Source organism: Oncorhynchus gorbuscha, linkage group LG14, assembly GCF_021184085.1.
Source record: "Oncorhynchus gorbuscha isolate QuinsamMale2020 ecotype Even-year linkage group LG14, OgorEven_v1.0, whole genome shotgun sequence".
NCBI classification, from domain to species: domain Eukaryota; kingdom Metazoa; phylum Chordata; class Actinopteri; order Salmoniformes; family Salmonidae; genus Oncorhynchus; species Oncorhynchus gorbuscha.
The window spans coordinates 29,457,795-29,661,854 of NC_060186.1; the positions used below are offsets into that span (position 1 = coordinate 29,457,795).

The 204,060-nt window shown below is 44.0% G+C and overlaps 3 protein-coding genes across 9 annotated transcripts in view; 2 read left to right on the forward strand and 1 right to left on the reverse strand.

The window, feature by feature from the left end:
* Nucleotides 1-1,893, forward strand: part of pgap2 (post-GPI attachment to proteins 2) — a 10,055-nt gene extending 8,162 nt beyond the window's left edge. For both annotated transcript variants that reach the window (XM_046297726.1, XM_046297725.1), the window contains exons 5-6: nt 1-18; nt 1,240-1,893. The exon at nt 1-18 is cut by the window's left edge and continues 91 nt beyond it. In XM_046297726.1, coding sequence (XP_046153682.1) covers nt 1-18; nt 1,240-1,370 — 149 coding nt within the window. In that variant the 3' untranslated portion in view covers nt 1,371-1,893. The remainder of the gene's footprint in view (nt 19-1,239) is intronic.
* A 9,024-nt stretch (nt 1,894-10,917) lies between these two features.
* LOC123994759 (rho-related GTP-binding protein RhoG-like) lies at nt 10,918-29,188 on the reverse strand. 3 transcript variants are annotated; one of them, XM_046297729.1, is made up of 6 exons: nt 29,034-29,148; nt 26,275-26,324; nt 25,760-25,929; nt 14,041-14,218; nt 11,913-12,083; nt 10,918-11,830 (listed from the first exon to the last, which is right to left on the reverse strand). In XM_046297729.1, the coding sequence occupies exons 4-6, from the start codon at nt 14,167-14,169 to the stop codon at nt 11,555-11,557; spliced, it is 576 nt and encodes a 191-aa protein (XP_046153685.1). In that variant the 5' UTR covers nt 14,170-14,218; nt 25,760-25,929; nt 26,275-26,324; nt 29,034-29,148; the 3' UTR covers nt 10,918-11,554. The 3 variants fall into 3 exon arrangements, with proteins under 3 accessions (XP_046153685.1, XP_046153683.1, XP_046153684.1); XM_046297727.1 differs by lacking the exon at nt 25,760-25,929 and having other exon boundaries at nt 29,034-29,142; XM_046297728.1 differs by lacking the exons at nt 25,760-25,929; nt 26,275-26,324 and having other exon boundaries at nt 29,034-29,188.
* A 468-nt stretch (nt 29,189-29,656) lies between these two features.
* LOC123994760 (stromal interaction molecule 1-like) lies at nt 29,657-146,658 on the forward strand. Of its 4 annotated transcripts, XM_046297731.1 has the most exons (15): nt 31,051-31,144; nt 31,242-31,262; nt 33,916-34,040; nt 57,662-57,792; nt 59,592-59,706; nt 60,216-60,327; nt 73,927-74,042; nt 85,599-85,776; nt 120,293-120,470; nt 127,531-127,698; nt 134,140-134,240; nt 134,776-135,011; nt 135,392-135,478; nt 138,009-138,072; nt 145,936-146,658. In XM_046297731.1, the coding sequence occupies exons 3-15, from the start codon at nt 33,920-33,922 to the stop codon at nt 146,354-146,356; spliced, it is 2,028 nt and encodes a 675-aa protein (XP_046153687.1). In that variant the 5' UTR covers nt 31,051-31,144; nt 31,242-31,262; nt 33,916-33,919; the 3' UTR covers nt 146,357-146,658. The 4 variants fall into 4 exon arrangements, with proteins under 4 accessions (XP_046153686.1, XP_046153689.1, XP_046153688.1 ...); XM_046297730.1 differs by lacking the exons at nt 31,051-31,144; nt 31,242-31,262 and adding an exon at nt 29,657-30,034; XM_046297732.1 differs by lacking the exon at nt 31,242-31,262 and having other exon boundaries at nt 30,996-31,144.
* Nucleotides 146,659-204,060: the final 57,402 nt, after the last annotated feature.

Sequence of the window (204,060 nt, forward strand, 5' to 3'; positions counted from 1 at the left end):
AGTACTGCGAACCCATAAGTGAGTTTTTGGTCCCTGTATTGGAACCCTATTCCCTATATAGTGTACTACTTTTGAACAGATCCCCACCCATTCTTTTTTTAAATTATGCCCCTCTTTCCTCTCTGCTCAGTCAATCAAGGTCCTGATAATGTCATGTTTTGTAATGTACATCAATCACCCTGTAGTAGAGGAAGTTTGAGTAGAAGTTGTCTGTGTGTTTGGGGCTTTGTTTCTCCATTTCCCTGATATCTTTGTCAACCCCGGCGTTACCAGTAATGATAAACACCAATACTCCAGTTTGAAACCTCCGCTCCTTTCACCTCCACCCCAGCTGGGTTCTCGCTCCCGTCTCTTCCAGTGTACACATTCTCTCTACTCTTTTGTAACATGCTATGTATATCATATGTCTGAATGTACACTAAAAGGATGTGGACACCTGCTCGTCTAACATCTCATTCCAAAATCATGGACATTAATATGGAGTTGGTCCCCCCTTTTTGCTGCTATAACAGCCTCTCTTCTGGGAAGGCTTTCTACATTGTCGTGGGGACTTGCTTCCATTCAGCCACGAGTATTAGTGAGGTCTGGCCGTGATGTTGGGCGATTAGGCCTGGCTCCAGCCAATGCTTGGCGTTGCGCATGGTGATCTTAGCCATGTGTGTGGCTGCTCAGCCATGGAAACCCAGAACAGTTCTTGTGCTGACGTTGCTTCCAGAGGCGGTTTGGAACTCTGTAGTGAGTGTTGTGACCGAATATATATATTTACGCGCTTCAGCATTCGGCGGACCCATTCTGTGAGCTTGTTTGTCCTACCACTTCGCGGCTGAGCCGTTGTTCCTCCTAGACGTTTTCCACTTCACAATATCAGCACTTAAAGTTGACTGGGGCAGCTCTAGCAGGGCAGACATTTGATGAACTGACTTGATGGAAAGGTGGCATCCTATGACGGTTCCACATTGAAAGTCACTGAGCTCTTCAGTAAGGCCATTCTACTGCCAATGTTTGTCTCTGGAGATTGCATGACTGTATGCTCAATATTTGTACACCTGTCAGCAACAGGTGTGGCTGAAATGGCCAAATCCACTAATATGTAGCAGTGTCCACATACTTTTGTATATACAGTGTATCTCTCTCCTTCTCTGAGACAAATGACTGATAACTGACTGATGTCTCATCTCATTTACTCCCTCCCTCCCTCTCTATTTCCCCCTCTCCCTTCCTCCCTCCCTTTCCCTCCAGTCTACACTCTGTTTGCTCTATGTGAGTACCTGGTGGTGCTCTCCAACATGGCCTTCCACATGACGGCATTCTGGGACTTTGGAAACAAGGAAGTGATGGTCACCACTCCAGCAGAGGACAAACGCTATTGAAGACTGAGCGTGACAGAGGACACACCCCTACTCTTGTTCATTTTTACCCTGTTATTTAGAACCTGACAAGTATAAAAGCACAAAGCAAGTTTATTCATCCAAAGGTTCAGACCGCTGAACAGACAGACATATTCACACAAACTGGTATTTAACCCTTTCTCTTATGCTTCTCTTTTGCTATACAGAAGATTAGTGATATCTGTTCTTCCTCACTTCATCTAACCTGACCTCGGCCCAAATTCCCCACTCCTCTCCAACTCACGGCTGTCCTTGTACCAGACTGTGACCCTTCTCCTTTCCATAGGATACCTGATGTCTAACAATAACATGTTCTGACGGAACGTAAACATTCTACAATCCCCTCCCTCCCTCAGTAACATGAATAAGGATATTTAGAACTCATCAGTTCCCTCTTTGAACATTAACTCCATGCTGTTCAACATGATATAAACTTGGAAATGACCTATAAATAAACAAACAATGATAATAAAACATGACCAAAAAATAAAACATGATTACCATTCACAGTTTATTATTTATGTTTTACAAATCCAAGACTTGTGGACTCTGTTCTATAATCACACTTTTGACTTTCCCCATTTCAGCTTCTGGTTCCTAATAGAGTGATGGCACAAGACATGAAAGCAAAAAGAAACACACGACATAACAGTATTAATGTGTTAAGCCATGCATAATTTATATATGCAAAGACAAAACCAAAGTTTGATAACATGACAATTCCTACTCTCTCTTTGCCTGACTATGCTTTCAGGATACTTTTCTTCTGGGTTCCACAAAAATGAAGGTCCTAAAAAAAACTCATGCTTTCACCCAGTCTTCCCCGACCACAGGTTCCAAGAGATGTTCCCAAGCCATGTAATTTTCACTTTGTTCCCCATCTCCTTCTTCCTCCATAGCCACTCAATATACACGTGCGGTGGCTTTAATCAACTTTACCTCATCTTGAGGTAACTCAACACTGTATATATGTTTCACATCAAAGCCCTCAAGATGATATCTCAACAGTACTACCAAGGTAACCCCTGCTACTACTAACACTGCCCTCAGAAGAAGCTATTCCAACAGTGTTACCAAGGTAACCCCTGCTACTACTAACACTGCCTTCAGAAGATATCCCAACAGTGTTACCAAGGTAACCCCTGCTACTACTAACACTGCCCTCAGAAGATGATATTCCAACAGTGTTACCAAGGTAACCCCTGCTACTACTAACACTGCCCTCAGAAGATGATATTCCAACAGTGTTACCAAGGTAACCCATGCTACTACTAACACTGCCCTCGGAAGATGATATCCCAACAGTGCTACCAAGGTAACCCCTGCTACTACTAACACTGCCCTCAGAAGATGATATCCCAACAGTGTTACCAAGGTAACCCCTGCTACTACTAACACTGCCCTCAGAAGATGATATCCCAACAATGCTACAGCAACTTCTGTGAGAATAACTATTGCTTGGAATCTTTCTCCTATTATCGTCATAGTTTACTGATGGCTCCCAACTCATATCTGGTTCCATAGGCACCAACATCCCCAATGACCACCTGTGTTCTGCTATAGTCAGTACCTGTGGATAATACTTCCCTGTGCTCATGATAGGTACACAGGGGTGTTGGTAGACACAATGTATGTAACCTAATTAATGTCCCTCTTACTTTCCTGAATGCCTCTGCTGATCCTACAGCTATTGTATGCAGTAATCATGTGCCTGTTATACTGTTAGCACTTTCGGTGTGCCCTAGGAGGATGTCCACCGTGTGCAGCTCACCCTGCACTAACATGAGCATATCTACTGCTGCTAAGCTTCCCAGTAAAGCAATACAAATAAGTAAGCATCCCAGAAGAAAAGTGCTCAAAATAGCCCATGTTAACATATGTAGCTTGAACTTAAAAATTTGCTCGTAACAGACGACGTTCATATTCTGACTATCTCTGAAACTCACTTGATGATACAGTGGTAGCAATACAAGGTTCTAACATTCATAGATAAGACAGAAATGCCAATGGTGGAGGTGTTGTTTATATTCAGAACCACATTCCTGTAAAGATTAGAGAGGATCTCATGTTAAATACTGTTGAAGTAATATGGCTACAGGTTCATCTGCCTCACCTAAAGCCCATTCTGGTGGGAAGCTACTATACACCATCCAGACCATATCCAGGTCCATCAGATGTGTTATGGATTCACACCCCCTGCTATATTGTGGATGAAGAGTTACCTGTCCAACAGAACAGAGGGTGTTCTTTAATAGAAGCGCCTCCAACATTATCCAGGTAGAATCAGGAATTCCCCAGGGCGGCTGTCTCTTTCACTAAACCTCAACTAAATCTTGTAATAATTAATGTGGAAATTGAGCAAATTGAGGTGACAACTGCTTGGAGTAACCCTGGATTTTAAACTGTCATGGTCAAACATATTGACAGCACCATAAACATGGCAGGTCCTACAGGCCCTAGTTTTGTCGCACCTGGACTACTGTTCAGTCGTTTCGTAGAAAGAAAAAAAAAAGAACTTAGGAAAATTGCAATTGGCTCTGCACATATTCCAAGATTTTGTAGCAGTCAGACGAAAATCACATTGTATGATTTTTAAGTAATTAATTAGCATTTTATTGCATGACATAAGTATTTGATACATCAGAAAAGCAGAACTTAATATTTGGTACAGAAACCTTTGTTTGCAATTACAGAGATCATACGTTTCCAGTAGTTCTTGACCAGGTTTGCACACACTGCAGCAGGGATTTTGGCCCACTCCTCCATACAGACCATCTCCAGATCCTTCAGGTTTCAGGGCTGTCGCTGGGCAATACGGACTTTCAGCTCCCTCCAAAGATTTTCTATTGGGTTTTCAATTTTCTTTTGGGTCTATTGGGTATTGCTTCTTACGGAGCCACTCCTTAGTTGCCCTGGCTGTGTGTTTCGGGTCGTTGTCATGCTGGAAGACCCAGCCACGACCCATCTTCAATGCTTTTACTGAGGGAAGGAGATTGTTGGCCAAGATCTCACGATACATGGCCCCATCCGTCCTCTCAATATGGTGCAGTCGTCCTGTCCCCTTTACAGAAAAGCATCCCCAAATAATGATGTTTCCACCTCCATGCTTCACGGTTGGGATGGTGTTCTTGGGGTTGTACTCATCCTTCTTCCTCCAAACACGGCGAGTGGAGTTTAGACCAAAAAGCTCTATTTTTGTCTCATCAGACCACATGGCCATCTCCCATTCCTCCTCTGGCTCATCCAGATGGTCATTGGCAAACTTCAGACGGGCCTGGACATGCGCTGACTTCAGCTGGGGGGACCTTGCGTGCACTGCAGGATTTTAATCCATGGCGGCGTAGTCTGTTACTAATGGTTTTCTTTGAGACTGTGGTCCCAGCTCTCTTCAGGTCATTGACCAGTTCCTGCCGTGTAGTTCTGGGCTGATCCCTCACCTTTTGTTATTGACCAAATACTTATTTTCCACCATAATTTGCAAATAAATAAATAAAAAATCCTACAATGTGATTTTCTGGATTTTTTTTCTCATTTTGTCTGTCATAGTTGAAGTGTACCTATGATGAAAGTTACAGGCCTCTCATCTTTCTAAGTGGGAGAACGTGCACAATTGGTGACTGTACACTAGAGTTGCTTACCAAGACGACATTGTATGTTCCTGAGTGGCCTAATTAGTGTTGACTTAAATTGGCTTGAAAATCAATGTCAAGACTTGAAAAAGGCTGTCTAGCAATGATCAACAACCAACTTGACAGAGCATGAAGAACTTAAGTAATAATGTGTAAGTATTGCACAATCCAGGTGTGGAAAACTCTTAGAGACTTTCCCAGAAAGACTGGTTGAAAGCTGTAATCGCTGCCAAAGGTGACTAACGTGTTGACTTGGGTGTGAATACTTATGTAAATGAGATATTTCTGAATGGATTTGTCAAATTAGCAAAAAACTTCTATGAACATGTTTTCACTTTTGTGGGTTATTGTTTGTAGATGGATGAGAGAAACAAATGAATCTATTCTGAATTCAGGCTGTAACACACAACAGAGTGTGGAATAAGTCCAGGGGTATGAATACTTTCGGAAGGCCCAGTATCTCAGTCATATTATGGGACCATTTTGTACTGTATGCTATGATTGTGTACTGTTTGAATGGTGTAGATTGAGTGTGTTATTACTGTGCGTGGGTCGGGGGTTAGAGAGCGGGATACGCCATCTCATGGATTATTCTATGCCACTTTATACAGTATAATGTTTACATACCCTACATTACTCATTTCATATGTATATACTGTGCTCTATACCATCTACTGCATCTTGCCTATGCCTTTCGGCCATCGCTCATCCATATATTTCTATGTACATATTCTTATTCATCCCTGTAAACTTGTGTGTATAAGGTAGTTGTTTTGAAATTGTTAGGTTAGATTACTTGTTAGATATTACTGCATGGTTGGAACTAGAAGCACAATCATTTTGCTACACTCGCATTAACATCTGCTAACCATGTAAGATAAGATTTGATTTACTCAAACAGTTGCCTGCTGTCGCCAACAGTCAATGCCCCTCTAACCACGGTTTGTTTGCGTGAGTGTGTGTACACTTGTGAATGTCACCAGCGCAGTAACCGTGTGCGTGAGTGTGTTACAGGGACGAGGGTGACTCAGCATACGGTTGGTTGCCTGGGACAAAGAAGCATTATGATTGAACCTGTAAGAGGTGGAGGGAAACACTGTGACAGTTGATTTGACTTTCAAATCAGACTGGCTATAGGAAGAGGAGGCAGGTAGCAGGATTGGCCTGGGTTGGTTATACAGTCAAACTACCGATCCCCCTGTCAATGTAGTCTTTTATTGATTGTGATTTAACAAGCAAAACTGATCCTAAATCAGTACTCCGACTCTGAAAATCTTGATACATACGACCCCTGGTCTGTGGTTGACGTACAGTGAGCTCCAAAAGTATTGGGACAGTGACAATTTATTTGTTGTTTTGGATCTCAGTACTCCAGCCCTTTGATTCAATGACTGAGGTTAAAGTGCAGACTGTCAGCTTTAATTTGAGGGTATTTTCATCCATATCGGGTGAACCGTTTAGAAATTACAGTATTTCTTTGTACATAGTCCCCCCCCCCCCCCTCCCCTCTCCATTTTTAGGGGACCAAAAGTATTGGGACAACATCACGTGTGTATTAAATTAGACAAAAGTGTAGTATTTTGTCCCATATTCCAAGCACGAAATGTGCCTCTACAAACTTGGATGCATTTGCTGATTGTTTTGGTAGTTTCAGATTATTTTGTGCCTAATAGAAATTAATGGTAAATAATGTATTGTGTCATTTTGGAGTCACTTTTATTGTAAATCAGAAGGGTTTCAAAACACTTCCACAATAATGTTGACGCTACCATGATTACAGATGATCCTGAATTTACAGTGAATAATGATGAGTGAGAAAGTTACAGTAAATTTCACCATGAGGCCAATGGTGACTTTATAAAAGTTTAATGGCTGTGATAGGAGAACTGAGGACGGATCAACAACATTGTAGTTACTCCACAATACCAACCTAAATGACAGAGTGAAAAGAAGGAAGCCTTTACAGATTACAAATATTTAAAAACATGCATCCTGTTTGCAATAAAGCACTAATAAAACTGCAAAAAATGTGGCATAAATATCATACCTCTCCAAAAATGCTAACCTCCCCTGTTATTGTAATGGTGAAATGTTGGCATGTCTTGGGGGTATGATATAAAATGCTAACCTCCCCTGTTATTGTAATGGTGAGATGTTGGCATGTCTTGGGGGTATGATATAAAATGCTAACCTCCCCTGTTATTATAATGGTGAGATGTTGGCATGTCTTGGGGGTATAATATAAAATGCTAACCTCCCCTGTTATTATAATGGTGAGATGTTGGCATGTCTTGGGGGTATAATATAAAATGCTAACCTCCCCTGTTATTATAATGGTGAGATGTTGGCATGTCTTGGGGGTATAATATAAAATGCTAACCTCCCCTGTTATTATAATGGTGAGGTGTTGGCATGTCTTGGGGGTATAATATAAAATGCTAACCTCCCCTGTCATTATAATGGTGAGATGTTGGCATGTCTTGGGGGTATGATATAAAATGCTAACCTCCCCTGTTATTATAATGGTGAGATGTTGGCATGTCTTGGGGGTATACTATAAAATGTTAACCTCCCCTGTCATTATAATGGTGAGATGTTGGCATGTCTTGGGGGTATGATAAAATGCTAACCTCCCCTGGCTTTTATGAAGCTAGCCAACTTCAGTTAGCTTCACATTTCATATCAGGCTCGTACTACGATGGTGATTGGTGGATATTGCTCGTCCGCCTGCCTCTAACGCTGCACTTTAACCTCAGTCATTGTATCATTTAGCTCTGGCGTACAGATACTTTTGGAGCTTGTTTCATCTCGGACACCCAGAAATAAAATCTTGTGTAATTAATTGCATCAGATGCTTGTTTAAATTTTGGAAGGAAACGTGTTAGTTCAATGTCTCCACAACTCTAAACGGAAACTGACAGTGAGTTTCGCGTAAGTCTTTGGGCCAAATCTCCCAAGGTGCGAGCACCTGTGAAATTGTGATTTGTCCAAATGATCAGTGTCAAAAAATCTGTATAGTTTTTGCATCTGTCGCCAGATGCTACTGCTGTTTATGTTATGTGCATATGTCCATGAGAGATTAGGGTTGTTAGAGTAGGTAAAGTAAGACTGGACAGGTTGGGCCTTAAACTGAAGGGTTTGGAGTAAAAAGTAGAGAGACACACACACTCACTAAAAATTACTTTAAAAAATCCATAGAAGTTGAATTAGAATATATCTTTCTGACTCCAATATTGTAAAAGACAGGATGGCGGTCAGGATTGTAACATGATTTTATTCTCAGTTTATATCAAATTAAGACAGTCTGAATGTTACATTTTCTCAGTTTACACAATGCCTGGCATTTGACTTTTTTAACATTGCATGGTCACTGAAATATTTTTAAAATATATATATATATTCAATCATGTTAAACACATATTACATTACAGGTTTGATAAATATTATACATAAATGACTTTCAAGCACAGCCCTTGTGGAATATAATGGGGAGGGGAGGAGAAGGAAGTAACATTAAGAGGTGAGGGGAGGCATGGGGTTGGAGAACAGGGGAAAGGAACAGGGAGTGGAGGCAGAGGGTAGGAGAACAGGGGAAAGAGGAGGATAGGAACAGGGAGTGGAGGCAGAGGGTAGGAGATGTGGGGAAAGAGGAGAGAGGAGGAAAGGAACAGGGAGTGGAGGCAGAGGGTAGGAGAATAGGGGAAAGGAGAGGTGGGGAGAGAGGAGGAAAGGAACAGGGAGTGGAGGCAGAGGGTAGGAGAATAGGGGAAAGGAGAGGTGGGGAGAGAGGAGGAAAGGAACAGGGAGTGGAGGCAGAGGGTAGGAGAACAGGGGAAAGGAGAGGTGGGGAGAGAGGAGGAAAGGAACAGGGAGTGGAGGCAGAGGGTAGGAGATGTGGGGAAAGATGAGAGAGGAGGAAAGGAACAGGGAGTGGAGGCAGAGGGTAGGAGAATAGGGGAAAGGAGAGGTGGGGAGAGAGGAGGAAAGGAACAGGGAGTGGAGGCAGAGGGTAGGAGAACAGGGGAAAGAGGAGGATAGGAACGGAGTGGAGGCAGAGGGTAGGAGATGTGGGGAAAGAGGAGAGAGGGTGAAAGGAACAGGGAGTGGAGGCAGAGGGTAGGAGAATAGGGGAAAGGAGAGGTGAGGGAGTGGAGAAGAGTGGATGAAAAGGGGGGGGGCAAGGGTGGTCTAAAGATTCTACTGTTGGAATGGTCTGGAAGGTATACAGGCAGACAGGAAGTGAGGGGGGGAAGTGGAAATGGCTCTCTGTCTCATTGTGAACCTCAGTAGAATGATTACTTCCTGTAGCAAAGAGACTGGACTCAAGTTGTGTCTAACCTGAAGGCTAACTCAGGGCTAACTCCATTTATCCTGAATGAAGTGTCTGAGCCATGAGGACCAATGAAATCAGATACCCTCCCTCTCGCAAAGATTGGGTCATTATCTCCTTCATTTGAGGAAGACGATTGGTTAAATATATTAATAAAATGTTTTTTTTTGTGTGTAAATATATATATATTTTTAACACCTATCACATGACACATTTAGTAATGACAGTACTTGCTTTCCAAACGGCATGTTTTTTTGTGCAATTGTATTTTGAAATTTGCGAAAGGCAACCAACCATAATCCATAGATGGCAGTTCCCATTCAAGTGAAGACTGGCAGCCGTTGCTAGTGTACGTTGAGTCCCCAACAACTGGATGTTCTGGTTTTCAGGGGAAATGGAAAGAGAGCCCGTGGCGCGACTTCTGCTTTCAGACATTTAACAGCATGACGACCCATCTTAACACCTCCATATTTACTGGGTTGGTTGAACAGTGCAGAAAATTACCTTTTTTCCTTCTTGTCGAGACCAGTATGTAGGGGATCTAGTTTCAGGTGTTTCTTTTATGCCTGCTATGTTAGGTTACCGTGGGTGTAACAGTCAAATTGCCAGGTTTTAGAGGTTCCAAAACCCTGCTATGGATTATATGTCTGTGGCCATGACGCAACAAGCTGTTCTACAGATAGAAGGTGCTCATGCATTGATGAGCACACAAAAGCACAACAAAAGTAGAATTAACGATAAGTAATCAAATAAAGATGGCACTTCTACATTTCGGCACAAATTATAGTGTGGCACTGACTCGCCCATAGATTGACGTTTCAGCATTGTCTCAATGACGAGTTTGGCATTCGACTAGCCATGTGCGACATGCACGCGCAGTAACCAGCCTGCTAGAGTTAGCGGCAGGCGGACGAGCAATATCCACTGTAGTAGTACGAGCCTGATGTGGAATGTGAAGCTAATTGAAGTAGGCTAGCTTCATAAAAGCCTGATCTGGAATGTGAAGCTAATTGAAGTAGGCTAGCTTCATAAAAGCCTGATCTGGAATGTGAAGCTAATTGAAGTAGGCTAGCTTCATAAAACCCTGATCTGGAATGTGAAGCTAATTGAAGTAGGCTAGCTTCATAAAAGCCTGATCTGGAATGTGAAGCTAATTGAAGTAGGCTAGCTTCATAAAACCCTGATCTGGAGTGTGAAGCTAATTGAAGTAGGCTAGCTTCATAAAAGCCTGATCTGGAATGTGAAGCTAACTGAAGCTGGCTAGCGTTATAAAAGCCTGAGTAGATCAAGCTTGCTTTGTAGTATACAACTCAGGAGGGGATATGATATAAGGGAAGATATGAAGGAAGATCAGCGGTCGTGGAAAAAAGGTTTCACAACTTTTGGGACACAACCTCTCAGCTCCCCAGCTTCATCTGCGACCTCTAACCTCTGGCCTGAACAGAGGCAGCCAGCGTCAACACACAGGGCACATTTTTGATTTACAAACAAACAAATATTAAAGGCTATTTTCTGGGAATTGAAAGAGGCATGGCTCATCATGATATTTCTCAATATGCTTTACATATGCTTTAGTTGGGTTTCTACTGAGCTCTAAAGCTGGAATAAGAGGAAAAGAGACGAGGGTGGGAAGAGAAAGTAGACGCCACCATCACAGACCAATCAGTCTCTGGTAAAGCCGTTGAGTGACACTGCTCTGGCCTATCAGAACTGCCCAAGTGTCCATGATAACAGATCACTGTAATTCGTCATTTGCAGAGTGCAGTTGCCCCTCCCTCTTCCCAATAGTAAGGCTCGTCGGTCACTGGGGGAAAAGAGAATACTGTTCTCCTGTCATATTTACATGTAACTGAATTATTCTACCATAGTCATGTACATTCCTATTATTTCCATTGTTGCAGTAAGTTTTTCAGTTTCAACTGCTCATCCCCTTCTGTCTCTTCATCTAGCTAACCACCCTTCTTTCCCCGTCTTGACCTCTTGCTGGTGGTGTGCTGGGGGTCGAGGAAGGCTCGGATGGCCTCAGCGAACATCAGTCTTATTACCCCTCCTTTACTCTTCCTCTCTATCTCCCCAATCCCCCCCCTCTCTCCTTCCCCTCCTCTCTCTCTCTCTCTCTCTCTCTCTCTCTCTCTCTCTCTCTCTCTCTCTCTCTCTCTCTCTCTCTCTCTCTCTCTCTCTCTCTCTCTCTCTCTCTCTCTCTCTCTCTACAGTAGCCTACAGGACCTCTTGTTGGTGGTGTGCTGGGGGTTGAGGAAGGCTCGGACGGCCTCAGCGAACACCTCTTTGATCCCATCCTGGTTGAGGGCAGAACACTCCAGGTAGCGGGCGGCTTGGATCTGACGGGCCAGTCCCGCCCCCTGGTGATGAGTGACAGGAGATTGGCTCTGCTCCTTCAGCTTGCGCTGGGTCTCCTCATCATTACGCAAGTCGCTCTTAGTGCCTACCAGGAGGACAGGCACACCGGGGCAGTGGTGGGACACCTGTGGGTACACACACATACATGTGTAAACACACACACACACACAATGTAATAAACCCACAGACAAACACACACACACTGACCTCTGGGTGCCACTTGTGTTTGACGTTCTCATAGGAAGCGGGGCTGGAGATGGAGAAGCAGATGATGAAGATGTTGGTCTGAGGGTAGGACAGGGTCCTCAGACGGTCGTACTCCTCCTGACCTGCCGTGTCCCACAGGTTCAGACTGATGGAGCGCCCGTCTACTGTCACCTAAAACACACACACAGGGGTAAGACACAGACACACAGGGGTAAGAACACACACACAGGGGTAAGAACACACACACAGGGGTAAGAACACACACACACACACACACACACACACACACACACACACACACACACACACACACACACACACACACACACACACACACACACACACACACACACACACACACACACACACACACACACACACACACACACACACACACACACACACAGAAACACAGGGGTAAGACACAAACACACACAGGGGTAAGAACACACACAGAAACACAGGGGTAAGTAAACACACACAGACACACAGGGTAAGAACACACACAGGGGTAAGAACACACACAGGGGTAAGAACACACACACACAGGGGTAAGACACACACACACAGGGGTAAGACACACACACATGGGTAAGAACACACACAGAAACACAGGGGTAAGAACACACACACAGAGAAACACAGGGGTAAACACACACACACACACAGAAACACAGGGGTAAACACACATACACACAGAAACACAGGGGTAAGAATACACACGGGTAAGAACATAAACACACATGGGTAAGAACACACACACACCCTTGTAAGAACACACACACACACAGGGGTAAGAAAACACACACAGAAACACAGGGGTAAGAACACACAGGTGTATGATACACACACAGGGATGTAAATGCACACAGAAGGAAGTAAATAGACACACACACACACGGAACACATGCAGGCAGGTATAAACACACACACATACACGTGTAGAAACACATACATACAATGGGGCAAAAAAGTATTTCGCCACCAAGAGTCAGCCATCAATTGTGCAAGTTCTCCCACTTAAAAAGACGAGAGAGGCCTGTCATTTTCATTACAGGTACACTTCAACTATGACAGACAAAATGAGAAAAGAAAATCCAGAAAATCTCATTGTAGGATTTTTAATGAATTTATTTGCAAATTATGGTGGAAAATAAGTATTTGGTCAATAACAAAAGTTTATCTCAATACTTTGTTATATACCCTTTGTTGGCAATGACAGAGGTCAAACGTTTTCTGTAAGTCTTCACAAGGTTTTCACACACTGTTGCTGGTATTTTGGCCCATTCCTCCATGTAGATCTCCTCTAGAGCAGTGATGTTTTGGGGCTGTTGCTGGGCAACACGGACTTTCAACTCCCTTCAAAGATTTTCTTAAGCAGGGGGACACGTCTGGCACTGCAGGATTTGAGTCCCTGGCGGCGTAGTGTGTTACTGATAGTAGGCTTTGTTACTTTGGTCCCAGCTCTCTGCAGATCATTCACTAGGTCCCCCCGTGTGGATCTGGGATTTTTGCTCACCGTTCTTTTGATAATTTTGACCCCACAGGGTGAGATCTTGCGTGGAGCCCCAGATCGAGGGTCTTGTATGTCTTCCATTTCCTAATAATTGCTCACACAGTTGATATCTTCAAACCAAGCTGCTTACCTATTGCAGATTCAGTCTTCCCAGCCTGGTGCAGGTCTACAATTTTGTTTCTGGTGTCCTTTGACAGCTCTTTGGTCTTGGCCATAGTGGAGTTTGGAGTGTGACTGTTTGAGGTTGTGGACAGGTGTCTTTTATACTGATAACAAGTTCAAACAGGTGCCATTAATACAGGTAACGAGTGGAGGACAGAGGAGCCTCTTAAAGAAGAAGTTACAGGTCTGTGAGAGCCAGAAATCCTGCTTGTTTGTAGGTGACCAAATACCTATTTTCCACCATAATTTGCAAATAAATTCATTAAAAATCCTACAATGTGATTTTCAGGATTTTTTCCCTTCATTTTGTCTGTCATAGTTGAAGTGTACCTATGATGAAAATTACAGGCATCTCTCATCTTTTTAAGTGGGAGAACTTGCACAATTGGTGGCTGACTAAATACTTTTTTTGCCCCGCTGTACATACACAAACAAACTCATACACAGTACCTGGCTGCTATAATTGTCAAACACGGTGGGTATATATTCCTTAGGGAAGGCTCCGGTTGTGTAGGAGATGAGCAGACAGGTCTTCCCTACGGCACCGTCGCCCACCACCACACACTTAATGCTCTGCATGCCTGCTGCGCTGCCGACCCTTCAACTCTCACCTCTCACCCTCAGCAACCTGATGGAACACACAGACATACCACACATTTAGGCCCCGTTCTATTTCGGTTCCTTCACCCTTCCCCTAGCCCAGTGTCTCCCAATCCTGGTCCTGGGAACCCAAACAGATGCACATTCTAGATATTTCCCTATAAGTAACAAATCAATGACATTGTGCACCTCTTAGGGTTCCCGGTACCAGGATTGGGACGCACTACTCTAGCCCCTACTAGCTGATTTTATTTCCATAGACAGATTTGCATAGGAAGATTGGATGGGTGAAAGTACGGCATCGTGGGGGGTTACAGATCATGCGTATATACCTACGTATCAGTCAACAGCTGAGGGTTAGAGGACTGGAAAGGAACCAGACATGAAGGGCCGGTGTTCCCAGACACAGATTAAGCCTTGTCCTTGGACTAAAAAGCACTTTAAATAGAGATTCTTTATTGGGCATGTTTTTTAGTTCAGGACAAAGCGACAACAGACACCAAAGGAGACGAGAGAGAAAGAGACAGAGATACAGTCATGTCATTTAGTATTATAGCTACTATTCTTATTGTTGTCGCTGTTGTTTTCATTGTTGTTATGTGTATCACTTCGCTTTGGAGACATTGACAGTCATGCCACTAAAGAATATTACATTTTAATGTAAATATAAAAGAGATTAGAGATACAGACAGATGGCCAGAGACCAAGAGACAGACAGACAGAGAGATAGAGAGAGAACAGACACAGAGAGACAGGAACAGACAGAGAGACAGAGAGAGACAGACACAGTGAGACAGACAGACGGACGGACGGACGGACGGGCGGGCGGGCGGGCGGACGGACGGAGATATAGAGAAAGAAAACAGACACAAAGAAAGACAGAAACAGACCGAGAGACAGACGCAGTGAGACAGAGAGAGAAATAGACAGAGACCAAGACAGACAGAACGTGAGAGAGAGAGAGAAACAGACAGAGACCAAGACAGACAGACAGACAGAGTAATAGAGAAAGAGAACGGACACAAAGAGAGGCAGAAACAGACCGAGAGACAGACAGAGTGAGACAGAGAGAGAAATAGACAGAGACCAAGACAGACAGAGTAATAGAGAAAGAGAACGGACACAAAGAGAGGCAGAAACAGACCGAGAGACAGACAGAGTGAGAGAGAGAGAGAAATAGACAGAGACCAAAGAAAGACAGAGTGATAGAGAGAAAGAGAACAAACACAAAGAGAGAGAGAGAGAGACAGACCGAGAGACAGACACAGTGAGACGGAGAGACCGAGAGTGTTTATGGAAATGAAGAGTACACAAGGAAACGGGATCCAAACAAAACAAAGATGTTATCCTGGGTTCAGCCAATGGGCTTCAGCTCTATGGAACACACAAACACACATACTGAGCAACATCCTCCCATAGAGCGCAAACGTATAAAATAGAATGATTTACTTTACATGAGATACAGACTCATGTCTATCTCTTTCTTGCTATGTCTGTATGTTTCGGTCTCTACCTACCTCTCCTCATCTCGCTCTCCTTCTCTATCTCTGTATATCTCTGTATATCTCTGTCTGTCTGTCTGTCTGTCTGTCTGTCTGTCTGTCTGTCTGTCTGTCTGTCTGTCTGTCTGTCTGTCTGTCTGTCTGTCTGTCTGTCTGTCTGTCTGTCTGTCTGTCTGTCTGTCTGTCTGTCTGTCTGTCTGTCTGTCTGTCTGTCTGTCTGTCTGTCTGTCTGTCTGTCTGTCTGTCTGTCTGTCTGTCTGTCTGTCTGTCTGTCTGTCTGTCTGTCTCTCTCCCTCTGTCTCTCCCTCTGTCTCTCCCTCTGTCTCTCTCTCTGTCTCTCTCTCTGTCTCTGTCTGTCTGTCTCTGTCTGTCTGTCTGTCTCTGTCTGTCTGTCTCTCTCTCTGTCTCTCTCTGTCTCTCTGTCTCTCTGTCTGTCTCTCTCTCTGTCTGTCTCTCTCTGTCTCTCTGTCTCTGTCTCTGTCTCTGTCTGTTTCTCTCTCTGTCTGTTTCTTTCTCTGTCTGTCTCTCTCTCTCTGTCTCTCCCTCTGTCTCTCCCTCTGTCTCTCTCTCTGTCTGTCTCTCTGTCTCTCTCTGTCTCTCTGTCTGTATCTCTGTCTCTGTCTCTCTATGTCTCTATCTGTCTCTCTGTCTGTCTCTGTCTCTCTCTGTCTCTCTCTGTCTGTCTCTCTGTCTCTCTCTATGTCTGTCTCTCTGTCTCTCTGTCTGTCCAGTTTAGATACAGTGACTCCACCCAGACTCCAGGGAAACAGGCAGTCAGCCCCACCTCCACTTGGGGTGTGACCCACTGAGGTCACTGTAGCCTGCAGACCAATCAGAACATCCCTTATGGCTGGGGTTTCATGCCTGTCAATCACTATCCAATAGGCGGGACTCTGGCCCACTGATCTTCTGCTAATCATGTGGAGAAGGATTACGTTTCCCCATAATGCTGATCTAAGGTCAGTTCTGCAATTTTCCCACTAATTGGTTGCATCCCAAATGTCACCTATTCCCTATACAGTGCACTACTTTTGACCAGAGCCCTGTGAGCTGTTTTACTACACAGCCCTAACTCGTCAAAAGTAGTGCACTACAGTGCCTTGCAAAAGTATTCACTCCCTGCAACACCACTAAGCAAGGGGCACCACCAAGCAAGCGGCACCATGAAGACCAAGGAGCTCTCCAAACAGGTCAGGGACAAAGTTATGGAAAAGTACAGATCAGGGTTGGGTTATAAAACAAGATCATAAACTTTGAATATCCCACGGAGCACCATTAAATCCATTATTCAAAAATGGAACGAATATGGCACCACAACAAACCTGCCAAGAGAGGGCCGCCCACCAAAACTCACGGACCAGGCATGGAGGGCATTAATCAGAGAGGCAACAAAAAGACCAAAGATAACCCTGAAGGAGCTGCAAAGCTCCACCCACAACGGAGATTGGAGTATCTGTCCATAGGACCACTTTAAGCCGTACACTCCACAGAGCTGGGCTTTAGGGAAGAGGGTCCAGAACAAAATAAGCAAACACTTTTGTGTTTGCCAAAAGGCATGTGGGAGACTCCCCAAACATATGGAAGAAGGTACTCTAGTCAGATGAGACTAAAATTGAGTTTTTTGGCCATCAAGAAAAACCCTATTCTGGTGCAAACCCAACACCTCTCATCACCCCGGGAATACCATCCCCACAGTGAAGCATGGTGGTGGCAGCATCATGCTGTGGGGGTGTTTTTCATTGGCAGGGACTGGGAAACTGGTCATAATTTAAGGAATGATGGATGGTGCTAAATACAGGGTTTCTTGAGGGAAACCTTTTTCAGTCTTCTAGAGATTTGAGACGGGGACGGAGGTTCATCTTCCAGCAGGACATTGACCCTAAGCATCTTGCTAAAGCAACACTCGAGTGGCTTGATGGGAAACATTTAAATGTCTTGGAATGGCCTAGTCAAAGCCAAGACCTCAATCCAATTGAGAATCTGTGGTATGACTTAAAAATGGCTGTACAACTTGAAGGAGCTGGAGAAATTTTGCCTTGAAGAATGGGCAAAAATCCCAGTGGCTAGATGTGCCAAGCTTATAGAGACATACCCCAAGAGACTTGCAGCTGTAATTGCTGCAAAAGGTGGCTCTACACACTATTGAATTTGGGGGAGGTGAATAGTTATGCACACCCAAGTTTTCAGTTTTTTTTGTCTTATATCTCGTTTGTTTTACACAAAAAAGATTTTGCATCTTCAAAGTGGTAGGCATGTTGTGTAAGTCTAATGATACAAACCCTCCAAAAAATCTATTTTAATTCTAGGTTGTAAGGAAATAACAAACATATTGTTAAATTAATATAGGTCAAAGTCATTGTTAAAACACCTATTGCTATTGAGAGATGGCTGTCCCAAACCCAGTCTCCTAAACTTCATGTTAAAAATGTTTTTTAACACTATTATTTCAATAGAACATGTTGAGTTCTTCTATTATTACATTGAAAGAGCCCCCCCCCCCACCAAATAAAAATAAAAACCCAGACCCCTAAACTTCATGTTGGCAGATATAAAGCCTCTATTGAAAAAGCCAAACCTTGACCCAGAAAATATAAAAAACTAAATTGGCCTATATAGAATCTCCCATTCCTCTCAAAACATTTTGAGGCAAGTGCCTTTAAAGGCAAGTGCTGATTTCAAGGTTTTACTGCTAACCTACTAGAGGTCGACCGACTATGATTTTTCAACGTCGATACCGATTATTGGAGGGCCCAAAAAAAAGCCGATACCGATTAATTTGCCGATTTAAAAATATATATATATATTTGTAATAATGACAATTACAACAAAACTGAATGAACACTTATTTTAACTTAATATAATACATCAATAGCCTCAAATAAATAATGAAACATGTTCAATTTTTTTAAATAATGCAAAAACAAAGTGTTGGAGAAGAAAGTAAAAGTGGTCCTTCTGTAGCTCAGTTGGTAGAGCATGGCGCTTGTAACGCCAGGGTAGTGGGTTCGATCCCCGGGACCACCCATACGTAGAATGTATGCACACATGACTGTAAGTCGCTGTAAGTCGCTTTGGATAAAAGCGTCCGCTTTGGATAAAAGCATCTGCTAAATGGCATATATATTATTATTATATTATTATTATTATTATTATTATAATATGTGCCATGTAAAAAAAGCTAACGTTTAAGTTCCCTGCTCAGAACATGAGAACATATGAAATCCGTTGTCCTGAGTCTGCACAACTCTGCTAGGACCAAGGATCAAGAGAGACACTCAAGTGTTTAAGTACTATATCTCTTGATACAATGATGAAAATAATCATAGCCTCTAAACCTTCAAGCTGCATACTGGACCCTATTCCAACTAACCTACTGAAAGAGCTGCCTCATGTGCTTTGCCCTCCTATGTTGAACATAATAAACGGCTCTCTATCCACCAGATGTGTACCAAACTCACTAAAAGTGGCAGTAATAAAGCCTCTCTTGAAAAAGCCAATCCTTGACCTAGAAAATATTAAAAACTATCGGCCTATATCGAATCTCCCATTCCTCTCAAAAATTTTAGAAAAGGCTGTAGCGCAGCAACTCACTGCCTTCCTGAAGACAAACAATGTATACGAAATGCTTCAGTCTGGTCTTAGACCCCATCATAGCACTGAGACTGCACTTGTGAAGGTGGTAAATTACCTTTTAATGGCATCAGACCGAGGCTTTGCATCGAACCTCGTGCTCCTAGACCTTAGTGCTGCTTTTGATACCATCGATCACCACATTCTTTTGGAGAGATTGGAAACCCAAATTGGTCTACACGGACAAGTTCTGGCCTGGTTTAGATCTTATCTGTCGGAAAGATATCAGTTTGTCTCTGTTAATGGTTTGTCCTATGACAAATGAACTGTACATTCCGGTGTTCCCCAAGGTTCCGTTTTAGGACCACTATTGTTTTCACTATATATTTTAGCTCTTGAGGATGTCATTCGAAAACATATATGTTAACTTTCACTGCTATGCGGATGACACACTGTACATTTCAATGAAACATGGTGAAGCCCCAAAATTGCCCTCGCTAGAAGCCTGTGTTTCAGACATAAGGAAGTGGATGGCTGCAAACTTTCTGCTTTTAAACTCGGACAAAACAGAGATATCATGTTCTAGGTCCCGAGAAACAAAGATATCTTCTGTTGATTCTGACAATTAATCTTAATGGTTGTACAGTCGTCTCAAATAAAACTGTGAAGGACCTCGGCGTTACTTTGGACCCTGATCTCTCTTATGATGAACATGTCATGTTTCAAGGACAGCTTTTTTCCATCTACGTAACATTGCAAAAATCAGAAACTTTCTGTCCAAATATAATGCAGAAAAATTCATCCATGCTTTTGTTACTTCTAGGTTAGACTACTGCAATGCTCTACTTTCCGGCTACTCGGATAAAGCACTAAATAAACTTCAGTTAGTGCTAAATACGGGTGCTAGAATCCTGACTAGAACCAAAAGATTTGATCATATTACTCCAGTGCTAGCCTCCCTAAACTGGCTTCCTGTCAAGGCAAGGGCTGATTTCAAGGTTTTTACTGCTAACCTACAAAGCATTACATGGGCTTGCTCCTACCCATCTCTCTGATTTGGTCCTGCCGTACATACCTACACGTACGCTACGGTCACAAGACGCAGGCGTCCTAATTGTCATTAGAATTTCCAAGCAAACAGCTGGAGGCAGGGCTTTCTTCTATAGAGCTCCATTTTTATGGAATGGTCTGCCTACCCATGTGAGAGACGCAGACTCGGTCTCAACTTTAAGTCTTTATTGGAGACTCATCTCTTCAGTAGGTCCTATGATTGAGTGTAGTCTGGCCCAGTAGTGTGAAGGTGAACGGAAAGGCACTGGGGCAACGAACCGCCCTTGCTGTCTCTGCCTGGCCGGTTCCCCTCTCTCCACTGGGATTCTCTGCCTCTAACCCTATTACAGGGGTTGAGTCACTGGCATACTGGTGCTCTTCCATGCCGTCCCTAGGAGGGGTGCGTCACTTGAGTGGGTTGAGTCAATGACGTGATCTTCCTGTCAAGGTTGGCGCCACCCCTTGGGTTGTGCCATGGCGGAGATCTTTGTGAGCTATACTCGGCCTTGTCTCAGGATGGTAAGTTGAAGTTATCCCTCTAGTGGTGTGGGGGCTGTGCTTTGGCAAAGTGGGTGGGGTTATACCCTGCCTGTTTGGCCCCGTCCGGGGGTATCGTCAGATGGGGCCACGTGTCTCCGGACCCCTCCTGTCTCAGCCTCCAGTATTTCTCCTGTCTTATCTGATGTCCTGTGTGAATGTAAGTATTCTCTCTCCTCTCCTCTCCTCTCCTCTCCTCTCCTCTCCTCTCCTCTCCTCTCCTCTCCTCTCCTCTCCTCTCCTCTCCTCTCCTCTCCTGAGGTGCTGACCTGTTGCACCCTCGACAACCACTGGGATTATTCTATGGGAGTTTTTGCTATACACCTGCATTGCTTGCTGTTTGGGGTTTTAGGCTGGGTTTCTGTACAGCACTTTGATATATCAGCTGATCTAAGAAGGGCTTCATAAATACACTTGATTGATGTTAAAAAGCATTTTTTAACACTATTATTTCAATAGAACATGTTGAGTTATTATATTATTACATTGAAAGAGGTCCCCCCCAACCAAATTAAAATAAAAACCCAGACTCCTGAACTTCATGTTAAAAATGTTTTTTAACAATATTATTTATTTCAATAGAACATGTTGAGTTCTTCTATTATTACATTGAAATATAATAATAATATAATAATCTTTATTTCAAACATCTTTCTCTAAAAAATGCTGTCCCACCGAAACACACATATTTAAAGACTGTAGAATCAATTAGCCTTCCAGCATTGTAGAACATCCTGCTGGTCATCGCTCATATCAACACCATTATCCCAGAAACCCTAGACCCACTTCAATTTGAATATCGCCCCAACAGATCCAGAGATCCACGGACTCCACACTGCCCTTTCCCACCTGGACAAAAGGAACACCTATGTGAGAATCCTAGTCATTAACTAGGGCTCAGCGTTCAACACCATAGGACCCTGGGACTAAACACCTCCCTCTGCAACTGGATCCTGGACTTCCTGACGGGTTGCCCCCAGGTGGTAAGGGTAGATAACAACACATCCGCCATGTTGATCCTCAACACGAGGGCCCCTCAGGGGCGTGTGCTCAGTCCCCTCCTGTACTCCCTGTTCACTCATGACTACACGGCCAGGCACGACTCCAAAACCATCATTAAGTTTACAGATGACACAACAGTGGTAGCCCTGATCACCGACAACAATGAGGCAGCCTATAGGGAGGAGGTCAGAGACCTGGCAATGTGGTGCCAGGATAACAACCTCTCCCTCAACGTGAACAAGACCAAGGAGATGATTGTGGACTACAGGAAAAAGAGGACAGAACACGCCCCCATTCTCATCGACGTGGCTTTAGAGCAGGTTGTGAGCTTCAAGTTCCTGGGGTCCACATCAACAACAAACTATCATGGTCCAAACACACTAACACAGTCGTGAAGGGGGCACAGCAAAGCATATACCCCCTCAGGAGACTGAAAAGATTTGGAATGGGTCCTCAGATCCTCAAAAAGTTCTACAGCTGCACCATTGAGAGCATCCTGACTGGTTGCATCACTGCCTGGTATGGCAACTGCTCAGCCTCCGACTGCAAGGCACTACAGAGGATAGTGCGTACGGCCCAGTATATCAAGGTGGTGAAGCGTGATTCATCACTCCAGAGAACTAGTTTCCACTGCTCTAGAGTCCAATCACATTTTTTGTGGGACTAGAAAAACATTTCTGGAATGTAAAATGATATTATCCAGTTTACAAGCTTTTAAAATAATACTTTTCGCACCCTGTTACGTGTCTGTTTTTGGTTCTGTTTTCTTGAACCGGTTCCAACCATTACGTCTAACAATATAATGAATTAGATGCATAAGTAAGTCAATCAATCAACAAATTTCAGATTCTTACAATCAGCATTGAACATTTTACAGAGAACAAAAGTGATTATAATTCTCTTAATGAAATGTAAAGGTTTTGAAAATCGTAAAAATTGTTTTGACTATTTTGTTAATTTAGTATTCAAATACAATGTGTACAATGAATCTGTAAAATAAGGTTAATCAAAATGATCCCTACTGTGCGGTTCTCCCTTTTATTACAGCTTTTTCACAACATTTCGCTAGTGACAAATTTGGTGGGGTGGTAAGGAAATATTTCAAATACAAACAGTGTGTGAGTAATATATATGTCTACCTGACATATGTTGGAAGATAAATATGTACTCTGAAAGTTTGGGGAAAAATAGGATATAAATGAGAAAGAAATCAACCCCCAGTGTGCACCACTTGTGTAGAATGACCCATATAAGGAATGGGGTGTTATAGAAGCTCACTCAGAAGCTCACACGTCCTCCTCACCGCAGATTACAACTTCATTGAAAGAGAGAGATGAAAGGAGAAGTAAGACAGGACGTTACTTTACCACTCCACTTCTTCCCTTACATGCTGACCACACCGCCCGCGTTGGGTGCGCGAGCGTTGCAAAATAAATGTACACATACATGTTATTCAATCATTTCATCCAAACTGTTTGCACGCGTCAATGTGCGTCTGCGTAGCCAGGCGCTAAAATAGAACCTGGTTCTAATTTTGAGGCTTGAGGCGCTGCAAGTCCCGCCTCTCCAATCTCATTAGGTTTTAGGAGCATATAACCACATGGGTGATTGAAAGCTGAACTGAGGTCCAGACTCCAGTCCAGTTGGTGATGGTAATGCACCTTAAAGTTGGTTGGCCATATAAAGTCCAAAGAAGAAGATGAAAAAGAAGACTGAATGAGGAGACTAGAATCTGTGCCGGAGTAGAAAACCTTGTGCATTTCAGGTAAAATAACAACCCAATGTTTATATCCTAGGACAAATTAGCTAGCAACAGCAAGCTAGCTAAATGGCCATGCTTTTTGACCTGTCCCCAAATTAATATAAATAGAAATGTCCCTTTTTCAGGACCCTGTCTTTCAAAGATAATTTGTAAAAATCTAAATAACTTCACAGTTCTTCATTGCAAAGGGTTTAAACACTGTTTCCCATGCTTTTTCAATTAACCATAAACAATTAATGAACATGTACCTGTGGAACGGTTGTTAAGACACTAATAGCTTACAGACGGTAGGCAATTAAGGTTACAGTTATAAAAACTTAGGACACTAAAGAGGCCTTTCTACTGACTCTGGAAAACACCAAAAGAAAGATGCCCAGGGTCCCTGCTCATCTGCGTGAACGTGCCTTAGGCATGCTGGAAGGAGGCATAAGGACTGCAGATGTGGCCTGGGAAATAAATTGCAATGTCTGTACTGTGAGACACCTAAGACAGTGTTACAGGGAGACAGGACGGACAGCTGAACGTCCTTGCAGTGGCAGACCACGTGTAAGAACACCTGCACAGGATCGGTACATCCGAACATCACACGGGACAGGTACAGGTACAGGTACAGGATGGCAGGGACAGGTACAGGATGGCAACAACAACTGCCCAAGTTACACCAGGAACACACAATCCCTCCATCAGTGCTCAGACTGTCCGCAATAGGCTGAGAGTGGCTGGACTAAGGGCTTGTAGGCCTGTTGTGAGGCAGGTCCTCAACAGACATCACTGGCAACAACGTCGCCTATGGTCACAAACCCACCGTCGCTGGACCAGACAGGACTGGCAGAAAGTGCACTTCACTGACGAGTTGCGGTTTTGTCTCACCAGGGGTGATGGTCGTGTTTGCGTTTATCATTGAAGGAATGAGCATTACACCGAGGCCTGTACTCTGGAGCTGGATTGATTTGGAGGTGGAGGGTCCGTCATGGTCTGGGGCGGTGTGTCACAGCATCATCGGACTGAGCTTGTTGTCATTGCAGGCAATCTCAACGCTGTGCTTTACAGGGAAGACATCCTCCTCCCTCATGTGGTACCCTTCCTGCAGGCTCATCCTGACATGACCCTCCAGCATGATAATGCCACCAGCCATACTGCTCGTTTTGTGTGTGATTTCCTGCAAGACAGGAATGTCAGTGTTCTGCCATGGCCAGCGAAGAACCTTGATCTAAATCCCTTTGAGCTCGTCTGGGACATGTTGGATCGGAGAGTGGGCCATTCCCCCCAGATATGTCCGGGAACTTGCAGGTGCCTTGGTGGAAGCGTGCGGTAACATCTCACAGCAAGAACTGGCAAATCTGGTGCAGTCATTGAGGAGGAGATGCGCTGCAGTACATAATGCAGCTGGTGGCCACACCAGTTACTGACTGTTACTTTGATTTTGACCCCCCCCCCCTTTGTTCAGGGACACATTGTTTAATTGTCACATGTCTGAGGAACTTGTTCAGTTTATGTCTCAGCTGTTGAATCTTGTCATGTTCATACAAATATTTACACATGTTAAGTTTGCTGAAAATGAACGCAGTTGACAGTGAGAGGACGTTTATTTTCATGCTGAGTTTATGTTGTTCAGAGTTCATTTTGATATTTCAACCTGCGTGTCCTGATCGCTTCTGGTGTTGATGGACAAATGCACACGATGACGCACGTGGATGCACGTTCCTACCTGGTCTCGTCAGCATGCTGACCACACTGCCTGTGGTGGGTGCGCGAGCGATGCAAAATAAATGGACACATACATGTTATTCTGTCATGCCCTGATCTGTTTCACCTGTCCTTGTGCTTGTCTCCACCCCCCTCCAGGTGTAGCCCATTTTCCCCATTATCCCCTGGGTATTTATACCTGTGTTTTCTGTCTCTGTTTTACAGTTTGTCTGGGTTGTTCAAGCCTACCAGCATTTTGTCTCAGCTCCTGTTTTCCCTAGTGTCTCTTTTTCTCAACCTCCTGGTTTTTGACTCTTGCCTGACTCTGAGCCTGCCTGCCGTCCTGTACCTTGGCCTCTACTCTGGATTATCGACCCCTGCCTGCCTTGACCTGTCGTTTGCCTGCCCCTGTCGTTTCAATAAACGTCATTACTTCACACAGTCTGCACTTGGGTCTTACCTTGATTCCTGATATTATTCAATAATTTCACCCAAACTGCAAGTCCTGGCTCTCCCATCTCCTCGCTGGTTTTTAGGAGCATATACCCACGTGGGTGATTGAAAGCAAATCTGAAGTCCACACTCCAAACCAGTTGGTACTGGTTAATGCATCTTAAAGTTGGTTGCCAACTGCCATGTAAAGTCCACAGAAGAAAAAGAAGAACAACAACAACAACAAGACTGACGGAGGAGAGATTACTAAAAACTAACTATGTTTCCCCTTTTGTCTGTGGATTAATTGTCGGTGTAGAGAACACACGATTTGTGTGCTCGATTTTATACACCTGTCAGTAACGGGTGGGGCTGAAATAGCCGAATCCACCAATTTGAAGGGGTGTTCACATACGTTTGTATTTATAGTGCAGTTGAGTCGGAGTTAATTTTGATATTTCAACCTGCGTGTCTTGATCACGTCTGGTGTGGATGGACAAAATCAACATGCATACAATGGCGCACGTGGATGCAGGTTCCTACCTGATCTAGTCAGCATGTTACACACTCTAACAGTCCCCAGCAGCACTAAGCTACAGTCAGAGTGAGAGAGAGAAGGAAAGAGAGAGAGAGAGAGAGAGAGAGAGAGAGAGAGAGGATGCAGAGTGGAAAGAAGAGAGACACAGAGGAGAATAAACATTCAGAGAGGGAGACCTTTAGACTGGATATGAAAGTTACAGATGGTTCTTTTAAGGGCTGAACTGAAAGGCTTGCATTCACAGCAGCAACATATAACAAGCAGCGACAAAGGATGCATCACAAATGGCACCCTAATATAGTGCCTATGGGTCCTGGTCAAAAATAGTGCAATATAAAGGGAATAAGGTAGAGACAGCATGATGTTGGTATGCCTGTTAATGCTCACTTTTAAAGAACACGAGTCCGGGCACTACCACTTTGGTGTGTACTCAGTTTGGTGTATAATTGTGTGTGTATGTGTGCGCGAGCCAGCGAGAGAGAACGTGCGTGTGTGTGTGTGTTGTTCACAGCATTTACAAGCAAGGCCCCAGGAGAGTGAACTAGCGGTGTGAGAAAGTGAAACAGGAAGGGCTAGATGTCCTGAGGGACAGGCCTAGTTGGGTCGGTTGCCAGAGTCTACTCTATGAGCTGTGGGTTATCACGACAACAATATGGTCATTTAGCAACCATTTACTCATCCAAAGTGACTAGCGGTTAAAGGGGCAATCTGGAATTCGTAAAACAACAATGGTTACAGTTGAAGTCAGAAGTTTACATACACCTTCGCCAAATACATTTAAACTCAGTTTTTAACAATTCCTGACATTTAATTCTAGTAAAATTCCCTGTCTTAGGTCAGTTACGATCACCACTATATTTTAAGAATGTGAAATGTCAGAATAACAGTAGAGAGAATTTATTTCAGCTTTGATTTTTTTCATCACATTCCCAGTGGGTCAGAAGTTTACATACACTCAATTAGTATTTGGTAGCATTGCCTTTAAATGTTTCACTTGTGTCAAACGTTTCGGGTAGCCTTCCACAAGCTTCCCACAATAAGTTGGGTGAATTTTGGCCCATTCCCCCTGACAGAGCTGGTGTAAATGAGTCAGGTTTGTAGGCCTCCTTGCTCGCACACGCTTTTTCAGTTCTGCCCACAAATGTTCAATAGGATTGAGGTCAGGGCTTTGTGATGGCCACTTCAATACTTTGACTTTGTTGTCCTTAAGCCATTTTGCCACAACTTTGGAAGTATGCTTTGGGTCATTGTCCATTTGGAAGACCCATTTGCGACCAAGCTTTAACTTCCTGACTGATGTCTTGAGATGTTGCTTCAATATATCCACATAATTTTCTTACCTCATGATGCCATCTATTTTGTGAAGTGCACCAGTCCCTCCTGCAGTAAAGCACCCCCACAACATGATGCTGCCACCCCCGTGCTTCACGGTTGGGATGGTGTTCTTTGGCTTGCAAGCCTCCCCCTTTTTCCTCCAAACATAACAATAGCCAAACAGTTCTATTTTTGTTTCATCAGACCAGAGGACATTTCTCCAAAAAGTATGATCTTTGTCCCCATGTGCAGTTGCAAACTGTAGTCTGGCATTTTTATGGAGGTTTTGGAGCGGTAGCTTCTTCCTTGCTGAGCGGCCTTTCAGGTTATGTCGATATAGGACTCGTTTTACTGTGGATATAGATACTTTTTTATCTGTTTCCTCCAGCATCTTCACAAGATCCTTTGCTGTTGTTCTGGGATTGATTTGCACTTTTCGCACCAAAGTACGTTCATCTCTAGGAGACAGAACGCGTCTCCTTCCTGAGTGGTATGATGACTGCGTTGTCCCATGGTGTTTAAACTGGCATACTATTGTTTGTACAGATGAACGTGGTACCTTCAGGCATTTTGAAATTGCTCCCAAGGATGTACCAGACTTGTGGAGGTCTACATTTTTTTCTGAGGTCTTGGCTGATCTCCTTTGATTTTCCCATGATGTCAAGCAAAGAGGCACTGAGTTTGAAGGTAGGCATCGAAATACATCCACAGGTATATCTCCAAATGACTCAAATGATGTCAATTAGCCCATCAGAAGCATCTAAAGCCATGACATAATTTTCTGGAATTTTCCAAGCTGTTAAAAAGCACAGTCAACTTAGTGTATGTAAACTTCTGACCCACTGGAATTGTGATACAGTGAATTATAAGTGAAATAATCTGTCTGTAAACAATTGTTGGAAAAATGACTTGTGCCATGCACAAAGTAGATGTCCTAACCGACTTGCCAAAACTATAGTTTGTTAACAAGAAATTTGTGGAGTGGTTGAAAAACAAGTTTTAATGACTCCAACCTAAGTGTATGTAAACACCAGACTTCAACTGTATATACAATGGTTATATATCATTTAAGTATGTACTTTATCTTGTATGTGGTCCAGGCAGACATCAACTAGTTGGTGTGTATATGTTTTAAGTATGTTATAATGTGTGTTATGACCACCTCTTGGTGGCTGTTAAAATCATTGAGGACTGAGCTGTCAGACGTACAGCTGTCCAAACACAGAACTCAATATTCCCTTCTTCCTTTCCTCCTTTCCTCTTTTCCTCCCTCCTTACACCCCTCATCTCGGAGTCAAACCCAGTAGTGTTTATGGGAAGCCAGACAACATTTGTTGTAGAATAACTCGCAGCATTGGGCTACGTTACACACTTTAAAAGGTATAGTAGTCCCAGCCTATTCATTTCCGATTAGGTATAATAAGTAAGCAGTCTTGGGTCAAAAACTCACCTAACATAGTCCTTCCTCCTCTCCTTCTCTGTGGCAGAATTGGTCCGACGCCCGAGGAGCGGATGGATCTTCGTTGTTTTGTGTTGTCAGTCAGTCGGGCGAGCGGGCGGGGTTGCGTTATGAAGGAAGTCGGTTCATTTGCGGAGAGGAGAGGAAGTGTATGAAACGGCTTTGGTGAAGTTTGAGGAAGTTTATTTGTTGGCGAATAGCCGCTGAGCTGAGGATGCCACTCTGACTGAGAACCATAGTTAGATTAGCCTAGGCCTACAATTGTTTTGTACATCCTAATAAAAGTTCATCATAAAGATTATATTTTGTAAGTAATTGCTCATACTATATATATATATATATATATGAACGAATTCGTTAAATACCATCTTTATGCAATTATAGCAGTTAATGCACATTGCTATCCACAAAGAAAACAACATAAATAAAGTGTGTGTTCAGTATAATTAAATATGATAGACATAGGCCCCTACATTTAACAGATGCAAGTTATGTTTATAGGCCTACTAGAGGGGTTAAGTGCAGGAAGGGGTTTTGACGTTTGAGTTTAGTGACAGTTCGGGATAGAAAAAAGAACCCCAGCATGAAGTGCGCTTTTCTGGTAAATCCTGAAGGTGGCTTCCGCGCTCCGTGTGGAGCGCACTCAGTGTACGACAGTATATTATCCACAGATCATATCCAGAGGACAAGTTAGAGATGATATAAAACTGTATTCTGTTGAGAGGGGAATGAGCTGTTCGAAGTAAACTGATCTCGATTAGGAATAGTTTAGTCTACCCCATACAGTGCAGTGCCTACTCTCCGCGCGAAGACAGGGGCGACATCAGACATCGCACTCCGAGTGGACCTATATTCAAACTGATTTCAAATGGACTACACAAAAGGACTGGACAATATCTAGTCACAGTACACAGAAACTCCAGAGGACTTTACTGTGTTGGGGATCGTAAGACAGCAGCTGCATACCTCATAGGATATCCCAAGTTGTAAAGGTGAGTTTCCCAACGACGACGTAGTAAAATGGAGATGGAAAGTTGCGCTTTGACATTGAATACCGAGTTATTATTAGGTATACATCGAAGATTGTTACTTTGTTTACATTGGCATCGCTTATTTACTGGGATATGCTTATTGTCTGGCTACGTTTGTGTCACTTCCCATCTAGTACATTTGGTTCCTTGGAAGTTGTTGGAACGTATGTTTTGGCTTCCCCATTAGTTCTGGGAACTAAGCCATACGTTTATTGACTGGTAAAATTGTACTTTTAAATGTTCTGTGAATGGAATGGAAAGTTTCGCCTGTCTGAGATCATTCATTTTTAGGTTGCATTGAGTTTCTGAGAACGTTTTACTATGGTTTACTATAGAATGGAAATTATAGTGTTTTTTTAATAACTTCCTAAAAGTTTAATTGAATGCTAGCCTAGTTTATTTGTGTTGCACTCAGAGCACCGAGAGGACACATGGAAATGAATAGGTATTAGTCACTCAAACACATTTATTTTTTATAGGTGGCACTTCAGTGAGTTTCGAACCTATGATCTTCTGCATGGAATTTGTCCACTACGCCAAAAGGAAGGGGCTACTGTGTCATTTTATTTTTGCTCATACAAAGCTGTATATTTTTGTCTATTCAAACGGAACCCATTTCAATGGAAACAAGCAAGAGTTTAGTGTACATGTTTTTGAATAACATTAGTACAACTATTTTTGAATGTTACAAAGGTTTTCGTGGAACGTTTTCTGAATGTTCTGAGAACATGACTTTAAATAGAAACATGAGGAAACCTGCAAAAAAACGATGTTGAAGTACTGAAATTCCCATTCTGAGAACATGACTTACATAAAACCACGAGGAAACCTGTAGGAAACATACTGAAGTAGTCTTACTGAAATTCCCAACTAAGAAACATATGGTTCTCAGAACATTATGTGCTAGCTGGGTTGGTTGTAAAATAAAGCGGAACTTAAAGTGAGTAACTGAAGGACTTGACCACAATTCTGTAATATCTAATATTGTTTCCAACACGCTTGAGAATGCCAAGGCGGGCATTTATTATCTTATCGAATATCCATAGTTAAAGGCCTACTTTCACTTTTAAAGTAAGCAGTTCTTTTTGTTTTCTTCAGCATAACAACATTGATAGGCTACGTGTGTTGTCATTGTTTCTTGATGGATGTGTCTGTGTGGTTTGTTTAGGAACAGAAAACGAATTAAAAGGTCAGTACACTGCATTTCAAACAGTCGAGAATAATCTAATGATTTTAGGATTTCTAACTGACATCTGGTGTAAAGTACTTAAGTAAAAATTCTTAAAATTCTTAAAAGTAGTTTTTTTTGGTATCTGTACTTTACTATTTATATTTTTGACAACTTTTACTCCACTACATTCCTAAATAAAATAATGTACTCTTTGCTCCATACATTTTCCCTGACTCCCAAAAGTAGTCACATTTCAAATGCTTAGCAGGACAGGAAAATGGTCCACTTATCAAGAGAACATCCCTGGTCATCCCTACTGCCTCTGATCTGGCGGACTCACTAAACACATGCTTAATTTTTAAATTATGTCTGAGTGTTGGAATGTGCCCTTGGCTACCCGTAAACTTAAAAAAAACAAGAAAATTGTGCCATCTGGTTTGCTTAATATAAAGAATGTGAAATTATTTGCACTTTTACTTTTGATACTTAAGTATATTTTAGCAATTACATTTACTTTTGATACTTAAGTATGTTTTAAAACCAAATACTTGTAAACCTTTTCTCAAGTAGTAACCTATTTAGCAGTCTTATGGCTTGGGGGTAGAAGCTGTTCAGGATCCTGTTGGTTCCAGACTTGGTGAATCGGTACCGCTTGTCGTGTGGTAGCTGAGAGAACAGTCTATGACTTGGGTGGCTGGAGTCTTTGACAGTTTAGGGCCTTTCTCTGACACCGCCTGGTATAGAGGTCCTTGTTGGCAGGGGCCATACGCACTACCCTCTGTGGCGCCTTGCGGACGAATGCCTAGCAGTTGCCATACCAAGCAGTGATGCAGCCAGTCAATATGCACTCAATGGTGCAGCTATATAACGTTTTGAGGATTGAGGGCCCATGCCGAATATGTTCAGCCTGCTGAGGCGGAAGAGACGTTATTCTACCTTCTTCAAAACTGTTTTGGTGTTTGTGGACCATGATCATTTCTTGGTGATGTGGACACCTAGGAACTTCAATATCTCAAACCACTCCACTACAGCTCCATCTATGTGGATGGGGGCGTGCTTGGCCCTCTGTTTCCTGTAATCCACGATCAGCTCTTTTTTATCTTGCTGACTTTGAGGGAGAGATTGCAATACCAGGTCACTGACCTCTTCCCTCGTCATCGGTGATCAGGCCAACAACCATTGTGTTGTCAGCAAACTTAATGATGATATTGGAGTTGTGCGCGGCCACACAATTGTGGGTGAACAGGGAGTACAGGAGGGGACTAAGCATGCGCCCCTGAGGGGCCCCCGTATTGAGGGTCAGTGTGACGGATGTGTTGTTACCTATCATCACCACTTGGGTGCGGCCCGTAAGGAAGTCCAGGATTCAGTTGCAGAGGGAGGTGTTCAGTCCCAGGGACCTTAGCTTAGTGATGAGCTTGGAGGGCACTATGGTGTTGAATGCTGAGCTATAGTCAATGAATAGCATTCTCATATAGGTGTTCCTCTTATCCAGGTACAGTGCCTTGCGAAAGTATTCGGCCCCCTTGAACTTTGCGACCTTTTGCCACATTTCAGGCTTCAAACATAAAGACATAAAATGGTATTTTTTTGTGAAGAATCAACAACAAGTGGGACACAATCATGAAGTGGAACGACATTTATTGGATATTTCAAACTTTTTTAACAAATCAAAAACTGAAAAATTGGGCGTGCAAAATTATTCAGCCCCCTTAAGTTAATACTTTGTAGCGCCACCTTTTGCTGAAATTACAGCTGTAAGTCGCTTGGGGTATGTCTCTATCAGTTTTGCACATCGAGAGACTGACATTTTTTCCCATTCCTCCTTGCAAAACAGCTCGAGCTCAGTGAGGTTGGATGTTCTTCACCGGTTGCCCTTTTCTTGTGGCAACATTAATAATAATAATAATAATATATATGCCATTTAGCAGACGCTTTTATCCAAAGCGACTTACAGTCATGTGTGCATACATTCTACGTATGGGTGGTCCCGGGGATCGAACCCACTACCCTGGCGTTACAAGCGCCATGCTCTACCAACTGAGCTACAGAAGGACCAGTGTGGTGTTTCACGCAATAGATATGGTGGTAGAGTGTGGTGTTTCACGCAATAGATATGGGAGTTTATCAAAATTGGGTTTGTTTCCAAATTCCAAATTGTGGGTCTGTGGAATCTGAGTGAAATATGTGTCTCTAATATGGTCATACATTTGGCAGGAGGTTAGGAAGTGCAACTCAGGTTTCACTTCATTTTGTGGGCAGTGTACACATAGTCTGTCTTCTCTTGAGAGCCAGGTCTGCCAACGGCGGCCTTTCTCAATAGCAAGGCTATGCTCACTGAGTCTGTACATAGTCAAAGCTTTCCTTAAGTTTGGATCAGTCACAGTGGTCAGGTATTCTGCCACTGTGTACTCTCTGTTTAGGGCCAAATGGCATTCTAGTTTGCACAGTTTTTTTGTTGATTCTTTCCAATGTGTCAAGTAATTATCTTTTTGTTTTCTCATGATTTGGTTGTGTCTAATTGTGTTGCTGTCCTGGGTCTGTCTTTATCTCTCTCTCTCTCTCTCTCTCTCTGTCTCTCTCTCTCTCTCTCTCTCTCTCTCTCTCTCTCTCTCTCTCTCTCTCTCTCTCTCTCTCTCTCTCTCTCTCTCTCTCTCTCTCTCTGTCTCAGGAGGATGGGGTGTGTGTGGCTGGTGATGGGGTATGTGGTGTGTGTGTGCCTTTGGGGTCAGAGCGAGTCGGACAGGACCAACCAGGCCTCTCCCATCCATCTGCAGGTTGGCAATGGAGCCTCAGGTAAGACTGACTGGCCAAACTCTCTGTAAATACCATTTAGGATGGCAGCGTTTGACAGCATTCCGGTCTTTAAAGCACTCTGCAATCTAACACACAACATAGAGCAGCCTATTGCATCCATTGTGGCCTAGCAAGTGACATCATCATCACACAGACCATGCTGAGCACCGCATTCCCTACATAGTGCACTACTTTTGACCAGAGCCCCATGGTCTATGGGTCCTGGTCAATAGTGGTTCACTTTACAGGAGAGATTGGGTGCCATTTGGGACACAGATAGGAAGTGGCTCAATGGTTGTCTTGTAGTGCAGACTGCTGGGAACATGAGGTTGACTCCTCATGTTCCCAGATCCTTTGAATGTAGCCCTGCTTACTTCCTGCCTACTTCCTGCCTATAGGCCCCTCAGAGATGTGAAAGACTGACCTGTTTGGGTGCATTCAGGATGACCAAACTGTTTCTGGACTGTTGTGGATGGGATAGCATAGTTGATGTATGACATGTACAGTTGAAAACCCAGCTAGCACTTAACAGAACGTTTCCTCAAAGTGCAAAAAATGGTTACATTTAATTTCAATGTTGGTAATGTTATAGGAACTGGTTTGACATTGGAATAATCTCATAGTTCAGAGAACATTAAGAAACAACGTTCTTCTGTGGGAATTTCAGCATAACATTTCCTACAAGTGTCCTCATGGCTCTATTTACTGTCATTTACTGTCATGTTCTCAAATAGTTCAAAGGGCGTTAACTTCTTGCGGATTAGTGGGACGCTAGCGTTTCCCATTTCGAAAACTTCCAGGAAATTGCAGAGCGCCAAATTCAAATGAAATTACAATAAACATGAAACTTTCATGAAATCACAAGTGCAATACATCAAAATAAAGCTTAACTTATTGTTAATCCAACCACCGTGTCAGATTTCAAAAAGGCTTTACGGCGAAAACAAACTGTGCGATTTATCTGAGGAGACCGCCCAGCACACAAATACATAACAAATAATTTTCAACCAGGGAGTTGCGACACGAAAGTCAGAAATAGCGATATAATATATGTCTTACCTTTGAAGATCTTCTTCTTTTGGCACTCCAAAACGTCCCAGATACATTACAAATGGTCCTTTTGTTCGATAAAGTCCTTCTTTATATCCATAAAAACTCAGTTTAGCTGGCTAGATTCAGTCAATAATCCACTCGGTTTCCCTCCTTCAAAATGCATACAAAATGTATCCCAAACGTTACCAATAAACTTATCCAAACAAGTATGCAAATAAATGATACAATTTAAGACGGAGAACCGTTATTGTCTTTACCGGAGAAAAATACCAAAGAACGCATTCTCATTCACGCGCTTGGAAACACTACAGCAAAATGGGAGCCACCTAGAAAAACTACAATTTCTGGCTAATTTTTCCATAAACCAGCCGAAACTCTTTCTAAAGACCGTTGACATCTAGTGGAAGCCCTAGGAACTGCAATCGGGAACGATTTCACCCTATTATAAAAGTGCCAGCCATTGAAATCGGTGGTAGGATGATATTTTTGGGGGGAGGGGTGGTTTGTCCTCGGGGTTTCGCCTGCCATTTCAGTTCTATTATACCCACAGACATGATTTTAACAGTTTTAGAAACTTTAGAGTGTGTTCTATCCAAATCTACCAATTATATGCATATCCTAGCTTCTGGGCCTGAGTAGCAGTTTACTTTGGGCACGCTTTTCATCCAGACGTCAAAATACCGCCCTCTATCCCAAAGAAGTTAAGAACTTTCCATCAAAACCACAAGATACTGTTAGTAATGTTCAGAAAACATTCTTAGAAAAATATTTAAATATTTAAAAACATATACATTCTGTTCTCAGAATCAACAAAACTCTCTCTATCCTCTATCTTGTTAAGTGTGTTCAGGTGTGTTGGCCGTGCCCACTAATTGGCCATAAATTATCTTAATGAGTGCTTGTTTACTTTGAAAGGGGGTCTGTTTTGAGTAGACTACAAATCTATTGAGCACATCTGGGACCTGTTAGATCGGAGGGTGAGGTCTAGGGCCATTGCCCCCAGAAATGGTATCACAATGGTATACCCAGAGGACAGCTAGCTTCAGTCCTCCTCTGGGTACATTGACTTCAATACAAAACCTAAGAGACTCGTGGCTCTCACCCCATCCATAGACTTACATAGGTTGGAGGATGTCCTCCGGAAGTAATTACTATCAGAGCTCTTGCAGCATGAACTGATATGTTGTCCAACCAATCAAAGGATCCGAGAATGAATCTAGTACTGAAAGCATAAGCTGCAGCTAGCTAGCACTGCAGTGCATAAAATGTGGTGAGTAGTTGACTCAAAGAGAGAGAAAGACAATAGTAGAACAGTTTTAAAACAAATTTCTTCCAAAATGAAGGACAAGAAAGAGAGATCTCATTTTTTTCAGTTTGACCTACTTAGCTAGCAAATTTAGCTAATTTAGCCTACTCAAACAACCTGCTCAAACAGAGGGATGCTATGTTAGCTACCTGGCTATGACTTTTCAACACAACACTGGAACTTTTCCAAGTCAAGGGAAGCTTTTGGTTTTACAAATGCATTGCCACTGGAGCCCACCAGTGTAAGTGCTAAACTGCTTACTGACTGTAACATTACTGCATGATTGTAGTGGGTTTACTAACGTGTTCGTTTTATTAGCTAGCTGACTATGACGTCACTCTATGACGTCACTCTAGCTAATATGGTGACAACAATGTAGGCTGTGTGTAGTGGTTATGATAAGGTTTGGCGTGGAAAGGTTTTTTCACCTGGTCACAGACCTGATGTGTTGTACATTGAAGTCCACAAGCGAAGGGACAAGGTGAGAGGAGGAGAGCGCATAGATGAGAGAAGGAATACAACTTGGCTGTTTTGAAATTGAACTGTGTTTACGAGTGATCAGGGGTGTATTCATTCTGCCAATTCTGTTGAAAAAATGGAAGCAATCTGAATGAAACAGTGATTAACATATCTACATTTGTCAAATAGAAACTCTAGTTTGCAACTGTTGGACTAATAATTACACCCTAATTTAGCTAGATACAGGCAAGAGTGTGCATTGAATGTGTCACTGTCTGTCAATTTGACATTTTTTTCTCTCAACCTGTGCACCTATGTTGTAGCAATCTCATGATGGGTATAGGCAGTGGTGGTTCTAGCTTAATTTGTTTAAAACTACCCCCCCCCCAGAAAAAATCATTCTGCACTAACTGTAATTTTTATTCAGAGATTTGGAACAACACAAATAAATAATCATAACATTTAAAACTATATAAATATAAAAATATATACAAAAATAAGACTCATAAATGTAAAAAAAAAGAAGTAACAAAGACAAATATACTCAAATTTGTGTTGATTTGGCACTCAAGCATCAATACATTATCCATTCCCCAACACCGTCAACCAAGAGTCAAGACTAAACCAATTCACCTTGGTTTTATGTTATTCTTAATGATTTCACACAAACCAGAAAGAAATGCAAGAATATGTCTGTGAAACTATACATTCACAGGATGTGAATGAATTGTGGTTTATTTGGTAGCATTTCGTAGTGTGACTGATTTGACTAATTGCGTTAGTAATTAGAGGTGCGCAATTTGATAGATTCCCCCGTTCCCCCTACCTCGGGCTTTCAGTGGGGAGACCTGAGGTTAACCTACCCCCGCCCCCCTCGCCTCCCCAGCTGACAAACGAGAATCAGGGCGCCCACTCCGACAAGGTTAATTGACCCACAGTCCCACACGGTGACATGATATCATTGACAAGATGTGCAAATGAGCAATAGAAAACCGATCGCGCACTTGTCACCATTCCATAACGGTATATAATTAAATCCGCCACTGGGTATAGGGAACATTTTAGTATGATGTAGTAACCTAAACCCATCACTGTTGCATTGAACTGGGTGAATGGAATATGAATGACAGTAACCTAAACCCATCACTGTTACATTGAACTGGGTGAATATGAATGACAGTAACCTAAACCCATCACTGTTACATTGAACTGGGTGAATGGAATATGAATGACAGTAACCTAAACCTGTCACTGTTTCATTGAACTGGGTGAATGGAATATGAATGACAGTAACCTAAACCTGTCACTGTTTCGTTGAACTGGGTGAATGGAATATGAATGACAGTAACCTAAACCTGTCACTGTTTCATTGAACTGGGTGAATGGAATATGAATGACAGTAACCTAAACCTGTCACTGTTACATTGAACTGGGTGAATGGAATATGAATGACAGTAACCTAAACCTGTCACTGTTTCGTTGAACTGGGTGAATGGAATATGAATGACAATAACCTAAACCCATCACTGTTACATTGAACTGGGTGAATATGAATTACAGTAACCTAAACCCATCACTGTTACATTGAACTGGGTGAATATGAATTACAGTAATCTAAACCTATCGCTGTTACATTGAACTGGGTGAATGGAATATAAATGACAGTAACCTAAACCCATCACTGTTACATTGAACTGGGTGAATGGAATATGAATGACAGTAACCTAAACCTATCACTGTTACATTGAACTGGGAGAATGGAATATGAATGACAATAACCTAAACCCATCACTGTTACATTGAACTGGGTGAATATGAATGACAGTAACCTAAACCCATCACTGTTACATTGAACTGGGTGAATATGAATGACAGTAACCTAAACCCATCACTGTTACATTGAACTGGGTGAATATGAATGACAGTAACCTAAACCCATCACTGTTACATTGAACTGGGTGAATATGAATGACAGTAACCTAAACCCATCACTGTTACATTGAACTGGGTGAATATGAATGACAGTAACCTAAACCCATCACTGTTACATTGAACTGGGTGAATATGAATGACAGTAACCTAAACCCATCACTGTTACATTGAACTGGGTGAATATGAATGACAGTAACCTAAACCCATCACTGTTACATTGAACTGGGTGAATATGAATGACAGTAACCTAAACCCATCACTGTTACATTGAACTGGGTGAATATGAATGACAGTAACCTAAACCCATCACTGTTACATTGAACTGGGTGAATATGAATGACAGTCATCCAATATGTTGTAATAGAAATAAGGCCATGCTCATTAAAAAAACTATTCTCCTCCCTTATCTGAAACGGCACTGGTCTCTATTGCACTCTCATTCTTTACTACAGTAAAGAAGACCAACGACTCTTCCTCATCATTAGTATCTTTCAGTCTGTGGCTCGTCAAGTGTTTTTGTGTGTCTTCGTGTGTGTATATGCATGCATTTGTGTGCGCTGTGTGTGTGTGTGCTGTGTGTGTGTGTGGCTCTGTGTTTCTCACCCCCACAGTTTCCTGGTTTCTGACATGTGGTGACGCTGCTACAGGAAGTTCTGTGGGACTGAAATAGACTACACTCTACCATGATGGAGGAGTGTGTGATGGGAAAGGAAAGATGTGATGAAGACAACTGTCTGAAGTGTTATTGGATGTGTTCCAAAAGGCACCCTATTCCCTTTATAGTGCACTACTTTTAATTAACCTGAGCCCAGTACCCTATTCCCTTTACAGTGCACTACTTTTAACCTGAGCCCAGTACCGTATTCCCTTAACAATACACTACTTATAACCAGAGCCCATGGCCCTATTCCCTTTACAGTGCACTACTTTTAACCTGAGCCCAGTACCCTATTCCCTTTACAGTGCACTACTTTTAACCAGAGCCCAGTACACTATTCCCTTTACAGTGCACTATTTTTAATTAACCAGAGCCCAGTACCCTATTCCCTTTACAGTGCACTACTTTTAACCATATGCCAGTACCCTATTCCCTTTACAGTGCACAACGTTTAACCATATGCCAGTACCCTATTCCCTTTACAGTGCACTGTGTGTGTGTGGGTGTGTGTGCCGTGCGTGGGTCTGGCGTGCGTGTATCTAGCGACGCTGGAGAGATAGTGTGGGAGGCTCTGTGTTTCTCACCCCACAGTTTCCTGGTTTCTGACATGTGGTTATGCTGCTACAGGAAGTTCTGTGGGACTGAAATAGACTCCAGAGAGCCCAGTACCTTTTTCCCTTTACAGTGCACTACTTTTAATTAACCTGAGCCCAGTACCCTATTCCCTTTACAGTGCACTACTTTTAACCTGAGACCAGTACCCTATTCCCTTTACAGTGCACTGCATTTAACCTGTGCCCAGTACCCTATTCCCTTTACAGTGCACTACGTTTAACCTGAGCCCAGTACCCTATTCCCTTTACAGTGCACTACTTTTAACCAGAGCCCAGTACCATATTCCCTTTACAGTGCACTACTTTTAACCTGAGCACAGTACCCTATTCCCTTTACAGTGCACTACTTTTAACCATAACCCAGTACCCTATTACCTTTACAGTGCACTCATTTTATCCTGAGCCCAGTACCCTATTCCCTTTACAGTGCGCTACTTTTAATTAACCTGAGCCCAGTACCCTATTCCCTTTACAGTGCACTGCATTTAACTTGTGCCCAGTACCCTATTCCCTTTACAGTGCGCTACGTTTAACCTGAGCCCAGTACCCTATTCCCTTTACAGTGCACTACTTTTAACCAGAGCCCAGTACCATATTCCCTTTACAGTGCACTACTTTTAACCATATGCCAGTACCCTATTCCCTTTACAGTGCACAACGTTTAACCAGACCCCAGTACCATATTCCCTTTACAGTGCACTACTTTTAACCATATGCCAGTACCCTATTCCCTTTACAGTGCACAACGTTTAACCAGACCCCAGTACCTTATTCCCTTTACAGTGCACTACTTTTAACCATATGCCAGTACCCTATTCCCTTTACAGTGCACAACGTTTAACCAGACCCCAGTACCATATTCCCTTTACAGTGTACTATGTTTAACATGAGCACAGTACCATATTCCTTTTACTGTTCACTACTTTTAACCAGAGCCCAGTACCCTATTCCATTTACAGTGCAATACGTTTAACCAGAGCCCAGAGCCCAGTACCCTATTCCCTTTACAGTACACTACTTTTAACCTGAGCCCAGTACCCTATTCCCTTTACAGTGCATTACTTTTAACCAGAGCCCAGAGCCCAGAGCCCAGTACCCTATTCCCTTTACAGTGCACTACTTTTAACCAGAACCCAGTACCCTATTACCTTTACAGTACACTCATTTTAACCTGAGCCCAGTACCCTATTCCCTTTACAGTGCATTACTTTTAACCAGAGCCCAGAGCCCAGAGCCCAGAGCCCAGTACCCTATTCCCTTTACAGTGCACTACTTTTAACCATAGCCCAGTACCCTATTCCCTTTACAGTGCACAACGTTTAACCAGACCCCAGTACCATATTCCCTTTACAGTGTACTATGTTTAACATGAGCACAGTACCATATTCCTTTTACTGTTCACTACTTTTAACCAGAGCCCAGTACCCTATTCCATTTACAGTGCAATACGTTTAACCAGAGCCCAGAGCCCAGTACCCTATTCCCTTTACAGTACACTACTTTTAACCTGAGCCCAGTACCCTATTCCCTTTACAGTGCATTACTTTTAACCAGAGCCCAGAGCCCAGCACCCTATTCCCTTTACAGTGCACTACTTTTAACCAGAACCCAGTACCCTATTACCTTTACAGTGCGCTACGTTTAACCTGAGCCCAGTACCATATTCCCTTTACAGTGCACTACTTTTAACCTGATACCAGTACCCTATTCCCTTTACAGTGCACTACGTTTAACCTCAGCACAGTACCCTATTCCCTTTACAGTGCACTACTTTTAACCATAACCCAGTACCCTATTACCTTTACAGTGCACTCATTTTATCCTGAGCCCAGTACCCTATTCCCTTTACAGTGCACTACTTTTAATTAACCTGAACCCAGTACCCTATTCCCTTTACAGTGCACTGCATTTGACTTGTGCCCAGTACCCTATTCCCTTTACAGTGCGCTACGTTTAACCTGAGCCCAGTACCCTATTCCCTTTACAGTGCACTACTTTTAACCAGAGCCCAGTACCATATTCCCTTTACAGTGCACTACTTTGAACCATATGCCAGTACCCTATTCCCTTTACAGTGCACAACGTTTAACCAGACCCCAGTACCATATTCCCTTTACAGTGCACTACTTTTAACCATATGCCAGTACCCTATTCCCTTTACAGTGCACAACGTTTAACCAGACCCCAGTACCATATTCCCTTTACAGTGCACTACTTTTAACCATATGCCAGTACCCTATTCCCTTTACAGTGCACAACGTTTAACCAGACCCCAGTACCATATTCCCTTTACAGTGTACTATGTTTAACATGAGCACAGTACCATATTCCTTTTACTGTTCACTACTTTTAACCAGAGCCCAGTACCCTATTACCTTTACAGTGCACTCATTTTATCCTGAGCCCAGTACCCTATTCCCTTTACAGTGCACTACTTTTAATTAACCTGAACCCAGTACCCTATTCCCTTTACAGTGCACTGCATTTGACTTGTGCCCAGTACCCTATTCCCTTTACAGTGCGCTACGTTTAACCTGAGCCCAGTACCCTATTCCCTTTACAGTGCACTACTTTTAACCAGAGCCCAGTACCATATTCCCTTTACAGTGCACTACTTTGAACCATATGCCAGTACCCTATTCCCTTTACAGTGCACAACGTTTAACCAGACCCCAGTACCATATTCCCTTTACAGTGCACTACTTTTAACCATATGCCAGTACCCTATTCCCTTTACAGTGCACAACGTTTAACCAGACCCCAGTACCATATTCCCTTTACAGTGCACTACTTTTAACCATATGCCAGTACCCTATTCCCTCTACAGTGCACAACGTTTAACCAGACCCCAGTACCATATTCCCTTTACAGTGTACTATGTTTAACATGAGCACAGTACCATATTCCTTTTACTGTTCACTACTTTTAACCAGAGCCCAGTACCCTATTCCATTTACAGTGCAATACGTTTAACCAGAGCCCAGGGCCCTATTCCCACAGTGCACTACTTTAAACCAGAGCCCAGTATCCTATTCCCTTACAGTGCACTACTTTTAATTAACCTGAGCCCAGTACCCTATTCCCTTTACAGTGCACTACTTTTAACCAGAACCCAGTACCCTATTCCCTTTACAGTGCACTACTTTTAACCAGAGCCCAGTACCCTGTTCCCTTACAGTGCATTACTTTTAATTAACCAGAGCCCAGTACCCTATTCCCTTTACAGGTTTTGGCAAGAGTGAAACCTCTCGCTTCACCTCTTCCTCTGATCCATATGAGCCGTAAAAAAAACTGGCAGAATGGAATATGGTTATTGTAGTTAATTACCACGTTTCTGCACTGAGCTAGGTTGAATATTTGCTTAATAAAAACTACATCTCCCTTCATCCCAGTGTCCCACATACAGTAGTTATTGATTTATTTTGTGAATGGGCTCACAAAAAACAAACAAAATGGAATTCAAGTAATTGATCCGACGTCAGTCAATTAGTTGTTTAATAACAAAACAAAAATATGAAATGTTGGTTAATCGCTCAGCACTATTCCTGAATGAAGTCAATTGAGCATTCAGACCAGTCTTACTGATTGAACCTTTGTTTACTACATTGCACTATAAAGGGAATAGGGTGCTATTTGGTACAAAGCCTTGCTCTGCTCTGGTGGAAACTAATCCTAATATTTACCCCTGCTGTCTGATAGGTCTGCTACAGTCCATGGTTGCTCCTCAAATGGCACCCTTTTTCCTATATGGCCATAGGGCTCTGGTAAAAAGTAGTGTACTATGTAGATAATATAGTTCCATTTGGGTAGCAGCCCATCACTGCAGGAATCATACTGCCTGTCCATCTCCCTGAGTAGAAGCAGAGTCCTATCCACCCCTCACAGCCATAGCTAAACAATATCACTCACAGTTTGCCTTAGCTAATATGTAGCGCTTATGAAGGGTCTATGTAAACACTACATAATCCGGTATGAAGGTTTCTAGCCACTTAGCTAGGAGTTTAACTACGGGATGGGAGTGCCAGTGTGGGGGAACTGTATTTGACGCTGGTTATGTCACGGATAGATGAGTAGTCGTAGGCCCCCCTTTTTCCTCTTCTGCTTGACACCCTCCTCCTTCCAGCCTCATCTACACCACCATCCATAACATGACTAGACCAAGCCTCAGCTACACCACAATCGATAGCCTAACTAGGCCCAGCCTCAGCTACACCACCATACACCACCACCAAAAGGCATGACCTTTTGTTAAGCCTTTGTCTCATTGCCCCCTGCACATTGTACCCTTTGATTTGTTTATTTTTTTATTTCACCTTTATTTAACCAGGTAGGCTAGTTGAGAACAAGTTCTCATTTACATCTGTGACCTGGCCAAGATAAAGCATAGCAGTGTGAACAGACGACAACACAGAGTTACACAGTATACTTTTTTTTAAGAGTCTATATACATTGTGTGCAAAAGGCATGACTTTATCACTGGAGTGATAAATGATCAGATGGTCATGTGCTGTTAGAGATACTGGTGTGCAAAAGAGCAGAAAAGGAAATAAGTAAAAATAGTATGGGGATGAGGTAGGTAAATTGGGTGGGCTATTTACCGATGGACTATGTACAGCTGTAGCGATCGGTGAGCTGCTCAGATAGCAAATGTTTGAAGTTGGTGAGGGAGATAAGTCTCCAACTTCAGCAATTTTTGCAATTCGTTCCAGTCAATTCGTACCCTCACCTTGTCTACAGCCTTTATGTGGGCATGCAAAGCTCTTTATGCCCCAAATCCCCATACTCAAAACACAGTAGACTATCTGTGCTGGCAAACCCTGCATATAGCCCCTCACCATGCCTCACTTTAAAATGCACATTTAGCTGTTGGTCATTCTTATTCAGAAACATGAACACTTGCCTCCGTAACGAAACAACATGCTTAACGGCATCTGCCTGAAAACCTGCCCACTCAGCTCTTTCCTGATTGATCATCCGTAATAAACGGAGGCAAATATGCCTTAACCACCCTTGTCGAAGGGGTAGAAAGAGGTGAAATTGGCACCAACACACCCCTTACAAATATTCCACGAGCAATGAACCTACCCACCAAATTTGCTCTTTTCATGAACACAACCACAGCTTTGCTCATTCTGGAAGCGGAATGTATCATTTCAGCTCCTTCCTGTTCACCGATCGCGAGCAGATCCTCCTCCACCTTAACTCCATTCTCAGGAACACACCTGAATTCATGCCGTAATGACAGCGTCTCCTCCACGCTAGGCTGAGAATCCATCGCGCACACCACGCCTTCAAAACCCCAGGAAACTAAAACTCGGCCCTCTTCCACCCTAACTTTGAAAAAAACAGTGAGTACCGGTAAAACAAACAGTGCATTAACCCTCCACCATAGAAAAGAAGAATTGAAAGAAAGACCAAGGAGAGAATCAAGAAAATAACTTAGGACAGAGCCTTCCAAACCAAACACTCAAACTCCAAAAAACTCCCAGCATGCACTGTGTGAGAGAGAGAATCTGAAGTCAAATGTCTACTGTTTGCTGATGATCTGGTGCTTCTGTCACCAACCAAGGAGGGCCTACAACAGAACCTAGATCTTCTGCACAGATTCTGCCAGACCTGGGCCCTGACAGTAAATCTCAGTAAGACCAAAATAATGGTGTTCCAAAAAAGGTCCAGTCGCCAGAACCACAAATACAAATATCATTGAGATACCGTTGCCCTAGAGCACACAAAAAACAATGCATACCTTGGCCTAAACATCAGCGCCACAGGTAACTTCCACAAAGCTGTGAACGAGGCAAGAAGGGCCTTCTATGTTTAAAAAAATAATAATATATATTTATCCATTATTTTACCAGGCAAGTTGACTGAGAACACATTGTCATTTGCAGCAACAACCTGGGGAATAGGTACCGGGGAGAGGAGGGGCATGAATGAGCCAATCATAAACGGGGGATTATTAGGTGATCGTGGTGGTTTTGAGGGCCAGATTGGGAATTTAGCCAGGACACCGGGGTTAACACCCCTACTCATACAATAAGTGCCATGGGATCTTTCATGACCTCAGAGAGTCAGGACACCCGTTTAACGTCCCATCCAAAAGACAGCACCCTACACAGTGAAGTGTCCCCAATCACTGCCCTGGGGAATTGGGATATTATTTAGACCAGAGGAAAGAGTACCTCCTACAGGCTTCAGAAGCAAGCCAGCAGTGGTATGCAGGGTAGTATGCTGCTGCCATTAAAAGGAACATGAAATTCGACATACCAATTAGGATCTGTCTAAAAATACTTAAATCAGTTATAGAACCCATTGCCCTTTATGGTTGTGAGGTCTGGGGTCCGCTCACCAACCAAGAATTCACAAGATGGTACAAACACCAAATTGAGACTGCATGCAGAATTCTGCAAAAATATCCTCTGTATATCAGCATAAAACACCAAATAATGCATGCAGAGCAGAATTAGGCCGATACCCGCTAATTATCAAAATCCAGAAAAGAGCCGTTAAATTGTACAACAACCTAAAAGGAAGAGATTCCCATACCTTACATATCAAAGCCATAACCTACAGAGAGATTAATCTGGAGAAGAGTCCCCTAAGCAAGCTGGTCCTGGGGCTCTGTTCACAAACACAAACAGACCCCACAGAGTCCCAAGACAGCAACACAATTAGACCCAACCAGATCACAAGAAAAAAAAGAAAATTACTTGACACATTGAAAGAATCAACAAAAAAACTGAGCAAACTAGAATGCTATTTGGCCCTAAACAGAGAGTACACAGTGGCAGAAGTAAAGCTTTGACTATGTACAGTGAGCATAGCCTTGCCATTGAGAAAGGCTGCAGTAGGCAGACCTGCCTCTCAAGAGAAGACAGGCTTTGTGCACACTGCCCACAAAATGAGGTGGAAACTGAGCTGCACTTCCTAACCTCCTGCCCAATGTATGACCATATTAGAGACACATATTTCCCTCAGATTACACAGACCCACAAAGAATTCGAAAACAAACCTGATTTTGATAAACTCCTATATCTACTGGATGAAATACCACGGTTTGCCATCACAGCAGCAATATTTGTGACCTGTTGCAACAAGAAAAGGGCAACCAGTGAAGAACAAACACATATTTTCTCTTTTGTACTTTAACCATTTGTACATCTTTACAACACTGTGTTATATACAGTTGAAGTCGGAAGTTTACATACACTTAGGTTGGAGTCATTAAAACTCGTTTTTCAACAACTCCACAAATTTCTTGTTAACAAACTATAGTTTTGGTAAGTTGGTTAGGACAACTGACACAAGGCATTTTTCCAGCAATTGTTTACAAACAGATTATTTCATTTATAATTCACTGTATCACAATTCCAGTGGGTCAGAAGTTTACATACACAAATTTGACTATGCCTTTAAACTGCTTGGAAAATACCATGATGTCATGGCTTTAGAAGCTTCAGATAGGCTAATTGACATAATTTCAGTCAATTTGAGGTGTACCTGTGAATGTATTTCAAGGTCTACCTTCAAACTCTTTTGCTTGACATCATGGGAAAATTAAAATAAATCAGCCAAGACCTCAGAAAGAAATTGTGGACCTCCACAAGTCTGGTTCATCCTTGGGAGCAATTTCCAAATGCCTGAAGGTACCACGTTCATCTGTACAAACAATAGTAGGCAAGTATAAACACCATGGGACCACACAGCCATCATACCACTCAGGAAGGAGGCGCGTTCTGTCTCCAAGAGATGAATGTACTTTGGTGCAAAACATGCAAATCGGTCCCAGATCAGCAGCGAAGGACCTTGTGAAGATGTTGGAGAAAACAGGTACAAAGTATCTATATCCACAGTAAAACGAGTCCTATATCGACATAACCTGAAAGGCCACTCAGCAAGGAAGAAACCACTGCTCCAAAACCGGCATACAAAAGCCAGACTACAGTTTGCAACTGCACATGAGGACAAAGATCGTACTTTTTGGAGAAATGTCTCCTGGTCTGATGAAACAAAAATAGAACTGTTTGACCATCGTTATGTTTGGAGGAAAAAGGGGGAAGCTTGCAAGCCGGGGGAAGCTTGCAAGGGGGAAGCTTGCAAGCCGAAGAACACCATCCCAACTGTGAAGCATGTGGGTGGCAGCATCATGTTGTGGGGGTGCTTTGCTGCAGGAGGGACTGGATGGAGGGACTGGATGGCATCATCAGGGAGGAAAAGTACGTGGATGTATTGAAGCAACATCTCAAGACATCAGTCAGGAAATTAAAGCTTGGTCGCAAATGTGTCTTCCAAATGGACAATGACCCCAAGCATACTTCCAAAGTTGTGGCAAAATGGCTTAAGAACAACAAAGTCAAAGTACTGGAGTGGCCATCACAAAGCCCTGACCTCAATCCTATTGAAAACATGTGGGCGGAAATGAAAAAGCGTGTGCGAGCAAGGAGACCTACAAATCTGACTCAGTTACACCAGCTCTGTCAGGAGGAATGAGCCAAAATTCACCCAACTTACTGTGGGAAGCTTGTGGAAGGCTACCTAAAACGTTTGACCCAAGTTATTCAATTTAAAGCCAATGCTACCATATACTAATTCAGTGTATGTAAACTTCTGACCCACTTGGAATGTGATGAAAGAAATGAAAGCTGAAATAAATCATTCGCTCTGCTATTATTCTGACATTTCACATTCTTAAAATAAATTGGTGATCCTAACTGACCTAAAACAGGGGATTTTTACTAGGATTAAATGTCAGGAATTGTGAAAAAAATGAGTTTAAATATGTTTGGCTAAGGTATATGTAAACTTCCGACTTCATCTGTACATAATATGACATTTGTAATGTCTTTATTCTTTTGGAACTTCTGTGACTGTAATGTTTAATGTTCATTTTTATTGTTTATTTCACTTTGGTATATTATCTACTTCACTTGCTTTGGCAATCTTAACATGTGTTTCCCATGCCAGTAAAGCCCATTGAATTGGAGGGAGGGAGGGAGAGATATGACCTGTCTATACAGAACGCTGCATAAATCCTCATGGCTCCAGTTCTCCGTCAGACTCCTCAGATCTATTGACACACACACAATGGGAGAACAGTGTGTGTAATTATGTGAAGGCACAATTCATTTAGGATAATCATTTAACTTCTCTCTTCCTCTCATGCGCTCTCTCTCTCTCTCTCTCTTCATTTGGAAAGGAATGCACTGTGGCCTCTCGCTAACATCCACTTGTTTTCTCTTTTCATTCCAAAAGGAATGCTACTCCTCACCTCTTTCTCTGCATCTAGTGTACGGTGCCACGTGTGTGTTTCGTGGATTAGGGGGAAATCCATATTGCATATTTGGGTATTACACTGGCTATGATTTGAATGAGCTCTGCCCCCAAACAAGACCACATTTGGTTGGTCCGGACCAGGCCAAATCTGAACCAATCATAGACATCTATGTTTCACAAGTTTGAATATCAAAGTACAGCACAGTAGAGCTCAGTACAGTAGAGTACAGTACATTACAGAACAGTAGAATATAGTGGAGTATAGTTCAGTACAGAACAGTAGAGTTCAGTACAGTATAATCAACCCTACTGTGCTCTACAGTGTACTGTACTTAACGTTACACGACTCTATTCTACTCTACTGAATTATAGTCTACTTGTTTTTACTATAGAGTACTCTACTGTGCTCTATTGTACCATAATGTACTGAACTATACTTTGCTTTACTGTGCTGTACTCTGTGCTCTACTGTAATGTACTGTACTCTACTGTGCTGTACAAACTTATGAAACTTAGATGTCTATGATAGGTTCAGATTTGGACCGGACCAAATCTGAACCAAAAATGGTCATCTATGTTTAGGCCAAATGAAGGTCGGTCCTGACGTCTGTGAACATTGAAATCAAGGCTGGTCCGAAGTATATGGACATTGAAATCGAGGTAAGGGCGGACTCACCATATTTAAACAACTTTTATACATAAATGAACGTCCGGTGTCCCGTCAGTGCTCAGTGGGTATGCTGCTTACTTACAGTAAATGGAAAGAGAGGGGGCTCATGGGTAGGTGTCAGTAAGAGCAGGGACCGGTGGCATTAATTGCAGAGAGAGAGAAGAGAGAGTGGGGATGTCCAGAAATTTCAAACTCTTGCTTTGACCACCAGATGACAGAAAGTCCTAGCAGGTGACCCAACTGTGGTTTGTGATTTCTATGATTTCCCATTGGTGCCAATTCAATTGCAGAAATTACGTTACAGATTATTTCAGGATTCTGTTAATTGTATTTATCACTTAATAATTCATTAAAAATAATCTGTAAGTAATTAGTAGGTCTACTATTACTTGTTACTTTTGTGAACTTTCATTATCTTCAAGATATGTGGGTTTTTGGTAACATAATCTCAAGGCATAAGGCATGGTTTCTTAAACTTACAGAAGGCAGAATCATTTCTCAAAAACTAAGTGAAAGTGTTGGTATTAGTTGACAGGGTCTTTACTTCAGCGTTATTGTGTTTTAAAGCATGTCTAATTCCTGTTAAGACTTTTTCTGGTAGATGTTTCACAAGACCCCTTTTCCATTTGTTTGACAAGATATCAAAGCCTTTACTTATTCAACATTTTTGGGATGGAAAATGATTGAAAAAATTACATATGCCTTCATTTCTGTAAGGGTTCTCTTTAGGTGAAGTAGAGGTGGACCAAAATGCAGCGTAATTTATAAAGACGCTACACATGAGATAACTAACAAAAACAACAAATGTGAAAAAACCTAAAACATTCCCATCTGGTGCAAACACAAAGACAGGAACAATCACCCACAAACACACAGTGAAACCAGAGACAATGAATAACACCTGCCTCTGATTGAGAACCATATCAGGCCAGACATAGAAATAGACAAACAAGACATCCAACATAGAATGCCCACTCAGATCACACCCTGACCAACCAAAACATAGAAACATACAAAGCAAACTATGGTCAGGGTGTGACAATTTCTCCAAAATGTAATTTGACACCCAATTTGTCATGCTCCTATGAACTTCGCATGTTGGTGCTCATGGGTCCTCGTACATGGAAATAACGTTGGCTATATAGCTAGAATGGTTTTGGTTGTGTGAGTGTGCAGAGATGTTTCTAGGATTTGAGGACATTTGTGGCACAATGGGGAACCCTAGTAGGCGGGTCCAGGGGTCTCCCCCAGAAGAAGGAAAATATAATTTCTACAGCTAAGTGCATCAATCTGGTGCACTTTGAGATGAACATTGACAGATTAAATCTACTAAGAATGTACTTTTTTTTTTTTTTAAATACAAGAACACACTCATGTCAATTCTCTTAAAAAGCCAATACATTATAAATACAATACAAGACATTCCGGTAACTTGCCCCTTCCCAACTGCCACAGCAGACACTGCCAGTTTTCAGTTACAGTAGCTACTGTGGGTGTCTCTACTCTGGAACAAATAGGCCTACATCTACAGCATACTGCCAAACCCCCATACCACTCAACAACTTCAAACATGGACTCTGACCTGTCCAATGAGCTAAGCAGGTGAAAGAATCCCACAGTTAGCAACATCTCTCTCGCTCACACACACGTTTCTTCCGGCGCCGACAGAGATGGCCGCCTCGCTTCGTGTGCCTAGGAAACTATGCCGGATTTAGTTTTTCTACGTGTTATTTCTTACATTGGTACCCCAGGTAATCTTAGGTTTCATTACATACAGTCGGGAGGAACTACTGAATATAAGAGCTGACATGGTACAAATCTGTCGTTCTGCCCCTGAACAGGCAGTTAACCCACTGTTCCTAGGCCGTCATTGAAAATAAGAATTTGTTCTTAACTGACTTGCCTGGCTAAATAAAGGTTAAAAAAATAAAAAATCATTACAACCAGGAATATGACTCTCCAGAAGCGGATCCTGTGTTTTGCATTCCACCCAGGACAATGGATCGGATCCCAGCCGGCGACCCTAAATAACGACGCCGTAAAAGGGGCAAACGAAGCGGTCTTCTGGTCAGGCTCCGGAGACGGGCACATCGTGCTCCAATCCCTAGCATACTACTCGCCAATGTCCAGTCTCTTGACAACAAGGTTGATGAAATCCGAGCAAGGGTAGCATTCCAGAGAGACATCAGAGACTGTAACGTTCTTTGCTCACTCGAGAGACGCTAACGGAGTCGGTGCAGCCAGCTGGTTTCTTCACGCATTGCACCGACAGAAACAAGCATCTTTCTGGTAAGAAGAGGGCGGGGGGGGGGGGGGGGGGGTATGCCTTATGATTAACGAGACGTGGTGTGATCATAACAACATACAGGAACTCAAGTCCTTCTGTTCACCTGATTTAGAATTCCTCACAATCAAATGTCGACCGCATTATCTACCAAGGGAATTCTCTTCGATTATAATCACAGCCGTATATATTCCCCCCCCAAGCAGACACATCGATGGCCGTGAACAAACTTTATTTGACTCTATGTAAACTAGAAACCACATATCCTGAGGCTGCATTCATTGTAGCTGGGGATTGTAACAAGGCTAATCTGAAAACAAGACTCCCTGAATTCTACCAGCATATCGATTGTGCTACCAGGGCTGGTAAAACCCTGGATCATTGTTATTCTAACTTCCGCGACGCATATAAGGCCCTCTCCCGCCCTTCTTTTGGAAAAGCTGACCACGACTCCATTTTGTTGCTTCCAGCCTACAGACAGAAGCTAAAACAAGAAGCTCCCACGCTCAGGTCTGTTCAACGCTGGTCCGACTAATCTGATTCCACGCTTCAAGACTGCTTCGATCGCGTGGATTGGGATATGTTCCCCATTGCGTCCAACAACAACATTGACGAATACGCTGATTTGGTGAGCGAATTCATTAGAAAGTGCATCGGCGATGCTATACCCACAGCAACGATTAATACATTCCCAAACCAGAAACCGTGGATTGATGGCAGCATTCGCACGAAACTGAAAGCGCGAACCTCTGCTTTTAACTAGGGCAAGGTGACCAGAAACATGACCGAATACAAACATTGTGGCTATTCCCTCCGCAAGGCAATCAAACAAGCTAAGTGTCAGTATAGAGACAAAGTAGAGTGTGAGAATGTGAGAATGCTGTTCATCGACTATAGCTCAGCATTAGTACCCTCAAAACTCGTCATCATGCTCGAGACCCTGGGTCTCGACCCCGCCCTGTGCAACTGGGTACTGGACTTCCTGACGGGTCGCCCCCAGGTGGTGAGGGTAGGTAACAACATCTCCACCCCGCTGGTCCTCAACACTGGGGCCCCACAAGGGTGCGTTCTGAGCCCTCTCCTGTACTCTCTGCCCAGCCACGACTGCGTGGCCATGCACGCCCCCAACTCAATCATCAAGTTTGTGGACGACACTACAGTGGTAGGCTTGATTACCAACAACGACGAGACGCCCTACAGGGAGGAGGTGAGGGCCCTCAGAGTGTGGTGTCAGGAAAATAACCTCACACTCAACGTCAACACAACAAAGGAGATGATTGTGGAATTCAGGAAACAGCAGAGGGAGCACCCCCCTATCGACATCGACGGGACAGTAGTGGAGAGGGTAGTAAGTTAAGCTCCTCGGCGTACACATCACGGACAAACTGAATTGGTCCACCCACACAGACAGCGTTGTGAAGAAGGCGTAGCAGCGCCTCTTCAACCTCAGGAGGCTGAAGAAATTTGGCTTGTCACGAAAAGCACTCACACACTTCTACAGATGCACAATCGAGAGCATCCTGTCGGGCTGTATCACCGCCTGGTACGGCAACTGCTCCCCCCACAACCGTAAGGCTCTCCAGAGGGTAGTGAGGTCTGCACAACGCATCACCGGGGGCAAACTACCTGCCCTCCAGGACACCTACACCACCCGATGTCACAGGAAGGCCATAAAGATCATCAAGTATAACAACCACCCGAGCCACTGCCTGTTCACCCCGCTATCATCCAGAAGGCAAGGTCAGTACAGGTGCATCAAAGCAGGGACCGAGAGACTGAAAAACAGCTTCTATCTCAAGGCCATCAGACTGTTAAACAGCCACCACTAAAATTGAGCCGCTGCTGCCAACATACTGACTCTACTCCAGCCACTTTAATAATGGAAATTGATGTAAAAATGTATCACTAGCCACTTTAAACAATGCCACTTAATATAATGTTTACATACCCTACATTACTCATCTCATATGTATATGTATATACTGTACTCTATATCATCTACTGCATCTTGCCATCTTTAGGTAATACATGTATCACTAGCCACTTTAATCTATGCCACTTTATGTTTACATACCCTACATTACTGATCTCATATGTATATACTGTACTCTATACCATCTACTGCATCTTGCCTATGCCGTTCTGTACCATCACTCATTCATATATCTTTATGTACATATCCTTTATCCCTTTACACTTGTGTGTATAAGGTAGTTGTTGTGGAATTGTTAGGTTAGATTACTCGTTGGTTATTACTGCATTGTCGGAACTAGAAGCACAAGCATTTCGCTACACTCGCATTAACATCTGCAAACCATGTGTATGTGACAAATAACATTTGATTTGATTTTGATTTGAAAGGGGGATACCTAGTCAGTTGTACAACTGAATGTCTTCCACTGAAATGTGTCTTCCGCATTTAACCCAACCCCTCTGAATCAGAGAGGTGCGGCCGGTTGCCTTAATCGACATCCCACGGCGCACAGGGAACAATGGACTGTCTTGTTCAGGGGCAGAACTACAGATTTTTACCTTGTCAGCTCGGGGGATTCGATCTAGCAACCTTTCGGATACTAGCCCAACGCTCTAACGCACTAGGCTACCTGCCATCCCCACAACATACACTGAGTGTATAAACCATTAAGGACACCTTCCTACTATTGAGTTGCACTCCCACTCCCCCCATTTTGCCCTCAGAACAGACTAAATTTGTTGGGGCATGGACTCTGCAAGGTGTCGAAAGCGTTCCACAGTGATTCTGGCCCATGCTGACTGCTTCCCACAGTTGTATCAAGTTGGCTGGATATCCTTTGGGTGGTGGACCATTCTTGATACACACGGGAAACTATTGAGCGTGAAAAAAAAATCACCAACATTGCAGTTCTTGACACAAACCGGTGCGCCTGGCACCTACTACCATACCCCGTTCAAAGTTACTTAAATATTTTGTCTTGCCCATCTACCCTCTGAATGGCACATATGCACAATCAATGTTTCAATTGCCTCAAAGGCTTAAAAATCCTTCTTTAACCTGTCTCTTGCCCTTCGTCTACACTGATTGAAGTGGATTTAATAACTGACTTCAATAAGTGATCAGTGTCGTCAGAATCACAGCAGCGTACAAAGACCTGTGTGCTGTGTACAATGAAAGCAGGCCTGTCTGTAAGGGACATTGAACCCACAACGTTTTGGTCCCAAGGCAGACACTTGGAATTGGTTGTCAAATGTTCACCAACGGAGGTTAGATAGCATTCTTTAGCATCAACTAGCATAGAATAGTGTCGCATAGCATCACATTGGATCACATCACATACGGTGCATTCGGAAAGTATTCAGACCTCTTGTCTTTGTCCACATTTTGTTACGTTACAGCCTTATGGTAAAATTGATTTATAAAAAAGTAAAAAAAATCCTCAGCAATCTACACACAGTACTCCATAATGACTAAACAAAAACACGTTTTTAGATATTGTAGAACATTTCTAAAAAGTATAAAAACAAATCATTTTTACATAAGTATTCAGACCCCTATTAGACTCAAAATTGAGCTGAGGTGTAGTATCCTGTTTACATGTTTGAGATATTTTTACAACTTGATTGGAGTCCACCTGTGCTAAATTGATTGATTGGACATGATTTGGAAATGCACACACCTGTCTATCTAAGGTTCCACAGTTGACAGTGCATGTCAGAGCAAAAGCCAAGGCATGAGGTTGAAGGAATTGTCCCCAGAGCTCCGAGACAGGATTGTGTCGAGGCACAGATCTGGGGAAGGTCCCCAAGAACACAGTTGCCATTCTTAATGACTCTTCCTAGAGATGGCGGCCCCGCCACATTTAGCAATCGGGGTAGAAGGGCCTTGGTCAGGGAGGTGACCAATAACCCGATGGTCACACAGAGCTCTAGAGTTCCTCTGTGGAAATGGGAGAACCTTCCAGAAGGATAACCATCTCTGCGGCACTCCAACAATCAGGCCTTTATGGTAGAGTGGCCAGACAGAAGCCACTCCTCAGTAAAAGGCACATGACAGTCCGCTTGGAGTTTGCCAAAAGGCACCTAAAGACTATCAGCCCATGAAAAACAAGATTCTCTGGCCTGAATGCCAAGTGTCGTGTCTGGAGGAAACCTGGCACCATCCCTACGGTGAACCATGGTGGTGGCAGCATCATGCTGTGGGGGTATTTTTCAGCGGCAGGGACTCGGAGACTAGTCAGGTTCGAGGGAAAGATGAAAGGAGCAAAGTACAGAGAGATCCTTGATGAAAACCTGCTCCAGAGCGCTCAGGACCTCAGACTGGGGCATAAGTTCACCTTCCAACAGAACAACGATCCAAAGCATACAGCCAAGACGCGCAGGAGTGGCTTTGGGACAAGTCTCTAAATGTCCTTGTGTGGCCCAACTTGAACCCGATCTAACATCTTTGGAGAGACCTGAAAATAGCTGTGCAGTGACACTCCCCATCCAACCTGACAGAGCTTGAGGGGATCTGCAGAGAAGAATGCGAGAAACTTCCAAATACAGGTGTGCCAAGCTTGTAGAGTCAGATCTAAGAAGACTTGAGGTTGTTATCGCTGCCAAAGGTGCTTCGCTGTTTTTGTTTTGTCATTATGGGGTATTGTGTGTAGTTTGATTAGGGGGAAAAAACGATTGAATCAATTTTAAAATAAGGCTGTAATGTAACAAAATGTGGAAAAAGTCAAGGGGTCTGAATACTTTCTGAATGCACTGTATACTGTAAGTATCACATCACTGTACTCATTTTCCCAATGGGGACTGTGTGTGGTCCTTCTGTAGCTCAGTTGGTAGAGCATGGCGCTTGTAACGCCAGGGTAGTGGGTTCGATACCCGGGACCACCCAAAACGTAGAATGTATGCACACATGACTGTAAGTCGCTTTGGATAAAAGCGTCTGCTAAATGGCATGTATTTATTTATTATAAGACCAGTTTATTTTGTAGTTAGATCATGAGGTCTAACCCCGTAGCCCTGCAAATTCACTTGGCCAATACTACACGCACGCATGCATTGTGTGCACACACATTCACACACACACGCCCGCACACACACATACTTCTAAATGCATAGTAATTTCCTCCCTCTGTCAGTTCCCCTGAAGGCCACTTTGTTGGCCCTCTTGATGGATAGGTTGAAATTTGCCTAGTGTAAACAGATACTGTTTGCTTCTCAAACTTTCTCTCTCTCTCTCTCTCTCTCTCTCTCTCTCTCTCTCTCTCTCTCTCTCTCTCTCTCTCATTCTTTCTCCCCCTCCCCTCACTCCCTCCCTCTCTCACTTTCTCTCTCTCTCTTCCCCACTCTTCCCCCTCTCTCTTCCTCTCTCTCTCTCTGCCCCCACTTTCTCCCTCTCTCCATAGAACTGTGTATGATAGATGTGATTCTGTGCCAGGATGAGAATGCGCTGCTGAGTTTCGAGGCGATCCGTAGCATCCACAAACTGATGGATGATGATGCGGATGGAACCGTGGACATGAGCGAGACAGACGGGGTGAGATACATGCACACATAACAATACACACACACACACACACACACACACACACACACACACACACACACACACACACACACACACACACACACACACACACACACACACACACACACACACACACACACACACACACACACACACACACACACACACACACACACACACACACACACACACACACACACACACACACACACACACACACACACACTGTACTCTCTCTGAAGGTCAGGGCCACATTGAAGCTCAAGGCTATTTTTTCAGGAGGTGTCAGTTTCCTGGACACCATATGAGATGTAATCCAGCACTAGGGCAGGGAATTGCCAGGGGCCTCACGGTACGATATATCAACAATACGTAGGTGCCGATATGATATGTTTTGTGATTCTCATGATTCTATATGAATTGTGATTTGATACTGCGATTTTATTGCAATTTGATGTTCCAAACATATTGCTCACTATACGCTGTGTGTACAAAACATTAAAAACACATGCTCTTTCCATGACGTAAACTGACCAGGTGAATCAAGGTGAAAGCTATGATCCTTTATTGATGTCACTTGTTAAATCCACTTCAATCAGTGTAGATGAAGGGGAGTAACCAGGTTAAATAAGGATTTTAAACCTTGAGACAATTGAGACATGGATTGTGTATGTGTGCCATTCAGAGGGTGAATTTGTCAAGAACTGCAACACTTCTGGGTTTTTCACACTCAACAGTTTCCTGTGTGTATCAAAAATGGTCCACCACCCAAAGGACATCCAGCCAACTTGACACAACAATGGGAAGCTTTGTTTCAATATGAGGCCAGCATGCCTGTGGACTGCTTTCGACACCTTGTGGTCCATGTCATGACAAATTGAGGCTGTTCTGAGGGCAAAAGGGGGTGCAACTCAATATTAGGAAGGTGTTCTTAATGTTTTGTACACTCAGTTTCTCCAGGAGAAAGACAAGAGAAAGCATGAGAAGTGAGTTTTGATCAGTCATGGAAATAAAAGTGCTCAAAACAGGTTGGCTCACTATTAGCAACTGCCAGGTCGCAGTTGCAAATGAGAACTTGTTCTCAACTAGCCTACCTGGTTAAATAAAGGTAAAATAAATTTAAAAATAAGATGGAGAAGAAGCTATAGGATTACATTTTTTAATTTAATTGACAGTTGGAATCAAAGTATTGATGTAATATTGGCCAAAATAATATTACGAAATGTAACTAGCGATTTCCCTCCCCTCCCTGTCCTTGTGTGTCCCTGCAAACACTCTGCCAGCGCTCAGAACAGCTGTCTTAATCCTGTGTGTTTCTTGTGTGTGTGTGTGTGTGTGTGTGTGTGTGTGTGTGTGTGTGTGTGTGTGTGTGTGTGTGTGTGTGTGTGTGTGTGTGTGTGTGTGTGTGTGTGTGTGTGTGTGTGTGTGTGTGTGTGTGTGTGTGTGTGTTTCTGTGTGTTTCTGTTTGTCTGCTCGTGTGGCTGAGGATATGAACAGTTGTTCACAATGTTAGGCAAAACACATAGCTTACCCCAGCACCCACAACAAATCAAATCAAAATCAAATGTATTTATATAGCCCTTCGTACATCAGCTGATATCTCAAAGTGCTGTACAGAAACCCAGCCTAAAACCCCAAACAGCAAGCAATGCAGGTGTAGAAGCACCAGCCTCATAATATTTATTACTGTTACAGTTTACTACTATAGTGTAGTATCGTAGTATACCCATTTTATTGTACCGCTGTGCCTCATACAGTAGCAATATGTATTTATGGTATGTAATTAAAACATTCTCACTCTCTGTTAGTTCCTGAGGGAGGATCTGAAGTACCATGACCCCAAAGGGAAACACAACAGTTTCCATGGAGCAGACCTTCTCATCAGTGTAGAGGACATGTGGAACGTATGGAGGGCCTCGGACGGTACGGAGGGAATGAGGGAGGGAGGAGGGTATCTGGGAGGGAGCGAGGGGTGAAGGGACTAAGATGGGATTGTGGAGGAGGGAGGATAAGCCTGAGATCATTCACACTGTCATAAATCCAGGTGTTTCTTGTTTGTCCATTGGGACAGCCAGTCCTCCAATAGGCTGTTTTGTGTCAGTCAGTGAGTGTGCATTGCATTGGGACAGCTGTTTGTGTTAGAGCAGATTAGCACGGTAGATACAGAGAGACAGAGGCGGACCCAGATAGACAGGGTTGCGTCCCAAATGGTACTCTATTCTCTATTTAATGCACTACTTTTGACCAGGGCCCAGTTCAAAAGTAGAGCACTACATAGGGAACAGGGTGCCATTTGGGAGAAAGCCAGAGATCAGCCAGTTCTCTTACTCAATTCATCTTTTGTGTGTGTGTGTGTGTGTGTGTGTGTGTGTGTGTGTGTGTGTGTGTGTGTGTGTGTGTGTGTGTGTGTGTGTGTGTGTGTGTGTGTGTAGTGTACAACTGGACAGTGGAGGAGGTGGAGGACTGGCTCATACACTATGTGGAGCTCCCTCCGTATGTGGACATCTTCAAGAAGCACAATCTGGACGGAAGGGCCTTACCCAGGTAACACACACCCGCCTCATATAGACACACGGGTCGTTCTTGAATTGCGGGGGCATTTGCGTCCCTTTGCAACCATGAAAAACACTTTTCAATTACAAATAGTTGTTACACACACTGACTTGTATTCATGGATGCCAAGGGAAGCCAGGCTCCCCCCAAAAGTTTACCAATAGAAAAACATTCATTAATTCATATTTCGTCTATCTGTGTTTCATCATTTTCCTTCAATTCGTAAGAGGCTGAATGTATCTCACAGGAGAAAACATCAGAGTGAGCGAAACAGCGCCCCCCCCTGTCTCTCTAGGTGTAGACCATCTATCTGATACTGTCTGGTCCAAACAAGTATGACATTGTTGCTTCCTGTAGCATTGAAGGCAAGGGAAGCCAGCGAGCATCTGGCCTCCCTTAACAAAAAAAAAAAAAAATAGCGTTGAGCTAAACTGAGCGAGCTCAACTGTGAAGGGTCCTGGCGCACCAAAATAAAGTGTAAAGGGAAGCCAGCTTGGATTTGGCGTCACTCCTATCAAATCCCATTGAGAGCATACGTCATTGACAGAAACACTTTAATTCTTGCATCTCGTTGTGTTGTGGCTAGCTAGCTAGCTAAAATGGTCCCTTTCCGAAATTAGCCATGGATGGAGATTTTACTTAGTTCTCTGTACTGGCCAATGATTATAACAGTGATTCTGATCCAACCATTAATTCATACATTGTTGTGCCCCTGGCCTGAGAGGATGGACGTTCAATATGTAGCTAGATGTATAAGGCTAATGTTAACTAGCTAACGTTGCCCCTGAATGGCAGTTAGGCTAGCGAGCAAGCATTTTAGCCAGTTAGCCTAGGACAACAAAAAATAAAAGTGTGTACTGTATCACAATGATAGACCGTTTCGTCAACATGAAATAGAGGAGGATGGCATTGGCGTTTCTCTTCAAGTAGGGTGAGTCAACATGTTTTTCTACTTGCAAGAACGCGCACGCACACACCCAGAAATCAGAACCATGTACGGCTATATCAAATCAAATTGTATTTGTCACATGCGCCGAATAAAACAGGTGTTGACCTTACAGTGAAATGCTTGCTTAAAATCCCTTAACCTACAATGCCGTTTTAAGAAAAATACCTACACATTTCTTTTATAAAAGTAACAAATAATTAAAGAGCAATGCAAGTAGGCAATACAAGTAGTCTGGGTAGCCATTTGATTAGATGTTCAGTAGACTTGGGGGTAGAAGCTGTGTATAAACTGTGTATAAGCTTCTTGGACATCGATTTGGCGCTCCGGTACCGTTTGCCGTGCGGTAGCAGAATGAACAGTTTATGACTATATGACTAGGGCTGGTATAGAGGTCCTGGGTGGCAGGAAGCTTGGCCCCAGTGATGTCCTGGGCCGTACACACTACCCTCTGTAGTGCTTTGTGGTTGGAGGCCGACCAGTTGCCATACCAGGCAGTGATGCAACCAGCCAGAATGCTCTCAATGTCAATGGTGCAGTTGTAAAACTTTTTGAGGATCTAAGGATCTTTTCAGTCTCCTGGGGGGGAATAGGTTTTGTCGTGCCCTCTTCACGACTGTCTTGGTGTGCTTGGACCATGATAGTTTGTTGGTGATGTGGACACAAAGGAACTTGAAGCTCTCAACTTGCTTTACTGCAGCCTCGTCAATGAGAATGGGGATGTGCTCGGCCCTCCTTTTCCTGTAGTTCACAATCATCTCCTTTGTCTTGCTCACATTGAGGGAGAGGTTGTTGTCCTGACACCACACTTCCAGGTCTCTGACCTCCCCCCTATAGGCTGTCTCATCGTTGTCGGTGATTCAAATTATATTTATACATCAGCTGATATCTCAAAGTGCTGTACAGAAACCGAGCCTAAAACCCCAAACAGCAAGCAATGCAGGTGTAGAAGCAAACTCCCTAGAAAGGCCAGAACCGAGGAAGAAACCTAGAGAGGAACCAGGCTATGAGGGGTGGTCAGTCCTCTTCTGGCTGTGCCGGGTGGAGATTATAACAGAACATGGCCAAGATGTTCAAATGTTCATAGATGACCAGCAGGGTCAAATAATAATAATCACAGTGGTTGTCAAGGGTGCAACAGGTCAGCACCTCAGGAGTAAATGTCAGTTGGCTTTTCATAGCCGATCATTCAGAGTATCTCTAACACTCCCGCTGTCTCTAGAGAGTTGAAAACAACAGGTCTGACAGGGCCAAACAGGCAGGATATAACCCCACCACTTCACCAAAACACAGCCCCCACACCAGCAGAGGGATATCTTCAACCACCAACTTACCATCCTGAGACACGGCCGAGTACAGCCCACAAAGATCTCCACCACGGCACAACCCAAGGCAGGGGCACCAACCCAGACCGGAAGATCACGTCAGTGACTCAACCCACTCAAGTGACGCACCCCCCCCCCCCTAGGGACGGCATGGAAAAGCACCAGTAAGCCAGTGTCTCAGCCCCTGTAATAAGGGTTCGAGGCAGAGAATCCCAGTGGAGAGAGGGGGACCGGCCAGGCAGAGACAGCAAGGGTGGTTCGTTGCTCCAGTGCCTTTCCGTTCACCTTCACACTCCTGGGCCAGACCACACTCAATCATAGGACCTACTGAAGAGAAGAGTCTCCAATAAAGACTTAAAGGTTGAGACCGAGTCTGCGTCTCTCACATGGGTAGGCAGACCATTCCATAAAAATGGAGCTCTATAGGAGAATGCCCTGCCTCCAGCTGTTTGCTTAGAAATTCTAGGGACAATTAGGAGGCCAGTGTCTTGTAACCGTAGCGTACGTGTAGGTATGTACGGCAGGACCCAATCTGAAAAATAGGTAAGAGCAAGCCCATGTAATGCTTTGTAGGTTAGCAGTAAAAACCTTGAAATCAGCCCTAGCCTCAACAGGAAGCCAGTGTAGAGAGGCTAGCACTGGAGTAATATGATCCAATATTTTGGTTCTAGTTTTTTATTTTATTTTTTTATTTCACCTTTATTTAACCAGGTAGGCTAGTTGAGAACAAGTTCTCATTTGCAACTGCGACCTGGCCAAGATAAAGCATAGCAGTGTGAACAGACAACACAGAGTTAAACATGGAATAAACAATTAACAAGTCAATAATACAGTAGAAAAAATGGGCAGTCTATATACAATGTGTGCAAAAGGCATGAGGAGGTAGGCGAATAATACAATTTTGCAGATTAACACTGGAGTGATAAATGATCAGATGGTCATGTACAGGTAGAGATATTGGTGTGCAAAAGAGCAGAAAAATAAATAAATAAAAACAGTATAAAAACAGTATGGGAATGAGGTAGGTGAAAATGGGTGGGCTATTTTCCTATAGACTATGTACAGCTGCAGCGATCGGTTAGCTGCTCGGATAGCTGATGTTTGAAGTTGGTGAGGGAGATAAAAGTCTCCAACTTCAGCGATTTTTGCAATTCGTTCCAGTCACAGGCAGCAGAGTACTGGAACGAAAGGCGGCCAAATGATGTGTTGGCTTTAGGGATGATCAGTGAGATACACCTGCTGGAGCGCGTGCTACGGATGGGTGTTGCCATCGTGACCAGTGAACTGAGATAAGGCGGAGCTTTACCTAGCATGGACTTGTAGATGACCTGGAGCCAGTGGGTCTGGCGACGAATATGTAGTGAGGGCCAGCCGACTAGAGCATACAAGTCGCAGTGGTGGGTGGTATAAGGTGCTTTAGTGACAAAACGGATGGCACTGTGATAGACTGCATCCAGTTTGCTGAGTAGAGTGTTGGAAGCCATTTTGTAGATGACATCGCCGAAGTCGAGGATCGGTAGGATAGTCAGTTTTACTAGGGTAAGCTTGGCAGCGTGAGTGAAGGAGGCTTTGTTGCGGAATAGAAAGCCGACTCTTGATTTGATTTTCGATTGGAGATGTTTGATGTGGGTCTGGAAGGAGAGTTTGCAGTCTAGCCAGACACCTAGGTACTTATAGATGTCCACATATTCAAGGTCGGAACCATCCAGGGTGGTGATGCTAGTCGGGCATGCGGGTGCAGGCAGCGATCGGTTGAAAAGCATGCATTTGGTTTTACTCGCGTTTAAGAGCAGTTGGAGGCCACGGAAGGAGTGCTGTATGGCATTGAAGCTCGTTTGGAGGTTAGATAGCACAGTGTCCAATGACGGGCCGAAAGTATATAGAATGGTGTCGTCTGCGTAGAGGTGGATCAGGGAATCGCCCGCAGCAAGAGCAACATCATTGATATATACAGAGAAAAGAGTCGGCCCGAGAATTGAACCCTGTGGCACCCCCATAGAGACTGCCAGAGGACCGGACAGCATGCCCTCCGATTTGACACACTGAACTCTGTCTGCAAAGTAATTGGTGAACCAGGCAAGGCAGTCATCCGAAAAACCGAGGCTGTTGAGTTAAGATTCTAGCAGCCATGTTTAGCACTAACTGTAGTTTATTTACTGCTTTATCCGGGTAGCCGGAAAGTAGAGCATTGCAGTAGTCTAACCTAAAAGTGACAAAATCATGGATTCATTTTTCTGCATCATTTTTGGACAGAAAGTTTGTGATTGTTGCAATGTCACGTAGATGGAAAAAAGCTGTCCTTGAAACAGTCTTGATATGTTCGTCAAAAGAGAGATCAGGGTCCAGAGTAACTCCGAGGTCATTCGGGTCCTTGAGTAGGCGGAGGGAGTCTGGAAGGGCATCTGGGAATCTTTGGGTTGTCAGAGAATTTATAGCACGGTCTGAGCAGATTAATTGTTACGATTGTAAATGTAATAAAATGGTGGTCCGATAGTCCAGGATTATGAGGAAAAACATTAAGATCCACAACATTTATTCCACGAGACAAAACTAGGTCCAGAGTATGACTGTGGCAGTGAGTAGGTCCGGAGACATGTTGGACAAAACCCACTGAGTCCATGATGGCTCCGAAATCCTTTTGGAGTGGGTCTGTGGACTTTTCCATGTGAATATTAAAGTCACCAAAAATGTGAATATTATCTGCCATGACTACAAGGTCTGATAGCAATTCAGGGAACTCAGTGATGAACGCTGTATATGGCCCAGGAGGTCTGTAAGCAGTAGATATAAAAAGTGATTGAGTAGGCTGCAAAGATTTCATGACTAGAAGCTCAAAAGACGAAAACATAGTTTAAAAAAAATGAACTAATATGTTAGATAATCAAATCAAATTGTATTTGTCACATGCGCCGAACACAACAGGTGTATTACACTGAAATGTTTACTTACAAGCCCTTAACCAACACAGTTTTAAGAAAATAACTAAAAAAACAGTAAGAGAGAAGAATAATAAATAATTAAAGAGCAGCAGTAAATAACAATAGCGGGGCTATATACAGGGGGTACCGGTACAGAGTCAATGTGCGGGGGCACCAGTGTCAAGCTAATTGAGGGAATATGTACATGTAAAGTTGGAGTTATTAAAGTGACTATGCATAACATAATAACATAATAACAGAGAGTAGCAGCAGCATAGAATGTGGGGGGGAGGGGCAATGCAAATAGTCTGGGTATCCATTTGATTAGCTGTTCAGGAGTCTTATTTCTTGGGGTAGAAGCTGTTAAGAAGCCTCTTGGACCTAGACTTGGCTCTTCAGTACTGCTTGCCGTGCGGTAGCAGAGAAAACAGTCTATGACTAGGGTGGCTTGAGTCTTGGACCATTTTTTGGGGCATTCCTTTTGACACCCCTGGTATAGAGGTCCTGGATGGCAGGAAGCTTGGCACCAGTGATGTACTGGGCCCTACGCACTACCCTCTGTAGTACCTTGTGGTCTGAGGCCGAGCAGTTGCCATAGATGTTCTCTTTTCCGTCTCATCCTTTCCCCCCGAATGAAGATTATGGTTAGGAATACTTTCCAAATAATATAAAAAGTGGAAAATTAACAAATGTACAGAAAGATCAGTGCGAAGGACAAATTACAGAGGAAGAACTTTTTGAGGCTATTAAATCCTTTCAGTCTGGAAAAACTCCTGGGCTTGATAGCATACCTGTTATGCAGGTGAATGAGGACCCAAAAGCGACTTGGCGAAAACAGAGTCTTTAATCCAGTTTAAGGAAATAGCAATACTCCTAGACAAATTGGAGCGGTAAATAAAGCATAGAAAACAATTCCACTCGTAATCACGAGAACTGACTGGAGACTCGATAATAAACTGCAGGTTGCCTCGGGAAGGCACTTGACCGTAGCAGACTCAGACACCTGCTCACCACGCAGCATCTGAGGGAAACACGACACGACAGGGCGATACAAAGACACAGCACGGTGAACAATAATACAAGGATCCGACAGGACAGAAACGGAAAACAAGGGGAGAAATAGGGACTCTAATCAGGGGAAAAGATAGGGAACAGGTGTGGGAAGACTAAATGATTGATTAGGGGAATAGGAACAGCTGGGAGCAGGAACGGAACGATAGAGAGAAGAGAGAGAGAGAGGGAGAGAGAAAAAGGGGAACGAACCTAAAAAGACCAGCAGGGGGAAAACGAACAGAAGGAAAAGCAAAATGACAAGACAATATAAGACAAAACATGACAGTACCCCCCCACTCACCGAGCGCCTCCTGGCGCACTCGAGGAGGAATCCTGGCGGCAACGGAGGAAATCATCAATCAGTGAACGGTCCAGCACGTCCCGAGACGGAACCCAACTCCTCTCCTCAGGACCGTAACCCTCCCAATCCACTAAGTATTGGTGACCCCGTCCCCGAGAACGCATGTCCATGATCCTACGTACCTTGTAAATAGGTGCGCTCTCGACAAGGACGGGAGGGGGAGGGAAGACGAACGGGGTGCGAAGAAAGGGCTTGACACAGGAGACATGGAAGACAGGATGGACGCGACGAAGATGTCGCGGAAGAAGCAGTCGCACAGCGACAGGATTGACGACCTGGGAGACAAGGAACGGACCAATGAACCGCGGAGTCAACTTACGAGAAGCTGTCGTAAGAGGAAGGTTGCGAGTGGAAAGCCACACTCTCTGGCCGCAACAATACCTTGGACTCTTAATCCTACGTTTATTGGCGGCTCTCACAGTCTGTGCCCTGTAACGGCAAAGTGCAGACCTCACCCTCCTCCAGGTGCGCTCACAACGTTGGACAAACGCTTGAGCGGAGGGAACGCTGGACTCGGCAAGCTGGGATGAGAACAGAGGAGGCTGGTAACCCAGACTACTCTGAAACGGAGATAACACGGTAGCAGACGAAGGAAGCGAGTTGTGACCGTATTCTGCCCAGGGGAGCTGTTCTGCCCAAGACGCAGGGTTTCTGAAAGAAAGGCTGCGTAGTATGCGACCAATCGTCTGATTGGCCCTCTCTGCTTGACCGTTAGACTGGGGATGAAACCCGGAAGAGAGATTGACGGACGCACCAATCAAACGACAGAACTCCCTCCAAAACTGTGACGTGAATTGCGGACCTCTGTCTGAAACGGCGTCTAACGGGAGGCCATGAATTCTGAACACATTCTCGATGATGATTTGTGCCGTCTCCTTAGCGGAAGGAAGTTTAGCGAGAGGAATGAAATGTGCCGCCTTAGAGAACCTATCGACAACCGTAAGAATCACAGTCTTCCCCGCAGACAAAGGCAGACCGGTAATGAAGTCTAGGGCGATGTGAGACCATGGTCGAGAAGGAATGGGGAGCGGTCTGAGACGACCGGCAGGAGGAGAGTTACCTGACTTAGTCTGCGCGCAGTCCGAACAAGCAGCCACGAAACGGCGCGTGTCACGCTCCTGAGTCGGCCACCAAAAGCGCTGGCGAATAGAAGCAAGAGTGCCTCGAACACCGGGATGACCAGCTAACTTGGCAGAGTGAGCCCACTGAAGAACAGCCAGACGAGTGGAAACAGGAACGAAAAGAAGGTTACTAGGACAAGCGCGCGGCGACGCAGTGTGCGTGAGTGCTTGCTTAACCTGTCTTTCAATTCCCCAGACTGTCAACCCGACAACACGCCCATAAGGAAGAATCCCCTCGGGATCAGTAGAAGCCACAGAAGAACTAAAAAGACGGGATAAGGCATCAGGCTTGGTGTTCTTGCTGTACTCAAGGTTCTTATGGTCTGTCCAAACGACAAAAGGAACGGTCGCCCCCTCCAACCACTGTCGCCATTCGCCTAGGGCTAAGCGGATGGCGAGCAGTTCGCGGTTACCCACATCATAGTTGCGTTCAGATGGCGACAGGCGATGAGAAAAATAAGCGCAAGGATGAACCTTATCGTCAGACTGGAAGCGCTGGGATAGAATGGCTCCCACGCCTACCTCTGAAGCGTCAACCTCGACAATGAATTGTCTAGTGACGTCAGGAGTAACGAGGATAGGAGCGGACGTAAAACGTTCTTTTGGAAGATCAAAAGCTCCCTGGGCGGAACCGGACCACTTAAAACACGTCTTGACAGAAGTAAGAGCTGTGAGAGGGGCAGCAACTTGACCGAAATTACGAATGAAACGCCGATAGAAATTAGCGAAACCTAGAAAGCGCTGCAACTCGACACGTGACCTTGGAACGGGCCACTCACTGACAGCTTGGACCTTAGCGGAATCCATCTGAATGCCTTCAGCGGAAATAACGGAACCGAGAAAAGTAACGGAGGATACATGAAAAGAGCACTTCTCAGCCTTCACGTAGAGACAATTCTCTAAAAGGCGCTGGAGAACACGTCGAACGTGCTGAACATGAATCTCGAGTGACGGTGAAAAAATCAGGATATCGTCAAGGTAGACAAAAACAAAGATGTTCAGCATGTCTCTCAGAACATCATTAACTAATGCCTGAAAAACAGCTGGCGCATTGGCGAGACCAAACGGCAGAACCCGGTACTCAAAATGCCCTAACGGAGTGTTAAACGCCGTTTTCCACTCGTCCCCCTCTCTGATGCGCACGAGATGGTAAGCGTTACGAAGGTCCAACTTAGTAAAGCACCTGGCTCCCTGCAGAATCTCGAAGGCTGATGACATAAGGGGAAGCGGATAACGATTCTTAACCGTTATGTCATTCAGCCCTCGATAATCCACGCAGGGGCGCAGAGTACCGTCCTTTTTCTTAACAAAAAAACCCCGCCCCGGCCGGAGAGGAAGAAGGCACTATGGTACCGGCGTCAAGAGACACAGACAAATAATCCTCGAGAGCCTTACGTTCGGGAGCCGACAGAGAGTATAGTCTACCCCGAGGAGGAGTGGTCCCCGGAAGGAGATCAATACTACAATCATACGACCGGTGAGGAGGAAGGGAGTTGGCTCGGGACCGACTGAAGACCGTGCGCAGATCATGATATTCCTCCGGCACTCCTGTCAAATCGCCAGGTTCCTCCTGAGAAGTGGGGACAGAAGAAATGGGAGGGATGGCAGACATTAAACACTTCACATGACAAGAAACGTTCCAGGATAGGATAGAATTACTAGACCAATTAATAGAAGGATTATGACATACTAGCCAGGGATGACCCAAAACAACAGGTGTAAAAGGTGAACGAAAAATCAAAAAAGAAATAGTCTCACTGTGGTTACCAGATACTGTGAGGGTTAAAGGTAGTGTCTCAAATCTGATACTGGGAAGATGACTACCATCTAAGGCGAACATGGGCGTAGGCTTGTCTAACTGTCTGAAAGGAATGTCATGTTTCCGAGCCCATGCTTCGTCCATGAAACAACCCTCAGCCCCAGAGTCTATCAAGGCACTGCATGTAGCACCCGAACCGGTCCAGCGTAGATGGACCGACATAGTAGTACAGGATCTAGATGGAGAGACCTGAGTAGTAGCGCTCACCAGTAGCCCTCCGCTTACTGATGAGCTCTGGCTTTTACTGGACATGAATTGACAAAATGTCCATCAAATCCGCAATAGAGGCACAGGCGGTTGGTGATCCTCCGTTCCCTCTCCTTAGTCGAGATGCGAATACCTCCCAGCTGCATGGGCTCAGTCTCTGAGCCAGAGGAGGGAGATGGTTGCGATGCGGAGCAGGGAAACACCGTTGACGCGAGCTCTCTTCCACGAGCTTGGTGACGAAGATCTACCCGTCGTTCTATGCGGATGGTGAGAGCAATCAAAGAGTCCACACTGGAAGGAACCTCCCGAGAGAGAATCTCATCTTTGACCACTGCGTGGAGTCCCTCCAGAAAACGAGCGAGCAGCGCCGGCTCGTTCCAGTCACTAGAGGCAGCAAGAGTGCGAAACTCTATAGAGTAATCCGTTATGGATCGATCACCTTGGCATAGGGAAGCCAGGGCCCTAGAAGCCTCCCTACCAAAAACTGAACGGTCAAAAACCCGAATCATCTCCTCTTTAAAGTTCTGGTAATAGTTTGAACAATCAGCCCTTGCCTCCCAGATAGCTGTGCCCCACTCTCGAGCCCGGCCAGTAAGGAGTGAAATGACGTAAGCAACCCGAGCTCTCTCTCTAGAGTATGTGTTGGGTTGGAGAGAGAACACAATATCACACTGGGTGAGAAAGGAGCGGCACTCCTTGGGCTGCCCGGAGTAGCAAGGTGGGTTATTAACCCTAGGTTCCGGAGGCTCGGCAGACCAGGAAGTAACAGGTGGCACGAGACGAAGACTCTGGAACTGTCCAGAGAGGTCGGAAACCTGAGCGGCCAGGTTCTCCATGGCATGACGAGCAGCAGACAATTCCTGCTCGTGTCTGCCGAGCATGGCTCCTTGGATCTCGACGGCAGTGTTACGAGCGTCTGTAGTCGCTGGGTCCATTCTTTGGTCGGATCCTTCTGTTATGCAGGTGAATGAGGACCCAAAAGCGACTTGGCGAAAACAGAGTCTTTAATCCAGTTTAAGGAAATAGCAATACTCCTAGACAAATCGGAGCGGTAAATAAAGCATAGAAAACAATTCCACTCGTAATCACGAGAACTGACTGGAGACTCGATAATAAACTGCAGGTTGCCTCGGGAAGGCACTTGACCGTAGCAGACTCAGACACCTGCTCACCACGCAGCATCTGAGGGAAACACGACACGACAGGGCGATACAAAGACACACCACGGTGAACAATATACAAGGATCCGACAGGACAGAAACGGAAAACAAGGGGAGAAATAGGGACTCTAATCAGGGGAAAGGATAGGGAACAGGTGTGGGAAGACTAAATGATTGATTAGGGGAATAGGAACAGCTGGGAGCAGGAACGGAACGATAGAGAGAAGAGAGAGAGAGAGGGAGAGAGAAAAAGGGGAACGAACCTAAAAAGACCAGCAGGGGGAAAATGAACAGAAGGAAAAGCAAAATGACAAGACAATATAAGACAAAACATGACAATACCGGTAGAAGTATATAAAGTTTTCTTTTTATATTATAAATGCTCCATTGTTAGATTGTTTTAACTATTCCTATAGAAATGGTAGTCTGTCAGGTACACAGCAGGAAGGTCTAATTTCTCTATTATTGAAACAAGACCCAGATGGCAAATATAAAGACCCAGTCTATCTAAAACACTTGAGGCCCCTTACACTTCAATGTTGTGATTTAAAAATACTAGCAAAATGCATAGCACTCAGAATGAAAAGGGTTTTACCAGGTATTGTTCATCCTGATCAGACAGGTTTTTTATATGGACGATACATTGGAGATAATATACGACAATTACTAGAAATAACAGAACATCATGAAACATAGAAGAAGCCAGGAATGGTATTTATATCAGATTTTGAAAAGACATTTGATAAAGTAAGACTGGATTATTTATAAATGCCTGGATTTTTTTCAATTTTGGTAATTCTCTTATAAAATGGGTAAAAAATAATGTATAGCAACCCCCCGGTGTAAAATTGTAAATAACGGCTACTTCTCAGAGAGTTTTGAATTGTCAAGAGGAGTTAAACAAGGTTGTCCGCTGTCACCATATCTATTCATTATGGCCATCGAAATGCTAGCTATTAAAATCAGATCCAAGAACAACATTAGAGGATTAGAAATCCAAGGCTTAAAAACAAAGGTGTCCATGTATGCCAATGACTCAAGTTTTATATTATGTCCGCAAGCTAGATCCCTGCCATGTCTCATTGAAGATCGAGATAACTTTTCTGTACTCTCTGGACTAAAACATAATTATGATAAGGGTACAATATTATGTATTGGATCCTTAAAAAATATAACTTTTACATTACCCCGCAGTTTACCGATAAAATGGGTTGATGGTGAAGTAGACATACTCGGTATTCATATCACAAAATATATAAATAAGTTCCCCCACAATGAATTTCAATGGAAAACATGTAAAAATAGACAAGATCCTGCAACCATGGAGAGGTAAATACCTGTCTATTTATGGAAGAATTGCCCTGATTATCTCCTTAGTCGTATATCTTGGTTTCCTCACTTACTTATGGCTCTTCCTACGACTGATGATTAGTTTTTCAAATCATATGAGCAAAAATATTTAGCTTTATCTGGGACACAAAACCAGACAAAATAAAACATGCCTATCTATATAATGAATATGAATTGGGTGGGTTGAGATTATTAAATATAAAAGCACTAAACCTCTCTCTAAAGCTTCTTTAATTCAAATGTTTTATTTGAACCCTAAATAGTTCTCAAGTAGATTACTAAGAAAAGCGCATCCATTGTTTAAAAATTGCCGCCTCGCATCAGGGAGTGGTTTAAATTTGTATTTGTATTTATTTATTATTTTTGGTTAGGTGGGAATGACATTGGGAGCCGCTACAGACTCTCATGCCTCAGCCGTCTCATCAGGCTCTCATGCCTCAGCCATCTCATCAGGCTTTCATGCCTCAGCCGTCTCATCAGGCTTTCATGCCTTCACTGGATCGCCAGGCTCCCCTGCTTCCACTGGCTCGTCAGGCTCTTATGCCTCAACTGGATCGCCAGGCTCCCCTGCCTCAGCCAGTCTCTCTGGTTCCCGCGCATCAGCGGGGGTAAACGGTCTGCTCCTGATCCCCGGGATCTTCCCTTGGGTTGGCGTCCTGTGGCTGGAACCGAACGCGCCGGGGAGGGGGTACCGTCATTTATGCTCTCTCTCCGACGCTCTAGGTCACCATGCTCCTCCGTCTCAGCCGGGTTGACGGGTTTCCTGCGCCTCTAAAGAGGTGACCGGTCTGCTCCTGTTCCCCACTCCGGCCTCATAGTCACTAGGCTGCTCATTTTGATGCACACCTGTCACCATCTTTACGAGCACCTGCGCATCAGACACCTGAACTCCATCACTTCCTTGATTACCTTTCCTATATATATGTCACTCCCTTTGGATCCTTCCCCAGGTTTCTGTTATTTCTGTTTCATGTCTGGGCATTGTTTGAGGTTCTTGTTTTATTTTGTTAAATCCCTCACTCCCAGAACTTTCTTCCCGACTCTCAGCGTACATCGTTACAAGGCATTTAAAAAAATCATCAATAACCTACAACTTCTCATTGGTGTTACCCCCTACTGGTGGCACAAAGTTATAAAGGTAAAACAAAATATTTAAAGTCATTATATTAGTTTATTTAGAATGGGAAGCTGTAGCCAATTACATATGAATAAAAAAATCCTAAATGCCACCACAATTCAAGAACCACCCACACATACATGTACACCTAATACCAGACACACACACACTGCTCTCTTCTCTTCTCACACCCTCTCTCCTCTCCTCCCTCAGGTTGGCAGTAAAGAACATCACTCTCACTCTGTCCATTCTGAAGATTATTGACCGGAGTCACGCCCAGAAACTACAGCTGAAAGCAATGGACACCGTGCTGTTCGGACCACCACTCAGTGAGTGTCTAAGTGTGTGTGTCCATGTGTGGTTGATATGTGAATTCCTGTCTGTCCTTCTATGCTCTCTCCCTGTTAGTGAGCATTTCTCATTTGCCAAGATAATCCATCCAACTGACAGGTGTGGCATATCAAGAAGTTGCTTAAACAGCATGATCATTACAAAAAACTGAAGATCTCGTTCAACGCTGTGTACTACTCCCTTCACAGAACAGTGCAAACTAGCTCTAACCAGAATAGAGAGGAGAGTGGGAAGCCCCGCTGCACAACTGAGCAAGAAGACAAGTACATTGGTGTCTAGTTTGAGAAACAGACGCCTCACAAGTCCTCAACTGGCATCTTCATTAAATAGTACCGGGAAAACACCAGTCTCAACGTCAACAGTGAAGGGGCGACTCCGGGATGCTGGTCTGCTAGGCCGAGTTCCTCTGTCCAGTGTCTGTTCTTTTGCCCATCTTAATCTTTTCTTTTTATTGGCCAGTCTGAGATGGCTTTTTCTTTGCAACTCTACCCCCTCTTGTCAGCATAGACATTTTTAAGTTTTAGAGTTCATTCCCTGCAATTCTACACTATTTGTCATGGGGCGTAGAGAAAAGGAAGCAGTTTAAAAGCAAATTTGCTGTAATTCTACACATTTTGCAACGGGGCAGAGATTATTTACACTAAGTTTACCAAACATTAGGAACACCTTCCTAATATTTAATTGCAACCCCCCCCCCACACCCTCAATGGCACACATGCATGTCTTAAGGCTTAAAACCCTTTAACTTCTTATGGCTGGGGGGCAGTATTGAGTAGCTTGGAAGAATAAGGTGCCCAGCTAATTGCCTGCTACTCAGTCCAGAAGCTAAGATATGCATAGTATTAGTGGATTGGGATAGACAACACTCTGAAGTTTCTAAAACTGTTTGAATGATGTCTGTGAGTATAACATAACTCATATGGCAGGCAAAAACCTGAGAAAAATCCCACCAGGAAGTGGGAAATCTGAGGTTTGTAGTTTTTCAACTCTTTGCCTATCCAAGATGCAGTGTAAATTTGGTGTGATTGCACTTCCTAGGGCTTCCATTAGATGTCAACAGTTTGAGACTTCTACTTTGAAGGGGGAGAGAAAGAGAGCTGTTTCAACCAGAGGTCTGGCAGAGTGCCATGAGCTCAGTCGCGTGTGCTCGTGAGAGTTAGCGGCGTTCCATTGCATTTCTAAAGACAAAGGAATTCTCCGGTTTAATCATTATTGAAGATTTATGTTAACATCCTACAGATTGTTTCTATACATCGTTTGACATGTTTCTACAAACTGTAACGGAACTTTTTGACTTTTCGTCTGGATCTAGTCCTCGCGCATCATGAATTTGAATTTGTGAACTAAACGCGCAAACAAAAATGAGGTATTTGGACATAAATTATGGACTTTATCGAAAAAAAAAACATTTATTGTGGAACTGGGATTCCTGGGAGTGCATTCTGATGAAGTTCATCAAAGATAAGTGAATATTTATAATGCTTCTTCTGACTTCTGTTGACTCCACAACATGGCGGGTATCTGTATGGTAACTGAGCGCTGTACTCAGATTATCGCATAGTGTGCTTTTGCCGTAAAGTTTTTTTGAAATCTGACACAACGGTTGCATTAAGGAGAAGTGTACCTTTAATTCTATGCATAACACTTGTATCTTTCATCAATGTTTATGATGAGTATTCCTGTAAATTGATGTGGCTCTCTTCAAAATCACTGGATGTTTTGTAAGCAAAACATTACTGAACCTAACGCGCCAATGTAAACAAATTTTGGGATATAAATATGAACTTTATCGAACAAAACATACATGTATTGTGTAACATGAGTGTCATCAGATGAAGATCATCAAAGGTTAGTGATTAATGGTATCTCTTTCTGCTTTTAGTGACTCCTCTCTTTGGCTGGAAAAATGGCTGTGGTTTTCTGTGACTAGGTGCTGACCTAACATAATCGTTTGGTGTGCTTTCGTCGTAAAGCCTTTTTGACACTGTGTTGGGATTAACAACACTTATCTTTAAAATGGTGTAAAATACTTGTATGTTTGAGGAATTTTAATTATGAGAGTTCTGTTTGAATTTGGCGTCTTGCACTTTCACTGGCTGTTGTCATATCGATCCCGTTAGTGTGATTTCAGCCGTAAGAAGTTAACCTGTCTCCCCCCTTCATCTGAACTGATTTTAAGGGAATTTAACAAGTGATAATAGCTGTCACCTGGATTCAGCTGTTCAGTCCATGTCATGGAAAGAGCAGGTGTTCTAATATACAGATTAAGTCAGAAGTTTACATATACCTTAGCAAAATACATTTAAACTCTGTTTCTGACAATTCCTTAAGTAAAAATTCCCCATTTTAGGTCAGTTAGGATCACCACTTTATTTTAAGAATGTGAAATGTCAGAATAATAGATTTATTTAAGCTTTTATTTATTTCATCACATTCCCAGAAGTTTACATACCCAATTAGTATTTCGTAGAATTGCCGTTAAATTGTTTAACTTGGGTCGAACGTGTCAGGTAGCCTTCCACAAGCTTCCCACAATAAGTTGGGTGAATGTTGGCCCATTCCTCCTGACAGAGCTGGTGTAACTGAGTCAGGTTTGTAGGCCTCCTTGCTCGCACGTGCTTTTTCAGTTCTGCCTACAAATGTTCAATAGGATTGAGGTCACGGCTTTGTGATGGCCACACCAATACCTAGACTTTGGTGTCCTTAAGCCATTTTGCCACAACTTTGGAAGTATGCTTGGGGTCAATGTCCATTTGGAAATCCATTTGCGACCAAGCTTTAACTTCCTGACTGATGTCTTAAGATTCTGCTTCAATATATCCACATCCTACCTCATGTTGCCATCTATTTTGTGAAGTGCCCCAGTCCCTCCTGCAGCAAAGCACCCCCACAACATGATGCTGCCACCCCCATGCTTCACGGTTGGGATGGTGTTCTTCGGCTTGCAAGCATCCCTTTTTTTCCTCCAAACATAATGATGGTTATTATGGCCAAACAGTTATATTTTTGTTTCATCAGACCAGAGGACATTTCTCCAAAATGTACGATCTTTGTCCCCATGTGCAGTTGCAAACCGTAGTCTGGATTTTTTATGGCGGTTTTGGAGCTGTGGCTTCTTCCTTGCTGAGTGGCCTTTCGGGTTATGCCGATATTGGACTTGTTTTATTGTAGATATAGATACTTTTGTACCCATTTCCTCCAGCATCTTCACAAGGTCCTTTGCTGTTTTTCTGGGATTGATTTCTGTCATTATAACTTGTTTATGTAAATTCCTGACTTCAAATCTAATTTCCTTTTGTTGATACGAGGGCCTTCAAAAGGGGGGTTGCCCATCCCTGATAGAGATATGCAGTGCCTTCAGAAAGTATTCACACCCCTTGAGTCTTTCCACATTTTGTTGCAAAGTGTCACGCCCTGACCTTAGTTATCTTTGTTTTCTTTATTATGTTGGTTAGGTCAGGGTGTGACAAGGGGTGGTTTGTTGTGTTTTCCCCCTGTCTCGGGTTTTTGTATGTTTATGGGGTTGATGACTAGTCTAGGTGTTTTGTATGTCTATGGTTGCCTGGATTGGTTCTCAATTAGAGGCAGCTGTTTATCGTTGTCTCTGATTGGGAACCATATTTAGGAACCATATTTAGGCAGCGCAATTCGTGGGTGATTGTCTATGTGATGTTGCATGTTTGCACTCAGTGCTGATAGCGGTCATGTTCATTTTGTTATTTTGTTTGTTTAGTGTACTTCGTGCTCATTCGTCTTACATTAAAAGTATGTATTCACATCAATCTGCGCATTGGTCTCCTCACTACGACGATCGTAACACAAAGTGGGATTAAAGTATTTAATTGTAATTTGTCAACAATCTACACAAAATACTCTGTCAACGTGCTTTGGGGACCTTTAACAGAATGTGACTGGCTGAACGGTTGTATGTGGATAATGAGGGCTGCAGTAGATATCTCGAGTAGGGGGGAGTGAGGCCTAAGAGGGTTTTATAAACGAGCATCAACTAGTGGTTCTTGTGAAAGGTATACAGAGATGACCAGTTTACAGAGACGTATGGAGTGCAGTGATGTGCCCTATCAGGAGCATTGCTGACAAATCTGATGGCCAAATGGTAGAGAACATCTAACTTGGCTCATAATTGAACATAATTGAACAATTGTATTCATAGTTATGGATGGAATACAAGTTTGTTAAGGCACATCACAGTTCACATGTTCAAAAATGGTTTGTGTTCAAATGCCGCTCCCGTGAAGTAGTGACGTGCGACATACGCCTACTGTAGTTTCCTGAAACGAGTCACATAGTGTTATGTAACACTGTAAATTATCGGAATGAGTGGTTTTGGGCGTATTTAAAGTCTAACTGTTTTAAAGCCACCATTAGCCTCATGGTGGTTTCCTTCCTTTCTGGCAACTGAGTTAAGGACGCCTGCATCTTTGTGGTGACTGGCTGTATTGATACACCATCCAAAGTGTAATTCATAACTTCAGCATGCTTTTTTTTACTCATTTACCAATGGAATTTTAAGGAAATACATTATCAGTTGTCCAACTGAAATGTTTTCTGCATTTAACTCAACCCTTCTGAATCAGAGAGGTGCGGAGGGCTGCCGTAATCGACGTCCACGTCTTCGGCGCCGGGGTTCAGTGGGTTAACTGCCTTGCCCAGGGGCAGAATGACAGATTTTTACCATGTCAGTTCGGGGATTCAATCCAGCCACCTTTTGGTTACTGGCCCAACGCTACTACCCGCCAGGCTACCTGCCGCCCCACAACATACACTTGTGTATAAAACATGGGAGGGATTTCAATGTATGCTTTTTTTTAACCCATCTACCAATAGGTGCCCTTATTTGCGAGGCATTGGAATACTTCCCTGGTCTTTGTGGTTGAATCTGTTTTTGAAATTCCCTGCTTGACTATGTATGGGGTACAGAGATACAGTAGTCATTCAAAAATAATTTAAGACTATTAGTGAGTCCATACAACTTATTGTCTGACTTGATAAGGACATTTTCAGCCTCCAGTATTTATGCTGCAGTAGTTTATGTGTCGGGGGGCTAGGGTCAGTTTGTTTATCTGGAGTACTTCTCCTGTCCTATTCGGTGTCCTGTGTAAATCTAAGTGTGCGTTCTCTAATTCTCTCCTTCTCTCCTTCTTTCTCTCTCTCGGAGGACCTGAGCCCTAGAACCATGCCCCAGGACTACCTGACATGATGACTCCTTGCTGTCCCCAGTCCACCTGGCCATGCTGCTGCTCCAGTTTCAACTGGCCTGGGCCCTAGGACCATGTCCCAGGACTACCTGACATGAGGACTCCTTGCTGTCCCCAGTCCACCTGGCCATGCTCCTGCTCCAGTTTCAACTGTTCTGCCTTGCTATTATTCAACCATGCTGGTCATTTATGAACATTTGAACATCTTGGCCACGTTCTGTTATAATCTCCACCCGGCACAGCCAGAAGAGGACTGGCCACCCCACATATGCTCTCTCTAATTCTCTCTTTCTTTCTCTCTCTCGGAGGACCTGAGCCCTAGGACCGTGCCCCAGGACTACCTGACATGATGGCTCCTTGCTGTCCCCAGTCCACCTGACTGTGCTGCTGCTCCAGTTTCAACTGTTCTGCCTTATTATTATTTGACCATGCTGGTCATTTATGAACATTTGAACATCTTGGTCATTTTCTGTTATAATCTCTACCCGGCACAGCCAGAAGAGGACTGGCCACCCCACATAGCCCGGTTCCTCTCTAGGTTTCTTCCTAGGTTTTGGCCTTTCTAGGGAGTTTTTCCTAGCCACCGTGCTTTTACACCTGCATTGTTTGCTGTTTGGGGTTTTAGGCTGGGTTTCTGTACAGCACTTTGAGATATCAGCTGATGTACGAAGGGCTATATAAATAAATTTGATTTGATTTGATTTGATTTTACTCCTGAACTTATTAACATTTATTGACAATTATTTTACAAAATGTCTTCAAACAACAATTCCACTTTGACATGATGGGGTATTTTAAATTCAGGCTGTAATACAACAAAATGTGGAAAAAGTAAAATGGTGTGAATAATTTCTGAAGGCATATACAATAATCCTGGACTTATTCCACATTTGTGACTGACCAGCTCAAATCGGTCTTATGTAGCAAAATTTGAAATGTATTTTTTTTTTTTTACATTGGATGAAAGTAGTGACTCAGAGCTACAAAATGGTATATCATACAGTACAGTTGTGGAACAATGGGAAAGTGACTTTTCTTTGAAAGTGGATAAACTTGTAAACGCACTTTTGAGAAAATGGCCTTTGAATATTTTGGTACTACTACTGGAGAGCCCTTTGTCTTCACCCATTCAGCATTGTTCACACCCTCTTAAGCTTTAGCCCCACCTGCTTTTTAAGGGTTGCTCCGAGCGTTCTGTACTAACAGAAGTCAAGCACCCACGCTAACTTGCTAGCTACTTCCAGACACAAATGAGAGAACAGCTTACTGAACATTACTCTCCCTAGCAGAGCTGGTTAGGATGTTATGTTATTCAGAGCATTGGTGACTGCAACTGTCAGATTGTCCGTATGTAAATTCAGAGCGTTTCACTGTCGGAGCGCACAATGAACGCTCTGGCCGATGAGTAGGGATGATACGAACGTTCTGACCTCACAACGGCAGACAAGCACCCGAGCTAACTTGGCTGACATTGGCTAGCTTGCTAGCTACTTCCAGACACATAATGAGAGAACACCCCACTCAGACTATTTTACCCGCCCTACCAGAGCTGGTTAGGCTGTTTTCATGTTATGCAGAGCGTTGGTGACTAACTGTGCTGCTGGCAATTTATGCTTTTTTTTTACTGACATCGGCCATATTCAACAGGTGTTGAGCATTCGTAAATTCATCAGATATTCTGTGGTCTGCAACACTCAGATGAGTGTTTTGTTAAGACATGTAGCTAGGTAAACAATGAACCATAATCCCAAGTCATGATGTTACTACCCTGTATGAATCTGTAGGTAGCTAACTAACCAGGTTCAATGATAGCTAGCTAACATTAGGCTATAACTAGTGGCTCTCAGGTACGAATAATAAGATCATACACGTAACGTTAGCTAGCATGCCAGCTAGCTAGATAATAGTGTACTTTAATTTAAATTTAAAATGAAAATACTTCATCAAAATTAGAAACGTGTAATATCTGAGTCTAGCTAGCTACATATTATCTTACCCGTGGTCTGAAATCGGAGTAGATGACCAGAGCGAATTTACCAGCTAGTACGTCCACCTACAGTTGTTGCAGTGAATTTATATTGAAATAGATACTTGCATAGTAGTCTTTTGTTAAGACATGCTAACTAGCTTAAAACACACCTACTCATTCCATTTTTTTTTGTACTATTTTCTACATTTTAAACTAATATATATGAAGACATCAACTATGGAATCATGAAGTAACCAAAAAAGTGTTTAAAAAATATATTTTATATTTTATATTTTTCAAAGTAGCCACCCTTTGCCTTGATGACAGCTTTGCACACACTTGGCATTATCTCATCCATGTAGTCACCTGGAATGCATTTCAATTAACAGGTGTGCCTTAAGTTCAGGGAAGTCAGGAACCAATACACGCAGTCAGTCAGTCAGGAAAGCTAAGGCCAGCTTCTTCAGGCAGAAGTTTGCATCCTGTAGCTCCAACTCCAAAAAGTTCTGGGACACTGTGAAGTCCATGGAGAACAAGAGCACCTCCTCCCAGCTGCCGACTGCACTGAGGCTAGGTAACACGGTCTCCACCGATTAAATCCATGATTATCGAAAACTTCAATAAGCACTTCTCAACGGCTGGCCATGCCTTCCGCCTGGCTACTCCAACCTCGGCCAACATCTCTGCCCCCCCCGCAGCTCCTCGCCCAAGCCTCTCCAGGTTCTCCTTTACCCAAATCCAGATAGCAGATGTTCTGAAAGAGCTGCAAAACCTGGACCCGTACAAATCAGCTGGGCTTGACAATCTGGACCCTCTATTTCTGAAACTATCTGCCGCCATTGTCTCAACCCCTATTACCAGCCTGTTCAACCTCTCTTTCATATCGTCTGAGATCCCCAAGGATTAGAAAGCTGCCGCAGTCATCCCCCTCTTCAAAGGGGGAGACACCCTGGACCCAAACTGTTATAGACCTATATCCATCCTGCCCTGCCTATCTAAGGTCTTCGAAAGCCAAGTCAACAAACAGGTCACTGACCATCTCGAATCCCACCGCTCCTTCTCCACTATGCAATCTGGTTTCAGAGCTGGTCACGGGTGCACCTCAGCTACACTCAAGGTACTAAACGATATCATAACCGCCATCGATAAAAGACAGTACTGTGCAGCCGTCTTCATCGACCTCGCCAAGGCTTTCGACTCTGTCAATCACCATATTCTTATCGGCAGACTCAATAGCCTCGGTTTTTCGGATGACTGCCTTGCCTGGTTCACCAATTACTTTGCAGACAGAGTTCAGTGTGTCAAATCGGAGGGCATGCTGTCCGGTCCTCTGGCAGTCTCTATGGGGGTGCCACAGGGTTCAATTCTCGGGCCGACTCTTTTCTCTGTATATATCAATGATGTTGCTCTTGCTGCGGGCGAGTCCCTGATCCACCTCTACGCAGACGACACCATTCTATATACTTTTGGCCCGTCATTGGGCACTGTGCTATCTAACCTCCAAACGAGCTTCAATGCCATACAGCACTCCTTCCGTGGCCTCCAACTGCTCTTAAACGCGAGTAAAACCAAATGCATGCTTTTCAACCGATCGCTGCCTGCACCCGCATGCCCGACTAGCATCACCACCCTGGATGGTTCCGACCTTGAATATGTGGACATCTATAAGTACCTAGGTGTCTGGCTAGACTGCAAACTCTCCTTCCAGACCCACATCAAACATCTCCAATCGAAAATCAAATCAAGAGTCGGCTTTCTATTCCGCAACAAAGCCTCCTTCACTCACGCCGACAAGCTTACCCTAGTAAAACTGACTATCCTACCGATCCTCGACTTCGGCGATGTCATCTAAAAAATGGCTTCCAACACTCTACTCAGCAAACTGGATGCAGTCTATCACAGTGCCATCCGTTTTGTCACTAAAGCACCTTATACCACCCACCACTGCGACTTGTATGCTCTAGTTGGCTGGCCCTCACTACATATTCATTGCCAGACCCACTGGCTCCAGGTCATCTACAAGTCCATGCTAGGTAAAGCTCCGCCTTATCTCAGTTCACTGGTCATGATGGCAACACCCATCCGTAGCACGCGCTCCAGCACGTGTATCTCACTGATCATCCCTAAAGCCAACACCTCATTTGGCCACCTTTCGTTCCAGTACTCTGCTGCCTGTGACTGGAACGAACTGCAAAAATCGCTGAAGTTGGAGACTTTTATCTCCCTCACCAACTTCAAAGATCAGCTATCCGAGCAGCTAACCGATCGCTGCAGCTGTACATAGTCTATTGGTAAATAGCCTACCCATTTTCACCTACCTCATTCCCATACTGTTTTTGTACTGTTTTTATTTATTTATTTTTCTGCTCTTTTGCACACCAATATCTCTACCTGTACATGACCATCTGATCATTTATCACTCCAGTGTTAATCTGCAAAATTGTATTATTCGCCTACCTCCTCATGCCTTTTGCACACATTGTATATAGACTGCCCATTTTTTTCTGCTGTGTTATTGACTTGTTAATTGTTTACTCCATGTGTAACTCTGTGTTGTCTGTTCACACTGCTATGCTTTATCTTGGCCAGGTCGCAGTTGCAAATGAGAACTTGTTCTCAACTAGCCTACCTGGTTAAATAAAGGTGAAATAAAAAATAATTAAAAAATAAGTTAATTTGAGCCAATCAGTTCTATTGTGATAAGGTAGGGGTCGTATACAGAAGATGGCCCTTTTTGGTACAAGACCAAGTCCACATTATGGCAAGAACAGCTCAAATAAGCAAAGAGAAACAACAGTCCATCATAACTTTAAAACATGATGGTCAGTCAATCCGGAAAATTTCGAGAACTTTGAAAGTTTCTTCAAGTGCAGTTGCAAAAACCATCAAGCGCTATGATGAAACTGACTCTCATGAGGACTGCCACAGGAAAGGACGACCCAGAGTTACCTCTGCTGCAGAGGATACGTTCATTACTTACCAGCCTCAGAAATCACAGCCCAAATAAATGGTTCAGAGTTCAAGTAACAGACACATCTCAACATCAACTGTTCAGATGAGACTGCGTGTATCAGGCCTTAATGGTCAAATTGCTGCAAAGGAACCACTACTAAAGAACACCAATAAGAAGAGACTTGCTTGGGCCAAGAAACATGAGCATTAGATGTTAGACCAGGGGAAATCTGTCCTTTGGTCTGAGCTCACATTTGAGATTTTTGGATCCAACCGCCATGCCTTTGTGTGAGGCAGAGTAGGTCAACGGATGATCTCTACATGTGTGATTCCCACCAAGAAGCATGGAGGTGTGGTGGTGCTTTGCTGGTGACACTGTCGTTGATTTACTTATTCAAGGCACAGTTATCCAGCATGGCTACCACAGCATGCTGCAGCAATACGCCATCCCATCTGGTTTGGGCTTAGTGAGACTGACTCATTTGTTTTCAACAGGACAATGACCCAACACACCTCCAGGCTGTGTAAGGGTTATTTGACCAAGGAGAGTGATGGAGTGCTGCATCAGATGACCTGGCCTCCACAATCACCTGACCTCAACCCAATTGAGATGGTGTGGAATGAGTTGGACCGTAGAGTGAAGGAAAAGCAGCCAACAAGTGCTCAACATATGTAGGAATTCCTTCAAGACTGTTGGAAAAGCATTCCAGGTGACGCTCACCTAGGTGTCCTCAGTGCTAATTACAGCCCTGACTGACATGTTTTGCACCTGATTTGTGACTGGTTGTCCTCTGGTCCATTTGGGTCCAAGTCCAACTTTTTGGACCTGTGAAGACCTTTAGTCAGTTGCTTTCATGTATGGCTCTGCCAAACTTAAACAAACAATAGGCAACATTTCCAGGTAACTCATTTGTTCAGTCAGACACACCTGTTTATGCACACATTTTGTTCCACAAATGTTACTCAGTGTAGCCTACAGCGTAACCATAACTTGTCCCATGATCACATCTTTGTCACTCATGATCACACCCATTGTATCAACATTCCCCTCGATGTCAAAGGAAAGGAAACTTCCTTCACACGCAAAGGCATCAGATCAATCAATCAAATGTATTTTATAAAGCGCTTTTTACATCAGCAGTTTTCAAAGTGCTTTACAGATACCCGGCCTAAAACCCAGAAGAGCAAGAAATGCATAGGCAGAAGCAAAAACTCCCTAGGAGGCAGAAACCTAGAGAGGAACCAGGTTCAGAGGGTTGCCAGGCCTCTTCTGGCTAGTCCTCTTCAGATCAGAATACAATTTGGGTTCTCAACACACGTGAAATCAACTTAAACGAAACCATGTCTGTTTCTGTCCCTCTCCCACTCACCCCCGACCCCTTCTCTCCCTATGCCAGTGAGCAGACACAGCTACCTGAAGGACCTGATGTTGGTGGTCTCTATAGTGATGGCACTGGGTGGCTGCTGGTTTGCTTACATCCAGAACCGTAGCTCCAAAGACCACCTGGGCAAGATGATGAGGGACCTGGAGGGCCTACAGAGAGCAGAGCAGAGCCTGCACGACCTGCAAGAGAAGTCAGTCACATTACACACACACACACCTGGAGGGACTGCAGAGAGCAGATTATCACAGACACATCCTCTCTCACACACACACACACACACACATCCTCACACAGAGACATGAACACATGTATTTGACTTGAGTGTATTTATATTGTACAGAGTCAGCAAAAAGTGTTCGTGGATGGATGTGTTTAACTATACCTGTGGGGACCAAAAGTCCATACCAGAATAGTAAACCAAAATTTGACCATCTGGGGACATTTTTTATTTGGCCCCACAAGGTCAAATGATACTTCTAAGTTTAGGGTTAAGGTTGGGGTTAGGAGCTACAGTTAGGTTTAGGGTTAAGGTTTTCAGGTTAGGGTACATGGAAAATAGGATTTTAAATTGGACTGAAATGTGTGTCGCCACAAGTCTAGTTGTACAAGACCGTGTGTAGGTGGTTACATTATTGTATTGATAATGTTTGCTTATTTAAGTTTCATGTGGGAAGGTGTGTGTGCAAAATATATACTGTAGCTTGTATGTTGTCAAAACGAGGACACTGTGGCATTAAGCCTGAGGTTACTCCAAAGTTTGGATAGCCCTTGATTCAGCTCGGCGCACCAGATTGGAACCCACAATTCAAATCCTTTTCACTGTAACAAAAGTTGAGTCCACATTACTTGCCTGTTTCTTGGCGACATTAAATTGTTTTTTTTTGGACATGAAATGGTCCTTCAAATAATGTCAGGTGAGAGAATCCTGGTAAGAAATGTTTATTTGTATTTGTTTTATTTCACCTTTAACCAGGTAGTCTAGTTGAGAACAAGTTCTCATTTACAACTGCGACCTGGCCAAGGTAAAGCAAAGCAGTGCGACACAAACACAGTTGCACATGGAATAAACAAACAGTCAATAATACAATAGAAAAAGTCTATATACAGTGTGTGCAAATGAGGTAGGATAAGGGAGGTAAGGCAATAAATAGGCCATAGTGGCAAAATAATTACAATATAGAAATTAAACACTGGCGTGATGAATGTGCAAGTAGAGATACTGGGGTGCAAAGGAGCTAAATAAATAAGAGTATAGGGATGAGGTAGTTGGATGAGCTATTTACAGATGGGCTATGTGCAGTGATCTGTGAGCTGCTCTGACAGCTGTTGCTTAAAGCTAGTGAGGGAGATATAAGTCTCCAGCTTCAGTGATTTTTGCAGTTCGTTCCAATCATTGGCAGCAGGGAATTCGAAGGAAAGGTGGCTGAAGGAGGAATTGGCTTTGGGGGTGACCAGTGAAATATACCTGCTGGAGTGCGTGCTACGGGTGGATGCTGCATGGTAACCAGTGAGCTGAGATAAGGCGGGGCTTTACCTAGCAAAGACTTATAGATTACCTGGAGCCAGTGGGTGTGGCGACGAATATGAAGCGAGGGTCAGCCATCGAGAGCATAGAGGTCGCAGTGGTGGGTGGTATATGGGACTTTGGTGACAAAACGGATGGCACTGTGATAGACTACATCCAATTTGCTGAGTAGTGTTGGAGGCTATTTTGTAAATTGCAACACCGAAGTCGAGGATCGGTAGGATAGTTAGTTTTCTGAGTGTATGTTTGGCAGCATGGGTGACGAATGCTTTGTTGCGAAATAGGAAGCCGATTCTAGATTGGAGATGCTTAATGTGAGTCTGGAGGAGAGTTTACAGTCTAACCAGACACCTAGGTATTTTGTAGTTGTCCACATATTCTAAGACAGAACCATCCAGAGTATTGATGCTGGATGGGCGAGCAAGTGTGGGCAGCGATCGGTTGAAGAGCATGCATTTAGTGTTACTTGCATTTAAGAGCAGTTGAGGCATTGAAGCTCGTTTGGAGATTTGTTAAGTGTCCAAAGAAAGGCCAGATGTATACAGAATGGTGTCGTCTGCGTAGAGGTAGATCAGAGAATCACCAGCAGCAAGAGTGATGACATTTATGTATACAGAGAAGAGAGTCGGAACGAGGATTGAACCCTGTGGCACCCCCATAGACTGCCAGAAGTCCGGACAACAGGCCCTCCGATTTGACACACTGAACTCTATCTGAGAAATAGTTGGTGAACCAGGCGAGGCAGTCCTTTGAGAAACCAAGGCTATCGAGTCTGCCGATGAGGATGTGGTGATTGACAGAGTCGAAAGCCTTGACCAGGTCGATAAATACAGCTGCACAGTATTGTCTCTTATCAATGGTGGTTATGATATTGTTTAGGACCTTGAGAGTGGCTGAGGTGCACCCATGACCAGCTCTGAAACCAGATTGCATAGTGGAGAAGGTGCGGTGGGATTAGAAATGGTCGGTGATCTGATAACTTGGCTATCGAAGACCTTAGAAAGGCAGGGTAGGATAGATATAGGTCTGTAGCAGTTTTGCTTTCCGTTCTTTTGGGATCTCTGATGGTACGAAAGAGCGGTTGAACAGGCTAGTAATAGGGGTTGCAACAATTTCGGCGGATCATTTTTAGAAAGAGGGTCCAGATTGTCTAGCCCAGCTGATTTGTATGGGTCCAGATTTTGCAGCTCTTTCAGAACATCAGCTATTTGGGTGAAGAAGCAATGGGGAGGCTTGGGCAAGTAGCTGTTGGTGTTGGGCTTTTGACCGGGTAGGGGTAGCCAGGTGGAACGCATGGCCAGCTGTAGAAAAATGCTTATTGAAATTCTCAATTAGTCTTCTGCTATATCTGTTCCTGGTTACAAAATAATTGAATGGGGCATGCTTATTTAAGATGGTAAGGAAACCACTTAAAGGATAACCAGACCCATTACGGATGCAAGCAATGAGGCAGTGATCGCCGAGATCCTGGTTGAAAACAGCAGAGGTGTATTTGGAGGGCAGGTTGGTTAGGATGATATCTATGAGGGTGCCCGTATTTACGGATTTGGGGTTGTACCTGGTAGGTTCATTGATAATTTGTGTGAGATTGAGGTTATCATTCTTCGATTGTAGGGCTGTCGGGGTGTTAAGCATGTCCCAGTTTATGTCACCTAACAGCACAAGCTCTGAAGATAGATGGGGGGCAATCAATTCACATATGGTGTCCAGGGCACAGCTGGGGCCAGTGGTCTATAGCCAGTGGCAACAGTGAGAATTGTTTCTGGAAAGGTGGCTTTGGAAATGGAGCTGGAAATGCATCAAAGGAAGCAATGTAACTGCCATAACTAAGAGTACAACCAAGAGACTATGACTACTTGTATGACCTCAATGGTTTGTACCTCACAGTGCATGGCACAAATGAGGCCTAAATCGCAACCCTGCAAACACATTTGAGGTGCTCATCCATTTTGCATTCAAATAAGATATTATTAAGAGTAGCAAATTACACATATGAGCAAAGTGTAGTCACAAAAATACCAATGCTGATCTTACCTGACAGGATATTTTTAGTATTTACTTAGGCACTCCAAACAAATGCCACTATCTCAGTTCAAGGGTGTAGGTCCACTAATAGACGGTACCGTATCTGGGAAAGTAAACCAAGTATTGTTAGTGTTCTCTGTAACTGGGCAAGTCCTTATCCAGGAACTGCCCATGTGAAAGGGCATCTAAGGCATATCTAAGGTTGAAGGTGAAAAACTCAAGATCCATCCCGCCTTAGGAAACATGTTTTGGGCACAGGAGGTTGGTGGCACCTTAATTGGGGAGGACGGGTTCATTGTAATGGCTGAAGCGGAATCAGTGGAATGGTATCCAATATATCAAACACATGGTTTGATGCCATTCCATTCGTACCGTTCCAGCCATTATTATGAGTCGTCCTCCCTTCAGCAGCCTCCACTTGTCTTGGGACATCTGGGGGTGTGCTGGCAAGGGTGAAAGTGGACATGGTACTGAGCAGTAATTGCCATGGATGGATGCCTTGTTTCCCATCTTCACCCACATTATGGAAGGAGAAATGTATAGATGCATAATTTGTAAAGACCAATGTAATTCACATTGTTAAACAGTGATGAGCAAACTTTAACCCCACAGAGCCTTCCCTTGACTTCTTGGCTGTTTGTAAGAGGTGTGAAATAGAGGGATAGTGATCTGTTAAGGATCAGAACTGACATTTGTTTTGAATAATTGGACTCATCATGACAAAAAAAACGAATAATCTTATTGCTAACCCAGCCTTAATGGTGTTAAATAGTTAAATGCAAATGAACATGATTCTGCGGTGTAGGAATTTGAGAAAAGACTGAATTTACAGAAATTTAGGTGCCTGGTTGATTTAAAGCCCACTCACCACAAGGCAGAGGTGGCTCTAAGGGGTGCCAAAGCCGGTCATGGATCCCCCATAAAGATGTTGTGCACTCCAAGGTTTGTTTCTCCTTAATCATAACAAATGGTATGTGAATTACAAGGCCCGGTTTTGCCAATGTAGCATTGTCAGGCCTGCCAGCAGTGGAGACAGGAACAGAGTTTATGCCGGGTGGGTGTTCATGATCTGAGGGGGCATGTAATATTTAGTAGTTAAAAAATAAAAATAAAAAAAGCATTCTAAGTGGGCACCTAGCCATGCAATGTCATAAGATACCGCCTTCATTACCTTGTTTAGGAAGCTCATCTAGGGCGGGGTCACCTAGGGCGGGGTCAAATTTAGTTTTTTTCTCCTGACTGGACACCCCCAGGTAATGAGGGTAGGCAATAACATATCCGCCACGCTGACCCTCAACATGGGGTGCCCCTCAGGGGTGCGTGTTTAGTCCCCTCCTGTACTCCCTGTTCTCCCATGACTGCGTCGCCGCGCAAGCCTCCAACACAATCATTAAGTTTGCCGACGCGACAGTGGTAGGCCTGATCAGACGATGATGAGACAGCCTATAGGGAGGACGTCAGAGGCCTGGCAGTGTGGTGCCAGGACAACAACCTCTCAACGTCAGCAAGAGAAAGAAGCTGATTGTGGACTACAGGAAACAAAGGGCCGAGCACGCCCCCATTCAGTTCGACTGAGCTGAAGTTGAGCAAGGTCAAGAGCTTCACGTTCTTCTGTGTCCACATCACTAAGGATCTATCATGGTCTAACTCACCATCACAATCGTGAAGAGGGCATGACAACGTCTCTTCTCCCTCGTGAAGCTGAAAAAAAATTGTCATGGGCCCTCTAATCCTCAGTTCTACAGCTGCACCATTGAGAGCATCTTGACCGGCTGCATCACTGCTTGGTATGGTAACTGCTTGGCATCCGACAGCAAGACGCTACAGAGGGTAGTGCATCCGGCTCAGTACATCACTAGGGCCGCGCTCCCTGCCATGCAGGGCCTCTATACCAGGCAGTGTCAGAGGAAGGCCCTAAAAATGGTCAAAGACTCCAGCCACCCAAGTCACAGACTGTTCTCTCTGCTACCGCACAGCAAGCATAACCGATGCACCAAGTCTGGAACCAACAGGACCCTGAACAACTTCTACCCCCGAGCCATAAGACTACTAAATAGTCAGTTAAATTGTCAACCAAATAGCTACCTAGACTACCTGCATTGCCCTTTTTTGCAGAAACTTTGACTCATCACATACTCTGCTGCTACCGTTTACTATCTGTCACTTTATTTCTCGTTCTATGTACATATCTACCTCAATTAGCACGTAGAGCCAAGTTATCTTTACTCATTATGTATCTCTTATTACGTGATTGACTTTTTCTCTATTATTTCTCTCTACATTTCTGGTTAGGCCCCGTAAGTAAGCATTTCACTGTTAGTTCACACCTTTTTATGAAGCATGTGACAAACACAATTTGATTTGATGTCACACTACTTTACCAGGTCCGGATGGTGTTGGTGTGGCAGTGCAAGGTCAATATTCTCCACCCTGCCATTGCAGAGATAAATAGCAGACTCAAAGGCTCGCTTCCCCTCAGAGTACTATAACCTTGTTCTTTTGTTGCACCCTGGTTAAAAGCTCTCTAGACACCCCACTAAAAGACCCCTGCAGCAACTCGGCACAATGTTGGAATCAGCAGTTTCTCTTTCAGCTCGTCAATGAGACTTTTTTTTTCTTCTATCATCTGACTGTCTGCGGTTACCATTTTCAGTTTCCTCTTGCATGTGCCCAGCCTGTCTTCTGCTCTCACAAGTTTACAAGTCAGTGTCCGTGGTGAGACTTCCACAGGACAAAAGTACTTGTCTGGAAACAAAACAGTGTTTACAGATGAAGTGGCAAAGTAGCTATGATCATGTGATATTACTTTGTTGGAATCAAACATCTTCATTTGCACCGACCGGCAAGGCCCCACTGTCTGCTCCACCGCTGTCCACATGTTCTGCACAGGAATATCCTCCTCTTTGATCACATGGGTGGCCACATCACTGTGATTATCATTCCCTTCAATGGTGACTTCATTCTCAGTTGTGAGTACATCAACATCATGTACAGTCGTGGCCAAAAGTTGAATGACACAAATATTAATTTCCACAAAGTTTGCTGCTTCAGTGTCTTTCGATATTTTTTTGTCAGATTTTACTATGGAATACTGAAGTGTAATTACAAGCATTTCATAAGTGTCAAAGCCTTTTATTGACAATTACATGAAGTTGATGCAAAGAGTCAATATTTGCAGTGTTGCCCCTTCTTTTTCAAGACCTCTACAATCCGCCCTGGCATACTGTCAATTAACTTCTGGGCCACATCCTGACTGATGGCAGCCCATTCTTGCATAATCGATGCTTGGAGTTCGTCAGAATTTGTGGGGTTTTGTTTGTCCACCTGCCTCTTGAGGATTGACCAAGTTCTCAATGGGATTAAGGTCTGGCGAGTTTCCTGGCCATGGACCAAAAATATTGATGTTTTGTTCCCTGAGCCACTTAGTTATCACTTTTGCCTTATGGCAAGGTGCTCCATCATGCTGGAAAAGGCAATGTTTGTCACCAAACTGTTCCTGGATGGTTGGGAGAAATTGCTCTCGGAGGATGTGTTGGTACCATTCTTTATTCATGCCTGTGTTCTTAGGCAAAATTGTGAGTGAGCTCACTCCCTTGGCTGAGAAGCAACCCCACACATGAATGGTCTCAGGATGCTTTACTGTTGTCATGACACAGGACTGATGGTAGCACTCACCTTGTCTTCTCCAGACAAGCTTTTTTCCGGATGCCCAAACAATCGGAAAGGGGATTCAGAGAAAATGACTTCACCCCAGTCCTCAGCAGTCCAATCCCTGTATCTTTTGCAGAATATCAGTCTGTCCCTGATGTTTTTCCTGGAGAGAAGTCTTCGCCTCACTGTGCATGCAGATGCACTCACACCTGCCTGCTGCCATTCCTGAGCAAGCTCTGTACTGGGGGTGCCCCGATCCCGCAGCTGAATCAACTTTAGGAGACGGTCCTGGCGCTTGCTGGACTTTCTTGGGCGCCCTGAAGCCTTCACAACAAATGAACCGCTGTTCTTGATCCGATAAATGGTTGCTTTAGGTGCAATCTTACTGGCAGCAATATCCTTGCCTGTGAAGCCCTTTTTGTGCAAAGCAATGATGGCGACACGTGTTTCCTTGCAGGTAACCATGGTTATAATATGGTTGGAACAGCTTTCTTCAGTTGCATGTTCCCAGCCTTGTCATCCTCAATGTGGTGGGAGCATACCTGGGGATGAGTTGTCAGCTTCCATTTCTCACGTCGGATATGGCCAGCAGGGCTCCTTTACCTAGAGGACAATTGTAACAACATGGTAGTGATTGTTAGTTGATTAAAGTATAGTAAAAGTTATAATTTACTAGCAATTAAAAGTATCAGATCAGTCCTTGATAAACTATAATCAAAACATACATTTGAATTTACACCTCAATTAGATTAGATGAAAAAGTGGGTATTGTCCTCATTGGTTTTTATATTTAGTTAAGCACCAAAATGTACAATTTACAGATGGTTCTTGTCCTGCAGGGAAGGGAAAGAAGGGGGAGGAAAGAATTAGATGAGCGCAAGATACTCAGAAATAGACATTTAAGGAAGAGCATAACAGAGAGTGGGATTATACAGCGTTAAGGGAAAAAACAAATAAACTATTAAATGCATTGTCAAGAGAAGGACAGTAGCCAATTAGGCCTATCTTACTGCTTCTGTCAGCAATCTATAATACAGTCCTTTGAAGGACAGGAGGCACTTCATGAATGGGGATTTCATTCCACGTCAGGGTGTAACTCTAAAATAATGACAGGAGTCCATAAATGTGGTTGCTGGTTTCTATTATTTCTAATCGTGCCAGTGATTGATTGGCTATCTAGACAGTACCTAATGATGCCCACTACCACTGCACTTAGTTCTCTTTCTGCCTCATCCACTAAGTTAGTTTCCATAATATACCATCCCCATCTCCCACTGGGATCAAATACTCTGCACTCACCAGCTCAGGTTACAAGGGCAATCAGAGGGCAGCAACCTTGACAACCACAGCTCCAACCTCATACCCCTCAGTTGAACACTGACAGTAGAGGAGATAACAAGTCAGGACTTTGCTCTGGACTGGGACTTGCAAATAGAAATACTAGCCTAATGCGTCAACAAAGTCTATATGTGCAAGGAACATAATTGTACTTAAACTGGTGATGTTGCCATAGTGTATGCCTTTAGCGTGTTGTGTTGATCATGTTTATTTAACTACATGTCATTCCATGTTTAGAATATATTTTCCACTGTCTTCATATGTCATTATTTATGTATCTCATCCAACAACCCAGTGCCATTCATTCCAATGGTCCATGTCTAGGCTTCTCCTTAGTAAAGTCTACAGGATGTTATAATCTGCACCCAAGAATTTATCTCCTGATAAATGTAAACACAGGGTAAGGGCCAGTATTGTGTTTACTTACACTGAGAAATTTTTACAAGACTAAATAAAATGCACTGGCCATTGTAACGTTGGTACACCCCCCCCATAATTAAAATTCCTCAAGTATTTTACACCATTTTAAAGAGAATTCTCGTTAATCCAGCCACAGTGTCTGATTTCAAAAAGGATTTACAGCGAAAGCACCACAAACGATTATGTTAGGTCACCACCAAGCCACAGAAAAACACAGCCATTTTTTTCAGCCAAAGAGAGGAGTCACAAAAAGCAGAAAGAGAGGAAAATTAATCACTAACCTTTGATCTTCATCAGATGACACTCATAGGACTTCATGTTACACAATACATGTATGTTTTGTTTGATAAAGTTCATATTTATATAAAAAAATCGGAGTTTACATTGGTGCTACGTTCAGTAGTTCTAAAACATGCAGTGATATTGCAGAGCCACACCAATTTACAGAAATACACATAATAAACATTGATAAAGATACGACTATTATACATGGATCTTTAGATAAACTTCTCTGTAATGCAACCGCTGTATCAGATTTCCAAAAAACTTTACGGAGAAAGCAAACCATGCAATAATCTGAGTACAGCCTTTAGACAACAAAGCAGCCAAAAAGATACCCGCCATATTGGGTAGTCAACATTACTCAGAAATACCATTTGAAATATTCACTTACCTTTGATGATCTTCATCAGAATGCACTCCCAGGAATCCCAGTTCCACCATAAATGTTTGATTTGTTCGATAATGTCCATCATTTATGTCCAAATATCTTCTTTTGTTAGAGCATTTGGTAAACAAATCCAAAAGTCCGTTCAGGTCACGTCAGACGAAAAGTTCAAAGAGTTCCGTTACAGCCCGTAGAAACATGCCAAACTAAGTATGGAAGCAATCTTTAGGATGTTTTTAACATAAAACTTCATTAATGTTCCAACCTGACAGTTATTTTCTCTGTACAAATGAAGTGTAACGTAACTACCTTTCACGTGAGCGCGCCAGACCGAGGCTGTGGCACTCTGCCAGATCACTCACTCAAAGAGCCCTTTTGAGCCCCTCCTTTAGGCTAGAATCCTCAAAACAGGTTCTAAATACTGTTGACATCTAGTGGAAGCATTGGGAAGTGAAACATGACTAATATCACCCTGTATCTTCAATGGGGGCGAGTTGAAAAACTACAAACCTTCCCACTTCCTGGTTGGATTTTTTTCTCCGGTTTTTGCCTGCCATATGAGTTCTGTTATACTTAGACATCATTCACAGTTTTAGAAACTTCAGAGTTTTCTATCCAAATTTACTAATTATATGCATATTCTAGCTTTTACGTCTGAGTAGCAGGCAGCTTAATTTGGGCACGTTTTTCATCCAAGCTACCCAATACTGCCCCCTACCCCAATACTGCCCCCTAATATTCCAGTATTATTCGGGATATGGCAACATTCTATTTATGATGTGTGTCATCTAGGTTTAAATTCTATATTCCTGTCAAAGCACCCAGTGATGTTGGCCTAATATTGTGCATGTAAACTTATCACCATCTTACTACTGCTATCATGAAACCAAAGATGACTAAATGAAGTTAGCTAAGTTCATCAGGTATGCCCATAACCTGCATAATCATGCAATAACTTGATGCTAGCCTAATGTTAAACCTTTGTAGCGGAAGGTTAATTTGAAAGCTCAGCGTTACCTAGAACCTAGCCCGGTCATCACTGGAAAACAAAATGGACAACAAATATTAACTATGATAATCAGAATTATGACTGATTTACCCAATTACGAGTTACGATTAGTACAGTTAAATACAGAACATGCCGGCATGGTGACTCTCTTTGTAAAATCTAACTCAAATTGCTGCAAAGTTAAGTGTATCTAGTCTAGTTATCATATGACCATGATCCTTCCACCTGAAAATAAAAAGGGAATAGGCTACCATCACAATAACTCCATGATAAAAAATAAAAAATAAATAATTTATACCTCGTTTCTGTCGTTTTATATGATTGTAGACCATCTTTATCATTTGTGCAACTGCACAATAACCTCAGACATATTGTGACGAACCAAAATGTCTGAACCATCCCAGTGCTCCTCCCAATGCAGAACTTTCCTGTTAATTCCCAAATAAATGGCCAGCATTAGCTGCACAAGGATGGGGAACGGTGGTGCGGATTAGGAAGTTAAACCCTCAGGTCCATAGCTCCTTTCAATCCTTTTGTTGTATTTAACAGTGTGCATTTGAGCTATAAGATCAACATGGATCAGATCCATAGATCATTTCTATTGATGGACAACTACAAATCTCAGTTGGTATCAGCTGTTCTCTGGGCTTTTCTCTGCTAGAGATCTATTGGCAGATTGTAATGCCTGACCAACCGACTACAACCTTTCCCAAGCAGTATTTCATTTGTTTTTGTGATTTTACTCTGTTGGGTTATGAGTTCAGTTGTTGGTGAAAAGATAGGGAATCCTTATCATTGCTATTCCTGTGAGGAATAGGTGGTTATTGCATTCTGACTTTATGAATGGACAATTGCTTGCGACTGAGGTCACTTGATTCACTCTAATCATTTACAGGTCTGGACGAGCCCGAGGTATGGGACATTTACAAGTGACCATAAGCTATTATTATTTTGTGACTTTTTTTTGTTTGTGAGATCATTTATGTTGAGTATACAACCAAAGCAAAATAACACTTATTTTGAAGTCATTTATTTTAATGTTTAAGGATTTATGCAAAGTGTATTTTACAACACTGACTTTTACACAAGTCCTTTGTATTGGTCTAGACTATGACTGAAAGATGAGACTGACTCACAAAACATAAAAATAAATCATACAATTGCTCTGGTAGGCCGACCTACCTTGCACTCCTACCAGTGGCGATTTTAGCATGAATCTTGGTGGGGCAAAAAAAAAGTTGGATGTATGCCAGCAAAGTCACTACCCAACACTAAACAATATATCAATTGCACTATAATGGTGACAAATGGTGTCCACAAAATGTTAGGGCCTACATAATGTCCCAACACCTTACCACTGCTACACCTGGCTATCAGCGGAGCCTTGTCTGGCAGCGAAACAGTTCATTCAGCTTCATTTACTGCCTTTAAAAAAACATAGCTGATATGGCTGACTTGCTTAAACAAATGTGGTTTCTACTGACAATTGAGATCTCCAAACTATGGCATAAGGGGATGACGAGAGTATAAGACGCAGTCTGTAATTTAGATTAAGACATTCCTTAGAAAGCGACGACGGACGTGGTCAATATATTACTATTTGGTCAGCACTTTTGAAATGTACAGTGACAGAATTCAGAACATGGGTCGTTCTTACAGTGTACTCCATGTACAAGTCAGAACCATCGGATAAATAAAGGTGACATATTAACAGACAATGAAAACTCTAACAATATTCGATGATTGCATTTCTCTAAAACAGGTTTTAGGCAGGCTACATGTGCACCACCAAGTTAGAACAGTAGGTGAAAATAAGAGGTGAAAAGAGACCAAATCATTAGGGTGAGGCACATTGAAGGCCGTTTGGGTCTTTGGGGTGGCAGGTAGCCAAGTGGTTAGACTGTTGGGGCAGTAACCAAAAGGTTGCGAGATCAAATTACTGAGCTGACAAGGTAAAAATCTGTCTTTCTGCCCCTGAACAAGGCAGTTAACTGAATATTCCTAGGCCGTCATTGTAAATAAGAATTTGTTCTTAACTGACTTGCCTAGTTAAATAAAATAATTTAACAAATTGTGTGTCAAAAAATAACTAAAAAACTATTTGACGTGTTAAGTAAGCTTTTAATTTGACACGTCAAATAACACAATTCTATAGAATGTTTTGTGTATGTGCTATATTTGCACGTGGAAGCCAAGCGCCACCACTACTATCAGTAGCACTGTCAAAGCTGTACAAAAAAGTCTGCAAACACCGGCCTCGAACGATGTGTTTACAATACAGCGTTGGAAATAAAGCATTATAAAAAAGTCTGCAAACATACATATCAATGGTGTCGTTCTTGCTGCGGGTGATTCTCTGATTCACCTCAATGCCATACAACACTCCTTCCGTGGCCTCAATTACTCTTAAACGCTAGTAAAACTAAATGCATGCTCTTCAACCGATCGCTGCACGCACCCGCCCGCCCGCACCCGCCCGCCTAGCATCACTACTCTGAATGGTTCTGACTTAAAATATGTGGACAACTATAAATACCTAGGTGTCTGGCTAGACTAAACTCTCCTTCCAGACTCACATTAAGCATCTCCAATCCAAAATTAAATCTAGAATTGGCTTCCTATTTAGCAACAAAGCCTCCTTCACTCATGCTGCCAAACACCCTCGTAAAATTGACTATCCTGCCAATCCTTGACTTTGGCGATATCATTTACAAAATAGGTCTCCAACACTACTCAGCGAATTGGATGTAGTCTATCACAGTGCCATCCGTTTTGTCACCAAAGCCCCATATACTATCCACCATTGCGACCTGTATGCTCTCGTTGGCTGGTCCTTGCTACATATTCGTCGCCAATCCCACTGGCTCCAGGTAATCTATAAATCTCTGCTAGGTAAAACTCTGCCTTATCTCAGCTCACTGGTCACCATAGCAACACCCAGCCATAGCATGAGCTCCAGCAAGTATATCTCACTGGTCATTCCCAAAGCCAAAACCTCCTTTGGCGGCCTTTCCTTCCAATTCTCTGTGGCCAATGACTGGAACAAATTGCAAAAACTCACTGAAGTTGGAGATTTACAGTATATCTCCCTCACTAACTTCAAGCATCGGCTGTCAGAGCAGCTTACCAATCGCCGCAGCTGTACACAGCCCATCTGTAAATAGCCCATCCAACTACCTACCTACCTCATCCCCATATTTGTTTTTGGTTGTTTTCTGCTCTTTTGCACACCAGTATTTCTACTTGTACATCTATCACTCCAGTGTCAATTGCTTAATTGTAATTACTTTGCCACTATAGCCTATAGATTGCCTTACCTCCTTACTCCATTTGCACACACTGTATACATATTTTCTATTGTGTTATTGACTGTACATTTGTTTAGCCCACGTGTAACTCTGTTATTTTTGTTGCACTGCTTTGCTTTATCTTGGCCAGGTCTCAGTTGTAAATGAACTTGTTCTCAACTGGCCTACCTGGTTAAATAGAGGTGAAATAAATAAAACCACACTGGCCACAAACAATGTGTTTACAATCCTGTGTTGGTGAAAATAGACCAAATTTATTAGGGTGAGGCACATGGGCTTACTAACAGCTTACTACACAACGTACACGCAGTATTACTTTCCTAGCTACAGTATACATATCTCCCTTCCATTTTATATCATTTATGCAGCAGTATACAAGACATTTTAGGCAAACTTAGTCATCAAAGTCTTGCATTCTCTGGCTTTATGGTGGGATCTCTGGGGGGAAAAAACACAAAGCCACTCCACTGAATAGCAGGCTAACGTTAGTTGTTTCTTTGCAACGCTTGCAGTTAACCACTGATTCCTTCCAAGCAACTCATTGTTCAATTTGCGATTTCCAACTTGTTGTGTAATCTTTATGTCCAATGGCCGATGAGCACCGATACGTTTTATCTATAATTTCTCTTCATATGACGAGGATTAAAAAGGATTTGCCAGTAGATTGTCGACTTGATTCATGATGACTGCTAGCTAAGACTTTGAAAGTAAGATGTTGACATGATCAGTCCAATCAAAGCTACAGTACATACAATGTGATTTGACGTCATTTTATCTGTGGCCAATGACCTTGAGCCTTCTTGGAAGGGCACTTGTAATATAACTCTATGGCAGGACCCAAAGAGCTGAAATTTGGGATGTCTACCCTTCCTAAGCACTTAAACTTGGTGATAACGTACTGTCCCCATGAGTGACAGAACACTGAGCCAATCACGGCGCAACGCTCCGTATTTTCTGCTGGCTCTCCCCACCATCACAGGAAGCACTGAGCTAGACTGAAACATCTGCATTTTGGAGCTTCTTTACTCAAGAAAACAAAGAGACCATGTGTGTATGCAGTTTTATTAACTGAATGACTTATTTATTTACATTGTTTGCAAACTGATATGTGACACGTATTAATGCCAAATAACATGCAAAACAGGCAAGCCCAAGAAATTAAAATATGATATATACACTACCGTTTCAAATTTGGGGTCACTTAGAAATGTCCTTTGATTTTGAAAGAAAAGCCTTTTTTTTGTCCATTAAAATAACATCAAATTTATCAGAAATACAGTGTAGACATTGTTTGTTGTAAATGACTATTGTAGCTGGAAACGACTGATTGTTTTAGACTAGTTGAGTATCTGGAGCATCAGCATTTGTGGGTTCGATTACAAGCTCAAAATGGCCAGAAACAAATAACTTTCTTCTGACACTCGTCAGTTTATTCTTGTTCTGAGAAATTAAGGCTATTCCATGTGAGAAATTGCCAAAAAACTGAAGATCCCGTACAACGCTGTGTACTACTCCCTTCACAGAACAGCACAAACAGGCTCTAACCAGAATAGAAAGAGTGGGATGCCCCAGTGCACAACTGAGCAAGAGGCCAAGTACATTAGTGTCTCTAGTATCTGGCCAGTTTGAGCCTGTAATCGAACCCACAAACGCTGATGCTCCAGATACTCAACTAATCTAAAGGCCGTTTTTTATTGCTTCTTTAATCAGGACAACAGTTTTCAGCTGTGCTATCATCATTGCAAAATTATTTTCTAATGATCAATTAGCCTTTAAATATGATAAACTTGGATTAGCTAACACAACGTGCCTTTGGAACACAGGAGTGATGGTTGCTGGTAATGGGTCTCTGTAAGCCTATGTAGATTTTCTGTCACACCCTGATCAGTTTCACCTGTCCTCGTTATTGTCTCCACCCCCGCCAGGTGTCGCTTGTTGTTGTGTCGCTTGTTGTTGTGTTTCCTGTCTCTGTGCCAGTATTGACCACGAGCCTGTCTGCCCCTCTGTAACTCCTGGACTCTGATCTGTTTTTGACCTTTTTGCCTGTCCACGGCCATTCTCTTGCCTACCCCTTTGGATTAATAAACATTGTAAGACTCCAACCATCTGCCCCCTCATGGTTCTGCATCTGGGTCTTGCCTTGTGCCCTGATAAATTCCATTTATTTTTTAAAAATCTGCCGTTTCCAGCTACAATAGTAATTTACAACAAACAAATGTCTACACTGTATTTCTGATAAATTTGATGTTATTTTAATGGACAAAAAATTGCTTTTCTTTCAAAAACAAGGACATTTCGAAGTGACCCCAAACCTTTGAATGATAGTGGGTGTATATTTTATTTTTTGCTCAAACCAGGGGGTTTGCTCCACCTGCCCTGAATTACGGGTCACCACTGACCCCTACTAACCTCAAGTCATGTCGAAGTCGTTACTTAAAAAATGGTGCCCCAGATGGGACATGACCAATATTGAGAAATAACCAATGCAAATATTTGGTTTGTGTCTGTGGAATTACAACATTGGATTCAACCCAAGAAAATGTGCTCTTCCTTATACCTGTCAATGGGAATGCACAGGGTAATTCTGACATCGGAGCTTATAATGCAAATAACAGTGGGGACAATGCAAATAATAATGAGAATAAGGATAATGTGAATGGAGATAATGGAGTTGATTTGGGCCAGAGTTCTGGGAATCTGAAGGCTCGGGCTGGACCACAGGCCACAAGAGGACTAACCAGTTACTCTCTTATTGACATGGACCTGTGTGGAAGTTCTGAGCTAGCCCTTCCTCTGACACCCAACCTTCCTCCCTCTTCTGGTTCATCTCCAGAGGTCGTAGTCCTACAGTTTCAAGGTAACATAATTGATATTTGTTGGACTCACATCTCCAAGCGCTCATCTCACCATAAATTCCAACGTCTGAGTGAAGAGCAACAACAGAGCACAATGGATCTCAGACTCACTGAGCACTCTATCCCACTAATTAACAGAACTCAGTAAGAGTGGAATGAGCATTACACCGAGGCCTGTACTCTGGAGCGGGATCGATTTGGAGGTCGAGGGTCCATCATGGTCTGGGGAGGTGTGTCACAACATCATCGGACTGAGCTTGTCATTGCAGGCAATCTCAACGCTGTGCGTTACAGGGAAGACATCCTCCTCCCACATGTGGCACCCTTCCTGCAGGCTCATCTTGACATGACCCTCCGGCATGATAATGCCACCAGCCATACTGCTCGTTCTGTGCATGATTTCCTGCAATACAGGAATGTCAGTGTTCTGCCATGGCCAGCGAAGAGCCTGGATCTCAGTCCCTTTGAGCTCATCTGGAACCTGTTGGATTGGAGGGTGTGGAAGATGCGCTGCAGTACTTAATGCAGCTGGTGGCCACACCAGATACTGACTGTTACCTTTTGATTTTGACCCCTCCCTTTTGTTTAGGGACACATTATTCAATTTATGTTAGTCACATGTCTGTGGAACTTGTTCAGTTTGTTTCAGTTGTTGAATCTTATGTTCATGCAAATATTTTCAAAAACATAAAGGCAGTTGAAAGACGTTTCTTTTTTTGCTGAGTTTACATGATTCCATATGTGTTATTTCATAGTTGTGATGTCTTCAGTATTATTCTACAATGTAGAACTATTTGAAAATAAAGAAAACCCCTTGAATGAGTTGGTGTGTCCAAACTTTTGACTGGTACTGTACATGATTGGGGTCCAAGTGTGGTAGTCTTCTCTGCTTTTGCTCCGGTACAGCTAACCCCTGGCAATCCTGCTGATGATCTCCTTTCACAGGCTGTTCGGAGAGCTCAGCTTGAACAGCAATAGGAGTTATGGCTGTGGGAACAGTTACAGAATAACTCTGATGTATGTACCTCAAAGCTGGGATGCATCGGTTTCCTGAAGCACAATATATTCCTTACACAGGAAATACCTAACAAGCAGAAGCTATATTGTTTGTCAACATCAAAGATCATCATTCAAAGGGACTCATTAATGATTTGTCGACACAAGATATAATGAACGTTTCTCCTCTCCCGTAGCTGCTCCTGTTGTCCTCATCCACAAAAAGGCCGGTGGTCTTGGATTTTGTGTGGACTATAGGAAGACCATCAACGTCTCCCAGACTGATGCCTATCCTCTTCCGTCCATCCAAATGATCCTAGAGTCATTGTCTGACACTGTTGTGTTCATCACCCTCAACCTCAATAGTGGCTATTGACAGGTTTTGATGTGCCAGGACAGCAAGGACAAGACTGCTTTTGTCTGTGCTGAGGGCCTTATTTCCCTTAAGGTGATGCCTTTTGGATTAAAGAATGCACCTGCGATCTTCCAAAGACTCATGGAGATTGCGTTTGGTGAGCCCTGTTTAGTCTATCTAGACGATATAATTATCTAATCCCAGACCAGAGAACAACACTTTCATAATCTTCAAGCAGTGTTGGACAAGCTAAGAGAAGCTGGTCTGACTGTGAACATGAAAAAGAGCAACTTCTGCCAAACCTCCCTGAAGTTCCTTGTCATATTGTGTCCTCTGATGGCATCCATGTTGATCCTGAAAAGACCAAGGCTGAACAAGACTTCCCTGTGCCAACCACCCTCAAGGCCCTTCAACTGTTGTCCGGATGACAGGATGGTACCATCAGTTTGTGTCAAACTTCTCCCTGGTGGCAGAACCACTCAACGTGGAAAGGACCAAAGTTCCGATGGACGGCAGACTGCCCTACCTCCTTTGAAACCCTGATGCGACACCTTATCACACCTCCCAGTTTGGGTCATCCAACTTTGATTGTCCTTTTGTTGTTTACACTGATGCAAGTGATGTTGGAGCTGTTGCTGTCCTAGGACTGTAATTGGCACTGAAGAAGTGCTGGTGTTCGCCTGTTGAATGGAGCGAAACGGAACGATTCCAAAGCCAAGCAAGAGTGTCTTGCAGTTGTCTGGGCTTTGGAAAGGTGGAAGAACCTGGAATGAAGATGCTTCACTGTCAATTCCTCCTTGTGTAGGTGTTCAAGACCAACAAACCAAGCACCCGACTCATCAGAGGGGCTATGGCTATGGCTATGGTTGCAAGAGTTACAGAAATGAAAAGTACAATACTGTTCCAGGTTCCTTAAGGCCTGTTACCCCTCAGCTGAAGAATTTGAGAAAATTGAGCACAGCAAGGTCCTGATATGTCTTTGAAGAGGAAAATTATGAGGAGGCTTTTGTCGGATTCCGGGACCAAGAAGTCTCACACTTGAAGGCCTGTTACACCTCAGCTGAGGAGAATGAGCACCGCCAAGTCCTGAATATCTTTGAAGTGGAAAATGAGGGGGAGACTTATGTTTCCCAGACCAAGATGTGGCTTCCACAGTAGTGGTTGGCTTTTTTCAAGGGGGGGTGTGCGAAGGCCCCAAATTACATCTGACTGTCTCAGTGCTGCTCCTTTATTTCCCCATTAAATTGATAGCATTAGCTGCGCAAAGATGGTTAAACCCTCAGTTCCATAGCTCCTTTCAGATCTTTTTGTTGTATTTAACAGTGTGCATTGTAGCAGTGTTATAAGATTAACAATGATCGGATCCACTCATTTCTATTAATGGACAACTACAAATCTCCGTTGGTATCATCTGGTCTCTGGGGCTCGATCTGTTGTTTGGATTAGATTGACTGACCGACCGACTACAACTTTTCCCAAGCGGTATTTCATTTGTTTTTATTGTGTTTTACTCTGTTGGGTTGTGTTCAGTTGTTGGTGAAAAGATAGTGAATCCTTATCATTGCTATTCCTGTGCGGAACAGGTGGTTATTGCATTCTGAATGTATGAATGGGTCAATTGCTTGCGACTAAGGTCACTTGAGGTTCACTCTAATCATTTACTGGCCCGGACACATTTTTTTATGCGCGAGGTATGGGACATTTACAAGTGAACCTAAGGTATTATTATTTTGTGACTGTTGTTTGTTAGATAATTTATGTTGAATATTCAATCAATGCAAAAGAACAGTTGTTTGTAAAGTTATTTTAAGTTAAGGGTTTATGCAAAGTGTATTTTACAACATTTACTTTTACATAAGTCCTTTGTTTTGTTCTAGACTATGACCGACAGATGAGACCGACTCACATAACAAAAGAAAACATACCATTTCTCTTTTAGGCCGACACCTGCCACCCCTACTAACCTCAAGTCAAAACTGTTAACATATGATGTAGTTTGGATTTCAAAATGTATTGCATACTAAATAGATATTTCAATCAGTGTGTGAGTTCAATCGTCCATTCTCCGCTATGTCATCCCCATTATAGGGTATTCATTCCTCTTGACTAATTCCATTTAGTTGTGTTACAGCCTGAATCCAACATGGATTCAATTGCATTTTTCTTTCACTAATCTACACACAATACCCCTTAATGACAAAGTGAAAACATATATTTTTAGAAATGTTTGCAAATGTATTGAAAATTAAATATAGAAATATCTAATTTTCATAAGTATTCACACCCCTGAGTCAAATCATATTAGGCAGCAATTACAGCTTTGAGTCTTTCTGGGTAAGTCTCTAAGAGCTCCTGCTGAAAGTTGAATTAATCTCCTTGTGTCTGGTGGAAAGCAGACTGAACCAGATTTACCAATAGGATTTTGCCTGTGTTTAGCTCCATTCCATTTATTTTTTATCCTGAAAAACTTGCTTAACGATTACAATCATACCCATAACATGATGCAGCCGCCGCTATGCTTGAAAATATGCAGAGTGGTACTCAGTGTTGTATTAATGACGACTCCGGGTGAGACCCAGATGCAGACACAGGAGGCAGACCGTTCGAATCTCAGATTTATCATACAAGAGAGGGCAGGCAAACGGAACATCAAGGGTAGGCAGAGGTCAGTAATCCAAGGCAGAGTCAATACAGGGACAGAATGGCAGGCAGGCTCAGGGTCAGGGCAGGCAGAATGGTCAGAAACGGGAAGACTGCCTCCCGAGTGGCGCAAGATCCTGGTTCGAGTCCAGGCTCTGTCGCAGCCGGCCGCGACCGGGAGACCCATGGGCCGGCGCACAATTGGGCCACTGTCGTCCGGGTTAGGGGAGGATTTGGCCTGCAGGGATGTTCTTGTCCCATCACGCTCTAGCGACTCCTGTGGCGGGCCGGGTGCAATGCATGCTGACACAGTCACCAGGTGTACGATGTTTCCTCCGACACATTTGTGCGGCTGGCTGCCGGGTTATGCGGGCATTGTGTCAAGAAGCTGGGTTGTGTTTCGGAGGATGCATGGCTCTCGACCGTACAGTATTGGTCGAGACCGTTGGTATTGGTATTTCATTAGGATCCCCATTAGCTGTTGCGAAAGCAGGGAGCACTCTTCCTGGCGTCCACACAAAACATGAAACATAATACAGAATGACATCATACAAAACATTAAATCAAATCAAATCAAATTTTGTCACATACACATGGTTAGCAGATGTTAGTGCGAGTGTAGCGAAATGCTTGTGCTTCTAGTTCCGACAATGCAGTAATAACCAACAAGTAATCTAGCGAACAATTCCTATTAGACAAGAACAGCTCAAGGACAGTACTACATACATTTAAAAAAAAGGCACACGGAGCCTAAATATCAGTACATACACACAAACTATCTAGGTCACAATCTTCGTATCAATTTCTTTCAACCAATCATCATTCATTTGTGTCAGTGCAGTACATGTTGAGTGCCCTTCTCAATAAGCATGCTGAAAGTATTTTTAATTTGTTTACAGAGAAATAGCATTGTATTTGGTCAAACAATTTTTTTTCCAACAGTTTGCTAAAAGCTGGCAGGAAGCTTATAGGTCTGCTGTAAAGGCTGCTTTACCATTCTTGGGTAGCGGAATTACTTTGGCTTCCCTCCAGGCCTGGGGACAAAGGCTTTCCTCCAGGCTCAGATTAAAAATATGACAGATAGGAGTGGCCATAGAGTCAGCTACCATCCTCAGTAGCTTTCCATCTAAGTTGTCTATGCCAGGAGGTTTGTCATTATTGATCGATAACAATCATTTTTCCACCTCTTCCACCTCTCCCACACTCTCCTTACTTTACAAAATTCAAACTTGCACTGCTTTTCATTCATTATTAGTTTTTGTTATGCATGAATATAATTTCTCTGTTTGCTCACAGTGAGCAAGTTTGCCCACTTTGCCAATGATATAATCATTAAAATAATTGGCAACATCAAATGGTTTTGCGATGAATAAGCCGTCTGATTCGATGAAAGATGGAGTTGAATTTGTCTTTCTGCCCATAATTTAATTTAAAGTAGTCCAAGTTTTTTTCCATCTTTCTTTATATCATTCATCTTGACTTCATAATAAAGTTTCTTCTTCTTTTTGTTGAGTTTAGTCACATCATTTCTCAATTTGCAGTAAGTCAGCCAGTCAGATGTACAGCCAGACTTATTAGCCACTCCTTTTGCCCCATCTTTTACAACCATACAGTTTATCAATTCCTCATCAATCCATGGAGCCTTAACAGTCAGTTTCTTAACAGGTGCGTGTTTATCAATAGTTGCAAGAAGAAATTTCATAAATTCATCAAGTGCAGCACCTCATTAATCACATCAGACCAACAAATATTTATAATATCATCCACAGCGATGGGACAAGACTCTTAACTACCAATTGGATACAGTGAAATAGGGGAGAAAGGGGGGGTAAATATATATATATATATATATAAATAAAAGAAACGGGAAGACTAGAAAACAAAACTTGAGAAACAGGAAAACACACTGGAACAACCTGACAAGACAAAACTAACTGACAGACAACCAGAAAACGCAGGTATAAATATACAGAAGATAATGGGGACAAATTGGAGACACCTGGTGGGGGGTGGAGACGAGCACAAGACAGGTGAAACAGATCAGGGTATGACATTTACATTACATTTAAGTCATTTAGCAGACGCTCTTATCCAGAGCGACTTACAAATTGGTGCATTCACCTTATGACATCCAGTGGGACAGTCACTTACAATAGTGCATCTAAAACTTAGGGGGGGTGGGGTGAGAGGGATTACTTAACCTATCCTAGGTATTCCTTAAAGAGGTGGGGTTTCAGGTGTCTCCGGAAGGTGGTGATTGACTCCGCTGTCCTGGCGTCGTGAGGGAGTTTGTTCCACCATTGGGGGGGCCAGGGCAGCGAACAGTTTTGACTGGGCTGAGCGGGAGCTGTACTTCCTCAGTGGTAGGGAGGCGAGCAGGCCAGAGGTGGATGAACGCAGTGCCCTTGTTTGGGTGTAGGGCCTGATCAGAGCCTGGAGGTACTGAGGTGCCGTTCCCCTCACAGCTCCGTAGGCAAGCACCATGGTCTTGTAGCGGATGCGAGCTTCAACTGGAAGCCAGTGGAGAGAACGGAGGAGCGGGGTGACGTGAGAGAACTTGGGAAGGTTGAACACCAGACGGGCTGCGGCGTTCTGGATGAGTTGAAGGGGTTTAATGGCACAGGCAGGGAGCCCAGCCAACAGCGAGTTGCAGTAATCCAGACAGTATTTGATTTGCACCAAGCATAACACTTTATTGCAGTATTACTTTAGTGCCTTGTTTCTAACAGGATGCATGTTTTGGAATATTTTTATTTTGTACAGGCTTACTTCTTCTCACTCTGTTAATTAGGTTAGTATTGTGGAGTAACTACAATGTTTTTGACCCATCCCCAGTTATTTCTGCAACTGTTTGTCACCATTGACCTCATGGTGAAATCCCCGAGCAGTCTCCTTCCTCTCCGACAACTGAGTTAGTGACACCATACAAAGTGTAATTAATAACTTCACCGTACTCAAGTGGATATTCAATGTCCCCCCCCCATCTACCAAAAGGAGCCCTTCTTTGAAACGCATTGGAAAACCTCCCTTGTCTTTGTGTTTGAATATGCTGGACTGAGAGACCTTCCAGATATCTCTGTACCCCACATATAGAATTGAGGTATTCGTTAACAATTAATATTGAAGACTATTATTGCACACGGAGTGAGACCATGCAACTTATTATGTGACTTGTTAAGGACATTTTTACTTGTGAACTTATTTAGGCTTGCCATTACAAAGGGTTTGAATACTTATTGACTCAAGTCATTTCAGCTTTACATTTTGTATTCATTTGTAAATATTTCAAAAAACATAATTCTACTTTGACATGAGGTGGTATTGTGTGTAGGCCAGTGACAAAAAACATCTCAATTGAATCCATTTTAAATTCAGAATGTAACAACAAAATGTGATGTACGTGTATGAGGGTGCTAGCCTCCTTTTAGCCTGCCTGTGATTGTTCTGAGTCAGCACGTAGTCCTGTGTGAAGACAAATGTAGGAGTCAGAATGGGTCACTATTTATTTCAATAAATATCTTGATTTGTAGCAAACTTTTAAATAATTAATTGGGGATCGAACTTGATCATAATAAACACATTTTTGTGGCCAAAACGTCCGCCTAAAAATGTTGGAGGGGGGGGGGGGGTGTTCTCCCAATCGTAATTTACATAGGCTTTCTAGAGCAGACCAGGGCTTTTGACACCGCTTGGTCCAGCACAGCTGGTGACTTCACACTCCAGACCGGACATTGGGGGCCTGCTGTCAGTGCTTAGTGACGTGGGGTTCTGTCTGAGGCCCTTACATGGGAAAAGACCAGCCAGTTCTCTGAGAATACAGCCAGACTGTCTCAAACCATAACACACACACATACAACACACACACACACACACTGTTTTATTACATTATGTAACCATGGGCATGCTGCAGGCTCAAATCCTGGTCATGTCAGATCTCTCAAATAAAGATGATGGTCTGTAAGGTTTAGCTCTCTGCAGACAGAGACATCGTTCAGTTCACCTCTGGACCAACCAGGTTATTGCTGTAAAATGTAAATGTTCTCAATAGTATACCTGGCTAAATAAAGGTTCAATGAATGACCGTATGGTCTGGTCTTATAACACATGGACAACAACAAGAATCACAAGAAAGTGTGGATCTGTCATTTTGCCTACTACAAATGATAAACACAGAGTAATCATTATTATTTTTAAATGGATGTTTTACTGTCACATACACTGTATACGTGCAGTGCAATGTGTTGTTTTACAGGGTCAGCCATAGTAGTACAGTGCCCCTGGAGCAAATTAGGGTTAAGTGCCTTGCTCAAGGGCACATCAACACTCTCCCTTCTCTCCATGGAGACCATGCAGGTAACACACACACAGAGAGAAATGCACACGCAGACACAAACCGGGATCAACCCATAGTTCCACTCTATTCCCTCTAGCTAGTCCCTTTGTTCTCTATGAAAGGGTGTGTCCCCTCTCAAAATATCTCTCTCTCTTTGATTATAGAGATATACCCCCCCTCTCTATCTCATAAAATACACACAGTCACGTGCAGGCTCAAAAACATTTATCCCCATTCCCTCAATACCCCCAACTGTCACCCCTTTCTCCTCCCCTCCCCTGCTCTGCTCTCCCTCCCCACTTTCTCTCCCCTTAATTTAATCTCTCCCGTCTTTCTGGCTCTGTGGAGAGCATGTCTGTCTGCTTGTCTGCCTGCCTGTCTGTTTTTGTGACTTTTGATCTCCCAAGGCTGCTCTCTGTCCTCCTGTTGGCTCCCCCTGCTGTTACGAGTTGTAGAACATCCTCCCACTACGTATATGGGCGATATTGGTATTTTGTTTCTTACTGAAACTTTGCCAGGAAGTAGACTAAACTAAACTACTCATTCCCTATCAGTTATATTGATATGTCCATTTTTAGATAACAGGATTGTTTTGTTTGATTTATTTTCACCAAAGAAAACAAGTGATAGATAACTAGGGCTGACCCCAATTAGTCGATAATAATTAGTTAATAATGACAATAGTTTCTCAATGTATTTGAAAAATCTTTCCAGGTTTGATAACCACTCAGCGTGAAAGGAAAAATGTCATGCTCTGATCCAGTGGAAACATAAAATAGGCTTCTTATCAGTGCTTATCAGTGCTTGACTTGGACTGAAATGGGTTCCGGTACTCATTTTGGGTGCTGGTACTGTTTATATTTAGATGCAAGAGCTCCAGAATACTTTTGAGCTAATATTCTATAAGAGGAACAGGAACTCAAGCAGTATAATATTTGAGGTGTCGGTACTCGGCTCCGGTGAGCTCCTGCCCAAATCAAGCACTGCTTCTTATCCCTTGCGCAAATAGACTACAGCTGTGTCTGTCCCGAGCTCACTAGCACAGGAAACTCTGAGGGCCCAGATTATTTTATACAATGTTGCAAGTTCTCTAGCTGCAAACTTTGGGTGCACTCAAATTAATAGTTGAAACCATGTTTAAAGTTTGGCTACACATGGCCTGTCTGCAACAATTCGATTTATACAATATTTATTTTTAATCCAGATCATTTTTACCTGCAGGCTGCAAACAAAAAAAAAGGCTTTATATAGGCTATTTTTACATTGTTGGCAATGGCAATAAAAGTTACTTTTTAGGTTTGTATAATTTTCATTTAGATTTGGATCGAATTTTGATTAAGCATATGACACTGATTTTGAGATATGAAGACATTATTATAAGTTAAATGAAACAGTTCCACAAACATTTGCATATGAAAACCGTAAGGGGCACCCTCTGTAGAAATGGCACCAGAGGAGATGGCTGCTGTTCTACGGTCTCCTAACCAAACTGTGTTTTTTTCTGGATCACCTGTACTCCACACACAGAGACGCGTACAAAGCTCTCCCTCGCCCTCCATTTGGTAAATCCGACCACAACTCTATCCTTCTGATTCCTGCCTACGAGCGAAAATGAAAGCAGGAAGCACCAGTTACTCGGTCTATAAAAAAGTGGTCAGATGAAGCAGATGCTAAACTACAGGACTGTTTTGCTTTCACAGCTTGGAACATTTTCCGTGATTTTTCCGATGACATTGAGGAATACACCACATCAGTCACTGGCTTTATCAATAAGTGCATTGAGGACGTCATCCCTACAGTGACTGTACGTACATACCCCAACCAGAAGCCATGGATTACAGGCAACATTCGCACTGAGCTAAAGGGTAGAGCTGCCGCTTTCAAGGTGCGGGACTCTAACCCGGAAGCTTACAAGAAATCTCGCTATGCCCTGCGACGAATCACATTGGTATCATCAGCAAAGAGAATGGGAAGTACAGTAGAAACCCCAGCAGCAAGGTCATTGATATACACTGAACACATTTCGTGAACGAATTTGTTTATCCCTGTTACTGAGCATTTCTCATTTGCCAAGATAATCCATCCACGTGACAGGTGTGGCGTATCAAGAAGCTGATTAAACAGCATGATCATTACACAGGTGCAACTTCTGCTGGGGACAAAAGGCCACTATAAATGTTCAGTTTTGTCACACAACACTATGCCACAGATGTCTGAAGTTTATAGGGAGCGTGCAACTGGCACGCTGACTGCAGGAATGTCCACCAGAGCTGTTGCCAGAGTATTGAATGTTCATTTCTCCAGATGAACTGGTTATAGATGAGGGGATATAGATGAACTGGTCAGTCTGTGGTCTTATAGATGAGGAGATACAGATAAATGGAGTATAAAGTATTCAACAAGTCAGATGAACTGGACAGTCTGTGGTCTTATAGATGAGGGGATGCAGATGAACTGGTCAGTCTGTGGTCTTATAGATGAGGGGATACAGATGAACTGGTCAGTCTGTGGTCTTATAGATGAGGGGATACAGATGCACTGGTCAGTCTGTGGTCTTATAGATGAGGGGATACAGATAGATGGAGTATAAAGTATTCAACAAGTCAGATGAACTGGTCAGTCTGTAGTCTTATAGATGAAGAGATACAGATAGATGGAGTATAAAGTATTCAACAAATCAGATGAACTGGTCAGTCTGTGGTCTTATAGATGAGGAGATACAGAGGAACTGGTCAGTCTGTGGTCTTATAGATGAGGGGATACAGATGAACTGGTCAGTCTGTGGTCTTATAGATGAAGAGATACAGATAGATGGAGTATAAAGTATTCAACAAATCAGAGGAACTGGTCAGTCTGTAGTCTTATAGATGAGGGGATACAGATGAACTGGTCAGTCTGTGGTCTTATAGATGAGGAGATACAGAGGAACTGGTCAGTCTGTGGTCTTATAGATGAAGAGATACAGATAGATGGAGTATAAAGTATTCAACAAATCAGAGGAACTGGTCAGTCTGTAGTCTTATAGATGAGGGGATACAGATGAACTGGTCAGTCTGTGGTCTTATAGATGAGGAGATACAGAGGAACTGGTCAGTCTGTGGTCTTATAGATGAGGAGATACAGATGAACTGGTCAGTCTGTGATCTTATAGATGAGGGGATATAGATAGATGGAGTGTAAAGTATGTCAGTCTGTGGTTCTCACATAAGTTTATGTTGTAATTAATGTTGGCTTCATTAATATCTAACGGGTTAAAAACCATGTTATCAGAGTTGATATCCTTGGCTTCATTAACCTCTTGAATCTAGGGGGCAGTATTTTCATTTTTGGAAAAATAACGTCCCCAAAGTAAACGGTTATTTTGTCAGGACATATAATTGACAGCTTAGGATAGAAAAGACTCTAAAGTTTCCAAAACTGTAAAAATATTATCTGTGAGTATAACAGAACTGATATTGCAGGCGAAAGCCTGAGAAAAATCCAAACAGGAAGGGACTCTTATTTAGAAGGCTCTGCATTCCTATGCACGGCTATTGATCAGTGAATGAGATATCAACCAGATTCCTTTTTCTATGGCTTCCCTAAGGTGTCTAGTGTCACAATACATAGTTTCAGGTTTTTATTTTGAAAAATGAGCCTGAACTTCAACATTGCGTCAGTGGTCAGCTGAAGTGTTTTGTGCGTAAAGGACAAATGCGGCCATTGTTTCTCTCTATCCTACTAAGAAGCCACCAGTCCCGGTTGATATATTATCAAATAGATATTTGAAAAACACCTTGAGGATTGATTATAAACAACGTTTGCCATGTTTCTGTCGATATTATGGAGCTAATTTGGAATATTTTTCGGCGTTGTAGTGACCAATTTCCGGTCGATTTCTCAGTCAAACGTGAAGAACAAATGGAGCTATTTCACCTACAAAAATAATATTTTTGGAAAAAAGGAACATTTGCTATCTAACTGGGAGTCTCTTGAGTGAAAACATCCGAAGCTCATCCAAGGTAAATGATTTAATTTGATTGCTTTTCTGATTTTCCTGACCAGGTTGCCTGCTGCTAGCTAGTCATAATGCTATGCTAGGCTATCGATAAACTTACACATGCTTGTCTTGCTTTGGCTGTAAAGCATTTTTTCAAAATCTGAGATGACAGGGTGATTAACAAAAGGCTAAGCTGTGTTTCAATATATTTCACTTGTGATTTCATGAATAGGAATATTTTCTAGTAATATTTATGTCCATTGCGTTATGCTAATTGGTGTCAGTTGATGATTACACTTCCGGACCCGGGATGGGTTGTATCAAGATTAATATCTAACGGGTTTGCTTGTTATGGCTGCAATCCCGCTAACTGGATCGATATGACAACTACCAGTGAAAATAGAGGGCGCCAAATTCAAACCACAGAAATCTCATAATTACAATTCCTAAAACATACTTGTGTCTTATATCATTTCAAAGTTAATCTTGTTGTTAATCCCACCAAAGTGTCCGATTTCAAATATGCTTTTCAGCAAAAGCACTACAAACGATTATGTTAGGTCTCCACCAAACCACAATAAGCACGGCCATTTTCCAGCGAAATATAGCATTCACAAAAAGCATAAATAGAGACATTTTATATCACTAACCTTGAATTATCTTCATCAGATGACACTCATAGGACTTAATGTTATACAATACATGCATGTTTTGTTTGATAAAGTTTATATTTATATAAAAAAATCTGAGTTTACATTGGCGTATTAGGTTCACTAGTTCCAAAAATATCAAGTGATTTTGCATAGCCACATCGTTTCAACAGAAATACTCATCATAAATGTAGATGATAATACAAATTATACACATGGAATTATAGATATACCTCTCCTTAATGGAACCGCTGTGTCAGATTTCAAAAAAAGTTTACGGAAAAAGCCACCCATGCAATAATATGAGACGGAGCTCAGAAAAGTAGCCAAATTAGCCGCCATGTTGGAGTCAACAGAAACCAGAAAATACATGATAAATGTTTCCTTACCTTTGATGAACTTCATCAGAATGCAGTCCTAGGAATCCCAGGTCCACAATAAATGCTTGATTTGTTCGAAAATGTCCGTCATTTATGTCCAATTAGCTACTTTGGTTAGCGCGTTTGGTCAGTCAGTAGAAACATGTCAAACGATGTACTGAATCAATCTTTAGAATGTTGTTTACATATATCTTGAATAACATTCCAACCGTAGAATTAGAATGACTTCAGATGACCGGTGGAATGCAGGTCCTTCCCCTGTGAACGCTCATGGTGAAAGCATGGTCAACTCGTGGCAGTGGTAACTATTTCCTGTCCCATTCAACCCCCCTTCACATTAGAGTCATCAGACAAAGTTCTATTGCCTGTTGACATCTAGTGGAAGGCGTAGGAAGTGAAAACTCATCCATATCTCGCTGTAATTTCAATGAGAGCTTGGTTGAAAATCTGCCACCCCCAGAAAAAATACAAACAGGAAGTGGAATTTCTCAGGTTTCTGCCTGCAATATGAGTTCTGTTATACTCACAGACATAATTCAAGCCGTTTTAGAAACTTCAGAGTGTTTCCTATCCAATATTAATAATAATATGCATATATTAGCAACTGAGACTGAGGAGCTGGCCGTTTACAATGGGCACCTTTTCATCCAAGCTACTCAATACTGCCCCTGCAGCCATAAAAAGTTAAAGACCATGTTATCAGAGTTGATATCATTGGCTTCATTAATATCTAATGGTTAAAGACCATGTTATCAGAGTTGATATCCTGCCTAACTAAGAGAGATACACTGTCGGAATCATCCAGAGAATGGAACAGAAACATAGGGTCCTGTGTGGCTCAGTTGGTAGAGCATGGCGCTTGCCATGCCAGATTTGTGGGTTCGATTCTCACGGGGTGACCAGTTTTAAAAAATATGAAAATATGTCTGCACTCACTACTGTAAGTCGCTCTGGATAAGAGCGTCTGCTAAATGACGTAAATGTAATTAATGTAAATGTAAGTGCATGTCTCACATTTCCAATACAACCATACATTTGTGTTAGTTTTATCAATAGGGGTGCACTTTCTATGGAATGTACATTGACACAGTCCACAACACCACTGAAGACTTTATGGGTTATGACATTTAGAGCAAATCAGTTGACTTTAGTGGAGTCACTTGCCATAGGCCTACGAGAGGGGGGGTGAACTACCAGCTGATCATTCTTCAGGTGTGCAATGTTGCCTTTTTTTATTCTTCAATTCGTCGTGGCAGCAGTTATTTTATTTTGAGGCGTACCTATTCCAAGAAGTCTTCATTGATGAGAATCTTCTCCTTGTCTTTGAACCTGAGCAGTTTCACCACTATAGTGAAGAAAGTGAAATTCATATGCACCCTCTCCATTTTGAGTTGATCTGCCAGGAGTCTCTTGGCCTTGACCTCTGTGTTTCAGTCTTTACATCCTCAATTCCATCAATTAAAATGTTATTGTGCCTTGATTGTTTTGGGGGGGGAAAGTGCTTGTCAAGTGTTATTTGGAAAATTGCGAAATCCTCAGACATGGTTTTGAATGCGGTCTGGCTGGTTACTCCACCTCCGACTGCGTAAATTCCAAACTGTGTTTAAATTCCATTACATCCTTAAACAGATCATCAACCCTTTTGTTGGTAGAATCCATAAAGAGTTGCAGGACAGACTTAAAGTTATTTTCCTGCAGATCTATTTGATATTTATAGAACTCTTTTTGTTGATCGAGCTGATCAGGGAGAGTAGTACTTAATACATATTCCTCTTCTGCATTGAGTTTTGCAGCATTTTCCTGTCTAGTATTACAAGTGTGTTGTGAGCTACAATGTGTTTGTGAACACAGCCCACACCCCACCTCCCAAAAAACAAGCTACGCAAGTGAAATGGCAAACACACACAAGCAACATTATGATAAACAGATAGAAAGCGGAGAACTTGCCGTATGCGGTGGTCGGAGCATTCACTTACTCACAGAATGAGTAGCATGAATGATGTTAGAGTCCTTCCGGGTGAAGAATAGTGTATTAATCCTCCTCTTGGAACTACCCATCCCGGATCCGGGAGAATTATTATGAACTACACTAATTAGCATAGCGCAAAGTTCAAAAAATATTACTAGACAATACTCATATTCATGAAATCACAAGTGAAATATAGTGAAACACAGCTTAGCCTTTTGTTAATCACCCTCTCATCTCAGCGTTTGAAATTATGCTTTACAGCCAAAGCAAGACAAGCGTTTGTTTAAGTTTATCGATAGCCTAGCATAGCATTATGTCCAGCTAGCAGCAGGAAGCTTGGTCACGAAAATCAGAAAAGCAATCAAATTAACCGTTTACCTTTGATGATCTTCAGATGTTTTCACTGCTGAGACTCCCAGTTAGAAAGCAAATGTTCCTTTTGTTCCATAAAAAATATTTTTATACCCAAAATACCCCCGTTATGTTGAGTAATCCACCGGAAATAGAGGTCACGACAACGGTGAAAAAATTTCCAAATTATATCCATAATATCGACAGAAACATGGCAAATGGTTTTTATAATCAATCCTCAAGGTGTTTTTCAAATATCTATTCGATAATATATAAACCGGAACAATTGGCTTTTCAGTAGGAGCGAGAGGAAAAATGACTACCTCTGTCCTTTACACCAGAATCACTCTGAGAGCCCTCTGCTGGCCACTTACGCAATGTAGTCGTTTACGCTCATTCTTCAACATAAAGGAGTGAAACTACGTCAAAAGGCTGTAAACACCTTAGGGAATACGTAGAAAAAGGAATCTGGTTGATATCCCTTTCAATGGCCAATAGGGGTGCATAGGAACACAAAAGTTTCAAAATAAGAGGCACTTCCTGATTGGATTTTCCTGCAATATCAGTTCTGTTATACTCACAGACAATATTTTGACAGTTTTGGAAACTTTAGAATCTTTTCTATCCTAAGCTGTCAATTATATGCATATTCTAGCATCTGGTCCTGAGAAATAGGCGGTTTACTTTGGGAACGTTATTTTTCCAAAAATAAAAGTAGTGCCCCCTAGTTTCCCCTAGTTTCAAGAGGATCCTCTCTCTATTTCACTCTTTCACTTTTTCTCTGTCTTCCCTTCATCTCCTGTGTCGTGTTTTTACTATCATTAAACTGAAGGCTTCGTTTTTATCAAAGATTCTCTGTAATTTGTTACTCGTTTAAACTGAATAATCATGTAACTGTAATTAACTAGGAATTTGGGGCACCAAGTAAAGTATTCAGATTACAAAGTTATAATTTCCCAATATAACCTTTCAGATATTTTCATATCTGATCAAGAATGAATGGTTAATGAATTATTTACTTCACCTCACGTTAGTCTCATTCCAAACGTCGTAAATTGTTGGTTATCTGCACGAACCCAGTTTTCTCTATGAGTCATCCATACATCAATTGTCTTAAATCATTTATTTATTACTAACTAAGTAATTCACAGAAATGCTTAAACAAACACTAAATATGGTTACATGAAATGATAGAATGTGGACTGACCCGGCATGGCGGCTTGTTTGACAAAAGGGGAGTGGGGGTTTTAACAAGAAGTCACTACAGAGGTAATTATAACAATTAAAATGCTAATCCTTTGCACATAAACGCTCACTCATTCGGGAACAATTGCAATCAATATATATATTTACACTCAGTGTGTCGTCTTGATCGCTGGTGAAAAGTCTTTCTTTTGAAGAATTGTCCATCTCTCCCTCTCTCTCTCCTGTCTTGGTTAGAGGGGATAGTCCAAAGTGACATTCGTTATAGAATGGATGTTTCGGCGGTTGTCATTCTTCGCGTTCAATGATACCGAATTCCTAGCTGCAGACTAGTAATCAATATCAAAGACTTGTTCTTATTCTGTCGGTATCGATATTCTAAGAGTTTAACCACGTGGTATGGTTAAAAAGATTCAGCAATGGTCTACACCTTTAGCCCTCTCGTAATTGCGGTAAGCTTGGTCTGCTGATAATTTCTCAAAGTTGGGTTTTATTCGGAATGGCAAAAGAGGGCTGTCACAGGATGTCTGACCCTAACTGGGCTCAGGGGCGGTCCACTGATTTAGTTCAATCAAAAGGGAATTGTATTTTTCTTCATTAAACTGTCCACAATCATATTACACAATTATACAAACAGTATCATACTCACTCATTCATCTTATACAACAATTGGATGTGAACCTCATAGGCTATTATATAAACAGCGTTATGGTAATGTGGCCACACCGTCTCTCTTGAGCTTCCCAAGTTGTGCCAAACGGACCAGTTCGTAGCTGGATTCTTCGCCGATCTTTTACACTTTCTCTGGAACATGAAATTTGTTCGTACCTCAAGTTCTGTGAGGTGGTACTCTATAACTGTGTGTCCATGAGGTCTTCTCAGGAATTTACGACCTCTGACCACAGCAGTCTGGTTGTAGAAGCAGAGAGCGGGGGATGGTGCTCGCTGTACTCAAAGAGGGCAACATCATGACACCTGCCACTATGTTCTTTTGCACTCTCTTTCTCATCTCTCGCTCTCTCGCTGTCCCCCATCTCTCCTTCTCTCTGTAGGTTGCAGATCGCCCAGGAGGAGCATCGTAGTGTGGAGGTTGAGAAGGTAACGTTGGAGCAACGTCTGAGGGACGAGATCAACGAAGCCAAGCAAGAGGCCCAGAGACTCGGTAAGCTACGGGAGGGAACAGAGAACGAGTGGAGCAGGCAGAAATACGCTGAGGAAGAGCTGGATCAGGTACACACACTGCACACAAACATACAGTACACCTGTACATACACACACCTGTTTATACACATATACCTGTATACTGTACATACACAGCATACACACATTAACACACACACAAATATATATGCCTGTATACAGTGCATTTGGAAAGTATTCAGACCCTGTGACTTTTTCCACATTTTGTACATTAGACTTTTTCTAAAATGGATTAAATCATTTTTTTAATACACAATATACACATATACACAATATACACACAATACCCCATAACGACAAAGCAAAAAACCTGTTTAGAAATGTTTGCAAGTATATTAAAAACTCATATCACATTTACATAAGTATTCAGACGCTTTTCTCAGTAGTTTTTGAAGCGTTCCACCAAATCTATTAATTTTAAACTGTTGATTACTTCTACTTTATTATTCACCTGATGAGAAGACATGTTTTTATACACATTTTTACCGACCGCCTTGATTCAATCTTTTGTAGCAAATGTGAAATTGTGTTTTTTTTACATTGGATAAAAGCAGAGACACAGAGCTACAAAATGGTATATCATAAACTACATTTAAGGAACAATGGGAAAGTAATTCTGCTTTGAAAGTTAATAAATTTGTAACCTCACTTTTGAGAAAATGTTCTTTGAATGATTTGGTACCTACTGGAGAGCCCTTTGTCTACACCCATTCAGCATCGTTCACACCCTCTTAAGCTTTAAGAGATCTGAGCATTCTGTCCTAACAACAACAGTCAAGCACCCAAGCTAACTGGCTAATGTCGGCTAGCTAGCTAGGTACTTCCAGACACGAATGAGAGAACAGCTCACTGACCATTTTACTCGCCCTAGCAGATATGGTTAGGCTGATTTCATGTTATCCAGAGCGTTAGTGACTGCAACTGTGCTGCTGGCAACAATTGATGTTTTTTTTGCCAACGTTTACTGACACCAGCCATATTCAACGGGTGTTGAGCGTTTGTAAATTTGTCAGTTATTTTGCGCTCTGGCACACTCAGACGAGAGTGCCTAAGTACCAGCTACGTCTATCAACAGTTGTCGCAGTGACATTCTATTGAAATGGTTACTTGCATAATGGAGTATTTTGTTAAGACATGTAGCTAGCTAGCTATGGGGTGTGTTTATGAATTCAATCTGGAGTGCACTCATAGTGAGCTCAGGGCATTTTCAGATTGTCCTTTAATACATTCAGAGCCCTTCGCTCTCTGAGCATTCAGAGCACACACTGGACGCTCTGGCCGAGGACTTTTGATTTGAGCGTTCTGACCTCACAAAGGCCATCAAGCACCCAAGCTAACTGTCTTACCAGCTACTTCCAGACAGAAATGAGAGAACACCCCATTTTACTCCCCCTAGCAGAGCTGGTTAGGCTGTTTTCATGTTATCCAGAGCGTTGGTGACTGTATCTGTGCTGCTGGCAACAGTTTAATTACACTTTTTTTTGCCATATTCAACTGGTGTTGAGCGTTCGTAAATTCATCAGTTATTCTGCGCTCTGGCACATTCAGACAAGAGTACTCTGAAATTGGAGTAGATAGCCAGAACGAATTTACGAACGCACCCTAGGTAAACAATTAATCATAATCCCAATTCATGAATCTGCAGGTAGATAACCAACCAGGTTCAATGTTAGCTAGCTTACGTTAGGCTATAACTAGCAAAGCAAATGGCTCTCAGATACGAATAATAAGATCATATACATAACGTTAGCTTGTGAGCCAGCCAGCTATCGTTAGCTGGCTAGCTAACAGTACACATTAACTTGAAATTAAAATGTCTTTCTGTCAAAATTGGAAACGTGTCATATCTGAAAATGCAGCTAGGTAGACTATCTTACCCATAACGTTACATAATGGATGGACGCTTCTCCCTCCCTTCTTCCTGCCATGGTTGCCCTTAGTTTGAAGATGTAATCTGGAGACAGGTGTTTTCTCCATCTACTTAGCTATCAAACTGACCAGCTCCATTAGACACAAGCGTGCTATATGGCAGACCAATCCAAACTCCTCTTTCGTCATGTCCAGCCCACTCATTCTCTCAGCCAACAATGGCTAGCGGGAAGGTTGCTGGCATTTTCTGTAGTTAAACCAACTTAGCTCGTAATTATATTTATTTATTTGTATTTACAGATGACATACAAGTCTGTTATTAAGGCACACAAAAGTTCATATGTTCCAGTAGGTATTTCCTGCAAAAAATAAATTTTTATAAACTTATTTTTATGTTCAAATGGCTCTCCTGTGAAGTAGTGACCCGCGACATATGCCTAGTTTCCTGAATCAAGTCATATATGATGGGGGTTTCTGGGTTGCCAATTTTTATTTATTTATTTATTTTTATTTCACCTTTATTTAATCAGGTGGCCAAGTTGAGAACAAGTTCTCATTTACAATTGCGACCTGGCAAAAAAGCAAAGCAGTTCGACACATACAACAACACAGAGTTACACATGGAGTAAAACAAACATACAGTCAATAATACAGTAGAAAAATAAGTCTATATGCGATGTGAGCAAATAAGGTGAGATAAGGGAGGTAAAGGCAAAAAAAGGCCATGTGGCTAAGTAAATACAATAAAGCAAGTAAAACACTGGAATGGTAGATTTGCATTGGAAAAATGTGCAAATTAGAAATAAAAATAATTGGGTGCAAAGGAGAAAAAATAATAATAATAATATATATATACAGTAGGGGAAGAGGTAGTTGTTTGGGGTAAATTATAGATGGGATATGTACAGGTGCAGTAATATGTGAGCTGCTCTGACAGCTGGTGCTGAAAGCTAGTGAGGGAGATAAGTGTTTCCAGTTTCAGAGATTTTTGTAGTTCGTTCCAGTCATTGGCAGTAAAGAACTGGAAGGAGAGGCGGCCAAAGGAAGAATTGGTTTTGGAGTTGAGAGATATACCTGCTGGAGCGTGTGCTACAGGTGGGTGCTGCTATGGTGACCAGCTAGCTGAGATAAGGGGGGACTTTACCTAGCAGGCTCTTGTAGATGATCTGGAGCCAGTGGGTTTGGTGACGAGTATGAAGCGAGGGCCAGCCAACGGGAGCGTACAGGTCGCAGTGGTGGGTAGTATATGGGGCTTTGGTGACAAAACAGATGGCACTGTGATAGACTGCATCCAATTTATTGAGTAGGGTATTGGAGGCTATTTTGTTAATGACATCGCCGAAGTCGAGGATCGGTAGGATGGTCAGTTTTACGAGGGTATGTTTGGCAGCATGAGTGAAGGATGCATTGTTTTGCGAAATAGGAAGCCAATTCTAGATTTAATTTTGGATTGGAGATGTTTGATGTGAGTCTGGAAGGAGAGTTTACAGTCTAACCAGACACTTTGGTATTTGCAGTTGTCCACATATTCTAAGTCAGAACCGTCCAGAGTAGTGATGCTGGACAGGAGGGCAGGTGAAGGCACCGATCGGTTGAAGAGCATGCATTTAGTTTTACTTGTATTTAAGAGAGTTGTCTGGCATTGAAGCTCGTCTGGAGGGTTGTTAACACAGTGTCCAAAGAAGGGACAGAAGTATACAGAATGGTATCGTCTCACCAGCAGCAAGAGCGACATCATTGATGTACACAGAGAAGAGAGTCGGACCAAGAATTGAACCCTGTGACACTCCCATAGAGACTGCCAGAGGCCCGGACAACAGGCCCTCCGATTTGACATACTGAACTCTATCAGAGAAGTAGTCGGTGACCCAGGCGAGGCAATCATTTGAGAAACCGAAGCTATCGAGTCTGCCGATGAGGATGTGGTGATTGACAGAGTCGAAAGCCTTAGCCACGTCAATTAATACGGCTGCACAGTAATGTTTCTTATCGATGGCGGTTAAGATATCATTTAGGACCTTGAGCGTGGCTGAGGTGCACCCATGAGCAGCTCTGAAACCAGATTGCATAGCGGAGAACGTGCAGTGGAATTCGAAATGGTCGGTAATCTGTTTGTTGTCTTGGCTTTCGAAGACCTTAGAAAGGCAGGGTAGGATAGATATATGTCTGTAGCAGTTTGTGTCTAGAGTGTCCCCCGCTTTGAAGAGGGGGATGACCGCAGCTGATTTCCAATTTTTGGGGATCTCAGACAAATAAAATCAAATGTATTTATATAGCCCTTCGTACATCAGCTGATATCTCAAAGTACTGTATAGAAACCCAGCCTAAAACCCCAAACAGTAAGCAATGCAGGTGTAGAAGCACGGTGGCTAGGAAAAACTCCATAAAAAGGCCAAAACCTAGGAAGAAACCTAGAGAGGAACCAGGCTATGTGGGGTGGCCAGTCCTCTTCTGGTTGTGCCGGGTGGAGATTATAACAGAACATGGCCAAGATGTTCAAATGTTCATAAATGACCAGCATGGTCAAATAATAATAAGGCAGAACAGTTGGAACTGGAGCAGCAGCACGGCCAGGTGGACTGGGGACAGCAAGGAGTCATCATGTCAGGTATTCCTGTGGCATGGTCCTAGGGCTCAGGTCCTTCGAGAGAGAGAAAGAAGGAGAGATAGTGAGAATTAGAGAGAGCACACTTAAATTCCCACAGGACACCGAATAGGACAGGAGAAGTACTCCAGATCAAACAAACTGACCCTAGCCCCCCGACACATAAACTACTGCAGCATAAATACTGGAGGCTGAGACAGGAGCGGTCAGGAGACACTGTGGCCCCATCCGAGGACACCCACGGACAGGGCCAAACAGGAAGGATATAACCCCACCCACTTTGCCAAAGCACAGCCCCCACACCACTAGAGGGATATCTTCAACCACCAACCAGACAACACGAAAGAGAGGTTGAACAGGCTAGTAATAGGGGTTGCAACAATTCCGGCATATCATTTTAGAAAGAAAGGGTCCAGATTGTCTAGCCCGGCTGATTTGTAGGGGACCAGATTTTGCAGCTCTTTCAGAACATCAGATGACTGGATTTGGGAGAAGGAGAAATGGGGAATGCTTGGGTGAGTTGCTGTGGGGGGTACAGTGCAGTTGACCGGGGTAAGGGGTAGCCAGTTGGAAAGCATGGCCAGCTGTAGAAAAATTCTTATTGAAATGTTCAATTATAGTGGATTTATCGGTGGTGACAGAGTTTCCTGTCAGCTGGGAGAAGGTGTTCCTATTCTCCATGGACTTTACAGCTTGAAAGCCAAGGCTGCTTGAAAAGTGGTCTTCAAATTTGCAAGTTTACAAACCATAGGCAACTAATTTGAAGACGACAATGCTCTCCAATCATTGACTGATCACTCACAACCCATAGGAATTCCCACTCAGATGACTACTTTTAAATAGTGAAAGCCCTCAATGACAATGTCTATACCAAAATGAGTTATTTACATCTAGAGTCCTATTTATCTCTACGATTGACACTGAAACACTTGTTATTTTGGCTGAATAAGGATAGGTAAACTGATCATTTAAACATCTACCAACGTAATAAAATTTTGCATAAGTAAATGTAATACTAGCAATTTTGAGATTCATACAATCAACATTAAACATTTTTTAGAGAACAATAGAGATTATATTTCTTTCAATTAAATTTAAAAATGTTGAAGATCAGGCTAAAAATATTATTATTATTTTTTAAATTTGGTATGCAATTAAAAAAAAAAATTTAAACAGTGACACTTGGACAGATATTGACAACATTCAATACTGTCTTGCACACTCTTGCCTGCATCTAGCTGATCTAGGGTGTATTCGTTAGTACAACAGTTGCAAACAAGAGTTTCTATTGGAAAAATGCAGGTATGTTTATCCCAGTTTTGTTCCATTTGCTTCCGTTTAAGAAATGTTTTTCAACAGAATCTGTGGAATGAATACACCCCTGATCATGCGTAAGCACAGTTCACTTTCATAGCAGCCACGTTGTATTCCTTCTCACATCTATGCAATCTCCTCCTCTCACCTTTTCCCTTCGTTTGTGGATTTCAATGCACAACACATCAGCTGTATGTGACCAGGCAAAAACACCGACACACAGCCTACATCGTTATCACCATATTAGCTACGTAACGTAAGTAACGTCATAGTCAATATAGCTAATAGAAGTAGCGTGTTAGTAAACCCACTACAATCATGCAGTAACTTTACAGTGTATAGTCAATTAACAGTGTAGCAGTTACACCGGCGGACCCCGGTGGCAATAAATTAGTAAAACCAAAAGCTTACCTTGACTTGGAAAAGTTCCAGTGTTGTGTTTGATAGCCAGCTAGCTAACATAGCATGTTTGAGTAGGGTAAACTAGCTAGCTGCATTTGCTAGCTAAGTAGATGGAAATAAATGTTTACTCTCTCTCTCTCGCTTATCCTTCATTTTTGAAGAAGTTCATTTGTTCAAAACTTTTCAACTATTGCATTTCTCACTCTTTGAGTCAACTATTCACCACATGTTATCCACTGCAGTGCTAGCTATCTGTAGCTTATGCTTTCAGTACTAGATTAATTATCTGATCCATTGATTGGGTGGATAACATGTCAGTTTATGCTGCAAGAGCTCTGATAGGTTGGATGACGTCCTCTGGAAGTTGTCATAATTACTGTGTAAGTCTATGGAAGGAGGTGAGAACCATGAGCCTCCTAGGTTTTGTATTGAAGTCAATGTACCCAGAGTAGGACGGAATCTAGATCTCCTCCAGCTACACCATGGTGCTACCCTACAAAGTGCTGTTGGGATTACTGTAGACCTTCATTGCAAAACAATCTATTTTAATCAATTATTTGGTGCCGTGAATATATTAATATATTTTTATCTAAAAAGGATATATCTTTTTAAATGTTTTACAATTGAAATTTTTCTAAAAGTCACTGACGATGGTCCTCCTCCTGAGCAGCCTCCACTGACCTGCATACACACCTCTACACACACCTACACACACACATACACTCATACACACACATAACATACATTCATGTGTGTATGTCTGTGAGCGTGCATGAGTGTGTATGTGTGTGTGTATACCTGTGTGTGTCCATCTGTTTGTTTATGTGTGCATGCACGTGTGCATACGGCTGTGTGTGCGTATACCTGTGTATATACTTGTGTGTGTATGTGTGTATCCAGGTGCGTATGGCCCTGAAGAAAGCAGAGCGGGAGCTGGAGTCTCGGGCCTGCTGGTCTCCCCCTGATGCCCTTAAGACCTGGCTGCAGCTGACCCATGAGATAGAGGTCCAGTACTACAACATCAAGAAACAGAGCGCTGAGAAACAACTACTTCAGGCCAAAGAAGGGGTGAGACACACACATACATACAGAAATCAAATCATATCAAAACATTTTGGTCACATACACATATAGTGGCAAGAAAAAGTATATGAACCCTTTGCAATTACTTGGATTTCTGCATAAATTGGTCATACAATTTTATCTGATCTTCATCTAAGTCACAACAATAGACAAACACAGTGTGCTTAAACTAATAACACACACACATTATTGTATTTTTCTTGTCTATTGAATACAATTTAAACATTCACAGTATAGGTTGGAAAAACTATGTGATCCCCTAGGCTAATGAGTTCTCCAAAAGCTCATTGGAGTCAGGAGTCAGCTAACCTGGAGTCCAATCAATGAGATGAGATTGGAGATGTTGGTTAGAGCTGCCTTGCCCTATAAAAAACACTCACAAAATGTGAGTTTGCTATTCACAAGAAGCATTGCCTGATGTGAACCATGCCTCAAACAAAAGAGATCTCATAAAACCTGAGATTAAGAATTGTTGATTTTCATAAAGCTGGAAAGGGTTACAAAAGTATCTCTAAAGGCCTTGATGTTCATCATTCCACAGTAAGACAAATTGTCTATAAATGGAGAAAGTTCAGCACTGTTGCTACTCTCCCTAGGAGTGGCCGTCCTGCAAAGATGACTGCAAGAGCAGAGCACAGAACGCTCAATGAGGTTAAGAAGAATCCTAGAGTGTCAGCTAGACTTACAGAAATCTCTGGAACATGCTAACATCTCTGTTGACTACTCTACGATATGTAAAACACTAAACAAGAATGGTGTTCATGGGAGGACACCACGGAAGAAGCCACTACTGTCCAAAAAAAAACATTGCTGAAGTTTGCAAAAGTGCACCTGGTTGTTCCACAGCACTACTGGCAAAATATTCTGTGGACAGATTAAATTACACTTGAGTTGTTTGGAAGGAACACACAACACTATGTGTGGAGAAAAAAAGTCTCAGCACACCAACATCAAAACCTCATCCCAGCTGTAAAGTATTGTGGAGGGAGCATCATGGTTTGGGGCTGCTTTGCTGCCTCAGGGCCTGGACAGCTTGCTATCATCAACAGAAAAATTAATTCCCAAGTTTATCAAGACATTTTGCTGGAGAATATAGGCTATCTGTCCGCCAATTGGAGCTCAACAGAAGGTGGGTGATGCAGCAGGACAACAACACAAAACACAGAAGTAAATCAACAACAGAATGGCTTCAACGGAAGAAAGTACGCCTTCTGGAGTGGCCCAGTCCTGACCTCAACCCGATTGAGATGCTGTGGCATGACCTCAAGAGAGCAGTTCACACCAGACATCCCAAGAATATTGCTGAACTGAAACAGTTTTGTAAAGAGGGATAGGGATGGTCCAAAATTCCTCCTGACTGTTGTGCAGGTCTGATCCACAACTACAGAAAACATTTGGTTGAGGTTATTGCTGCCAAAGGAGGGTCAACCAGTTATTAAATCCATTTGCCCCACACTGTGAATGCTTACACGGTGTGTTCAATAAAGACATGAAAATGTATAATTGTTTGTGTTATTAGTTTAAAACTGTGTTTGTCTATTGTTGTGACCTAGATGACAATCAGATCAAATTTCATGACCAATTTATGCAGAAATCCACGTATTTCCAAAGGGTTGACATACTTTTTCTTGCCACTGTATTTTGCAGATGTTATTGTGGGTGTAGTGAAATGCTTGTGTTCCTAGCTCGAACAGTGCGGTAGTGTCTAACAATTCCCAACAATACACACAAATCTAAAAGTAAAAGAATGGAATTAAGAAATATATAAAAATTAGATTGAGCAATGTCGGAGTGGCATTGACTAAAATACAGTAGAATAGCATACAGTATATACATATGAGGTGAGTAGTATGTAAACATTATTAAAGTGACTAGTACATAATGTTGCTGCTACTGTCTCTTACCACCGAAAATAACTTCTGGACATCAGAAAAGTGATTACTCACCGCGGACTGGAAGAAACTTTTTCCTTTAACGAGTCCGACGAGAAGGATATCCTGCTTTCACTGGAACAGACCCAGATCCACGCCTTTTGTGTGAAGAAAAGACACTGGAAAAGGGGCCACAGATCGGGAGTCCTTCTGAAAATCCGGAGGCGAGCGAGTAAACTCCAACTGCCTTCCATTCTTCTCGCTAACGTGCAATCATTTTAAAATAAAATGGAGGACCTGAGATTAAGATTATCCTACCAATGTGACATTAAAAACTGTAACATCTTATGTTTCACCAAGACGTGGCGGAACGAAGATACAGACAATATAGAGCTAGCGGGATTTTCCATGCACCGGCAGAACAGAGACGCTACCTCTGGTAAGACGAGGGGGGTTGGGGGTTGTCAATAACAGCTGATGTGCGATGTCTAATATTAAATAAGTCTTGAGGTATTGCTCGCCTGAGGTAGAGTACCTTTTAATAAGCTGTAGACCACACTATCTACCAAGAGAGTTCTCATCTATATCATTCGTAGCCATCTATTTACCACCCCAAAACGAAGCTGGCACTAAGACCGCTCTCAACCAACTCTATAAGGCCATAAGCAAAGAAGAAAATGCTCACCCAGAAGTGGCACTCCTAGTGGCCGGTGAACTTAAATCAGTTTTACCACATTTTTACCAGCATGTCACATGTGCAACCAGGGAAGAAAAAAATCCTAAACCACCTTTAATCCACATAAAGAGATGCATACAAAGCTCTCCCCCGTCCTCCATTTGGAAAATCTGACCATAATTCTATCCTCCTGATTCCTGCTTACAAACAGAAACTAAAGCAGGAAGTACCAGTGACTCGCTTAATACGGAAGTGGTCAGATGATGCGGATGCTACACTACAGGACTGTTTTGCTAGCACAGACTGGAATATGTTCCAGGATTCATCCAGTGGCATTGAGTACACCACCTCAGTCATCGGCTTCATCAATAAGTGGATCAATGTCGTCCCCCCTAGTGACCGTACGTACATATCCCAAGCAGAATCCATGGATTACAAGCAACGTCAGCACCAAGCTAAAGGCTAGAGCTGCCACTTTCAAGCAGCAGGACCCTAATAAGGGCGCTCATAGAAATCCCGCTATGCCCTCAGACGAACCTTCAAACAAACAAAGCGTCAACACAGGATTAAGATTGAATCCTACTACACCGGCTCTGATGCCCGTTGGATGTGGCAGGGCTTGAAAACTATTACGAACTACAAAGGGAAACCCAGACGTGAGCTGCCCAGTGACGTGAGCGTACCAGACGAGCTAAATGCATTTTATGCTCGCTTCAAGATAAGCAACACTGATGCATGCACGAGAGCACCAGCTGTTCTGGATGACTATGTGATAACACTCTCGGTAGCCGATGTGAACAAGACCTTTAAACAGGTCAACATTCACAAAGCCGCTGGGCCAGACGGATTACCAGGACGTGTACTCAAAGCATGCGCGGACCGACCGTCAAGTGTCTTCAATGACATTTTCATCCTCTCCCTGACCGAGTCTGTAATACCTACATGTTTCAAGCAGACCACCATAGTCCCTGTGCCCAAGGAAGCGAAGGTTACCTGCCTAAATGATTACCGCCCATGGCACTCACATTGGTAGCCATGAAGTGTTTTGAAAGGCTAGTCATGGCACACATCAACAGCATCCTCCTGGACACCCTAGACCCACTCCAATTCACATACCGCCCCAACAGATTCACAGGTGACTCAATCTCAATCGCGCTGCACACTCCCCTTTCTCACCTGGACAAAATAAACACCTATGTGAGAATGCTGTTAATTGACTACAGCTCAGCGTTCAACACCATAATGCCCACGAATCGCATCACTAAGCTAAGGACTCTGGGACTAAACACCCCCCTCTGTAACTGGATCATGGACTTCCTGACGGGTCGCCCCCAGGTGATAAGAGTAGGCAACAACACGTCTGCCACGCTTGATCCTTAACACTGGGGCCCCTCAGGGATATGTGCTTAGTCCCCTCCTGTATTCCCTGTTCACCCACGAAGGCGTGGCCAAACACAACTCCAACTGCATCATTAAGTTTGCTGATGACACCACAGTGGTAGGCCTGATCACCGACAACGATGAGACGGCCTATAGGGAGGAGGTCAGAGAACTGGCAGTGTGGTGTCAGGACAACAATCTCGCCATCAATGTGAGCAAGACAAAGGAGCTGATCATTATATTTACATTTAAGTCATTTAGCAGACGCTCTTATCCAGAGCGACTTACAAATTGGTGCATTCACCTTATGACATCCAGTGGAACAGTCACTTTACAATAGTGCATCTAAATCTTAAGGGGGGGGGGGTGAGAGGGATTACTTATCCTATCCTAGGTATTCCTTAAAGAGGTGGGGTTTCAGGTGTCTCCGGAAGGTGGTGATTGACTCCGCTGTCCTGGCGTCGTGAGGGAGTTTGTTCCACCATTGGGGGGGCCAGGGCAGCGAACAGTTTTGACTGGGCTGAGCGGGAGCTGTACTTCCTCAGTGGTAGGGAGGCGAGCAGGCCAGAGGTGGATGAACGCAGTGCCCTTGTTTGGGTGTAGGGTCATGGCCTACAGGAAAAGGCGGGCCGAACAGGCTCACATTAACATCGACAGGGCTGTAGTGGAGTGGGTCAAGAGTTTCAAGTTCCTTGGTGTCCACATCACCAACGAACTATCATGGTCCAAACACACCAAGACAGTTGTGAAGATGGCGCAACAGAACTTTTTCCCACTCAGGAGACTGAAAAGATTTGGCATGGGTCCCCAGATCCTCAAAAGGTTCTATAGCTGCACAATCAAGAGCATCCTGACCGGTTGCATCACCGCCAGGTATGGCAACTGCTCGGCATCTGACCATAAGCCGCTACAGAGGGTAGTGCAAACGGCCCAGTGCATCACTGGGGCCAAGCTCCCTGCCATTCAGGACCTATATAATAGGCAGTGTCAGAGGAAAGCCCATAACATTGTCAGAAACTCTAGTCACCCAAATTATAGACTGTTTTCTCTGCTACCACACGTCAAGCGGAGCACCAAGTCTAGGACCAAAAGGCTCCTCAACAGCTTCTACTCAGTTCATAAAATGTAAAAAAAATATATATTCAAAAATACATTGACCCCCCCTCCCTTTTGTACACTCGCTGTTTGTTTGTTACATATGGGTGGTCACTTTGCCCCCCACCTACATGTACAGATTACCTCAACTAGCCTGTATATATATATATATGTATATAGCCACATTATTGTTATTCTTAATGTATTACTTTTATTTTTTATTTTAGTATACTTGGTAAAGATATTTTTCTTCTTGAACTGCACTGTTGGTTAAGGGCGTGTAAGTAAGCATTTCAAGGTAAAGTCTACACTTGTTGTATTCGGCACATGTGACAAAGTTTTTGATTTGATTTGGTGTTACATTATTAAAGTGGCCAGTGATTCCAAGTCTATATAGGGCAACAGCCTCTAAGGTGCAGGGTTGCGTAACTGTGTGGAAGCCGGCTAGTGATGGCTGTTTAGCAGTCTGATGTCCTTGAGGTAGAAGCTGTTTTTCAGTCTCTCGGTCTCAGTTTTGATGCACCTGTACTGACCTCACCTTCTGGATGATAGTGGGGTGAACAGGCAGTGGCTCGGGTGGTTGATGTCCTTGATGATCTTTTTGCGTGCTGTAGGTGTCCTGGAGGGCAGGTAGTTTGTCCACGGTGATGCGTTGGGCAGACTGCATCACCCTCTGGAGAGCCCTGCGTTTGTGGGTGGTGCAGTTGCTGTACCAGGCAGTGATACAGCCCGACAGGATGCTCTCAATTGTGAATCTGTAAAATGCACAATTGTGGGTTTTAGGGGCCAAGCCAAATTTCTTCAGCCTCTTCACCACCTGTCTGTGTGGGTGGACCCTTTCAGATTGTCAGTGATATGTAAGCGGTAAGGAGCTTGAAGTTTTCCGCCTTCTCCGCTGCGGTCCCGTTGATCTGGATAGGGGCATACTCCCTCTGCTGTTTCTTGAAGTCCACGATCAGCTTCTTTGTTTTGTTGATGGCCCGTCAGGATGTCCAGAACACAGTTGCACAGGGCGGGGTTCAGACCCAGGGCCCCGAGCATAATGATGAGCTTTGAGGGTACAATGGTGTTGAATGCTGAGCTATAGTCAATTAACAGCATTCTTACTTAGGTATTCCTCCTGCCAGATGGGATTGGGCAGTATGCAGTGTGATGGCGATTGCATCGTTTGTGGATCTATTTGGGCGATAAGCAAATTGAAGTGGGTCTAGGGTGTCAGGTAAGGTAGAGGTGATATGATCCTTATAACTAGCCTCTCAAAGCACTTCATGATGACAGAAGTGAGTGATATAGGGCGATAGTCATTTAGTTACACAGAAACACACACACACACACATGAACCTGGTGAGAAAGTTGATGATGGTGGTTTTGTGAATTATGATGGTGCTGATGATGATGATATAGGCTGACAAGATCAAGAAGAAGAGGAGCACCCTGTTTGGGACGTTCCATGTGGCTCATAGCTCCTCCCTGGACGACGTTGATCACAAGATCCTGACTGCCAAGTAAGTTCAGTCAACCGACTTTACTTTGTTCAGCCAACCGACTTTACCTTGTCCAGCCAACTGACTTTACCTTGTTCAGCCAACCGACTTTACCTTGTTCAGCCAACCGACTTTACCTTGTTCAGCCAACCGACTTTACCCTGTTCAGCCAACCGACTTTACCTTGTCCAGCCAACTGACTTTTCAAACTGACTTCACCTTTCATAGCCAACAGCCTTTACCTTGTTCAGCGAACAGACTTCACCTTTTTAAGCCAACCGACTTTACATTGTTCAGCCAACTGACTTTACAAACTGACTCCACCTTTTTCAGCCAATTGTCTTGACTGTGTTCTGCCAACTGACGTTACGTTTTTCAGCAAGATGACTTTACATTGTTCAGCCAAATGTCTTTAAATTTCTCAGCCAACAGACCAAGTGACTTTACCTTGTTGGGTTACACACCTCAAAGGTCCTTGAGGCTCTTTCCATTTTTCTCTCTCCCCCTTACTCTGTCTTTTCTCTCTCCTCTTGTTTGTCACCCCCCCCCTCTCTAGGCAGGCTCTAGGTGAGGTGACGGCTGCTCTGAGGGAGAAACTTCACCGCTGGCAGCAGTTGGAGTCTCTTACAGGCTTACCATTGGTCAATAACCCCGGTCTGCCCGCCCTGGCTGCTGCCCTCAACCTAGACCCCGCCTTCCTGGGCCTGCACCCGCCGACTCCGCAGCACCTAATCCTATCAGACGATTTAGATGACATGGACGAGGATATCCTGTCCCCAGGGACGCTGCGGTGTACGTGTCATCGCTTTGTGCTTCTTCGCCCACCGACACATCACTCTGTGTTAGATAGTGTAGTAGTGGCTCCGGGATGAGGTGTCCCGGTGGTACAGATTGAGGATCAGTTTCCCTTCACTCAATCCTAACCTTAACTGCAAAATGCAAAACTATCAAAGTGCCTTTTAACCACCCTCCTGTCTTGTCCTGTATGTGCACAACGTTGATTGTATCAAACACTTCTTCCTGAACAAGTGACTTGTACTGGTGATTAGCTGTGCCAGGTCAATGGTATCCTATCTTCTCACCACTCTCCTTTTGGATGATCTCCTCATATTCTGTCCTGATTGGTTGGTTTCCTTACATTCATCATCTGTCCCGTGATTGGCTATCCTCAGACGCGGCCTGGCAGATGGACCGGCGAGTGAGTGACCTCTGGCCAATGAGCGGCATCTCCGACAGCCAATCCCCATGGAAGTATTCTGGTTGGGCCCACCCTCCTTTACTCTCCTTGCCAATCCTAACAAAGCACTACTAATGTACCCTTCCAACCCCCCTTTTCTCTTTCCTCTGTGGATTCTCCCACATAGACAGACTACCCCTTCTGCTCCACTACCTGTGGAATGGTCCACTGTCTCTCAGGAGCAGTGGAGTTGAGCCGGATGGGGTGAGGCGGGGAGATGGGGGGGTTGATCTTATCTTGTGGAGAAGCGACAAGAATTTGCCACTTTATAACCACTCATCACATGCCCTCTCTCTTTCTCTCCCCTCTTTTTCTCTCCTTCTCTCTCCCCCTATCTCTCTACAAATCAGACATTCTATCCAACTGGAAGACTTCCTCCTTTTTCATTCTTCCTTCAGAAAGGGGTGTTTATTATTTATCCTCCTCTCCTGTCCTCCCTCTGTTGCTGACTAACCTCCACTTGCAGGTCTACAGTTTTTCTGTCCCTCCACATCTTCTGGCTGGTACACCAGGATATTTGCACATTGGATGTTCAGTCAGAACACTTTATTTTCTCAGAACATCAAAACGTCTGATAAAATATGATTTCTAGCATGTCTGTCACTTCCTATATACACTGAGTGTACAAAAAATCAGGATCACCTACCTAATATTGAGTTTGCCAACAGTCAATTCGTCGGCGCTTGGACTCTACAAGGTGTCGAAAGCGTTCCACAGGGATGCTGGTCCATGTTGACTCCAATGCTTCCCACAGTTGTCAAGTTGGCTGGATGTCCTTTAGGTGGTGGACCATTCTGATGCACACAGGAAATTGTTGAGCCTGAAGAATGCTGCAGCGTTGCAGTTTTTGACATACTCAAACCGGTGCGCCTGGCACCGGTTTGAGTATGTCCCATTCAAAGGCACTTAAATATTCACCCTCTGAGTGGCACACAAACTATCCATGTCTCAATTGTCTCAAGGTTGAAAAAAAAACATATTTCAACCTGTCTCCTCCCCTTCATCTTCACTGATTGAAGGGGATTTAACAAGTTACATCAATAAGGGATCAGCTTTCACCTGGATTCACCTGGTCAATCAGTGTCATGGACAGAGCAGGTGTTCCGAATGTTTTGTACACTCAGTGTATATACAGTATCTGTGCCGAAACTTTCATTCTACAACAGACTTTCATTGATGCATTATATTAAGAACTTTAAAAAAATAGAAACTATTGGAACCAAGACTTAAAAGTGTCCGTAAAATGTATATAGGTTCAGAAATTTTATGAAACAGCACAGTTAAAAAATATATGGCAAATAGAAATCCAACTAGATGGTCTTCCGAGATTGATGAGAGGGAGGTTGAGGGTAGCTGAAGGATGGGATTAAAAACAAACAGAAGCTGACTATTGTAAAATACTGTGTCTGTAAAATATATAGTAGTATGTATAGTATAGTATGTATACGCTTGAAGTAGAAGCCATTAGTTTACTCCAATTAGGGGAGGGGTGGTAGGGTTAGGGGAAAATAATAAAGGAAAATAGATTTGGAAAAAATATATATATATATATTATATTTACAAAAAAATATATTGGGGTTGAAAATGATGCAGACAATGACATTGATGGAAGCTACAATCTTAACTGCAATATTAAAGCTGATCTACCCCCTAAAAAAATACTTAAAAGGAACTGTTGGCACAAGATGGAGGGAAAGTTGGAGCATTACTAACGAAATTGCCAGTAACGAAAAGGTACACTTAATCCAGTATAAACAAATGTATAAAATGTATTATTCAAGAGACAATATTCACAAATTATACAGCACAATGACAGAGTCATGTCTTAAGTGTAAAACTAATATTGACTCAATAATCCCTGCTTTTTGGGAATGCGATGATGTCCAAAAAGTTTTATTCTGTCTGTCTGCATTTTTCAAGACATGGCACATGGGGGTGTAGTGAGATACCAAATGGGCTGGACGATTCTCTTCTCATCGCTCATCTCGAAAAAACGTATACTAAAGCATGGAAATCAAACAATCCGCCATCATTAACACATTGGAAAAATGTTATTATTTATTATTGAAATAGCATGGGTGACCAAGAAAAACTCATTGGTACAATTTAAGGCCAAGTGGCAAACAATAATGAGGGCAGTAGGGATGGGGGTGTGAGCATGCGTGTCTGGACAGATGAGATGTAGTCGTTTGTGTGCGTCTGTATGTTTTTGTTCTTATGTATATGGCTGTATTTGGAGTGAAAACAAAAATAAAATGTATTGAAAAAAATAATACTGCAAGCTTTACTGCAAACATACATGGGACTCTGTGTGCTAAGGACTTTAGTATTTTTCCAACGGTGCAGTTGAGTCTGGCTCTGCACAATCCCACCTCCAATCTCAGCTTCATTATGCCTAAACACTCCCAGGCTTTATCAGTACAGTATCATACCCTTATATCGCATTCCTCTCTGTGGAGGATTATAGTGTATTTGTGTGTCATTATGATGAGTGTGCATGTGTGTCTGCAGTATACAGTGTATAACGTTTTTGTGTTCCTTTCCTCCTTTAGCTCCCAACATGATGCCCCTGCGACAGCGCCCGGGAGACCCCACACTGGCCCTGGGCTATCAGAGGTTGGTAGAGGCTCACCCGGAGGTCCTCAGGGCAAGGGATGTGGTCTATAATCTTCCTGCCCACCCCAGCCCCACGCTCACCAGTTTCGCAGCCACTCCATTGTCCAGCTGGAGTTCCTTCCTATGCCTTCTCTCTTTTCCTCCCTCTCCCATCCCTCCCCACTCGCTGTCCACCCCTCCCCAGCCATCCGTCCATCCGTCCTCTGAAGGCACTTGTTTTTCCACTCTGCTCTTCCACTCCTCCCATTTCCAGTCTCTCGAGGCTTTGTCTGATCTCCCACCCACAAGGGGCGCTACAGCCAGTTCACAACGCTCTGGCAGCTTTGTGTACACACACACACACACACAGCCAGATCCCAACGCTTAGACTCCTGCAGATTTGGGTACACACACACACACACACACACGCACACACACACTCGCAGCCAGATCCCAACGCTTAGACTCCTGCAGCTTTGGGTACACACACACACACACTCACAGCCAGATCCCAACGCTTATACTCCTACAGCTTTGGGTACACACACACACACTCACAGCCAGATCCCAACGCTTAGACTCCTGAAGCTTTGGGTATACACACACACACACACACACACACACACACACACACACACACACACACACACACACACACACACACACACACACACACACACACACACACACACACACACACACACACACACACACACACACGCACACACACTCACAGCCAGATCCCAACGCTTAGACTCCTGAAGCTTTGGGTACAAACACACACAGACAGACGGACGGACTCACTCACTCACTCACTCACTCACTCACTCACTCACTCACTCACTCACTCACTCACTCACTCACTCACTCACTCACTCCTGCAGCTTTAGGTACCCATTTCTCTCAGCATGGCAACATGCTCTAGCATATAGTAACACACACGCTCAGTCACACAAACACACACTCAGCATGACTTGGATGAGCAGGCCCGGCTTGACCCATGCATGTTTCTCATATATGTCTCTCTTACGAGATTTTGAATCTGTAGTTGATCATATGCATTATATTTTTGCATGTTAGTAATTTAGCAGACGCTCTCATCCAGTAGTGAATGCATACATTTTCATACTTGTTTTCCATGCTGGTCCCCCATGCTCTACCAACTGAGCCACATGGGACTAGTATAGTCTCACGCTTCATTTGTTCATCCTCTAGCCCTCCATCCATCCTCTTCCCTTCTCTTTATTCTCCTCTCTCCATTTCTTACCTTGCCCCCCTCTCTTTACCTCCCCCATCCCCCACCCCTCTCCCTTTACCTACCCCCTCCCTCACCCCTCTCCCTTTACCTACCCCATCCCCCACCCCTCTCCCTTTACCTACCCCCTCCCTCACCCCTCTCCCTTTACCTACCCCTTCCCTCACCCCTCTCCCTTTACCTACCCCATCCCTCACCCCTCTCCCTTTACCTACCCCTACCTCACCCCTCTCCCTTTACCTACCCCTTCCCTCACCCCTCTCCCTTTACCTACCCCCTCCCCCACCCCTCTCCCTTTACCTACCCCCTCCCTCACCCCTCTCCCTTTACCTACCCCTTCCCTCACCCCTCTCCCTTTACCTACCCCATCCCTCACCCCTCTCCCTTTACCTACCCCTACCTCACCCCTCTCCCTTTACCTACCCCTCCCTCACCCCTCTCCCTTTACCGACCCCCTCCCTCACCCCTCTCCCTTTACCTAACCCCTCCCTCACCCCTCTCCCTTTACCTACCCCCTCCCTCACCCCTCTCCCTTTACCTACCCCCTCCCTAACCACTCTCCCTTTACCTACCCCCTCCCTCACCCCTCTCCCTTTACCTACCCCATCCCTCACCCCTCTCCCTTTACCTACCCACTCCCTCACCCCTCTCCCTTTACCTACCCCTCCCTCACCCCTCTCCCTTTACCTCCCCATCCCTCACCCCTCTCCCTTTACCTACCCCTACTTCACCCCTCTCCCTTTACCTACCCCCTCCCTCACCCCTCTCCCTTACCTACCCCATCCCCCACCCCTCTCCCTTTACCTACCCCCTCCCTCACCCCTCTCCCTTTACCTACCCCTTCCCTCACCCCTCTCCCTTTACCTACCCCTTCCCTCACCCCTCTCCCTTTACCTACCCCATCCCTCACCCCTCTCCCTTTACCTACCCCTACCTCACCCCTCTCCCTTTACCTACCCCTCCCTCACCCCTCTCCCTTTACCGACCCCCTCCCTCACCCCTCTCCCTTTACCTAACCCCTCCCTCACCCCTCTCCCTTTACCTACCCCCTCCCTCACCCCTCTCCCTTTACCTACCCCCTCCCTCACCACTCTCCCTTTACCTACCCCCTCCCTCACCCCTCTCCCTTTACCTACCCCATCCCTCACCCCTCTCCCTTTACCTACCCACTCCCTCACCCCTCTCCCTTTACCTCCCCCATCCCTCACCCCTCTCCCTTTCCCTCACCCTTTCTCTTTACCTACCCTATCCCTCACCCCTTTCTCTTTACCTACCCTATCCCTAACCCCTTTCTCTTTACCTACCCTATCCTTAACCCCTTTCTCTTTACCTACCCTATCCCTCACCCCTTTCCCTTTACCTACCCCTACCTCACCCCTCTCCCTTTACCTACCCCTCCCTCACCCCTCTCCCTTTACCGACCCCCTCCCTCGCCCCTCTCCCTTTACCTACCCCCTCCCTCACCCTCTCCCTTTACCTACCCTATCCCCCACCCCTCTCCCTTTACCTACCCCCTCCCTCACCCCTCTCCCTTTACCTACCCCTTCCCTCACCCCTCTCCCTTTACCTACCCCTACCTCACCCCTGTCCCTTTACCTACCCCCTCCCCCACCCCTCTCCCTTTACCTACCCCCTCCCTCACCCCTCTCCCTTTACCTACCCCATCCCCCACCCCTCTCCCTTTACCTACCCCCTCCCTCACCCCTCTCCCTTTACCTACCCCTTCCCTCACCCCTCTCCCTTTACCTACCCCATCCCTCACCCCTCTCCCTTTTCCTACCCCTACCTCACCCCTCTCCCTTTACCTACCCCTTCCCTCACCCCTCTCCCTTTACCTACCCCCTCCCCCACCCCTCTCCCTTTACCTACCCCTCCCTCACCCCTCTCCCTTTACCTACCCCTTCCCTCACCCCTCTCCCTTTACCTACCCCCTCCCTCACCCCTCTCCCTTTACCTACCCCTTCCCTCACCCCTCTCCCTTTACCTACCCCATCCCTCACCCCTCTCCCTTTACCTACCCCTACCTCACCCTCTCCCTTTACCTACCCCTTCCCTCACCCCTCTCCCTTTACCTACCCCCTCCCCCACCCCTCTCCCTTTACCTACCCCCTCCCTCACCCCTCTCCCTTTACCTACCCCTTCCCTCACCCCTCTCCCTTTACCTACCCCATCCCTCACCCCTCTCCCTTTACCTACCCCATCCCTCACCCCTCTCCCTTTACCTACCCCTACCTCACCCCTCTCCCTTTACCTACCCCTTCCCTCACCCCTCTCCCTTTACCTACCCCCTCCCCCACCCCTCTCCCTTTACCTACCCCCTCCCTCACCCCTCTCCCTTTACCTACCCCTTCCCTCACCCCTCTCCCTTTACCTACCCCATCCCTCACCCCTCTCCCTTTACCTACCCCTACCTCACCCCTCTCCCTTTACCTACCCCTACCTCACCCCTCTCCCTTTACCTACCCCTCCCTCACCCCTCTCCCTTTACCGACCCCCTCCCTCACCCCTGTCCCTTTACCTACCCCCTCCCCCACCCCTCTCCCTTTACCTACCCCCTCCCTCACCCCTCTCCCTTTACCTACCCCATCCCCCACCCCTCTCCCTTTACCTACCCCCTCCCTCACCCCTCTCCCTTTACCTACCCCTTCCCTCACCCCTCTCCCTTTACCTACCCCATCCCTCACCCCTCTCCCTTTTCCTACCCCTACCTCACCCCTCTCCCTTTACCTACCCCTTCCCTCACCCCTCTCCCTTTACCTACCCCCTCCCCACCCCTCTCCCTTTACCTACCCCCTCCCTCACCCCTCTCCCTTTACCTACCCCTTCCCTCACCCCTCTCCTTTACCTACCCCCTCCCTCACCCCTCTCCCTTTACCTACCCCTTCCCTCACCCCTCTCCCTTTACCTACCCCATCCCTCACCCCTCTCCCTTTACCTACCCCTACCTCACCCCTCTCCCTTTACCTACCCCTTCCCTCACCCCTCTCCCTTTACCTACCCCCTCCCCCACCCCTCTCCCTTTACCTACCCCCTCCCTCACCCCTCTCCCTTTACCTACCCCTTCCCTCACCCCTCTCCCTTTACCTACCCCATCCCTCACCCCTCTCCCTTTACCTACCCCATCCCTCACCCCTCTCCCTTTACCTACCCCTACCTCACCCCTCTCCCTTTACCTACCCCTTCCCTCACCCCTCTCCCTTTACCTACCCCCTCCCCCACCCCTCTCCTTTACCTACCCCCTCCCTCACCCCTCTCCCTTTACCTACCCCTTCCCTCACCCCCTCTCCCTTTACCTACCCCATCCCTCACCCCTCTCCCTTTACCTACCCCTACCTCACCCCTCTCCCTTTACCTACCCCTACCTCACCCCTCTCCCTTTACCTACCCCTCCCTCACCCCTCTCCCTTTACCGACCCCCTCCCTCACCCCTCTCCCTTTACCTAACCCCTCCCTCACCCCTCTCCCTTTACCTACCCCCTCCCTCACCCCTCTCCCTTTACCTACCCCTCCCTAACCACTCTCCCTTTACCTACCCCCTCCCTCACCCCTCTCCCTTTACCTACCCCATCCCTCACCCCTCTCCCTTTACCTACCCACTCCCTCACCCCTCTCCCTTTACCTCCCCCTGCCTCACCCCTCTCCCTTTACCTCCCCATCCCTCACCCCTCTCCCTTTCCCTCACCCTTTCTCTTTACCTACCCTATCCCTCACCCCTTTCTCTTTACCTACCCTATCCCTCACCCCTTTCTCTTTACCTACCCTATCCCTAACCCCTTTCTCTTTACCTACCCTATCCCTCACCCCTTTCTCTTTACCTCCCCCATCCCCCACCCCTCTCCCTTTACCTACCCTATCCCTCACCCCTTTCTCTTTACCTACCCTATCCCTCACCCCTTTCTCTTTACCTACCCTATCCCTAACCCCTTTCTCTTTACCTACCCTATCCCTCACCCCTTTCTCTTTACCTCCCCCATCCCCCACCCCTCTCCCTTTACCTACCCCCTCCCTCACCCTCTCCCTTTACCTACCCTATCCCCCACCCCTCTCCCTTTACCTACCCCCTCCCTCACCCCTCTCCCTTTACCTACCCCATCCCTCACCCCTCTCCCTTTACCTACCCCTACCTCACCCCTGTCCCTTTACCTACCCCTCCCTCACCCCCTCTCCCTTTACCTACCCCATCCCCCACCCCTCTCCCTTTACCTACCCCCTCCCTCACCCCTCTCCCTTTACCTACCCCTTCCCTCACCCCTCTCCCTTTACCTACCCCATCCCTCACCCCTCTCCCTTTACCTACCCCTACCTCACCCCTCTCCCTTTACCTACCCCTCCCTCACCCCTCTCCCTTTACCGACCCCCTCCCTCACCCCTCTCCCTTTACCTAACCCCTCCCTCACCCCTCTCCCTTTACCTACCCCCTCCCTCACCCCTCTCCCTTTACCTACCCCCTCCCTCACCACTCTCCCTTTACCAACCCCTCCCTCACCCCTCTCCCTTTCCCTCACCCTTTCTCTTTACCTACCCTATCCCTCACCCCTTTCTCTTTACCTACCCTATCCCTAACCCCTTTCTCTTTACCTACCCTATCCCTCACCCCTTTCTCTTTACCTCCCCCATCCCCCACCCCTCTCCCTTTACCTACCCCCTCCCTCACCCCTCTCCCTTTACCTACCCTATCCCCCACCCCTCTCCCTTTACCTACCCCTCCCTCACCCCTCTCCCTTTACCTACCCCTTCCCTCACCCCTCTCCCTTTACCTACCCCATCCCTCACCCCTCTCCCTTTACCTACCCCTACTTCACCCCTCTCCCTTTACCTACCCCCTCCCTCACCCCTCTCCCTTACCTACCCCATCCCCCACCCCTCTCCCTTTACCTACCCCCTCCCTCACCCTCTCCCTTTACCTACCCCTTCCCTCACCCCTCTCCCTTTACCTACCCCTTCCCTCACCCCTCTCCCTTTACCTACCCCATCCCTCACCCCTCTCCCTTTACCTACCCCTACCTCACCCCTCTCCCTTTACCTACCCCTCCTCACCCCTCTCCCTTTACCGACCCCCTCCCTCACCCCTCTCCCTTTACCTAACCCCTCCCTCACCCCTCTCCCTTTACCTACCCCCTCCCTCACCCCTCTCCCTTTACCTACCCCCTCCCTCACCACTCTCCCTTTACCTACCCCTCCCTCACCCCTCTCCCTTTACCTACCCCATCCCTCACCCCTCTCCCTTTACCTACCCACTCCCTCACCCCTCTCCCTTTACCTCCCCCATCCCTCACCCCTCTCCCTTTCCCTCACCCTTTCTCTTTACCTACCCTATCCCTCACCCCTTTCTCTTTACCTACCCTATCCCTCACCCCTTTCTCTTTACCTACCCTATCCCTAACCCCTTTCTCTTTACCTACCCTATCCCTCACCCCTTTCTCTTTACCTACCCTATCCTTAACCCCTTTCTCTTTACCTACCCTATCTCTCACCCCTTTCTCTTTACCTACCCTATCCCTCACCCCTTTCTCTTTACCTACCCTATCCCTCACCTCTCTCCCTTTCCCTCCCCTTTCCCTCACCATTTCTCTTTACCTACCCTATCCCTCACCCCTTCCTCTTTACCTACCCTATCCCTCACCCCTTCCTCTTTACCTACCCTATCCCTAACCCCTTTTCTCTTTACCTACCCTATCCCTCACCCCTTTCTCTTTACCTACCCTATCCCTCACCTCTCTCCTTTTCCCTCCCCTTTCCCTCACCATTTCTCTTTACCTACCCTATCACTCACCCCTCTCTCTTTACCTCCCCTTTCCCGCAACCTTTCTCTTTACCTACCCTATCACTCACCTCTCTCCCTTTACCTCCCCTTTCCCTCACCATTTATCTTTAGCTACCCTATCACTCACACCTCTCCCTTTACCTCCCCTTTCCCGCAACCTTTCTCTTTACCTACCCTATCACTCACCTCTCTCCCTTTACCTCCCCTTTCCCGCAACCTTTCTCTTTACCTACCCTATCACTCACCTCTCTCCCTTTACCTCCCCTTTCCCTCACCATTTATCTTTACCTACCCTATCAATCACCTCTCTCCCTTTACCTCCCCTTTCCCGCAACCTTTCTCTTTACCTACCCTATCACTCACCCCTCTCCCTTTACCTCCCCTTTCCCTCACCATTTCTCTTTACCTACCCTATCACTCACCTCTCTCCCTTTACCTCCCCTTTCCCTCACCCTTTCTCTTTACCTACCCTATCACTCACCCCTCTCCCTTTACCTCCCCTTTCCCTCACCATTTCTCTTTACCTACCCTATCCCTCACCCCTCTCCATTTCCCTCACCCTTTCTCTTTACCTACCCTATCACTCACCCCTCTCCATCCCTTAATCCCTTAATCCATCCCTTAATCCTGTACGTGCCCCCCCCCCAGCTAACTGCATTTATCTGTAGATCTAGATTCTAGTGTAAAGATCTGATTTCAATTTGCTTTAGATAGTTGCTTTTTTATAAGCTTGTTTTTTGCTGTTTTTTGCTGACAATCTTTTATGTATCTTACCAGCCTAACCTCTCTCTTTCTCCATATTCCTCTCTCTCTCACCTACTCTCGCTGTCTCTCCCTCTCTCTTTCTCTTCTCTTCATCCCTCAGGGATCTGAACTGGTCTGACTCAGACCCCTCCCTCTTCCTGTCCCAGAGCCAATCACAGCGCACCTCCATATCTAAGACCCTCCCACCAAAGCCCCTCACCCAGCAGGGCCACAGCTCCAATGGGAGCAGGGCTCCCATTGACAGCCCCCTGATGATGTCATATGGCCTGGAGAAGAGCTCCAGTCTCGGGGAGCTCTGCGGCGGAGGAAGTGCCGCCCTCGCCCCTGCTTACTCCACACACTCCCTATGCCCCGCCTCCTTTGACCCTGATGCACGGTCGGGGAAGGAGGACAGCCATATTCCCCACATGCAGGCAAAGAAGAGCCCCCTGGAAGAGGACAGCTGTTTCACGGGTGAAGGGATCGACTTGAGCCACGAGCGCAAGAAACACACCTTCAAGATATTCAAGAAGAGGAAGTAGGCGTAAAATCACTCTGTCCTCACAGGGAGACACCACAGAGAAAGAGCAACACTCCCGTTGTTCACACTATAGGCTAGCATACCACTTAGAATAAACCAGTGTATTGGGCATGCATTCGAAGGGGTCTACAACTAGTATGGATATTAGAACATGCCTGTGGACTAAGAATAAATAAGTGACATGGTCTAAAGACATATACATCAATTACATGAATTAAAGAAAAATAAATAAGTTACATGGACTAAAAACAAAAAAAGAAGTTACATAGACTAAAGAAAAATAAATAAGTTACGTGGACTAAAGAAGACCTAGATAAATGGCATTTACATGGATGCGATTCTCGTCTAATGCCTTATCGGAGGTGTTTCTCTCTGGACATACCAGTTCAACTCCCACTCTTTTCTAATAGCTCTTTGCTTTTTATACAGCGTTACCGCTGTAGCTTAAAAACAGAGTAGGCCAAGCCTTGAAGAAATGTTTAAAGCTTTAAATGCGAATGCAGCAATAGTTAAAGATATTATTTATAAAGTTGTTTATGACCATACAGGCCAGCAAGGTTTTATTTGATATTATTTTTGTAATTTCTAATTTTATGGGTACTTAAGTGTTTAAAATGTTTATGTTTTGAAGGGGGCTGTGGGTACAGATAGATCACATATGTTCAATATTTATATATTTGAATGGAGTTGATTCCAGTCAAAAGTTTTGGCACACCTACTCATTCAAGCGTTTTTCATTATTTGTACTGCTTTCTACATTGTAGAATAATAGCGAAGAAACCTATGAAATTACACAAAAAAAGTGTTAAACAGTTCTAAATATATTTTTATATTTGAGATTCTTCCAAGTAGCCACCCTTTGCCATGATGACAGCTTTGCATACTCTTGGCATTCTCTCAACCAGCTTCATGAGGTAGTCACCTGGAATGCCTTTCAATTAACAGGTGTGCCTTGTTAAAAGTTCATTTGTGGAATTTCTTTCCTTAATGTGTTCGAGCCAATCGCTTGTGTTGTGACAAGGTAGGGATGGTATACAGAAGATAGCCCAATTTGGTAAAAGATCAAGTCCATATTATGGCAAAAACAGCTCCAATAAGCAAAGAGAAACGACAGTCCATCATAACTTTAAAACATGAAGGTCATGTCAAAACTTTGACATTTTCCTCAAGTACAGTCGCAAAAACCATCAAGCACTATGATGACTGGCTCTCATGAGGACCACCACAGTAAAGGAAGACCCAGAGTTACCTCTGCTGCAGAGGATAAATTCATTAAGAGTTACCAACCTCAGAAATTGCAGCCCAAATAAATGCTTCATAGACACATCTCAACATCTATTGTTCAGAGAAGACTGCGTGAATCAGGTCTTCATGGTCGAATTCCTGCAAAGAACTAAAGGACACCAATAAGAAGAAGAGACTTGCTTGGGCCAAGAAACACGAGCAATTGACATTAGACCGGTGGAAATCTGTCCTTTGGTCTGATGATTTTTGGTTCCAATCGCCGTGTCTTTGTGAGACACAGAGTAGGTGAACCGATGACCTCTGCATGTGTGGTTCCCACCGTGAAACATGGAGGAGGAGGTGTGATGGTGCTTTGCTGGTGACACTGTCAGTGATTAATTTAGAATTCAAGGCACACTTAACCAGCATGGCTAACACAGCATTCTGCAGCGATACGCTATCCCATCTGGTTTGTGCTTAGTGGGACTATCATTTATTTTTCTACAGGACAGTGACCCAAAACCCCTCCAGGCTGTGTAAGGGCTATTTGACCAAGAAGGAGAGTGATGGAGTGCTGCATCAGATGACCTTGCCTCCACAATCACCCGACCTCAACCCAATTGTGATGGATTGGGATGAGCTGGACTGCAGAGTGAAGGAAAAGCAGCCAACAAGTGCTCAGCATATGTGGGAACTCATTCAAGCCTGTTGGAAAACCATTCCAGGTGAAGCTAGTTGAAATAATGCCAAGAGTTTGCAAAGCTGTCAAGGCAAAGGGTGGCTACTTAGAAAAATGTCAACTATTACATATATTTTGATTTATTTAACACTTTTTTGGTTACTATGATTCCATATGTGTCATTTCATAGTTTTGATATCTTCACTATTATTCTACAATGTAGAAAATAGTAAAAAAAACTTGAATGAGTAGATGTGTCCCACATTTTTTAAGGTGCTTTTTAGTCCAAGTTTAGGCTCAATCCATGTCTGGGAAACCGGCCCAATGTATCCTGCCAAAGATGTACGCTACCGTTCAAAAGTTTGGGGTCACTTAGAAATGTCCTTGTTTTTAAAAGAAAAGCACATTTTTTGTCCATTAAAATAACATCAAATTGATCAGAAATACATTGTGGACATTGTTAATGTTGAAAATTACTATTGTAGCTGGAAACAGCTGATTTTTATGGAATATCTACATAGGTGTACAGAGGCCCATTATCAGCAACCATCACTCCTGTGTTCCAGTGGCACATTGTGTTAGCTAATCCAAGTGTATCATTTTAAAAGGCTAATTGATTAATATAAAATAATTTTGCAATTTATGTTAGCACAGCTAAAAACTGTTGTGCTGATTTAAAGAAGCAATTACAACCGGTCTTCTTTAGACTAGTTGAGTATCTGGAGCATCAGCGTTTGTGGGTTCGATAACAGGCTCAAAATGGCCAGAAGCAAATAACTTTCTTCGGAAACCCGTCAGTCTATTCTTGTTCTGAGAAATTAAGGCTATTCCATGTGAGAAATTGACAAGAAACTGAAGATCACGTACAACGCTGTGTACTACTCCCTTCACAGAAAATCGCAAACTGTGTATTACGCCCTTCACAGAAAAGTGCAAACTCTAACCAGAATAAAAAGAGGAGTGGGAGCGCCGTCCTGGTAAGGAGAAGGTTTGTCTGGCTGGGTTGTCCTTGACCCATTGCGCTCTTGCAACTCCTGTGGCGGTCCGGGCGCAATACACAGTTGCCAGGTGTACTGTGTTTCCTCTGACACATTGGTGCAGCAGGCTTCTGAGTTAATAAGCGAGCATTTTGTGAAGAAGCAGTGCGGCTTGGCAAGGTTGTGTTGTGCCCTTGACCTTCCCCTCTCCCGAGCCCGTACAGCAGTTGCAGCAATGAGACAAAACTGTAACACCAAATTGGGGAGAAAAAGGGTTCAAAAAAAGAAGACATTTATAGTCATGGTGAACCTCAATATGTGGCCATGGATGTTACTCATTTTCAAGTTGAATGTTGAATTAGTTTGTAAGATAGCCTTAACTTTAGGCTATTCGATAATGCAACCAAACATCAACATGTAAAAGGAGATGTATCCACTGCTTGGATAGTTTCATCTGAGCCACTGACTTAATCTCATTCTTTAACTTTTATTTTTGGATGAGTTGGAGACGTGAATCCAACATACTTCTGTATATAGAGTATGTGGACAGCCCTTCAAATTAGTGGATTCGGCTATTTCAACCACACCATTGCTGACGGGTGTATAAAATTGAGTACACAGCCAACTCTATTGACAAACATTGGCAGTAGAATGGCCTTAGTGAAGATCTGAGTGACTTTCAATGTGGTACCGTCATAGGATGCCACCTATCCAACAAGTCAGTTTGTCCAATTTCTGCCCTGCTAGAGCTGCCCCGGTCAACTGTAAGCTGTTATTGTGAAGTGGAAATGTCAAGGAGCATCAACGGCTCAGCCGCAAAATGGTAGGCCACACAAGCTCTCAGAACGGGACCGCTGAAGTGCATAGCGCTTAAACATTGTCTGTCCTCAGTTACAACACTCACTACTGAGTTCAAACTACCTCTGGGATAATTTTTTATTTTATCTTTATTTTACTAGGCAAGATCAGTTAAGAACAAATTCTTATTTTCAATGTCGGCCTAGGAACAGTGGGTTAACTGTCTGTTCAGGGGCAGAACGACAGATTTGTACCTTGTCAGCTCAGGGGTTTGAACTTGCAACCTTCCGGTTACTAGTCCAACACTCTAACCACTAGGCTACCCTGCCCAATGCATAGTGCCAACTGTTAAGTTTGGTGGAAGAAGAATAATAGTCTAGGCCCGTTAGTTCCAGTGAAGGGAAATCGTAACACAATTCTGTGCTTCCAACTTTGTGGCAACAGTGTGGGGATAGCCCTTTTCTGTTTCAGCATGACAATGCACCCGTGCACAAACCAAGGTCCATACAGAAATGGTTTGTGGAGATTGGTGTGGAAGAACCTGACTGGCCTGCACAGAGCCCTGACCACAACCCTATCTGAACACCTTTGGGATGAATTGGAACAGCGACTGCGAGCCAGGCCTAATCGCCCAACATCAGTGCCCAACCTCACTAATGCTCTTGTGGCTGAATGGAGCATGTCCCTGCAGCAATGTTCCAACATCTAGTGGAAAGCCTTCCCAGAAGAATAAAGGCTGTTATAGCAGCAAAGGGGGGACCATCTCCATATTAATGCCTATGATTTTGAAATGAGATGTTCGAAAAGGTGTCCACATACTTTTGGTCATGTAGTGTATAATTTGTTAACTTGTCCACAAGGATCGGACCCTTTTTTTCAAATTTCGCCTTTAATGGCATACCCAAATCTAACTGCCTGTAGCTCAGAACCTAAAATGACATAAACAAATCTAACGGCCTGTAGCTCAGGACCTGAAGCAAGGATATGCATATTCATGACACAATTTGAAAGGAAACACTTTGATATTTGTAGAAATGTGAAATGAATGTAGGAGAATATAGCACATTAGATCCGGTAAAAGATAATACAAAGAAATATCCATGTGTGTTTTTGTATTTGTTTTACCATCATCTTTGAAATGCAAGAGAAAGGCCATAAATTATTATTCCAGCCCAGGCACAATTTAGATTTTTTTCCACTAGATGGCAGCAGTGTATGTGCAAAGTTTTAGACTGATCCAATGAACCATTGTATTTTTGTTCAACATTTTTTTTTAATCAATGTCACACACACCCTGACCATAGTAAGCTGTTTATTCTCTGTGTTGGTTGGGGCGTGACAGTGACTTGGGTGGGTCATCTAGGTGAATTTGTATGTCTATGGTGGCCTGATATGGTTCCCAATTTATCGTTGTCTCTGATTGGGCAACATATTTAGGTACCATTTCCCCATGGTTATTTGTGGGCTCTTGTCTACAGATAGTTGCCTGTGTGCACCAGTAGCTTCACATTTAGTTTGTGCTTGTTTGTTTTGTTTCGCTGAGTTTCGGTTTATTAAAAATATGTACTCACACTACGCCTTGGTCTACTCATTACGACGAGCATGACAATCAAGACTGCCCAAATGTGCCTAATTTATTGTTAATAACTTTTCAAGTTCATAACTGTGCACTCTCCTCAAACAATAGCATGGTATTATTTCACTGTAATAGCTACTGTAATTTGGACAATGCAGTTAGATTAACAAGAATTTAAACTTTATACCAATATCAGATATGTATATGTCCTGGGAAATGTTGTTACTTTCAACCTCATGCTAATCGCATTAGCCTACATTAGATCAACCGTCCCGAGGGGGACACACCATACCTGTAGAAGTTAGTAGGCTATTTATTGTATTTCAAAAATAATATTGAATTGTTCGGAATTGTTGTTTTCAATGCCACTAAATATCAAAACTTGAAGGATATGCATCTTCGGCTTGGATAGTTCCATCTGTGCCACAGACTTAATCTGGCTTTAATTCCAGTTTGTCTACAAATTAATGATTGTTATTTGTATTTATTATGGATCCCCATTAGCTACTCTTCCTGGTGTCTGGTGAAATTTACGCAGTTATACAATTTTAAAAACATTATAATACATTCATTACAGAATTCACAACACATTAAGTGTGTGCCCTCAAGCCCATGCTCCACTACCACATATCTATAACGCAAAATCCATGTGTACGTGTTATCATGTGTGTGTATGCATGTGTCTGTGCCTATGTTTGTGTTACTACACAGTCCCCGCTGTTCCATAAGGTGTATTTTTACCTGCTTTTTAAATCTGATTCTACTACTTGCATCAGTTACCAGTCTCTTCTGGACTTGGGGACTGTGAAGAGACCTCTGGTGGCATGTCTTGTGGGGTATGCATGGGTGTCCGAGCTGTGTGCTAGTATTTTAAACAGACAGCTCGGTGCATTCAGCATGTCAACACTTCTCACAAATAACAAGTAGTAAGGAAGTCAGTCTCTCTTCCACTTTGCGGCATGAAAGATTGACATGCATGTCATTAATGTTAGCTCTCCGTGTACTTTTACGGGCCAGCCGTGCTGCCCTGTTCTGAGCTAACTTCAATTTTCCCAAATCCCTCTGTGGCACCTGACAACACGACTGGTGCGACAAAACCACAGACCTGCCTTGTTGATAGTGTTAAGAAGGCAGAACTGAGTTTTATTATGGACAGACTTCCCCCCATCTTAGCTACTGTTGTATCAATACGTTTTGACCATGACAGTTTACAATCCAGGGTTACTCCAAGCAGTTTAGTCATCATCAGCTCAATTTCCACATTATTCACTGCGAGATGTAGTTGAGGTTTAGGGTTTAGTGAATGATTTGTCCCAAATACAATGTTTTTATTTTTGGAAATATCTAGGACTAACTTATTCCTTGCTACCCATTCCGAAACTAACTGCAGCTCTTTGTTAAGTGTTGCAGTCATTTCAGTCGTTGTAGTAGCTGACATGTATAGTGTTGAGTCATCTGCATACAGACACTGGCATTACTCAATGCCAGTGGCATGTTGTTATGTTGGATTCACACCTCTATCTCAACCAAAAAGTATGTTAAAGAATAGGAGTAAATCAAGTCAAACTTTAAATGCAATTTAAATCTTCCAAGCAGAAGATACATCTCCTTCAAATGTTGATAATTGGCTGCGTTGACAACCAAACAACGCACTAAATATCATGACATTTGAAATCAATCAGAGCTTGAAAGCCTAGGCCTTTCATCATTCATTTGCTCTGTTAAACTTACCCTTTGGAATGACTTTGATAGCAACAGGGATCTATGTCATTATTAAGTGGAGTGTTCTACAGTCATTGTTATGATAGCACATTGATAATTGTCAGCAATCAATATTATAGCTAAGCAGGGCTGGGCTTGGTTAAAAACCTTGATGGGAGACTAAAGGGTAGCTGTAGATAGATCTATTCTCCACTAGGAGGTGCTGCTAAGCCTACTGTTTTCTTCTGATCGTTGAAGATCTGACGTTGTTTTAACGGTACAAATTCAACAGATTTGGACATGGTTTGTTTATGTTGAAATGTGGTTACTATGATGACATAATCCTGTGGTTGAGGACATATTGTGATGTCAAATTACACTTCGCAATACGTTGTCAAATTACATTGAAACAAAATTGATTCAACCAGTTTGTGCCCCGTAGGTTGTTTCCACCTGTAGATAAATAAGTGATTTAAAGGTTTGTAACAAATACACACACACACACACACACACACACACACACACACACACACACACACACACACACACACACACACACACACACACACACACACACACACACACACACACACACACACACACACACACACACACACACACACAGTTTACTCTGTTTCAGTATAGTTATTGTATGCATGTTATTGAGTGTATCATGACTTGGCTTTTCATCTAACTTCCTGTCTGGGAATAATCAGCACTATGAAGACAGTTTTCCTGTTTTCCTCTTGTTTTGCAAAGCAAATAAATATAAATCTCTGATTGTGTCATTCACTTGTTAAGGAGAATATTATTATGAACACAGATAGGTATCTTCTCTTCTCTCCTTTAACTCGGCTGTGTGATTGGGTATGAATCCTAATCCATATAAAGTGCACTACTTTTGTAGTATTTTGTAGGGAATAGGGCATATTCGCAGGAATTAAGGGTGCCCTTTCTGACACCGGCATTTTCTAGGGCAAGTCACTACTTTGATGCTTGCAGAGAATAACAGGCTGCAGAGAATGACAGGGTGCCAAGGTTCTTTGCACTTTGGAGATGTCTTGGAGCAGGCAGGCCTTCCCTGGGAGGAAGAGCAGCGTCATTTTGTCGAGGTTGAACTTGAGGTGGTGGGCCAATATAGAGTGTGCAGAACCTGAGACGACCAGTCCTGAGAGGGTGGAGAGGATGATCTGATGGTTCACGGTGTAGAAGGCTAGGAGGATGAGAACAGAGGAGTTATGGGTAAAAACAAAACATCCACATCAAATTTAATATTTTTGTTAATCAAATAACATGGAAAACAACCACTTTTTTTGCATTAATTGACCATCCTTACAAACCACCAAATGTACATCACTGTATTGGAGATGGATGGTCATCTAGGTTAGTACCTGTCGACTTTCAATCACCATGAAGAAAAAAATGCACAATACAGTAATTGAGTACATTGAGACATGAAGTGGTTTGTGATGGTGTGTTGTGTCTCAGTTGGTAGAGCACAGTGTTTGCAATGCTAAGGTTGTGGGTTCAAGTCCTGCGGGGGGACCAGTATGAAAATGTATCCAGTTACTCTAGATAAGAGCATCTAGTGAAAAGGAATGAATATACCATTTAAATTTTCACATAGAAATAAGTTGCATTTGCAAAGTACTTTAAGAAAGTGGAAAACATGTACCAAGCAAGTGTTTTATATTTCACAAGTATTATCAGATTAACTGTTTTGTACAGATAATTATCAGACAAGTTATAAATGCTGGTAAACACTCAAATACATTTAGTAAAAATTGAAGAGTTGTGCACTGGGCCTTTACTAGTCTTGTTCCAGCGGACCGTCCCGTAACAAGCCATTGTTGTGGAAGCTTCCGTAGCTTGGCGAATGGGCGACCCTGGATACAAACATGTTTTGAACGCTTATTTGACAGCGAAGGACATATGTAATCACTACAAGGCAGCTCTAAGAAATTGACTCGTATGCTCTTTTGCTAGCCCAGCTATGGCTAGAAAGGAGGATACTGCCTAGCATTTGTACCAATTTGTATTGTAAATTGAAGCCACTGCTGTCTCAGGTAATGCGTACTATTATTACGTCTCAAAGCCAACAGTGACAGATACACAATATGTAGGACGGATTGGGGTCAATTTTGACAATTTAATTTCCATTGCTATGCAGCCTTTGGTTATCAATAATAGGTTGGAAAGTAATGACCCAGCTTTTGTTGACACTCCAGGTGATTTCAAAGCCCGAAAATGTTTGAAATTCATGTACCTAAATGTTCTCAGCCTTTTGCCAGAAAGGGACTACATCAAGATCTGGGCTGACCATGCGGATCCAGATATTTGTATTTATTCAGAAACATGGTTTTCTGAGAATTGTGGATTCTGAGGTTTTACTATTGATGGTTTTAAAGTTTTCAGGGCTGATAGAATGGGCAAAGGTGGTGGTGTTGCTATCTATACTAAAAGTAACCTTTCTGTGTCTCTTTTAAAGGCTTTGTCCAGTCCTAAACAATTAGAATTTATAGCTTTAAGTATTCAACTTTGTTCTAATTCTAAAGTAACTGTTCTGGGAGTCTACAACCCTCCCTCCGCTAAGAAATGTTTGTTAACTAGTCTCACTGACTAAAAAGCTTCCTTTTCTACTTCTGAAATGTTGGTCATAGGTGACTTTAACCTGTCCTGGGGAACTCAAGACTCAGACTGTTTAAAATATTTTTGTAATAACCTAAACCTTACTCAGTTGATTACTAAACCCACATGTCCAAATCTGAGGGATTCTACTAAATCAACAATAATTGACTTTGTGTTGTCAAATACTCCAGAGAGATTTGTGGCTAGTGGTGTTTTCTCCCCCTTAATATTAGTGATCACTGTCCTATTGTTTGTATGAGAGATGTTAGGACTCATAGGGAAAAAAACATGTATTATTACCAGGATACATTTTAAACTATTTTGTGAACAATCTTTTTTACATGATGTCTACCATTGTGATCTTAATGGTATCTTAGCTATACCTGTAACGATGAGAGTCAGGAAGCAAGTTCAGGGAGTGAGTGATTCAATAAATAAACAATACATACCACGAACAACGCACAGACATGAAACAGAAACAATTAACGCCTGGGGAAGGAGCCAAAGTGAGTGACATATATTGGGAAGGTAATCAAGGAGTAGAGAGCATGTGACAACACCGGATTCTGAATTGGCTTCAGAATCCAGGGCTCCGGGCAGCCGAGCGAAAATGGAGGAAAACTCGCCTCCCTGCGGACCTGGCATTCTTTCACTCCCTCCTCTCTACATTTTCCTCCTCTGTCTCTGCTGCTAAAGCCACTTTCTACCACTATAAATTCCAAGCATCTGCCTCTAACCCTAGGAAGCTCTTTGCCACCTTCTCCTCCCTCCTGAATCCTCCTCCCCCTCCCCCCCCTCCTCCCTCTCTGCAGATGACTTCGTCAACCATTTTGAAAAGAAGGTCGACGACATCCGATCCTCGTTTGCTAAGTCAAACGACACCGCTGGTTCTGCTCACACTGCCCTACCCTGTGCTCTGACCTCTTTCTCCCCTCTCTCTCCAGATGAAATCTCGCGTCTTGTGACGGCCGGCCGCCCAACAACCTGCCCGCTCGACCCTATCCCCTCCTCTCTTCTCCAGACCATTTCCGGAGACCTTCTCCCTTACCTCACCTCGCTCATCAACTCATCCCTGACCGCTGGCTACGTCCCTTCCGTCTTCAAGAGAGCGAGAGTTGCACCCCTTCTGAAAAAACCTACACTCGATCCCTCCGATGTCAACAACTACAGACCAGTATCCCTTCTTTCTTTTCTCTCCAAAACTCTTGAACGTGCCGTCCTTGGCCAGCTCTCCCGCTATCTCTCTCTGAATGACCTTCTTGATCCAAATCAGTCAGGTTTCAAGACTAGTCATTCAACTGAGACTGCTCTCCTCTGTATCACGGAGGCGCTCCGCACTGCTAAAGCTAACTCTCTCTCCTCTGCTCTCATCCTTCTAGACCTATCGGCTGCCTTCGATACTGTGAACCATCAGATCCTCCTCTCCACCCTCTCCGAGTTGGGCATCTCCGGCGCGGCCCACGCTTGGATTGCGTCCTACCTGACAGGTCGCTCCTACCAGGTGGCGTGGCGAGAATCTGTCTCCTCACCACGCGCTCTCACCACTGGTGTCCCCCAGGGCTCTGTTTTAGGCCCTCTCCTATTCTCGCTATACACCAAGTCACTTGGCTCTGTCATAACCTCACATGGTCTCTCCTATCATTGCTATGCAGACGACACACAATTAATCTTCTCCTTTCCCCCTTCTGATGACCAGGTGGCGAATCGCATCTCTGCATGTCTGGCAGACATATCAGTGTGGATGACGGATCACCACCTCAAGCTGAACCTCGGCAAGACGGAGCTGCTCTTCCTCCCGTGGAAGGACTGCCCGTTCAATGACCTCGCCATCACGGTTGACAACTCCATTGTGTTCTCCTCCCAGAGCGCTAAGAACCTTGGCGTGATCCTGGACAACACCCTGTCGTTCTCAACTAACATCAAGGCGGTGGCCCGTTCCTGTAGGTTCATGCTCTACAACATCCGCAGAGTACGACCCTGCCTCACACAGGAAGCGGCGCAGGTCCTAATCCAGGCACTTGTCATCTCCCGTCTGGATTACTGCAACTCGCTGTTGGCTGGGCTCCCTGCCTGTGCCATTAAACCCCTACAACTCATCCAGAACGCCGCAGCCCGTCTGGTGTTCAACCTTCCCAAGTTCTCTCACGTCACCCCGCTCCTCCTCTCTCTCCACTGGCTTCCAGTTGAAGCTCGCATCCGCTACAAGACCATGGTGCTTGCCTACGGAGCTGTGAGGGGAACGGCACCTCAGTACCTCCAGGCTCTGATCAGGCCCTACACCCAAACAAGGGCACTGCGTTCATCCACCTCTGGCCTGCTCGCCTCCCTACCACTGAGGAAGTACAGTTCCCGCTCAGCCCAGTCAAAACTGTTCGCTGCTCTGGCTCCCCAATGGTGGAACAAACTCCCTCACGACGCCAGGACAGCGGAGTCAATCACCACCTTCCGGAGACACCTGAAACCCCACCTCTTTAAGGAATACCTAGGATAGGATAAGTAATCCCTCTCACCCCCCTTAAGATTTAGATGCACTATTGTAAAGTGACTGTTCCACTGGATGTCATAAGGTGAATGCACCAACTTGTAAGTCGCTCTGGATAAGAGCGTCTGCTAAATGACTTAAATGTAAATGTAAAGTCACTTTAAAACTGTTTTTAACAACATTGCAGATAAGCATGCCCCATTTAAAAAAATGGAGAGTTCAAAATAGATTGAATTCTTGGTTCACACCAGAATTATCTGAGTTCATACGCAAAGGAGATGTTTCCTGGGCCATGGCTAGAAGTACTGACTCTGTCTGGGACTGGCAATCCTTCTGAAAATGGAAAAATCTATGTGTAAAACTTATTTGAAAAGCGAAGTCTAATTATTATATTAACACTAGCTGACTGTACTGGAAATCCATATAAATTCTGGGAAACTGAAAACATTCAAGTGTTCTCTTACTCTTCCCTTACAAATGAATAGCGTCTGACACTATTACTGATCAAAGTGATATAATTAATGAATTTAATCAACATTTTACTTTTGCAGGCTCTCTCTTTGATAGAATTCAAAATCATACTCACTGTGACAATGTGCTGGATGTTGATGGGGGAATTTTACTGAATGATTTTGAAAATGTCAGACAGGGGTTTTCCTTATGGCTATTCAGACATCCTTGCTATGATGTTGACATTAGACATTAAGAAATCTCCAGGGGCCGACCATTTGGATCCACGTCTGCTCAAGTGTGCAGCGTTCCTTATTGTTGGTTCAGTAACTCACATCGTTAATGTAATATTTATCAGGAAATATTCCTAAAGTGTGGAAATCAGCTTATGTGCTGCCCCTACAAAAGGGAGGTGATTGTTGTGATCTTGATAACTATCATATCCAGGCGTTCTTGTCTAGCTAGGATTCTTGAAACCTTAGTGAATGTGCAATTTCGTTCTGTTTTTATCTGTGAACTGTATTTTGAATGTACATCAATCAGGGTTTAAATCAGGACACAGTACAATGCAACCACATCAGTTCTAAATTATATTGTTAATGTTTTTGATGCTAATATAAATTTTGCTGCCCTAGTTATAGCTTTGTCAAAAGCTTTTGATACAGTTGACCATTCTATCTTATTGAGTAAGTTGTCTCTGTTAGTCCTTGGCACTGATGCCTGTTTGTGGTTTCAGAATGATCTTAGTGACAGAACCCAAGCTATTATGATAGACCGGGTTAAATCCACATTTCTTGAAGTACTTAAAGGGGTACCTCAGGGTTCGATTTTGGGGCCATTGTTGTTCACATTGTATATAAATTACATTGGAAATACTGTTAACACCTGTAACATTCATCTCTATGCAGATGACAGATATTTATTCAGTGCGACAGGCCATTGGTGACCTTCCGCATGTGACCTTCAGCATCAATCCAAAAATCACTTACTGATGTTAAATTAGTGTTAAATGCAAATAAAAGCACGTTTATGCTGTTCTCTAGGTCTTGACCTTGAGGACTTGCGTATTTACACTCCAAATGAAGCCCAAATTGAGCAAGTTTCTCACTAAGTACTTGGGTATCTGGTTTGATGACTAGTTGTTTTTTGAAACACACATTGAAAACTTGACAAAGAACCTGAGATCTATGATCGTTTTTTTTATCAAGAAATAAATCCAGCCTCAGATTTGAAAATAGAAGGAAGATTGTTCAAACAACACTTCTCCCTGTAGAGTATGTTGACATGATTTATATGCACGCGGCAGACTCTGTTTTGAAACCATTGGACTCAGTATTCCATTCAGCAATACGTTTTATCACTGTGGATGGTTTTAAGACTCATCATTGTATTCTGCGCTCTTATTTACTTACAAAGCAGTTTTGCAGAAACTTTTTCTCTATATTACTTCATTGATTAATATTAGATGTACAATTTACCAAACCCGTTCTCAGGGATGGATAACTCTGGAGATCCCATAGAACTGGGAAAGTCTGCTTTTAGTTTTTTTGCTCCTTGTGTGGAACAATATGCAGAATTCCTTGTAATTAGATATTCTGGTGCTTTTCAAGCATTTTACATCATTGATTGGAGACTTGTGTTACAGAATAGGATTGCTTTTCTTAAATATATTTAACGTTGTGTATTATGTGTTTTATTGATGTATTGTGTTTTTATTTGTAAATGTATACAGGGCTCTCTTGTAAGAATAGTTTTATCTCAATGTGACTCACTGTTTAAATTAACATTAATAAAAGTGTGAAATTGTTAATATTGTTCCTATAGATACTAAACGTGCCTCTGTTGACTGGAAACGTTATTTTAGTGAAACCGCATAGTTTCGATTTGGTTAATCGAGGACGCCAGGCTCTGGAAGCTTCCGCAACGAGCCGTCTGTAAACAAGGGCTTGTTGCGAGACGAAGCAAAGTACGCAACAGGACTACAAATGATCTCATTCACAAATCAGGAGAGTCCATGACGTCAGAGCTTGTAAGAAAGGTCCCTCTTTAAATAAAGCCAGTCTTCGTGGATAAAGTATAATCCAGACATGTTAAAATGTGCATTTTTACATTGAATTCATGGCTATTACATTGAATTGTTCCATGAGTGATTCATTTCCATTTCCACCCCTGGGTATAATATAATCATGGCGCAAGCTCACTTCATCAAGCTTTTTTTTTGCATTGGAAATCAATAGTACACTCAAAATAACTTCCTTGGTTTGAGCACGATGGTAGCAACATCAAGAATCTGGGTTTAGTTTTGTTATGCATGACATTTTTTGGGATAAATTACTGCTAATTAAATTACCATAGTTACATCCCAAATGGCACCCTATACAGTGCACTACCTTTGACCAGGGCCCATAGGGTGCAGAAGTGTTGCACTGATATAATAGCTATTGAATGAGTAACCTCACCCCCAGGCTTTGAGAGGAAGTGTATGGTGTTTGAGTAACGGGTGAGTGACTGCAACATCGTCAATTAATCACATATATTTATAAAGCCCTTTTTACATCTGCCGATGTCTTAAAGTGCTTAAAGCCCCAAACAGAAAGCAATGCAGATGTAGAAGCACGGTGGCTAGGAAAAACTCCCTAGGAAGGCAGAACCTAGGAAGAAACCTAGAGAGGAACCAGGCTATGAGGGGTGTGATGAGGGGTGCGAGTCCAACCAGGCTCTGAGGGGTGCGAGACTCAATGAGAGTCCAAAACAGCAAGTCCGGGACTTCCGGGTTGCAGCGAGCGGTCGCATCGGCACTTCGCTCCGCAGGTAGTATAACTTTTTCATTACATTTCATTACATTTCATTATAGCACAACGGTTTGATTTGTCTAATCTTAGCAATTTCTTCTTAGCTAGCTACATAGCCGTCTTTGTATCAAAGATAATTGCGTAATTATCGTATTTCGCCGTCCTAACGTAGTCTTCACTGCTCTGCCCAGCAGCTAGCCAGCTAGCCAGCTAGCTAACGTCCACTGATTAGCTGCACTGGAGAAACTATTACACTCAACTGAACGACTTGATTAGTGTAGTGTTAGCTAGCTACATAGCTGTCTTTGCTGTCTTCGTATCCAAGATAATTGTGTAGTTTAGAGTGTGTAGTCTTAGAGTGATTATCTTAATTTACCGAGGTTAGCTAGCCAGCTATTTGTCGTCCTTAACGTAGGAGACTCTGCTAGCTAGCCAACAGCTAGCCAACGTCTTCTAAATAGAACTCAACAACCCGGTCGCATTCACAGTTAGTATCACATTTTCATTTAATTTCATTACAGTACAACGGTTTGATTTGTTTGATCGTAGCTAGCTACATAGCTAGCTACATAGCCGTCTTTGTATCAAAGATAATTGTGTAGTCTAGAGCGATTTTCTAGGTTAGCTAGCCAGCTATTGTCGTTCTTTTAACGCAACGTAACGTAAACAACACTGCTAGCTAGCCAGCTAGCCCCCGAATAGCAGCACTGTCGAATCTATTACACTCAACGGAACGACTTGATTAGTGTAGTGTCAACAACGCACCCACTGCCAGCTAGCCTACTTCAGTACTGTATCATTTTAATCATTTTAGTCAATAAGATTCTTGCTACGTAAGCTTAACTTTCTGAACATTCGAGACGTGTAGTCCACTTGTCATTCCAATCTCCTTTGCATTAGCGTAGCCTCTTCTGTAGCCTGTCAACTATGTGTCTGTCTATCCCTGTTCTCTCCTCTCTGCACATACCATACAAACGCTCCCAGCGCGTTTGTCCCAGCGCGCACGACCCACGTGGAGTTCCAGGTCTCCGGTAGCCTCTGGAACTGCCAATCTGCGGTCAACAAGGCAGAGTTCATCTCAGCCTATGCCTCCCTCCAGTCCCTCGACTTGGCACTGACGGAAACATGGATCACCACAGACAACACTGCTACTCCTACTGCTCTCTCTTCGTCCGCCCACGTGTTCTCGCACACCCCGAGAGCTTCTGGTCAGCGGGGTGGTGGCACCGGGATCCTCATCTCTCCTAAGTGGTCATTCTCTCTTTCTCCCCTTACCCATCTGTCTATCGCCTCCTTTGAATTCCATGCTGTCACAGTTACCAGCCCTTTCAAGCTTAACATCCTTATCATTTATCGCCCTCCAGGTTCCCTCGGAGAGTTCATCAATGAGCTTGATGCCTTGATAAGCTCCTTTCCTGAGGACGGCTCACCTCTCACAGTTCTGGGCGACTTTAACCTCCCCACGTCTACCTTTGACTCATTCCTCTCTGCCTCCTTCTTTCCACTCCTCTCCTCTTTTGACCTCACCCTCTCACCTTCCCCCTACTCACAAGGCAGGCAATACGCTCGACCTCATCTTTACTAGATGCTGTTCTTCCACTAACCTCATTGCAACTCCCCTCCAAGTCTCCGACCACTACCTTGTATCCTTTTCCCTCTCGCTCTCATCCAACACCTCCCACACTGCCCCTACTCGGATGGTATCGCGCCGTCCCAACCTTCGCTGTCTCTCCCCCGCTACTCTCTCCTCTTCCATCCTATCATCTCTTCCCTCTGCTCAAACCTTCTCCAACCTATCTCCTGATTCTGCCTCCTCAACCCTCCTCTCCTCCCTCTCTGCATCCTTTGACTCTCTATGTCCCCTATCCTCCAGGCCGGCTCGGTCCTCCCCTCCCGCTCCGTGGCTCGATGACTCACTGCGAGCTCACAGAACAGGGCTCCGGGCAGCCGAGCGGAAATGGAGGAAAACTCGCCTCCCTGCGGACCTGGCATCCTTTCACTCCCTTCTCTCTACATTTTCCTCCTCTGTCTCTGCTGCTAAAGCCACTTTCTACCACTCTAAATTCCAAGCATCTGCCTCTAACCCTAGGAAGCTCTTTGCCACCTTCTCCTCCATCCTGAATCCTCCTCCCCCTCCCCCCCCTCGTCCCTCTCTGCAGATGACTTCGTCAACCATTTTGAAAAGAAGGTCGACGACATCCGATCCTCGTTTGCTAAGTCAAACGACACCACTGGTTCTGCTCACACTGCCCTACCCTGTGCTCTGACCTCTTTCTCCCCTCTCTCTCCAGATGAAATCTCACGTCTTGTGACGGCCGGCCGCCCAACAACCTGCCCGCTTGACCCTATCCCCTCCTCTCTTCTCCAGACCATTTCCGGAGACCTTCTCCCTTACCTCACCTCGCTCATCAACTCATCCCTGACCGCTGGCTACGTCCCTTCCGTCTTCAAGAGAGCGAGAGTTGCACCCCTTCTGAAAAAACCTACACTCGATCCCTCCGATGTCAACAATTACAGACCAGTATCCCTTCTTTCTTTTCTCTCCAAAACTCTTGAACGTGCCGTCCTTGGCCAGCTCTCCCGCTATCTCTCTCTGAATGACCTTCTTGATCCAAATCAGTCAGGACTAGTCATTCAACTGAGACTGCTCTCCTCTGTATCACGGAGGCGCTCTGCACTGCTAAAGCTAACTCTCTCTCCTCTGCTCTCATCCTTCTAGATCTATCGGCTGCCTTCGATACTGTGAACCATCAGATCCTCCTCTCCACCCTCTCCGAGTTGGGCATCTCCGGCGCAGCCCACGCTTGGATTGCGTCCTACCTGACAGGTCGCTCCTACCAGGTGGCGTGGCGAGAATCTGTCTCCTCACCACGCGCTCTCACCACTGGTGTTCCCCAGGGCTCTGTTCTAGGCCCTCTCCTATTCTCGCTATACACCAAGTCACTTGGCTCTGTCATAACCTCACATGGTCTCTCCTATCATTGCTATGCAGACGACACACAATTAATCTTCTCCTTTCCCCCTTCTGATGACCAGGTGGCGAATCGCATCTCTGCATGTCTGGCAGACATATCAGTGTGGATGACGGATCACCACCTCAAGCTGAACCTCGGCAAGACGGAGCTGCTCTTCCTCCCGTGGAAGGACTGCCCGTTCCATGATCTCGCTATCACGGTTGACAGCTCCATTGTGTCCTCCTCCCAGAGCGCTAAGAACCTTGGCGTGATCCTGGACAACACCCTGTCGTTCTCAACTAACATCAAGGCGGTGGCCCGTTCCTGTAGGTTCATGCTCTACAACATCCACAGAGTACGACCCTGCCTCACACAGGAAGCGGCGCAGGTCCTAATCCAGGCACTTGTCATCTCCCGTCTGGATTACTGCAACTCGCTGTTGGCTGGGCTCCCTGCCTGTGCCATTAAACCCCTTCAACTCATCCAGAACGCCGCAGCCCGTCTGGTGTTCAACCTTCCCAAGTTCTCTCACGTCACCCCGCTCCTCCGCTCTCTCCACTGGCTTCCAGTTGAAGCTCGCATCCGCTACAAGACCATGGTGCTTGCCTACGGAGCTGTGAGGGGAACGGCACCTCAGTACCTCCAGGCTCTGATCAGGCCCTACACCCAAACAAGGGCACTGCGTTCATCCACCTCTGGCCTGCTCGCCTCCCTACCACTGAGGAAGTACAGCTCCCGCTCAGCCCAGTCTAAACTGTTCGCCGCTCTGTCCCTCTCACCCCCCCCCCCCTTTAAGATTTAGATGCACTATTGTAAAGTGACTGTTCCACTGGATGTCATAAGGTGAATGCACCAATTTGTAAGTCGCTCTGGATAAGAGTGTCTGCTAAATGACTTAAATGTAATGTAAATGTAAGGTAGCACGTCCGGTGAACAGGTCAGGGTTCCATAGGCAGAACAGTTGAAACTGGAGCAGCAGCATGACCAGGTGGACTGGGGACAGTAAGGAGTCATCAGGCCAGGTAGTCCTGAGGCATGGTCCTAGTGCTTAGGTCCTCCGAGAGAAAGAGAGAGAGAGAAGGAGAAAGAGAGAAAATTAGGGGGAGCATAGTTAAATTCCACATCTTAGCTCAGCTATTGGAGTTCGGGTTGAGCCAGGATGTGGACTAGAAGTAAGGGTTAGGGTTGAGCCAAGATGAAGAGAGGGTTAGGGGCAGGGTTAGAGTCAGGCATGAGCCTGGAGTTGACATGAAGCTAGGGTTGAGCCGGAATGTGGACATGAAGCTAGACATGAACATGAAGCATGAAGCTAGAGTTTGGGTTTGGTTAGGGTTGAGCTGGGAGTGGACATGAAGCTAGAGTTAGGGTTTGGTTATGGTTACGGTTGAGATTTGAGCCGGAATGTGGACATATTTTTTATTTTTTTATTTGACCTTTATTTAACCAGGCAAGTCAGTTAAGAGCATATTCTTATTTTCAATGACGGCCTGGGAACAGTGGGTTAACTGCCTGTTCAGGGGCAGAACGACAGATTTGTACCTTGTCAGCACGGGGGTTTGAACTCACCACCTTCCGGTTACTAGTCCAACGCTCTAACCACTAGGCTACGCTGCCGCCCCATTTGGTTATGGTTAGGGTTGAGCTGGGAGTGGACATGAAGCTAGAGTTAGGGTTTGGTTATGGTTAGGGTTGAGCTGGGAGTGGACATGAAGCTCGAGTTAGGATTTGGTTATGGTTAGGGTTGAGCTGGGAGTGGACATGAAGCTAGAGTTAGGTTTAGGTTCTCAATCCTAGACATAGCCCTAACCTTAATCAAATCAACAATTATTTAATTTGCCCCTCCCCCCACCACATGGCAAAAAATAAATGCCTCACTAGATGCCTGACCTAGAGTTAATGTGCTTTTGAGTGACATCGGCAGAACGGCTGAGGTTAGAAACAAAATTCACTTATGAGATCGTTCAACAGATGCTGCTGACGAACGCAAGCCTACATCTGACCATGTGAAATGAACTCTTCACAGTGAGAACTTGATCCCATAGAGAACAAGGCCTTTCTTCCATAGAATAGGATTACCTACAGCCCTCATTTAACCATGACGCCCCCATTGACTGCAACTGAGCTAGCTAACCGTCCTTGCACCCAACCAGTAGTAACCTTATAGGGATGCCCTGTGTTGAGGTTCAGCTTCCGGTGGCAACAGGAAGTGTCTTAATTCATCCTCAACATGGTCCTTCCTTTTGGTGGGAGAGAGGGAGGGAGGGAGGAGGAGGAAGATTGAGTGAGAGGGGGAAAGAGCAAAATGGTAAAAGAGGGAGGAGGGAGCGAGGGGAGAGAGTGTCAACAGACAGACAAATGAGAGAGAGGAGGCATAGGGAGGGACATGAGAGGAAGGGTTGAGAGGAAAGGGAGGCAGGGAAAGAAAGAAGGAGGGAGAGAAAAGGAGGAAGATAGAGAGAAGGGGAGAGGGTGGAGGGGTGAAAGAAGGGGAGGGAGAGAGAAGAGAATGAGGGGGATGTATTGAGAAAAACACCAACCTCGTTACACTCATCACCCCCAATTGACTGCAATGTATTGAGAAAAACGTCGACCCTGTGACACTAATCTTTTCCTACTGACTGCAATGTATTGAGAAAAATGTTCATCATGGGACACTCGTCTTTTCCTATTTACTGCAATGTACAGTATTGAAAAGAACATCAACGCTGTGACACTCATCTTTTCCCATGGACTGCAATCTATTGAGGAAAATGTCAGTTACTGTGACAGTACTATTTTGCAAAAACTTGCCAGGTGACATTTTGATATCGTGTTGTGAATCTGTGTTGTGAATCTGTTTAATTTTTAAGTGAAGGATTCTCAATAATCATTTCCACGATAACACATTGGTAGTAGTCAGTTAATAATATCAAAGCTTTGTTAAAACCCTGAATGGACGACCAAAGGGCAGCTGTAGGTAGATCAATTCTCCAGTAAGAGGTGCTGCCCAGTGGCTGGTCCCCAGCAGATAGATTTCTTTCTGGCATATAAGATCTGACATTGTTTCAAAAGGTACAAATTCAAAATATTTTATTCATGGTTTGTCTATGGTTACCATGATGACATAATCATGTGGTTGAAATTCACACTCAACACAACAGTTTATGTTGATTACTTTTTTTTTTTAATTCAATGTATTTAAACATAGATTCCAGGTCACAATACCTTGACAAATTACTTTGAAATAAGTTGATTCAACAAATTTGTGCCCAATGGAAAGACAAAAATCTCAGCAGAGACAGGCTGATGCCAATCTAGATTAATGACCCTCTCTCTCAGGCCAGCTAGAGATCTTATCTCAAAGGCAAAACATCAAGTCCTAGCACGGCCCTATTCTGGTGTGCCAGAACTGATTTAATCGACTTCATTTTCCGTCTCCCAGATCTCAGCAGAGACTGCCAATGTCTTGCCAGAATCCCCCCAGAAGTGGCCCTATGCAAATTTGTATTAATATTACCCATGCACCTCCCTGATAGTTTTCAATTAAGTTGCATTATACTATATAAAAATACAAACTGCAACAACCTTAAACAATGAACAACTTAACATGGAGTCGTTCATTATCATGCTGAAACATGAGGTGATGGCAATGGCATGACAATGGGCCTCAGGATTTCATCTCTGTGCATTTAAATTGCCATCGATAAAATGCAATTGTGTTCGTTGTCCGTAGCTTATGCCTCTCAATACCATAACGCCACTGCCACCAAGGGGCACTCTGTTCACAACATTGGCGTCAGCAAACTACTCATCCACACAATTATGAAAACAATTATGAAAACTTAGGACACTAAAGAGGCCTTCCCACTGACTCTGAAAAACACCAAAAGAAAAATGCCCAGGGTCCCTGCTCGCCTGAGTAAACGTGCCTTGGGCATGCTGCAAGGAGGCATGAGGACTGCAGATGTGGCCAGGGCAAAAAATTGCAATGTCTGTACTGTGAGACGCCTAAGACAGCGTTACAGGGAGCTGATCATCCTCGCAGTGGCAGACGACGTGTAACGTGTAATTGTAGTCTAACCAATACCCAAATGGATATTCAGTGAAAATAAATATCTCAGATTTTTCAAGTCCCTATGCTTGATAATAAGTTATTATTATTAGAAGTTACTGTATATAGGTCTATGCTCCGCAGAAATAGTGTTATGCAGGTGAATGAGGACCCAAAAGCGACTTGGCGAAAACAGAGTCTTTAATCCAGTTTAAGGAAATAGCAATACTCCTAGACAAATCGGAGCGGTAAATAAAGCATAAAAAACAATTCCACTCGTAATCACGAGAACTGACTGGAGACTCGATAATAAACTGCAGGTAGCCTCGGGAAGGCACTTGACCGTAGCAGACTCAGACACCTGCTCACCACGCAGCATCTGAGGGAAACACGACACGACAGGGCGATACAAAGACACAGCACGGTGAACAATATACAAGGATCCGACAGGACAGAAACGGAAAACAAGGGGAGAAATAGGGACTCTAATCAGGGGAAAAGATAGGGAACAGGTGTGGGAAGACTAAATGATTGATTAGGGGAATAGGAACAGCTGGGAGCAGGAACGGAACGATAGAGAGAAGAGAGAGAGAGAGGGAGAGAGAAAAAGGGGAACGAACCTAAAAAGACCAGCAGGGGGAAAACGAACAGAAGGAAAAGCAAAATGACAAGACAATATAAGACAAAACATGACAGTACCCCCCCACTCACCGAGCGCCTCCTGGCGCACTCGAGGAGGAATCCTGGCGGCAACGGAGGAAATCATCAATCAGTGAACGGTCCAGCACGTCCCGAGACGGAACCCAACTCCTCTCCTCAGGACCGTAACCCTCCCAATCCACTAAGTATTGGTGACCCCGCCCCCGAGAACGCATGTCCATGATCCTACGTACCTTGTAAATAGGTGCGCTCTCGACAAGGACGGGAGGGGGGGAGGGAAGACGAACGGGGGTGCGAAGAAAGGGCTTGACACAGGAGACATGGAAGACAGGATGGACGCGACGAAGATGTCGCGGAAGAAGCAGTCGCACAGCGACAGGATTGACGACCTGGGAGACACGGAACGGACCAATGAACCGCGGAGTCAACTTACGAGAAGCTGTCGTAAGAGGAAGGTTGCGAGTGGAAAGCCACACTCTCTGGCCGCAACAATACCTAGGACTCTTAATCCTACGTTTATTGGCGGCTCTCACAGTCTGTGCCCTGTAACGGCAAAGTGCAGACCTCACCCTCCTCCAGGTGCGCTCACAACATTGGACAAACGCTTGAGCGGAGGGAACACTGGACTCGGCAAGCTGGGATGAGAACAGAGGAGGCTGGTAACCCAGACTACTCTGAAACGGAGATAACACGGTAGCAGACGAAGGAAGCGAGTTGTGACCGTATTCTGCCCAGGGGAGCTGTTCTGCCCAAGACGCAGGGTTTCTGAAAGAAAGGCTGCGTAGTATGCGACCAATCGTCTGATTGGCCCTCTCTGCTTGACCGTTAGACTGGGGATGAAACCCGGAAGAGAGATTGACGGACGCACCAATCAAACGACAGAACTCCCTCCAAAACTGTGACGTGAATTGCGGACCTCTGTCTGAAACGGCGTCTAACGGGAGGCCATGAATTCTGAACACATTCTCGATGATGATTTGTGCCGTCTCCTTAGCGGAAGGAAGTTTAGCGAGAGGAATGAAATGTGCCGCCTTAGAGAACCTATCGACAACCGTAAGAATCACAGTCTTCCCCGCAGACAAAGGCAGACCGGTAATGAAGTCTAGGGCGATGTGAGACCATGGTCGAGAAGGAATGGGGAGCGGTCTGAGACGACCGGCAGGAGGAGAGTTACCTGACTTAGTCTGCGCGCAGTCCGAACAAGCAGCCACGAAACGGCGCGTGTCACGCTCCTGAGTCGGCCACCAAAAGCGCTGGCGAATAGAAGCAAGAGTGCCTCGAACACCGGGATGACCAGCTAACTTGGCAGAGTGAGCCCACTGAAGAACAGCCAGACGAGTGGAAACAGGAACGAAAAGAAGGTTACTAGGACAAGCGCGCGGCGACGCAGTGTGCGTGAGTGCTTGCTTAACCTGTCTTTCAATTCCCCAGACTGTCAACCCGACAACACGCCCATAAGGAAGAATCCCTCGGGATCAGTAGAAGCCACAGAAGAACTAAAAAGACGGGATAAGGCATCAGGCTTGGTGTTCTTGCTGTACTCAAGGTTCTTATGGTCTGTCCAAACGACAAAAGGAACGGTCGCCCCCTCCAACCACTGTCGCCATTCGCCTAGGGCTAAGCGGATGGCGAGCAGTTCGCGGTTACCCACATCATAGTTGCGTTCAGATGGCGACAGGCGATGAGAAAAATAAGCGCAAGGGATGAACCTTATCGTCAGACTGGAAGCGCTGGGATAGAATGGCTCCCACGCCTACCTCTGAAGCGTCAACCTCGACAATGAATTGTCTAGTGACGTCAGGAGTAACGAGGATAGGAGCGGACGTAAAACGTTCTTTTGGAAGATCAAAAGCTCCCTGGGCGGAACCGGACCACTTAAAACACGTCTTGACAGAAGTAAGAGCTGTGAGAGGGGCAGCAACTTGACCGAAATTACGAATGAAACGCCGATAGAAATTAGCGAAACCTAGAAAGCGCTGCAACTCGACACGTGACCTTGGAACGGGCCACTCACTGACAGCTTGGACCTTAGCGGAATCCATCTGAATGCCTTCAGCGGAAATAACGGAACCGAGAAAAGTAACGGAGGATACATGAAAAGAGCACTTCTCAGCCTTCACGTAGAGACAATTCTCTAAAAGGCGCTGGAGAACACGTCGAACGTGCTGAACATGAATCTCGAGTGACGGTGAAAAAATCAGGATATCGTCAAGGTAGACAAAAACAAAGATGTTCAGCATGTCTCTCAGAACATCATTAACTAATGCCTGAAAAACAGCTGGCGCATTGGCGAGACCAAACGGCAGAACCCGGTACTCAAAATGCCCTAACGGAGTGTTAAACGCCGTTTTCCACTCGTCCCCCTCTCTGATGCGCACGAGATGGTAAGCGTTACGAAGGTCCAACTTAGTAAAGCACCTGGCTCCCTGCAGAATCTCGAAGGCTGATGACATAAGGGGAAGCGGATAACGATTCTTAACCGTTATGTCATTCAGCCCTCGATAATCCACGCAGGGGCGCAGAGTACCGTCCTTTTTCTTAACAAAAAAACCCCGCCCCGGCCGGAGAGGAAGAAGGCACTATGGTACCGGCGTCAAGAGACACAGACAAATAATCCTCGAGAGCCTTACGTTCGGGAGCCGACAGAGAGTATAGTCTACCCCGAGGAGGAGTGGTCCCCGGAAGGAGATCAATACTACAATCATACGACCGGTGAGGAGGAAGGGAGTTGGCTCGGGACCGACTGAAGACCGTGCGCAGATCATGATATTCCTCCGGCACTCCTGTCAAATCGCCAGGTTCCTCCTGAGAAGTGGGGACAGAAGAAATGGGAGGGATGGCAGACATTAAACACTTCACATGACAAGAAACGTTCCAGGATAGGATAGAATTACTAGACCAATTAATAGAAGGATTATGACATACTAGCCAGGGATGACCCAAAACAACAGGTGTAAAAGGTGAACGAAAAATCAAAAAAGAAATAGTCTCACTGTGGTTACCAGATACTGTGAGGGTTAAAGGTAGTGTCTCAAATCTGATACTGGGAAGATGACTACCATCTAAGGCGAACATGGGCGTAGGCTTGTCTAACTGTCTGAAAGGAATGTCATGTTTCCGAGCCCATGCTTCGTCCATGAAACAACCCTCAGCCCCAGAGTCTATCAAGGCACTGCATGTAGCACCCGAACCGGTCCAGCGTAGATGGACCGACATAGTAGTACAGGATCTAGATGGAGAGACCTGAGTAGTAGCGCTCACCAGTAGCCCTCCGCTTACTGATGAGCTCTGGCTTTACTGGACATGAATTGACAAAATGTCCATCAAATCCGCAATAGAGGCACAGGCGGTTGGTGATCCTCCGTTCCCTCTCCTTAGTCGAGATGCGAATACCTCCCAGCTGCATGGGCTCAGTCTCTGAGCCAGAGGAGGGAGATGGTTGCGATGCGGAGCAGGGAAACACCGTTGACGCGAGCTCTCTTCCACGAGCTTGGTGACGAAGATCTACCCGTCGTTCTATGCGGATGGTGAGAGCAATCAAAGAGTCCACACTGGAAGGAACCTCCCGAGAGAGAATCTCATCTTTGACCACTGCGTGGAGTCCCTCCAGAAAACGAGCGAGCAGCGCCGGCTCGTTCCAGTCACTAGAGGCAGCAAGAGTGCGAAACTCTATAGAGTAATCCGTTATGGATCGATCACCTTGGCATAGGGAAGCCAGGGCCCTAGAAGCCTCCCTACCAAAAACTGAACGGTCAAAAACCCGAATCATCTCCTCTTTAAAGTTCTGGTAATTGTTTGAACAATCAGCCCTTGCCTCCCAGATAGCTGTGCCCCACTCTCGAGCCCGGCCAGTAAGGAGTGAAATGACGTAAGCAACCCGAGCTCTCTCTCTAGAGTATGTGTTGGGTTGGAGAGAGAACACAATATCACACTGGGTGAGAAAGGAGCGGCACTCCTTGGGCTGCCCGGAGTAGCAAGGTGGGTTATTAACCCTAGGTTCCGGAGGCTCGGCAGACCAGGAAGTAACAGGTGGCACGAGACGAAGACTCTGGAACTGTCCAGAGAGGTCGGAAACCTGAGCGGCCAGGTTCTCCATGGCATGACGAGCAGCAGACAATTCCTGCTCGTGTCTGCCGAGCATGGCTCCTTGGATCTCGACGGCAGTGTTACGAGCGTCTGTAGTCGCTGTGTCCATTCTTTGGTCGGATCCTTCTGTTATGCAGGTGAATGAGGACCCAAAAGCGACTTGGCGAAAACAGAGTCTTTAATCCAGTTTAAGGAAATAGCAATACTCCTAGACAAATCGGAGCGGTAAATAAAGCATAAAAAACAATTCCACTCGTAATCACGAGAACTGACTGGAGACTCGATAATAAACTGCAGGTAGCCTCGGGAAGGCACTTGACCGTAGCAGACTCAGACACCTGCTCACCACGCAGCATCTGAGGGAAACACGACACGACAGGGCGATACAAAGACACAGCACGGTGAACAATATACAAGGATCCGACAGGACAGAAACGGAAAACAAGGGGAGAAATAGGGACTCTAATCAGGGGAAAAGATAGGGAACAGGTGTGGGAAGACTAAATGATTGATTAGGGGAATAGGAACAGCTGGGAGCAGGAACGGAACGATAGAGAGAAGAGAGAGAGAGAGAGAGGGAGAGAGAAAAAGGGGAACGAACCTAAAAAGACCAGCAGGGGGAAAACGAACAGAAGGAAAAGCAAAATGACAAGACAATATAAGACAAAACATGACAAATAGACTCCAATTAAGCCCTCTTTCAGAAATACAGGTAGACATGGGGATTTTTGTCATGGAGATATTTGCTAACACTATCATCAAATGCCTGTGTTAAGCCGAACGAGAAAGCCCAGAAAAATGAGCTATTAGAGTAGGCAACAACTACTGTAAAGTTGGCCTAATAATGCTTAAAATAATGCTTAAATTAAATCGTGTTTTCCATGAAAACATACATGAAAGGAGTTGCAAAATGAATCGGAAATATAGTCAAGATGTTGACAAGGTTATAAATAATGATTTTTAATTGTGTCCTTCAAACTATGCTTTTATCAAATAATCCTCCATTTGCAGCAAATACAGACCTTTGGCATTCTAATTGTCAATTTGTTGAGGTAATCTGAAGAGATTTCACCCCATGCTTCATGTAGCACCTCCCACAAATTGAATTGATAGGCACTTCTTACATACAATTAAGCACCGTCCACAGGGTATGGCATGTCATTGCAAAATGGAGTGATAGCCTTCCTTCTTCAAGATCCCTTTTACCCTGTACAAATCTCCCACTTTACCACCACCACAGCACCCCCAGACCATCACATTGCCTCCACCATGCTTGACCGATGACGTCAAGCACTCCTCCAGCAGCTTTTCATTTTTTCTGCGTCTCATGAATGTTCTTCTTTATGATCCGAACACCTCAAACTTAGATTAGTCTGTCCATTAACCTTTTTTCCAATCTTCCTCTGTCCAGTGTCTGTGTTCTTTTGCCAATCTTACTCTTTTATTTTTATTGGCCAGTCTGAGATATGGCTATTTCTTTGCTACTCTGCAGGTGAAACAAATCGTGGCTCAAATCCAGGCTGTATCACAACCAGCTGTGACTGGGAGTCCTATAGGGGATGCACAATTGTCCCAGCATTGTCTGGGTTTGCCCAGTGTAGGCCATCCTTGTAAATAAGAAATAAGAACACAAGTTCAAATTTCCTATTGCCTAATTGTTTAGATATAAATGTACAGCAAGACTTTTTGACGACACTGCCATATGCACACATACTCATCTCTGTGGTTTACAAGGCCTGAATTTCATGTAATTTTCAAGACACCAATGTAGCAGTAGAACAAATATCACAATGTCGGAATATAACTTCAAATAAAATAAATCAATATAGGCTTCAGCAGATAAACACGTATGAGAATATATAAGCTTCTTGCCTATGTGATAATATGAAGCGCATATTCAGATTACAAACTTGTTCTGTGCTGGGAAGGTAAAGGAAAATAAATGTTTTACCTTAGTTTTCAAAACCTCCACAATGACTTTCACCATGTCAAGTCCGTTTAACTTCACAGCACAATTATTATGGCCCAAATCCGGCCCAAATGTCCAAGGTGGATGCGGTGCATTTAACACTTGGAACTATGGGGTAATGCAAGAACTCAGCAGTACTATTGTTGAAAAGACACCAACTCAAACTACACTGTATCAGTCAAATATTAAGTTAATTAGGCTGCAAAGCAAATTTGTGATTGGAATCGTAACACCTCACAGTATTAAATGTAACACGTAATTAATTATATGTGACCCACCGAAATAGTGTTAAAATTGCTTCATACAGACTGACAGCTCTGGCTGCTTTATGCAGACTGACCGCTCTGACTGCTCCATGCAGGCTGGCAGCTCCTTGCAGACTGACAGCTCCTTGCAGACTGACAGCTCCTTGCAGACTGGCAGCACTTTGCAGACTGACAGCTCTGGCTGCTTCATGCAGACTGACAGCTCTGGCTGCTTCATGCAGACTGACAGCTCTGGCTGCTTCATGCAGACTGACATCTCTGGCTGCTTCATGCAGACTGACATCTCAGGCTGCTTCATGCAGACTGACAGCTCAGGCTGCTTCATGCAGACAGACAGCTCAGGCTGCTCCGAACAGGCAGGAGGCTCCGGCAGCGCTGTAGAGGAGGAAGGCTCTGATAGCGCTGAACAGGCGGGAGACTCTGACAGCGCAGGAGGGAAGGAAGGCTCTGGCTGTGCTGAACAGGCGAGGCACACTGACGGCCTGGTGCGTGGTGCTGGAACTGGTGCTACAGGATCGAGGACACTCACAGGAAGCCTGGTGCGGGGAGTTGCTACCGGAGGACTGGTGTGTGGAGGTGACTCTGGATAGATCGGACCGTGCAGGCGCACTGGAGCTCTTGAGCACCGAGCCTGCCCAACCTTACCTGGCTCGATGCCCACTCTAGCCCGGCCAATACGAAGGGCTGGTATGAACCGCACCGGGCTATGCACCTGGAAACACCGTGCGCTCCATAGCATAACACGGTGCCTGCCCGGTCTCTCTAGCCCCCCGGTAAGCACAGGGAGTTTGCGCAGGTCTCATACCTGGCATAGCCATACTCCCTGTAAGCCCCCTCCCCAATAATGTTTTTGGGCTGCTTTTCGGGCTTCCATCCACGTCGTGGTGCTGCCTCCTCATACCAGCGCCTCTCCGCTTTATTCGCCTCTAGTTCCTCCTTGGGGCGGCAATATTCACCAGGCTGAGCCCAGGGTCCTTTTCCGTCCAGTTCTTCCTTCCATGTCCAATTCTCCAAGTGGTGCAGCCTCTCCCACTGCAGCTGCTTATGTTGCCTCTCCTTTGGCTCCTGCCTGTTAACACGCTGCTCGGTCCGTGTGTGGTGGGTGATTCTGTAACGGCGTTCTTCGTTTGTAGAAAGAGAGTCGGTCCGAAATGGAGCGTGGTGGTTACTCATGTCTTTAATAAATTAAGAGCGATACATGAAATAACTTAATACAAAAGCAAAACAACAAACGGAACGTGAAAACCTAATTACAGCCTATCTGGTGAAACTACACAGAGACACGGACAATCACACACGAAATACAAAGTGAAACCCAGGCTACCTAAATATGGTTCCCCATCAGAGACAACAAGAATCACCTGACTCTGATTGAGAACCACCTCAGGCAGCCAAGCCTATACTAGACACACCCCTAATCAACCACAATCCCAATGCCTACAAAAACCCCAATACGACAATACAATAACCCCATGTCACACCCTGGCCTGAACAAATAATTAAAGAAAACACAAAATACTAAGACCAAGGCATGACACACTCAGATATAACACTCACAACACTTTTCAACACAGAGATTTTAACATCCGCAAAATTGCTGTGTGGTGAGTTTTGCGTTAAACATATACAGTACCAGTCAAAAGTTTGTACACACCTACTCATTCAAGGGTTTTTCTTTATTTTTACTATTTTCTACATTGCGCATTGTGATCTTAGGCTTGTGCGGCTGCTCGGCTGCTTACACCAAAAGGTACTTGTTACATTTCTAATGCATAGACAGGCCGGGAGTCCGCAACTTTGTGTCTCTATTTGGTAGGTCAGGGTGTGACTTGGGTGGGAAATCGTTGTTTATAATTTTTTGTTGGCCGAGTATGGTTCCCAATCAGAGGCAGCTGTCTATCGATCATACTTAGGCAGCCCTTTTTCCCACCTTCAGTTGTGGGATCTTGTCTTTGGTTGTTGCATGTGTTTGCACTCCTAGCTTTACGTCCATTGGGTTGTTTATTGTTTTTGGATAACATTTATAATTAAAAGAAAATGTAGACCTACCACGCCACACCTTGGTATTCATTTAACGACTGATGTTACATGTTCAGAGGAGACTGCGTGAAACAGGCCTTCATGGTTGAATTGTTGCAAAGAAACCACTACTACAGGACACCAATAAGAGGAAGAGACTTGCTTGTGCCAAGAAACATGAGAAATGGACCTGTGGAAATCGGTCCTTTAGTCAAAATGTTAGATTTTTGGTTCAATCCTCCGCATCTTTGTGAGACACACCGTAGGTGAACAGATGATCTCCACATGTGTGGTTCCCACCATGTAGCATGGAGGAGAGAACAGCGATTAATCACCTCGAACTAGAAGAAGCTTTTTCCTTTAACGAGCCCGACGAGATGGATATGCTACTGGGAGCAGGCCCAAATCCCCGTCATTTGCATGAAGAAAAAAATGGGGGCAGCCTTCTGAGAATTCGTAGGCGAGCGAGTAAGTCCGTTCTATTGGTCAACATGCAATCATTGGAAAATAAAATTGATGACCTATGATCAAGATTATCCTACCAACGGGACATACTGTAATATCTTTTGTTTCATCAGGTCGTAGCTAAACTACGACACAGATAATCTGGGAATTTTCCATGCACCGGCAGAACAGAGAAGATAGGTCTGGTAGACGAGGGGTGGAGGTGTGAGTCTATTTGTCAGTAACAGCTGTTGCGCAATGTCCAATATTAAAGAAGTTTGGAGGTATTGCTCACCTGAGGTAGAGGACCTTATGATAAGTTGTAGACCATAACTATCTACGAAGAGAGTTCTCATCTATATTATTCGTAGCCATCTATTTACCACCATAAACCGACGCTGGCGCTAAGACCGCACTCAACCAACTCTATAAGGTCACAAGCAAACAAGAAAATGCTCATCCAGAATCGGCACTACTAGTGGCCGGGAACTTTATGCAGGCAAACTTAAATCCGTTTGACCTAATTTCTACCAAGATGTTACATGTGCAACCAGAACGGAAAAACAACTCTAGACCACCTTTACTCCACACAGAGGCTGTCTCGTCGTTGATCAGGCCTACCACTGTTGTGTCGTCTGCAAATTTAATGAAGGTGTTGGAGTCGTGACTGGCCATGCAGTTGTGGGTGAACAGGGAGTACAGGTGGGGACTGAGCACGCACCTCTGAGGAGCTCCAGTGTTGAGGATAAGCGTGGGAGATGTGTTGCTACCTACCCTCACCACCTGGGGCGGCCCGTCAGGAAGTCCAGGATCCAGTTGCAGAGGGAGGTGTTTAGTCCCAGGTTCCTTAGCTTAGTGATGAGCTTTGAGGGTACTATGGTGTTGAACGCTGAGCTGTAAACAATGAATAGCATTCTCACATAGGTGTTCCTTTTGTCCAGGTGGGAAAGGGCAGTGTGGAGTGCAATAGAGATTCCATCATCTGTGGATCTGTTGGGGTGGTGTGCGAACTTGAGTGGGTCTAGGGTTTCCGGGAGGATGCTGTTGATGTGAGACAAGACCAGCCTTTCAAAACACTTCATGACTACCGACGTGAGTACTACTGGGTGATAATAATTTAGGCAGGTAACCTTCGCTTCCTTGTGCACAGGGACAAAGGTGGTCTGATTGAAACATGTAGGTATTACAGACTCAGTCAGGGAGAGGTTGAAAATGTCAGTGAAGACACTGGCCAGTTGGTCCGCGCATGCTTTGAGTACAAGTCCTGGAATTCGATCTGGCCCCGTGACTTTGTGAATGTTGACCTGTTTAAAGGTCTTGCTCACATTGGCTACCAAGAGCGCGATCACACAGTCGTCCAGAACAGGATTGATATGACAACAGCCAGTGAAATTGCAGTGCGCCAAATTCAAAACAACAGAAATCCCATAATTAAAATTCCTCAAACATACAAGTATTTTACATCATTTTCAAGATACACTTCTTGTTAATCCCATCACAGTGATTTCAAAAATGCTTTACAGAGAAAGCAAACCGAACGATTATGTTAGGTCAGAGCCAAGTCACAGAAAAACACTGCCATTTTTCCAGCCAAAGAGAGGAGTCAAAAAATTAGATCAAATTAATCACTAACCTTTGATGATCTTCATCAGATGACACTCAAAGGACTTCATGTTACACAATACATGTGTGTTTTGTTCGATAAAGTTCATATTTATATAAAAACAATCTCAGTTTACATTGGCACGTTACGTTCAGTAGTTCCAAAACATCCGGTGATTTTGCAGAGAGCAACATCAATTTACAGCAATACTCATAATAAACATTGATAAAAGATACAACTATTATGCACCGAATTATAGATAAACTTCTCCTTAATGCAACCACTGTGTCAGATTTTTTTTTTTTACTTTACGGAAAAAGCACACCAAGCACACCATCTAAGTACGGCACTCAGAGACCAAAACAACACAAACAGATATCCGCCATGTTGGAGTCAACAGAAGTCAGAAAGAGCATTATAAATATTCACCTACCCTTAATGATCTTCATCAGAATGCACTCCCAGGAATCCCAGTTCCACAATAAATGTTTGTTTTGTTCGATAATGTCCATCATTTATGTCCGAATACCTCCTTTTGTTAGCGCGTTCGGTTCACAAATCAAAATTCATGACGCGTGTTCACTAGGAGCAGACGAAAAGTCAAAAGGTTCCATTACAGTCTGTAGAAACATGTCAAACGATGTATAGAATCAATCTTTAGGATGTTTTTAACATAAATCTTCAATAATGTTCCAACCGGAGAATTCCTTTGTCTGTAGAAATGCAATGGAACAGAGCTCGCTCTAACGTCAACGAGCATGGTCAACTCATGGCACTGCCAGAGCCCTGATTCATTCCCCCCCACTTCACAGTAGAAGCATCAATCAAGGTTCTAAAGACTGTTGACATCTAGTGGAAGTCTTAGAAAGTGCAATATGACCAATATCCCACTGTGTATTTGATAGGCCAAGAGTTGAAAACCTACAAACCTCAGATTTCCCACTTCCTGGTTGGATTTTTTCTCAGGTTATTGCCTGCCATATGCGTTCTGTTATACTCACAGACATCATTCAAACAGTTTTAGAAATTTCTGAGTGTTTCCTATCCAAATATACTGATACTATGCATATCTTAGCTTATGGGACTGAGTAGCAGGCAGTTTACTCTGGGCACCTCTGGGCACCTTATTCATCCAAGCTACTCAATACTGCCCCCAGCCATAAGAAGTTAACCACAATATTTGTGATATTATTTGTTCTGTCTTTTCTGGTGGATTAAACTGAAATTGCAACCAATTTTCTATGGCTTGTTTTAATAATAGCTATACTTTGGAGATGATTTAATTTTCAAATAACCGAAAGTGATAGGTTGTAATCTGAATAAAGAGAAAAGGGCCGTTCTTGAACATGGGGTGAGACATTCTTACTAATCTGCTCTAAAAACCAGTATGGATTGATATATACCAAAGGCGTCACAGTATGAGTGACGCCTTTAGTGAGAGGTCCAATGCTTAAATATTTAATAATTCATATTTATTTTACAAATAGGGCCGTTTAATTTTGTCTGGCTTGCGGTTCCAAATCAAATGTCATATTCTTTACTCTTATATAATTTTTCAAAACAGATAGCTAGGTGTAGGCAAGACTATAAGCAAATAGGTAAACTGGGATACGACTAAAGAGTTAATCAGGGTAAACTGGGACATGACTAAAGAGTTAATCAGGGTAAACTGGGACATGACTAAAGAGTTAATCAGGGTAAACTGGGACATGACTAAAGAGTTAATTAGGGGGATCTTTCCACAAATGGACAGGTACTTTCCTTTACATGGTAGCAAACATCATATCTATTTTGCCAACTTTCTATTAAAATGTATTGTAGTAAGATCATTTCTTTCTACGGAGTATGTCCACATCACCGTCATATAGTACATTCATCATCATTTGGTTGTAATCCAGAAAGGTTAGAAAAAGTATCTGTCTCCTCTGTGGAGTGCCCAAATTGTGGAGGTCAGTGACCTGACAGTGTGGTGCCGGAGCAACAACCTCTTCCTCAAATGTCAGAAAGATCAAGGACCTGATCGTGGACTATAGACAACTGGGAGGCCACATCGATGGGGCGGCAGTGGAGCAGGTAGATAGCTTCAAGTTTCTCTGTGTCCAAATCACTAAACACTTCAAATGGTCCAAACAGTCGTTGTTATGCAGGTGAATGAGGACCCAAAAGCGACTTGGCGAAAACAGAGTCTTTAATCCAGTAAAGTAAATCTACAATCATAAGGCATAATTCCACTCGTAATGACGAGAACAGACTGGAGACTCGATCAAGAACTGCAGGTTGCCTCGGGAAGGCACTTGAACGTAGCAGACTCAGACACCTGCTCACCACGCAGCATCTGAGGGAAACACGACACGACAGGGCGATACACAGACACAGCACGGTGAACAATAGACAAGGATCCGACAGGGCAGAAACGGAAAACAAGGGGAGAAATAGGGACTCTAATCAGGGAAAAAGATAGGGAACAGGTGTGGGAAGACTAAATGATTGATTAGGGGAATAGGAACAGCTGGGAGCAGGAACGGAACGATAGAGAGAAGAGAGAGAGGAAGGGAGAGAGAAAAAGGGGAACGAACCTAAAAAGACCAGCAGGGGGAAAATGAACAGAGGGAAAAGCAAAATGACAAGACAATCTAAGACAAAACATGACAGTCGTGAAGAAGCCTCTTCCCCCTCAGGAAGTTGAATTTTGGCATGGGCCCTCAAATCCTGAAAAGGTTCCACAGCTGTACCATTGAGAGCATATTGACTGGCTGCATCACTGCTTGGTATGGCAATAGCACTGTCCTCGATCGCATGGCGCTACTGAGGGTTGTGCGGACAGCCCAGTACATTACTGGGGCCGAGCCATCCAGGACCTCTATATCAGGTGGTGTGAAAAGAAGGCCCGGAAAATAATCAAAGACCCCAACCACCCAAAGACAAAGACTATTTTTTTTGCTGCCGCAAGGCAAAAGGTGCCCGTGCATCTGGAACTGACTTTTTAAATATTTCCTTTATATAGTATGCTTATTTCACTTTATTGTGCATTTCTTATTCTTATTTCTCGTATTTGTTTTCTTCTAGGAATACGTTGTTATTGATTATTGCATTGTTGGACTTTGAGTTTGCAAGAAAGGCATTTCATTGTATTTGTGCATGTGACATAAAAACCAATAGCCCCACAGCTTACCTCTGTGTGACCTAACAGCAGCACTCTGGTCTCCTTGCTGCATTCTTGCTGCTGGTATTCCATTATATCCACAGCCTCCTTGGTACACTTTTAAAAAACAAGTCACAGAGGGCCGGAGCAGTAAATAGCCTCACCAATGTTAAAATAACCGGACCCCCTACAAATGGGCTGACCAGATTTAATTAACAATAAGCCTGTTGCTGTTAGAGTAATTAACTAGTCCTACAATTAATCCACTTGTGTGTCATTAAGCCTCATGGAAACAAAGCCAGGAGTCACACATTCCTCAGCTCACCCTTTTTGCCTCCCATCTCCCTTTGTGAAATACACTTGACTGTATAAGGCAAGTTCTGTCATCCTCCCACTCACCAAATCACAGAGCAGCACGGGCTGACCTTTAGCTAAGTCGAAAACGCCAACTTGCCTCTTCTGCATTCCAGTCCATGTCTAAGCACTGCTGTCTCTTATCAAATATGACAAAGCCCCAGGTTTGTATCCAAACCATGGAACCTGTGACCAGCAAGCAGACTCCTCCTGCCTTCACCCTGATAGTCTCTCACACACCCCCACGCACACACACTGGTTTTCATGGTACATGGGGGGACAATTTGTTCAAACAACACACCAACACACCGACACCCTAAATACTCCTGGCTGACAGCTGAGACACCAGGGTTTAATCTATGACGGGAAAAATTGGCCAAATTGCCCTAGGATGAGCCGCTTATGTATTCCCTAACACGCCTGCTAAATATCAGAAGGAATTTGCAGAGAGAGAGCGAGTACAGCTACAGTAGGGCCTTTAATCAACCATAGTGGACCAGACTAACTACTCTTCAAACCCTCCTTTCTTTCCTGAGTCTCTCCGCTGTGGGGGAGAGATGAGAGCTCTGTTTTTAATTAAGTCATCTAATCAAAAACAAGGCCCATGGAGATCTATTTTCAGAGAGGGGTTGAGGAAATGAATACAGTGGCATACAGGATGAGATGACAAACCACACATCGGCAGGTAAGCTGTGTGGCGTGATGAGATGGCCAGATTTAATATGAGCTAAATAAACTGCCTGCAAACCCTTGTGAATGTAATCAGACTGCTGGAATTGATTGGGAAATGTCATAATTACCAACATTTTACCCATTGCATGATCTCTTTGATCTCAGCTCATTGATTTGTAACTTCTGAGGCTCTTCAGGAAAGTGGTGAAGTTGAGCGGAGTCAATCACCACCTTCAGGAGACACCTGAAACCCCACCTCTTTAAGGAATACCTAGGATAGGATAAAGTAATCCTTCTCACCCCCCCCCCTTAAAAGATTTAGATGCACTATTGTAAAGTGGCTGTTCCACTGGATGTCATAAGGTGAATGCACCAATTTGTAAGTCGCTCTGGATAAGAGCGTCTGCTAAATGACTTAAATGTAAATGTAAATGTATCTATTGTTATTTGAAACAATGCAACTAACTGCATGGGGAAATGTTCCAGCCATGAATATAAACAAATAATATGTACTGAGTGTAGGAAACATTAGGAATACCTGCTCTTTCCATGACAAACTGATCAGGTGAATCCAGGTGAAAGCTATGATCCCTTATTGGTGTCACCTATTAAATCAACTTCAATCAGTGTAGATGAATAGGAGGAGACGGGTTAAAGAAGTATTTTTAAGCTTTGAAACAATTGAGACATGGATTGTATATGTGTGCCATTCAGATGGTGAATGGGCAAGACAAAATATTTAAGTGCCTTTGAATGGTAGTAGGTGCCAGGCGCACCGGTTTGAGTGTGTCAAGAACTGCAACGCTACTGGGATTTTCACGCTCAACAGTTTCCAGTGTGTATCAAGAATGGTCCACCACCCAAAGGACATCCAGCTAACTTGACACTGTGGGAAGCATTGGAGTCAACATTGCCACCTTGGAGAGTCCATGACCCAACAAATTCAGGCTGTTCTGAGTGAAAAATGGGTGCAACTCAATATTAGGAAGGTGTTCCTAATGTTTTCTCCACTCAGTGAAAGTGTGAAGTACTCTTTGTCATTGGCTGAAGTAATAGCCTTTTAATAGAATGGGAGACCCAAAAGGAGAAATCATTGCCACAATATGGGAGAAATGGTCACAGCTTCCAATTGAATTCACTTATAAGGGACCAGACCCAACGGTGCAGTTCTGTTTTTAAATATATTTATTTATTTATTAGGGGTTTAGCAGCGAAGCCAGTGAAACCCTGTTGTGTTTGTTGCCATTGATTTTTAGGGGTTCAAGCAGCATATGCCAAATTTGATACCAATCGGTCCAGCGGTTCTGGAGAAGGAGACATTTAAAATAGTCAACAGCATTGAAAATGGTCCAAAATACATCAAAAGCATATTGCTTAATCTGTTCAAAGTTCTAATATTTGGCAAGCGTGGTGAGGAATACAGGAGAAGCTCATCCTAGGGCAATGTATCCAATTTTTCATGGTGATGGCGCTTATGGGCAATTCCATGCCAATTGGCCACATGTTAGCACCATAACAGTTGATTTCAAATGCAAACTTTGATAGTTCACACCCCTCACCCGTGTGCCTAGAGTAAACAAATTACATAGGTCCCTCTCCTCACAAGAAACAAATTTGCCTCCAGGACCCGCTGTGATAGATTTTCCACCATTTTGAATTTGGTGTAAAACACATCTCCTCTGGAACCACTGTGACAATCTGTATAAAACTTGAGAGTCCTTGAACAATACCTATATATCAATGCAATTTGTTCCACGCTAGTATCTCAAATCACCCCAAGAAGTTCTGGAAAACAGTTAAAGACCTGGAAAATAAACCCTCCTCCTCACAGCTGCCCATGTCACTTAATGTTGATGATGGTTGTTACTGACAAGAAACACATGGCTGAGCTCTTTAATCACCACTTAATTAAGTCAGGATTCCTATTTGACTCAGCCATGCCTCCCTGCCCATCCAACATTTCCTCATCCTTCACCCCTTCTAATGCGACTATCCCCGATGCTTCTCCCTCTTTTTCCCTTGCCCCACTACAAAGTTTCTCCCTGCAGGCAGTCACTGAGTCCGAGGTGCTCAAGAAGCTCCTTAAACTTGACCCCAAAAAAACATCTGGTCAGATGGTTTACACCCTTTCTTCATTAAGGTTGCTGCCCCTATCACCGCTAAGCCTATCTCCAACCTTTTTAACCTGTCTCTCCTTTCTGGGGAGGTTCCCATTGCTTGGAAGGCAGTCACAGTTCGTCCTTTATTTAAAGGGGGAGATCAAGCTGATCCTAACTGTTATAGGCCTATTTCTATTTTGTCCTGTTTATCAAAAGTGTTGGAAAAACTTGTCAATAATCAACTGACTGGCTTTCTTGTTGTCGATTGTATTCTCTCTGGTATGCACTCTGGTTTACACTCAGGTTATGGATGTGTCACTGCAACCTTAAAGGTCCTCAATGATGTCACCATTGCCCTTCATTCTAAGCAATACTGTGTTGCTATTTTTATTGACTTGGCCAAAGCTTTTGATACGGTAGACTTGTGGGCCGGCTAAGGAGTATTACTGTGTCTGAGGGGTCTTTGGCCTGGTTTGCAACTTTCACTCCAGCTGCCAAACTAACCCTGATTCAGATGACCATCCTACCCATGCTAGATTACAGAGATATCATTTATAGATTGGCAGGTAAGGGTGCTCTCGAGCTTCTAGATGTTCTTTACCATTCAGCCATCAGATTTACCACCAATGCTCCTTATAGGACACATCACAGCACTCTATACTATTTTTTTTGTAAATAATAAAAAATAAAAAAGCATTCAATAAGTATTCACGTGGGCGTGGCCTCCATATAAATGCATATAAATCAGTCACGGATTTTCATATTGTAACAAAACTTGGTACATATGTTCAAACACTGTTAAGCCTCATCATATGCAAGCACATTCAGATCGTCCACACGGGGGCACTATAATGGGCACATGTTTATATCTCTTGATCTGTTTGAGACAGTTATGAAATTTGGCACGCAAGCTCAGTTATTTCAGTGTAGCTAACATGTATAGTATGGTTAATTTTGGCCACATAGTGGCCTGTTGGACAGGAAAAAACATTCATCAAGCTCATACCGGCCATATTGTTTGAGCTAGAGTCTTGGGACATATTGAGTTTGAAGATATGCATCCATCGATCGGTCTAGCGGTTCTGGAGAATAAGACATTTAAAAACGCTTTGAGCCAATGTCCACTCCCCTGCTGAAATCTAATTAGCATAATAAAACAATCCGTCTGTATAAACTAGAGATTTCTGGGTTTTGCATGGGCTCAGTCTCTATCCCCTTTATCCCCATCTGCGGTGGAAGGTGGCCGAGCTACAGGTCAGAACATGAGACATCCCATAAATTGGTCTTCTCGCGAAAACGTCTGTAGCGTCGGAACAGGTTGGCGTACAAACTATTATGACCAGTCTATGGAAGGGTAAAACTCTCACAAACACGTACATTTGCTCCAGAACACCCATAAGCCTCACAAGACTCGTCTGAAGGTAGCCCGGTACTAGTTAAGAAAAAAGGAATGGAAGTAATGTATTTTAGTGAATGGAAGTCATTTGGTGTCAAATATATATTTTTATATATGGGCAAAGAATTCTAATAATATATATTTCCTGATCTTTCTTATATCTCTCAGATATAGTACAGACACTTTAAAACATACTTCCTTTCGATTTATTTTTGGACTGTCTGTTTTTCCATGTATGAATGTTATTCAGTGTGTTTCTATGGACTAATAGCAATAAGGCCAAATTCAATGTTTCATCAAAGAATATATACAGTACATATTGTTTTTTTGTACCTTAAAAGGTTCCAAAAAATCAAACTCAAATGCCTAAGTGATCCTTGGTATGACCATCTTAAAACAATTCCATATGTTAGCATAGAAGAACCCCTCCCATAGATCAATGAATTACTCCCTTTTTGTTAACAAAGCCCTACTCTTATTGAAGCCTACCCCGGACTACAGCTCAGAAAATGGAAAAAGGGTTAGGGGACAGCCTTTATTTTAACTAATGCTCTCAGCTGTAAGGTAATTTCATTTGGTCTTTTGAGCATCATGCTATACTGTTTAAATGTCAGCCACCATTGCTGGCCATAGCCCTGAAGCACTGCCCCACTTTCTTTACTGATTTATATGAACGATTATCTTTTGCACTTGAGAACTACAGTATGATAAAATCATTATGTTGGGAGATTTAAATATTCCTGTTGACAAAGAGACTGACTCCAAGAATGTATGAATATTTTGTGCTCTTTGGACTTTTTCCAATATTGTACTGGGCCCACCCATACCCGAGGCCATACTCTGGACCTGGTTTCTATTGACACAGTGAAACTCACACACAGTGAATTCTCGTCCACACACAGTAGAGCCCTCCTTGTCACTAATACAAGGTCTTCATTACGCACAATGAAAACTCACCCCTGTCTCTGACAAAATTATCCCTGCCCTTACAAAGATCATAGTCAGAGATGTCCCTGCCCCAACAGGGCAACTCGTCCCAGAATTTCTCTTTTAATAAAAGATATCTCTGTTCCAACAGAGTTTCCCCTATCAGAAATAACTCTGCTACAACAAAGTTACTAACTAGGGGTGTCTTTGCTTCAACAAAGACCTAGTGTGCACAACCTGTTCCCAGAACAGGATTTTCTATGATGTTTGAAAGAAAATCAGTCTCCCCCTTATTTTATTTTGTCTGTTCGGAATGGTGTATCCGCACACTGACGCTCCCTGCTGGGTCCTATTCGGGTCTCTTCTACACTTTTGAGTGGAGTGTGGGCTCCCTGAGTCACGCATAATGTAGCCCCTGTGCACAGTTAACCTCAGTGTCCCCGAGATCAATCAGAAAGCGAACTTAGCCATCCCATCCCATCACCAAGAATTGTCGTGGAAATTCTAGGAAGAGAGACTGCAGAACTTTTTATTATAAGATTTGCAAATCTGGAGCTGGTTAATCTCTCTAGGGTACGTGAGACGGTAGCGTCCCACCTCTCCAACAGCCAGTGAAACTGCAGGGCGCCAAATTCAAAACAACTGTCATGCAGGTGAAAGAGGACCCAAAAGCGACTTGGCGAAAACAGAGTCTTTAATCCAGTAAAGTAAATACAAACAAAAAAAACACAACTTTCACTCGAAATGACGAGGACAAACTGGAGACTCGATTTTGAACAGCAGGTGAACAGCAGGTTGCCTCGGGAAGGCACTTGAACCAGACAGACTCAGACACCTGCTCACCACGCAGCATCTGAGGAAAACACGACACGACAGGGCGATACACAAACACAGCACGGTGAATTCTAGACAAGGAACCGACAGGACAGGAACGGAACACAAAGGAAGAAATAGGGACTCTAATCAGGGGAAAGGATCGGGAACAGGTGTGGGAAGACTAAATGATTGATTAGGGGAATAGGAACAGCTGGGAGCAGGAACGGAACGATAGAGAGAAGAGAGAGCGAGAGAGTGAGAGAGGGAGGGGGAGAGAGAGGGATAGAAAGAGGGAAAGAACCTAATAAGACCAGCAGAGGGAAACGAATAGAATGGGAAGCACAGGGACAAGACAAGATAATAAATGACAAAACATGACAGTACCCCCCCACTCACCGAGCGCCTCCTGGCGCACTCGAGGAGGAATCCTGGCGGCAACGGAGGAAATCATCAATGAGTGAACGGTCCAGCACGTCCCGAGACGGAACCCAACTCCTCTCCTCAGGACCGTAACCCTCCCAATCCACTAAGTATTGGTGACCCCGTCCCCGAGAACGCATGTCCATGATCTTATGTACCTTGTAAATAGGTGCGCTCTCGACAAGGACGGGAGGGGGGGGAGGGAAGACGAACGGGGGTGCGAAGAAAGGGCTTGACACAGGAGACATGGAAGACAGGATGGACGCGACGAAGATGTCGCGGAAGAAGCAGTCGCACAGCGACAGGATTGACGACCTGGGAGACACGGAACGGACCAATGAACCGCGGAGTCAACTTACGAGAAGCTGTCGTAAGAGGAAGGTTGCGAGTGGAAAGCCACACTCTCTGGCCGCAACAATACCTTGGACTCTTAATCCTGCGTTTATTGGCGGCTCTCACAGTCTGTGCCCTGTAACGGCAAAGTGCAGACCTCACCCTCCTCCAGGTGCGCTCACAACGTTGGACAAACGCTTGAGCGGAGGGAACGCTGGACTCGGCAAGCTGGGATGAGAACAGAGGAGGCTGGTAACCCAGACTACTCTGAAACGGAGATAACCCGGTAGCAGACGAAGGAAGCGAATTGTGAGCGTATTCTGCCCAGGGGAGCTGTTCTGCCCAAGACGCAGGGTTTCTGAAAGAAAGGCTGCGTAGTATGCGACCAATCGTCTGATTGGCCCTCTCTGCTTGACCGTTAGACTGGGGATGAAACCCGGAAGAGAGACTGACGGACGCACCAATCAAACGACAGAACTCCCTCCAAAACTGTGACGTGAATTGCGGGCCTCTGTCTGAAACGGCGTCTAACGGGAGGCCATGAATTCTGAATACATTCTCGATAATGATTTGTGCCGTCTCCTTAGCGGAAGGAAGTTTAGCGAGGGGAATGAAATGTGCCGCCTTAGAGAACCTATCGACAACCGTAAGAATCACAGTCTTCCCCGCAGACAAAGGCAGACCGGTAATGAAGTCTAGGGCGATGTGAGACCATGGTCGAGAAGGAATGGGGAGCGGTCTGAGACGACCGGCAGGAGGAGAGTTACCCGACTTAGTCTGCGCGCAGTCTGAACAAGCAGCCACGAAACGGCGCGTGTCACGCTCCTGAGTCGGCCACCAAAAGCGCTGGCGAATAGACGCAAGAGTGCCTCGAACACCGGGATGACCAGCTAACTTGGCAGAGTGAGCCCACTGAAGAACAGCCAGACGAGTGGAAACAGGAACGAAAAGGAGGTTACTAGGACAAGCGCGCGGCGACGCAGTGTGCGTGAGTGCTTGCTTAACCTGTCTTTCAATTCCCCAGACTGTTAACCCGACAACACGCCCATAAGGAAGAATCCCCTCGGGATCAGTAGAAGCCACAGAAGAACTAAACAGACGGGATAAGGCATCAGGCTTGGTGTTCTTGCTACCCGGACGGTAAGAAATCACAAACTCGAAACGAGCGAAAAACAACGCCCAACGAGCTTGACGGGCATTAAGTCGTTTGGCAGAACGGATGTACTCAAGGTTCTTATGGTCTGTCCAAACGACAAAAGGAACGGTCGCCCCCTCCAACCACTGTTGCCATTCGCCTAGGGCTAAGCGGATGGCGAGCAGTTCACGGTTACCCACATCATAGTTGCGCTCAGATGGCGACAGGCGATGAGAAAAATAAGCGCAAGGATGAACCTTATCGTCAGACTGGAAGCGCTGGGATAGAATGGCTCCCACGCCTACCTCTGAAGGCGTCAACCTCGACAATGAATTGTCTAGTGACGTCAGGAGTAACGAGGATAGGAGCGGACGTAAAACGTTCTTTTAGAAGATCAAAAGCTCCCTGGGCGGAACCGGACCACTTAAAACACGTCTTGACAGAAGTAAGAGCTGTGAGAGAGGCAGCAACTTGACCGAAATTACGAATGAAACGCCGATAGAAATTAGCGAAACCTAAAAAGCGCTGCAACTCGACACGTGACCTTGGAACGGGCCAATCACTGACAGCTTGGACCTTAGCGGAATCCATCTGAATGCCTTCAGCGGAAATAACGGAACCGGGAAAAGTAACGGAGGAGACATGAAAAGAGCACTTCTCAGACTTTACGTAGAGACAATTCTCTAAAAGGCGCTGTAGAACACGTCGAACGTGCTGAACATGAATCTCGAGTGACGGAGAAAAAATCAGGATATCGTCAAGATAGACAAAAACAAAGATGTTCAGCATGTCTCTCAGAACATCATTAACTAATGCCTGAAAAACAGCTGGCGCATTGGCGAGACCAAACGGCAGAACCCGGTACTCAAAATGCCCTAACGGAGTGTTAAACGCCGTTTTCCACTCGTCCCCCTCTCTGATGCGCACGAGATGGTAAGCGTTACGAAGGTCCAACTTAGTAAAGCACCTGGCTCCCTGCAGAATCTCGAAGGCTGATGACATAAGGGGAAGCGGATAACGATTCTTAACCGTTATGTCATTCAGCCCTCGATAATCCACGCAGGGGCGCAGAGTACCGTCCTTCTTCTTAACAAAAAGAACCCCGCCCCGGCCGGAGAGGAAGAAGGCACTATGGTACCGGCGTCAAGAGACACAGACAAATAATCCTCGAGAGCCTTACGTTCGGGAGCCGACAGAGAGTATAGTCTACCCCGAGGAGGAGTGGTCCCCGGAAGGAGATCAATACTACAATCATACGACCGGTGAGGAGGAAGGGAGTTGGCTCGGGACCGACTGAAGACCGTGCGCAGATCATGATATTCCTCCGGCACTCCTGTCAAATCGCCAGGTTCCTCCTGAGAAGTAGGGACAGAAGAAACGGGAGGGATGGCAGACATTAAACACTTCACATGACAAGAAACGTTCCAGGATAGGATAGAATTACTAGACCAATTAATAGAAGGATTATGACATACTAGCCAGGGATGACCCAAAACAACAGGTGTAAACGGTGAACGAAAAATCAAAAAAGAAATAGTCTCACTGTGGTTACCAGATACTGTGAGGGTTAAAGGTAGTGTCTCACATCTGATACTGGGAAGATGACTACCATCTAAGGCGAACATGGGCGTAGGCTTCTCTAACTCTCTGAAAGGAATGTCATGTTTCCGAACCCATGCTTCGTCCATGAAACAACCCTCAGCCCCAGAGTCTATCAAGGCACTACATGTAGCACCCGAACCGGTCCAGCGTAGATGGACCGACAAAGTAGTACAGGATCTTGATGGAGAGACTTGAGTAGTTGCGCTCACCTGTAGCCCTCCGCTTACAGATGAGCTCTGGCTTTTACTGGACATGAATTAACAAAATGTCCAGCAACTCCGCAATAGAGGCACAGGCGGTTGGTGATCCTCCGTTCCCTCTCCTTAGTCGAGATGCGAATCCCTCCCAGCTGCATGGGCTCAGACTCTGAGCCAGAGGAGGGAGATGGTTGCGATGCGGAGCAGGGAAACACCGTTGATGCGAGCTCTCTTCCACGAGCCCGGTGACGAAGATCTACCCGTCGTTCTATGCGGATGGCGAGAGCAATCAAAGAGTCCACATCTGAAGGAACCTCCCGGGAGAGAATCTCATCCTTAACCACTGCGTGGAGTCCCTCCAGAAAACGAGCGAGCAGCGCCGGCTCGTTCCACTCACTAGAGGCAGCAAGAGTGCGAAACTCAATAGAATAATCCGTTATGGACCGTTCACCTTGGCATAAGGAAGCCAGGGCCCTAGAAGCCTCCCTACCAAAAACTGAACGGTCAAAAACCCGAATCATCTCCTCTTTAAAGTTCTGGAACCTGTTAGAGCAATCAGCCCTTGCCTCCCAGATAGCTGTGCCCCATTCTCGAGCCCGGCCAGTAAGGAGTGAAATGACGTAAGCAACCCGAGCTCTCTCTCTAGAGTATGTGTTGGGTTGGAGAGAGAACACAATCTCACACTGCGTGAGAAAGGAGCGGCACTCAGTGGGCTGCCCGGAGTAGCAAGGTGGGTTATTAACCCTAGGTTCTGGAGGCTCGGCAGGCCAGGAAGTAACAGGTGGCACGAGACGTAGACTCTGGAACTGTCCAGAGAGGTCGGAAACCTGAGCGGCCAGGTTCTCCACGGCATGGCGAGCAGCAGACAATTCCTGCTCGTGTCTGCCGAGCATGGCTCCTTGGATCTCGACGGCAGTGTAACGAGCGTCTGAAGTCGCTGGGTCCATTCCTTGGTCGGTTCCTTCTGTCATGCAGGTGAAAGAGGACCCAAAAGCGACTTGGCGAAAACAGAGTCTTTAATCCAGTAAAGTAAATACAAACAAAAAAACACAACTTTCACTCGAAATGACGAGGACAAACTGGAGACTCGATCTTGAACAGCAGGTGAACAGCAGGTTGCCTCGGGAAGGCACTTGAACCAGACAGACTCAGACACCTGCTCACCACGCAGCATCTGAGGAAAACACGACACGACAGGGCGATACACAAACACAGCACGGTGAATTCTAGACAAGGAACCGACAGGACAGGAACGGAACACAAAGGAAGAAATAGGGACTCTAATCAGGGGAAAGGATCGGGAACAGGTGTGGGAAGACTAAATGATTGATTAGGGGAATAGGAACAGCTGGGAGCAGGAACGGAACGATAGAGAGAAGAGAGAGCGAGAGAGTGAGAGAGGGAGGGGGAGAGAGAGGGATAGAAAGAGGGAAAGAACCTAATAAGACCAGCAGAGGGAAACGAATAGAATGGGAAGCACAGGGACAAGACAAGATAATAAATGACAAAACATGACAACAACAGAAATCTCATAATTAAAATTCCTCAAACATACATGTATTTTACACCATTTTAAAGATACACTTGTTGTAAAGCCAGCCACAGAGTCTGATTTCAAAAAGGCTTTACGACGAAAGCAAACCAAACGATTCTGTTAGGTGAGTGCCTATTCACAGAATAACACAGCCATTTTTCTAGCCAAAGATAGATTCACAAAAAGCAGAAATATAGATAAAATTAATCACTAACCTTTGATGATCTTCATCAGATGACACTCATAGGACTTCTTGTTACACAATACATATATGTTTTGTTCGGTAAAGTTCATATTTATATCCAAAAATCTGAGTTTACATTGGCGCCTAACGTTCAGAAGTTCCAAAACATCCTTTGATTTTGTAGAGAGCCACATCAATTTACAGGAATACTCATAATAAACATTGCTAAAAGATGTTATGCATGGAATTTTAGATCCACTTCTCCTTAATGCATCCGCTGTGTCAGATTTCAAAAAAGCTTTACGGAAAAAGCAAACCATGCAATAATCTGAGTTGGTGCTCAGAGCCCAATCAAGACACAAATATATCCGCCATATTATGCAGTCAACAAAAGTCATAAATAGCATTAGAAATCTTCACTTACCTTTGCTGATCTTCGTCGGAATGCACTCACAGGACGCCCACTTCCACAAGAAATGTTTGTTTTGTTCGGTAATGTCGATCATTTATGTCCAAATAGTTACTTTTGTTAGCGCGTTTGGTAAACAAATCCAAAGTTACGAAGCGCATTCACTAAAAGTAGACGAAATGTCAAAAAGTTCCGTAACAGTCAGTAAAAACTTGTCAAATGATGTATTGAATCAATCTTTAGGATGTTTTTAACATAAATCTTCAATAACGTTCCAACCGGAGAATTCCATTGTCTTCAGAAGTGCGATGGAACAGAGGTCCCTCTCATGTGAACGTGCATGGTCAGAGCATGGTCAACTCATGGTGGACCTTACTCATTCCCTTCTCCTTCGGCCCCACTTCACAGTAGAAGCATCAGACAAGGTTCGAAAGACTGTTGACGTCTAGTGGAAGCCTATGGAAGTGGAACATTACCAATACCCCACTGTATCTTCAATAGGAGCTGAGTTGAAAATCGACCAACCTCAAATTTCCCACTTCCTGGTTGGATTTTTTTCTCAGGTTTTTGCCTGCCATATGAGTTCTGTTATATTCACAGACATCTTTCAAAAAGTTTTAGAAACTTCAGAGTGTCTGCTATCCAAATCTACGATAATATGCATATTCTAGCTTTTATGGCTTTGTAGCATGCAGTTTATTCTGGGCATGCTTTTCATCCGGACGTGAAAATACTGCCCCCTACCCCAAAGAAGTTAACAATCACTCAAACAGTGCAGTGTTAAGAGCCCAACAAACAAGAGATGGGTCTCAGCCTTTATTGGAAAATACAACCTCTGTCTATGAGGCAGTTTAGCAGGTGTGTAAGATCATAGTGTACAGAGAAGTGATAATGCCAGTTTTGTCACTCCTTTCTGCTGATAGAATTGTCACTGCTGCTCAAGCAAGCCTCTGTTCTCTTCATATCTCCACACAGCTCTGTGCCCTTGAAAGATACAAAAATAACAGGATGGACCAAAAACTGGTAACTCTCAAAGGCTCTCTGTCTTTGGTCGCGTGACCAAGTTACATAAAGACAAGAGAGGAAAAATACTAGCTTGACAGACACAGACAGTAGAAATGTACAGTTTTAAGGCGTATACAGTGCATGTCTATTACAAAGTTTTTAATTTTGCCACCATACAGTGTCACCATGAAGCACCCCCACACCATCACACCTCCTCCTCCATGCTTCACAGTGGGAACCACACATGCGGAGATTGTCCGTTCACCTACTCTGCGTCTCACAAAGACATAGCGGTTGGAACCAAAAATCAGACAGATTTCCGCCGGTCTAACGTCCATTGCTCATGTTTCTTAGGCCAAACAAGTCTCTTCTTCTTATTGGTGTCCTTTAGTAATGGTTTCTTAGCAGCAATTCGACCATGAAGGCCTAATTCACCCTGTCTCCTCTGAACAGTTGATGTTGAGATGTGTCTGTTAAGCATTTATTTGGGCTGCAATCTGAGGTGCAGTTAACTCTAATGAAGTTATCCTCTGCAGCAGAGGTAACTCTGGGTCTTCCTTTCCTGTGGCAGTCTTCATAGCGCTTGATGTTTTTTTGCGACTGCACATGTAGAAACTTTCAAAGTTCTTGAAATGTTCCGGATTGACTAACCTTCATGTCTTAAATTAATGATGGACTGTCGTTTCTCTTTGATTATTTGAGCTGTTCTTGCCATAATATGGACTTGGTCTTTTGCCAAATAGGGCTATCTTCCGTCTACCACCCCTACCTTGTCACAACACAACTGATTGGCTCAAACAAATTAAGAAGGAAAGAAATTCCACAAATGAACTTTTAACAAGGCACACCTGTTAATTGAAATGCATTCCAGGTGACGACCTCAAGAAGCTGGTTGAGCGAATGCCAAGAGTGTGCAAAGCTGTAATCATGGCAAAGGTTGGTTTCTTTGAAGAATCTCAAATAAAAAATGTTTTGTGATTTGTTTAACACTTTTTTGGTTACTACATGATTCCATATGTACTATTTCATAGTTTTGATGTCTTCTATTTTTCTACAACGTTGAAAATAGTACAAATAAAGAAAAACCCTTGAATGAGTAGGTGTGTCCAAGCTTTTGACGGGCACTGTAAATCCATCAAGCCCGCACGGCGTCCAGCCACAGCAGATGAGGACGATAAACTTCCAATTTGCGTTTTCCCCATAAATTTGCGCAGAATTGAAATGTGCTTGCTAAGGAAAGCCACCTCATTCCTGTAATCCTCCGCAAGCATTGCCGCATTGGCACTCCGGATTGTCAATATTTTCCTGGACAAACTAGCTAGCTAGTTGGTAGCAGGTGTTGACACAAACAATTATGAACAATATACAACTAAAACTTCAGAAACAACAGGCTGAAACAACAGGTCGAGGCGCAGGAGGTATTCAAGCTCATGACAATAAAGCTTCTGAGCGAGCGAAACAACGTGTGTTGTGTGCCAATCAGACTAAAGATATCTAAAATTATAAATGTGTTAATTGTTCATATTTAATTGTGTAATCTTGTGTGGGTGTGTGTGTGTGTTTGTAGAAATCTTCTAAATAAAAATGTAAATATGTTTTGTTTACTTCATGCATCCTTATGAGAAACATTCAAGTAACTTTAAAGGGGAAGTTAGCCCCAAAACACGTATGAGCCCTTTATAACACTTGCCTGGATGATTGTCAGTACCCCTGACAGTTTTTAGGTCCATTGTTTGAGTTTTTAGATTTCTGTATTTTTATATAAAAATGCTGACTTTCTGAAATGACCTAAAATGTATTAAAAACAATGTACTTATTGTTGCATAAACAACAATTGGTGTATTGCCACTGAATTTCCAAATAAGTGATTTTTTAAATGTAAAAAGTATTTTTTTTAACAAAAAACAAATTGTCTGTAATCCGGTAGATACTGTTCTTCGTGCTTCTAAGATTGATCATTACAGGAGGTGGGACAAAGGAGGAACATCTTACTATTGGTCTTCAAGAAAAAAAGTCAGAATGAAAGAACGCAAACAAAGAGATGATAACTAGCTAGACTAGCAGTTAGTAATCGCTGAAGAAAAGAAAGGCAAATAACGTTAGTAGTCGAGTAGCTGAGTAATGTTGGCCAAAATGAAGTGCCTTGTACACGGGGCCAATAATGTTGCGGTCAGATACAAATAAACTACACATTTACACTTTTCCAGACCATCCTGGAAACGGTCTGATGTGCATTCTCTGCATTCCGGCGGATGTTATTAATTGTCAGTGGAGCAGTCCACAACGTTACGTTGGGGGTGCCTCACGAGGCTGATTTGCGTTCTGAGGACAGCATTGCTTTTTTTCTAATCAAACTTGAAAATCTAATCAAACTCTTCATGAGAGCCCATGAGCTCATGTTGCGCAGCATTTCTATAGGCTATTCAATAGCGGTAGAAAACAGAGTTAGGGCTGTTAATAAAAAGAGGATCCCATCAGCTTTCTATAGGCTAAGCCTACTACAGTTGAAGTCGGAAGTTTACATACACCTTAGCCAAATACATTTAAACTCAGTTTTTCACAATTCCTGACATTTAATCCTAGTAAAAATGCCCTGTCTTAGGTCAGTTAGGATCACCACTTTAAAAAATGTGGAATGTCAGAATAATAGTAGAGAGAATGATTTATTCATCACATACCCAGTGGGTCAGAAGTTAACATACACTAAATTAGTATTTGGTAGCATTGCCTTTAAATTGTTTAACTTGGGTCAAACATTTCAGGTAGCCTTCCACAAGCTTCCCACAATACGTTGGGTGAATTTTGGCCCACTTCCTGACAGAGATGGCGTAACTGAGTCCGGTTTGTAGGCCTCCTTGCTCGCACACGCCTTTTCAGTTCTGCCCACACATTTTCTATGGGATTGAGGTCAGGGCTTTGTGATGGCCACTCCAGTACTTTGACTTTGTTGTCCTTAAGCCATTTTGCCACAACTTTGGAAGTATGCTTGGGATCATTGTCCATTTGGAAGACCCATTTGCGACCAAGCTTTAACTTCCTGACTGATGTCTTGAGATGTGGCTTCAATATATCCACACAATTTTCCAGCCTCATGATGCCATCTATTTTGTGAAATGCCCCAGTCCCTCCTGCAGCAAAGCACTCCCACAAAATGATGCTGCCACCCCCCGTGATTCACAGTTGAGATGGTGTTCTTTGGCCTGCAAGCTTCACCCTTTTTCCTCCAAACATAACGATGGTCATTATGGCCAAACAGTTCTATTTTTGTTTCATCAGACCAGAGGACATTTGTCCAAAAAGTATGATCTTTGTCCCCATGTGCAGTTGCAAACCGTAGTCTGGCTTTTTTTTACGGTGGTTTTGGAGCAGTGGCTTCTTCCTTGCTGAGCGGCCTTTCAGGTTACGTCGATATAGGACTCATTTTACTGTGGATATAGATACTTTTGTACCTGTTTCCTCCAGCATCTTCACAAGGTTCATTTGCTGTTGTTCTGGAATTGATTTGCACTTTCAGCACCAAAGTACATTCATCTCTTGGAGACAGAACGCGTCTCCTTCCTGAGCGGTATGACGGCTGCGTGGTCCCATGGTGTTTATACTTGCATACTATTGTTTGTACAGATGAACGCGGTACCTACAGGCATTTGGAAGTTGCTCCCAAGGATGAACCAGACTTGTGGAGGTCTACAATTCTTCTTCTGAGGTCTTGGCTGATTTCTTTTGATTTTCCCATGATGTCAAGCAAAGAGGCACTGAGTTTGAAGGTAGGCCTTGAAATACATCCACGGGCACACCTCCAATTGACTAAAATGTGTCATGTTTTGTCTTATATTGTCTTGTCATTTTGCTTTTCCTTCTGTTCGTTTTTCCCCTGCTGGTCTTTTTAGGTTCGTTCCCCTTTTTCTCTCTCCCTCCCTCTCTCTCTTCTCTCTATCGTTCCTGCTCCCAGCTGTTCCTATTCCCCTAATCAATCATCTAATCTTTCCACACCTGTTCCCTATCTTGTCCTCTGATTAGAGTCCCTATTTCTCCCCTTGTTTTCCGTTTCTGTCCTGTCGGATCCTTGTATATTGTTCACCGTGCTGTGTCTTTGTCTCGCCCTGTCGTGTCTTGTTTCCCTCAGATGCTGCGTGTGAGCAGGTGTCTGAGTCTGCTACGGTCGGTGCCTTCCCGAGGCAACCTACAGTTCATGGTCGAGTCTCCAGTCTGTCCTCGTCACTACGAGTGGAATTAGTTTTTTATGTTTTGTTTTCTGCTCCGATTTGTCTAGGAGTATTGCCTATTTCCTTTACTGGAATAAAGACTCTGTTTTCGCCAAGTCGCTTTTGGGTCCTCATTCACCTGCATAACAGAAGGATCCGACCAAGAATGGACCCAGCGACTATGGATTCTCTCTACTCTACTCTCGAGTTCCAGGGAGCGATGCTCGGCAGACACGAGCAGGAATTGTCTGCTGCTCGGCATGCCGTTGAGACCCTGGCCGCTCAGGTCTCCGACCTCTCAGGACAGTATCAGAGTCTTCGTCTCGTGCCACCAGCTACTTCCGGGTCTTCCGAGCCTCCGGAACCTAGGGTTAATAACCCACCATGTTATTCTGGGCAGCCCACTGAGTGCCGCTCCTTTCTCACCCAGTGTGATATAGTGTTCTCTCTCCAACCCAACACATACTCAAGAGAGAGAGCTCGGATTGCCTACGTCATATCACTCCTTACTGGTCGGGCTCGGCAGTGGGGCACAGCTATCTGGGAGACAAGCGCTGAGTGTACTAACAATTATCTGAACTTTAAAGAGGAGATGATAAGGGTTTTTGATCGTTCAGTTTTTGGGAAAGAAGCTTCCTGGTCCCTGTCTTCCCTATGTCAAGGTAATCGATCCATAACGGATTACTCTATAGAGTTTCGCACTCTTGCTGCCTCCAGTAACTGGAACGAGCAGGCGTTGCTCGCTCGTTTTCTGGAGGGACTCCACGCTAAGGTTAAGGATGAGATTCTCTCTCGGGAGGTTCCATCCAGCGTGGATTCTTTGATTGAACTCGCTATTCTCATTGAACGACGGGTAGATCTTCGTCACCGAGCTCATAGAAGAGAGCTCGCGTTAACTGTGTCTCCCCTCTCTCCGACACTACCATCTTTCCCCACTGACTCAGGTGTTGAGCCCATGCAGCTGGGGGGGTATTCGCATTTCGACTAAGGAGAGGGAACGGAGAATCACCAACCGCCTCTGTCTCTATTGCGGTTCCGCTGGTCATTTTGTCATTTCATGTCCAGTTAAAGGCCAGAGCTCATCAGTAAGCGGAGGGCGACTGGTAAGCGCTACTAGACGGTCCTCTCCGTCAAGTACCTGTACTACCTTACCGGTCCATCTACGCTGGACCGGATCGGCAGCTTCCTGCAGTGCATTAATAGACTCTGGGGCGGAGGGCTGTTTTATGGACGAAGCCTGGGCTCGGGAACATGACATTCCTCTCAGACAGTTAGGGGAGCCCACGGTCATGTTTGCCTTGGATGGTAGTCCTCTCCCCAGTATATTATGTGAAACACTACCTTTAACCCTCACTGTATCTGGTAACCATAGTGAGACCATTTCTTTTTTGATTTTTTGTTCACCTTTTACACCTGTTGTTTTGGGTCATCCCTGGCTTGTGTGTCATAATCCTTCTTTTGATTGGTCTAGTAATTCTATCCTTTCCTGGAACGTTTCTTGTCATGTGAAGTGTTTAATGTCTGCTATTTCTCCTGTTTGTTCTGCTCCCTCTTCACAGGAGGAAACTGGTGATTTGACAGGAGTGCCGGAGGAATATCATGGTCTGCGCACGGTCTTCAGTCGGTCCAGAACCAACTCCCTTCCTCCTCACCGGTCGTATGATTGTTGTTCTGATCACCTCAAGAAGCGTTTTGCATCCGCTCCTATCCTTGTTGCACCTGACGTCACTAAACAGTTTATTGTCGAGGTTGACGCGTCGGGGGTGGGCGTGGGAGCCATTCTGTCCCAGCGCTCCGATACTGACGATGGGGTCCACCCTTGCGCGTATTTTTCTCATCGCCTGTCACCGTCGGAACGTAACTATGATGTGGCTAACCGTGAACTGCTCGCCATCCGTTTAGCCCTAGGCAAATAGCGACAGTGGTTGGAGGGGGCGACCGTTCCTTTTGTCGTTTGGACAGACCATAAGAACCTTGAGTACATCCGTTCTGCCAAACGACTTAATGCACGTCAAGCTCGTTGGGCGTTGTTTTTCGCTCGTTTCGAGTTTGTGATTTCTTACCGTCCGGGTAGTAAGAACACCAAGCTTGATGCCTTATCCCGTCTCTTTAGTTCTTCTGTGGCTTCTACTGATCCCGAGGGGATTCTTCCTGTTGGGCGTGTTGTCGGGTTGACTGTCTGGGGAATTGAGAGACAGGTTAAGCAAGCACTCACGCACACTGCGTCGCCGCGCGCTTGTCCTAGTAACCTTCTTTTCGTTCCTGTTTCTACTCGTCTGGCTGTTCTTCAGTGGGCTCACTCTGCCAAGTTAGCTGGCCATCCCGGCGTTCGAGGTACTCTTGCTTCTATTCGCCAGCGCTTTTGGTGGCCTACTCAGGAGCGTGACACGCGCCGTTTCGTGGCTGCGTGTTCGGACTGCGCGCAGAATAAATCTGGTAATTTTTTTTCTGCTTCTGCTCCTGGTCTTGCTGGGTCCCAGTCTGTTCCCTGCCACCGCATCTCTCCTGTTCTTGTTCCTGCCCTTGCTGTGTCTCAGTCTGTCCCTAGTTGTTACTCTCCTGGCCTGTTTGGTCCTGTTTGCTCTAAAGCTTTCAGTTCTCTACCCGTGTCTCATTTTTTTTTTAGAGTAGTACCCTAGTTTCCCTTTTTATCGTTTTCCGTTACGGTCCTGAGGAGAGGAGTTGGGTTCTTTCTCGGGACGTGCTGGACCGTTTGTGATCTATGATTTCCTCCGTTGCCGCCAGTGTTCCTCCTCGAGAGCGCCAGGAGGCGCTCGGTGAGTGGGGGGGGTACTGTCATGTTTTGTCTTATATTGTCTTGTCATTTTGCTTTTCCTTCTGTTCGTTTTCCCCCCTGCTGGTCTTTTTAGGTTCGTTCCCCTTTTTCTCTCTCCCTCCCTCTCTCTCTTCTCTCTATCGTTCCTGCTCCCAGCTGTTCCTATTCCCCTAATCAATCATCTAATCTTTCCACACCTGTTCCCTATCTTGTCCTCTGATTAGAGTCCCTATTTCTCCCCTTGTTTTCAGTTTCTGTCCTGTCGGATCCTTGTATATTGTTCACCGTGCTGTGTCTTTGTCTCGCCCTGTCGTGTCTTGTTTCCCTCAGATGCTGCGTGTGAGCAGGTGTCTGAGTCTGCTACGGTCGGTGCCTTCCCGAGGCAACCTACAGTTCATGGTCGAGTCTCCAGTCTGTCCTCGTCACTACGAGTGGAATTAGTTTTTTATGTTTTGTTTTCTGCTCCGATTTGTCTAGGAGTATTGCCTATTTCCTTTACTGGAATAAAGACTCTGTTTTCGCCAAGTCGCTTTTGGGTCCTCATTCACCTGCATAACAAAAATGATGTCAATTAGCCTATCAGAAGCTTCTAACGCCATAACATAATTTTCTGGAATTTTCCAAGCTGTTTAAAGGCACAGTCAACTTAGTGTATGTAAGCTTCTGACCCACTGGAATTGTGATACAGTGAATTAAAAGTTAAATAATCTGTCTGTAAACAATTGTTGGAAAAATTACTTGTGTCATGCACAAAGTAGATGTCCTAACCGTCTTGCCAAAACTAGTTTGTTAACAAGACATTTGTGGAGTGGTTGAAAAACGTTTTTTAATGACTCCAACCTAAGTGTATGTAGACTTCTGACTTCAACTGTCTATTTATTTCTTAACTTTCCTAATATTAAGCACATTGCTCATTTTTACAACAGGAGTTTAACCTACCTGGCTGGCATGAAAATAAACCACGTAGAAAAGCGTCCTCCGTTCGCTATTTAAGTGCATAGATGACATGTATTTTTTTCCTCTGTCCCGGTTTCGTGCATGATAATGGTCCATTCTAAATCAAAACAAATGTCACACCTATATTATTTTGCATATGTAAAGAAAAGATTAAATCAAGAATAGTCTGATGGGTGACAATATTAGCCTATCACTCGTGAATGATAT

Excerpts from the sequence above, each read along its gene's own strand:
- LOC123994759 (XM_046297728.1), bottom strand. The coding sequence starts at position 14,169 with ATGCAGAGCATTAAGTGTGTGGTGGTGGGCGACGGTGCCGTAGGGAAG. Across the intron at positions 12,084-14,040 it reads TTGACAATTATAGCAGCCAG|GTGACAGTAGACGGGCGCTC; the intron begins GTACTGTGTATG and ends TGTGTGTTTTAG. Across the intron at positions 11,831-11,912 it reads AACACAAGTGGCACCCAGAG|GTGTCCCACCACTGCCCCGG; the intron begins GTCAGTGTGTGT and ends GTGTACCCACAG.
- LOC123994760 (XM_046297730.1), top strand. The coding sequence starts at position 33,920 with ATGGGGTGTGTGTGGCTGGTGATGGGGTATGTGGTGTGTGTGTGCCTT. Across the intron at positions 74,043-85,598 it reads GCTGTTCGGACCACCACTCA|TGAGCAGACACAGCTACCTG; the intron begins GTGAGTGTCTAA and ends TCCCTATGCCAG. Across the intron at positions 135,479-138,008 it reads ATCCCCATGGAAGTATTCTG|CTCCCAACATGATGCCCCTG; the intron begins GTTGGGCCCACC and ends TTCCTCCTTTAG.